Source organism: Pectinophora gossypiella, chromosome 15 (assembly GCF_024362695.1).
Source record: "Pectinophora gossypiella chromosome 15, ilPecGoss1.1, whole genome shotgun sequence".
NCBI classification, from domain to species: Eukaryota; Metazoa; Arthropoda; class Insecta; order Lepidoptera; family Gelechiidae; genus Pectinophora; species Pectinophora gossypiella.
The window spans coordinates 10,496,359-10,734,622 of NC_065418.1; the positions used below are offsets into that span (position 1 = coordinate 10,496,359).

At 38.3% G+C, this 238,264-nt stretch overlaps 11 protein-coding genes and 2 non-coding genes across 32 annotated transcripts; 6 read left to right on the forward strand and 7 right to left on the reverse strand.

The window, feature by feature from the left end:
• Positions 1-2,500: 2,500 nt before the first annotated feature.
• LOC126373356 (dnaJ-like protein 60) lies at positions 2,501-8,726 on the reverse strand. 3 transcript variants are annotated; one of them, XM_050019498.1, is made up of 7 exons: positions 8,543-8,726; positions 8,372-8,465; positions 6,961-7,124; positions 6,101-6,298; positions 5,610-5,732; positions 4,671-4,749; positions 2,501-2,870 (listed from the first exon to the last, which is right to left on the reverse strand). In XM_050019498.1, the coding sequence occupies exons 1-7, from the start codon at positions 8,605-8,607 to the stop codon at positions 2,772-2,774; spliced, it is 822 nt and encodes a 273-aa protein (XP_049875455.1). In that variant the 5' UTR covers positions 8,608-8,726; the 3' UTR covers positions 2,501-2,771. The 3 variants fall into 3 exon arrangements, with proteins under 3 accessions (XP_049875455.1, XP_049875458.1, XP_049875456.1); XM_050019501.1 differs by lacking the exon at positions 5,610-5,732 and having other exon boundaries at positions 8,543-8,725; XM_050019499.1 differs by lacking the exon at positions 5,610-5,732 and having other exon boundaries at positions 4,671-4,773; positions 8,543-8,724.
• Positions 8,727-12,524: 3,798 nt separating this feature from the next.
• Positions 12,525-67,245, forward strand: LOC126373334 (fasciculation and elongation protein zeta-2). Its single transcript, XM_050019464.1, has 7 exons — positions 12,525-12,984; positions 57,546-57,654; positions 58,748-58,879; positions 59,714-59,834; positions 62,900-63,156; positions 63,716-63,791; positions 64,366-67,245. Exons 1-7 carry the CDS (start codon positions 12,575-12,577, stop codon positions 64,446-64,448), a joined length of 1,188 nt encoding a protein of 395 aa, XP_049875421.1. The 5' UTR covers positions 12,525-12,574; the 3' UTR covers positions 64,449-67,245.
• Positions 67,246-75,079: 7,834 nt separating this feature from the next.
• LOC126373349 (collagenase-like) lies at positions 75,080-78,890 on the forward strand. Its single transcript, XM_050019491.1, has 5 exons — positions 75,080-75,335; positions 75,702-75,975; positions 76,825-76,923; positions 77,456-77,652; positions 78,586-78,890. The coding sequence occupies exons 1-5, from the start codon at positions 75,120-75,122 to the stop codon at positions 78,688-78,690; spliced, it is 891 nt and encodes a 296-aa protein (XP_049875448.1). The 5' UTR covers positions 75,080-75,119; the 3' UTR covers positions 78,691-78,890.
• Positions 78,891-80,231: 1,341 nt separating this feature from the next.
• LOC126373343 (brachyurin-like) lies at positions 80,232-82,947 on the forward strand. The gene is made up of 5 exons (XM_050019483.1): positions 80,232-80,504; positions 80,871-81,144; positions 81,306-81,404; positions 81,829-82,028; positions 82,769-82,947. The coding sequence occupies exons 1-5, from the start codon at positions 80,271-80,273 to the stop codon at positions 82,871-82,873; spliced, it is 912 nt and encodes a 303-aa protein (XP_049875440.1). The 5' UTR covers positions 80,232-80,270; the 3' UTR covers positions 82,874-82,947.
• A 1,837-nt stretch (positions 82,948-84,784) lies between these two features.
• On the forward strand, positions 84,785-88,043 carry LOC126373342 (brachyurin-like). The gene is made up of 5 exons (XM_050019482.1): positions 84,785-85,047; positions 85,391-85,664; positions 85,880-85,978; positions 86,371-86,570; positions 87,791-88,043. Exons 1-5 carry the CDS (start codon positions 84,814-84,816, stop codon positions 87,896-87,898), a joined length of 915 nt encoding a protein of 304 aa, XP_049875439.1. The 5' UTR covers positions 84,785-84,813; the 3' UTR covers positions 87,899-88,043.
• Positions 88,044-88,250: 207 nt separating this feature from the next.
• On the reverse strand, positions 88,251-94,587 carry LOC126373353 (brachyurin-like). 2 transcript variants are annotated; one of them, XM_050019495.1, is made up of 7 exons: positions 94,393-94,587; positions 93,552-93,683; positions 92,698-92,851; positions 92,117-92,215; positions 90,908-91,044; positions 89,509-89,565; positions 88,255-88,714 (listed from the first exon to the last, which is right to left on the reverse strand). In XM_050019495.1, exons 1-7 carry the CDS (start codon positions 94,525-94,527, stop codon positions 88,595-88,597), a joined length of 834 nt encoding a protein of 277 aa, XP_049875452.1. In that variant the 5' UTR covers positions 94,528-94,587; the 3' UTR covers positions 88,255-88,594. The 2 variants fall into 2 exon arrangements, with proteins under 2 accessions (XP_049875453.1, XP_049875452.1); XM_050019496.1 differs by lacking the exon at positions 93,552-93,683 and having other exon boundaries at positions 88,251-88,714.
• A 2,127-nt stretch (positions 94,588-96,714) lies between these two features.
• Positions 96,715-165,504, reverse strand: LOC126373268 (spectrin beta chain). 15 transcript variants are annotated; one of them, XM_050019322.1, is made up of 39 exons: positions 165,187-165,503; positions 139,656-139,826; positions 137,126-137,277; positions 134,654-134,827; positions 134,124-134,412; positions 133,409-133,580; positions 132,597-132,725; positions 131,999-132,211; positions 131,160-131,357; positions 130,366-130,495; positions 129,569-129,718; positions 129,034-129,173; positions 128,674-128,798; positions 128,157-128,287; positions 127,721-127,866; positions 127,206-127,329; positions 126,424-126,674; positions 125,992-126,151; positions 125,580-125,718; positions 124,951-125,132; positions 124,476-124,590; positions 124,009-124,133; positions 123,389-123,579; positions 122,022-123,184; positions 121,509-121,770; positions 120,865-121,069; positions 120,087-120,281; positions 114,496-114,675; positions 113,752-113,996; positions 113,072-113,295; positions 112,256-112,452; positions 109,194-109,347; positions 108,285-108,347; positions 106,357-106,467; positions 101,498-101,641; positions 100,385-100,478; positions 99,269-99,448; positions 98,093-98,263; positions 96,715-96,855 (listed from the first exon to the last, which is right to left on the reverse strand). In XM_050019322.1, exons 2-39 carry the CDS (start codon positions 139,789-139,791, stop codon positions 96,852-96,854), a joined length of 7,164 nt encoding a protein of 2,387 aa, XP_049875279.1. In that variant the 5' UTR covers positions 139,792-139,826; positions 165,187-165,503; the 3' UTR covers positions 96,715-96,851. The 15 variants fall into 15 exon arrangements, with proteins under 15 accessions (XP_049875279.1, XP_049875287.1, XP_049875288.1 ...); XM_050019330.1 differs by lacking the exon at positions 101,498-101,641; XM_050019321.1 differs by lacking the exon at positions 96,715-96,855 and having other exon boundaries at positions 98,041-98,263; positions 101,498-101,638.
• On the reverse strand, positions 135,668-135,740 carry Trnak-cuu (transfer RNA lysine (anticodon CUU)). Its single transcript has one exon. It is a non-coding gene; the product is annotated as a tRNA-Lys (tRNA).
• On the forward strand, positions 136,757-136,829 carry Trnak-cuu (transfer RNA lysine (anticodon CUU)). The gene has a single exon. It is a non-coding gene; the product is annotated as a tRNA-Lys (tRNA).
• Positions 165,505-167,202: 1,698 nt separating the features above from the next.
• On the reverse strand, positions 167,203-218,396 carry LOC126373319 (uncharacterized). Its single transcript, XM_050019436.1, has 7 exons — positions 215,351-218,396; positions 172,169-172,369; positions 171,668-171,842; positions 170,307-170,411; positions 169,257-169,429; positions 168,468-168,998; positions 167,203-168,187 (listed from the first exon to the last, which is right to left on the reverse strand). Exons 2-7 carry the CDS (start codon positions 172,356-172,358, stop codon positions 167,835-167,837), a joined length of 1,527 nt encoding a protein of 508 aa, XP_049875393.1. The 5' UTR covers positions 172,359-172,369; positions 215,351-218,396; the 3' UTR covers positions 167,203-167,834.
• Positions 218,397-219,481: 1,085 nt separating this feature from the next.
• On the reverse strand, positions 219,482-221,946 carry LOC126373392 (heme transporter hrg1-B-like). The gene is made up of 3 exons (XM_050019560.1): positions 221,343-221,946; positions 220,936-221,109; positions 219,482-219,735 (listed from the first exon to the last, which is right to left on the reverse strand). The coding sequence occupies exons 1-3, from the start codon at positions 221,467-221,469 to the stop codon at positions 219,578-219,580; spliced, it is 459 nt and encodes a 152-aa protein (XP_049875517.1). The 5' UTR covers positions 221,470-221,946; the 3' UTR covers positions 219,482-219,577.
• Positions 221,947-224,505: 2,559 nt separating this feature from the next.
• Positions 224,506-227,080, reverse strand: LOC126373328 (zinc finger protein 813-like). The gene is made up of 4 exons (XM_050019457.1): positions 226,797-227,080; positions 226,216-226,688; positions 225,557-226,035; positions 224,506-225,011 (listed from the first exon to the last, which is right to left on the reverse strand). The coding sequence occupies exons 1-4, from the start codon at positions 226,914-226,916 to the stop codon at positions 224,773-224,775; spliced, it is 1,311 nt and encodes a 436-aa protein (XP_049875414.1). The 5' UTR covers positions 226,917-227,080; the 3' UTR covers positions 224,506-224,772.
• A 352-nt stretch (positions 227,081-227,432) lies between these two features.
• On the forward strand, positions 227,433-233,295 carry LOC126373363 (V-type proton ATPase subunit D). 3 transcript variants are annotated; one of them, XM_050019513.1, is made up of 7 exons: positions 227,433-227,591; positions 227,686-227,803; positions 228,220-228,367; positions 229,797-230,012; positions 230,240-230,370; positions 231,815-231,941; positions 232,583-233,295. In XM_050019513.1, exons 1-6 carry the CDS (start codon positions 227,551-227,553, stop codon positions 231,908-231,910), a joined length of 750 nt encoding a protein of 249 aa, XP_049875470.1. In that variant the 5' UTR covers positions 227,433-227,550; the 3' UTR covers positions 231,911-231,941; positions 232,583-233,295. The 3 variants fall into 3 exon arrangements, with proteins under 3 accessions (XP_049875470.1, XP_049875468.1, XP_049875469.1); XM_050019511.1 differs by having other exon boundaries at positions 231,815-233,295; XM_050019512.1 differs by lacking the exon at positions 231,815-231,941.
• Positions 233,296-238,264: the final 4,969 nt, after the last annotated feature.

A 238,264-nucleotide genomic window follows, 5' to 3' on the forward strand; every position in this document is an offset into this window, starting at 1 on the left:
TAGGTTTTTTTAAAATGAAAAATTCATATCCGAAAGTGATCTTACAAAAGAGCGCTTACATGGTTTTTCCTATAAGACGATGAAATGCTGTAAGCTGTAATGTCTCTTTCGCACTAATCTGTAGTTTTTTTCTGTCCTGCTCTCATACGCACCATTCTTGAGGGCAAGAAGTATAGGGGAATGATGACGTGACCTAAAGCGCCGCTTACCTAGTAATTGACCACTCGATCTAGCGTTCTTCTTCTATCGTGTGGGCTATGACCTGGATTGATGGGTTGGACCAACCCTTTTTTGTTGATTATTATTGAGCCGCCAATGGACTCTGATGTGACTCCATGTTACATCGGTAAGTAATAACCGGGACTAACTGCTTAACGTGCCTTTACTTTCGGACAAACGAATGATCAGCCTGCAATGCCCTTACCAAACCAGGGCCCACAAAGTGATTTTCTGGTATGTCTCCACCGGGATTCGAAACCGGGACCACCGGATCGTGAGCCCAATCACTGGATGGGGGTCGTTCCAATCAATCTAGCGTTGACGTGAAGTAAAAACGAAATAAAAATAATACTAGTAACTTTCAGGGTTTATTATTCTGTAAGAAAAATAAATAACATAGTCTTCTATAGGTTCCGCATATAGTAGCAATACTAAAAGTTCGTTTTTTACTACGAAAGTCCAACGTGACTACGTGACGCTACTGGGTAAACCAGAATGACTCTCAAATGTCAAATAAATCATTATTTGTTTATATAATAAGGTTAATTTGACATTAGTAAATAGGTACCTCATAATAAAATGTGGGTAACATTAGAAATCTACAAATAAAATATAAATGACTAAACAAATTCAACAAATCGGATCATGGTGAGACATATGCGGACAATTGCGCAGTTTAAAACTGTATGACACTCATACATATTGGTTGTTCCTAAGCATTGGGTATTTATTAGTAATAATTTTTGCTTAGTAACTTAATAAGACAGTACTATTAGTCGATCGATTGAATAATTGACCATCACTATTTTGAGCTGGTATCATTTTTGGCAACGTTACTTTGGTGCGTATTTTCCGCATTAATGACTTACGTAAACTTTAAATAACTAACAATGGAAGACAAGTTATAACCTTATGGTAACTAAACGAACAATCCCTGACTTAGACCCGTATTCCAAAATGTTGACTTAAAACTTCCACACGACTCGGCCTCAGCTGACTATATTGGTATTTTAAGTTGACAGTTCCGTCCTCGACTTGAGGACTTTACTCACTAGAGTCGAACATATCATACTGCCAACATAATAATACGAAAATAATGACGTCATACCTCACTGGAGTAAATGCGAGATAAGGATGAGACGCCGCGCCGTTTAAGAATAGTGGCGGGCGAGGTGTGCCACCGCACAGGGCACCGACATCGTGGGGAGGAGCGCCAAAATCAACCAAGACTGGTTCACCCTGGCCGCAAACTAACTTCATAGGGTTAGATTGCGGCCACTTAAAACTCATACCGGATGGCCGTAAACAACATTTTTAAAAGATTAAATAGGGAAATTTCGGGGGCCGTACACTAATCGAAAAATTTTCAATTTTAAGGGGCTGAGGGGTGCCGATGTGGGGTGTCCTACCACCAAAATATTTTGCTAGGGCCGCCACTGTTTAAGAATACCGATTTAGAGGTGAGTTCGAGGTTCCCTCAACTTAGGACGGAGTCGGGGCAGGTTTGAGTTACTTAGAATACAGGTGTAAGTATAAAAAGGTCGACAAGGATCTTGTGGCATTTGGATGACATTGACAGGAGGGCGCTGGAGTGCACCGTCTCCATACATTCTCCATTTATAACAACTGTCAAAAATGACGTTTCCAAAGGATGCAGTGTTAGTTCCGATTATGGCCACGTGCCGGAAGACCCTTGTCGCTGTACATTAATCGCGGTAATAATAATAGAACATCCTTAGTTTCCTAATAACATCGTTTAACGTCACCTGTTGCGGGTGTTCAGGGCCCAGCCATGAGTTGGCGACGTCGGTCAAACCTAAATCTGGCAGGATTGATTCTTTTGGGCTCTCCCTGTGAATGAAAAAGAAAATACTTATTTAAAAGGGTACGGTCACGAGCATTAATATGTATACACTTTGGTACCATGTCACATTAACTTTTTTGACAAATTGAACTATAAGTCTCACTAAATGTCAAATATGTTAGTGCGACAGAGTGCTAAAGTGGGTACATTATATTGCTCATGACTGTACTTACTCATCAAAAAAGAATCGTAACACTTCTGAATTTTTGTAAAACAAAAGACAGAAGTTTTCAATTTTAAATTTAAATTTGGAACATTCTTATTTAGATTTAAAAACCTTATAATACCCACAGTCAAATGACATCTATTTTAAAATGATAAGTTATATCAAACTACATTTAAATAAAGTATAAAAAAGCACTTACCAGATAATAATTCTAAGAGTGAAAATGTCAGCGCCTAATAAAATTTCCTAAGTTCTGTTTACAATATTTTTATTATAATTATTCTCAATTTAAAACTGTACATAATTACAACACAACAAGCAATGAGGTAGTTATCAAAAATAAATATTATGTACTTTGACTACTACTCAACTAATTACAATCGTCAAAAGGACACAAAATATACTATATAATAACTTACTACTTCAAATTATTATCACAACAGTTTCAGAAATTCTACTAATTATATACAAATTACGTCTCATAATTAAGACTCTCATAATATTATGCGACTAAATTGAAAATCACTTTTTCTCTGTGGCCAAGGCTTGACCAAGCGACGCTGTGGCTATCGTCGGGTTGGCAGAACCAACGATTTTCTCGAGGATTATGCGTGTTTGCATCTGAAAAACAAAATGATCATCATTCGCACCTACAAGGACGTCGTCAATGTACAAAATCAACATGAGTATACAAGTACAACTATTGCGAGTTTTATACTGAGGGGGATGATTCAGACCGTGATTCTGAGTTGATATCAACTGGAATTTTCTGTCGGAAAATTCATGAACATTTTAGCGTTTTTTTTTTTTAATTGACTAATTTCAGTTCCATGATTTTGCGACGGAAATTTCCACTTGACATCAACTAAGAATCATGGTCTGAATCATCCCTCAAAGATTTTCGTTACGATGTCACTAACACCCTGTATATGTAATTTCTTTCGGGTATTGCTATAACTGCTGTTCAAAAGCTCAAGTAGATATCTTTTATTAGTTGATTTTACCTGTCACCATAATGGTTCGACATAACATACCATCACGCCTGTATCCCCGAAGGGGTAGGTAGAGTGTAGTACAGTCATGAGCAATATCATATACCCACTTTAGAACCCTGTCGCACTAACATATTTGACATTTAATATGACTTACGGGTCAATTTGTCAAAATAGGTAATGTGACATGGTATCAAAATGTATTTAAAAATACTCGCGTAACATACTCGTTCATACAAACTCACCCTTACACCCACACATACTTATATTCACATACATAAATAGGAAATACGTACACCCTCACACACATAAAATTATTCTAACTCTGACCCCCACACATACACTCTCACATACATAAATACATATGCACTTATTTTGATACAGACTTATTATTGTTATGATTACTTCTACTATTACACTCGCATACACTAAACTCGTATACTCACACATTCATATTGCTACTTAACACACACCCTTCGCTCTAATACTTAGATGTAAGTTTAATTTTAAGTTTCCTTTGGCAAACTATGCGCCAATATCACATGTACCCATTTTTTAAGGTTTCCCAAGATACAGGCTCCGCCTAGTTTGGGAACCTCTGTTCATTTGGATATATTTTTAATATAAGTACTCATCCTATTTTATGTGCCTCATTTGTATTGTTTTCTGGTAATAAAAACATTTTTCATTTCATTTTCATATATTAGTACTCGTGACCGTACCTATACACACCCATTCCTCGCCAGCTATGTCTAAGTCCCATGTCATGTGTCCATGGTGTCATATGCATCTTAAATTGTTTGTTGACGGCCTCCGTGGTCCAGTAGTTCAGCGTTGGGCTCACGATCCGGAGGTCCCAGAACCGAATCCCGGTGGGTACACATCACAAAAATCACTTTGTGATCCCTAGTTTGGTTAGGACATTATAGACTGATCACCTGATTTTCCAAAAAGTAAGATGATCCGTGCTTCGGAAGGCACGTTAAGCCGTTGGTCCCGGTTACTACTTACTGAAGTAAGTAGTCGTTACATGGGCCTTGGCAGGGGTCTTTGGCGGCTCAATAATAACCCTCACACCAGGGTTGATGAGGTTGGTAATTCACCTCACAACCCACACGATAGAAAAAGAAAAATTGTTGATTACTTGTGCTCTTCCCACCCTTTAAGTTTATATTATGTAAGTTCACGAGTGCAGTCACTGTGGTCCCGAGGTTGGCTTGCTTCTCAAACGGGGAACGCCGATTCGAACCCGAGTTATTAAATTACCTAAAGTGCAGTTTTCACTATCACAGTTGGCTCGACCATTAGACGGCGATACGGCTCACCAAAAATCCTTCTTAAATTGTCTTTTGATTACTGGTAGACTCTGCCTAGCCTGGCTCTGCCGAGCCTGTAAGTTTATATTATGTAAGTGTATGTATGTCTTTACCTCATTGGAATTGCCGTCGGCAGCCGCGCGCACCTTGTCCAGTTCCTCCGCCAGATACTTGCTCCTCTCGATGGCTTGCCTTTTATGCACAACGTACAGTTCCCTGGAACACGTCCAGAAACTGATCCTTCTAAATAACATGGCTAAGGCAAGCTCTTGCTGCCACGAATTAACACTTAACAATTTTGCGTAAGTATTCGAACTTATTTCACTTAAAGATCCATACTAATATTATAAATGGGAAAGTTTATGTGTGTGTCTGTCTGTTTGTTTGTCCGTGTTTCACGGCAAAACGGAACGATGAATTGACATGTTTTTTTAAGTGGAGATAGTTTAAGGGATGGAGAGTGACATAGGCTTCTTTTTGTCTCTTTCTAACCCTCCAGTTCCCTAAAATGGGTGGAAGTTTGTCCAGAACTTCGAACGATTGAGCCGAACTATACATATGAAATGCGTGAAATAAGTTTTTTTGCATTTGCTACTTGGCCGAATCCCACTCGCGTCAGAGTACTGCGGGGTTGAAGGCAAGAGGGAAACCACTGCTCTATTGTTCCCTAAAAAGTAGCATGGAGAATGCTACACCGACAAGAGCGTGGCTCTTAAATTAGTGATGTCTTGGCCGAATAAGTTGAGGGAACGTTGAGGAACCTCATCCGGTATAGGTACAGGTACGGATAATGAGCATAGGTCTTCACTTGGACTGTTTGGACATTTAGACTCTCGTCCCGTCCGTCTAGCTCTCGCCACATTGCCGGCGCCAAGCCCAGCGCGACAAGCGCCCGCAATGTGACGTGACGTATTTAAGTACAACCACTAGCGCCGCGCTAGCGATGGCGTCACGCTTACGCCCCGTCACGCCGACACTGTGACGAGAGATTATCCCATCACTCAACGCTCAACATCCGTGCCTATACCTATAATAAATTAAGGACAACATGCCTAATGGATCCCGCGTCGTCAGGGTCCGGTGCGTCGGGAGTGTCGGGTGGCTCGTAGCGGTCGTTAGGGATATACGGTGAATGTGACGACCCCGCCGACGGGATCAGTAGACGGAGTTTACGCCTAAAACGGCCTTGTTTTATTGGTATCTCGATTTCACAATCTATCCTGACTTCACCCTATATTTCGAAAAATCTATATGGTTAGATTGACTACATAAGATTGTGTAAAATCAGCTTTTATCCAATCATGGTGGGACACCTACATTTTTCTAGTGACTTTCCATAAGCCGAGCGGAGTTAGGCCTAAATCGATCAGACACCGCGAAGGGGAGAACAACAGAGAGTTTCTCTCGCTCCTTCGTATGCTGTGATTTGTCTACTCGGCAAGTTCTCTTTTCAAAAAAACCTATGCACCCTTGAGCTATTACTGGTACAAAGCTAAATCGCTCTATTAAACAGGCCCAGACAAAAACGTATCTATATAATTACCTGATAACAAAAGCTTGCAACATGGTTCCCACAAAAGCGATCCCGAAGCACAGTAACACAAGCACGTAGTTGGGTATCTTCTTCAAACCGCGCGCTGCGTACGCGCTCGATTTGGCCTCAGCTTTGTCTTGCCGCGGGCGCGCCTTGCTGTACGTCTCGTACGAGTAATTACTGTATGGCGGGCTGTTCCTTATGTTGCTGAAACGGGGACGAAGTGAAAGTTCATAATTAAATCCTTTGATAATTAAAACACATAATAACGGGTTCTTACCGCGTTTAAAGTAGGGATATGAGACTCCCGATACTTCGACACTGTTGCAAGTGCCATGATCACGGGATGACTTAAAACAATTGATATTCATTGTGTGAGTTATGAGAACAGGATTTAGTTAGATTAAGGTATTGTAAGGTTAATTAGGTACTTTAAAATTAATAAAAATAATAACTACAGGGCCTTTCCCGGGAATGTTCCCACTTTGGGAAAGTTCTCTGCAGTAAAAAGGCGCAAAACTCAAAAAAAAGAACTAAAAAAAAGAACCTTAAAAAGAGCTTTATTACCTATAGACAGATAAGACCTGAGTATAAGAAAGAACAATTTGATAAAGAAAAGCAGCCAGTGTCTTTACTATTAAAGAGGGTATGGTAATATTCCCACTTTGGGAACATTCCGGAAATTGCACATCACTTTATGAATTTTATTATCAAAAAATTCAGAAATATGATGAATATCTTTGATCAAAGTGGCTCACAACTACAATACATGAAAGAACTATAAAACTCATTTATAAAAATATTTACCTCCTTACTGGCATTGGAATGCAATCAACTATTTATTTATTAGTATTTATGAGACTACTTACTTGTACATACTATCATAACTCCTGTAATATCGAGGATTGGTGTACACTTCAATAGTGCTGTCGTAACGGGCCCGGCTACCTGGTTTACCTAGTACGCTATATGCCTCCACTATCTGCACAAATTGCTGTTGGGCATTTACATCCTTATTTTTGTCTGGATGATACTGAAATTACAGAAATAAGCAAATACATAACTCACACTCCCATACATCCATAGACACACACCCGTAATCACTACAGAGGTGGGTAAAGCTACAGTGAAAGACTTGCATACACTATTGATACAGTCCTTGGATAGAATATGCTGAACCATAATGGTGACAAGGAATCAGCCTGCACATACACTTTCAAATCTTACATTAAAATGACATAGCAGATATGATCGATTGAATAAAACAATGTGAATTAATTTATAATACACTACTCTGAACGCCATCCCGCTTGCGTCAGAGTACTGCCGGGTGGAAACCACTGTCCTATGGTTCCCTAAAAAAGTAACATGGAGAATGTTATTAGATTAAATTGGCGAAATAGTGTTGATTGGGGATGTCATAATGTGAATCTTAGGCTTTTTGCTGTTATTGTAGCCTTTTTTCTTTAGTTTTATTTTTGCACAGTATTATTATGTTTTAGTAAGTTTTACTCCGAATCGGGTTAGCGAATTGTTAATCTATTTGTAACATTTGTTTTTAATAAGTTTAGTGTCTAGCTTGTTTAACTTATTTATTTTTAGTATAGTATTGTACAATTATTGCTGTCAGACTGAATTATATTATGTTTATTTGTGGAAACCTATAATTGGCTCTTCTGTATCCTATATATTTTTATATGTACTATAATGTTTAAAGTAGCTGTTGGTTATCCGAAAAGTTAATAAATAAATAGATTATAGGGTCTCCTCTCATAGGCTCTTAAATTAATGACCTAGTAGGTAAAACAATTTACAGTACCAAGAGAAATACGCTTTAAAATCCACCTCTAAATTAAATATTTAAATGAAAAGAGCCCTCGAACAACAGTTTTTAAAGATATTTATTTTCCTGTTTATAATACAGCAATGTATCTAAGCTATATTATTAAACCAAGACTTTGATTGAGACTTTTATGAGCATCCATCTATTAATGTACCCTTTTCAAAAGCAAATAAAGAGTATTTCTATTTCTATTTCTATTTCAAAGTTTAAAAATTCTATCAATAACTACATTAAAGGATTACCAACCTACTTGTGAAAACAAGACAAATTAAATTAGTAAGTAGGTATATAATTGATAGCCTAGAAAGCACTGTGGTACAGGAGACCACCGTCTGTACGAACGAGGAAGTGTTTGTGACGTGTGAGAGATCATACGAAAATAGAGACGATTACCTACTTGTTATTGATATGATAGATAACATACACAGATGACTTACTTCCTTGCTCAACTTTATAAACGCTTCTTTAATTTCCTTGTCGGAACAGTTTTTTCGTAGCCTGAGAATTTCGTAATGAGATTTTCTGCACAAACTGAAACAAAATACGCAGCAAAATTTACAAATAAACTGATAGATACAAATATGACATGTCAAAAGATCTAGGCTTACCTGTAGCATCGTATCACTGTATTGATTGTCGTAATGTCGACATTTCGTCGCATAATATTATACATAACGATTTTGCTAGCCAAAACTATACTGCTGAAAGTTATTCATGACTATCAGGCGATTTCCATTTTTCAACCCACAACACGTCAAATTTTGGTGAATAGTGAAGTGATTAAAACGAATGATTTTTGTTTTGATGACGTGCATGACTCCTTGGTATAAGAACATGACTCAAGTCAGTACATTCAGTCAACAGTAATGTTTTTTTTAATAACAACTTTAGCATTGGACCCGCACTGATCTTGCATTGGAGCAGCGTGGTGGAGTATGCTCCATACCCATAGACATATATAAGAGTATGGACTGGAAATACCTACAAAAAAAACGTGCCACTTCGTCGCATAAAATGGCGGCCTTTACTAGGGCTGCAAGCTGTTTCAATACTAGGATTACCATACTCGTACCTACTAGGTATAGCATCTTCTTCTTTGCGAGTCTATGGCGATCGATACTAAATTTTTGCTGACCAATAATAGGTATAGCATTATAATAATAAGTATTCATAAGAGAACAGAAAGGGAAGGTAAAGGGTAATTAGGTGGTGTACTGTATTTTTCGCAAATTTTTCGTGTATGTTTTGTGTAAAACTTGTTCTTTTTGGTATGTTGTGTGCAATAATAGTATTTTATGCAACAGTTGTATAAGAAGGGTCAAAAAATGCGAGTGGCGTGAGTTGCGATGTGAGCCTTGGCGAACATCGCAATAAGAGACGCCACGAGCATTTTTTGACCTAGTTATACAACGTTGCATACAATACTTTTTCTACGACGACGTCATTTTTCCTTTTTATTTTATACTTTTTAGTGTTTTGAAACGAAACACAAATATTTTCCAATTTATTTTCCAACGCGCGGGAAAATGGCGGCAAATGTATACTTTTTTTTTATAGTATATCTATGGCACCAAACAAAGTAAAGGTGCCAGTTTCCAGGTCAAAAAAAAAAAAAACAACAACAATGCTTTTTTGGCGACATTATAGTACAGTTACACTTTGTAAACAATGCTTTTATAGGCCATAGAGCGTACACTTTTTCAAAGAGTTTAATTATGTATGTACTTATATTAGACTTTTTGGTTATTTAAATGCCAGATTAAAGTAGAGGAGTAGAAAAAGTATATTTGTATTTGTAAAGGGTTTAGTCAAGATTTATTTAAGTAGTTTCCTTAACAACTCTATAACATTGATTACATTCTTTATTGCGCACAATTCGAATCCACCTGGAGTGTATAATGAAACATAAATTATAACGTAAATCTGTTTATTAGTAAGTATTCATTTCACACATTATTTATTATGTAACTACATTATATTTACAATAAATACAAATCTAAACAGTGTCAATTTGTTTAGAAATTGTCTTTGTGATACCATTGCATATAATTATTATACGCTTTCGGAGAAAGAAAATGTAAAGTTAAAGCAAACTTTCTTATTTCTTGGGAATACTTCTTTGGCAAAGGTAAACCTTGAAATTTGTTTACCTGCCTTTTCAAAAAGTCTTGAGGTCCTGCCAATTCTTCCATCAATACACTTTGCCCTTTATTATTTGATTTTTATTCTGCAGATCTTCCATAATATTCTTCAAATTGGCTATCTTTTAATTTTTTCATCGCGTCTTCTTGAACAGACTGAAATAAAGTTTAATAATAATGTTAAAACAGTGTATGTACTAAAATATATCTGATTTAAGTGCATTGTGTACCTGGTTGAATTATACTATATCATGTTAAAAATATAAAATTATTTGATAAATACCTTTTCATGTACTGACTTATGAGAGAGACGTACGGGCAATGGCAGCACAGACGACGTTGCAGCTGTGGATTAGTTTTCCAATATCACCTGTTTCAGTAAATCCAGTCGACAATTTTGGATTGAAAGATGGCCTGAAATGAAAGATAACATTCATTTATTTATATAAAATTTGTACAACTCATAATTGTTTCGACATATAATAGTTACAGACTAAGTATATTAAGTACATAATAATATGTAGTTGAATGATAGATAGTATAAACATGTTGTGATAACATGATACAAATATGTTATCTATCTAGCCAGTAGTGAGATGATGCAAGCTAGGCTGAAATTTAAATATAAATTTAAACACCAACAGCCTCTCTCTAACCATCGTCTTCTCAAGCTTTTATTTCTTGGAAACCTGTTAACGTAAAAACAATAACTAGTATTCTTAGCCAGTATTATTGGCGCAACACTAATTTGACTATGACGAATAAAGATATTGGAAAACAAAGAAAAATACGGTTTGTAGTATGACAATTACTCAAAATATATAAAGGTTTAATACAAATTCATGGCTCAGTTGCGTTGTAACATCAAAATCTATAGGATTGTTTGTATTATTCAATGAATACGGGGTACTAACCTATGAAGTGGCAAATACGGTTGATTTCTGTCCTTTCTGGCACCACACTGTACAATACAATACACGGACATGTTGAATAACACTTTTTTCAACTTCAACTTCGATTTAGCAAATCAAATCCTCGTAATTTATCCGCAAAACACAAAATACGATCTCATAAACAGCTACTTGACAGCAGAAGTACCACAAAACACAGCGCATAAAATGGCGAAAAATGGCACGCACCTACAGCTGCTGTGACGTCATCACAAAATGTTGCCATAACTAGAAATAACAAATATATATTTATCTCTTTTACCAAATGAAATTTTGTACTAGTAAAAAAGAGACAAAACGATTATTGACGACCTGTTTCATAAACTACTCATATTTGTATAAGATGATGTTTATATAGTAGAACAGGGCGCCTCCATATAATTTCCTATCTCTATGTCCATACCCCTCCGGTTGATTCAGAGATGGCCTGTGCCCAGCTGTAGGACGTATATAGGCTATTTATGGTATGTTATGTAATAAATATAAGCAATGTACTTGTGTTGTTTGAAATCTTCAAGCTGTTTTACAAATAATAGTGCAACTGAGCCCAATGAGCGAAAGTGTATCACTTAAATCTAGTATCAATGAGTCAATTCTGAGTCAGTTCTGACATCCCTATAAAAGTTTGACACATTTGACATTCTATTACATGGATTGCTACAGTGAAAAAACACCTAACAGTATACTATTATAAAATAATAAACATCTCTGTTTATTTAGTAATAGTCAATGAGCATAAATAAATATATAATATAATGTTCCTTATTTTACCTTTCAAAACATACACAATATTTTTAGTATTTAATAGATTTATAATTTTACTTTGCTTGGTATTTCTGACGCCTTTCGATTGTTTCTTGATTTATTTTATCGATTAAATGGCAACAAAGTAAAAGTTGTTAATTTTTTTTAAATCCATCAATTCTATAATATTTGGGCGCGAGATTTAGCGAATCTTATTGTTTTCTTTTCATTATTGATTACAATTTAATTATCATTTACATAATTGTTGGTTTATCATAGTGGGTAAGTACTTAAAATTATTTATAATAATGTACTTTTTCAGTGGGAAGTACCTACCATGATGTTTGTTATTTTAAATTTGTACTTAAGGCTTTATAAGTAGGTATACTTACCTTCTTAGACGACGAGGATCCTCAAAGAAGGCTAATACCTGTAAATACTTTCTGCAAGGCAATTTACCATTGGGAACATCATGCGACTGTAGGTAGTATGTATAATTAATGCAAGGCTTCAGATAGCTTCAATTAACTAGTAAAATGCAGTAAGTAGGTGGTATAAGTACTACCATATATAATGTTATAAAAGCGTATACAGGTACTTAACTAGGCGCCAGGGTTTCGGCAGTTTCGGCACACGTTTATAACTTGCTTTGATAAATTAGCACGGTATAGTACCTAAAATATAGAATGTAGATTAGATTTGCCGACTAGCTATCGCTTCGAACTTGGTGCGATACGTCGCAAATCGCAGTCCGGCAGAGGGCGGCAGTACTCGCGCGGCAAACGTCGCGAACGGACGTACGGTCATGCGAGAGGCGACTGGCAGGATGGCCGAGCTCCAGTTCGAGGCGCCGCTCGCGCAAATCGAAGAAGCTGACGACTGCTTCTCCACCGCCGACTACCCGCAAAAGACCATTAACGGCAATGACATACATCTTAACAACATAAACAATCTCAAAAGTGAAATGATCAAAATGAAAACTGATTCCAATAAAATAAACGATAACGATGAGCCAAAACCGGTGAAGTGTAAACAGGACAATATGCAAAATGGTGAGGGCGATAACTTCACGGAGACTTTCTCCGGCTCGCTGGAGGATCTGGTGAACACCTTCGACGAGAAGATCACAAAGTGCTTCGGCAACTACGAGGAGAGCGTGGAGAAGTTAGCGCCGGTGCAGGTTCGCTCGCAGGAGGAAATCATGAACGAGTGCCAGTAAGTGTTAGCACACAATAAATGCTGTTTTTCGAATAATTAGAGCATAAGATAATGATATCATCATTGAGTCATCTTCAAATTTGTTAATATTCTTTGACACCTAGATAAGCGCAATACAAACAAATCTGGTAAAAAATATCCTTGCGAAAGATAAGAAAGGTTTTTAAAGCTGTAAAATAAAAAAAGACGAAATAAACAAAAAGGGCGGGCTTTGCGCATGGCGTTGGTGGACAGTGGATCGATCGCCAGTCGAGGGTGTGCAGGGGGAGCGTTCTGGAGGGTGGTTGCGATGACGCATCGCACCCCGGCCCTGCCCCCAGCCCTCTTTGTTTCCAGCCGTACCAAATTGATAGACAAATATAACATGCGATCGCGACTGTTTACGACGCATTCGTGTCAAGTACCTATCGTCTTAAAAAAAATACTGATATGTTCTCCTCATCGATGTTCTCTTTGCCTAAATAAATTCACCAAATTCAATGTTGCATCTTGAATAATGTTTGATTGGATCTATGAATAATACGTACCTATTAATTGTAATGAATTGCATAAAACCTATGCAAATATAATTAATTTGATTAATTATTTAATCATGCGTGTGTGTACACAATTCCTATTAAAACCTTACAAGGTTCTCTAAGTATATTACCTACGTCTGAGGAAAGCACTGCAGCGGTAGTCTTACCTTAAAAGCACCGTTGGAAAGCTCATAACACTGCAAGTGTAGTCACTTGCTTCTATGTTTCATTCCCAGAGGTTATCATAAAAATGGCAAAAGTATCTCATGTCTCATTGTGTTGCTGTTGTGAGTTGTGACGATAAAAAGCTTTTTATTTTCTCTACAATCTTCACTGTGTAGTGTTATGGGAGACCAATAATGTTAATTATATACATTGTTTTTACTTTTTGCTTTCAAGTACTTTCAACTGCTTTGTTTGCATGATGTTTTCTATGTCATTATCTTCCACATTATTGCTTTTAAAGAATATGTATTCAATGTATTTATGTGAGATGCTGCCGTTTTTCTGATGTACTTCTTTGATCTTGGTTTCAGAATTCGTTTAATAAACATTATGTATTCGTTCACGTGTCAAACATTCTTTTTGGAGTTGGTCCAGATGACCCAAATGCCAGGATGTCTCGGGGAAACACATTAATTTTAAAGGGGAACAATTTGCGAACAGCTGAAGGGGACATCCTATTTTGTAACTGATACCTACTTTTGTAAATGGGTTGGTAAACAAGCTACATTTATGTCACAATGATGTAATGTTATAATACACACAAGTTCAAAATATTCAAATCATACTCTCTCTGCTCATTACGGCTGCGACGTTGCAAGCGAACTGCTCATAAAACATAAAAAGGAAGATCTCTTTCATCTCGTATTTTATGCTTTTGATAATACGTACCTATTAATTGTAATGAATTGCATAATTTATCTAGACACGCGGTCGCGTGTCAAGCCAAGTTCAAGAAACAGAACTGGCGAGCCGCACCGTGTGTAATATTACACGAACCATTTGGAGCCACTTTTGACCCCCTCATAAATCAAAAACTATTTCACATAAACGCATCAAATTTGGCTCATATATTGAGACTTGCGAGATACATAATGTGTTCTAAATTTCATAAGCTTATCTCAAACGGTTATTTAGATATTAATGTCCAAAAATCCTAATTTTTATCATTGACTGACTGACTGACCTACGTATAGATCAAAATTCTAACCCAGTTCCAGATGACCTAGAGAGTTAAAATTTGGTATGCAGATAGGTAATTAGATGAATACATAGGAAAAAATAAAAAAAACTGGCAATTTTTAAATAGTTAGATTCTATTATGAACGCTTAACATAAATACCTAATTAGTGCCTGAACCTAACTATAGATGTAAATTCTTACAACTCAGAATCAGTAAGTAATCAAAACTCATGACAGCGGGTCTTTATGTGGTAGGTATGTGGATTAACTTAACATAACATAACATATAATCACGCCTATATGCCCTATCGGGGTAGGCAGAGCACTAAGTACTTTTAGTTTTGAATTTGTCTTTTTAAAAGGACCCACGGCGTTACGAGGATATGTACTTACCTACAAAAAGCAATGATATCCAATCAAAAACATAAATGTAAAATGACAGCCAAGTTCAATATTATGTTAAATGCCTTGGTTGTCGACATCAACGACAAAAGAAGTGAGATCTAAATGGGTGCCAAGTTCAATGGTCAGTCCTGAAATTTATTTATAAGTATCAGTATAACATATCATATCTTCTTATAGCATAAGATAAGGTATTGTAGCCTAAGGTCTGTCTTGGCTAGTTTTTATAAAATTTGGATTGTTGGTAGAAACTAGCGATCGAACATAATAATTCGTTGCTAGGTTTATAAAAACTAGCCAAGACAGACCTTAGGCTACAATACCTTATCTTATGTTATAAGAAGATATGATATGTTATACTGATACTTATAAATAAATTTCAGGACTGACCATTGAACTTGGCACCCATTTAGATCTCACTTCTTTTGTCGTTGATGTCGACAACCAAGGCATTTAACATAATATTGAACTTGGCTGTCATTTTAAATTTATGTTTTTGATTGGATTCAATTAACATAAACCATTTCTCGCGGTTCAATAAACTGAAAATAAAAACAGTTTGTTGTCTAAGAAAGTATTAACTGACAACTTTTAAAATCTTTTAAAATATGAATACGACAGGTGCTTGCATTGATTCCGTCGTGATTCGCCCGCTGCGCGAGCGCAGATGTCGTCCCACCTTGCTTTAAACTGGCAACGCACCTTGCCCAATATTGAACACTTCAATATCCACCATATGGCGTCTGTAACCAAATGAGGGTAATTTTAACCCCCTTATTTTGTTCCTCGAGGTAGTACGTGGTTAGTTTCACTTAACCACATTTACATGACATAAAATTGTGGTCAATAATGACTAATTGTTTGTCGATTGCAATCGTCTTCATTGTCATTCAGTCCAGCCGTGTTAGTTCCGCTGCAGAGCGACCATTGCCAAAATTGATCTGTCATTCAAATGATAAGTTTGTCTTTGTAAAGTGGAATATAGTTAACAGTATTGTCAATACTCAATTATTATATAATATTATTATTATTTTAATGTTCATTTTTTTATTGATACACAACAACGAGTTGTAGTCATGTCTGGGTCATTTCACTTTTCACCATAACTGAAACTGACTATCAATACAGCTTAGATGTTCATAAGAATAATCAATTTAAATTCTCCTTCACGCTTAATATTCACGGCGAATCTTACATTATCTGCGGCACACGACGCACGTCCGTCGGAGCAACTGTTTTGGAATATGAATTACTAGTTATCCAACATTTCTCAAGACACTTATTGTCTTTCTAATTTTTCGCTTCTAATCTTGCGAAAAAGAAAGTTACTCGAGGTCGATAAATTACAGCTATATTTCGGTAGCTCTAGATTTAGAAAATATCGTTAAAGAACCTGTAACAACCGCATTGCATGTGTAACTAACCTATGACCTTACTCGCATGTACTTGGCGTGCTCGAAACTGATTTCATAACCGCAACTCGGCAACATATCCATTTATCGGTGGTATCAGTTTAAATTGTTATGATACCTGAAACAAAATTGCGTGCTTTGATCAAGTTAGATTTGGCATAATCGATGTGGCCTTCCTGAAAGGCGGCTTTCTAAATCGTTAATTGGAAATAATTGGTTAACACTGTTGGTATTTGAATGAGATGTGTATCGCCCGAGGCGTTATTTCATTGCATGTCGCGTTAACATTAGGCGAAGATAAGATATTGATCGAGTATGAGTTAAATATAGACTTATTTGCATTCCTATTCGAGACTCTGCGGGAGTCTACATTCACTGTACATACAAGTCACATCTTTGGCAAATTGGCAATCGTTTAGTGCTTAATTTTGATCCACTAATTTAATTATTATTTTACTTTTTTTAATTTTATTTTTTCATTTCTTTTTCTTTCTTTCTTTCTATTTTTTTTCCGTTTGCTAGAACAATTATTATACTTACCTGGCGGCAAGGCACCCAGTGCACAATTTGTGTATCTAACTATCTACGTAATTTGTACGTTATAGGGTGTTTATTCGACTGCAATCATGTATGTATTTTGTAGAGGTAATAAAGATTTTACATACTATGAACAAAAATATAAACATTGTACTTAGAGTCAAGCAAAATTTATGCAAAACGCTTGTATCTAATTATCAAAAGTGTCACAATTTGCAAGTTTATCAGCTCTTCCGTCGGAAGTGCCCTACATTTACGGTGCATTTGCATACCGTCTGTGGACGGCTACAATTAGCATACGGTACCAGCTCTTTGGCACGGGTAACACTTTGCATCTACTTTCCTTCCGACGCAGGTCTAATTACCTTCCTCATTTTTACAATGACATGTTAGTCGTGTAATGGAACTCAACAAACCGCAATCCTGATTGACGGCTCTGTTACAACACGATTTCTCGGGACGGTTCAAGGCGGTGTAATAAGAAGCAGGGAGGAAAGGTCCCGATTTCGCTATATATTGTGATAGCGCCGCGACAAGTCGCGTAAGCCTAAGAAATAAAAACTATTGCTCACATCTCCACGATGGCACATTGGCGATGTGGTATAATAATGTGGAAGTCGATGTGGAAACAATGAAATCGTATTTTAAAATCTCCACGAGATGTAACTCACACGTTATATAGCGATAATGGCCCCGATTCCTGCAGACATCTCTTAATTTTACTTTAAGTTATACCTGTCATTTTCTTATCCGCCGAAAAGGAAAGGGACAGATGATTGACAGCTCTTAATTTTAGGAAGAATGAGTAAATAAATGAATAACCCGGGCGAATTTTTAGACGGTTGTTTTAGATTTGTGCTTAAAATTGACGTGTGTTCCATAAATTTTATGCTTGTCGATTACCCGTCCCTTTCCTTTTCGGCGGATAAGAAAATGACAGATATAACCTAAAATAAAATTAGATGGTATTTACAGGAATTAGCACCAATGTCAATCTTACATCAAACAATAATGCATAAATTAATTCATAAAGAAATGGAGGAAAGTATGATTCCTCAATTCGACTTCCTGTTCATTAACTTCCTTTTTATTCTGCAACGTTGATGTCATTTTTTTGCGCGACAACATCGCAAGAATATTGGACGTTTCTATAATCGGACATCTTGGCTGCAACACCCACGCGGGATGGGGGTGAATGACCGCGACCTGTGATTCGCAACTAGTAACTACCCACATAGCCCACATAGGCGCTGGCAATAATTACCCTTATGTTCTACCTGGGTGAACTTGTTAATAAGAAACGATTATTACAACTTATGCCTGTCAGCACATGAGGGTGATTACAAGTTGTTTAATGAAACAAGCATTTTCAATTCTTCGGAGCCATTGACCTCTTCGATCTGAACTAGTCCTGTTTATAAAGCAATCTTCCATTAGAAAGTCCGTGTTGATTTGTTATTAACACGTCAGCAGGTGGTCTAGCCCCGAGCATTCCCACGCAATGAAATTATTATAACAATAAAATTTATACTTTATTATAAGCATTGGCTTTTAGAGATTTGCCGAATGTTTACTTTGAATTATATTTACTGTGTCATTCATCCAACATTTGAGTTAATAAAATTAATTAAGTAGTAATGTAAGTTGAAGTAACGTTCTGGATAGATTTGTTTCTGTAAAGAAGTCTCTCTTGAAGGTAAGAATAATTGCTTGTCTATTTAAAGCAGTGTCATCATTTGCAGCCCAGAGTGGCATAAATCATCAATCACATAAACGAACCGTACTAACGTACTTCATTGAAAACACACGTAATTAGTTTCATTTCTTCGAAGTTACTCTAAGGTCTATATGCGTATAATACTAAGGCTCTGATGGATAGTCAATTAAATTTTGTGTTGATGCATTGATGTGTCTCATAATATTATCTTTTTTTATCTTATATGCGGCAATACAATCTTGCGATCAAATCTGAGTAACATACCCATAGTTTACTTTCTTTGAAGTATAAATCGATAAAAGCGTCGACAGTAGGTAACTAGTATTGCCCATTATAGTAAATGCGATAAAAATGAATGATCGTACGTGGGCGACAGCATATTGTGTTGTGTCTCAACTAATATCATCGGGTAACCTTAATAATAGGAAGTCGTATGTTGTCAGCAAGACTTCTCACAAACATTATCATTGTAACTGAGACGTGATGAATAGCTTCGTAGCATAGAAAAATATAGGACATTATAGAACGGTCAGCGAATAAACTTGTTTTCAATCAAACACAAGCAAGAGTTCTGTATTTACCTAATGCTCATTTGCAAAATTCACAAAAACATTCGGAAATAAAACACTTCCGAATTCAGTCCACGATTCATTAAATACAAAACGTTGTTTATCAATACCCGATTCTCATTGGAAATTGTAAGGCGTGGCTAAGTCCAATTTCACGATCGAGTAGGCAAGTGCAACGACCATAATTTAGCTGTTATACTGATTTTGTTCACAATCCCTTAGTCACTAGATAATGAATTGGTAATTTAACACAATGTGACCGCCGACCGTGTCATTACGGATGCAAATTGTTGTTAAGTAAAGCAAAATGTATGGCTCTATCTCCTTGTTAATTTTTCTTGTAAATTGAAGGACGTCACCTACTTATTTGAACTAAATACTAAATTGAATGAAACGCAGCGTCATTCAATTTAGTTTTATAATTGACACGATGAAAACGAGATACCTATTTGGAACAATGTTAAAACTACGACTCTATTCGGTGATAATTCAACACGTAATTGAGTTTCCATTACAGTGTTTGAGATAATTAACATGAATTATGTATATTCATCAAATCATCAACATGAACATATCAAAGTATGCACAAGTTATATCGCAGAACGTTGGCTTGGCACGAATATGACGCATCAGCCATATGTCGCGGTTTCCTTGAATTCGCCAACACGATACACCCAATGTGCCCTAACGCAGATTAGCTTTTCTACATTGATATTTGATAGCATAATGACGTTATATCCACAGTATATTTTTTGTCAGCCTTATGCCTTTGCCTTATGGAGTTTGTTCCAAATGACAGTAATATCCTCACTTCGTCGCTTAAAATAAAATAAGGGATTAACAATGCTACCTATTGCATGACTGCCTTTTTATACTGTTTTGTTACAATGTCAATCATCATCATCATCTCCTCCTACCATTATCCTCTTTTCAGAGGACCCGCTTACCTAACCTGACGATTTGACAGGTCCGGTTTTTTACAGAAGCGATTGCCTGTCTGACCTTCCAACCCGCGAAGAGTAAACCAGCCTAATACAGGTTAGGTCACATACCTCCGAAAATGCACAGTTGTAGTGTCAATATTTACCTCAAAATTCATTGTTTCAACCAATTTGCAATCTTTCCCAAATTACCAGATCGTTATAAATAATTTACTGAGTACACCGCAAAAAAATCCAGAGCAGTATTTTCGGCACCAATACTACGCATGTAGTATGTTAACTGCACTGGCCATACGTTTCTCCTCACCGATGACCTTCCATCAATTTAAAATAGATTACACTGTCTGCTCGTATGTAGGCGTTGCGGTGAATTCGCTTTGCATACTGAAGTCCGGAGATACGTATTGTTTCATATGAATATTGTAGAACCTGATAAATCTGCTGTTAACCATTGCCTATAATTTCTACTAATTATATCACATGCTTAAAGGTTACTCGGAATGAAACCATCACAATCTAACAGCTATAGACTTAGCATAAAACATTTTGCGACAGACACCGTTAAGAACATTTATTTAATTTAAAACCTTATGTCTTGAAATGGGATGCTATGAAGAAATGAGCCGAGACGTTATTGTAGGTGCTTATTCGGTTTCTTGTGGTACATAAAACATTGTAATTAGACTCTAAAGTAATTTCTTTTCATACTTTGTCTATTGAGTCGCAACGTTCACGCGACGTCATGTCTCCCAATGATTGATGACGGCAAAAGCCATATGCGTTTGTTTTGCGGACTTCGATTAACCATCTTAAAACCGTTATCTGCGACAAGCAACGGTAGTGAATGCTATAACGGCTTTGGTAGACCACATTGAGTAGCGAGCTCTAGATACTAGATTGTCTTGTCTATCCCATAATCCCATTACATCGCAGTGACCATTAGTAGAGTTTCTTAGAATATTGAATATAAACATATAAACATACTTATATTGAGTTTGTTAGAAATCAAAACGCAGTTTTATCTTCTTTTCACATCTAATTTACACTTACATATTCCAATTGTCACGCTTCTGGATTATTCTTAGCCCTGATTCTTTCTGCTCGTAAGTTTTATCTTGCATGCAAATGGCATTGATCTTCCAAACTGTTTATCGTTTAGATGCTTGTTAATTGTATTATCATTTAATTTGTATAAGCATATTTTTCTTCCATCAGCGTCGATTACTTCACCACTGTTGCTGTTTATAAATACAAACCTCGCTCGAGATTATTTTTGCAGGATTCACGTCATCCCGTCAGGGATTGTTTGTATGACTCCGTGTATGACTAAAACGTTCATTATTCGTCATACATAAGAGCAATGAGTAATTTTGTTAGAGGAATTGTAGCATTTGTATGTACGGAAGGTGATTACATTAGTTTCGATGCAATTACGTATATTTGTCACCAGGAAAAACTCTAAATTATCTATTATTTATTCTCGTAGGTAGTTCGTTAAGCTCAGTATAAGCACAAGAGTAAGTAGATAATTTAAAATGGATTCAATGTAATTTCTAACTAGTTTCTCAATTGAGGTTACTTAGTTCAAACAAGCTTCGCCCTGCGCCATCTAGAAACAAGACATAACACTTACCTACCCAACATATCAAGTCCCAAGAGAAACTTGCCATAAAAGCATTATTAGGTTGTGCCTTCGGCCCTCCGTCTGCGTCCTACTTTGTGAAATGGCATCTCTCTCAAACATAACGTAACCTTGCCAAAACAACCTCATTCAAGGACGGTCTGTGACGGCGTACCTTCCGGACCTTTTCATACCCCCTCCTCACACTCCTTTTGAAACTCTACGACGCATGCTCATAAAGTATTCCCACTGCGTAAAAGACAAAAAGCTCACAATCTTCATGATTTATGGTGCTGAGGCATCACATGCTTCTCGCTTTAGCTCGGCGACATTCCCGTTTATCCTCAACACGTATGAACGGTCACGGATTCTCCGTCCCTTTTCCGCGTATAACCCAAACGATTTCACGGTTCACGTACACATAATAGGCTACAAACTTTGAATGCCCTTTTTACTCAGGCCACATCGTAACACCTGAACAGCCATCTCGTTTCCCCTTATGGGACTGTAAATCTGTGTCTTGCAAGATGCCATAGGTATTATCCATATACGTATAAACAGTTACTGTAGTGTCCACTTTTAAACTAAGCTTGGCGGCTGGCTAAAGTGGCATTGCTAATCGTGTCTTCCCTGAAATAGACTGGAATATCCTAGCGGGCAAGTGCAATGTCAATTAAATCTGCGAAGGGTTTAAGACCTTTGAGATTTGTTGTAAAGCTGTACTTACATGTGTATAATGAGGGATATTCCAGGCTACGTTCCTCAAAAACAATATAGATGGCGCTATAAAGATTTTCCTTAGTTTAACCTTTTAATTTCATGAATATCAGACATATACATCTTTTGTCTTTGTTATTGGGTATAAATTCAATTCAATTCAAAATCTTTATTATTTAGTAACATAGTACTTAATCCTAATGTTAGTAGGCTAATATTTATTTATGAAAACAAATTATAAAAATTAGAGTAAAAAAAAGACAAAAAGATAAATGATGACCCTCTTTATTACATCCAGGCACAATTACATCTTCCACCCATTATTATTGTGATCAAAATAAAGAGAAGCAATACACATAATGTGATCTAAATATCAACCAAAAATTAGTTTTATGTACGCTCCTGCCATTACATTAGGTAAATTTTTGAATAATTATGTACCCGAGTAATGAGATAATAGGTTATTATCACGTTAAATCTCTACAGCGCCATCTATATTTGTCATATTTTTACGTTATGCAACACTGACAAGTAATGTCAATGTCAAATGACCTTCCTCTCTCTCTCTTGTCAACTGCACTCGGCATGGCACATTAATTTTCTATTGTTGTTATCAATCAAAATAAATCCATGTAATCATGTGAAGTAACGTTTCAATTCTAACGCTCCCTCCCTGCGGCTTCACCGCCCTACACAATTACAACAATATTATTTGCAAGGAACGTAGCCTCCCTAAAATCCCTCATTAAAGGGAAAGGTCTGTTATGTCATTTTGGATGCCATAAGCTGTTCGTACCTACAGACCCTATGTAGAATGATGCAACGGCTTAAAGACATAAAATTATGAAACAGTTCGTGATCATGAGATTATTAACGTAACAAATTGATGGAAGTTTAAAGTATCATCTTGCGATCATTAACAATAAACCAGGCCGGAGATATGTTCATAATTTATTTCAATTCGATAGAAAGTAATGGGCAAAGGGTTACGGAAAGCCAAAATAAGTACCCAAAACATGTTTTATATTCGTGTATTAATTACTGGGTACCAGTTTGTGATGAAATCTGTTTCCGATAACATAAATGGGAATGCAGGGAAATGAAACTGCCAATACATAATTAACTTTAATATATTTTTTTAAATTTAATATATTTTTTTTTTATTTTTTTGTGTGATAGTTTACCTTTTAATTTTGAAATTGTAATTTCTTATTTTTTATTGTTTTTCATGTTCATAGTCTTATTTTTCTTTTTGTTTCTTTTTTCATTCATTTTTTGTATTATATCATATCATATCATATTTTTTGTGTTATATTAGTTTTTATATTGTCATTTTTCTCGTCATACAGCGCATTGGATTACACTGTAATGTTGTATGTACCTTTTTATAAATAAATAATAATAATAATAAATAACTTGATAACGTAACGCAATTACGGCGTAATTAAAATGAGTTTCATTCACTGTACCACTATTTCTGAACACCTAGGTACCTACTCAACTAAATCAACTTTGAATCTCTATTCAAACAGACTCTACTGTTACTCAGTATCTTTCTTAAGGTACTCAGTAACTATCCCAATATACCTACAATTTAAATGTAATAAAACCATTTTGCCCCGAAGCTCCCTATGACTACTAAGAGCTTTTAAATCTTTAAGTTTATCTACGTGCTTACTTGAAACACCAAAGGTTCTAACAGGAGCCGAAGAAAGCCCGGCTCATAACTGGATCGAGCGTTTACAACCGGTTTGACTGCCGCGAATCCTGGCCTAACGCCATATACTGAACAAGCTGTTATTATATAGGTATCGAAATGTTCGCGTGAGAAAAGCCACAGTCACGAGCTGTAGAAAAAAAATGCAAATAAGTACTTACTTAAGTGAGGTTAATTGTCGTTGATGTCTACTTAATAATTAGAAAAATCTGATACAAATATCTGCTAACCTCACTTATTAGAATCATAATAATATAGGTGTTACTTTTAATACTTAAATAAGTACCATTTTTAGAAACAATTTATGACAAAGTTATAGTTGATTGTTAAGAATAAATCATATTTTAGATAAGTACTTAGTTACAATAACGATCTGTGCGCAGAAAATGTTAAAAACTAAACCAAAAACCTGTAGCGAATTAATTTTGTTTCTCATTGAAATTTTGTTACACATTTTATATTACAAGTTACTTTTAAAACTATTTCCAATAGTTTCAAAGCTCATGTTCTTATGCAAGTAAGCACGACGCATTAATTTACATGTAAATCTTGTATTTATTAGATAGTGTACAAGTTGTTCGGTAGTTAAAATGTACATTACGTAGACGTTTAAAGTTTTACGTTCATAACTTGGTCTTACAATTTCGTAGTAAACTTTCAAGATAGATATCAGAGCAGTTTCGAAACGGGGCGCAATGTGTATTCAAATAAAATTACCTTCCGTAAAGGTATGTTTATTCCGTAATAACATTAAAACGGTTTGATCTTTAGTTTAATAAATTAAAATTTTACGGTTGGACGGAATAGTTTCCAGAATAGATCGGAATAATATAATATGATAATCAACCTCTTATAGCCTAACAGATGTCTAGAAAATCCACACTCCAATTCTCACTACTATTACATATAAAAAGTAAGAAAAAACGTTTATAGGTTAGACTATATTTTCAAATGGCTTCCGAATGCGTCATATCGACGCATTCGTTGATACTTATACTGTGCATAAGCGGATACATTAGTGTTTATAATATACAGGCGGTGTAGAAATAACTATAGTCTACATATCTCTAAAGAAAGTAACCAACATCTTCACAATATTCAGCCCTTTCACGGACCCTCATGTCTCCAACCCAGCAGGGGTAAACCCAGTAATATGATTTTAATGGTAAACTACACACATCTTTCGTCTGATATTAAGTATTTCTCAAGCTGAGGAATGTTTATTGCGCCCCATTTCTCCAGTATTTCGTATATTCCGTGACCGTGTAACACCCTACTTCCGAGTTTGCTGAAAAATCATTGTTGAAAAAGCTCGTAAAAAATAAAAACGTCAACATCTGAAATTACTTTCGCACCGAACCTAACCAAAACAATACGTTGTTAAATACCTGAAATATTGCAGTAAAACGTTCAAAATGAGTTACAAAATCATAAATAACCATAAATAATATTATTGTCGAGCCGTGTCGTGTGTAAATGTTATTTTATTTTTATCGATCTATTACTAACACTAGATTAAATTGTTTATTGCTTGTTACTAACCACTATGGAACATGTCCGAAATAAACTCTTTTTATTTTTTTATTTTTTTTTATAAAATTAAATGCTGGTGTTAATTCATGCGAAATCCTGTCAACTTTCACTACTATAGCTTCAGTTTGTTGCTAATCGTCACCTTATACTCAAAACCACGTATAAGTAACCACGTGTAAGTATATTTTTCACCAACTTCAAAAAAAGGCGGAAGTTCTCAATTCGTCGGGATATATTTTTTTAAATCACGTTCACTAGTAGCTAATTTCAATCCAGGTAATAATATGTAAGTAGTCTTAATTTTTACCCGGAATGTAATTAATTGAAAAAAAAAACGAGGTTCATCAAAATGTGATGAACCTGTTTTCACAATAAGGTGACGGTATTTGGTTTTACAAAAGGATCAAACCACTTCAGCGCCGTATATTGCGTAAGTATCTAGTGCAATCTCCGACTATACAATAGTAATTATAGGTGGTGAAGTATAGGCAAGATAACATAGGCCTCCTGGAATAGTCTAGCTAGATATTGTAGAGTTAGGTACTGCTGTCGCAACGCTTCACGTGCCACTTCAAGCCTCATAAGTGCACGTGTTTGCACTCACACGCAGTGATTGCTCACATGCTGCTCTTTTAACAACACTTTTGTATGCTCCACAGTGACCTAATGGGATTTTGCTGTAAGTTACCAAGCTCGTTTCTACTGCATAGCTGTAGTTGGAGAAATTTGTTAATTATTGTTAAAACTTTTACTGCGTCGTTGTATGGCGCGCCTTGAACGCGTTGACTCGACCTTTCTTGCCTGAACTTTTAAGTGGTGTAACGGAATGGGCAAATATTTAAAAAAAAAGAATAATTTAACATTTTTTATTATACGTTGATTTTGAAAGTAAACATTGAAGATGACTACCACAGGGTTTACAATACAATACCTACAAAAACTCTTTAGGTATTGTATTGTAGACAAAAGAAACATATTACATAAACAGTTACAAACATAATAATTGGTACAAACAGTGGCTTTGTTGCTTCCAGGCAGTCTATTCAGGATTTAATTTTATTTTAAGTAAGTACCTCAAAATTAATTTTGGTTTAGATTCTTAGTTTCTGCGCTTTACCTACGCGGAGATAAATCACAGCAAATATGAAACATACCTAAGTAATAAACTACATTTTATAACTCTCTGCTCCTCTATACCTAATCCAGAAGCCTCAGCCAAGCTTTTCGTGATTAGTTGCTATCTACTTGGCTAAGGCCCGTTTGAAATGTGACGTTTTAAACGAGGAAAGAAAATATATCACGTAGGTAATTCTAGAGGTAATTATGACACAATATTATTGTGTTTAGGGAAAAATGTAAAACATAAATGTTCATAGTCTGGTATAACGTACACTTGTGTCTGTCTTGTATCATAGAATAAGAAATAATCGAATAGGCTAGTTACCAATTACTTAGTCAAATCAGGTACTTTTTACTAAACGTCAAAACAAGAAATGACTATGGAATTTGTGTATATATAATTTGGCTGCCTAATATTGGTTCCCAGACGGTTATTCCCATGCATTCATAATACCTTCTAAGTAAATACTTAGTCACTAACCTTATAAATAACCTTTCTTACAAAGTTTCTGTTTAACCTCTGGGAATCTTACTGAAACACGTACAAATATACTTATACCATGCCTCGTATAAGATAATCTTATGCAGTCGAAGTCCCATTTTTAAATTTGACAGAACTTGTTAAGGAAAACGACAAGTCATCTTCAACTTTCTAGCCCTTTCATATTGTATTCTTCACGGCCGCGATCTTCAAGATCAAAGAGATCTTAATTGGTATTCAAATACATGAACATGGTCCACTGGTGCATAACATGAGTAGCTTTCGACTATATTAATGCTTCGATAACATCTTTATATACATTTACAAAGTGGTTGAGATCGTAAGATAATGGGTTTATTAATTTTAGCGATGGTTTTTCTGATGCAGTTTAAAAAAGTCGTTAAAAATGTATGTAAGGTTTTTTTGGTAAGTACCTATTTGAATATCCGCGCTACTTTAACTACCTATTTTATTAATTACGTATATAGTTTATCTTCAGATTATAATAGGTACTTACATAAATCCCTATGTTTATCGATCGATAGGAAGGCCTATGCCCGGCAGTCCTACATTGTAGTAAATACATTGTTCACGTAAGTATACAGCTTTATTTATAGGAAATTAATTTGTAGTAAGTATAGTGATACCGCGTACACTTTATACAAAACACCTATACAAAACACACAGACACTATAAAGCGTTATCACACACGCACAACTGTGTGTGTGACGTCTGACGCCCATACGATTGAAAACTAAAGTAAAACTGAGGAGGATGGGGTAAACCTAGCTCAGCCGCTGGTGGGGAGCGGAGAGTTGCCGCTCTATACGTAGTGTTCCATATTCCTTATTCTATTGTATAGTGCTACGTGTGCCCTCACAAACAAAGCTTTCAGCAGTTTCAACTTAAATCTCTCGCAACGACTCGTGCAAGATTTAGGGAAAGTCTGTGCTATTAACAACCTAAAACCCATTACTTATTACCGGGGTTTATACCTAGACGCAAACATACTACATTGTCTGTTTATTCGTGGGTTTTTGCTCTTTCCTTACTTATTGCGTATCGTATTACAGCTAGTGCTTGCAAAGATGGTGAGTATTATGAACTGCTGATACTAACTAGTATTGGCAACGACGTCGTTACTTATGCTTATACTATATTATGCTTTTGAGGTGAAAGTAAGTACGTAAAAATACCAAAATAATATATTCTAAGCCAAGTCTCGGTCGATCACAAATAACTAGTAAGCTACCTACTAGAAATCTTAAATAAAAATATCTCTACCTGTATACGTAGATAGCTACCTAAGTAATGACCCTTTGCATACTGGTTTTATTTAGACTACCCTAAAGTAACAGCATTCTAGGCACTACCTAACGTAAACAAATCCATGAGGTCATATATAATTGCCTGTCAGAGCAATTAACAATGTAAACTGAGGAGAAAGTGTACACAACTTAATTGAAAGGCAGACGCATTTGAAATGTTACCTATGATTATCAGCAAACTAGATTTTAGGGTTCTGTCATATCAAGTCACGAATTAGTTCATTGTAAAAAAGAAAACGAGAGGGTTCTAATGGATGTAAGTAAGTATTTTTTTCTGGTTTGCCTTGTTAGTTTTATCCTTTAATTTTCTGAAGAAAATAAAGTAACAATGAAACTTTCCATAACGACGTCCTATAAGTACGTAAATAAATTATTGATTCTTAACTAGCAAAAAGTTATGTCTGTACATAACAGGCGAACAGCCCAAGGCAAGGACATTTCAATCATATTTAACCTAAATAAGTGTTAATTTAATTACATCAAAAACGTAACATGTTTAGGTCACTTGGGACAAGGACTACGCTCTAAAATATTTAAAACAAAAACTAAGTAAGTAAGTAGTTACTTCTACTGTGAAACCAAGTAATTAAGAAACATGCTATAATGTTTTTGAATGTGGAGGAAGCAAGAGAAGTGTGTCAGGATTGAAGCGAATGGAATTCTATAGTCTCTGCTTGGTGGGAAATAGGCGTGATAATTGTTTTGAGGAATTCGACTTTTCCTTAATACATATTGACAAATATTGTACTGAACCCATAACATATAGGCAGGTATACCCATAGTACACTCTTCGGTCGTCTCTCGGGCCTCAAAAACTCTGATGCAATAATCAGCATGATCAAGACGTGTTTATTTCGAAACATAAATGTTCATACTGCTTGCTCATTCCTATTATATACTGTTACTCTTTTAGCTACAGTTGAAACTAATACGCGTATTAGATACGTAATTATTTTCCGATAGGTACCTACGTAGACGTAACGTGTTATGCGATTCACAAAATTTAAACGGTCTTTAGTGTTGCTCTACATTTTTCCGTCGTAATCAAAATAATCGTTCTCAGTTTTCGTCCAATATTTTTTTAAAAGAAATTACAATTAATTACGTTTTTGCAAGTTCGAATCCTACAACTTCTCAAGAGCTTGAAATACTAGTCTCTTCGGTAGGAATATCAAAAACTTATTCAAACAAGGCTTACAACAGAAGGTTTGATAGTAAAAACGTAATTATACAGTAAGAGATAGTATACAATAATTTGAAAAAGGAATTATTCAATATTCTTTATTTGCATCCTATTATAGTGTACAAATTGGAAGTAAACGACTCAGCATAAACTTTGCTTTTAGCAAAGCTAACGCTTATTTTCAGTCTCACCTTCCGATTACATCTACACATAAATATGTATTAATATGTAAACAAAAACATTCTATTGTTAGGTCAACGTTCTCATATCACATATAGCGATAAAGCCTGCGTTTCTGGTCCCATTTCCTTTGTCATGCACCATTGCTAAGTTGATAAGAACGTCCTGCGCTTGCGACTGTATAGAGTAATTATGGTAATCAGATCGTTATGTCCTTATTACCATTTCAAATTACCAGTCTCTCTGATAAGTAGCCTTTACAGGTGATAATTTTGCCTAATTAAATTGTTCTGCGGTGAATGTAATTTCAATTAGACGAGCATTTATTGCTGGTCGTTTATCAGCTTAATTAATTGGCAACTGAGAGATTTGAAGTATTTATATAATTGGCGACAAAAAAACGTAGGCACTTATAAAAAAACTTAACGAAAAATTTCGTACAGATGCTGGCCCCGATTCCAGCAGACACCTAATTTTATTTTAATTTTTTAATATATTTTTTTGTGGCAGATAAGAAAATGATAGGTATAACCTAAAATTTGATGGTGTCTATAGGAATCAGCACCAATATATTTTTGATTATAATAATTCAATCAATCAAGTTGATGTCGTCTGCAGACAGTTTTAACGAAAATACCTAACTAAGTACTTACTAAACGTTAATACACACAAAATCAAAAGAAGTATGTTTCTAAGTCCTCCGTCAATTTAAGTTATAGATTCTTAACCAAATCTCATTCACACCAAGTTTACAGACACATCTACCAGACTTTAATGTTTGGAAATGAAATTCCAAGATGTTCTAATGAATAACTAAAAGAAGGCGTGCCAAGGGCGGACCTCCTACAATATTAATGTAAGTTCGATGCGCACACGCATGTCATAACGCTCGAGTCGATGGACTAGACGCAACGCTAACATCAATCATTCCAGTAAAACGCAATGGGATTGATTTTGTATTACAATAGCGGTTATACCTCCTTAGATTTGGATACAAAAGAGAATGTATAAATTAGATAGTTATAATATCCTGTCAACAATCGACCAGTCGGAGACTTCTCTTGCAGAGTGTGCGGTAGAGTATGCCGCTCTAGGATTGGCTTGCACAGCCATGAAAGAAAGTGCATTTCTTCGAGGCAATGACGTCATGAATCGTCTGAAACAGACGTATAAGGCCAATGATGATGATGATGATGATATCCTGTAAGAATCCGAAAAATACTTTAAAATACACGCCACCAAAGAAGTCCCGCGGCCACGGCGCTAGTGTCCCAATATCTGCAAAGAACTATTATGACTTGTAAAATTAGTTCCATTTCAATCCGCGGGACTTCTTTCGTACCTATGTAACGTACAAAATACAAAGGTTCAACTCTCGATTCGGTAGGTTCATTTCAGTCTCATTAGGCTATTCATCGCCAAACAATATTTTCTATAGGTACTTCATTATACCAACTAGTCTTCTTCTATCGTGCGAGTTGTGAGGTGCATTAGCAGCCCCGTCAAACCTGGTGTCAGGGTTATTGTTGAGCAGCCAAAGGTCCATAACATGGCTCTTGTACTACTACATACTACGCTAAAGAAAGAAAGAAAAAAACATTTATTACTTCCGGACACCACAGACACAGACAGACAGGTACATTACATTCAACACAGGACAAAAACCACTAGGAAATCAATAAGTACACAGAATAAAAAAAAAATCAAAACTAAAAGAAAAACAAACCAAAATCATAAAAACAATAATAATACTACTTCATGTGTTACTCACATCGGTAAATAGTAACCGGAACCAACCGCTTAACGTGCCGTCCTAAGCACGGCTCATCAGGACAATCAGGTGATCAGCCTGTAAAGTCCTAACCAAACTAGGGATCACAAAGTGATTTTTGTGATATGTCACTAAACCTATTAGTAGATAGGTATAATGTTAATCTAAAAACTAAGGCCAGAGATCAGCAAAGTTACGGTTCACAAGTCGTATTTCCCACAACTAATATTCATAGACAATATCCGTCAGTCATTCTTGGGTCTATTTCTTGCTCGCCACTAAAATTGATGGTTGTCAATGACCTACTGAATTTACTGCAGTTATACGGCTTTACACGCGATAAACCTCGACATGTATAGTTTAGTAATAAAATCTTAGTCTAATATACAATAACTTGTACCACGGCGACCTATGACAAGGTAATTTTAATACCGGAAAGAAAGGTATCTTTTCTTTTTAATAGTGCATTCATCAGGGTGGAACCATGGTAGCTCGGGGGGGTGAGGTGAGGGAGGTGTTAGAAGGCCACATACAAAAGCAATATTTCAATTTGATATTTGCGCATATAAAAGTGCGCAATGCAACCAAATGTCAAAATATAGCAATATATATAATTTTTAAACCCCTCAGTTGGTAGAACGGTTTGCCTCTCACTTTGAGTTTCGAACCAATGATAACCGAATTTGTATTTGAATTCATGTTTGGATCATAAATGATTATCACGTGCTCAGCGGTGAAGGAAAACATCATGAGGAAACCCACATTCCCGAGAAATGCAATTTCGGAGGTATGTGACCTAACCTATATTGGGCTGGTTTTCCCTTCGCGGGTTGGAACGGAGTCTCATATCCCTGATAATAACGCGGTAAGAACCCGGTATTATGTGTTTTAATTATAATAATGATTAAATTAAAAAGTTTACGTACATTTATTAAACAAACCCCCAAAATACTTTTCAAATAAATTGAAGATTGAACACAATACCAATTTCTATACTTACTTATTTCTTACATAAATAATGAGGACATGATAATTTATCAATCTAACCCTAATAAAAGCACATCACACCAACTATTATTACCAACTCATATTTCTAAATTATTCATGCATTAGTCTATTATTGTAAGCAACAACGTATGGCGCTTCTATAAACAGCCTTCAAGCGCATTGATCGGAATTATTTTCATGCTAAAATTACTCCAAAGCCGTGTTATCGATGTTAGTGTACAAATAGTTCGAAATTTGAAACATTGCAAATAAGAGAATTCTATGTACTTATTGTCTATTCTATCTTAATTTTTATGTAGGTACTTACACACGTATCTGCCCTCTCCTAGTTTTAGTTTGTCTCTTTCCAGGTTTGCTGGAAGAGATTTCAAAGAAGCTAAACCGTTTGTCGGTTTTGTGTACTTACTTATAATAAACTTATCTTTATATCTTTGTTTCTGTGTAAATAAATAGGTAGCGTTCTTCCATTATGTGGGTTGTGAGGTGGATAAGAAACCTCATCAACCCTGGTGTCACGGTTATTATTGAGCCGCCAAAGCTACATGACTCATGCAACGACTACGTGCTTACATCAGTAAGTAGTAACCGGGACCAACGGCTTAAAAAAACGTGATCATCCTACTTAAGGGCAATCGGGTGATCAGCCTGTAATAACCTAAAGTGATTTTTGGGATATGTCCTCACCGGGGTTCGAACCCGGGAGCTCCGCTCAACCACAGGACCACAGAGGCTGTTGTAAAAGAAAGAATAAATAATTACATAAATTGTGTATTCCATTTTCAACTCTCATGAAACTAAATTAAGCTTGAAGCGGACACCTATTTTAGTTTAAATTATGTACTTACTTATAACAAAATAAAATAAAGGAATGAAATGTTCAAAGCAAAATTCTTAAGTGAATATCAAAAGGCTAGTATAAACATTTTCCAACATAAATCTGCGAAGTAAATTAAGTCCTAATTTGTCATTTCGCGTAAGTATAGCCTACAGTCAGAACTAGGATGTAATTTCTTCTAATGCATATTGCATACTTACTACATTTGTGTCATGCATGCAGATACTTTGTATTTGAATAAATAAGGTGTTACTTCAGAGTTATTTCAAATCTCCATAAACATACAAACAATGTAGTAACAGAGCTAAGCATTGAGAATTTGTGACGGTCTCTATATAGATCTATGATAATATCATTTAAAACTTTAGGTTTGGTTAGGTTAGTATTATTAAAATAAAGAAAAATGTAATAATTAGTGTGACATTTTGTCACGTTTTTCTATGACGTCACAGTGTCCTTTTTCATACAAATTCCATAGTCGTTTCGTGTTTTTATGTTTAGTAAAAAGTAACTGATTTGATTTGACTAACGGCCTCTGTGGTCCAGTGGTTGAGCGTTGGACTCACGATCCGGAGGCCCCGGATTCGAACCCGATGGGAACATATCTCAAAAATCACTTCGTGGTCCTCAGTTTGCTTAGGATATTACTGGCTGATCACCTGATTGTCCGAAAGTAAGATGTTCCGTGCTTCGGAAGGCACGTTAAGCCGTTGATCCCGGTTACTATTTACTGATACATGAGCCATGTCAGGGGCCTTTGGCGGCTCAGTAATAACTGGCACCAGGGTTGATGAGGCTGGTATTCCACCTCACAACCCACACGATAAGAAGAAGACTGATTTGACCAGTTGGAAACTACCCAATTCTACTTATCTACGACTGCACCACTAGATACTCTTAAACTCTAGATACTTAATTCATAATGAGTAGATACAACCGACGCTACAAGTAGGTAAGTACACACTACACAGAGATGTCGACGACGACCTATTTTGTATTACACTAACGAATCAGGGCACTTGCGTACCTAAGTACAGACCATACGCGACTGCATATAAAAATGCAGTGGGTTGATAAAGATGTTTGGCAGAAGACTTATCTACGTATGTCATGTTTACTTGTTCAATAGCTGTGTTTATATGAAGATTACGGTTATTTGACTTACGGTTAAGGGGCTGTTATTTATTGTCAGCCGGGTTTACATGACAACTGCGCCGCGCGCGGCGCGAATTATATCGAGCGCTTGGACTAATAAACGACACGAATGCTATCTACGTAGATGGGCGTGAAACGGCTATGTTTAAAGTTCTCTACTTTAATCGTCCACCATCACCACTGCCCTATTTTTCCCTAAAAACTAGCATGGAGAGGAATGAAATGGCTCTTAAATTAGTGATGTTAAGAATAAGAATAAGAATAAAATAAATTTATTGCCAGTAACAATGTACATTTGCTATATAAACTAAGTACTTAATTATGAATATTGCGAATACGGGCAAAAGGAAATGTCTCAGCTTGTGCTGCCATGGAGCCATGTTATGGCGCCATCCAGCGCTGGTTTTCAGTCATTTCCTCTTCCTGAGATATTGTGCGGAAGTAATTGTCAACGAGGGCTAGAGGATATTAAATAGAATTATACAGTAGCTTTAGGTAGAAAAAAGAAACAATAAAAAGACAATCAATTAAAATTATAAGTAGGTACTCTTGATTGTGTGTGTGTATGTGTATGCGTATGCGTGCGTGTGTGTGTGTGTGTGTGTGTGTGTGTGTGTGTGCGCGCGTGTGTAAGCGTGTTTGTTGGGTTAGATTGTGTTTGAATGAATATATATGTCAGAAGTAAACTATTTTAACAGTAATATAATGAATGGGGTTAGTATATTATCAAAAATGATCTTTTAACTTGAGCATTTTCCAGTAGGAATGTTTCAATTTTTCTGCAGTTAATTGTTTTTTTAGTAAGGCTGATTTATATTTAGTTTTAAAACAATTTATGCTCATTTTATTCCTCATTGGAGGGGGGAGATCATTCCAGATTTTTGCTGCATTAAATTTGAAACATCCCGTGTAGCGTGCGGATTTGTGTTTTGCGGTTTTAATGAGATTTTGTGAGACAGAACGAAGGTTTCTACGATTAATGTCTTTCACCCAAGTAATTTTTTCAAATAAATATTCCGGTTTCTTATTCCAGATGACTCTTTGCACTGTACAAGCATAATGAAGTTCCATTCTAGAGCTCATGTTAAGAATACCTTTTTTATTTAAGAATGGAGTTATATATTCCCTTTTTGGTACACTTAGAGAGAAGCGAATGCAAGCATTTTGTACTCGCTGTATGGCTCTTTCTAAGCCAGAGTTAAGTCTAGGCCCAAATACAGTACTGCAATAATTGAAAGGAGAAAGTACAAGAAGGTCAGTTAAAAGCAGACGGAGCTCCTCTTTTATATATGGTCTAATTTTATATAAGGTTTTGAGTTTATAAAAGGCGTTCCGAATCTTCTTATTAACATGGTCAGTATATTTTTGTTCCCCATCCAAAAACAAACCTAAATTACGTGCAGTTGTCACTTGTTTAACTTCGATATCATTAATTTTTATTTTTTCGTCGCATTCCATAACTTTATCGATTTGACATTTAGTTCCCAGAACTATCATTTGCGATTTATCAGGGTTTAGGGCAAGTGAATTTTGTTGCGACCAAGTGTATATGTTGTCAAGATCTCTGTTTATCAAAGTTACAGCTTGACGTGTATTTTTCCCTTCAAATGAGTAATATATTTGTGTATCATCAGCATATAAATGATAATTACAGGTCTCTAAGTTAAAAGGTAGATCAGAAGTAAAAATCGTAAAAAGAACCGGACTTAATAAAGAGCCTTGTGGCACCCCACGTTGTATGGTCTTGGGTGTGGAATACTTCACTTCTCCATCTTTTCCCTCTGTGGCTACCATTTGCTCTCTGTCTGTAAGGAAAGATTCAAACCATTGACATGTATTTATTGAAAATCCGTAGTATTCCAGTTTGGCTAATAGCTTTTTAGGATCAAGACAGTCAAATGCACGTGAGTAATCAAGAAGTATCAAGATACTACTTAACCCCTCATCTGAAGCTTTAGTTATATCGTCTGTTATATGGAGAAGTGCAGTTTCCGTGCCGTGCCCACGGCGGAACCCAGATTGAAATTTAGGTATTATTTTACTATTATCCAGATATTTAAGAACCTGAGCTAGTACAACTTTCTCTAAAACTTTAGACAATACAGGCAGAATTGAAATTGGGCGTAGGTCTTTAAAGCCTTCCACCGTGTTTTTCTTCGGAATTGGTTTAACAAGTGCACGCTTCCAAGAGGACGGGAACACTTTAGTTTCAATAGACTTATTCACTATAGCTGTTATAGTAGGAAGTGTTACATCTAGCGTTAGTTTAATCATGTCAATGTTTATCGAATCATGTCCCACTGCTTTTGTTTTAATATTGTTTATGATATTCCTTACTTCTGATTCTGTTGTATATTTAAGTTCAAATGTACCTGAGTGTTCAAATTGCGTTTTTATCATAGTACTATTTCCTATATTTTGTTGTTTACATACCGGTAAGTCTAGAAAATATTCATGTATTTTATCAGGATTGTTTAAATTATCAGGAATCGAGATTTTACATGGGTCATCAAATAGAGTGGTATTCCTAATATTTTTCCATAGCAAACTTGTATTCTTTAAATTGTTATTTATAAAATTATTAAAATAAGCTTTCCTTTCCCGTTCTGTTGTTGCCGTTACGAGATTTCTAAGGCTGCGATAGTAATTCTTCGAGCTATCTGTTTTAGTTTTTTGAGCTTTTTTTAAGGCATCATCACGAAGACTCATCATAAATTTTAATAGGTCGGTAATCCACGGTTTGGGTCTATCTTTCATTTTTATATTTTTAATTGGCGCGTGTTTTTCAAACAACATTAAGGTATAGTAATCAAAAATGTTAACCATTTCATTAACATCTTCTAAAATGTGATGTGTGTGATGACTTTAATCGTAATAGTAGGTACTTATCATTTGAATTGACATTTCAGTACCTAATATAGATATATGTACCTACTTATAACGTAACATAAGCTCAAAATTAGTACAAAGTAGAACTCTTATTCCCAATGAGAATAAATAAATGAATAAATGATTATGAATTATTATGAGGGCCTTTCCAGGCTACTTAATACCCAATGGTATAAATTCTAAATTCTGAAAATTCCACATCATTTTGAATTCAAAGTATGTTCATAAAGTTATCAATAACCTTATGCAATAGGTATCAATAAAATCAACAAACAGATTCCAATGACATAACTGTTAAGTATTCATGGACAAGTAGGTAGCTAATATGTTTATTTTATTGAGACTATCAAATATTTGTATTGCAACTAGGTTCTTGTGGTTCAAATGGTCATCTGACCTACAGTTAAATCAAATACTTGCTTAAAAATACCTCTACTACAAACCCGATGCTTCAGAATGACCTTGCGTGGGCGCACATTGACTGGTATTTAAGTAGGTATTTGTCTATAAAATAAACAGAATTATTGTTTACGTAATGTTTTGAGTACGTAGAGTAAATATAAAAATCGAATCTTCTTATATTGTGTTAATTTGGTAACGGCCTCCGTGGTCCAGTGGTTGAGCGTTGGGCTCACGATCCGGAGGTCCCGGGTTTGAATCCCGGTGGGGTCATATCACAAAAATCACTTTGTGATCCCTAGTTTGGTAGGACATTACAGGCTAATCACCTGATTGCCCAAAAAGTAAGATGATCCGTGCTTCGGAAGGCACGTTAAGCCGTTGGTCCCGGTTCCTACTTACTAATGTAAGTAAGTAGTCGTTACATGAGCCTTATGAGGGACCTTTGGTGGCTCAATAATAACCCTGACACCAGGGTTGAGGTTGGTAATTCACCTCATAACCCACACGATATAAGAAGAAGAATTGGGTGGGTAACCTTTTTTGGTAGCATAATTACATTTTAAAACAACTGAGGTATTTTTACTTGGGATGTCAACATTATGGTTCGTGGGAACTTCTAACTATATGACCAAATTCTACCGTAAAATGTTTGTCTTTACTTTACTGAGTGACATTGCTCATGAGCAAACATGTAGGTAGGTATATTGACCGTTAAATTATTTCTAACTTAACACTTAAGACTGCTAACTGTATTTCCTTTTTTATGACGTTTGTCGGCACTTTAAAGTTTAAAGTGAAATTAAGTGAAACCGATAGGATGTCTTAACAAAAAAAAAAAATCTCTCTTTCTTCTTTCTTTGACTACTAATTTTGCTTACTTATCTGTATACTTACTCCGCTGCACAGTTACAGCTAATAAAGTAGCCGTTCACAAAATTAACAGCTATTTCAATCTAGGTTTGTCGTCAGTGCCAAATATAACGTCCATTATTCCATTCATGGTATAAGAAAACCAGGTATGCTCAATCCTATGACAAGCCGCCATTGCTAGACCTTTGATGACGTAAGTGTTACCATTAAATTGGTAATTTTAAGGACGTAAATTTTATTATTGAAAATTAAGTGAATTACTGCCTAAAGTATTTAATTGTAATTAATACTTTATATATATAAAACATTAAAACTGTAAGTAAATCTTTTACTAAAACTTCAAAATTTCCTTGCAAATTTAATAAAAAAACATTGATTGTGGGTAATTTATTTCTTACAAAATGGCAACACAGGGTGGGATGACGTCAGCTGGGCTAACCTTGAAATGTTAGCTGTCGCTTTTAAGCATACCTGGTTTTCTTATACCTTAATTCCATTAAACCTTTTATCAACGAAATGAGCTACTTGCATTATGAACTTTTACCACCAAATTAGCCGGTAGTACATAATGGATTCGGGCTCAGTAGGTCATCGCATGACGTGATGGTAGCCTGGGGCCGTCAAAGGCCGTATGCTAATGGCGTACTCTTGTCAAGTGGACTACCCACAGGCCTACGCATACAAGTCACCTCACACGCATGCGTACACTCTTACTTTTATTATAATTCCGATTACTTCGTTTTTTTTACTTCAATCTCATAAAGTAACGATGCGCTCAAATATGGAACGCGCTTTTTTAACAACAAAGATTTCATATTAATAGATTTATGAAAATTAGATAACTAACTCAATGTGTAGTTCATTCCAAAGAAGTTCTTGTACCTGTAGGTCCTGGTACCTCCTCCTTATAACCTTAGAAAAAAATCCGAGTTATTTTTCAATCCGAGTTTTTTTTTATAATTGGGTATTTGACTGGGTCAAAGATACATTTTAAACTGCTCATCTACAAATAGAACCCAGTCTAAGATGATCAAAATCCATCTCATTTTACTTTTCGACTTATTTTCGAATTTTATTTACTAATAATGAAAGTAACAATGAGTACGACATTTGACTGATTTTATTGATAACGTCACATGACAGTATTTCCATACAAACTTAAAAGAAAACTTTTGTTTTGACGTTTCGTTGACTAGGTTGTCAAGTAGCCTATTCTGATTACTTCGTTTGTTTTTTTACTTCTATCTCATAAAGTAATGATGTGCTCAAATATGGAACTCGCTTTTTTGACAACCCATTTAAACTTAAAAATATTTTCACAGGTTATAAATAAATAATAGTTTATATATTACTAGTCATAAGCGCCCACGCAAGGTCATTTTTGCTGTTTCTTGTCATTTCTTCTCCTCAGCTATAACGCCATGCGAAATGTTGTTGTGGATTCAAAAATGTAGAATTGACCGTTAACAAATTTATCCAGCATATAAATACTTCTCGATAGCTTGATTTCGATGCGATTTTTTTTTTCTAATTCTGACAACATCCATTCCAGACAGATTGTACTAATTCTCGGAAAAATATACTATTAATAATATACTTAGTATAAGCAAAGCAAGAAATGAATCAAGTGACGAATTGCTTAGTACGGATTAATAGGCTGTTTACAAAAAAAAAAATATAAAATTCCGTAATCCTCGAGATTGGAAAGAAAGAAAGTATACAACAAATAGTACATCACGAAACTGTTATACGCATGTTGCATATAAACAAAGAAATACTTAATACTTATATTCTGCCAAATATGTCTTCCCGTTTACTCAAAGTTTCATATTCAAGTTTGTTTTCGAGGCATGTTCAGCTTTGGGCCAGCCACAATCTTACTCAACTGTATACAAATTTACTTATCTAAGTACAGCTTTCTTCACATTTTACTTTTACTAAGTAATTACTTAATTATGTAAGTTATATTATAAGATAACTGTCATTAACACCTTACCTAACAGTTAGAGCCACATCTAACCGTTCATCTTCTCGCTAACCCATTGTTTAATAAATGAAGTAAACGAAAATGTGCGGACATTAACAATTAAACAAAGAACTATTGTTTAAAATACTGTTATTCATAATTTTTAATAAACATTTTTTGCATTGTTTCAGGTAAGTATCAAAGATGGAGACGGTCTACGCAGATTGTTACCTACCATAGATAAGTATGAACAGGATTTGATTCAGATTTTTTAAAACTTTTAGTGATACATGTTTCAGTACAATACTTTGGGAAATAACCTAAAAATACAAGTTTTTTATTATAAGTAGGTGCAAAATAGACATAAATTGATAGCCAAATGTGAAAACAGAATCGAAAGTCGTTGAAAATTAATTAGTTACAGCATCCGTCTGTAATCAGTGAGTTCAAATAGGAATGGCAATAGGAACTGGTGACGTCACATGGCAGATATACCTTATATAAATACTGATTTAAACTCTTAAAATATCTTCGACGATAGACAAGATGTTGAAAAACGGATTTCATATTAATAGATTTATGAAAATTAGGTAAGTAACTCGATATGTAGTTCATTCCACAGAAGTCCTTGTACCTGTAGGTACTGGGACCTCCAGAGTTAAGACCTTTAGTGAAAGAAATACCGAGTTATTTATCGCGCTAACTTTTACTAACAAGGGAATCGTACGTGACTACTTCTTTATTTGAATTGAATCCTAAACGCGGAAATTCGAAAAATACAACGTCATCCAATTAAAATTTAAAAAGTAAAGAGGAAGACTCAAATCTTTTTAAAACGAATAAATAAAGTTAGTGAGCCACAGGAATTCAAATCATTAATCAGTCGAGGCGTCTACTTTAACACCGGCCACTTTCTTATTAAATAAAGTAAACAAGACAAAATAACAATTTCATGTTGTAACGCTTCTGAGAAGGGCCGAAAATATTTTAAAAGCCATCCTATCTATATCAAACAAAAACTTAAGTTTTAAAAATAAAGTTATGTGGCTTGCCCCTGACTTAACACCTATGCATTAGGGTGCGTTCGTTTTAACTTTTTTATGAAGGAAGTGGGCAATAAGGTTAGTCCGGCCAGTACCTGTTAGGATCCCGGCACCTGCTTTCCACAAAAAATACACAAACACGTTCTATTTCGAGGATCAATACACGCCGGGGCAAGTGAACCGTGAATTATGGCTGCGACGTCATGCTTTCTAACTAAAATATTCTTTTTTATTAAAAACGTTAATGCTTCAAATAGCACTGTAATCTTATTTTAAATTAATTTTGACATTTAAACGAAACGGAAGTCATTTCATTTGCGTCTGTTAAGTTTTTTTTATTATAATAATTTATCGTAATGGATTATAGAGTAGTCTCTCGGGATTTGGTTAACCTGTTTAAAAAGCTTATTAGCGCTAGAAAATTTAAATGTGCTTAATAACACGTAAAATAAAAATACGATCTCCCGCGGGATTACGGAACGCATCTATTCGCGTCGTCCCCATTCACACAACGCGGTTAGTGACATCGGCGAAATTAAAAAATAAAACACGACTAGACCGTGTAGAGGGACTGATATAAAATTCTAAATTTGAATCTCCCCGGCTTTCATAAGCCGCGAAGCCGCCATTATATCACGCGACACGTTTTACGAAAATGCTAATAATTTCGGTCAGTGACATTATTTCGTTATTTTACAAAGAGATATTGTAACTGATTCTATCTTTTCAAATACAATCAACGATTTACAGTTATGTTGTTTTTGTCTCCAAATGGAATGGTCGTTAATAGATCTTTTATCTTGTAGAATTTAAAGTGATTATAAATCCAACATGCATGAGCATGGACGGCAATAATAGGTAGGTATGTACCTACCTACTACGGTAGTATATCTGTTTGTTTCCATATGTACCTACTTAAAGCTTTTATTTTTCTACGAAAAATACGATAGGTTTAGACGTAGAACGGAGACGTAGGTTAAGTATTTTAAATATGAATAGCTGCATAATAGTTAGGTACTATCCTAAATAGAAATACAAATAACCTATTTCGCCTGCCCGGTAAAATGCATTTCTTCTGAATATAACAGATCATTATAACAATAACGTTTTTTATCTTGTAACAATCTGCTACAAAATAAGCTTACAAGAAATGTAATCATATGTCTAACAAGTCTACATTATAACATCTCATATCATAACGGCTCATATCATAATCATAGCCTGGTAGATAATTATCTTGTCTCGATACTACTGATTAATAATTAGAGTATCTCCGATCTTCGGACCGTTACAGAAACCACAAAGAAAACCACTACAGAATAGCTATTGTTTGAACTTTTGAGAAAGCTTATAACGACCTCTAATTGGTTCAGTGGTTACAGGTTCAATTCATTTGGGAGAGGCTATTAATTGTACCTATTTAGAAAATTAAGGCTTAAAGGAAACAATAGCTAACGTGACTAGTTACTTATAAAAAAGATTTTATCTAAGTAAATAAATACCTATCTATTACCTTTGTTCGTAGAACAGAAGCTGTTTTTAGAGGTCATAGTATTGTTGTTTTTACAAATAAAGCTCTTGTTTTTTAATAGTCAATTTGGCAACGGAACTGCGTTAACAAAAAAAATTTCGTTCGAAATTCAAAAAGTTTAAAAAATGGCCTTTTTGTTTACATTTACATCTCTACCTACCGTACCGTAGCGACTCTACATTATGAACGGACAATCTTCCATAATACTTCCTTTAATTTACTTTCAGCCAATACCTTCTTCTATTGCTAGAGTTATTATTAAATATAGATAACATGTAAGAATTGAAAGACTCCATAAACAAAGCCTAACTATGACTCCATACAACCATACTTATAATTATATGACTAATGCACAATATGGTAATCAAAACAATAAAATTGTATCTATTTACGTAGAAACAAGGCTCGCAAGTTTCCTTTTATGGTATAATAATAACATATTCGCATTTTATTACGTATTTATTACGTTATAATGCATTATAACAACTGATTCATATTTGTAGGTATCTTGAATTGTAAATTTAAATTACGCATTAAAACCAACACTTGCTACCTTTCTATATAAGTTTAGTACTTATTTAGGTACGTATGTATTCATCATCTCTAATTTAAGAGCCACGCTCTTGTCGGTGTAGCATTCTCCATGCTACTTTTTTAGAGAAAAATAGGGCAGTGGTTTCCCTCTTGCCTTCCGCCCTACGTATTTCTTAGATACTCAATTTACTCTATGTTTATATAACCACATATACGAGGATATAAGAGAACCACGTCGACATAGGAAAATGAATAAAACCTATATAAAACTTTAGAAAAGACGCGCGGGTCCTTTATCTACTCAAAGCCATAAGACCTTGAAAGATACAGAGATGTAGTAATGCTTTCTTGTTATGTGAAGACGCGTATAAACTTGATTCATATTTATTAACGAAAAAATAATTAATTAAAAAAGTGGTTCTATTAATAAACCAGATAAGTATTAAAATATTTCTAAAGTTTTTCTAGTAAAGGCCACATTGCCCTTTCGATTAACGACATAAACACGTCCTAAAGCAATTACTGTCCTTTTTCCTCTACCGAAGTTACGGTTTGGTCTCAATTTGTCTAGATTCTTAGTTACAAGAGTCACAAAAAATCATTCAATTTCGGTGGCGTATAAGTTAACCCTTAACCGGGTTAGTATCACCCTTATACAATCTAACCCTTCCATGTAAAGAAAGTGCCAATGGTAAGTGGACACTGGCGCCTCCAGGGCGCGGGGTCAGTGGGGCAGACGCTCCACCGAACATTGCGGTCGATCAGTAATCGGTGCACTCAGCGACCGCAAACTAAGGGGGATGCAACCTCCTAGTGCACGTAAATAGAAAAAAAAACATTCTCTAATAATAATCCTTACTAATTTAATTATAAATGCGACAGTCTGTTTGTTTGCATATTGTTACGCTGCTCGCTTTCCCGCCTTAACTAAGTACTCGACCATTCATCACCAAATGCATAGAACATAAGCTACATTAAGGACGAAAAAGGACATATGACGCCATAAAAATAGTCGACGAAATTGTCAGTGAAAAGCTAGTACCTACATTAACACACGCCCGTACTTCCTAATTGAGTGGGTAGAGCCACAAGTAATCAAAGGGAACTTGCAGCTATGATGAACCTTATAGTGACAAGGAGTTAGCCCATCGCCCATAAGAATTGCCCATCATTTTAGAAAGAATACAATCTCTGTCGGATTTTACGATATGCCCGGGAATATGAGCAGCTAACCTTGTTCTATTATATTTTACACGCTCCCAGAATGAAGAAAGTTTTAATATAAACTTTATGAACGGACAACAAAGTGATTTTCACTTTCGAACCTAAAAATGAGAAATTTTAGCTTACTAACTTACTCAACCCGCATCCTTAACCTCTGGACACTAAAGCCATAGAACAAGGAATAATACTAAGTTACGTATCTAGAACGGCAACTCTCCGCTCCCACCAGCGTCTAAGAAAGGTTTGCCTCACCCCCCTTGAACATAGTTTAGACTTGAATCGTATGGCGTTAGACGTCACACACAGATGCACGTGTACGATAACGTCAATGTGTGGTGTCTGTGTAAAACGAGGTTGTTTGTATGAAGTGTCCGGGGTGTGCTAAAGCTTAAATTTTCCCTTTCTGACGTAGGGTGGTATTAATAAACTAATCTCAGCTTCGACACTGCCCTCAAGATCATGTCAAAGTGACAGTTCTTATATAAAAACAGGGACTTGAGCACGATCTTGAGGGCAGTCTCAGCTGAGATTAGTTTATTAATACCACCCGTAGACATAGAGAACAAGGACTATAGGGTACTACCTATAAGTAATTGTAATATTACCCAAGCGAAACCGCTTAGAGTCACTACTATCATCATCATCTCCCTAGCATTATCCCGTTTTTCACAGGGTCCGCTTACCTAACTTAAAGATTTGAGAGGTCCAGTTTTATGCAGATGCCCTCATTGATTTAAAAGATGTGTTGCTGTTGCAGTTTCGTGTCATTTCTTCTCCTCAGCTATAACACCTTACGAAATGACGTAAATTTAAAATTCAAAAATGTTACCTTTAATAAGTTTATCATAATAATTACGTTGAATAAATTATTTTGATTTCTGATTTCGTCTACGAATATTTTTATGTGAAAAATACGATTCAAAATAAACATAAGTAAACATAAGTACTTCCTGACGATCCCTGTAACACATTAATAACTTATTAAGTTTCAGAAGGAAACAAATAAATCAACACGCCACAAAAAAACACAATAACACACAACACAAACATACAACACAAACACAAAACACAAACACACAACACAATAACACACAACACAATAACACAACACAATAACACACAACACAATAACACACAACACAAACACACACAACACAAACACACACAAATCACTCATTATTACGAAGTCGGCAAACACGTTGATTACAGGACAAATAAAAGAAAAGATGAAGACCAAAATTAAGATTAACGCTTTCCATCTTGTAATTGGTCAATTACAGAGTTGGGGGCCTAATTTGACCTCTTAGTTAATTATAGTAATTGGTGTAAAGTTCTAAAGGTTTTATTTACGCCGAAGGGCGATTTATTGTTTGGAAATAATGGCCTTTGTCCCTACAATGGTAGTAAAGGTTACATTGGTATATTAGAGGTAAGTAAGTAGTATATTTAGTAAGTAAGTATTTTGCGAATCATTTTTAGGGTCACGCCCTGCAAGAGCTAATAATTAAGCTCTTTATTGTACACAATAATTAAATTAATGCCAAAAAAAAATAGGTACAAAAGGTGGACTTATCTCTAAAAGAGATCTCTTCCAGCCATGGTGTGAGAGGTCAATAAAAGTAATAATATAGGTTACAATATATACCTACACAGCCCTTATTGTTAAGCCACTCTTCGTAAAATGAATTCCTAAATAATAATTTGACATTTATAATTAATTAACAAATGCCAAATCATGGACATTTAGTCCACCTTTGGTCTTTGATATTATGAAACGATGTGGCTGCTTCAAAATGTCAACGTGTTAGTGAAGTAACGAATACTGAGGGGGATGATTCAGACCATGATTCTGAGTTAATATCAAGTGGATTTTTCTATCGATATATTTAGGTATAAATAGGTCTCCCTAAATATGGTACGTAACTTTCACATCACTACAATTTTAAATTCAGAATAATTAGCTACTTATATCTTTTCCTCATTTTGATCAGTTTACTAACTTCTTTTTTTTCAAACCTAATTTAATATAACTGTATCAAGATCTTCACCTTTCCTCTTATCAATCTCCTCGACCAGGAATGTCAGCAGAATTAATCATGAGCAAGTATATAAGCATTCACAATGTGTATGTTATAATAATATGGAGATAAGAGGGCGATATATTTTGCATACCTACGCTATGATTACTCACTGTTACTTACATTTTAAATTCTCCGCGGACCGATTCACATTTGAAATTGCAGTTATCCAAATAATAGTCATTATTGTGAACGATTATTTTAAAATAGCTGTAAGTATACATACATTTACATATAATAAGGAACAATACTACGTACAGAATGGCATTTCTCCGCTCCCCACCAGCGTCTGAACTAGTTTACCTCACCCCCCTCAAACATAGTTTAGATTTGAATCGTATGGTGTCAGACGTCACACACACATATGCGCGTGTACGATAATGTCAATGTGTATTGTCTGTGTAAAACGAGGTTGTTTGTATGTGTCCGGGGTGTAGTATTAATTACTCTAGTACTTACTTATAAAGACTCAAAATTTAAAGTAACTATCAGAAATATTCATCAACAGATCATTTTTTCCGAAAACCTGCTTGGCTTTCAGATTCCGGTTTTAATATTAACCAAGATTACACCTTATTCCTCAAGAAGTGTGTTATTAAATGCCATAACCCCCTCTACCTCCGAGTCTGCATATCCAGTTTGAGCCATTGGAATGTACCGAATCCAGGCAGCCAGGATTCTTGGAAACGCAGCCGAGAATTCCTTCATATGACTTTCAGTTCGCAAGCCATTTTACTTTTATATTTAATTATTTCAAGGGGTATAAATACAAGGGTGAGGGGGAAGATATTTGAATTAATTTCCCGGACAGGACATGTTCTCGTTTGATCAATACATTTTGAGGACTATCATACATTCGTTTTCATTCTGACCTTCAACTTTTTAAATTACGTATACTTAGGTAGGTACTTTATACATGTATGTATGTATGTTATAGGATAATAAACCATAGAAAACTCTCATTTAAGTACTTGTTTAGATTACCAACTCGTAAAATATAAACAAATCCAATCAATCTAAATACATACTTACCCAACCTTCCTTTTTATGTGAATCATTATGACGCTTTGTTCTGGATGAGACCCCTTAGAGCTTCCTATTTGTCCGGCCAAGTGAGTAGTACGAGGCGAATCTACAATAAGCCATAAATAAGAGTAACAACTACTAGAGCTGAAAATGAACGTGCTGTGTTTGAGTTTAGAAAATAGTAAGTACACGAAGTTAACCGCTAATCCCCATTGTAGTATAATTCACATCGTAAACCTAAAATGGTCGTCAAGAACTTTTTACGAGGTATAGAGTCTGGTTTCCTTGTTAGGACCTCGGAGGTCAATTATGCCCACGCGCTTGCTTCACTCAAGCAAACTGGACCCCAAAGGTTACCTTAGCACGTATGAAGAAAGGTGGACTTGTCAAAAGTAGTTCTTGTTCTGTGGGAGATGCAAATATTGCGCACGAGTCGATCCGTGCGAATACGAAATTGCTTAATTGCTTTCATTTTGTAAAAATTTTAGGTGTAGTTGTTGCTACAAGTTGGCAGTTGTAGGCAAGTAAAGTGTATACTTACATTGTTTTTTTGTGTATGATCATGGCACTTGCAATAATGTCGAATTATCGGGAGTCTCATATCCCTGCTTTAAACGCGGTAAGAACCCGTTATTATGTGTTTTAATTAGGTAAAGTATATTTTAAGTTTTATACGTTTTGTTTGCGCAGGACCGATCGTCGTGGAGATCCTTGGGGGAGGCCTATGCCCAGCAGTGGGCGTCGTACGGCTGATGATGATGATGACGTTTTGTTTCATTAACGACTTGTAATTTACTTACGTCTTTTTAGAACTTTTAGGATACAAATTAGTGTATTGATATCACGTAGTTTCCAGGATTTATGCCCGGTAAATGGCAATGGGGTGGAAGTGGGTGTAGCACCTCTGTCTACCCCTTCGGGGATACAAGCGCGATGCCATGGTAGTGTATGAATGTTAAATTTTAGGTCATCATCATCATCAGCCCATTAACGTCCCCACTGCTGGGGCACGGGCCTTTCCCTATGGATGGATAGGGAGATCGAGCCTTAAACCATCACGCGGGCCCAGTGCAGATTGATGGTTATTAACGACTGCTAATGCAGCCGGGACCGACGGCTTAACGTGCCTTCCAAAGCACGGAGGAGCTCGAGATGATTTTTGTTTTTGTGGTTCCCATCCTATGACCGGCCTTTGCGAAAGTTGTTAACTTCAACAATCGCAGACCGAGCGTGTTTACCGCTGCGCCACCGAGCTCCTCATCAAATTTTAGGTACATATCCTTATTTATAGTTGTGACCCAGTGTCCAAATCAGTGTATTGTCCACAGTGAGTTTCACCAACCATACATACCTATAAGGGGGTACCGTTACTGTTTGCTTACAATATTATCACATCCACACTTTGACATTGTTTATTAAAGCTAGCTTCACACAGAGGCGGCAGCGGGAGGGCTCCGACATAGAATAAACAATATTACTAAATACGTACGTAACCGCCTCCGTGGTCCAGTGGTTGAGCGTTCTGCTCACGATCGGGATGTCCCGGATTCGAATCCCGGTGGGGACAAATAACTTTGTGATCTTTAGTTTGGTTAGGACATTGCAAGCTGATCACCTGATTGTCCAGAAGTAAGATGATGCGTGCTTCGGAAAGCACGTTAAGCCGTTGGTCCCGGTTACTACTTGCTGATGTAAATACGTAGTCGTTACAGGAGACATGTCAGGAGCCTTTGGCGGCTCAATAATAACCCTGACACCAGGGTTGATGAAGTTGGTAATCCACCTCATAACCCACACGATAAGAAGAAGACCAACACTAGCTAGACTGTCCGGGTTGCACCATTGAGTTATTGATTTATCTTAAGTGCTGAATATTACTATGTTTATTATAGGGACTAGAGTCACTTAATAATTTATACAATTTGTCACTTAAAATTACGAATAATTAAAACATTTAAAATTATAACACAAACACTAGTCAGTCTAAAATACCGTCCCCTCTCGTACCCGGTTCAAAGGTGCCCATTATACTGGCCGCGTTACCGCGCACTATTGCCAAGGAAACCTGTTGAACCAGGAACGAGCTGGCGCGGGGGTCACTACCGCGGTCCCTCAAGCGCCTCCCCAAAACACGAATAAAATCCTTGGCCGCCGAGCACCACACACCCGAAGTCTCGACGGCAAAAGGGACAAAATCGTGGGTCCGCGTTAAGTGCAGTTTTCACTAACACAGTTGGCTCGACCATTACAGACGGCGATACGGCTCACCGCCTATCACGTTGGGCTAACTGAAAGCTCGGTGAGGCGTGGGTACTTAGTTCATCTTGCGATGGATGTACAGTCACGAATACTAATATATACACACTTTAAAACCATATCACATTAACTTTTTTGACAAATTAAACCGTAAGTCTCATTAAATGTCAAATATGATAGTGCGACAGGGTTCTAAAGTGGGTACATGATATTGCTCATGACTGTACCTCTCTCTACCCCTAATTTTGATATCGTCGTGAGTTTACTTTATTTCCGGGCTGTGATTTTATCCTGCCTGCACTCCTAACTCAGTCTTCTTCTTATCGTGTGCGTTGTGAGGTGGAATACCAGCCTCATCAACCCTGGTGTCAGGGTTATGATTGAGCCGCCAAAGGCCCCTCATGGCTCATGTAACGATTACTCACTTACATCAGTAAATAGTAACCGGGACCAACTGCTTAACGTGCCTTCCGAAGCACGGATCATCTTACTTTCGGACAATCAGGTGATCAGTCTGTAATGTCCTAACCAAACTAGGGATCACAAAGTGATTTTTGTGATATCTCCCCACCGGGATTCGAACTCGGGACCTCCGGATCGTGAGTCCAACGCTCAACCACTGGACCACAGAGGCCTAACTCAGTGTGACATACATACATACATAAACAGCCTATGTACGTCCCACTGCTGGGCACAGGCTTCTCCTCAATCAACCAGTGGGGTATGGAACATACTCCATCACGCTGCTCCAATGCGGGTTGGTGGAGGTGTTTTTACGGCTAATAGCCGGGACCAACGGCTTAGCGTGCCCTCCGAAGCACGGAATCATCTTAGTTTTTCGGACAATCAGGTGATTCAAGCCTGAAAAGTCCTTACCAAACAAAGGACAGTCTCACAGAGTGATTTTGACAATGTCCCCATCGGGAATCGAACCCGGACCTCCAGATCGTGAGCCCAACGCTCTAACCACTGGACCACGGAGGCTGTTAACTCAGTGTGAATTCTCATTCAATTTTAACATTCAGAGTCAAAGAACCGGTTCGCCCAAAGGTCCATCTGCGCACTGATATCAAGTTACGCGATTGCGTGCCAAAAACTGGTTCTACAACTTTCTTCGGCCGGCAACAAACACAATGCACTTTAAAACTTATGGATTTAAAAGAACATTACAACATAGCATCACGCCTATATCACCGAAGGGGTAGGCAGCGGTGTATAGTATACACATCCACTCCTCGCTTGCTACTTTTAAATCCCATATACCTAATATCGGGCAAGCCTACTGTTATTAACCGGGCACAAATCCTAGAAACGACGTGATATCAATTATCTATGATCCAAGCATAAATGAAAACTCTAAAAGTAAAAAAAGTGGTATAGTGTTTAAGCCCGACCCAGGATTCGAACTTGTGAAACTGCGATGTAAGTGACTCGTTCTCTGAGTTAAAATGGCCACATCGAAGCAATTCATCGCATATAAAAGTAAGTGCGCAATGCAAACAAATGTCAAATAGCAATATTGCTTTCTTAGATGAATTGCTTCGACGTGGTCATTTTAACCCCCCTGGACAATCACGATTTAAAAAGAAAAAAAACTCGTTTTTCAAATATTTGCTCTATTTACCTTTCTTTTACGTAGGTATTTATGTAAAATCTTTTGGTCAAACATAATTTTTATGTTAGAAATGCAATAAAAATAATTGCTTTAACGAATGCAGGAACTAATTGCGGATAGGTAAGTGAATGTTTCAAGTAAAAGTGAGAAAACAACAAGAGAAAACTGCACTATAGAGGTATAAATTATTACTATTAAGCATGTTACTGATCAGACTTTGATGATCACGTGCTCAGCGGTGAAGGAAAACATCGTGAAGAAACCCACATTCCCGAGAAATGCATTTTCAGGCGACCTGTATTAGGGCTCCAAACAGCACGGGCCTAAACCAATAATTGTCGAATTTGTTTTCGAATCCATGTTTGCATCATAATTGATTATCACGTCCTAAGCGGTGAAGGCGAACATCGCGATGAAACTCATATTCCCAAGCAATGCATTTTCGGAGGTATGTGACCTAACCGGTACTGGGGCTGGTTTTCCCTTCACAGGTTGGAAGGTCAGACAGGCAGTCGCTTCTGTAAAAAACCGGACCTGTCAAATCTTCAGGTTAGGTAAGCGGACCCTGTGAAAAACGGGATAATAGGGATATGATGTTGACTGATCAGTGTTTGATGATCTTATCTGGAGTTAAGTCTAAAAGCTTTTATAAAACTACTAGTTAAACGGCTCTTTAAAAGTGACTCAAATACTTTAAACAAACTCTTACTTAATTTGCATTTGCGAAGACCGATTTGTTCAAAGTAGTATAGTAGTATTTATAATACATACAAATAAAATGTTGATGATAATATTATGGCGGCATCTCGTCGAACGTTTGAATATTTTTAGTTTCAAATACACCCACTAAAATACGATACAACACAGATTATAATACTAAGTGATAATAAACGTATGCCTCTATTTTTTGCATGTATATCTCGAAGGTCTCACACGGGCCATATGGTCAACTTATGCAACACTGTTCTGATGACGTCACTACAGATTATTGCCATCTGCAAAACTGTTCATAACACAAAACATGTTCAGTGGTTAATGTTTTAAACAATAACTCGACAACACCTACGTCGTATGGAGTTTCACGAAACTGAACGAACCTTGAATCTTTGCAGCAGTTCCGATTTTAAAACCACACGGCGTTTTTTCGTTGTTTAAAGAACATTGTTCTCATAAACCTGAAAAAATTAACGTCAGTCATCGTTTTGTTCGCTAGCGGACGGACCATGGATATCAGAAACAAAGCACTATTCATATTTCTCAATTCTTCGGGGGTTTATCGACAGATTGCTCAGATGAGCAAGCCAGCCTATTGTGCAAGACGATCTAGAATCAATTCCCAGCTGAGTAACTTTGCTTAAACGTTATTCTTAGAGCTATTAAAATGATTCTATTGATCTTTCGGCTCACAATACAACAAGAATTGACAGGAAATCCTATTACTAGTTTACGGGTCCCTTTATCACATCACACAATTTATTTTCTATGTATAGTACGGTCACTTGCATTTATGTAAGTAAATATTTTATAAGTACCATGTCATATTAACTTTTTCTACAAATTGAAGTGTGAGTCTCACTAAATGTCAAATATGTTAATGCGACAGAGTTCTAACGTGGGTAAGCGCGCAAAATTCTGTCTATAATATGAACTAACAAAGCGACAAACTTTGACTTACTGTATTCAGGAGTTTGGAACATATCAAAGAGAATATTAATCGCAACGTTTTAATAGATATGATAGTTACTTACATTCAAATATCAGTGTAGTAAATCAATATTTTTTCAATCATTTAATAATGTTTTTGTCATGATTTACACTACAATACGACAACATTAAAACCTCTACTAACATCACGGTTTACCACCTAAATCATAAATACAGTCATAAAATATAACTCGCGAGGTATCAAATGAACAGCTGTGTTTGTATGTAGGTTACGTGACCAAATGTGGTGAACCCAGTGACAAGCGAGTGTGTGGCCAGAGATAAAAATAAGACCGAAGTCTTACTGCTAAATCACCGAATGTGATTTTTCAAAAATGCGCTTACGATAAAGCGACGATGTAGCCACTGTCGTTTTTCGTAATGGTATAGAATAAGGAATAATACTACGTATAGAACGGCAACTCTCCACTCCCCACCAGCGGCTGAGCTAGGCTAACCTCACCCCCCGTCCGCCTCACTTTAGTCTTCAATCGTATGGGCGTCAGGCGTCACACACACAGTTTCGCGTGTACGATGACGTCAATGTGTAGTGTCTTGTGTAAAACGAGGTGTTTTGTATGAAGTGTCCAACTTGGCTAAAGCCATTGGGTTTCTCTAAACCCATAAACAGAGTACAAATATATCGTGACTACCACACATCATATGAGTGACACATTCCTAAATTGAGCTGTGGACCGCGATCTCGAATTAGCGCCAATTTATGCCTGCCGCTGACTCACCGACATCCAGACTGTGCTACACCAGCGTGTGTTATGTTCAACATCATAATTATCAGCCTAATTCCTTAAATTCTACAGCTTACTTTAAGTCGAGCGGAATTTCCATAACTGTGCGCGCCGATCTCAAATATCTACAATAGTTTTCGAATAATATACCATTCGAATTTCGAATAAGCCCGCGAATTTAGCTCAGAACATTCACCGCTAGATGAGCTAAGTACCCACGGCTCAGCCAGCTTTCTGTCAGCCCAACGTGATAGGTGGTGAGCTGTATTTCCGTCTATAAAGGACGAGCCAACTGCGTTAGAGAAAACTGCACATAAGATAAATTAATAACTCATTGGTGCCAGTCCGGTACCGAGGTTCAAACCAGCGCTACCCGCATTTGAGGAGCAAGCCGGTGAACCCGATGAATCCGGCGAGCCATATAACCACAGTGTCTTATTTGAATAAAAGTCCATGTATGAGATACTTAGGTAATAAGGAAGAGTCCCCGTCTACTTAGCAGATAGATGTAGACAATATCATCATAGAAGTCTTTCGTGCGCCTTCTGATTAGTCGTGTTGCTACAGCTCTGCGTCTGCGCGACTGTCGCGCTACAAAACATAACAATAATAAACTGTCGCGCGACTAAGCGAGACGGTGCTACACTGCTACCTTCACAAAAATACCTACTTATGTGAGGAACAAATTCCGAGGCCTATACATCGGTCAGACTTAGTAGTAGCAACTAAATAAAGTATACAATTTTACAACAACAAAATAAACTTTTCATAGCAAAAATTTCCACGACATAAAACTACTCAACATAATGACGCGGCGGGCCAGTAAGTATGATAAACCCATCAGCAGGGGCGCCTGCGCGACCTTGTCTGTGAATTGAGCACTCTTGCGTCACTCTGCAAACCAGAGTAGTCCAGACTAATGCGCGGGAAGCGTGGAAGGAAATCATCTCTTATGCGCGCTCCTGTAGGTCCTCTATGATCTGACACGACCTTTGGAGTAATCATTTCAGATAAGATGCTTGGTATCTGCGCGCGTTCCGTTGTGATGAGTGTGCTGGACTAAGGTCGTGTATATAGGGTAGATACCTAAGTATGATATATTCATCTCCCTAGCATTATCCCGTTCGTCACAGGGTCCGCTTACCTAACCTGAAGATTTGACAGGTCCGGTTTTTTACAGAAGCGACTGCCTGTCTGACCTTCCAACCCGCGAAGGGAAAACCAGCCCAATACAGATTAGGTCCCATACCTCCGAAAATGCATTTCTCGGGAATGTGGGTTTCCTCACGATGCTTTCCTTCACCGCTGAGCACGTTATATTCATTTATGATCCAAACATGAATTCGAAAACAAATTCGACAATCATTGGTGTAGGCCTGTGCTGGAATCGAACCTGCGACCTCAAAGTAAGAGGCAAGCGTTCTACCAACTTGTCTAAAAAAAATACAACTAGGAATTTCGCATGAAATCTTCTTTTAAAACAAACAAAGTCGAACGGGCCCTCGCCAGTGGCAGTGGCATATTTTGATAAGATATTTTATTATTTAATTAACTTAATGTTGATAACTTTCGACCCCGGGAATCTAGACTACTAGGACGTTCCATTGCATACTCTTTTTGTCGAAAAATCGTGTTTTTATACTTTATAAAAAAATATCCCTATAATTACAAATACTAAAAAAAGTACCTACAAAAAAAGTAAAAAGTTTATTTACTTGTTTATAAAAGTATAAAAGTAACGAGGTAACCAATGGTGCTGATTCCAGTACTTACACACCATCTAATTTTATTTTAAGTTATACGGGTAATCGACAGGCATAAAATTTATGGAACACACGTCTATTTTAGGCAGAAAAAAAAGCCCTCTCAAAATTGTATACTGGCCAATAACCCGACAGGAGTAAGTTGGCAGCACACGTCAAACGGGTTGCATATGAGCTATATGCCTTTATTCGCCCGGATTATTCATTCATATTAAAATTAACAGTTGTCAATCATTCATCCCTTTCCTTTTCGCGTATAAGAAAAAGACAGGTACTTATTATAACTTAAAATAAAATTAGAATGTATCTACAGGGATCGGGGCCTCCACGTTTCTATAAGCCGCGTACGATACACAACCCCAAAAAATTACAAAAAAAACTCAATACAAATCCTTAAACCCGTTCTCCCTAAGTATAAAGAGATTACCGAGACAAAGTAGCATTAAGCATTAGTTGCTATCGCCTTAGAAGATAAATCCCATCAGCTCTACTCGTAGGCTCTACTATAATAAAGTATGAGAGATGAACTCTCGCGTCGATATAATCGACACACGGCACTTTATAATGACACTATCTCTTAAATTATAGAGCTTGTCGGGATAAGCTTTATAAAAATCACCATCGAAAGTTGAAGCCGTGATAGCCCAGTTGGTAGAACGCTTGCCTCTCACTTTGAGGTCGCAGGTTCGAATCCAGCACAGGCCTAAACCAATGACTGTCGAATTTGTTTTCGGATTCATTTATTTATTTATTGAGCCTCCAAAGACCCCTGACTCATGTAACAACTACTTACTTACATCAGTAAGCAATAACCGGGACCAACGGAATGACGTGGCTTGCAAAGCACGGATCATTTTACTCTCAATTTCAATTGGACCTGTTCCTACTTACTTATTATGAATTTTCCTCCCTTTTACATGAATAAAATTGCATGTTGATGCGAATGATATTTTTACGGGTTTATTATCTCGTTTATGCACAGGATGTGGTGGACGATCACTGGCAACTTCGGGAACATCCTGCCCATCGACTGGACCAAGTCCTTCTCCAGGAAGATGCACATCCCCACTCTCACCCTTACTGACAAAAAGGTAAACAATTGATTTATTTTATGTATAATATACAGGGTGTTAGTGACATCGTAAAGAATAATGAGGGGGTGATTCAGACCATGATTCTGAATTAATATCAGATGGCATTTTCCGTCGCAAAATTCATGATTATTTTGTGTTTTTTAGGATTATTTTCATTTTTATGCTTTTGCGATGAAAACTTCCATTTGATATTAACTAAGAATAATGAGCTTAATCATCCCCCTGATTAATCGTTACGATGTCACTTACACCCCATACAAGTACGTACAGACCATACAAGTACGTGTAGGTAGGTGTTAGTGACACCGTAGAGAATGACTAAAAATTCATGAACAATTGTGTAATAGTTACTTACGCTTCCAAACCCAGTATTGAAGTTCCCAGTGCGGCGGACTTGCGATTAGCCACAGTCGAACAAAGGCGGATATGCCTTTAGTCACGCGTCTTTTGTGCTGCTAGACATCTCTCTGATTATAAATTAATCCGAATAAGCGTTCCGATTAACGCCCCAAGCGCATTTATAGACACTTCTTCAAACCTTCTCTTTTTTATATGAAACTTGATACTATAATTCGAAGTCAAGCATTGTCCATGGGAAATGAATAGCCGTTATTAAATCCAATCGATCTTTGACACGATATTCGGTTACAGTGGAATATTTTTTATTATTGTCTCTTGGGATATTTAATAAGAGAATGTACACGGTACCCCGTAATGTTTGAAATCTAACAAAATATGTACCTACCTGTTTGAAGTGAAGCCATATTCCAGTAATTTTATAGGTATGTTATCCAAATTCAAATACTTATCAATGAAATAGCAGAAGACAAGTGTCAAAACATCACAATTCTTCCCAAACCACGTTTCCGAGATAGGCTCTACAGCAAAAAATTACCTCAGGAAATACCAATCTTGGCAAGTTACATAGAACTTCGAATTTGGAATAAACAAACTGTGTTGCCAGTGGTAGGTATATTTTATGAAATAAGTAAACTCTTTTTTAAAAGGCCTTAATTGTACTTGTTAGGAAGACGTACAACATAATAAAGTAATGTTACGTTTGTGTAAGCATGTTACGATGGTGTTCCAGGGTGCGATGACCCCGGACGACGAGGTCCACAGCTCGGAGGACGAGGCGGTGGCGTCGGACCTGGACATGCACGCGCTCATCCTGGGCGGCCTGCACCAGGACCACGAGTGCCCCGTCAAGACTGCGGACGAGGTCAGTCTCGACACATTTCCGGCGTGACGGGGCTTTTTTTCCGCTGGCCACAAGATGGTAGTGTGACGAGGGTGTGCTGCCGCCAAAGGGCGTTACAGCGATGCCAGCGCTGCGCTCTTTTATCGCGTGGGTGAGGTTAGTTATTCACCTCACATCAGTCAGTCAGTTGGTGTCAGTTGTTATTGAACCACCCCTGTCATGGCTCTTGTAACGACAAGTACTTACATCAGTAAGTTGTGACCGGGACCAATGGCTTAAGTACTTAACGTGCACGTATATCTTACTTTCGAACAAACGGATGAGCCGCGTGTAAAGACCAAACCAAACTAAGGATCACAAAGTGATTTTTGTGATATGTTCACTGGGATTCGAATCCGTGACCTCCGGATCGTGAGCCCAAAGCTCAGCGCTGCGCTAGTAGTTGTAGTAGTGAAATGTATGAGAGACGTCGCACTTCGGGCGTTTGCCGTGGCACTAAGTGTGACGTCGTCTGTCGCCGTTTAGAGTTCATCCTACGAAATTTCCTTAAACGTCTTGTCATCTATTTCCATTCAAACTTCCCGGACTTCTTTCGTTGCGAAAGAAAATATATGTTTTGTTTAGTAGTGGACAGGTTGATGGGTTTCCAATGTTCGGTAGTAGGAACACTAAGCTATAAAGATGCGTACACGGCGCGATGTATGGATTCTTTTAATATTAATCAAGTTTAGGAATTCAGAGTCAAACGACGATTAGAAAAGAAAATTTAAATAAGAGAACGATACGTCAATGAAGATATAGATTTTGATCGTGTTCACACTTGAGTAAATAATATTGTTAATATGTTGGTTGTAGGTGATCCAAGAAATAGACGACATGATGCAGGAGACACCGTCCTCAGAGGGAGACGTGCTGGAGTACAACGAGGCGCTCGAGAAGGGCAAGGAGGTGCTCAGCTCGCCGCTTTATGAAGACAGTACGTATACGAACCTTTTATCAAATCTTTTGTTGACCGACCTGGCGTCAGGGTTAGTATTGAGCCGCCAACAGCCTCATGTCTCATGAAACGACTATGTACTTACATCAGTAAGTAGTAACCGGGACCAACTGCGTTTTTTTATCATTTACACTAAGTAAATGTACCGTTCGCTGTTAAAACGCGCAGAAGTTATGGTAAAAATAGCGTCATGCATTAACCAGCCTTCAAACAGACAAATAAGATCAGAAAAGATGAAAAAAAAATTAAAATAAAAGCCAGTATCTTTACTTAAATGCAACGAAAAAATACAGGAGAAATCTCTTCCATAGCAAAAAAGGACGTAACGTGCAGATTTGCTTATTTTCGAATCTAGTTCAAAAATAAGTAGAAGAAAGAGAATAAATATGCGTAAGTACCTAGTTAGTTCAATAAATATATTACGCTTATGAGACGTAGAAAATCCTATAAACATACTTATATCATAAGAAATAAACATAAAATTAATTTGGAATGTCTATGAAATAAAGCAATTAGCATAAGTTGAGAAACTTTGGTCATCATTGAAACAGCTCTACAAAATTACGACTATGCAACTTGTTGAATAAGATGAATTATTATGATCTGAATCGTATTTGGTTCACGGCGGTCCTTTACATAATTAATTATATTAAACGCAAAAGAATTAAAATAAAATTTAGATTTAAAAACAAGTCTGATCCGTACTAATTGGTAAGTAGCCGGGCATTATTATAATTTGTAATGTTTTTTATATCTCGGGACTACGTATATAATAGTCCCGGACCCTTGAAAAGAGTGAGTGGGGCCGAAGACAACAGAGAGAAGCCCCTTAAAACATGTTAATCTAAAGGTGATGGTACATCAACCAGCGATTATCCCTGTGTGCACTACGACAATCCCAGGATAGTATAGAACTATTGCAGACCATATGAAAGAAAGTTACTTGGCTATTTATTTATTTAGTCTTAATACTCAATATGTAACAGTAACCCCCCAGTACCCTGTAAAACTGTTTAAATAGTTTGTGTGCAGAAATTAGTGTCTAATAATAATATGTTTTTGTAGACGTAATAACTATGACGTAATTTGAAGAGCCATTACGCCCTTCTTGTGACAATAATGACTATTTAAAGCCATTTACGATTGTCCAAATATGGCGAGTGACCGTGGGAAAGGCGTAAATGGCGTTGAAGAATTGTGTTTTTGTATAAATGCACACTTTGTATTAAATGAGAATTTCGGAAGTACAAATTCTGTGCTTATATAAGTATGACATTAGTCCCAATTCTAGTGGACACAAACTTAAAATTAGAGTTTGACAACTTTTGAACTAGTCCCGTCCTTCATTTACAATAAGTGCAAGAAAATGATAGAGCTATATTAAATTAAGTTCGCGGTTGTCGCCAATCGGCACCATTGTTTGCTTACTTCTTCATATTACCCCTTTTACTAGCCGGATTAGTTATTTGACTAGCCAGATTCTGTTTCATAATATAGACCGTATGGGATCTAAAGTAAGCCTTGAATTTTTTATTGTTGTTTTCTTATTGGTTTCATTAACATTCTCAACGTCTAATGACGTTCTGATTCCAAGGTGTCATACTATCTATTATGAACCATCAATGTCCCATGGTCTCTGCCCGTGAAAGGATTAAGATGTTTGATAATAGGTATACCTGTATCTAAGGCGTCATAGGGGGTATTCAAATATTGGGAGATAATGATGATGGTAAGCACCGGTAAGGTAATGCCGACTCTGTGGTCCAGTGGTTGAGCGTTGGTCTCACGATCCGGAGGCCCCGGGTTCAAATCCCGGTGGGGACATATCGCAAAAATCATTTTGTGATCCCTAGTTTGGTTAGGACATTACAAGCTGATCACCTGATTGTACGAAAGTAAGATGATCCGTGCTTTGGTGACACGTTAAGCTGTTGGTCCCGGTTAGGTACTACTTACTGATGTAAGTATGTAGTCTTTGAGCCATGTCAGGGGCCTTTGGCGGTTCAATAATAACTTTGACACCAGGGTTGATGAGGTTGGTAATCCACCTCATTGCCCACACGATAAGAACACCAGTAAGGTGTTATAAAAGTACATGCGTAAGTATTATCTCATTGTTAGATCCACTGGAATTCAACCTAAAGAGTCTATTGATTCGCACGTACAATCAACCAATGATTTCATTCAATCAGACTGTTGTCGTTCCAATTCCTCTTCGACTAATTCCCTCGATCGTTCACCTCACATTCAATTGCGCATGCGGCTGTTAATAATGTTTATTTATTTTGATATTTCGCTTTCGGAATCTTACGCTTGGCACCTTGAGATTTAAAATAAGAAACACTTCGTAACATTTTATTTATTTTTAAATTTAAAACGAATATCTTCGGTAGGCAGTAAAGTTTAAAACCAGTTTTGAATGTGATCGTTTTCTATAGAATTGATTGTGCCAAAAAGAATAGTAAATGATTCATAGTCATTTTCAAAATGTGTCTGTTTGATGCTCAGGCACTGTTATACTCGTTTAATTATAAAATTATTATCAAACATATGATTTCCTGTCCTCAGATTGTTACAAAAACAATACCAAACTAAGTTCTACCGGGTTCTCAGACACTAAACTTGATACAATACATATTGAACCAACCGATCTCTGTTTTGTCGAAACAACAATCTGTTGAATGGAAACTAGAAGAAAAATTGCCCTTATCGCGCCGTTCTGTGTAACCAACAGACACAGGGTCCGCTACCCTAACCTGAAGATTTGACAGATCCGGTTTTTCACAGAAGCAACTGCTTGTCTGAACTTTCAACCCGCGAAGGCAAATCCAGCCCAATATAAGTTAGGTCATTTACCTCCGAAACACATTTAACGGGAATGTGTGTTTCCTCATGATTATTTCCTTCATCGCTTAGGATGTGATAATTAATTATGATTCAAACATGGATTCGAAAACAAATTCGAAAGTCATTGGTTTAGGCCCGTGCTGTTTCCAGTTTACAAACACCGTCTTCAATAATTCTCATCTTCTTATCTCTTTCAGAACTTCGTCAGCTATCCTTGTCTCAACTGAACGAGATCTTCATGGAACTGGAAGTTCTAATTCGTGAGTTCTCTGAAACCCTGATAGCGGAACTGGCGCTGCGCGATGAGTTAGAGTATGAGAAAGAGTTAAAGAACACATTCATCTCTTTACTCCTTGCTGTGCAGAATAAGAGACGCCAGTATCACATAGAGAAGAAGAAAAGACCAGGACCACCGCGCTCACCCAATCTGAACAGTAGCCATTCTGAGTCCAAAGTGAGTATTTCTTTAACAACTAACAAAACTAACACAACTTAGCATCACGTATCCCCGAAGGGATAGATAGAGGTGTACAGTATTATATATCCACTCGCCAGCTATGTTTAAAACCCATGTCATAGGGAACAAACCTAATCATTAACCGGGCACAAATCCTGGAAAACACGTGATATCTATTATCTATGATACAAAAATTAACTCAAAGTCAAAAAGTCCAATTCTGTGGTTTAGAGCCGGGATTCTAATCGGGGACGCTACAATGTCAAAAGCTCAAAAGCATTGCATATAAAGGTAGAAATATATTTATTTATTTATTAGGCTCACTAAACAGGTTGGGGTTATAACACTAAAAATAGGTAGATAATAATTGTTTTGAACACAACAAGATCCCAGCCCAAGACATGTGTGCTCAGCGTAGCGAAATGGGACGAAACTTTAGAATTTTGTTTGTTTGTTGTGGCATCTACATGTACAAAACACATATAATCTATATACCTTAACTACGCATTCAATAGAATTGGACAAAGTATACACGAATCAATTGTTTCTGTTACAGTACCTGACCACAGTGATACCGTTCCATCTGGAAAATGGCCCACCGGACAACCAGACGCTGCAAGTTCTTATCAAAAGTAAGTTTAAATGCTGTCATAGACATACACAGTAGATAAATTCAAGAAAAGCCGATAAATATTACATAGAAATGTAATAATAGCATTAAAGTCGTAATACCGAATGCCCTTGGTATAACTATTGTCTGGAAATCTCGGCCTTACGATGTTAATAGATATAGGCAAAAATAAAATAAAACATGTTAACGCAACAGCAACCCAAGATTCCTTTTTTTCTTTAAAGCATTATCAAATATTTAAGCACAGAAGTTTATCTATTTAATTAATCTCTAGTCATAGAGGAGGCCAATCAGCTCGCGACAACAAACTCTTCAGAACCCTGATGCCGACCTCGCCGGCGTGGTCAACGATTTTCCTCATTCAGCGCTTATCACTATCGACCCACTAGGGTCGTCACCCTCAGGCCTGTTGTCGTAATTGTTGTACCGGCTGACAGCCCTCAGCGCTCCTTAATGCCATTTGCGGCAATTCGACAACAAGTCAATCAAAGAAAAAAAATACCGTAGAAAAAATATTGGAACAATACTGGCATCTAAAACAAAGACATCTAATTCGTTTTGCCTTTTTGTTACAGTTCTGAAGGCGATAAACGACGACAGTCCCACCGTGCCGACGCTCCTAACAGACTACATCCTCAAAGTGTTGTGTCCAACATAAACACACGCAAGCTTAGCCAATTACTCACTCGATATTGAATAGCACTCTGGCACTTTATATTATCACTCCATACAATCATAAAAAATATAACATTAGAATAAAACGTCAAAGATTAGCTGTCATTTTGAAAAAAAAAAAACATGGTGGTCAGTTGATTTGGCAAAGGAAGAAAGTTAAACATCCTTTAGCAATGAAAAATGGAAAGTGGTTTGTGTTAGGAAGAATAATGCTGATACCTCAGCCAACCTTTGCCAAATTATACTGAACACTTTATTAATAAGTTGGATGTAATAGTGTAATGTATATTAAATGTAAACCCGGTGGGATAGAATTCTCTGAATAGAAACACGACACAATAACAGAGCATTCCCGAATTTGACACTTTTTGAAAATTTGATAATGAATGATAAGTATTCTCGAAATCATGAAACTTTAAAAGTAATTTAAAACTCCATTCGAATTTCAAAATAATCATATCTACATCTTATATTAACTTAAGAAAATTGCCGAGGACTTGTTAGCGTCCTGTAAAAGTTATTTCTTCTCTCTCTAACATTCATCAACTACTTTGAATGATAGAGTAAGAATGATATTTAATAAAATATTCATACATATTTGTATAAAATAGACTTTACTTAGAGCCATAAAATGTTTAAAAAGAATATCTCTCTAAAGTAACCACACGCTTCTCAGTGTTCACATTACTATAAATTAATAAAAATAAAAGAAGTATATAACTTACTCATTAATTATTCATTTTTGTAACTAAACAATTGATATTTTTATGTTTGAGAAGTGGTGTTTTTGATTAAATTTGGATTGCAAGATAAAAATATTTACTGAAAAAAATAAAAAATATGTGCTTTATTGGCAAAGGCACTGCCAAAAATAAAAATAGGTAAATATTTTGCTGAAATCGTTGCTATTGAAGCTATCTTTATATTTTAAGTCGATTTTGCCATATATCCACGCATCTTCAAGTGATCAAAAGTAATATGGATAATATTTTAAGCAAACTAAGCATATTCGAGTTTCTTGATTATTTTATTTGCATAAATGAACTGTGATATCGTATGGTAGTTCGTTGTAACGCTTCCTTTAGATTTATACTGGTTTATATTGTTTTATGTTGTTTAGTAAACATTATAGTAGGTCCTATATTTATTTTTATGATGTATATTTTTCATTCTCATCAATTGTTTCGGTGTAATCAATCATTTGTAAATATAAAAGTATTGTGGAAACATTGAAAACGGAATTGTCCTTTCAAAGTGAAAATACTATTAATTAGTAAAAAATAGCTTTGGAGGCTTGTAAATAGTTTTAAATAATTGTCTTTTAATAGATTTCTAGTGACGTTGCACTATTATTTTTACAGCTGACTCAACCTTGCACTTTTATTTTTAAGAGGAACATCGAATTATTTTATTGATACTCCCATTTTAATTGTTATCTGTTAGTAAATGTTGGTTATGTACATTTTGTTTTCACGTAAATATGCCACTTTGACAACACCTTGCGTGGAACGGAACACTTTAAAAAAAATATAGCAAATCATTACATCAGAGTACGCGCCATGAAAGAAGTCCCGCGGATTTCAATGGAACTAAATGACAATTCATAGTAATTCTATGTAGATACAGCGACGCCAGCGCCGCGGTCGTGGGACATCTTTCGTGGCTACGACTCTACTATCAATTTCTCTTACTAATCAACTCAGTGTTCTCCCGCGACAAACTCAAGTTTTAATAAAAAAATAATTATACGAATAATTATAATTATATATAAGTTATTCTCTAGTCTCAACATTTTGTAGTCATAATTTGTTAACTTTAAATATGTCAGGATAATAATGTAATCGACAATTAAACTGCATGTTACTGTAAAAGTTGTTGTGGATTTTCAGTTCGCGTTTATATACTTAGTTAAGTATGTGGAAGCTTATGTCGCACATTTTGAATTTTACGTAGTAAACACTTATTTGTTGTGGATAAAATAATTAAAATATATAGCGACTGACCAGAAATGTTGTTGCGGGTGTTCGAATTTGAATCTTATTTCATCGACACCTTAGAAAGAGTAACCTGATTGAAAGTTATTCGAAAAACTAAGGTAATTCGTCGAAAATGTGCTTAAAACACCACCTTGTGTCAAAACTTACTTCCTATTCGAAAGTCCCACAGCACTGCAAAGAACGAACTGAGTCGTTGCAAAGCAATGGACTAAAATCATTTAGCCCTTGTCTATTGATCTGTAAATTATTATAACTTGTCCTAATTTCTAGCCCTTTAAGCGGCCGTTGTAAAATTGAATTTAAGTGGAGATTTCAATTTAAAAATAAATCGAATCCAAGCTTTGCATCGAGTTGTAGGCAGCGCAAAGAAAATCTATTAAAGGTTTTTTAGCTTTTTAATAGGTATTATAATTATTTGTGTATGACGAATAGCATGAAAACCTAGCGGCATCATCATCCACTATTTAAAGTGCTCAATGAACTTGCCAAAATATCGTTCATATTATGATGTTATAAAATTGCAGCTTCTATGAAGACGATCATCAGCAGTCCAATACAAAAACCCTAGGGTTGCCTAAACCTTAAAAGAAATACAGGCTGATGTTAAAATAAAATTGCGAGGATTTGGAATATATTTAGATTGAAATCAATGGATTTATGTATATTTTATGACTAGTTGTAATATGACGTGGCATCGCACTGTGTTAAGTTGCGCTGTAGAGTAGAGAAGGAGGGGAGTCTTCAGGCGTGGTACCTGGTCGAAATAAAAGAGCTTGGAACATATATTAAGACTTTTATTTTGAATACAAATATCCTTTATGCCCAAATGCCTCCACCAACCCGCAGTGGAGCAGCGTGGTGGAGTATGCCCCGTACCCCCTCCGGTTGAGGGGAGGCCTATGCCCAGTAGTGGGACGTGTATATTCTGTTTATGTATGTTAGGTATACTTTATTAGTTTCATTCTTTTTATTTTTTTTTCTTCACTTTATTGTACTTTTCTTAAATTTAATTTAAGTAAATAAGACATTTATTTTTTTATTTTCAATAAGTGGGAACGAAAAGGAAGTAAAAAGGCGCAAAACTTATATTAAACTTATTTTATATAAAAAGAGCTTTATAAGCTAGCTAGCCTTTATGCAGAAAAAACTAGCATAAGGTAAACGCTCCTATTACCGCCAGGTTAAGCTATGCTCTGATTACCTCTCAGAAATTAAGTACTTCTGTATTTGCTAGTGCAGCTTATTTATTCTATTTGTATTGTTATGACTGTCTTCTGCTAAATACATCAATAATTTTTAATTTTGAGTGAATATTTTGGATAAAAAATAATTTTATGTCCGAAAACTCACTTGCCTCTATTACCGCCACATGAATTGCGGTTTTTTCTATTACCGCCTTTGCTGCATCGAATACCGCCAACGAGATATCTAACCAACTATTCAGATACAATAAAATACTTTATTTTAAAAAAGGTTGTTTTAATACCGTATTTTTACCACTGTCAATGTAGTTAATAGATACATAAATTGGGAAGGCACTGTCTCTCAAAATACAGGTTCACCTAGCTTGAAAGACAGCGTTCCAACAAAAACTGTAAACGAACTGTTTGCAATAATCATCATCATCAACAGCCGTATGACGCCCACTGCTGGGCATAGGCCTCCCCCAAGGATCTCCACAACGATCGGTCCTGCGCTGCCCGCATCCAGCGGCTTCCCGCCACCTTCACCAGATCGTCGGTCTACCCTGTAGAGCAGGCCTACCCACTGAGCGTCGTCCGACACGTGGTCGCCACTCCAGAACCTTTCCGCCCCAGCGGCCATCGGTTCTCCTCGCTATGTGTCCTGCCCACTGCCACTTCAGTTTTGCAATTCTCCGAGCTATGTCGGTGACTTTAGTTCTCCTGCGGATCTCCTCATTTCTGATTCGATCAAGCAGGGAAATACCGAGCATAGCTCTCTCCATTACCCGCTGAGCGACGCCGAGCCTCCTCACGAGACCCATAGTAAGCGGCCACGTCTCACTGCCGTAGGTCATCACTGGCAACACGCGCTGGTCAAAGACTTTCGTCTTGAGACACTGGTATTTTGGACGAGAAGATATTCCGCAGCTTCCCGAACGCTGCCCATCCGAGTTGGATCCGACGAGAGATCTCTTTCTCGAAGTTGGACTTACCTAACTGGATTATTTGTCCTAGGTAAATGTACTGGTCTACAACTTCGAGTGTAACGTTCCTAACCCACTCCAGGTGGGTGCGACATGCTCGTTGGACATAATTTTTGTCTTTGCCATGTTCATGCTAAGACCCACTCGTTGGGATGCGTTACTGAGATGCTCGAGCATGGTGTTCAGGTCTTCCAGAGTCTCAGCCATTAGGACTATACCTAAATCCTTTCCAGTCCAGAAGCTTAAAAATATCCTCAAATGCAGCAGTGAACAGTTTCGGAGAGATGACATCTCCCTGTCTCACTCCTCGCTGCAGTCGGATCGGATTAGAGCTCTGGTTCTGTACTCGAACTGACATAGTGGCATTTTGGTAGAGGTCCCTTAGCTTTTCGATGTACCTATGGTCCACTTGGTACCTCTGAAGAGACTGCAACACCGCTCAAGTCTCCCTTTCTCATAGTCCACAAACGCCAAGCAAAGTGGCAGATTATACTCTTCGGTCTTCTGTATAACCTGCCGCAGCGTATGGATGTGGTCTATGGTGCTAAAGCCTTTTCGGAAACCGGCTTGTTCGGGAGGCTGGAAGTCGTCAAACCTGCAAGCGAGACGATTCGTAATGACCCTCGAAAACAACTTGTAGACATGGCTCAGAAGCGAGATAGGTCTGTAGTTCTTCAGTAGGGCTTTATCACCTTTCTTGAAGAACAGGATCACCTCGCTTCCGCTCTATGCCCTCGGCGTTTTGCCCTGAAATATGACGGAATTGAAGAGCCCCTGGAGGGCTTTGAGTATTGGCGTTCCGCCCGCTCTCAGAAGTTCTGCTGTGATTCCGTCATCTCCTGCCGCTTTGCTGTTTTTGAGCTGTTTGAGGGCCATCCTAATCTCGTACAGGCTGACGTCCGGGATATCTTCAGTGTAGTGTCGGGTAAGCTTGGCTCGAGGGTCTCGAGCCATGCTTTCGCCTGATGTTTTCGTGGAATATAGCTGTCTATAGAAACTCTCAATCTCCCTCAGGATTTCGGGAGTTGACGAAATGATTCTGTATGAGGAGTTTTCAATAAACTTTATTATTATTGTTATTTTTTTTATTAAATGAATTATGACATAAACTACAGAAAAATCTTTTGGTTTCATAAATTTATATACATAATTGACGTCTGTCTCTGTCCATCTGTCTGTCTCTGTCCGTCCGTCTGTCCATCCGTCTGTCTCTGTCTATCCGTCTGTCTCTGCCGGTCCGTCTGTCTCTGTCCGTCCGTCTGTCCATCCGTCTGTCTCTGTCCATCCGTCTGTCTCTGTCTGTCCTTCTGTCTCTGTCTATCCGTCTGTCTCTGTCCGTCCGTCTGTCTCTGCCTGTCCTTCTGTCTCTGTATGTTCTTCTGTCTCTGTCCGTCCGTCTGTCCCTGTCCGTCCGTCTGTCTCTATCTGTCCGTCCGTTTCGGTCTGTCCGTCCGTCTGTTTCTATCTGTCCGTCCGTTTCGGTCTGTCCGTCCGTCTCTGTCAGTCCGAAGAATAATGCATCACCCTGTCTATAAATCATAAGAGGGAATCTATGGTGGCGGTAATAGAAACATGTATGTAATTTCTGTGTTTCAATTTCCGCCACATACAAATTAGCCTTAAGAAAACAAATAAATATTCAAAATGAGAGCTACGTATGTAATAACCATTTTCAAAGCATATTTTAATAAATATATAAAGTATTTAAATTAGAAATTCATAATTACTTCAACTACTTGTTCATACAATTCTTAAAAAAATACGTTAACTTTTATGCAGCACAGGATACTTGAATTACACCAAATGTGTGGCGTTAATAGATTTTAATATAGTTCATGAACCATACTATAAAATAAGATGATAACATTATGAATGATTGGGCATGTTACCTTAAATAACTAAAAAATACAAATATCATACAAATATCGATCGCCGCCATAGGTGGCGGTAATAGTAACCAAACTGCAAATGTATGCTTCTATCACCGCCACATTTTAAAACTCAAATTAATCAGTTAAAACTAACACAAATGTCAAATATAGCATGCTTTCTCAGTTCTTAAACGTATTAACAAGTAGTTATAATTACTAAAGTGAAGAAAAATATGTTTCATCGGACACAAAACCTTAAGAAAAAAATGTTGTATGCTTATGCATTTCAGTAGTGGCTTGTATGGAGCGCGTTGCTTGCGCGGACACTGCACACTTACAGACCAATCACAAATTAGACTGTTGTTGCCCACGCTCAGGGGTATGTTCGTTTCATGGTCAATTAATACATGTATCTTTTGACATTTGAATCAATTTTCTATCTCAGACACAATTCAAAATATCCGCAATTTAAAAAAGGTGGCGGTAAACGATGTCGATTTTTGGGTGGCGTTAATAGGAGCGTTTACCTTACAAGAAAGAACTAAGTATTTGAAAAAGAAAACCAGCCAGTGTTCTTACTATTAAAGAGTTTTTAACGGGAACATTCCCACTTTGGGAACATTCTCGGTAACGGCACATCACTGATCACACTCATTTCTGAGGCGACTAACTAAAAATAAAAAAATATATAAAAAATAAAAATATTCTCTATTTCACAAATTTTAGTTAAATCGTTTTTTTTTTTATAACTCCATCACGAATGACAATAAATTCTAAATATGAAATGCTATCAACACGACAAAGAGGGAATAAAAACTATATATTTTACATAACAACCTAAAATAGCTTCACGCCTGTATCCCTGAAGGGGTAGGCAAAGAAAAAGCAATTAAAATAATAATAAAAAAAACAATTTGAATTATTCTATTCTATTCTAAAGTATACTCACTCTCTCCTCGCCAGCTATGTCATATGCATGATGTGTGTATGTATGTTCTTTTTACATTTGTCTAAATATAGAAACCTACTTGTTGCGTTTCTGCAAAGTTATATCAAAATGTAAAATAAAATCAAGACTGATTACTAGATAAGACTTAAAATAAATACTTTATCTAATCTCATTAGTAATTATAAGATTATCTAGATTGATAGTTCCTTATCGTACGTCTCTAGCGCGACTGATTGATTAAGGAAAGAAACATTTTTACTTTTTTCAGGGATTATATTTTATGTAAGCAAGTGTCCTGTTAGGGTTGATAGAAGAGAGATAATTTTATTTTAAGTTATACCGCGAAAAGGAAAGGGATGTGTAATCGACAGACATAACATTTATGGAACACACGTCAAAAAAGTTGGCCAATAACCCGACAGAATTAAGTTGAAAGCGCACGTCAAACGGTTCGCATATCAGCGAGATGGCAATTTTATTCGCCCGGGTTATTTACTCATGAACAGTTGACAATCATCCGTCCCTTTCCTTTTTCATGGATATAAGAAAATGGCGGGTACAACTTAAAATTAAATTAGGACGTGTCTGCAGGAATCGAGGCCTGTGTCTACAGGCCCTTATTCTTTTATAACATAACACAAACGATGTAAAGAATTTATTTACACCATAAACAAAACAATTACATAACAAAAATATTAGAAAAATATGAAACAAAACAAATAAAATTAAAATAAAACTAAAACAAATAAACAGAACTCAAAATAAAATAAATTATGTACAATTAACACTTAAACTAAACTATATTAATTAAGAAGCCCGCCTTGAATCGTACCGCTGCCTGGTGCAAATGTACCCATAATGCTGGGTGCGTTTCCGCGTTGAACAGCCAGCGATATGCGTTGCATGCACCAGATACGATTCCGAGTGGGCGCCCCAACTCGCGCACAAAGCCCCTGGCTTCAGCGCACCATAATAATTATTAGCCATTATGCAGGGTTAAATAAACTTTTTCTAGGACATCTCGTCTCCGAGATTTGAAGATATGGCTATACAAAAACCTACAAGTCACGCATGACAGATAATAACTAGGTAGGTATTAGAAAAGTAGCGATTTATGTAATTACCAATGAACTACTTCAAACCGACGTACGTAGATTAATGTAGGTAGAATAATGTCATATCGCTACAAACAATGGATTTGTATTTAATTTGTACGTTCCAGTTTTCATTGTGTGAGAATTATTATTATATTATTTTTATCATTTTGTACCTAAGTGATTTTTACCAAACCGGAAACAAATATCTACGACCAAATGTCCACTTTGGAATTGATGAACAAAGTTTGTGCATTTCAACCACAGAATAGAAGAAGGACGTTGGGACGCATCTTTTATGAAAACCGCTGTCGCCGGTTCAACCCCACTCTCTTTTACTACTACTCCTAAAACAGATAACCACAATAGCTCTACTACTTCTCAAATTCCATAGCCACTTAACCGGCAATGTATATTTTATGTGATAGGCTTCAATTTTATCATTACTTTTCGTAAAATACTGCATACAAAGGCAATATTTTGTCAATACCTAATCATACTAAGGTTTTTAGCTTTCTTCTGATAAGGAGGGATCTTCTTGCATGATAGTCGATATTTGATTTTTTTTGCCCTGCAGGTTATACCTAATGCACAAGACGACCTTTTAACATAATATGTAAGTTACTATCGCGGAGCTCCATGGCTCGTAAAATTTGCGGACGAGTGTAGTATAAAGTTAACGCCTCCGTGGTCTAGTGGTTAGAGCGCTAGGCTCACGATCTGGAGGTCCGGGTTCGATTCCCGATGGGGACATTGTCCAAATCACTTTGTGAGACTGTCCTTTGTTTGGTAAGGACTTTTCAGGCTTGAATCACCTGATTGTCCGAAAAAGTAAGATGATTCCGTGCTTCGGAGGGCACGTTAAGCCGTTGGTCCCGGCTATTAGCCGTAAAAACAAATATCAACCCGCATTGGAGCAGCGTGGTGGAGTATGCTCCGTACCCCCTCCGGTTGATTGAGGGGAAGCCTGTGCCCAGCAGTGGGACGTATATAGGCAGTTTATGTTATGTATGTAGTATAAAGTTAAAGTATGAACTATTTACTACATACATGTATGAGCCAAAGAACAATAAGTACCTAATTTATAGAACCTTGCCTAAGTAGTCACGAGCTAAACTTACAGTCTTAGATCATAAGAACTTCTAGATCCACGTGAAAACTTATCTAATGAGGGACTGTCCAGACTAAGTTCACCAAAAACAATAAATAGATGGCGTTGTACAGCTTCAACGTGATAACTACCTATTTTCTCATTACTCGGTTAAATAATGATTCCAAAATACAATGTAATGACAGAATCATTATATAAAAATAATTGTTATTTGAATCATAATTATTAAGTATGTATACAATTGAGGAGCTCGGTGGCGCAGCGGTAAACGCGTTCGGTCTGCGATTGTTGAAGTTAAGCAACTTTCGCAAAGGCCGGTCATAGGATGGGTGACCACAAAAAAAAAGTTTTCATCTCGAGCTCCTCCGTGCTTCGGAAGGCACGTTAAGCCGTTGGTCCCGGCTGCATTAGCAGTCGTTAATAACCATCAATCCGCACTGGGCCCGCGTGATGGTTTAAGGCCCGATCTCCCTATCCATCCATAGGGAAGGCCCGTGCCCCAGCAGTGGGGACGTTAATGGGCTGATGATGGTTATGTATACAATTACTAGCTACTTATCCTTATTGCTTATCTTTATTTGAATCAGAATACTTACTAATGGATGGAAAATGTAATTGTGCCTGAGTGTAATAAAAAGGGTCATCGTTTGTAAGTGCCCAGAAACAGAGATAAGCGATGCATAAATCTCTGTTATCCGTAATGATCCGTAAAATTAGAAGGAAAATCTATACAGCGCCATCTATATTGTTTTTGAGGAACGTAGCCTGAAAAGTCCCTCATTCCGTTCTTCTTCTATCGTGTGGGTTGTGAGGTGGAGTACCAACCTCATCAAACCTGGTGTCAGGGTTACTATTGACCCGCCAAAGGCCCCTGACATGGCACGTTAAGCCGTTGGTCCCGGTTACTACTTACTGATGTAAGTAAGTAGTCGTTACATGAGCCTCATTCCGTTGTTTTCTGATGTGACTTATTGTAGATTTTCGGATGTCATTAACCACGTGGCCGGATTTCCCGACGACCCGATTACTCTAGCCATAGAGGCAGCCAATCAGCTCGCGACACCAAACACTTCAGGACCCCGATACCGACCCCGCCGGCGTGGTCGACGATTTCCCTCATCGCTTATCGCTATCGACCCACTAGGGTCGATTAATTCTTTCAAATATTTTTCCTCTCAGACGACGCCCTGAGCCGAGGTTCGCGCCCAACTGGGCACCCTCAGGCCTGTTGTCTTAAACGTTGTACCGGGTGAGAGCCTTCAGCGCTCCCCATTTGTCCGGCCAAGTAGTTAATGCCATCTGCGGCAAATCTACAATAAGTCACGTCAAAAAAAAAAAAGTGGCCGGATTAAATACTCGGCCGGATTACCTTAGTGTTATCTACACAAATCACGATACCAACCCGAACCTTGATAAACAAATTATAAGTTTCATCGAAACTATAAATTTGTGGATCATTTATAAAATGCGTGCGGCTCTGCTTCTCGGTTTTGTTGGTTTAGCTACGGCTCTCAGGGTTGTCCTCCCTGAGGATGGAACCGCAGCTTCTCTGGGATACCACGAGGCTGTGGGTATCCCTCAGGCGAACAGGATAAAACTGTCGGAGGAGAACCTGATGGCTGACGATGCGAGCAGAATCGTTGGTGGCAGTTTCGCGCCAGCTAACGTACATCCGTACTTGGTGAGTTTGTACCCCTTATTTTATTTGTTTGTTAGTACTATGGTACTAAGTAGTAGGTATTTATGATCTGCGGTTCGGTGTAGTGAAAAATAATAGTAGATTTTGGTACTTACAGCAAGTTTATTATTACCTACTTCTTGAAGTTTTAAAATACTCTGTGACGAATATATAAATAGGTAAGAAAGTGCGAAAATACCTACACTTACATTATACAATTCAAGTTGTAGTTACCATAATCTCGTAAGATCCAGGTTTCCATAGAGATTGGATTTAAAAAGGACTTTGAGCCTTGCAGACTTTAATGACGTACTTACCTAAGTATCTAATGTGTTGCTTCCAATGTTTCAACTTTTTATTCATCATCAGGGTGGCCTAATCATCAGCTTAGAAGGAATCTCAGGCAACTCAGTGTGCGGGTCAACTCTGATCTCTGCCAACCGCCTGGTGACCGCAGCGCGATGCTGGTTCGACGGCAGACACCAGGCGACTCAGTTCCTGGTCGTCCTCGGCTCTCAGTACCTGTTCTTTGGTGGGACTCGCATACCCACCAGTACAGTGATCTCCCACCCTCAGTACAGTCCTGCTACCCTGGTCAATGATATTGCTGTCGTGTACCTCCCGAATAACGTGTTCTTCAATCGTAAGTAGACTTTTGGATTTAGAATCAATAATAAGAACAAACCACTTACTGTGTATTATAGTCTTCAAACATTTTCATAGTTAATATATACTTACAGAAGTTCATATTGAATTGTCGCTGTAGCCGGAATGATATTGATAGGTACTTACTTACACTCATAAACTTAACAACATTTTTTTTTATTTACAGGGTGTTAGTGACATCGTAACGAATACCGAAGTGGATGATTCAGACCAAGATTCTGAGTTGACATCAAGTAGAATTTTCCGTTTTTTTTTTGGGTTTTTTTTTTAAATTATTCTCAATTCTATAGTTTTGCGATGGAAAATTCCACTTGATATCAACTCAGAATCATGATCTGAATCATCAAATCAAATCAATTTATTTGCGAGAACTCATAAAATACAAAAAGGTTATAAAAAATTTACATAACAGTGTCGTGATGTATTCGGCCTGCATACAGGCGATTCTTCCAAGATTTCGTTACACTGTCACTAACACCTTGTATATTGTTTCTATTTTTACTGAAAGAAATAAAATTATCGTATCTTATCAAGAAATCAGAATGTATGATTGGCTGAATGTAGAGGAAGCAAGAGAAGTGTGTCAGGATCGAAGCATATGAAATTCTATAGTCTCTGGTTACCCCGGTGGGAAATAGGCGTGAGATTATGTTTGTATGAATCAAGAAATCTCAAACAAAATGACACATTTGCATTTCAAGAATTTCCTTAAATATACAAAGCCGACGCAACAACAATAATAATATTGAATCGTACTATAAAATGCACGAACCACTAACGAACGAAGGAACGATGCGGTTTTTATAATAATATTTAATATTCGCAGAGAGGATCCAGCCTCTAGCACTACCTTCTGCCACGGATCTTGCAGAAGAATTCGTTGGAACATGGGCAATTGCTGCCGGATATGGCAGAACTAGCGACCGTAAGTCAAATATTCAACAACTATAAATATTTTACTGAAAGCAAACTTCTAAGTTTAGCAGACAACCGAGTTTTGAACCCGTGAACCTAGCTCAGTCGCTAGTGGGGAGCGGAGATTTGCCATTCTTCATGTAGTTGTTTGCCTAATAATTATTATACTTAATGCCGAAACGTCTTCAGCTCAGCAAATGTCACGGCCTAGCTGTAGCTAGACTATGACGCTGAGTTTCAGCTGCAGCCAGCTGGGGAATCAAAAGACAGTGAAACAAAAAAACTGGGCTCTAAAGTCTAAGCACATAATCACATATCAAACTGTAATGTAAACTATTTGAGGAAAAGAAAATAATAACAAAAACGAATAATCATTTATTTATTACCAGAATACCTACAGAATACTTGCTAAAGAGACTAAACTTGACTATAAACTCGAGTAATAACATGTTAGTGTTTCCTCGGAAGGTAAATAACAGTAAATGTTATATAAATAGAAACATTCGCCAGTTGGCTACGGTCCTCAGCTCTACATTTTTCAGAACAAACCAGCATATCGACGGGCACCCAGATAAGCCATGTGACCCTGCAAGTACAGAGTGTGGCGCAGTGTCAGAGCCTGCTGGGGTTGTGGGTGCAGCCCAGCATGCTGTGTACCAGCGGCGCGGGCGGCGTTGGTATCTGCGCAGGAGACACCGGGGGCCCGCTCGTTCTCAACCGCAACGGACAGAATATTCTGGTTAGTGCTAGTGGGTTCAAAGGCAATTCATCTGAAAAGCAATATTGCTATTTGACAATTGCGCATAATATATTATGATGCTCGAAATAGCAGCAGTGTCATGTAAGTAGGTAGTACAAAAGATAATTATACTCCATACTGGTCGTACTGGTCTGGTTCAGATGAGGACGTAGCAATTATCGTCTGCCCAGTGACAAGTAGGAAGAATATTCCCAGTTGTCACCCCAGGGACTGCCAAATTGCTAAACAAAAGCTTAATTTAGTTAAATTTACATCACAGTACTTATTAATTTTGTTTTGTTTAAAGAAGCATGATGTCAGATTGTTGACACTTGCGTCTCACTTTGAGGTCGCAGGTTCGAATCCAGCACAGGCCAAAACCAGTGATTGTCGATTTTTTTCGAATTCATGTTTGAATCATAAATGAATATCACGTGCTCAGCGGTGAAGGAAAACATCGTGAGGAAACCCACATTCCCGAGAAATTTATTTTCGGAGGTATGTGACCTAACCTGTATTGGGCAGACTTTCCCTTCACGGGTTGGAAGGTCAGACAGGCAGTCGCTTCTGTAAAAAACCAAACCTGTCAAATCTTCAGGTTAGGTAAACGGACCCTGTGAAAAACGGGATAATGCTAGGTTGTTAGAAATTGAAATATTTGCATGTATCTTCGTGATGTGAACAAATCAGTTTAATAATCGAAATCTGCTTCATCTTATAAAATATGACAGCGTGAACAAGTGATCAAAGAAAAGATCGCTGCTTTTGATACGATGTTCAAAGATGGATGTGATGATCCTTATGGTGACAAGTGATCATGTTCGAGTAGATAAGCAGTTGACCGTGTTCATAATTTTCATTTATTCCAAGTACAGCATAGAAGCCAATAAGGCCAGTATGTTCTGGTTCTAATACTGCACTCTTTGGTTACAGGTGGGAATTGCGTCGTTCACATCTGACCTCGGTTGCCAGGTTGGCTTACCATCTGTCTTTACCAGAGTCACCAGCTATATCAGCTTCATCATCCAGAACATTTGAAGACAATGGAAGACATTAGCGAAGCAGAAGTTGGCAACCATGTTAACAGTTATTTTTCTTACGTTACTTTGATTTTAACATTGATGATCGCTAAAGCTTGTGATGTGTGGATACTTTGTTCATCTGGCAATGGATCTACCTCTGACTATGTTACGTTAATCGATAATGGTCGCCCTAATAAAATATTCTGAAAAATATAATTGTTTTTTTTTTTTGCCTAGTTATAAAACGTTACCACTTTTATTTTTATTGCATGCCACGAGTTATTGCATAAAGAGGTATCTGACTATGATGACTATGGCATGCCACATAAAACACAAGTGGCTGCGGATAGTTTTCTAGATGACTTGTGGCTCTGCCCACCCCAATAGGAATACAAAAGTGAGATTATGTATATAATAATATATGATCAGTGGTTAGATCCCAATTTCCATTTGTAGGCATATTATTTCTACTAACACTTAATAACCATATAAAATTATCAAGATAAAGTAGATGTTAGATATAAGGCTGCTCTCTTTGATGTAGGCACAATAAAGATTATTTTGATAAAAATTTTGGAAAACTTATTTGAGACTGAACCCAAGATAAAATCTAAATTAATATTCCACCACCTATCTAGACTTTTTAATCTACAATACTTTATATATTTTTATTTGTGTACTTTTTTGAATCAATAATATAAAACCAAGCAGCAAATGTCAATCTTTACTAGCTAATAGAAATCACGGTGCCAAAAATATTACCCTGCGGAAGACCAACGATTAAATGTTGACAAGTTATTTATTAACTCTTAAATAAAAAGTAAATAATACGCCAGCTAATTAATTAACCGGTCCAAGCGGAAAGAAATCTTAAAAAATATCGGCTTGTATTGTTTTATTTCAAATAAAGAATGACAAATGTATAAAACGCACGCGAAATATCTAATAAATAAGTACAAGAAATAAATGCATGTTTTCGGAAGAAAGAGGTCTCAGAAAGTCATACTGTCTACACCTACAACTCTACGCGAAAGGCCCATTCATATTTCAAACAAGTGATTAGATACGCTACTTAAAGGCAAGTGTAAAATTGTTCACAAGTACCTAAGTAATTGTAATTTTATTGTGTGGATAAAATTAGGAATATTTCACAAAACACGGAGCAAAGCAGAGGACTCTTGTTATTTGGATGTCGGATCTGAATCACCAAGCACCTGGGTTATGAATGGTTTCATTGTTATAATGAAAGCCTGTCCAGTGTCGCAGCTATTTATGTCGGCTCTCAAATGGTCCACAAGCATCGCATGAAGAACCAGAGGCCTTTATTCTTGGTCTTTGTCTAACGAAATGACATACAATTTGTGGCTGACGTCACACTCTATATTGTGTACTTAAGTAGTTTTACAGTTGCGTCACAAAACACGTCCTCACACAAATACAAATCAAGATAAAAATCGTAAATACAAGAAATCAATTATTCATAATTATCACACCGTTCTGAAACTGATTAGTAAAGTATTGTAGATAATCATGCGACGACTAAGTGTATAAATAAGCTAGATTGTATAATAATGATGTTATAAGTGTTTTCCAATAATGCGTGCAATTTTGCTGTTGGGTTTAGGGTTGGTGGCTTTAGTCGCAGGACGGGACGTTCCTGTGACGCCACAGCTGAATTACCACGAATCTGTGGGTATTCCCCTGGCCCAGAGTATTAAGGAAGCTGAAGATGCTATACATGATCCCGTGAAATCAGCCCAGGATGCTACTGACGACAACCACAGGATCGTTGGTGGTGTTATCGCCCCCGCCAACGCACATCCTCATTTGGTAAGTGTCTGCCATTGTTGTACTTATTACGTTGATGATTATAAACTAACAACAAACAAGTAGTTTTGTTTTACTTAAAAAAGCCGACAGTACCTATAAATATCACAATATTTAAATTGAATTGAAAGTATTGACTTATTTGCTGTCAGTGCTTTTCTGTTAACATTAGGTAGTTATGGTTGGTACTTATTTTGACTTGTCCTGTTTTTGTACACTATCGTTCTTCTTCTACTATCGTATGGGTTGTGAGATGGAGTACCACCCCCATCAACCCTGGTGTCAGGGTTACTATTGAGCCGCCAAAGGCCCTAATACAATATCGTTTATGTCAGCTGTAACATTACACGTAATTCATGGTGTTTTCAGGCCGGCTTAGTGATCAGTCTGGTCGGCATCGCCGGCAACTCGGTCTGTGGATCCTCGTTGCTCACCACCAACCGGCTGGTGACCGCAGCGCACTGCTGGACACATGGCACCATGCAGGCTTGGCAGTTCACGGTCGTGTTGGGCTCCCAGTTCCTCTTCTACGGAGGCACCCGCATCGCCACCTCACAAGTCATCGTGCATCCTCAATACGTTTCTCAGTTCCTGATGAACGATGTGGCGATGATCTACCTTCCAACCCATGTCACCTTCTCCGGTAAGTATATTTCATTCTTCCTTCAAAGATATTAAACTGTCAATAACGTTTATGGAATAACGTATATGGTTGCTTAACAAAACTTTATGGTCACTTGACCTTTTAAAATAAGTATTTATCATACGGCCATCGTGACTAACAAGAACTTTTTGTATCTTCAGTGAGCGTTCAACCGGTAGCGCTTCCCTCCGGCACGCAGCTTTGGGACACTTTCGCCGGCCAATGGGCCACCGCTGCAGGCTACGGCAAAACTAGCGACCGTAAGTATTTTATCCTTATCTATTACCTATACTACGTTTCAACAAGCAAAAATAGCTATTTATATAACTAGTTATTGGTAAAGGTTAAATAAAAACATGCGCAATTACAACCTTTGTACGTATTAAACTCGTGCGAAAATTAAAAAATAAATGATGTCACAATATTTTTACGGACCTGAGTTACGGAAAGTCTCTCTTTGCCTGACTTGATGTCTGTTCCTCCGAATAGCAAAGAGGATGTTTTACCGAATGTTTCCAAAAACAGATTCAAAAGTTAAATCAAATTAAGACAAATTTAAGTCGTCACAAAATTTATTCACAAAATTAAGTCAACATAAAATGCAGGCCACTCAAAATTAAGCTAACGTAAATATTTATCAACAACTTACCTTACTTAATATATACCTCAATCTCCGATCGACAGAGCAAGCCGGCGTATCAACATCGACGCAGATCAGCCAAGTGACGGTACAAGTGATCACCTTCGCGGACTGTCTGCGGGTGTTCGGCTCCAGCTTCGTGTACGACAGCACCTTGTGCACCAGCGGCACGGGCCTCGTCGGCGTCTGCGGCGGAGACTCCGGTGGACCACTCCACATCTTCCAGAACGGACAACGAGTTTTGGTACGTAGAAATAAAATAGTCTTCTTCTTCTTTTTCTAACGTGTTTTGGTTGTGAGGAGGATTACCACCCTCATCAACCCTGGTATCTGGGTTATTATTGAGCCGCCAAAGGCGCCTGACATGACTGATGTAACGACTACTTACTTACATCAGTAAGTAGTAACCGGGACCAACGGCTTAACGTACCTGCCGAAGCACGGATCATCTTACTTTTTGGACAATCAGGTGATCAGCCTGTAATGTCCTAACCAAACTAGGGATCACAAAGAGATTTTTGTGATTAGCCCTTTTTTTGGTATTCGAACTGCCGTGGACCAGTGGTTGAGCGTCGTCAACCACTAGACCACGGAAGCCGTAAAAATAAAACAGTCTGAATAAGCACTGTTTCCAACGCGACATTCGACTTTTCATTCATAATAGTATTTGATACTTAAAAACGAAACAACATATAACTTTACTCACGACTATATCCCAATCGGGGCAAGATGAACGAAATACCCACACCTCACCGAGCTTTCTGTTAAACCAACGTTATAGGTGATGAGCCGTATCGCCGTCTAAAATGGTCGAGCCAATTAACAAGACGAAGAAGCGCCTTCAGCTATTAATGCTAAGCTCGACGTAGTATTTGGCCGTTCTGCCTTGGCTTGTGTTAGTTTTATTAATTCAATTTGATACTTAAATGGACAGGAAATTTTTCGTGTTAGGAGACTACAATAATCTATATGTTCATCTTCCAGATCGGCATCAGTTCGTTCGTGGCCGGCACTGGTTGCCAGCTCGGTCACCCCTCAGGGTTCGCCAGGGTCACCAGCTTCTACGGCTTCATCACCCAGCATCTCTAGACTGACCAATATCTCACTTAGGATGGCAATTCACGACAAGTACCTACTGAAAAATAAAGTTTTTTTTTACAAAATGCATCTGTTTTTTTCCGACCTTAACTTGGTACTAGATGAGATACCCCAATCGTCATTATATCGCCTTATAGTGAAAACCACGTAAACGCTTTCTTGAAAAATTACATTCAGTGTGATTTTTATTAACAAAACCTTGCAATGGACAAACTAGGTAAGTACCTAAGTAAGTAAAAAGCTTCAACCCATGACAAAACTTGTCTTAATTTTTAGCTGAAATCGGAACGTGAATTCTAAAAAGGCGAGGTCTTCTCTATAAGGCGACGATATATTGATCAAACAAGCTGGTAGTATTCTTCTTCTATCGTGATTCGTGTGGGTTGTGAGGTGGATTACCAACCCCATCAACCCTGACGTCATGGTTATTTTGAGCGCCAAAGGCCCCTAACATGACTCCTGTAACGACTACGTACTTACATCAGTAAGTAATAACCGGAACAAACGGCTTAACGTGGCTTCCGAAGCACGGATTATCTTACTTTTGGACAATCAGGTAATAAGCCTGTAATGTCCTAACCAAACTAGGAATCACAAAGTGGTTTTTGTGATTTGTCCCCACCGGGATTTGAACCCGGGTCCTCCGGGACCACTGGACCACGGAGGCGGTTAGGCTGGTAGTGATGCTGCGCTGCTATATAAACCCCATGAGACCTTCATAGTGATAAAATTTCATAATTACTTAAATGTGGTTACTTAAAAAAGCTAGATAAAATCCACCGATCATAACCCTCAAATACCGACTCATGAAGAAAAATAATGAAGAAGGACAATGCTATAGGCAGATGTTACCTAAGATAATACAATTCAGTTGGAAGTGCAAAAAGATAAAAGTATCTACCTAGTTAAAGCTTGAATTCGAATAGTTGCACCTCAAGATGCAAAATGTGGAAACGGAAATATTTCGGGAACATCTACAAAAATCCACAAGAATAGTCTGTTTGTAAACACCGAAACATAAATAACCTACAGGGTATTAGTGACATCGTAACGACTACTGAGGAGGATGATTCAGACCATGATTCTGAGTTAATATCAAGTGGAATTTTTCATAGTAAAATTCATGTTCTTTTACAATACAATACAAGACAACTGTACAGGTATTCATACAAGATTGTATGGGTGTGAGTGGCACCGTAACGAAAACTGACTACTATGAATACTTTATATCAGAGGTGTGCTGACGTGCAGTGAATGTGGCCGTACGTTCACTGCTAAGATCGGTTACGTCAGCCATATAAGAGCGCACCTTAGGCGCTCCTAGTTTGAAGACGTGTCGCCATTGCCGAGTGCGACTGGCTATATAACGAATACTGCAGGGGATGGTACAGACCACGTTTCTGAGTTGATATCAAGTGGAATTTCCTCTCGGATTTTTTTTTTGATAATTTTAAATTCCATTCTTTTGCGACGGAAAATTCCACTTGATGTCAACTTAGAATAATGGTCTGAATCATCCCTCAAAGTTTTCGTTACGATGTCACTGACACCCTATATACGTCCCACTGCTAGGCACGTGCCTCTCCTCAATCAACCGGATGGGGAACACCAAAACTTCAAAAACGAAATCTTAAGATTTTTTTGCTTTACGACACGACGCGTCTGCTCTCTGTCACCGCTTGGCAGATATCTGCCTAATTACCTTCTTAAAATATAATGTTGAATTTGAGTCAGATATCAATATCGTATTCTTCACACACTGATTACTGACCATTACCTATCTATTGACAATTCAAACCTTTTACCAAAGACATGAGATAAAAATCGCGAAAAACCTAATGCAGATTAAAAAACCTGCACAGATAATTTTCGATAGTAGCATGTATAAATAAGGTGGCATGAAAAAACATAGCGTAATTAATTCTAATAAAATGCGTGCGCTCCTGTTATTTAGTTTGGGGTTGGTGGCTGTAGTCACGGGGCGCGAAGCTCCTGTGATGCCACTCCTGAACTACCATGAAACTGTTGGTATTCCTCTGGCCAAGAGCATCAAGGATGCTGAAGATGCTATCCATTCACCAGTTTCTGGCCGATCAGCTCAGAATGACAGCAATATGTTCATCGTCGGTGGTGTCATTGCAACTGCCGATGCTCATCCTTACCTGGTGAGTGTGAAGCTTCATCTTGTTGTAAGTTAAGAGAACAAAAAAAACAAGTAAGCCCAGCCTAATCGTGCCAAAGGTAACGATTACTGCAACCTACTCCACTTTTTCTAAATTCCTATATAACAACATTGTTAGAGTAATCAAGTACCTACAGGTCAAAAATCGACCAGGTCAATCAAAACAAACCCTCATCAAGCTCATCGCACGATCAGCTAGCCGATAACTGAATGTTTATAGACATTCTCTTAATAATTTCTCCTTGCTTTAAAAAGCAGTTGATTGAGCAGTTGGTTGAGCTGTTTAAGATCTCATTCTACTTAATTTATTTGATATTTTTTCCCAGGCTGGCTTGGTAATAAGCTTGGTTGGCATTGCTGGTAACTCTGCGTGTGGATCCTCGCTGCTCACCACCAACCGGCTGGTGACCGCAGCGCACTGCTGGTCACATGGCACCATGCAGGCTTGGCAGTTCACGGTCGTGTTGGGCTCCCAGTTCCTCTTCTACGGAGGCACCCGCATCGCCACCTCACAAGTCATCTTGCACCCTCAATACGTTTCTCAGTTCCTGATGAACGATGTGGCGATGATCTACCTTCCAACTCCAGTGACTTTCACACGTAAGTTTATTTTTATCAACAAACTTGTAACTTCAAACGTTTCCAAACACAATCAAAATTATGATTCATATCTTTAATGACGCCTTAACGGTATTAGAATCTAATCACAGTTGTGGTTTTATTTTTATTGAAATACAGTCTTATCGTATAAATCTATGAAAATGTTTGTATTTTTTATGGAGAGTCTTGACTAAATTAACTCTGCGGTTTCCCAGAAAGCATCCAGCCAGTCGCTCTTCCATCTGGCACGCAACTTTGGGACACCTTCGCCGGCACTTGGGCTATAGCTGCAGGTTACGGCAAGGTCAACGACCGTAAGTACACCATGCTTTTGTAGGACCCTGATTTTAAACTTATTCATTAAGATCTACAATGCGCATGTTTTGTGACGATCAGTGAGTTTAAATAAATGACAGTTTAGTAGAAACCTTCTTAAATAAAATCACTTTATTTTAGTCTACAGTAAAAAAACTTAGTCATCAAATAATTAGGTAAACGAAAAATAAGTTCACGGACTTACATAATGTCGTGCTGTTGTTATAGCAGCATATCGGACCGACAAAATATAGGTTCAAATAAATATCGGTAAAGGTATTTAATTGACTTGTCACGCATATGAAAGAAGATGAAGTTATAAAGCACGTAAGTCAACACAAACCATCACAAGATCCATTCTAACATAGCATGAATATTCCCTTTTTCCCAGAACAAACCGGCGTCTCCACGGCCACGCAGGTGAGCGAGGTGTTCCTCCAGGTGATCACGTACGCCCAGTGTGTCAGTATCTACGGGTCCAGTTTTATCACTCCCAGCACCCTGTGCACCAGCGGCACCGGATCCGTCGGCGTCTGCGGTGGAGACTCCGGCGGACCACTCGTCAGTTTCCAGAATGGACAGAGAACCTTGGTAAGTGAAGTATTGCCAAATTCTTCTTCTTTAGTCTGTGTTGTGATATCAATAACTGACATCATCAACCTTGGTGTCAGAGTTACTACTAAGCCGCGAAAGATCCCTGACACGACTACATACTTAAACAACTAATACAATTACCAGAACAAGACACGTACAAGCACAAACACAAGGTAATTTAAAAGGTAGGTATATAATATGTAGAAATGTAATATATTATACAATTTCAATAAAAGGGAGCGGAGTTAGATAAGTGCAGTGTGAACACACCGTAAGCGAGACGGCCGCGCAGTACCTATTGTATCGAGATTGTAAGGATCGGCGTGGCGCGTCGGCCGGTCCGTCGATGCGTTGTATGAACACACTACGCGTTACCGGTGCGCACATTCGTGTGGACAGCGAGACACAGTTGGCGTGTTGGTAGCACATTCGTTGGTGCAACTTTCGCGATAGCTACGCGTGTGCGTAGCGCACGCCTCCAGGTTCCAAATGCTCATATTTTTGTCACATGGGTCTAGCAGCTAAAGTGCTAAGTACATAAGTAAATAGTAGCCGGGACCGACTACTTAATTTGCCTTATGCACGGATTGTATTACTTTCGGAGATTCGGGCGAACAACCTGCAATGTCCTAACCAAACTGGATCACAAAGTGATTTTGTTATTATCTCTCCACCGGGATTCGAGTCCAACGTTCAACCACTGGATCACGGAGGTAATCGCATTGCCAAGTACCTAAACTTTTGTACTTAAATATAATCAGTGGGGTTAAAATGCAATATTGCTTTTTGACATTTGTTTGCATTGCTCACTTTTTGCTTTTATATGCTCAAATGTCAAATTGCAATATTACTTTCTTAGATGAATAGCTTCGATGTGGCCATTTTAACCCCGTCTATTTTTATGTTATACCTACATGACGTCTGAAGTATATTCAGAACGTTATCATACCGCTAATACGCCACTCCTAAATATGAATTGTATCACAACCCATTAAAGGTTTGCATACGACATCTACGTATATCTCTTTAGTGACGACTCGTAACATAGGTAATGTTAGCTACTTTTGTCGGCTGATCCGCCAATCCCTTAAAGTACCTTCAAACTTTTATTTCTGCGAAAACATCTCTCACACATTGACGAATCCTTCCACCACAGCAGGCCAATCCGGAGATGATGCAGAATTTCAACAAGATTCTGAAACTCATTTGTCTTACAGATCGGCATCAGCTCGTTCGCGGCCAATGTTGGTTGCCAGCTCGGTCACCCCTCAGGGTTCGCCAGGGTCACCAGCTTCATGAGCTTCATCACCCAGCATATGTTTTGAGCTAATATCTTCAGCACTTGTTTTACTTAGGACAAGCAACCCAGGGCAAATCACGAGAAAAATTTCTCTGGAGCCGAAACTTCGTTGCTGTACCTATTTTATTCAAAACATTTGCAAGAAACACGATACCTAAGTACCTATCTACTGAATTAAATTTTAGATTAGGTATGTTCGCTTTTTTCTTGTGACAAACCTTTTTTAAAGTAAGTATATAAGTAAGTACTTATATCAATTTTTCATTTCAAACTTCCGGAAAAGTAAAAACCAACTAGGTGTCTACAATAAAGGCTTGTTAAGAAAAGTGATGTCTTTAATTTAAGAAAGTGTTTTATTTCGAACTTTCGATATAAATATAGGAAGAAAGATCGGTACCTTATCCCCTTTACTTGTGTTTTTATAAAAAAAATATGTAAATAATTAATTATAAGTACCTGATATCAAAGCGTTTGCTTTGCATATAATATACTAGTGGATTCCCAAAAGATATAAACATTGTTCGTATTAAAAATATAGTAATATACTTAGTAGTTTTTGATGAGAGTGTCAGTCAGGATCGTAGTACGTGGAATTCCGTGGTCTCTGCCTACCCCAACGGGAAATAAGCTTGATCTTATTTATGTATATAAAAAATATAAAGTCAGTCGAGTCTTCTGCCGTGTGGGTCGACGACCGACGTCGCCTATATTTGTGTCAGGGTTAGTCGAGTATGATTCCCGTTACTTCACTGATCCAAGGCAGGTATCGTTGGACCCTGGTGAACACTGAGGGTCGCTCCTCATTGCAGCCACTCACGTCCACAAACGATGCCACCCCAATCTGAAGACAGCAGACGGCAGAAATACATGTACAATCAAAGAGCAAAAGTTCAGTCACTGAGCCCAGCGAATCATTTGTAAACAGTGGTGAAATTATGAACCATTAATTGTCATAATTATAAAACTTATGTTTTTGGAGGTGTTTTTGGTCTAATACAGAAACGACATGTAACTAGGAGGTCTTAAGTGCAACCAGTTAATTTACTACTTGGCAAGAAACTGATTAAACTTTGCAGCTTATCGTACCTAAGATGAATGGTAAAATGCTAATTTATAAATAAAAGCCAGTGTTAGATGACCAAAAATCAATCTCATTTTCCTTTTTGACTTTTATCAAATTTTAATTATCAATTATGTAATAATGAAAATATATTTCTCATATGTAGTCAAGTAATAACCATTAGGGGGTATTCAAAGGGCTACATAGAAGTAATTCACCTAAAAATCAATATTAATCAAATCAAAAGTAATTTGACATAATTTACGCATATAAAAGTAAGTGCGTAATTTCAAGACATATTAAATAGCAATATTGCTTTTGAGCATTTCACAATTTATCTTTGACCGAGTGAAATATCCTAATGTCGGATAATGAAGATTAACGTTAATTCTGTCAAATCAAACTTGCTGATGATGGAAAAAATAGAAAATGATGTGAGATAATATTTTAATTAGGTACGTATTTAGTTTCGTTTTTGTTTTCAATATTGTATAGGACGACTCCGTTGAGATAGGTTCAATCTAAATCTGCAGACATATTTTACAACGTAAGAACTTATTAAAAAAAAATCTTACCAATATTGTTTCTTCGGTCGCATTCCAAAATATAGTCAATGGTCCTCCGTTGTCACCCTGAAATATAAATCTTCAGATTAGAGATAGCTTGGCTAGCTGGCAAAGAATAAGTCTACTTTACACCTCTGCCTACCCCTTCTGGGATGCAAGCGTGATGCTATGCTATTAACTTACTTAGGTACTTGTCGAATTAGTATACAACTACAAGATGAGAGTTATTTTGTCATTCGAAATGAATTTTATTTCGGAAAATAAACTTACACATTCTGTAGTTTTTGGCTAAACATTTAATTCAATTAATATAAATTAAAATCATTCAAAGGACTATTTAAGCAAATTCTTTTTTTTACCGTACACATTTCTGTTTACAGACAGATCTGATAAGATTAGTTTTTTAATATAAACGATTACCTACTTCATTATAAAAACGTGATATAGATCTGTTAATTACACTGACGTTTACAGATAAAGATAAGTACTTACTTAAAATATCCTTGTAATTAGGAAGTTTACACTTTTCGGAAATGTTACGTTATTATACAATTCACGTTGTGGTGTGGGCAAAGCCACAAATACCTACTCAGAAGTCAGCTTTGATACGATACATCATTTCTTCTTTGTTCCGTTCTGTCCATAGCATTACTCTTTAAACTAATAAAAAAGTTTATTCAGGTAAAACCTATGACACACATATACATTTATAACATTAAAATATAGTTGGAAAACATAAACTTTTTCAAAGTGTTCTTTTTGTACTCTGGCACACACCGGAGACTTTACACAAAACACTTCGTTTTACACTACACAGATACTACTGACGTTATCGTACAAACGCATCTGTGTGTGTAAAGTCTGACGCCGTACGATTGAAGACTAAAATAAGATCGAGGAGGGGTGAGGTAAAGCTAGCTCAGCTGCTGGTGGGGAGCGGAGAGTTGCCTTTCTATACGTAGTTTTATTCATTGTTCTATGACTCTGGTCTTATCTGCCTAAATGTAATACAGTTCTTTTTACATAAGGGGGAACATTTTGGAGAACGGCATATCAATGTTCAGGATATAAAATACATTATACTCGCTCCTTGTTCGAGACGGCTCCAGCATCGTCACAATTTTCAAAGCTCTTATCCAAAGCTAAAAAAAGATTCGTTTCCCGCTTCCTGAACGCACCTGTCAACTAATGTCATTATGTTTAAACCATGTTTCATGGACAACTCCATCACCTGTATAGGGCGAGGTATAAAAATTGAAGGGAGGGAGTCCCGTCTCGAACAAGGAGCTTCGTATAATTGAGATAGAACTTCACTTGTATATGTGTGTCGTAGATTTCACCTAAATAAACTTTTTTTTATTTTTTTTTATTATGACTTACAGGTAAGTTCGTTTAATCTCTTAATTACCTTGCAAGTGCCTGCAGTGTTGTTGAACCCGCACACTATGTTGTCGGGCAGCTGGCCAGCATACTCCGCGTTACAGAACTGATCCGTCATCACAGTCATGAACTTCTGACGAAGCGTTGGGGACACGAATGTTACGCCTGTGAAATTCAACGTAATAGGTAAGTACCTAGATAATTCACAAACCCCTACTAGTCCTACTTGTCGGATCCGACGACGGCGACCTCGCCTCTTCTCTCGTGAGCTCGAATGTGGCTGGCAAAGTCGAACTTTGTATTGAACACCCGGTCACTTCGCAGGCGAATACCTGTCCACCCGAATTGAGTACGTACGTATAGTTGTACATGGGCTTAGAACGATATTGGTGCTAATTCCTGTAAATACCATCTAATTTTATTTTAAGTTATATCTGTCATTTTCTTATCCGCCGAAAAGGAAAAGGACGGGTAATCGACAAGCATAAAATTTATGGAACACACGTCAATTTTAAGGACAAATCTAAAACAACCGTCTAAAAATTTTACATCAGTCAATAACCCGACACAGGTAAGTAGACAGCACGTCAAACGGATTGCATACCAGCGACATACCTTTTTGATTCGCCCGGGTTATTCATTCATTTACTCATTCTTCCTAAAATTAAAGAGCTGTGAATCGTCCGTCCCTTTCCCTTTCGACGGATATGAAAATGACGGATATAACTTAAAATAAAATTAGGCGGTGTCTGCAGGAATCGGGGCCAATAACTTAAATGTCTTGATTTTCTGGTACTGATCAAGGTTCATAAATACATTATAGTAAAATGGGCTATGATGGAGTCGATATCTAATACAACATCATCTCCCTAGCGCTATCGCTTTTTTTGTCCGGGTAAGGTTCGAGTCAATAAAGTGGGGACGAATTGTGTGAAGAAGGAAGAAGGATATGTATATAAATAAATATGAAAGGTGGGAGTACTGAGATGACGAGAGACAGATGGACGGAAGAGGAATACCTATGCTGACCACACTTACAGTGGGATATGGGCAGGAGGATTAAGATACGAGCTTAAACTTACACTTGTTATTACTAAGGATGGATAAAACCACCAGTGGCGGCCCTAGGGCGGTGCAAAAAAAAGAAATAGGGGGGGGGGGGTCAAAATCAACCAAGACTGGTTCACCCTAGCATTATACTATAATGATATACTAAAAACATAAGAAAATTACATACTGGGTGACGCGATGCCCCATCCTGAAACAGTTCCTCGTAAACCCGCGTAATTGAAGTCCGCGATGCGAAGATACGGCAGACGAGCTGCATTCACCGTTTCTGAAAAGTGCAGTAAATATTTATACCTTATTTCTTTCGCTTTGCTATCGCATCGAGTTCCGAGTAAGGTGGTTATCACACGAGCGGTCGCGGTCGCGGTTTGGAGGTGAAGCGGTCGGCAAGGCAGTAAGTAGGTATGGACTTGTATGTAGGTTAGGTATACCTTGGTTTGACACATGAGCACCGCCTCGCCACGCGGACGACCGCTTCGTATGATAACTGCCTAAAAATAGGGGTTAGGAGAGAACCCTAGCGGGTCGATAGCGATAAGCGCTTAATGAGGGAAATCGTCGATCACACCGGCGGGTCAAGCCACAAGCTGATACAAGCTAACTCCTTTAAAAGATGATAGTAGCAGGTTACGAGTACGAGCCAAGCAAAGCAATCAATCGCCGTAAACAGGAACGTTGCCTGGAAAGTCCTTTATTATAGGGGTATTTTTTTGCCCCTTTTCCAATCCAGTAACTTATGGATATACTGACCAGTAAGCTGCACGATGTTAGCCAGCTTCAACAGCGCCAGGTCATTGGCGTACGTAGTGGCGTCCCAGCCAGGGTGGACCTCTATATCTTCCACGTTGACCACGCGGCGGCCATTCTCGTACCGGTCGTATAGGGAATGCGCGCCTAAGATCGCCTGGTATAACAACATAACGTCACCTTATTGTGAAAACCACGTAAGCGCCTTCGGTTCACAAAATCACATTCGGTTGCGATTTTTGTTAACAAAACTTCGCAACAGACAAGATCGTTTCAATCCAGGTAAAAATGTGTGGTCTCAAATTTTAACCGAATTGAAATGAATTGAATAAATCGATTTGATTTTTCAAAATGGCGCTTACATTACATGGTTTTCGCTATAAGACGACGATAATATAAGCTCACGACTATATCCCAATGGGGTAGTCAGAGGCACATCAATGGCAAAATGAACTAAGTAACCACACCTTACCGAGCTTTCTGTTAAACCAACGTGATAGGTGCTAAGCTATATCGCCGTCTATAATGATCGAACCAACTGTCTTAGTGAATGCACTTAAGATAAATTAATAACTCATTATAGCAAGCCTGGTACCGGGGTTCGATCTGTCGCTCCCCGTTTGAGAAGCAAGACGATGCATCACAAGACCATAATATATAGTGACTAGTAACCACCTATTGACCTACTTATGGCAATTCTTCATTTAAGTACTTCTGGATTTGTGTATGCAACATTTGGAAGGTAGCTGTCCTTAGTTCAGTTTTCAAACTTTTAGGGATAACAGCTGTGACGTCTTACTACTTGTACTTGTGAATGTGAACTAATACTTTTTCAGTAAAAATAAAGATTTTATTACCTGCACGTGGTCGACTTGTTGTCCGTCATGGAAGCAGCAGTGTGCCGCAGTGAGCACCCACTGCGGGTGTAGGAGCGAGCCCCCGCAGAATCCCAGCTCTCCTGTGGCGCCTACCCTCGAGTACAGGGCCACCTATATTATATTACAAGTAATTGGTAGTTTGTGAAAACCGTAGGAGGCTTCCGAGCTTCTAAAAGGAATTAGTTTGGCTTACAAAGTCGACAACAGCCCGCATAATGGACCACCTTAAAGTCTAAATTCGGAAAACGGAGCCCACTAACGTAGTAAGTATTCGAGAACGTACTTTACCGTTAGGTACCAAAGTGCGCCTATTTGAAGATGGCAATAATCATTCTGCGCCTGCTGCACAGAACCGGGAAAACAAGACAATAGGGATCGCCACGGGTTTTTTTTAATGAAAATTGCAAACAAAAATTGACCTTTTCTAATGTTCTGTAGCTAATAAACTACCAGTTATACTTACACATCGTAATGTCGTACATCCTGATGTGAATGTCTTCAACAAAACCTCGATTTCTTTTAATTAATTTTAATCTGAGTGAAAAGTTTCAATCGGATGAAACTTGATTTCACCCGAATGAAACTAGCTTGTCTATTCTTAACAAAAACCTATCAGAAAGTGAATTTGAAACAGCTTATGTGATTTTGACTATAAGGCGATGATATACACCATAGTGTCCACTATCTTCTCTATCATGTTAAAATTGATTAGGATGTTATCGACTTTCTTCCTAAGTGGTTTCTTACGAAATTCAAAAAGGAACAGATTCTGATTAATCAAGCACATAAGTGTTCACAGAGTAATCGAATTATGGTTTACCTGAAATGGCCTAGAATGTTCTTCAGTTATGTCTCCTCCCATGATCCGTGAGGACGGTATCTGTCTACAACCATTATCGCCACATCGCGCACTCAGTACAACGGGCAACAAAAAATATACCACATTTTTTAACATTTTGTAAACTGTTCAAATGTACGGATTCTTGAAAACTGTCGGTAACCGGGAAATAGTGTGAGAAAGTTATTTTATCTCAGTTTGTTTGAAGTTATCGAGTGTCAAGATAATTTATCTATTTTTCAAATATCTCGATAAGAATTATACTTATAAAGAACGTGGCCTAAGTCATTTCCGTACACTAAAAAAATTTAGGTACCTACTTCTTTTTATGTACGTAATAATATTAATTTATGAATCGCACAAAAAATATACATAATATGGAACATCACTTCATCTCCCTAGCATTATCCCGTTTTTCACAGGGTCCGCTTACTTAACCTGAAGATTTGACAGGTCCGGTTTTTTATAGAAGCGATTGTCTGTCTGACTTTCCAACCCGCGAAGGGAAAAAACCAGCCCATAGGAAACCACACATACCTCCGAAAATGCATTTCTCGGAAATGTGGGTTTCCTCACGATGTTTTCCTTCACCGCCGAGTGATAGGTAATCATTTATAATCCAAACATGAATTCGGAAACAAATCGACAATCATTGGTTTAAGCCTGTGGTGGATTGGACCTCAAAGTGAGAGGCACGCGTTGTACCAACTGGGCTACCACGGCTAATATAGAACATCACTTACGAACTAATAATTACGTGGTCATTGACCTCCTAGTAGGTATGTCAGTGTCTACAAACTATAAGTTGGATATTAATCCACAAACTTGGCAAGTGCTATCTTGAGAAAAAGTAACAATTTTGTATTAGTTGTGTAACAAAGGATTTATAAATAAAAGCACGTGCATATTTGAAAACATCATTTATTATATTTTCCTCAAAAAAGTAAAATTTTAAAATAAAATATTTAAACGTAAGGTTTACATGCAATAGTGTGAAACAACGTGGCAGTACCGGCGACAGGTTCGATGGGCGCACGTGCTCACCTCACACACCTATACATAATCATAAGACAAGACACCAACTAAACATGTGATCGTAACATTAAAAACGTGAATTTATACGTATTGCTTACAAAATTAACAGTTTGTGAAACGTTGGCAGTAAAATAATTAAAAATATAGTAGAGACGTTACTTTATCGAAGCACTTACGAGGCGATCAAGCATACTTACAACTCTGATTACTATGCGTGTGCGCGCGCGCCGCTGCGTGGCACACGCTATGTCCTCCTTGCCCACGTCACTCCGATAGAACCACAAGTGTAGATCTTCATTATCTCCCTAGCGTTATCCTGTGTTTCACAAGGTCCGCTTACCTAACCTGAAGATTTGACAGGTCCGATTTTTTACAGAAGCGACTGCCTGTCTGACCTTCTAACCCGCGAAGGGAAAACCATCCCGATACAGAACCACAAGTGTAGATACAATAATTAAATGCGGCACTCACCCCGCAGCGGCGCGCGCGCTCCGAAGAAGACACTTTATAATGGAAATTAATTCTAGTACAATTACGTAGCTTATATTTAAGTTGATTCTGCGTCGGTTCACGACGAGAAGACGTCGAGTAGTAAAAATGTCAATCACTGGGAGAGAACTATTGTAAATGCGGTTACATGCCGTCTTAGCTAAGTTTATTATACCAAATGCGATATTCAAATTCCGTCGATTGATATTTAATGATTGGTCAAGTACTATAATGTCTAATAAACTTTCTAAGTTTTGAATTAGTAGTGAATAGAACGACATACATTTCTAGTTCAAAGGAATTTACACTATCTCCATTTTTTTAAATTTCGTATAATATTTATATATAAATAATTAAAATATACATATATATATTCAATCTGAATTTAAACACTAAAATTATTTAATCATAAATAGCGTACGCATTTAGAATTTTATAATAATGTTTTAATATTTTGTTTTTATGTAACAACAATTACACAGGGGGTGGGATGACATCGTGGTATATATTCAGGACATACTCTATGCATTATATTAATCTGTCGGTATATTATCTACCGATAATAAATACGAGTGTACAGACGAAGGCAAATGATTCAAACACTCAATTATCGAACAGTCTTAAATAACGTTTTGTACGCAACAAAAATAATAACATTTACGACAGTCGATCGTCATTGTGCTTACGAGTCGGTGCTACCCACTTGTCAGGTATACTAGTTTGTATACTAACGTCATAATGAGCCGTGACGGCTAGAAAGAGATAGCCAATGTATGAGTGTGTTAGCACGGAGTCGTAGGCGCAGTGGCGGCGGTGCGAAGCCGTCAGCAAGCGAGGTCCGGCGCCGTACGTCGTGCGGACACTAGTGTACGGCGGGGACGCGGCGGCGGACTTGTACGGTGCGTACAACTCCGCATTTAGCTGGAAACCATAAATGCTCTAGTTAGTTTTATTGTCTACGCCCCATCTCTCTAAATACACGCAAAAAAGTTTGGAATACTTAGTCTATGGTATAGAATAAACGATAATATTACATAAAGATTTAAAACTTCTTTTGTAATATCTCCACCAACCCGCAGTGGTGCAGCGTTGTTTAGTGGCTGGCATACCCCCTCCAGTTTACTGAGGGGACGCCTGTGCCCGATATTAGGACTATACAGGCTGTTAATGTTATGTATGTCTAAAACATGTTGAAAATTACTTAGAAGTACTTAATTAATAATAAATATAGTTTGTTATTATCATTATTTCGTGTATTTATTTACTTTTTTTCTCTTTGATCATAGACAATCTTCAACTTGTTTGCATGTAATTAGGAGACAGGGGATATAATTTGTACAAACTTATTACGGTTAAAATATTAATTTCATACAAAGTGTTAGTAACACAAGACCAATGAAGGTTAATACAAATAGATAATAAGGATAATTGTCGATTTCCAAGGACGTGCAATATATATTTTTTTTTTTTTCAGTTCAACCACAATACATTTCAATAAAATACGGTTTAACAATTGTAATATAATTAATGTTATTTCATGCAAGAATAATTCACGGCCATGCAAAAATAATAACCATTTGTTACAAATTGATGCAATTAGCGCTGTGATTTGGCAATTTACTGAATGTAATGTTACTATTAGAATGGTCGAGAGAGCTATATGAAAACTATACCATAATGAACAACTTTTATAATGAACACTACTATTGTTTGACGTATACGTGTGCACGATGCGTACACGTACAAACACGCTAGAACTATCTCTGGGATTCCCAAACTTCCACACACGCAGGGCGCGAGTTGCTAGTTTGGACTATTGTTTGCTCGTGTCGAATTTGTATGAATTACAAATTTTTCAAATAAATTATAAACATTTTTAAAGTTAGAAACCCTACTTCATTAAACGTAACATGATAGGAATGACTGCTTGATTACAGCAAGACAAATTTCTCGGCGCTTTCTCTACTAGACCGTGTCGTAAAATTTCTGTGCTGCTATCATTCAAAACAACAAGGTAAAGAATGTAAATGGCCACCGTGAGAAATGGACAAGACAAACAGAATGTTAGCGGTATCAATATTCTAATACACACATGCGTTACGCGTCATGCGTCATGCAAGGCTATGGCGAGAATAGGAAGCTAAGTGTGCGGACTGACTTCTTCTTGAGCGTGAAGAAGGAGCGTCGCTTGGGCTCGGTGTTGGCGGGCGCGGGCAGCGTGTGGCTGCGCGGCGCCGGCGCCAGCGAGCGCGCCCGCAGCGCCTCCAGCCACCACGACATCTCCGCCTCGTCGTGCGCCTGCAGCAGGAACTCCGCGCCCATGGCCAGCCTGCACACCACATGACACGTTACTTACAACATTAAACGAGGAAAAACAAATACGGTTAATTAACCAAGCCGTGAGGTAACCCAGTTGGAAGAACGTGACTCTTTCTGTGAAGTCGCAGTATTTTCCGAATTCATGTTTGGATCGTAATTATTACGTGCTCAACGGTGAAGTAAAACATCGTGAGGGAACCCACATTTCCTTTTGGGTTGGAAGGTCAAAAAAAAAATTCGCTTCTGTAAAAAACTGGACCTGATAAATCTTCAGATTAGGTAAGCGGAACCTGTGAAAACAGGGAGATGATGGCATTTTACAGTTATTATTGTATGTAAATAATCTAAAGTCATCGGTAAAAGTAACCCAGTGCCAAGATCTGTGAACATCCTGCAGATATTTAAAACACTCATAAAATCTTTTGAAAAAAATGAGTCATCGACGAGTCACTACTTTACTGCACTAGCTGTAGGGGTTATACGGCCCCACCCCTCTGGCATCATTTGAACTCGTTCATTCACTTTTTAAAACACTCAAAGTCGAACGAGATAAATAACAATGGGCACATTTGTATGAAAGTTGGTCCAAGAACCTCCACTGATGAGACTTATATATAATGAAAGACTATGCTTTCCCTATGATTCTGGCAAAGTCCCATCAGATTCTGTCCCGGGGTTCTTTTTCTACGTCCATGTTTGTCTTGGCTAAAAATATGATAAAATAGTGGGGGACTAAAATCTATTCCAGATTTGTTGCTGAATAAGTAGGTCTACATAAATAATGATGTATCTAGTTATGGAATCTGGAAGAAAATCTGGAATCATAGGGAAACCATAAGCTTTCATTACATATTTGTCTCATCAGTGGAGGTTTTTGGACCAGTTACGCCCATTCTCCTTTCCTTGCTATAAATAATCACCTTCCGGAAAACCTGGCAACGATTCCCTAGACAGAGATGGTAGGAAAGAGAAGGCCTTGGGCCCAGCACTGGGTCATAAAAGGACAGTAACGTACCTGAGTCGGAACACGTGCTTCTTCTTGGTGTAGTTGGCGGCGACCTCGACGACGGCGCCGTTGAGGTCGAGCGGCGCCTCCCCGCGCCAGCACGCGTCCGGAGCAGCCTTGTACGCCTTCTGGTCCTTGTAGAACGACATGCGTCCGTCCTTCGCCACTACGTACACCTTGTCCCAAGATCTGGAGGTAGACGAGAGAACAAAATTCAATATTTTCAAGTACAGGCAACCCTTCCTCCGCGTAATAACATTTAACCAAAGGTCGTGTTGCTCTACCTACAGGATTTCTCCTAGGAACTAATGACAATAAAGAACAGAAGAAAGCAATAAATAGAAGCTGATGATTACGTTTTTATAATCATTGGCAACACTCCCGAGTTCTCAATATTAGGATCGGAAAGATTTAATATTAAAAATGACCTCACAGTATATTAGTTATGACGATGACAAAAAGGTTGAAAAGAAAATGGTCGACCGCATCTAACCATAAAATACCATCACGCCTGTATTCCCGAAGGGGTAGACAGATGTGTATGCTTATAGGACACTCACTCCTCGCCAGCTATGTTTAAGTCGTATGCAATAGAGACCGAGCCTATTGCTATTAATGTCACAAACCAGTAGGGATCTTTAATACTCGTCAGTTCTACTTACTTCTCTGAAAAGGTCTTGATCAACAACTTTTACCACCAAATGGAATCGACTAATCCCAGCGCGCGGTTAATACTTACCGATGTAAGTACGTAGTCGTAAGTACGTACATGAGTCACGTCAGGGGCCTTTAGTCGCTCTTTTCCTCGCGGTGATTGGTCCATTCCTAAACATCTCATCTCTTATCCAGCCCGCTTTAGTGGAATTCCATTCATTATAATCATCTATCGTGTGGGTTGTGATGTGGGTTATCAACCCCATCAACCCTGGTGTCAGGATTACTATTGAGCCGCCAAAGGCCCCTGACATGGCTCATGTAACGACTACTAACTTTATCAGTAAGTAGTAACCGGGACCAACGGCTTAACGTACCTTCCGAATCATGGATCATCTTTCTTTCGGACAATCAGGTGGTCCCAACGCTCAAACCAGGCCGTTATAATGAAAATAGTAAAAGTTAACAAACCTGTTGGAGGCCCGTTTGGCGGCGGACTCCCACTCGTGCTTCCTCACCAGGGTTCCCTCTACGCCCTCGTCGTCTCCTCCCGGGCTGGCGCCCTCTGCACAGCGCAACGCAATCGTCAGATACAGGCATTGATTAGTATAGCTCTTGTATTTCGTTGAGTGCCAATACGAGTATTATCTCAACGCCCGCTAAAGATACAAGAACTATGAAAATCCTGCTTTAAACCAGAAATTTGAACAAATAATTTACAATCCTAACATTTATACGAAAATGTTGTCCCTACCTTATAAAAAAATGATATAAATATAAAAAGTTTTGTTGTATTATAAACCAACTATGTATTCTCTGAAGATTACAATGAACAACAAAACTTCTTATAAGTAGAATGATTACGTATGATTCTCGAAATAATGGAAAATATCTACACTGACGTCTAAAAACCTATAATGATCTATAATATCTAATATGACACGTCATCACGTGACGGTTTGATACAGTTCTCAGTCTCCAGAATCTCTCATCCATTCAGAATAAAAGCCACGCGTTGGATAAGTATTTATTGCAGTGAAACAACACTTAAAAATAAAATCGTCATGCGCACACAACACATCAGCACACTCAAAGCATTCATCGCGTTTGCATTCGGCAGAGATTTGTAGTGGCTGGAAGTAGTCGCGAACCCATTTATGACACCTTAAAACCTATTTAAGAACATGTTCTTAGTTATTTTTATTATTTAGTTATCGACACCAAGGTCCAAGACCAAGGACTTGTATGACTATACTGTCGATAACTAAACATTAATTTGATACCGTTGAATAAAACCGAATCGGTTTCTAACTAGGTACTTTTCTTAAACGACGTTAGTAAGTACCTATCAGAACAACTTGTTTATGAATACTAATGATTCTGTTTTATGAATTAACACTTATCGCGGGACTATAGAAGTACTGTTCTTGAACGGGTTAAGAAGTAGTAATACCATACATCATCAGAAGAAAACTTGAAATCGCCTAAATTTTGTGGTCCTTAAAATATGAAGTCAGATAATATTATATATCTGACTCCATTGCCTATAAGTTCCATCCACTACAGACCCCCTTCCACGGATACCTTCGTCGTCGCTGTGGTGAGTCCCGGCGATGAGTTTCTTGGCAGCCTTCCAGCGGAAGCTCCGGAATGGGGACTTGCTTCGCGACCGCGACTTCACCTTACCGGAGCTGGATGGGGTGGCTGGAGTTGAACTCGAGCCCGCTGCTGTCGCGTTGATATGGGATATGGTTGGGGATATGGGTTGTGGGTAGCGTGCGAAGTTGCGGGCGATAAAGGTCATTATGCAGTAAGGTTGGTATAATTGGAATTGATGATTAACGAAGAAATAAAATGAAATATTGAGATGAAAATGGGAATTTATTGGTAGACGTAGTTATGGTGAATGGAAGATGATTGTTGAATGTTAAGGTGAATGTGATGTTGAATATGATAATATATCCACATTTTTTTTTTGTAATGGAAAAGCAATAAGGATCGTATTGAATAAATGAGTGTAATAACGTTTTAAACATAAGATGTAAAGTAATATCATTTTCATACGTGCCAGGATCAATGTTTTGGGTTGTAAGGGAATGGGAGGGGAAAAAAAAAACAAAACAAAAATAGAATTCAAAGCAACATAAATTGCGTCGCAGCAAAATACAAAAAGCATGTTCATGCTCAACTGGATATCGACGGTAAAAAGCAATCCTGCTGTAAACCACACCTTGGCCAAAATTTTTTTATTTTTGATTCGGAATCAGAAAAAAATTCTGCGTCGAATGGTCCTATTCCCATGGCTCTACGACCTCTAGAAATTTCTGTACAGCGTTGGGATTTTGCTTATTTTTCCAAAAAGACAACTGAATATTTGCTGTAAATAGCATTAAAAACAGCATTTTTCTGTGATATGTCTTTTACACCATTTTTGCTTTTGCAAATAATTTGATCTTTGTAGTTACAGCACTATTTAATAGTGAACAGTGCGGGTTACTTCATAATTGCATAACACATTTAAGTAACGTACTGTGTTTACTACATTTATTAGACAATAATCTGTTGATCGGCGTTGTTTACTACATTTTAAACAAGTATGATATTACAGACAATGACAACTTACGCCAATTTAAAAACATCGATATTTACTGGTCATGCGCATTTACCGCCATTATAATACGCGCTCGCGCGTATATGACCGCGGGTTACCGCGTCGCTCAGTTACTCCGCGACAGTCGGGAAGGAGTGACATATTTGCTGTAACTATGTTTCGCTACCAATATGGAGTCATTTTTTTAATTAAGTATTTATTATTACTTATACGAGTGGGTCACGGGATTGTCCATTTGGAGTTGGTCTAATCCTTATTTCTGCCACTAGCGAGGTCTAGCCCACCGGGTGGTTACCCGTTGGGGGAGGCCCGGTGAGCGCACGTCAGCTTGTGGCGATGGTCGAGTCCGGTGTTGGAGCCGTCCGGCTGCTCCGTCATATTGCTCGGTCTGAAGAAGGTTTGGGGCGACGACTGTTAACTACCACTTGGAAACTTCACTCACCCTCGAAGGTGACCACAATACTAACTATTCAGCGAAGAGTAGTAGATGTGGACAGCCTCGTTCCAGTCGTTGGCAGTTCAATGGAGATGGTCAATACCGCCACTGAACTGGATTAGTAGTGAGGTCAAGCCTCTCACTATAATGGGCACCGGGTCTATCTTGCTTCGGATGGCGTCCAGGATATCGTAGAGTAGCTGGATAGTCTGCTCCAGCATCTCCAGCTTATTTATTGTAGGAAGTAATGTCTCCGCTTGGCCTTCTTCTCCTATGGAGGGACGGCGACTGCTGTTGTTGTTGCGGTTGGTGTTGGTCGTGGTGGTTCGGAATCCACAGCGGCAGACAGGGCAGATTTTGCCTTCTTGCGTGAGTGCTTCGACCTGTGCGGTTTATGCCCATCTGGACGGTTGCCGCTGCCATGTGCGAATTCTGGGCTGTCAGTTCGCTGGGATGCTTCGCGACGGTAGCTGCTGCTGTGGGTTTCGAGGCTCTTGCACTCGTTGATGGCGTAGTGCCCTCCATTCATGTTGCCAGCTCGCGCACCTTCGCGGACGATGACAGTTGTGGCTGCTGTGCCGGAATTATTGGCAGTGGTGGCACTGTGGCGCTTGGGTCTTCTTTATGCTTTGCCTTTTATACCGGGCATGCATAGGAGTTCGGAGGTTTCGTAGATCTTTTGGAACCCCAGTGTTTGCCGGATCTCCACGAAGAAGATGCAACCAGGCTTGCCTGTGCGGGCCTGGATGGACCGGATATACTCCTGTTCGTAGCCTCGGTTCTTCAGCTCCTCCTCGAGTTTTGCGATGTCAGTATCCACCGGTAATTCGCGGGTCGCCAGTTTCAGCGAATGTTCCATCAGGGGAGTGTACGTGAACCAAAAGAGTCCAGTGTCTTTCTCCAGGTTGGTGACGTAACGCTGGTAAAGCCTGAACTCCTCATCGGTTTTCGCCAGGAAGCGTATTCTTTTGCCGTATGGACGCGCGTTGGGAACATGGCCTAACTTATCCCACACCTGTCGGAAGTGGTGCGTCCAATTGGGCAGATGATCCACCACTGTGGACGGAACCTTCTTGCGTGGGCGGATCAGTGGTTGCAAACTCACCGGAGCGAGAGCGGGCGCAGGCGTGAGCGTCATGCGCAGGGATGGACATGGAGGCGCATGTGGGGGTGAGCCAGGGGTAGTGTAAACCACCGCGTATGAGCGCGGTGGTGTTGTCTCCATGTCCAAAGAGGGCATGAACCGGAGATCGGTATAGGTTTTGGTGCGTTGACTACCGTTCTGGCGGTGTTGTTATCCTCTTATTCCCGACATGTTCTGCTCTAGAGAGTTGGGGTAGAGGCAGTGGAAAGGGGGATGGCCGAAGATCTCCGCCAGCGAAGTATGGCGTGGGCGTCGTATTTGGTGTGCGGCGAGTTGCGGCTCGAGACAGCGGCTAGCAACATAGGGATGCGCGAGCGAACAAATGTGCGCGTTCGTTCCTTTGTCACGCTTGCCATTGGGGGAGCCTGCTTCGACCTTAACGGCCTAGGCGTGGCAGGACTATACCGGTACGAAGCCTAGCGGGCCGTTCGACAGAGCCCTAGCTACCACTCCCTTCCCGGTGAGATTCGCTGGTTTAGGAGCGGTAACGGTGGTATCGTTTGTCACCGCGCAAGAGGGTACTTTAAAATACACCTCCTACTTCACGCCTCAGGTCGCAGAGTGGGTAGCCGCAGAAAAAGGTTGGCTTCCGAATACCTTCAAAGCTTTAAGTACAGCAGCTAATCTGCCTAACTGGGCACCCTCAGGCCTGTTGTCTTATATTTTGTACTGGGTACGAGCCCTCAATGTCCCCCATTTGTCTAGCCAAGTAAATAATGCCATTTGCGGCAAATCTACAGAAGTATTTTCTTTAATAGATACCTAAGTAGGAGTAGTGTATAATGTTTTTGATACAATTTACCTGTTAAATAGTATAGCACGCTACAGGTAGTATTTCCCGTGCTTTAAGCGGTCGGAGTACACTATAGTTCCTTATGTGTATGCAAGATGTTAATTTTTAATTTCATAATTTAGCTATTTATTAGTGGGTTTATGTTCTTTAACATTTTAAAATGACTTCATATAAATGTAATTCCATACTTACATCATTTTAATTTTATTATCATTTCACAACTTCTGTTAGTTAAGACAATTAAGTGCACCAGCTAACACAGACTTATGACATTTACATCAAAATTGCTATATAGGAATAGTTATTATAAGTGAATTACAGCAATTTTGCGTATAAATAAAGTACTTGATTTTGAGTGGCCCATACATTTACCTGCTTCATTTACAGCAACTTTGTGTAACAGAAAAAAAAGTGTGATTGCTGTAACCCACACAAACATAGGCTTAAATTAACTTCTAGTAAGTTTTAGGTATTTGAAATGATAGATAATCAAAAAATACATTTTGGTTCTAAAAATCACATTTATAGGCGTAATAGTTTAGGAGATATGATTTTTTTTCAAATTTTTCAAAAGTTTTTGGGCTCTGGTGAACATTTTGCATTTTGTGGGTTACAGCAGGATTGCTTTTTACCGTCGAATCTTAAAACACTTAAATTAACACACAAAAACACAGATGTTAGAAGAGGTATCATTCACTCAACAGACATGTGAGACAAACTACTCTATGTAAATCATTAAGTTACGAGCATAGTTCAAATATAATTATTTATGTTTCTGTAGAATAAAAATGGTGGTGATTCCAGTGCACACCATCCAATTTTATTTTAAGTTATCCCTGTCATTTTCTTATCCTACGAAAAGAAACGGGACAGGCATAAAATGTATGGAACACATTTCAATTTTAGGCCGAAATTTAAAAAGCCCTCCCAAAATTTATTTTAAAATTTGATTCGCCCGGGTTATTAATTTATTCAATCATTGATTTTAAAATTAATTTGAATTTGTTTTTTATTTGGCATAACATTACTTATTCGTGTTGATCGGTATTAATCAAGAAGTAAAACAGGGCTATAGGCTCCTCGCGCACTGGCGCAGCGTGGTGGAGTATGGTCCATACCATTCCGGTTGATTGAGAGCAATATGGTTGACCCATCACGACTAATTATGACTCGGAAAGCTCGGTGAGGTGCGGGTACTTAGTTCATCTTACAGTGGATGTACCTCTGACTACCCCATTGGGATATACTCGTGAGCTTATATCCACCATCATTTATTTAAGAGCCACGCTCTTGTTGGTGATGCATTCTTCAGTTTTGTCTATGAAAGGCCAGTTCTTTGACCTCCTTATAAGACACGACGTTCGCCTTCTCTTTGATAAGCTTATGTTATGTTGACATGAAAAAATATTTGAACTACACTCTTAACCAGGTATTAGTGAACTACAATCTATCTACTCACTGCTCAATCGTGCGGGTTTGGGGGGCGTCTGTTTGGAGGTGGAAGGCGCGGGGGTCGCGGCGGGCGCGGCGGGGGCGGGCGTGGTCGCTGCGGGCGCGGGCGTGCCCGTGTCTGCATGCCACACTACGTGCTATTACACTACGCTACGTGCTACATGCTATTATTACATGCTCAACTTTGTATGCGTATACAGCCGTAGGTCTTTTAAACGTAGTCATGAGTAATATCATATACCCACTTTAGAACCCTGTCGCACTATCATAGTTGACATTTAATGAGACTTACAGTTTAATTTGACAAAAAAGTTAATGTGACATGGTATCAAAGTGTATACATATTAGTACTCGTGACGGTGCCACAAGCTTTATGCTTTCTTGTGTAACGTAAACCAGTCAATAATGTTTCAGTATGAAAATCTATTTCAAAAAACTGAAAACTTTGAATTTACACTGGCGGCGATTCCGGCGGACAAAACTTAATTGCACTTTCATTTTACAATTCTAAAAATATTGCCCTTCTTCCCTCACTATAATACGTGCAAGAGAGAGATAAAAATAGTTTCGGAACTGTCAAATTTAAGTGAAATGTAGTTCATACCGGCCGCATTTATATGACTTCAAATAATATACGCATACATAGTTTAAAAAAAAAAAACAAAAGAAAAATACATGCTAAGGTTATGCATTGTGCATAAGTCACTACATCAATATTAGGAACTACAACACTTCACCCTACCTACAAAAATATTTACACTAAGTTTTAGAAGGGCATAGGAGCGCTATATATCAAGAATACCTTTAAGATTTTTAATGTTTTAATTTAACTTAGGTCCCCCTTGCTCATTGTTAGATAGTATTTTATAATGTGATTTGTAACATGATATTCAGGAGAAAGCATTATAAGATTTAATTAATATGTAAATATACCCAAGCGTTATATTAACCCCTTGTAGAAATATTATAATAAAATTGAATAAATGCCTGACTAGAAGATATTCTAAACTTCTATGTTCCTAGTCAAGCCTGTAGATTGTATAAAGCTATAACACAGCTGTGCGTTTAAGTATAAAAGCAAGCGAGAAAGCACAAATGTATACCTACCTTAGAAGACGCGTCCTTTATACAGTTTACATGACGAGCACAAGACACTGAACAGACATCTAGCTTATTAGAAAGAGACATACAATAGACAGAGAAGGACAGAGTATCAAACCATCACCGTGATTAGCTGTAAGACGTCACATTGTACATAGAATCTTATTTAACAGTTCGTACAATTCAATAATATAAAAATATAGACATAAATATTTATTATCTAAATAGCATAGGGGTTATAATATAAGTTTCGTTAAAAGGTCAGCTTTAAAACGAAACTCATATTACTTACAACCCGAAATGTAGAGAATGATGAATGATTGAAGTATATTAATAATGGCGAAGTGATGACAGTAGACCCTTCACCTGATGAACTAAGCTGTGAGTCGTATAGAAGTATGAAACAGTGCATCAATAAAGAAAATTGTGCTTAGCCCCAACTACAGGAAATAGTCCTACTAGAAATCCTAAACGAATAACGAAATCCCGTGAACACAATAAAAGCTTAACTACAAATTAATCACAAATAGTTCCCGAAATCACATAAATAGTGGCGTTACGATTGAGCGCAGTGTCCCGACAAAATTAAAAACTCTAATATTTATAACGGGCGCTAGCAACGGTTGAGAAAACAACAATTCTTCTCATTTAAAAAGATGTTTTATACCATAATTTCGTTATAATTTCAATTTAAAACTTATAAGAAGAATTGTTCCTTCGGTTGTTGGCGCGAACTAAACAAAACTGTGACCGTAGACACCCGTGTAACTACGATAGAAGCTCATGCGTACGGCCGGGTGTCATATACATGTTGTATGTGAAGCGCTCTGTTACCTGGCTGGGAATGTGGTCGTTCTTGGGCCTTCTCAGCCGCTTTAGTGGATGTTCTCCTTACGACTACGCGTGTGCATGTGTGGACAACACATCGGTAAGTAACTGCCCCTTTTCACGCACGACAAACTCGCTTGGCGAACGAAAGCGTGAGTTGCGATCGAGAACCGGTAGGTTCGATTGGCGAATGTGAAGTTTATGAAGTGTCAGTTTTCGTTCGCCGAACAAGTAAGCGATTTCAAAGGGGGACATTGTATGATATTCACACTCAAAGCGGCAAGCGTCGCCGTAAGCCTTTCTTGGCTGTATCGCAGTGCCAAATGTGCTTTTTCCTTTCATTTCAAAGTTGAATGATTTCTTAAAATAAATCCTAACTTTGTTTATCACTAAGTAAGTGTTATTGCAGTATGCAAGCATCATTCACCAGTTAAACGGTGAAAGTTAGTGGAAGTTCCGTTCGTCTGGTATTATCAAGTTTTCGTTCAATAGTGCTAGAAGACAATACACATGCGTGCTTACATTGCAATCCGTGATACGAAGTGATGTTAATTTTGAAAATAAAATTTTATTCTGTGTTTTTGATCGATCGAACTTTTCGTCAACTATTTTCTGATTCTCCTTAATGAAATTCCTTTATTATCAATCTTAATTAGAAGTCAGAATAAGGAATGCAATGTATTCATACCTTTTGCATTATGGATAGGTACAATTTATAATCCAAATTGCCTGTCCCTAGAGCTAAAAACTTAAGCTGATTCGAACGCCTCCAGCAAACGAGGCCTCGTGTTTATTTAAAACAAATTGATTGAGAACTCGTATCTATTACATTTTAACTTTACCCACAATCCAATAGTGGAATACAGAGCGTTCCTTCAGATCCCAATGACGTAAACACAACAAGCGGCGTGTTACCTTGCGGCTGCTCCTGCGGCGAGGCGGCGCGGTCGACGGTGTCCTGCGCGGCGGCGGCGGCGGCGGCCGCGGCCTCGGCGGCCTCCCGCTCGCGTCTTTCACGCTCGGCAGCCTCCGCGGCCTCTTGCCGTCGCTTCATCTCTTTCACTTCGAACTGGAGAGAAAGAGATGAATTTAGCATAGTAAATTGCTAGACTGGAGACTGTCTTTTGTTAATTTATCGGCCGATGCTTTTATGGTGTTAGGTACATTAGCGAGTCCAATACACTGAAATGTTTATTTTATACAATTATTATGAATAGTTTTAAATTCATACATATTAAAATATCAAGTAATAAATCGTGATCTTATTGAACTGTGTTTTAATCAACAAGAGTTGACGATATTAAACGGATTTATGACATACATAAATTTCATATTTGCTAACTTAAACTAATGAGTGGCGTAACTTAATTTATAAGTGAAGCACAATCACAAGCGACATGCAAACCAAACCAAGCGAAGCGTGCAAAACAACACCACACTTACACCTTTCAAGTAGTCATAGTACCATGCACCTTGGGGGTGGAGCAGGTTACGGGTTTGGGACAGAAGGAGCAACGACGAATTCAACGGAACACACTTTACCTCTCTACCTAAATCGTTAATAGTCTTACTACTGCTCGTTAAACCTGGCAAAGACAAGACCGCTACTTCGCCTTTGCTATCAGAATCTGAAGACTTTTTTCGCTTCGACAGTTTCCTAAACACTCGTTTTAAGCTACCAGTTTTAGAAGAACTGGTACTGTTGTGGCTTAGGACGGTAACGTTGGGATATACTTGCAAGTAGGACAGCCGTTCCCAGAGTATAAAGTCTATGCATGAGAGGAAAATGTTCGCTGGTTCCGGTTCTTCTGTGTACTCGAAGAAAACCGAGCTGTATATATCAGGTGTCATGGGAGTATGTAACGGCGAAGTGGGCGCGCTACTCAGTTCTGATATCGTCGACAACGTGTTGTTTGTAACTACGGACCAGAGGAAGGAATCGTTCTTATTCAGTTCCTCTATATCCTTCTGCCTGTACTTCTCCGGTATAACAAACTTCCCGCTACCTTTGACAATGTAATCTACTACTTTAGCTATAGGAGGGTCGTTGCGTGGGATGGTTATAGGTTCTATACGAGGTTTGGGGGATTTAAGAGGGGTGTAATCGAAGGAAATATCGTCACATTGCACCCACGGCTGTGCGGGTTTCATCCCCTCTCGTTCAAGCTAGTGGTGAATTAAAGAAACGTGTTAGAATAAACCAAACCAGACATTAGAACAAGCAATGAGTGCAACCATAATTTACAACTATAATAAGATATTTAAGTGCAAATTGCAATGAAAGTACTAAATCGATTTGAAGTGCTCAAAGGTATTACTTAGGCACCTTCCCCGTAAAAATACCACACCCCGGACACTTGATACAAAATAACTCCGTTTATACAGACATTGGTGCTAATTCCTGTAGACACCATCTCATTTCATTTTAAGTTATACCTGAGTCTTCTCCGCCGAAAAGGAAAGGGAACACGTCAGTTTTAGGCACAAATTTAAAACAACCCTCTAAAAAATTTACATTGGCCAATAACCCGACAGAATAAAGTTGACAGCACACGTCAAACGGTTTACATACCAGCGAGAAACCTATTTGATTCGCCTGGGTTATTAACTTTCAAATCTACTCATTCCTTTTCGGCAGATAAGAAAATGAAATCAGATGGTGTCTACAGGTTAGCTCCACTGTGTGTGACGTCTGACGCCCATACGATTGAAAACTAAAGTATGACCGAAGGGGGTGAGGTATACCTAGCTTAGCCGCTAGTGGGGAGCGGATAGTTGTCGTTGTTATTCCTTATTCCATGCCGATATTTCATCAGGTAATATAAATGTATGATACATCTAGTCGTATACACACAAATTATTAGAAGTGCGCAACATTAAAAGGCAAATCATGTAAAAAAGACCCAACACCAATAACTAATAATAACAATACAGTTAAACGTGTTGTCCATATAGACAGTTAAGATATAATACCGAAATGATAAACAGCTGAACATGCTAAATTTAACACTTTTAAGGATAGTATGCGTATGGCCGATATCCCAATTTTAAGTCTCATTTGAGGGATGATTCAGGCCATGATTCTGAGTTGATATCAAGTGGAATTTTCCGTCGCAAAAGCATAGAATTGAAAATAATTTAAAATAGTAAAAAAGATCATGAAATTTGCGACGGAAAATTCCACTTGATATCAACTCAAAATCATGGTCTGAATCAGCCCCCTGAGTATTCGTTACGATGTCACTAACACCCGGTATAATATCAATGAAAGATGAGCAAAGAAGGTACCCTTAAAAATATTAAATGTGTATTTATTTGCCAAATTATTTCTAAAACCATCATTCACATGCGTTTCTACATATCGTCGCTGATGTCGTTAACTGACGTATCTCATTTGCAAGTTTTGCTATTGTCAATGAGACACACATTTTTTTAACAAAATATTGCAGATACATCCGTTTGCAAAATCAGCCACGATATTAAACCGAATCACGTGAGTCATGTCAGGGGCCCACGGCGGATTAAGTAACCCAAAGTTGAAGTGGTCGGTCATTGACCTCATCGAGAGAAGGCCGCATCTTGGACGCAATTTCGTGCAAATTTGCATCGGAGGTAAACGTTCAAATACAACTCGCACCCAGTTTAGAAAGATTGTTGTTGGATGTTCGTACGCCTCCTCTCCTCGTTTCGTGCGATCGGCCTTATGTGATTGTAATATCATCATCAGCCGGAAATCGTCCACTGCTGGACATAGGCCTCGTCGAGGCTCGCCACAATGACCGATTCTCTGCTGGCCGCATCCCATGTTTTCCCACGAAGGGGAAAACTTCAGAAGGTCATCGGTCCGTCTTGTGGGGAGCCTACCCACGCTGCAGTTTCCGGTCCGCGATCGCCAATCGAGATCCTTACGACCCCATTGGTCGTCCGTGCTACGAGTGCCTGTACTTCAATTTAACACTTGTAATATAAATACATACGGTGGTAAGCCTCTGCAGCGCGGAGAATCTGTCCTCCTGCGCGGCGGCGGACTTCTCGAACGCTTCGTGCTTCTTGATAAGGCTCTCGACCTCGTCGATGGTGTGGCCGAGCTCCTGCGACATCAGGTACGGCTCCTGCGCTATCAGCCACGCCTCGGCCACCGCCGCGTCGCGCGCGAACTGGTACACCTCCAGGACTGCCGAGGGAAACATTTGTCAGTCATCTCATAGCATGGCTCCATCACAGCACAAGGTCAGGCATTTCTTTTCACCCGTATTCATAAAACTCCTCATTACTTAGCTCTTTATGAAAAATGTAAACTATTACTGGCAATTTTATTTTATTATTCTTGTATGTTTTCAAAGAGCCCGCTAACCTAACCTAAAAAGAAAGACGTGCAGATTCTCATTTCTTAATTTGTCTTTTCCTGCTGTAAAATTTAATAATTTTGTCAATAGAAAACGCAAATCTTGCGTCAGACTATGTAATATCAATTAGAATATTTAATCAGATCCTTTCTTAATCGGTCAAGTATATTAAAATTACATTCAAATAAAAATCAATATTTTTAAAGTAATTTGGAAAAAAATATGCGAAAATGTTTTTGAGACGCCATATCGCTCCGTGTTTTGCCCTGTCAAATCTTCAGGTTAAGTAAGCGGACTCTGGAAAACGGGATAATGCTAGGGAGATGATAATGATCGCTCCATGTTTTAGCTTTGGACATGGACGTTACATTGCGAACAGTAATGTCATATATTACGTAAGGACTTTGAAAAGTTTAAAAAACGAATGTATCCAATCTATCAACTTACTAAGTTGCAGGTTCTCCCAGCGCTCCTCCCAGCGACGCAAGAGAGCGTTCCTTTGATTAGTGAGTTGTTGCAGTTTATCCCTGATGTCTGACGAGGCGTAATGTTGCCGCGCTAACAGCTCACGCCCCAAGGAAATGCAAGCCGAGAAGTTGTCCTCGCGAGTGTCGATCTCGGCCTTCAGAGACTGGTGGTTGTTCATCAGGAGTTCTACGCCGCTTACGTCTCTGTTGAGTTGTAGGTAGGTTTAAATGCTTGCAAAATGCATACGAGTATATTATGCAGGCTGATATGAACAGGGTAATAACTATAAAGTAGATTGAAGAAGAATTGGGTAGTTTCCTAGGTCAAACATAAATTATGCAATTCTGATTACTAAATAAAGACAGATCTCAAATAAAGGTGACAAAAAACGTTTTATTTTTTCTATTTAACCTATTTGTGAATTTTAATAAAGAAAAATGCGTTTTTCTACGACGTCACAGGTTGCTTTTTCATACTAATTCCATAGTAATTTCGTGTTTTGATGTTTAGTAAAAAGTAACTGATTTGGCTAGTTGGAAACTACCCTATTTATAATCTTTACATAATTTATTATCGTACTGATTGTTACCTAATACACTGGTTTCTACTTATAGATTTTATCATTTTGTAATTTATCTTTGATAAAATATTATATTTACCTAGGCTTCTCTCCGGTATTCATCTGCCTGACGACGTCGTCCATCCACAGCGTGAGGTTGCGCACCTGGTTGAGGAACCGGTACAGGTCGTCGGCGTCCTCCAGCTTGGCCCTGCGGGCGCCGCAGGCCGCCTGCAGCGCCGCCCAGGCCTCCGCCACCTCGGCCTCGCGGCGGGTTATCTCGGCGGCTTTGTCGCCGGCGTACGACGCGCCCAGCCGCGCGCATTCCGCGCTTATTGCTTCCACCTAAAGATTACAGATCATTCATATATACAGAACAATAACAGTTATTAGATTTTTGTGTTAGATTTTTTTGTTTTGACCAGTTTTGACACTCAAAAAAATCTGATTCTAACCATATTCTGCCTTATAGCGTAAATGCGTGTGAAACAGACTCCTTAGTGGCTTACGGCCATTTCAGACTAAAGTAAGACCCAGAAGGGGTGAGGTCGGCGCCTGATTCGAATGGTGCGGGGCGGAGAGTTTTCTATACGTAGCATTATTCTATGTTGTCGCGAGCTAATTGACCGCCTCTACAGCTAGAGTAATCGAGTCGTCAAGATGATATGTTTCTTACCAAAGAATTGGATAAACTCAAATAATTTATTAATTACTGCTTAGCAATAAGGCCGCCAGATTGTACTATTTATTTCGTCTTTGTGTGTAAAACTTGTTTTATATGTTGTGTGTAATAAAGTATATTTGTATAATTTGAAGCCCCTGAGGAGCTGGTAGTGCGCGTCACCTGCTGCTGCAGCGTGCTGAGGTCCTGCATGAAGTTGTGGTGCTTGCGCTGCAGCGCACCGACGCTGATGGCGTCGCGGCCCAGCTCGTCGCTGACGCCGCGAGCTTTCTCGTTGACGCGCTGCAGCGTGTCCTTGCAGTCGTGGAAGTACTTGTGCAGCTCGCGGGACGCCGCCAGCATCTGTGGGGATCACCACAAATTACTAAATGACCATAGACTGTTATGAAAGCATTTCTATCTGTCAAAGGAAAATTTGTGATTGTTTTTAGAAGATAATTCCTGTTTAAATTTTATAAATATTTATTAATACGTACATATACATTCTGTTACTTTAATCGTAAGTATTATAACTTTACCTTAAGGTGATTCGTTTTCCATACAAAAGTTGATGCAGTGCTACAGGAAAACGGATAGAGGAATATTGTTATAAAACCGATAAATAGTAATATTTTGGTGAATTATTTTCGCAAACTAACAAAAATTTAGGGTCCGAATACGAGAAGTACCATTTTTCAGACCCTCAATTTTGATCAATTCTACATTTGTAGTGGTGCAGATTACAGTGTATTTGCTGAACGTGTAGAGGTGTCAATGTTAGTTAGTGTGCGTGATAGTTTTTTTTTTCTAAAGGCTTTGACTACTTGACAAGTGTAATAGAATGTCAGTGACAATTTATAAAGAGATTTTGTATGAAGAGAATAAATATAAATAAAAAACTAAAAATACTACAATCTGAGAAAAGGAATATTGGAAAAATATTTTTGTAATAACGTATATTATTTAAACATTTTTAAATAATGAGTAAGTACCGTGTTTTAAAAGAGGACATATATTATAATAAAAAATCAATACATAAAATGAAATGGCTGTATGGGCATAGTTCCCTTTGCCTTACCCTTCGGGGAAAACCAAATCAAAAAAGAAGTTGTTGCATTTGCCGGCCTAAATAGTAGTCATTTATAATTAATTGTTTTTCCATCCAACATACAGATTTATTTATATTCTCTTTGCCGCGGACTTTTTGGTGGGACCGGGAACGGGAAGGTTGCTTTCTTCATTGAATAATCTAAATAATCAATACGAAGTGGTGTTTTGTGGTTAATGATCACATTAGTCGGAAAACATTCCCGATAGTATTATTAAATCGGAATATTCAATAAACAAAGTGTACCTATCTATTTTCGCTTTGCGCCAACAAGCCGCTTACTTCGTTTGGGGTTCGGAGTAGGAGTCTGCTCCGAGGGTGGGGGCTTAGGTTTCATCATTTCATTAATCATCATCAAGAAAAAAAAACACAAGACATGGCTGTATGGGCATAGTTCCCTTTGCCTTGCCCTTTGGGAAAAAAAAATAAGATAAATTTTGAAATTCTTATGTATAATAAACAAACATCACAGACATCATGACAGATCTAAAACTAAATAAAATCCTTTTTCTTTTTTCTATTTGACTTATTTATGAATTTTAATCAAGAAAACGTGATAATAAGTTCGACAGCAACCAGTTCAGGTCCCCGAAACAGCCCATTTCAGGCCGCGTATATATGGAAATACTACTTCAATACGTCCCAGCCTCGTCTTTTTTTAACGTCCTCGTTATAAAAAGACGTCCTAACCTGAACTAACTAACCTAACAATAAACACCACGCGTAAATATATGTCCAGAAGTGCGCTGTGAGTCGTCTGGACTGGGCGCGAAAACAACATAGAATTCGATTAGCTGCTAAGTGTCCCGCATGCTATCACCAGCTGTCACTGACATACGTATGAAGTCCCGCGGATTTTATTGGAACTAAATGACAAGTCATAATAATTATATGCGGATACTGCGACATCAGCGCCGTGCTTGCGGGACGTCCTGAAGCGCTATTACATCTTTCAAACGCGATGCGACAAAGTTTGAACCTACGCAATTTAGGAAAAATCTACCTTATTATTACTGTACTGTGATCGTTATTTGTAAAATCATACAATACATATACACAATTCTTTATACACAATATAATTATTATGACATATTGTGGACTTTTCGGTATACCTACAAAAAAGGAACAATTCAACCATACGTTGTTTTGTTATATCTCAATGGACTCAGGCAGCGTTTTCGCCGAAAGCTCCAAGTCGGCTATATTTGTAACGATAATTATGTTTGACATTCATCATCATTTTTGAACCATTTTATACAAAAAAAAAATACTTGTATAAATTATAAACCCTAAAGCACGCCCATGAATCACTCTACTCATTGGTGAAAACCGTATGAAAATCCGTTCAGTAGTTTTTTAGTTAGCCGCATGTTCACTGATGCGATTAATGCCTGTTAGAATTTTACAAAATAAAAAATACGGAAATTACGGAAGGTACTTTAGTGCAAAGTAAATTATTGTATACTTAATTATAATATTATTGGTAAAAGTGATACTTTTTGAAAATTCCGTAACAAATAGACGGGTTCGCCAAATTCAATTGTAAAAAAAAATACAAAAAGTAAAAACAATTAAAACATGCAGTTGGGTTTGAACCGTGAACCTTAAGAATGGCGGCTACTGCTTTACCAAATGCGCCATTTAGAAGTTAGAAGTAAACTTCAAATTATGCATCTCTTTTAATAGCTAACCTAGTTCGCATGTGTGTGTGACAGCTTCGTGTTTGTACACAAATTGAAATGACACCAACTTTTGATGCAATGTTTTAATATATCTGCAGTAAATACTTCAAAATTGTAGCTTAACTTAAAGATAATGTATGTAATATTTCGCCACCTAACATTTCACTGGGTCAGAACTCAACACTAAACGAATAAATGGAAAAAAATACGAAAACTGCAGAAGTAACGCCATCTACTGACGCAGCGTTACCTAGCTGACTGAAAGGCATCACCTTAAGGTGATGCATTTCAGTCAGCTAGGTAACGCTGCGTCAGCAGATGGCGTTACTTCTGCAGTTTTCGTATTTTTTTCCATTTATTCGTTTAGTGTTGAGTTCTGACCCAGTGAAATGTTAGGTGGCGAAATCTTACATACATTATCTTTAAGTTAAGCTACAATTTTGAAGTATTTACTGCAGATATCATATTGAAACATTGCATCAAAAGTTGGTGTCATTTCAATTTGTGTACAAACACGAAGCTGTCACACACACATGCGAACTAGGTTAGCTATTAAAAGAGATGCATAATTTGAAGTCTACTTCTAACTTCTAAATGGCGCATTTGGTAAAGCAGTCGCCGCCATTCTCAAGTTTCACGGTTCAAACCCAAGTGCATGTTTTAATTGTTTTTACTTTTTGTATTTTTTTTTACAATTGAATTTGGCGAACCCGTCTATTTGTTACGGAATTTTCAAAAAGTATCACTTTTACCAATAATATTATAATTATACAATAATGTACTTTGCACTAAAGTACCTTCCGTAATTTCCGTATTTTTTATTTTGTAAAATTCTAACAGGCATTAATCGTATCAGTGAACATGCGGCTAACTAAAAAACTACTGAACGGATTTTCATACGGTTTTCACCAATGAATAGAGTGATTCATGGGCGTGCTTTAGGGTATATAATTTATACAAGTATTTTTTTTTTGTATAAAATGGTTCAAAAATGATGATGAATGTCAAACATAATTATCGTTACAAATATAGCCGACTTGGAGCTTTCGGCGAAAACACTGCTTGAGCCCATTCAGATATAACAAAACAACGTATGGTTGAATTGTTCCTTTTTTGTAGGTCTACCGAAAAGTCCACAATATGTCATAATAATTATATTGTGTATAAAGAATTGTGTATATGTATTGTATGATTTTACAAATAACGATAACAGTACAGTAATAATAAGGTAGATTTTTCCTAAATTGCGTCGGTTCAAACTTTGTCGCATCGCGTTTGAAAGATGTAATAGCGCTTCAGGACGTCCCGCAAGCACGGCGCTGATGTCGCAGTATCCGCATATAATTATTATGACTTGTCATTTAGTTCCAATAAAATCCGCGGGACTTCATACGTAGTATGTCAGTGACAGCTGGTGATAGCATGCGGGACACTTAGCAGCTAATCGAATTCTATGTTGTTTTCGCGCCCAGTCCAGACGACTTGCAGCGCATTTCTGGACTTATATTTACGCGTGTTGTTTATTGTCAGTTAGTTCAGGTTAGGACGTCTTTTTTAACGAGGACGTTAATGAAAGACGAGGGTGGGACGTATTGAAGTAGTATTTCCATATATACGCGGCCTGAAATGGGCTGTTTCGGGGACCTGAACTGGTTGATGTCGAACTTATTATCACGTTTTCTTGATTAAAATTCATAAATAAGTCAAATAGAAAAAAGATTTTCGTTAGCTTTAGATCTGTCATGATGTCTGTGATGTTTGTTTATTATACATAAGAATTTCAAAATTTATCTTATTTTTTTTCCCAAAGGGCAAGGCAAAGGGAACTATGCCCATACAGCCATGTCTTGTGTTTTTTTTTCTTGATGATGATTAATGAAATGATGAAACCTAAGCCCCCACCCTCGGAGCAGACTCCTACTCTCCCGGGTGAACCCCAAACGAAGTAAGCGGCTTGTTGGCGCAAAGCGAAAATAGATAGGTACACTTTGTTTATTGAATATTCCGATTTCAACTACCTATCTACTATCGGGAATGTTTTCCGACTAACTTAATGTGATCATTAACCAGAAAACACCACTTCGTATTGATTATTTAGATTATTCAATGAAGAAAGCAACCTTCCCGTTCCTGTTCCCACCAAAAAGTCCGCGGCAAAGAGAATATAAATAAATCTGTATGTTGGATGGAAAAACAATTAATTAAAAATGAATACTATTTAGGCCGGCAAATGCAACAACTTTTTTTTTGATTTGGTTTTCCCCGAAGGGTAAGGCAAAGGGAACTATGCCCATACAGCCATTTCATTTTATGTATTGATTTTTTATTACAATATATGTCCTCTTTTAAAACACGGTACTTACCCATTATTTAAAAATGTTTAAATAATATGCGTTAAAACAAAAATATTTTTCCAATATTCCTTTTCTCAGATTGTAGTATTTTTAGTTTTTTATTTATTCTCTTCATACAAAATCTCTTTATAAATTGTCACTGACATTCTATTACACTTGTCAAGTAGTCAAAGCCTTTAGAAAAAAAAAAACTATCACGCACACAAACTAACATTGACACCTCTACACGCTCAGCAAATACACTGTAATCTGCACCACTACAAATGTAGAATTGACCAAAATTGAGGGTCTGAAATATGGTACTTCTCGTATTCGGACCCTAAATTTTTGTTAGTTTGCGAAAATAATACACCAAAATATTACTATTTATCGGTTTTATAACAATATTCCTCTATCCGTTTTCCTGTAGCACTGCATCAACTTTTGTATGGAAAACGAATCACCTTAAGATTGTATTTCATAGCATTACAATATATTTATTTATTTAAATATGTACCAATAGTACACATTGTGTACTATTTAAATAAATAAATAAAACATAGACTAGTCAGTAAGGCGTAAGGAACAAAAAATACATCGGACTTCTCCTTTACTCTTGGTGTCTTTCCATGTGGCTATTTAGTGCAGTACCTGAGTCCTGGTCTCGATGAGCTCGAGCAGGTCCTGCCAGGTCTCCTTGAGGCCCTCCTTCCACTGCGCGATGGTCGCGTTGTCCGAGTGCCCCATGGCGATCATCTGGTCAGCGATGCGTTCGGCGGTCGCCACACGTTCCGAGCCCACAGCTTGCGTCTCGCGAGCGAACTCCTTGAAACGCTCCCAGAGCAGCTGGAAAAAGTAAACAGTAATTAAAAAACAGCCTTTATACGTCTCACTTCTGGGCTCAGGCCTCCCTTCAATCAACCGGAGGAGGTGAGGAGCATACTCCACAACGCGACACTGTTCTCCTGCGGATGATTATATCAACAAAAATGCTAAAAAAATGAAATCAGCATTAAAACAGTTCTTAGGACATAACGGCAGAGCCACAGTTAATCCAAAGTAAGATATGAAGAACAGTATGGACACAAGTTGCAACACCATTGTCCGTATAGATTATCTCTACTCTATCACGATGCAAAGGACATGATAGCTTAATACTCGAGATGATAAAAAAATTAACACATACAGAATTATACAGATTTTTTTTTATACAGAAGGTTAGTGTAACGTAACGATTACTACGGATTCAACTCAGAATCATGAGCTGAATCATCCGTCAAAGTTTTCGTTACGGTGTCACTAACGTCTACAATCTTTCTTTACACCCAATTCAGCATAAAAACAGTTGATTTTTTTTTATTTATTTCACCGAGATGAGAAAGGGCATAAACGTCAGTGGATCAGCTATGATAAACGTGTGTGAACTCACAGTAACATGATCGTAGTCCTGGCCGAGCTCCTGGCTGGAGGCGACCAGCTCCCGCTCGGTGATCCAGTGCTCGAGGTCGTCAACCTCGCGCGACAGCTGGAACAGCCTCAGCGCCTCGTCCAGCTTGGCGCGACGTTCTCCCGCCAGGTCCTTCAGACCCGCGTATAGTTTGTCGACTTGAGACTGCTTCACTGAGATTTGTTCGCTGGAATAGATGAGGGTATTTAGTATGGCTTTCATTTATTTATCTATTTTGGCGATGAGTGAGGAGATTCCACCTCACAACCCACATGATAAGAAAAAGAAAACCATTACAAATATACCAGATACATCATGTTTCACGTGAAAGGTCTTTTGATACTATGTGCTTTGCTAACCGTAGTTCATATTCCGCAATTTCTTGTAGAATATAATAAAAATCTAAATATGATATAAAATCGTAACATTGGCAAAGACCTATTTACAGTTCGACATTGGATACATATCAAGATCATCAGAAGTTATCTTAGTTCGAAGTTGTAAGGCATCACTGTTCCTCAAAACTAGTGTGGACAGGCATTTACTAGGTAGGCATGCACCAATATAGGCCATATATGTTCATTTATCAAATGTGAACCTATACTAAATAAAAAATAAGTACCAACCTGAGAGGATGTTCCTCAGCGGTCAACTGCCGCACGGTCTCACCGAGTTGCCTGATAGTCTGCGCGTAGTCATCAACTGCTTGTTCCAATATTTCATGCTTCTTCATCAAATTCTGCGCAGATATCTCGTCCTTACCGCGGTCTTCCACCATCATGTACAACTCTTGCTCGCTCATCCATGCCTCAGCTTCGTTCGCGTCGAAAAGGTACTGTTGAGCCTTCTCCCATTGGGCAAGGTTGGCCTTACGGTTCTCGATGGCATCTGTTGGTAAATAGTTACAAAGTTAGTATAAAAGTTCAACAGGAATACTTCATGAAGAAGGAACGGAAACTACTGCAAAATACGTTGACGCGAAATATATAGCTATACTAACGGTTCTGTTTGTTAAAAATTTGATAGTTTTGCATTATTATTGTTTACCCAAACACTGGTCGGAGACTCGAAGCTAAAGATACAAATCATTTTAAATTGTTTTTGTTTTACAAATTATTAATAATTTTTATCCGACCTACCTTTCAGTTCTCGCCACCTAGCGGTGAGTTCGTCAATAAGTTTCTTGAACTCGGGCGAATCCTCGTGACCTTCGTCGATGAGCTTCTGTCCGTTGGAGATGACGGTGAGGATGCGCGGCTCGTGGTTGTCAGTCTCCGTCTTCAAAGACTGGTTCTTCTTTTGCAGCATCTGCACGTTGAACAAGGTGTTGCCATAGTCCGTGCTGGTAGCCAGAGGCATCTTCTCATGTACCCACAACTCCTCGTCCTCAACGTCGCGACGGAACTGGAATGCTTCCTTCTTCTTTGCCAATTGATTCTGGCGTTCTAACAATGGAGCCTTCAGTTGCTCGAACCTCTGCTCCACAGACTTCTTCTTTTCTTTTATTTCTTCGATCTTGTCAGGCACCGTCTTCTGCAAGTATTCCGCTTGAGTCTCAAGCTCGGTCACTTGCTTCGCTTTCACCGCCATCTGTGTCTCGATCATCTGTTGCTTCTGCATGAGAATGTTGACCGAGGCGAGGTCGGTGCCGGTGTCAGAGTTCTCGATCTGTTTCTCGAGCTCGTTCATCCACGAGTCGATGTCATCGCAGGTCTGGTGTAGGAGCACCTCACGGTTGGCGTCGAACAGCCGCTCACCCTTGTCCTTAGTAGTGGTTTGCAGATTCTCGAATTGATCCTGCAATTCGCTCATCTTAGGTGAGATAACCTGGACGAATTCAGGCTTCTGCTTCATGAGTTCTTCAGCTGCATTCTGAACGGCGAATAAGCGTTCCTTGTTGGCTGCGATTTCAGCTTCGAAGGCCTGGTGGCGCGTCCACTTCGAGTGGATTGTCTTGGCCGAGCGGTATGTATCATCTTGAGCGGTAAGATTCTTCTCATTGACCCATTCGGCGAGTTCATCGCAGTCTTGCAAGAACTGGTGTAGTTGTAGTTGATCTTGGAGCTTCTCCATTTGCTGTATAGCCTTCTCCTTGTTGGCGTTGCGACGCTGCTCGATGGACTCGGCCTTGCGCTGAATCTTATCTGCGTCGAAGTGGCGCTCCTCAACCAGGCGGTTGGCAAACTGAACCACAGAGTTGATCTTGTCGTCGTTGGCCTCCATGGTGGTGAGGAAGGCCTCGTGCTCCTTGATCATGTTCTCGGCTTGCTCCAGGTTCGCTGGCGGCTCCATCTTGGCTAGCCTGTGGATTAAAAAATGCATGTAAATAAGGAGCATACTGCAACACAGTGCTCCACTTCAGATTGGAGGTGTTTCGACTAGAAGCTAACTAGTTTACAAGAGTTTTCAAGTTCCGCTAAGGTCTTCGACTTGGCTGAACGACTGGCAACAGCCGTGACAGACGCCATATATTGTAATAAACATAATTATGATAGTACTCGCATACCTGTGTTCCTGGTGCGAGAGTAGCACCTCGGCCTGCTTGGCGTCGCGCTGCAGCAGCTGCAGCTCTAAGCTCTGAGCCAGTAGTTGTTGCCTGTTCTCCCACATCTGCTGCAGTTCAGCCCAGCCTTCGCGGAGCGCCTTCAGCCGCTCGCGGAGGAACATGTACTGCGGGTCGTCTTGGGTTGACGGCTCCTATTACCACAAATATAGACGGTTAACATAAGCTCACGACTATATCCCAGGGGTAGTCAGCGGTACATCCATCGCAATATGAACTGAATACCCACACCTCACTGAGCTTTCTGTTAGACCAACGTGATAGATGGTGAGCCGTATCGCCTATAATGGTCGAACCAACTGTGTCTAGTGCAAACTGTACTACTACGGGAGACGATTAAGTACCTGGTTTTTTTATGTCCAATACGACGCTTTTTCTCGTAAGTTCAGGTCTATATCTGAGCCTATGTTAGAAGCTTCTTGGCCCGACAAATAGGGGGCGCTGAGGGCTTTCACTCGGAACAAAATTTAAGCCAACAGGCCTGAGGTTACAGTAGATGTTATAAGATGATGATGTGATGTGTTGTGATATTAATATGTTTGTAATATGTTTGGTATACGCACGGCAGTAATCTTCTCTCCGTACTCCATCATCTTGGCGTACTCGTCGCGGTAGTTGTCGATCTCCTCCTTGATGGTCTGGTGCTGCGAAAGCAGCTTCTCCGCCTCCGGCAGGCTTGATGGCGTATCTACAGTGAAATTGTAAGGTCATGTTGAGTTTTTATGGAGCACATGTACGGTAAGAGATTAGACAAAATAAAAAAAATATTTATTTAATTAGTTGTTTCGCATTTTGGTAAGAGTACCTGATAGCCTATGTGCCCAATAAGTTCCTAAGTGCCTTATAGCAGTATATTTCACTAATGTAGCAATACTATCTGTCAAAAATCTTCAGGATAGCCTTTTAGACGGTATCTGCAAGTTATCAGAAATGGGCTAATCTTTCTTTAGCAGTAATTATTTCACTTTTGTAAAATTATGGAAACATTAGACTTCGAATTTATAATATAATAATGACAATAATATTATACCCTCGGAAGCGACATCGGTCTGAGTCTTGGTGAGCCAGGCCTGGAAGTGGTCCACGGAGCGCAGGAAGCGGTGCAGGTCGCCGGCCTCCTCCAACTTCGCGTCGCGCTCTTTCAGCTGCAAATAAAAATAATACATTATTCAAAGTACTGCATCACACGTAATCGTTACATACTGATATCGTGAGCTTCCCACTTTAAACTTGCTTGATCTAATCTTATTTAGCCTATCAGATCTCATTGCTGGAAAAATCATCCCTCCGCAAATTAATGATTTTTGATCATTCATTTCACGATCCTGCGCGATAGGCGATAAGCATTGAGGTCACCATACCATTTTTTACAGGGTCTACTACATTGATGCCAGTCAGCAATCAATAAGTAACAAACCACGCGCAGCGATTTAGACGCATCCAAAAATCATATCGGTTGACGGACTTCTTCGCAAAAAGAAGCAAGTTCATTCCAATAACGTTACCATGTGCGTGAGTTGTTCCCAGTTGTCGTTGATGAGCTGCACGCGCTCGCGGATGAGGCGCGCGTCGTCGGGGTGGGTGTCCTCGATGGCGCTGGCCTCGCTCTCCAGGGACGTGATGCGCGCCTGGATGGCCGCTAGGTCGCGCTCCATGCCAGACAGGCGACGCTGCAGGGTCATTACACCTGTGGAATACATCGTTGCATTAAAAAATGGGATATGGTTTGAGCACTTCTAACCATTTCTAGGATCAACGTGCCAATCTCTCCAAGTTTCCTGTTAGGAGTGCAAAGATGCCCTTTTATATGCCAAACCAGAAAACGGGAACAGTTATTTGCTCAAGATATAGCGAATTAGCGTATGCGCAAGCACAGGAGCACTCTTTCAGCCTAATCTCTCTGTTCCCAGTAGAACAGAAGCCGATGAATCTTGACAACCTTGCCCAACAAATCGACGTATGATTTCTTGGGCAACGTTGTACACACGTTCGTTTGTAAGAACGAACGTGTGTAAGTGAAGCCACGTGACTATAACTATGTTGCAATGGGCATAACTCGAGACTAGCTATGACAAGGGTTCTTTTTCACGATTTTGGTATGGAATAGACTCCGTAAGTGAGGCTGTAGACTCACCGTTGAGGTCCATCTCGAGGTTGTCGGTCTGCTGCAAGATGCGCTTCTTGTCCTCTATCCAGGAGACGGTCTCGCGGCACTCGATGTGGAACGTCTGCACGCCCTGCGCTTGCTTCAGCTCGTCCTTCTTCTGTTCCGCCTGTATTATCATGGTAAAAACGTTTTAGACCTTTATAATAGAGGGGGGGAAACAGGCTAGAAAAAAATAAGAAAAACCGAATGACTGTTGAGACGTTCTTTAGATATAATATACTAGCCCAAACACCTCACCCACCTTTCCCAGCCCAAAGATGTTTAGAATAGAAATTTCCATCTATTAGACTTGTTTCCACAGAGAAAAGAATGAAAGGCAGGTCGCACCATGGAGAGTATTCCAAAATGCGACCGGTGGCGGTCTAAGAAAAATCCCTACCTTTTCCCTAAGTGCGCTCCATGCGTGGTTGAGCGCGGCCTGGCGCTCCTGTATACGCGCGGCCTGCGGATGCTCCACGTGGATCAGTTGACGAGCCAGCTGGTTCACCACGGCCACTCTAGACGCGTTCGCGTTCATCTCCTTGTCGAATCCGTCGTATCTAGGGAAAAAAGTAAAAATTAATGTTATTATATTTGTAAATAACCAGTGAAAAATACTTTCTTGAGGGTGGGTTTATTGTCTGCCATGATTTCACGAAACACGTCTATCTGTGTGTGACATCTGACGCCCATACGATTGAAAACTAAAGTAAGACCGAGGGGGCTGAGGTAAACCTAGCTCAGCCGCTGATGGGGAGCAGACTTGTATAAAACCACAGCTCCTTATTCTGTGGCCCATTAGTTCAACTAATTCCCGAGGATGTGACATTACCTGTGCTTCATGATCTCGACATCATCGATATCAGTGGGCGGCAGCATGGTATCCAACATGCGGTGTTTCTCGGCGATCCATTGGTCAGCCGCGTCGGCCTCTGCCAGTAGTTTGAACAGAGACAGGGCGTCCAGTAGACGTTGTTTGCGCAGACGAGCAAGTTCCACCAGCTCTCCGTAGCGCGCGTCGATGGCGGCTAAACGCTCACGGACTTCTGTGCTGCTCGCGTCTTCTGGGCTCAGCTCGCTTGCCTATGGAACACGAAATTTTGTTACATTAAAATCGTGGTTATAACAATTGAATAAGAACAACGCAATTGGTAAATGTGGGTAAAACTATATCACTTTCTATAGTACGAAGTCAGTTTAGACTGAAGAAAGAAATCCTGCAAGGCTACGATAACGTCTGCTGCAGGCAGCTGCCATATTCTTATGAGGGAATATGTCAGTAGACATCAAAAACAAAAAGGAATTCATTAATAAAAAAAATCAAGATATCCAATTCCCATTCACGGTCATCTTAAACGCCGACGCAGTGTGTTCCATTTAACGTTATCTAGAAGATACAACATATTCATGTTGTAAGGCAAAATATGTTCACTTACGGATGTGGAACACTAGTACATACATAGCACCACGCCTGTATCCCCGAAAGGCTACCCTTAGGCAGAGGTAGAGGAGACTATACACAGTAATATACGCACTCCTCGCCAGCTATATTTAAGTCCTATGTAACACTAGTATAACATATTAATTTAAAAATAAACCGTCTCGTTTTCTCACCTGTTGTTTAAGCTGCTGGATGACGTTGGCGTAGTTCTTGAGCTCGTCGGTGACGTCCTTGTGCTTCTTGAGCAGGCTCTGCACCTGCGCCTCATCCACCCCGGTGTCTTCTGACGACACCAAGCTACAAACAACATTGAAACGGTTAAATATAATGAAAGAAAGAAACATTTATTATATACTTATAATACTTGTATGCTGAACTGAGAAAGAGTAAAATGCATTCAGGTGCTTATATTTACAAACTTGTCGTAAAACTCTTCCATCTTACTAACTTAAACAGATTCTGGACGATTTGAAATGAAGTTTCTCGTTTTAGGGTAAGCCCAGGTTTACGCAGACGGTGTCGCAGATTTAAGTTAGTGCGAGCCCGACATAACGCGGTATGCGAGAGGCATTTCCCTCGTTAACCGTTAAAAGAAAAAATATACGGTCGAAGTGAGAACCTCCTCCTTTTTTAAAGTCGGTAAAAAACAGTGTTGCGGGGAACAGTTAGTAAATAGGTGAAGGTGTACCGGAGCGTGTCGAGCATCCAGGTATCGACGTCGTCGGCGTCGGCGAACAGCTGGTGATAGCGCACGGCCGCGTCCAGGCGGTTCTTGCGGAGGGACGCCACGTCCAGCAGGTGGTTCCATTGGGACAGGATGTCGCGGAGACGCTCCTGGAGAAAAAAGTGTTTTGAAAAAGAGAAAGAACACTCTTTTAAAGTCGTAAGACTGAATATCCTTTTAAAATCCAAATTCCATTGTTCAACTATTGTCTCTGGAAATCTCAGCCGCAAAAGGTTATACTATTTTGGTACGAAACCTCAAAAAGTGTAGCAGCGCTTAAAAAGTAATATACTAGTGAAATAAAATCTACTTTCGTTTACATTTTGGTGTATGCTCAACACCCTCGTATGGCTGGACTAGCCAAACTTGAACTCATAACAATAATGAGTGTATAGTATACCTGTATGCGGTCAGCGCCGAAGTGTCCCTGCGAGATGAGCTCGTCCCCGACGGCGGCCACGGCCATCAGCTGCGGCTCGTGCGCGCTCACGTCCGCGTCCAGCGCGCGGTGCTTCGAGATCAGCAGGTACACTGCACACAAACGTACATATTACTTGTAACAACTCACATAAACATTAATATTCCTATTAGATTAAGCCACTTGTCTACAGTGTCTATTAGGACAGACACAAATCGTCGGTAGATAAAAATGTCTAATTATTATTCCAATAGGGATTCCGAGAGTGAGGTGTATGTCCATGAAGCAGGCTGATCACCCGATTGGCCGAAAGTTCAGATCCGTGCTTCAGACAACACAAAGCTGTCGATCCCGGTAACCATTAACTTAAGCAAGTATGCAGTCGTTACATGAGTCGTGTCAGGTGCCTTGGGCAGCCCAATAGTAACCATGACACCAGGGTTGAGGTTGACCATTAATCTCACAGTACACGAGATAAGACAAATAGAAGAGTACCAACCGGTAGTAAGATCGTGTCCGATGTCGTCCACGGACACGATCTGCTCCTTCTCCTTGATCCAGTTCTCCTCATCTGCCATGTCCCAGTAGAACTGCCACAGCTTGCGGCTATCCTCCAGGCGCTTTCTGTTGGCGAAGGCAATAGTGACAATTATTATCAGAATGTAATAAACATTTTAGGTTATCCCACCAACACTATGACCTTCTAATATGGTCTAACAGTACAAATAAATTGTAATATTGACGTTTGGCGGTTCCCCCTGAAAAATCTTTATGTCAGAAGACTTTACTTTTAGAAGTCTGCGTCAATGGCGATTAACACTGAATCGTTAAACAAACTTCCATTGTCTCCGTGACGTACCTGCGCTCGACGGCCAAGTGCACCAGCTCGGCGTATGCGTTCTCCAGCTGCTGGATGCGCTCCACCGTGATGGCGGGGTCGCACGGCCGGTAGCCGCCCTCCTCCTGCTCCAGGAACCGCTGGGACTGGCCCACTACCACCTGGGAACGTTATACCACGTTGTAATACTACTAATATTCCATAAAAAGCCTATAAGGTGAGCAAAGCTCCGAGCTACCGTTAAGATCTTGCAGACAATTTCATAAAAAAATCCTAAGATGAGTTAAAATTGTGTAGCACGGACACACCAAACACTCCAAACAAATACCATGTGCTGCCTAACGTGTAAGTGCGGGCAAAACCACTTTCTTAGCGGGCTACGTCCATTTTAGACCAAAATAAGGCCCAGAGGCGGCGAAAACGGCGCCCGATACGAATTTCGGGGCGGAAAATTACCGTTCAGTATAGTGATATTCTATATTCTCCTGACAATCCTACATTCAACGATATTTAGGATCCTGTTTACATAGGCAACAGCTACCAATTAATAACTTACCTTGACCCTTTCACCCAACACGTTGATGTCAGCCTCGACGAGCGCGTGTTTCTGCAGCAAGTCCTCCACGCCCATCAGATGCTTGCCGTAGTCGTCTGTCAGCAGGCGCAGCTTGATCTCCTCCATGGAGTCCAGGATATACAGCATTTCCTGTGGGGGACCAGTGAGTTAGAAATGTTTAAGTTGCTGAAAAGGCTGGAAAAATGTCTTTACATTGCCTAGAGAACATCCTAGGTGTACTTAAATGTATCTTCTAGAATTAGGGATACATAGACATATATAACTCACGCCCGTAATTCTTAATGGAGTGGGCTGACCCACAAGTAATCAAAGACAACTTGCAGCCATTGATGATTCGAAATCCTAAGATGAATATGATTGATGTTATGGTGATAAGGGATCAGCCCATAACAATTTTTTTATTTATCATGTTAAAAAAAGACATATTATGCAGTCTCCGAAGCACAGTCTGGAGAAGCAGATCATCGTTGGGCAAGTGGATGGCAAACGTGCGCGAGGAAGGGCGCTTACGAGGTGGAGGGAACGACGAAGAAGAAGAAAAAGGACACAATTCCTCTGTCAGGTTTTACCACATGCACGGAAAGATAAGCAGCTGAAAGGGGTAGACAGAGGTGTAATAGTACGCCTACTCCTCGCCAGCTATGTTTAAGTCCTGTGTAATATGAGGCGTGCCTATCGCCATTAACCGGACACAAATCCTGGAAACTACGTGGTGTCAATTATTCATCTATCAGACTAGTTGTTAGTGGTTTATGGTTAGAATAAAGCGTGTGCACCTGGAAGTTTTGCTGCAGCTGCAGCGACAGCTCGAGGCGGGCACGGCGCGCGCGCAGCAGCTCCAGCAGGTAGGCCCACAGCCGCAGCACATTGTCGCGCCGCGCGCACACGCGCTCCATGTCATGGTACCTGGCAGACAAGCCACAAATACACAACTACTAACATCATCATCAACCACTTTGTATACCATGTGCTCTAGCATGATATGCATGACACCTGTATATACTCTTTTGCACTAGGCGTGTCCCGGACCCTCCATACAAAAATCTCATCCTTACCGTGTGTTAACGCGCAAGAGCGAGCTAGATAGACTAACCTCTCGCTCCTTCTTACTCCTTAGCGGCTTACGGCCATCTAACACTAAAGACCCAGAGGGGGTGGAGTCGGCGCCCGATACGAATTGGTGCGGGGCGGATTTACCATTCTATACGCAGTATTATTCTTTATTCTATGCTTTTGTCGTAGAAAACACCTTGGAACATTCTGACAGTACCACGCCCCCAAGTAACAAGACCTAAAAGACGAGAGAGTGGATTGTGTATGCGCAAATCTTCACCCACTTTAATATATTGCCACGCTGGTGACCCCTGCTACACTTATAAATCAAGTGGAATTCTGTACTGTATTTCTTGTAACAGGACTTTCGAAACAAAATTTGGTTTTGCTAGTCACGCTCGCGCCCACGCAAGGGCCCAAGTTAACACTAGCTGAGGGTGTCACCGTCGACGGATACGCCTGGGAGAACATCGTCATCTTTGTGTGTGCAACAAAGCGTTAATTTGTTCAAGCTTACCTCTCTGCTTGCAGCTCAGAGCACACAGCCACCACGGCCTGTACGCGCTCCTCGTACGCGAAGATGTCCGTCTCAATAGCTTCGTGCTTCTTAGCAGCCGCCTCCACCGCCGCCAGGTCGAAGCCGAAGTTGTCCTGGCTCACCAGACGCTGGTTCTCAGAGAGCCAAGTCTCGCGCATCTGAGCTTTGCGGTTGAATCTGATGGGTTTGATGAAGATGTATATAAATTATTTTGACTATACATACTAGAACAGGTTAGAAATAATATCTTAAATAACATAAGCTCACGACTATATCCCAATTGGGGTAATCATAGGTACATCCATTGCAAGATGAACTAAGTACCCACACCTCACCGAGCTTTCTGTTTGACCAATATGATAGGTAGAGAGCCCAATCGGCGTCAATATTATAAAACTTTCCACGTCATTCATTGCTTCTTTGGTATTGCGCAAATACAACTAGCGCTTGTGTTTCTACGCAATGATCGGCAGGTAAATCGATGTAGTGCTCGAAACGAAATATCTTCGTGCGACCACTTCACACGCCGACGTGAAATGTAGTGCTGAGGGCATATCTCGCTTTGTTTCTATGATCTGTGGGCCTCGCCAATCTCGACACTAAGGTTATTTAGTCCTAATATTAAATTAATACAATCCGGCTTAACGTGGGCCGCCATTTTGTAGAACGTGTTGCAATAATAATCCGGCTAATTGTTGAGTCGTCGCATTACAAAACGGCCCTGTTTTCTAAAACATGATCTGTGGCCACATCCCTTCAAATATCTGTTTACAAAAATATACCTTATATTTCGATTGTAATCTTAGAGTAGTGAATACCTGGCAGCTAGTTGTTCAAGCTTCTCCTGCCGTATGAGTTCCTCTCTCAAGGCCAGTTCGCGTTCGTGTTCGGCCTTCTCGAGGCGTTCCCAGGCGCGGTTGATGTCGTGGATCATCTTGCCTTCCTTGGGAGTGTAAGGCTTCTGGTTGGCTGCACGCATGCGCGATTGTAGCGTGAACAGGAGTACTTCCAGGTTGCCCTTCTCGACGAACCTGGACGAGTAATAAAAAGTAAATATTGTATTGGTCTTTAGCGGCTCGATAACCTTGAAATGAGACTTGGTAAAGTGAGTCATTGACCTCACCATCAACACAACTGAAGAATATTGTATAATGAAATGGTAAGAGTCGTTTTCGTTCGAAAAATAATCTTTTCAAAAATGCTTTTGTGTAAGATTATATATATAAAATTATGTTTATACCAAAAGTATGAGTTATCTAGGGGTGTCAAACTGAAAAATTTACTGTTTATTACAACGCTATGTTTACGGTTTAAGTAGTTACTTACCACCTCGATTACTCCAGTAAAATCTACCAAAAGATTTAGCTAAGACGCAAATGATCTTTACGTTTTTAGTTACATATTTATGATACTTACTTAGGTGGCTTCTCCACGGTTCGGTAGTTGGAGAACTGAATGAGTTGTTGACGTACTCCTTCCAAAGAATTGGCGAAGGTTCTATCGCCGAGCGCTTCGATCGTACGCTCAATCCATTGCAGGAGGTCGCTAGAGCATAACAATACACATTGGCAATAGTTAATTCTGATAAGTTGTCTGTCTTTTCAAAGGACCTACAAATGTAAGGAAGAATTATGGTAAAAATTTCATGTTTTATCAAAGTTGGCGACTTCAAGAATCAATTATATTGTCACGTGATAAACCCATCGTTATTATAATGGACTACTATGTTGGAAGAGACACAACGCAATTCCTCTTGTCAGTTTTTACAACACGTTCGAGTTTTTATGTACGATTCCCATACAAGGTAGTCTCGCTACCAAGTATCGGCTCGCATGCAGCGCTTCAAGCTGACGCTGGCAGTCTGTCGTTGTCAAAAGATATTGCACTTCATGGGAATGGCAATAGTTATTTTTTATTGCCTCGTCGCTGCACTTGGTCTGTACTGACCCTTAGGAGTTATACACAAATCCTCTTTTATTCCGCGGTTTTTACGACATGCTCGGGATGATAAGCAGCTGAACAGATTTTCTCACAGTCTAGCAAAAAAGTAATGGCAATTTACATCTCCAATCCATTCCAACTCCGAAAAATGTGAGTACTGAGAAGAAGACTGGCAGAAATGAATGGAAGATGAATACATATTGTGTCGACCCCACTTAAAGAGTGGGATAGGAGCAGAAAGATGATGAATCTATTCCAACTCTACAAGACTCCTTCAGTCTCCTTACCTGGTAAGCGATTCGTATTCCTGCATCATCTTGTCGTTCTCCATGGCGATGCCGACGACCTTGCCGATCCTCTTGCCTTGCACCGTCTCCTGCTTCATCTTGCTGAAGTAGTGGTAGTAGGTGACCACGTACGTGATGATTGACTTCTCGTCCGGGTGGTCGACGGCAATGTCTGGGGGGAAGGAGTAATCAATCAATCCAGGATCAAGATTTGTTTGTCGCAGAAGAAGAATGATTTAAATGATGACGGTTATTTGAGCGAAAGTGCTGTGGTTCTGTGCTACACCATCTTGCTTCTCAAACGAGGAGCGCCGGTTCGAACCTGGTACCAGACTTGCACCAATGAGTTATAAAATCTTAAGTGCTGTTTTCACTAACACAGTTGTCTCGAGTATTATAGACGGCGATACGTCTCACCGCCTATCACGTTGGTCTAACAGTAAGCTCGGTAAGGTGTAAGTACTTAGATCATCTTACAATAGATGTACCTCTGACTACCCCAGTTGGGATACAGTCATGAGCTTATGTTATGTAAAAGAACTATTCATTGTTGCTGTAAACGACACCGAAGATAATGCCGGTTGTAATAAAGTTCTGTTAAAAGACACTGTTTACTTCTTATCCTTATCACATATCCGGCATTAATTATAATAACAATTGTTTTTGACCATATGACAGTAAAAAATTGCTTATCTTCATTAAAAAGAAAACTCACCTTCAGCATCCAAGAGTTTGGTAAGTCCGAGCTTATCCTCGGCAACATTGAACGCATTGTTCAGGTTGTGTATCGGGTTGCTTCTATGCAGCTTCTCAAACTGGATCAGGTCAGGCCTGTGCTTGTGGATGATGGCGTTGAAGGCCAACCCGTCGCGCCAGGACGTCGTGAAGTTGCGAACATTCACGTTGTTGTAGCCCGCCGTCTTCATTTGACACCATAATAGCAAAGCGTCCTTGGCGGATTTGGTCTCTTTGTTGTCTGTTTCCTCGATTGTAATGTCTTGGATCTGGAAATTTGAGGGTTGATGAGGGAAATATGTTAGAAAAACGCATTTCTCGGGAATGTTTCTCACGAAGTTTTCCTTCGCATCTGAGCACGTCATAATCATTTATGGTCCAAACATGGATTCAAAACCAAATTAGAATATCATTGGATAAGGCCAGTGCTGAGATTCGAAATCCGACCGCACAGTGAGAGTCAAGCGTTCACCAAAAGAAAATATTTTTGAGTTTGAATTGTGCACCAACCTGGAAACGCAGGATGATAGTCCAGATGAGGCCGAGGTTGAGGCGAGGGTTGCCGTCCACGATGTCGTGCGAGCCCATGTTCTCCAGGTGGACGCGCTGCTCACGAAGGAACTGCAGAGCTTTGTCCACGTTCTCCAGGCAGTGGATGCGCATCTTGCCCTTCGTTGGTCGAGGCTAGTGAAAAATTACATCTCATTAATTAATTTATCATATATCATAACTAACTGTAACCCGCGACTTTGTTTCCGTGAAATCTTACTAATAAAACGAAAAATATAGAAGTTTCATATAAAATTTCTTTTTAAGCTAACTTTAGTTTATACTTTTTATTATCAGTGTTGTGTGCATCTATAATTGGCAGGCATACCGGAACTTATCCTATATGTATTTTATATTGTGTGTTTGTGTACGTACTGCTGTTGATGTACCATAATAAATAAATAAAATTAGACACCACTTTTTACTCCCTTAAGGGTTGAATTCCCGAGATTTCGTGATTAATCAATGGGTATTTCACTTATATTGAAATATAGAAGATTAACTCCAGCAGACACCTCTTAACTTTATTTTAATCTTTGTCATTTTACAGAGGTGGATCTGTGATTCATGTAAACTTTGTAAATTGTAATTGTATAGTTAAAAGAAAGAACAATAGAATCACAGTAATGGCAGTAGTAGTAAAATGTTAGTAGGACAATGGTGCCAACTGTAGCAAACAAAACTTTATTGTATTTTAGTTTGGCGATTTTAAAAATAGTGCCATCCTTACGATGAGTGCAATAAAGACAGCAAGATAGTTTACTGTCTAACTAACAATTTAAATGTATATCTCTGCCAAATTCTGCACTATGATCACATTTTATTTCTGATTCGTCGAATTTATTGAGGAAAAAAACTTAGCGGTAAGCCGTTAATTTCCTTTTTTTTACATCTTATTGTTTTGTAGTGAAAAAAAAATATTTCTTTTAAGATTTCTCTGTTTTTCAATCACAATGAAATTAAGATAAAAAGATTCGCCCAACGTGGGGCTCGAACCCACGACCCTGAGATTAAGAGTCTCATGCTCTACCGACTGAGCTAGCCGGGCTTGTGGTTACACCACGAAACTGCGCACCACAATTTTATCGCACAGACTAATTTATTATTTATATTCATATATTTATAATATTATAAAAAGTAACTAAAATACTCTTTCCACATGGTTCTGTCTGCTTGAAATTGATACAATATTATTAAGGTTTATTCTCAAAAGTTAGCGATTTTTACAGTATACTTTTAAAATTTGTTGAGCGTTGTGCTCACGATCCGAAGATCCCGGGTTCGAATCCCGGTGGGGACAAATTACTTTGTGATCCCTAGTTTGGTTAGGACATTACAGGCTAATCACCTGATTGTTCTAAAGGAAGATAATCCATGCTTCGGAAAGCACGTTAAGCTGTTGGTCCCGGTTATTACTTACTGATGTAAGTACGTAGTCGTTACACGAGTCATGTCAAGGGCCTATGGCGGCTCAGTAATAACCCTGACACCAGGGTTGATGGGGTTGATAATCCACCTCACAATGCACACAATAAAATAATATTACCAGTAGGCCAACGAGTGCTTGTAATTGACATTCCATCGGCTCTTGTTACAACAATATACATAATTAATATTTATTAGCTATTAGTATCAAATGACTAACAGTATAATACTTTAATACTATGATGTCATAAACTTTAAACTACTCCACATATCACATGAGTTTGATTTAGGTACTGTTTGCTTAAGTGACAATTGTACAAGCGTTTTTTAACCGCAGATTTGTTACATGCTTATACATTATTATATATTAAAAAAAAAAAAAATTAGCTATGATTTGGTTATGAATTAAATTACTTTGCAATGTACTTTACTTACACTTTCTAATTTTCTATAGTCTATATTTAGAAGCGAGTAAGAAATATAATGCGACCAAGAGCTTCAAAACGACAGCAGGTCATTGCAGTTCGTATTCCAGTCATGACACGTGCTAGTAACCTATTTGTTGCCAAGAAATTAAACCAGATAATAAAATACTCCGTGCGATAAATTGTGGTGCGCAGTTTCGTAGTTTCGCCACAAGCCCGGCTAGCTCAGTCGGTAGAGCATGAGACTCTTAATCTCAGGGTCGTGGGTTCGAGCCCCACGTTGGGCGAATTTTTTTAGTGCTGATCTTTTTGTTTCCAATAATGCTTTTCCTTATCAAGGTTATTTTTATTAAACGAGATATTTCAAATGTTCTTTTGATTGCTAATTTTTTGTGACGTTTATTTTTTTTATCCCTTCCTCGTTTTACCTGTCGTCATTTAAGCTTTATTATTTTGTTACTGTCATTTTTAATTATTATTTCCCATACGGGATAAAAGATGACGCGTGAAAGTCCTATTTCTCTCTTCGGCTGTAGTATAGTAGGATAAAACATAGATATGTTTTTTTTTTCTGTATGCTTACCAGTCTCTCTCCAGAGAGCACCTCGAGCAGCTTGATGAGCATCTTGCCATCCCGCATGTCCACGTATAAGTCGCTGATGCGGTGTCCCACTCGCACCAAGTGGGAGTTCACCCATTTTTGGAAAGTCTTCTTCTGTACACTCTCTCGTTCGTCTGGAAACAAATGATGCGCTTCGTCAATATTTGCGTGTCAATTTAAATAACCAATCCCAAGTCTGATTTGGATTTGAAATATTTTTTGGAACAGAGAACAAACAGATTTTGAAAAGGTGGTCCAAAAATCGAACCTTGTGGAACTCGCAATGCTTAAAAATTCTTATTTGGCATAATTAACATCAACAAACTACGGACCTGTGAGGCCGTTGAAAATATGTATAAAGTAGACATTCATATTAGAATCAGTATTAACTAGATTGAAGAAAAGTAGAATGTTAACACAATAACCGCCAGTGGGGTCGCCCGCGGGCTGGTGACCAGAGGGGTGTGTGCCGGCCCGCCCTGCAGCCGTCCGGCGGCGACCGAGCCATCGCCTCAACTTCCACACACTATGGCCCCAGGTGTAGGGTTATGAAAATAATACCAGTAACACGAAACCAGGATCAGATAGCCAGTCGCACGCTTTAGACCGTAAAGCTAGGTGCTGGACAGATTATGCAGACGTTTGGTAAGGATTTCTTAAGATGCATTTGATCGTTATCGCATTTGCGGTAAAGTGGGCAGGTAAGCGTGTGATGCAAGTGCACGATTTGAGCACGATATACCTTTCCTGTATTTAGACAAAGTCTTCCCATAATAATCTATTCTTTAGAATCTCATAAAAGCTGTGTATATCGCTTTTTAATGTGTATGTAAATACCGCATCAATTCCTACTAGACGATACGACAAATCATTTTACGTTAATCTCTACTTTATTTGGTATTAAAGTGTCTATGTTTAACTACATGTTTATAAATAAGACGAGGATAAAATACAGTGTAATAATATTTCCTCATGTAAAAAAGACAAAGAAATACTACAATATACAGGAATGTATTAAGTAAAATATTTAAAGCCACGAAATCATAATTTACTTAGATAACATTTTAACAATAACATATTGACCTAATTTAGCCATATTAACAAACTAAAAGAAAGACAACCAAAATTTCAAACCACGTAACACTGACCTCTCAACTCCGAGACGACTTTATCATAATACACATCTAACCCAGGTACTTCTATATCGATGCCCCGCTTGATGAGATCGTAGCACTCTGACGACGTCATCACTCACTTTTACCAAGAGTTCTACCACCAGTCTGTCATGTCAACACTGTCACCGAGCACCGACTGAGCCCTGCACTCCCAACATCGACACAGGGAAGAATCAGAGCGTCAAACTCTGAACCAAACAAGGATATTCGATACCACCGCTCCAGATGTCGTCAACTTTTCGACCGGTGTCTAATGACCTAACGCATTAGGTTTATCTATCACGCAATACCTGTGACTATATTATTACTTTATAAAACTATAGAATTAGAAAAATACGTCGACATAGTTGGGAAACATGCGAACCTTATGAGAATTCATCATGTACCTTAAGATAACATCACTGATAATGATAAACCTGGTGCTGTTGTGCAAGAGATTTCGTGTTGATCGAGGCAAACAGAAATTGGATTCTCGATAAATTTAGTTTTGACCAAATGTTTGTATTTTCTGAATGTTATGGGGAAGAGGAAACAGTGGTTATGTGGCTAAATGATAAGCATAGTGTTAATAATACGCATGCTATAATTATGTCAAGTGTGAGGCGGACATGTGCGGGCAAGGTCGCATCATCTGATCTTTCTTATTATAAAATTAAAACTCGAATTTCGTGCATAATTGTAATATGAATGTGGACGTCAGAAATCCTAAAATAAGAGGTTTATCACAATTTCAATAATTTTATCTTGCGTCTTCGAAATATCAACGTAATCAACCGGTACAGATAAAATGGTAACCAGCGGTTTATCGCCGGGCACACAGCCACACATACATATCGTACTTCATAATAACAAAATAGCTAACCTACTGGTTGCTAATATACGTAGTGGGCAAACATTATGATCTGTCACGTAGGAGTCGCTTTTTAATTTTAATAGAAAGAGTACGACCACATAAACTAAACATGTAAACCTTGCCTTAATACCCGCTGATACACTGAATCTGAAGTCTAATCGCGTATCTGCCGTAAGTTCTGGATAGGTCATCAAGAGACGAAAACATTAAATAGGTATCGTGTTGTGTAATATGCTTTTGAATCGAACGAAACCTATCACATAAAGTCCATACGAACAATGAACAGCCTGCCGCAAGTAATTTGAGTTTCCGAAACATAATCACGGCGTTTCAAGGGTAGACAGTGAAAAGGTAATTGTCCTACGTCATCACTTAATTTTGAATTAACATACATAAACTCACGAATATATACCAATTGGGGTAATCAGAGGTGAACTAAGCACCCACGCAGGTCAAATAACAAAATAAATAAAAAAATACTGACCAGCTAGCGCTTTGATGCGCGATCGTTCGAAGAGCCTCGACGACGAGTTGCCGCCATCGTACTCGAAGTCATCTATGATCTCCTGGCCGTGGCCGATGGACGGGTCCCACCGGGACACCGATATGTCGGTCGTCATCGCGACCTCTGCCTCACCACGCCACGCTCAAAGATCTGGAACAATATAGAACAAGTTTAGAAAAGGATCTTCAGACACAATTTTGTTACTACCACCAGTTCAAACGGGAGTCACCTTGGTCATATCATAGATTATACTATTTGTGGTCTAGCATACTGCACATGACAACAGGACGCAGAATAATTCGAAAGAGGTTGGGTAGGAAAGAGGAGAGAGGAGAAGAGAAGGCGAACGTCGCCGTCGTGTCTTATAAAGAAGTTAAAGAATTGGCCTTTGATAGACAAGAATGGATAATGCTACACCGACAAGAGAGTCGCTCTTAAATTGATGATGATGAACATACCAAGAAAATGTATTCTGACTGATATCATCTGCACCGCGCTAGAGTACAAATAATACAGGTCTATTATAAACTCTTCGAACTTTGTGAGACTGGGAACTTTGAAACAAGATTATTCACAGGTTATAGATTTTGTGAGTGAATCAACATTTGAGCATCAAAATCAACACAAATTACTTTACCGCGGCTCTGAACAAAATTAAGCAAACACAGCACGCAGTTACAACATAATCCATCCTAATCCCCGAAGCCTTCAAGCTTTCCTTTGCGAAACCCTATGCCAAATTAACGGCTAAATAACTAAACTTTACCTTGAATTTCACGCACATTAAGAGAAAACAACGTTTAATTAATATTTCCTAATATAACTAGCCTAAGGAAACATCGTGAAAGGTATAAAAACTGCATTACAGTGAAGGTGTTATTGTTAGTATAAATGACATCATTTCAACGATAAGCGATAAGAAGTAAAATTTTCAAGTGTCATCGCCACACCTTATGCAGACATTGTATCACATGAAGTATTTACTGCAAATAATGTGAAACGTCCGGTATAACTCGTATGATAGAATAATATTATAAGTTGAGAAAATGATGTGAGCTCGCAACGAGTCAAGGCCAGGCAATATTATGCAAACATGGGGTGAAAATATAGTAAAACTACAGTTAATATCAGACTGACAGACGGCTGAGTCACTAATGTAACTAAAATGTAGGGAAATCAAGGGCAAACGTCTCAAGGACACCTACATTGTTATCTCTTGACGGAGAAGGATGGTTTATGCTTATCGAGTGTATAAACTCACAAAATTACCACGAATTTTCACTTCAGAAGTTAGATTAGTTTAGATCATGACTGTTCCGTAACATCGTACACTCACACATAAATAGTTACTACATACATACATACATAAACTCACGCCTATTTCCCACCGGGGTAAGCAAAGACTATAGAATTCCATTTGCTTCACTCCTGACACACTTCTCTTGCTTCCTCCACATTCATCAATCGCTTCATACACGCACGCCGGTTCCGATCGAAGGACATCTCCAATTTGGTCATCGTAAGTCCTTCTCGGTCGGTTTGGTCATAAATAGTTACTGCTATCAGGTATTGAGAGAAACTCTTGCTGGCCCGCTATTGCCTGTATATCACTATGTCCTGTATTTTGCTTTTTTTAATTACATCAAAACTTAATCTATGATCTAGCATGTAATTTTAACGAGACTGAAGTAACCAATGTGCCAAACTTAGGATCCAAAAAGTAGGAAAACAAATCCTAAGCATAGAATAAAGATTAATTAATACTACATTATAGAAACAGTGACTTTGCATCGCACCAATTCGTATCGGGCGCCGACCTTACACCCTCTAGGTCTTAATTTAATCTTTAATAGTCGTAGGCCAAAATAAGAGAGAGCTCGCGGCCTATCTGTCTCCCTCGCACTCACGCGTTACTCGGCATACTGTAAGAATGAGATTTTTGTATTGAATGTCCGGTGTATGACCTAAGTTAGCAAATCCGTTTAGAACGTTTATGATCTGTTGCATTATTTTCACTGCGAGTATGCTAACTGTCCTCTTTAGCATTTACACCAATTAACATACGCCACCGCGTTAATTATTTTAAGACTTGAGACACTTTGGAACATTAGGGGACGATGAGTCAAATGCCAACACCTTGATACATATTTCCACTCAAAATACAGGATGTTAGTGATATGGTGACGTTTTTTTTGAAAATACATGATGTTTTTTTAGATTTTTTAAATTATTTTCAATTCCATACTGTTGCGATGTAAAATTCAACTTGATATTAACTCAGAATAATGAGCTGAATCATCCCGCTCAGTATTCGTTACGATGTCACTAACACCCTGTATGTATGAAACCAAAGATTGTCAACTGAATAAAAAACCATAATAAAGATAAAGAAATCAATGGCGACAATTCAACCACTTCGAATGTTCTAGAAATCAAATAACTCGTTCAACAGAACACAATGACAATACGTTAATAATACATCTTGTAATGATTTGAACATTCGCAAGCACTATCTGATGCTGTATGTAGAACCATAAATAATTGTTTGTTCGTCTCTGACCTTCCAATATAATGGACAAACTCCGACGAAGGTCTTTCGGCAGACTATAATAGGCCTATGTTTAGCCGATGGATAAGTAATGTACGCTTAACATCTGTTTTAGAATTTGATTGAACGTACCTTTAGTCACTGATTCACTGTGAACATGAGTGATGATATAATTCCTGTTTTTTTTTCTTTTGGTCATAAGAAAGTCTCATTATTATCCAAGTGGTATCTATACATACACACACACATAAACTTATGCATATTTCCCATCGGGGTAACCAGAAACTATAGAATCTACAAGGCATGTAAATTCAATAAAATCTGAAAAGATGAATAAAAATATAAAAAATAATCAGATATGAAAAGAGACCCATAATTAAATGATACATATAGGAAACCGTATCCGTGAGAACACCTAACTTAGCATTAACGAAAAAACATAATAATGGAAGTATAAAGAGTACAATGTGCGCGAAGATTTGCTAAAATAATAAGATATGTATTTTTTGTGGTACAGTTATAAACTAGAAAAAATGCGTGTGAATAATAAAAACAGCTGTTCTTAAGAAAATACAGACGTCAGCGCAACATTGGATAAAAATAAAGATCACAGATAGAATGCACAATACGATAACAGTAAAAACGTTAGCAATAAAGTTAGACACAATTACAAAATAAAAGATTACATCGATCGACCTCAAGTAGGGTTGGGAGAGATAAACAAGGGCATAAAAGGAAACAACAATGAAAGAAAAACACTTATGAGGAAAGTGTCAAAAAAGCTCATAGCAAGACTGACACGAAAACATTCCATGGTATAACTCGCGATAAAAGGGATGAACATCGAAACTATGTCGAACCTAACACCTACACATAGTAATATGAAACTTGACCTAGAAACAATACTGAATACTACTGAATAATAACATTATCTACCCTGACGTTACAATGGAATTTTATTCAGAATTCTGCTTCTCACTTTCAATGTAGCGATTGAAGCGGATCAGTTGCCATATAAGTTTCTATTTATAGCACTGTACATCCCGATGAAATACTAGTGTGAAGTATGGGAAGAAAACACGCATCTGTTCATTACACGAATGTAAAATATAATAAAAATATAAAGTAATAAGAAATTAACACCTATCAAGTATTTGATCACATTTTTATGGAATGCAAGTAAAAGTAAATTATATAAAACATAAATCAGGACACGAGTGTAGAATTTTATCGTAAATGTGCGAGAAGCGATAAAATCAACTCCATCACTAACGGGAAAGTCTCGCTTTACAAAGTAAATGTTTGAGCACACTTTCTTGTTAAATTTTCTTCTCGAATTTCAATTGGGAAACCAGCAACTGACGTCCAACTCAACAGTGCCGATAGTGTACAACATTAGTTTCTTATATCAAGAGAAGTATACCAAAACTGAGATACAGTTTTTGTAACTCAAGAAGGATGTCATTTAATCAATGTCATGTCTCTATAAAATGCTTGTATAAAATGTCAAGTAGATGATATTTTTAAAGTAGACATAAACACTTAAAACGAATAAAATAGAAACCAAACTCAGAGTAATTCTATTGGATGTTTTATAACATTACCAACCGTAGCTAATCCAAGGAACACTGCTACAAAAGTTGAACACAAGCAACAACTAGCTATCGAACAGGCAGCGGGGGCGTTGACCCCTGTCACTAGACATGGCGTCGGCGATACCATGGGCTGCCATTACACCGCCATAGAGTGGCGACGAAGCGCCTCAGTAATTGGAGGTAAAAACTACCTCTATAAAGTCACTCCGAGTTGTACTCGGCGATATTCTAGTCGAAGTCAAGGATTATAACACAAGACTTTACTCTGTCTCAATAAAGTTGCAATGAGATGATTAATGTCATGTAGAACACAAAAGTTCACATGAAGACGTAGAAAACAATAGACACATAGGTAGAATCACACTTCAACACGTGTGTGTTATTAACAGGGATTGTTAATCCGAAGACAATATAATATGCAGCAATGCAGCTCAGTATGATAGTTTTCTGCAAAAAGACTTTCATGAACAAGGTGCCTCAGTCCCCCTTGAACCCGCCATGCGTAAAATGACGGCATTCAAAACCATCGGCTTTGAACTATGCTTTAGGCACGAAAGGTCGAGACGGCAATATCGCTTGACAAAACTGAGCACAAGAAACCATTAGGGTTCTGAACCAACTTTACGAAGAAATAATTGAATAAAATAAGCTAAATAAATATAATCTGCCTTTTAAATAGATATGATTTGGTAGCCACGAAAATCTAGCTATAATTCTTGAATAAGGAGGGAAAAAATAAAAAAATATCTGACGGCAATGAAGGTAAACGAATCGGTATTTCCACTCCCCCACCCCCTATTGGCGCGTCTAGCAAACGACTAGACGTCACGCCATCATTACGATGGGACATATCTACCGTCATACATAATAAGTGCTTCGCCATACCATTTTAGATTACGGATATCCTGATTCCTGCACTACCAACAACGCCTCACTTAAACAATTGTGTCTCAAAACTGGCAGAGTAACATTCGTCTAAAGGCTATCAAGCAAAACTTGTTTGACAAAAGCGCACAAAAAAATTATACTCGTGCTTTAAGCCTGCGTGATTGCTATTGTAACAGAAAGCCGCCAACTTTTTACAAGCGGCTAGGAAAACGGATCGAAAGTATTATGGTTGTGGTATTACGTGCTGTTGTTTCATGTTTTAAAATTATTTATTTATTTAATCGTTTATTGCAAACTTTACAGCTTATAATAAATAATCTTAATTAAATTTGCGATGTTAAAAATCTTTTACTAGCCAATTACAAAGTTTGACAAATAAAACAGAAGCTTAAGTTTTGTTACATGACGTGACAGACGAACGTGTATTATATTATATTACTAATATTTAAATGGTTGTTGAATATATAGAGTATACACTAGTAGTACAAATTGCAATGTGAAACAACATATTACCTGCGAAAGAATTAATGTTTGCAAACAAAACAATAGTGTTGGCATTGTATCAGCTACTGACACAAAAGAAGAATAGAACTCGAGACACGTAATTATAATCGAACTAAACTTCGGACACTAAATACAGAAAACATTAAATACAGTGAACCTTTGTTTCGGAGTGTAAACGCTGAACATTCAAACGAAAAGGTAACAGCTGACAAAGGTAGTAATTAATTCTCTCCCATTCAGAGGACAGGAAGCATCGACGATTATTTAAACAGTGCGATTTCTATCACTGCAACCCCATTTGCTGTGCTACGGGACAAAGACCGTATTTGAAGCGGGCAAAGTTTGTTTTCGAATTGAAATAGAGTAACAGTAAGTTTAACGACGGATGCAGTAGTTCGACACAGTCGGCCGCGTTCCTACTGACTACTACTGAGGTGCCAAGTGAAGTAGGTTAGTTTCGTCTAGTGCCGCATTTCCAGTATTTGGCTTTGTTTGTTTTTGTAATCAACCTTCGCTTCTTGCTCAAGGAATCTCAGGTTCTATTTGAGTTACCACATCAAGGTCGAGGGCTGTCTTAAAATCTTTGTGCGTGTTCAGTCTAGTACCACATTTTTACGATCGTAATCAATGACAATGCATTAAAACCAAGATATTGGATATTGAGTAGACGCGGTTTCGAGACAAAATTTAAATAAAGAATTTCTTTTCTTAGATATCATCAATGACATTCAAATTGTACATACAAACAGAAACTCCACGATCAATATGACATAGCGTAAATATAAATATTACAATTTAGCTATGCGCACGATGTCCAGCTTCCGAGTGACATCACGATGGGCTCTAAATTTAGCGTTATTAGCTCAGCAGAAGTGGCAAGATGGATTCTCATACTGTAACCAAGCCGTAACTATTGATACTTTAAAAATATGACGCCTCTGCGTTTTATGACAACACTGCATCATCACCTTACAGTGAAAACTAATAAAGCGCCTTTTTGAAAAATCACACTCGGATATCGAGAAAGTGGTTTGTCCGGATTGTAGTCAGTGGAATTCTATGGTCTATGTCTAGCCTAACGGGAAATAGGCCTGACCTTATGTATGTAAGTGCACATTCGGATATAATTTTTGTTAAGAAAACCTCGCTAAGAAAGCTAGTTTCAATCCAGGTAAACCTACGCGGTCTAATTTTTTACCCGGATTAAATTATTTGAAATAATGTGAATTTTCAAATAGGCGATTACGTAGTTTTCTCTATAAGGGGACAATATTTAAAGTTTATTGGCCATACAGTTTTGAGTTACAGTCAATATTCCGACCAAGATTGGCCTAAGACGCGATAACAAACAGGTATCAATTTATAGTATTCAGAAATCCTCTTATAAATACTTGAATCGACTTCATTGTTTGTCGACCAATCAACACATCCACTACAGAAACTGAAACAAAGATAAGCTCACACCTTAAAATCACATTTCCATTCCGGTGTAGCCAGTATCCCAAGTAATCAGAAGACAAACTTGTAGTTCGTGTACTGTTGTTGCATTTGGTATTAAAATAAGCATGATGAAACGTAGAGTGACAGGTACTTACACTAATTCACTATCAATATCTCGGAAGACATTAGAAAAACAAGAACGGCAAAATTGAGAGGACATAAAGACATTTGATAAACCAGTTCCGATTTTCCAATGCAAATCCTTCATCCTGTCGTGCCGTCATTGGTGTTGCCAGCGGACGAACTAACAGGCACTTCCCATGCTGGTGGCGGTGCGCGGACGAATCCATTAACCCAAATATAGAACCGCGCCCGACTGGCGTGAGTTTAACTGTCAAACCTACGACTTTTTCAAGCCAATTACGTAATTAGACGCTGATTTTCCCAAAACGCCACGCCTTGGAAACTGAAAACTATAGACAAGTTAGATCTAACGCTTACTTCCCAAGGTTCGAACTTAGAAGCGGGAAGGCGTCACATCTTAGTTTAAATCCTTGCACCGCCACTAATAATCACTTTTCTTCTAAGATGCTTGGCTTGGAATTGACTCAATAAGTCGTTTAATATTTATTGGTTACCAAATGAAATGCTCTGGGTAGAGTAGGCCGAAATTCCTACGAAATGTATTTCTGAATGACGCGAATATTATTAAAGTTGGCTCTCGCCCGGTTTTCGAAACCCCAACGAATTTCACACCGCTATTTTACCGTAAAAAAATACACCTGTAACTTTGGAGGGCGTTATACACCTAATTAGGTGTCCAAACCCCTCACACGAGTTCTCCCCTGACGTGAACCACAACAGTTATAAATAATATAAACACAGCGTGCGCTGACACGAAACATGATGCTTTGCGGCAAAAACAAAGCCGAGGGATATCCGGTCCACATACCTCCCTCATTGAAGAGAAAGTACATCATTCCGACATGACCATTGACAGACAAATCAACCGAAATAACGGCCGAGCAGAAACCGCACGACAAAATTCTAACAAGCAATGCCCAGTGCCGTCCTGTCGCCTAGTCTACTCTTCTTTTATTTTACATTAATACGTCTTCGTGAATGTGACCGACCACATAAACCCCAACTCGTTCAATCAATAGTTGTAACTTGGTAACTGTAAATTTATAATATCTTTTTTTAGAATATACGGATTCTGGGATAAAGTGTCTGATGAATTTTATCTATAGAGGCGTATGAAGGGGATACGTGTAACATATCAGTGAAAAATAGAGCAAATATGACACATAAAGGGATTAGTGCGTGAACGTTACCACCCCGTAGCAAGGTTTGCCGATACCACCCGCGCTGAGGGTGGCAACCCCGCCCTGACGACACTGACCGGAGATTGGATGTAGGTAGCTTACTTCTATATTTGCCTACTCATTTATTCTATTTATTGTTACGGGAAAATGTACGTAAAAACAGTAAATGATTGATTGATGAATCCTGAATGATTATCTGAATTCTCCAACTTCATTACTCATTAATGTTTAGTACTCGGTTGTACGCAAACTGTGTTCATATAGTACGCGTCCTTGGAACACACATTTCCACACCATGTTTTCCAAGATTTATGAGTACTTCACGTCCATTCCTCTCAGTGAGTAGAGTACGGTAAACTGTAAACGCACACAATCCTTATTTTTAGTTTCCCACGTACATTGTGCTTGGAGTTTTGAGATTGCTCGAATCGAGGCCAATCATTTCAACGGTTTACGATCCAGACAAATTTTATGACTAGAGTTACGGACGATACAAGACGCTTTATTACCATCTAGACTTTGCGAACTGTAATTAACTGGAAGTAGGATACTGGTTACAATTCTAACTCCTTTTATAGATAGTTCAACATTGAACTACAGAGACTGTAAGTTTTTAAAGAAACCGTGATCACAATGCATTACACAAGACTGTATATTTATATCGATGTGTGCATTTTATTTATGATTATAAGAATGATGTGATTGTACTTTCCTGTGTTCAATCACCGACTGTCCAATCTTCCAATTCCTCATAGGCATCATCCGCTTAAATAGAATCCCGCCATACTGCAGCATATAGTAGAGTCAATGAGTCTAGCGTGTGGGTGGTGGAGCTCGACACTGAACTCTGTGGGAGGATGCGCCTCATTCGTTGCCAACCACGCACCTTTCATAATTGATACAGACAAGCGCCTCCAACAGTTTTGATACTTTAGATTCAAGCCAAACAAATGCCAAGTTTAAAGATGTAACGTAAGTAATACGGCTTCGTCAAAAACCATTAAAGCATCACGCGACCCTTGTGTTTCGTACTGGAGACAATAACTTTTAAGCGTTTCTCTCTTTTGCTTTCATTCCAATAGCATGCTCCGTTATAATTGCCTTCATTTTGAAATATAGTAAACGGCACTAGTGGTACATTATGTAGAGTTATAGGCGCTGCCACCGCTACAGTTCCCCTTGCCTACACTGATTGTATTATAAACAGAGTTAATAATGAAGTGAGCGCGAGTGACGCAAATGCTATTTGTATGGCCATCGTGTCGTCGCTTGACCGATATTGCTTATTGTTCTAAATAAACTCTGGCGTCAACCACAGAGTCATGCAGAACGAATCTTTCGGCGAATTCGTGACGGTCGACCGAAGCGTAAACTCATAAACGGGTACGTATCGACTTGGCAGCTACCGCTATCTTGGCGAATTTTTTATCGATCGCCGGTTTCTAAGGTGTGAGTTGTGCACGTTTATTCGGCATTGTGGCTGCAACAGCGCGGCATGACATAAGCGGGTGACGTCACCGGGCGGCGGCAACCGCGAAGGCCGGCAGTGTTTGTGTGTGGACCGGTCTGAGCAGCGCCGGGGAGCCGCCGCCGCCGCCCCGCCACCACGCCCGCTACGTGCAGCGCGCCGCACACTCGCCCGATGTAGCACGCGATACATCTCCATTCTCCACACAACGACTAGCTCGAGGAAAACAACCTTGCGCGCATGTGCATTCAATGCATCCATCGCAACTACCTACCACCAGTTACTCCATTCCAATGAGTGACAAACTCAATCCATACCTTAAATTGAAAAGGGAGCCAGTGTCCCAAAGGGGAAATATATTGTATTTGTAATTCGATTTAAGAACCCTCGTTTATAAGAAAATGTCGAATAATATACTTTTTGTAGAGGGGCGCCATGCATCGACCACGCCTACGAGATGCAAGTTGTGTGATCAGATCGAGCGATGACGCTATCTCTTTATTTAGGTCAATATAACTCGCTCCGGCTATAAAAATTATAAAACATCAGCTTGATCATTCTTGAGTACATCGTGTTATGGGAAAGCATGAACAATGGGCGGCATATAGTTGGAAATTATAAACATGAGAAATAGTGTAGTGGTGCAAAAATAAGTAGACCGGTCATTGATTTCGTTCCAGGAAGATTTTTGACGATTTGCCAGCCGGAGAATCGTAAAAATGTCTGCGATATTGCTTTAAAATTAAAGGCGGATGTACTTATAAGCAAATTGACGGCTGAAGAAAACGAAAGGCGCCTATTAGATATGTTGCCAGTTCTGAAGACAACTAATGACATAAGTCGTTGACCGACGCCAAATACACTGTCATTTCAGTTACAGGCATCATGTATTCTCGTCCAATGCTTTCAATATGAACTGGCTATCAAAAAGAAAAGAATGTCTCTCTCGTTGTAAGAAATCCGATCCGTCGGGTGGAACCAATCAATATTCATTTAACAAATGGACGCAGGGGGAAATCGTCTAGAATTACCACTACCTGACTGACACAGAACAACGACTCAGTTGGAGTACATCACCTCCCTAGCGTTATCCCTTTTCTACAGGGTCTGCTTTCCTAAATTAAAGATTTGACAGGTCCGTTTTTTTACAAAAGCGTCTGCCACTCTGACCTTCTAATCCGCGAAGGGAAAACCTGTCTAATACAGTTTAGGAGACGGGAATATGAATGTGATGTGGACTACAGAAACTTCAAAAGGGGTCAAAACTCAAAAGCTATTGGCAGGTGCAATCTTAACGGACCGTTACAAAACTGTAGCGATTAGCTGATGATTGCTTTCATAATCGCCATAACAGAAAATGTCAGTAGTAGGTACATCTACAACAGTAATTACACGGAACATTTATGAGATAACACGAAACGTTCTTTCCTTTTATCGATCTGACCTCAAATGTAATCAGAAGTAAAATACCAGGCAATAATCGTAAGGAGAAACAAAGTATTTCTTTCGTTATAAAAAGAATGTTTTTGTCCTATCACAAAAAATACGTTCGTAGGAGGCACATTTAAATATGTGAGCAACACGTTTAAGAAATACTTGAAACTAAAAGAAATATTCACAGTATCTCAGAAACAGAATGTACTAGCTCAGTAGCTTGTTATTTCTAACAGTATTGTAAGTCATTCATTGTTATAGAAAATAGGTTACGTCGCTTCGGCTCGTGCTAATAACGCAACATGAATTATTTACCAGCTTACTCAGTGAAATGCTCATCGCGAACATCACTTTCCATAATATTTCAATAGGCACGTAGAAAGCTAGGATTTATACTTGGAAACTATGATGCTAAGAAGCTAATTGAGTTTTTGCTCTAGACAACATGATTGCGAATTTCACGCCTCTTGCAAGTTTGTCCGAAATTCGAAAATAGATTTCGGGGAATATACTGGATGACTCAATATTATACCCATGACGTTTGAAAACGGAATTAAAACTATATTTGGGTGAAGAAAATATGCAAAAGTAATATTCACGAAGTAATTAAATACAGAGCACATGTATTAGAATTATTTGGCATCAGCAAATAACTTTTCCGACCAAGAAACGTTTACTTCCTTTGAAAAAAACCAAATAAATCAAGATTACTGGAAACACGATTATATCATTTCCAGCAAGAGGAAATCTCCAAAAGCAATTAGTGGATGTAGGTCACGAATACTCACAGTTCTTAGAAGATGAGAGAATGCTGAGCATTGTGTCGTCGGTTGAAAAGAGCCCTGTGTTCTACAGCTAAGCTCAAATGCTCGAATGCTTAATCCAGCATAAAGGACGTCCACACAACGTAATTGTAAAAATATAAAAGGTTTTAAAAGACTCCATTTCAGACTGAAAATTCATGTTACGAATACTTTTTGTTACTAGGGTAGACAGAGTCACAATTATTATGCAATCAGCGAGAGCCCTCAGCGGTCCCCATTTGTCCGACCAAGTAGTTACTGCCATCTGAGGCAAACCTACAATAAATCACGTTAATAAATACATTAACTAAACCCTGCAGCTGATTCTGACTTACTTAATTTGTTGCATATATCGATAACTCAGTCATTTCATTTCAATTAAACTTTATTTGTATATTTTGAATACAAATATCCAAGTTATAGCCCGTACATAAAGCAGCAGGTTTATTATAATTAGATTTAATATAATACAAGGTGCGAGTAAGTTGTCTCAAGCTGATCTAGCGGTGATAAGTTAGCAAATAATGAGAAATAACACAATGTGGCATTAAACATCATTGAAGGTTGCATGATGTAAAACATTTACTTATGACTAAAACAAAAAAAAATATAAGTATTATTTAAGTGATTTCCAATTTAAAGAAAATGCAGTGGCATATGAGTAATAAAACGTTTATCAATGCGATTTCGATAAGTCTTCAAAAATACACCGAATTATCGTTGAAAATGTAGAATACTTTGATATCGGCAAACCTTGAACAAACTAAAAACATTGTTTGACAACTAAGAGTACCCAGAATAGACAGTTTAACAGAAAGCTTGGGGGGCTACTGGGAACAATTGCCTCTAACTACTTATCTTATGTTATGAGTACCAAGAGCAGATACAACTTCGTCTAAAGTCGATTATATCGAGGCATTACGTAAATGCATCCAGTACGAATTGAGTGAAAAACCTGTGAAAAAAGTTCAGATACTTTCGCGCGGGCCGATAACTAATGATTATTTCCTGTTGAATAATCCACTGTCTATTACGAAACGTTGTTGTAAGAAAACAAAAGCATGTACTCCTAGTACCAAAGTCAATCAAAGTCCATTCAATACGCACGTATTAGGCAGGGTTGTGGACCGACGATTTTATTGCCGCAAATTGACAAGCAACTACCAGCAAATTGTTCTAGCGAGTCAACTGCTCTATTCCGTTGTTACGTGTGTTACATCAGCTGTGATTACCCTTTATATTGTGGCACTGGGCACAACGGATTTTAAAGATTAAAATGCCATTTATATTAAAAGCGTATTCCGGTTGAAACGGGACCGAAATGACCCTATTATGTTGACTGTTTATTTTTTAATCCAAACAGCTATAGTTCGGTGATATCGTTCGGTTCATCTTCCGTGTTCTTATGTCACTGGTTCTGTATAACTACGAAGCGATAAGCTTTACATTAAAAAAACAACTTTAAAAAGTCATACAAATATCTTAAGGTTAGGAGAGATAGTATGAAAGTAACATTGTTAACTAATTTTTAATCGTGTACAAATCCAAAATTACTATTATAGGCAATCGTGTCATCAAGTACCTAGCTTCTCAAACACAAACCAGTTTTTCCGAATTGGCTGCGCTTTGCCCGTGTGTTATGTAGGTGAACCTACAATACATGCACATAGAAAGCGGTATTACGTACAAGTTGCGAGTGTTCGTTGCAAGACGGACTGGATCGGAGGTCGTCGACCGCGGGACTCAGGACTCTACGGAATATTAAGCTACGCCATTTTGGTACGCCTTTCCGATGCGATGCTTTCACCGATATGTACTGCCTTACTTTTGTTATTCAAGACCAGACAAAAGAAGAATAAAACGCTAATATAATGTTCAAAACAATGACAAGATTGCTTTGATCTATAAACATTTAAATATCGAAGACTATTCTTGGTTATTGTGTCATGTCTAACTTAAAATATTCGTAAATTCTTACGTACTGTGATCATTTGTTATGTTCTATTCGCAAGTAAGCTTTATTGGTAGTAAATACCTCAGAATTGATTTCAAAGCTGTCAATATTTTCAACGATTATGTTCAATCTGATACTTCAGTTCGTAATCCATAACAATTAATTTCGGATGAGCGGATCTCTCGCTGGGATTATGTTTTGCAGCCACAAACATTTTGCTTCGAACGTGAATCTCATTTGATTGGTGACAAGCGTTTACGTAACCCCTGTTAGTAGGGTGATCTGATATACGAGCCTGGTGGGACCTATTCGGTCAGACATACACCTGATTCAGTACAGATAGGTCGTGTCACATATTATCATGAATTGTTTAACAGCAGAATCATAATTATATATGTTAAAATATTACGCGGTTTGTGTTGTTTCAAAATTCTGTTGAAAGTAATGCATATTTAAACCAGAATATTATTATAACATAGGACGTGTACAGTACACACATAAACTCAATACATTTTCCCTGCACGCACAATTTCCTAATATCAACTTGTAAAGTGACATTAAACAGTATAAATACCATAATATAACTAGCTTTATCGATTTCAAAGCTCGACAGTTGAACTAGCCATGATTTCCTTCACGGATACGAATCTTATAATCATTTATAATTCGTCCAATAGCAAATTTTAACACGCAACTTTCTTATCCACTTCCATTCAATAGCAAGTAGAGTATCCGATCAAAATGGAAAGATTCCAAACAAAACTCGAGCGAGAAATGCAGTAACAATGGCGTTCGTTGATAATCGAATGAGAAAGGCTTTCGACAGAGCCCCTTTGTTGGCACTTAGTATAATTAACACGTTGATTGCCCAACCGCGGCCCTCATATATTTAGATGGGTTAAACTTTTATGATCGTTCTCTTCTACCGTCTCGTAAGTCTGCTGCTTAAGGTTCGTTTATATCCCAGTAGTTATCTTTTGTTTTTATTTGGAATTCCCTACAGTTCAATTCTGGCATTCGAATAAAGCATTTTTTAAAGAAGCGAGTAGTTCGCGGAATCGATAAGAAGTACTTTGCACATTCTTGTGTCTACCTGCAATATATCTGCAACATTTTCTGCTGTATCCTCAATTATGACTAACATAACAAAAGCCCACGACTGTATCCCAATGGGGTAGTCAAATGTACATCCATCGTAAGATGAACTAAGCACCCTTTCTCATCCTTTCTGTTAGACCTACGTGATAGGTGGTGCCTCGTTATATCGTATCGTATGACTTTAAAATTGTAGAAATATTAAAAATTCGTCACACGAGTTATTTGTTACATGCTTCGATTACATGCAATGATTAGCTATTCAAGGTCAAACGAAACACGAGAATCATTTCGAATCAGTAATACCTATTTACTTTTGTTCATGTTATTATGACCTGTTAGCGCTGTTTTCTTTTAATCTATATTTTGCTCACCGTAGAAGGAGCGAGGTTTCTACTACAAGTACCTTGGTTAACATAACATAAACTGCCTATACACGTCCCACTGCTGGGCACAGGCCTCCCCTCAATCAACCGGAGGGGGTGTACCTTGGTTACTTAAAAGAAACCCCAACACTGGAAATTGTAAACTTACTTCTAAAAAGAAAGGTTTTTTTTCTATCATTATAAAACTGCACAGTACCAAAGTAATGTAGAGTACCTAATGTAAGGGAAATTATTGTAAAACCTTCTTTTGTAGCAAGTTTCTTCCATTACATTTCCCTTTTAGCCGGCTAAATGGAAATACCTTTGACCAATAGTTCACGGTTCCGTAGGTAGTTATCGCGCCATGCACTAAATTTAGATTTCTATAAAAAGTCCAGTCGGATTCCTCGCTTTGTGAAGGTACGCGCAAGGAAACATCTATTAGGGTTTAGGGCCGAATACGTTTCATCATTTCCATCCATTTATCTTTTAGATTTTGTCTGTCATCTCTAAATTGAACTTTACAGCTGTTGCATTTGGTCAATTTGTCATCATTTTGAACTAAACTCGAAGAATTAATTTCAATGTTCCACTTAAACATATGTATAGTAAATCTTGTTTTGTTGAATCTGCCTTTTGTAAGTATAATTTTCCGTCTCTATAATCACATTAATCAATTATAATAATCTACGGACTGTAGTGAGCAGGTAAAATGTCGGGTTTTGATTATAATGGTCATCTTCTTCTATCGTGTGGGTTGTATTTCTTGTCATCAGGGTTACTATTGAGCCGCCAAAGGCCCCTGACATGGCTCATGTAACGACTACTAATTTACATCAGTAAGTAGTAACCGGGACTAACGGCTTAACGTGCCTTCCGAAGCACGGATCATCTTTCTTTCGGACAATCAGGTGATCAGCCTGTAATGTCCTATAACCAAACTAGGGATCACGAAGTGATTTTCATGATGTGTCCCCATCGGGATTTGAACCCGGGACTTCCAGATAGTGAGCCCAACGCTCAAACCACTGGACCACGGAGACCGTATAATGGTCATTATTTACTACTTACTAGAACTAATAGGTAAACAAAAGGTTATTATTATGCATGATGATCATTCATTGGCAGATGCTACTTAATGACTCACTGATGGTTGTCACGTGGAAGGTATTGAAGGTCTTATCGCCGTGAGAATGGAATGCTTACCTGCAAATAACGAAATGTTATGAAGCACATTTAAATGACGAAATTAACAGATATGTCGGGAATGCGATCTAAAATTGTTCGTTTTAGGTAGATAACGACATTTACTCAACAAACAGGTAAGTAAACAAGAAAACTCTATTTATTGTAATCACGAGTACTAATAATATACAGTTTGAAACCATGTCACATTAACTATTTTAACAAACCCCGGTCCCGGTCGGGACATATCACAAAAAACACTTTATGATGCCCAGTTTGGTTAGGACATTACAGGCTGATCACCTGATTGTCCAAAAGTAAGATCCGTGATCCGTGCTTCGGAAGGCACGTTAAGCCGTTGTTCCCAGTTACTACTTATTGATATAAGCGAGTAATCGTTACATCACAAATAAACCATAAGTCTCATTAAATGACAGGGTTCTAAAGTGGGTACATGATATTGCTCACGACTGTACAGTATACTAGTCAAATCAAAGTCCTATAAAGGAATGTTGAGCATATTGTTACAGGAGAATCAAAATCGGTATCAGTACCGGTCTCTGGTAGTCTATTTTGATACGTACTCAATACCATTTGAAATAGCTGTAGTTAAATTAAATACGTTTGCGTACACCCAACCTCACGTTATCTAAAAACAATTGGTCGTCGTCAAAAAGCAATCACTCATACTATCAAGTATGAATCAAACATAGTACTAGTGCGGTTCACTGCTCCATTCCTAATCAATTGGGGTCTCAATTTCAAGTAATACGGCGACTACACGATTGCATTATGTCACACAGACGACATGCCTCGAGGTCAATTGAGGGGTCACGAGGCAAGGGGAGATAACTCTATAACCAAACCTCTTAATTGCCCGAGATGGTTCATCACGGAAAACCGGTTTTATATATTTAAAGCCATTGATTAAGCAAATACAAATAATAATAATAGACGTACTCGATTATTAAGGTCAAATGCAAGCGTTCAATAAGACTTATTGTTATACAGTATATTGCTCTACAAATCTAATTGAAGATAACGTTACGATAGCGTATCACGTGAGGCCGATTGGAGTTACGAAACAAATTCACTTTTTATACGGTCGACGTGTGAAATGTTAATGTTGATTAACGTGACCGTTTCCCGTTCAGATTTAGCTGCAGACGCCCACAGACTAATGAAAACACTAACACGTACCGGCGCATTCGAGCAAATGCTAAATTGGAGGTAAAGTGACCGAGTGATGGTCTAAATGGTCGCTCAGTGTGAACAGGTCGAGGATGACATCATCCGTTTTTGTGCTATTAGCACATAGAACAGCTACCAGCTCTGTGATACTGGGCGTGAGTGACTCACGCCGAGGGGTACCTTTAGAAAAAGATGAATTTTTACGCTCTTATGATTTCATTCGATGTAGAACAGACTGGGCGTGGTATCAATCATGTTAATGTTGATACAAACAGGTATCGAGTTACATAATCCATATTAATAGATATCAAACTAACGATTTTTATTATAGCGTTGTTTTTACAGATATGTAGTCGATCCTTTGTAGGCTGTGGCCGCACGTAATTTTATCATTATTACCAACAGTTCTTAATTAAATAAAACCAGCGATGCCATAACCGACCTTCCTTTAGCAAATATCAAATTATTTGACCCAAACTACTAAGCAATACAAATTAGTGAATGACATCATTATTAAACACAATAAAAATGGTTGGCCAGTTGCATGATATCATCCAAGACGAAACAACATTATCAGTGCGCTTAATTTGTAAGGCCTTGGCAACTACAGTTCGGTAGTAGTCTGAGTACGGAACACTGCAGACATTGCAGTAAAAGGAAATCGAGATACAAAATGCACGGCATATTTATTCCACTCCTAAATAATATAAAAACTAATATTCCACGTTCTTTCTCAAGGTTTAATCTGTCTCTGTACCAAATTTCATCAAAATCGGTTTAGTAGTTTTGGCGTGAAAGCGTAACAGACAGATGATAGTTACTTTTGCATTTATATCAGTAGGAATAACGGGCAAACAAATTTATAGGCTACTAACTACAGCTGTTTTAAGTTCCGCGAAACGCTCTTTGAATGCAAGTCTTCAATTTTCTATTCCGTTCCGTCACAAAGTACCTTCCAATAAGCCAATTATTACTGATATTAAAACTATGTCACGAACAAGTACTTGTTGGAGGAATAAGCGTGACTAATCGGCTACTATTACATTACAATCAATAGCCAAAATGGCAGACTGAAACTGACTAATCAAGGACCGTGTCAATAGTGAGTAGACTCAGACATAAACATCGCAGACTACAAAAATAACTTTTAATCAGAATTGTGAACGTGAGGTACCTCTATCGTGAGGTAATCACCTTCATCGTACAATACACATTTAGTCTTGTCTTTAAAGAAAACGGGAATACAAACATCGACCAAATGTAGTTTAGATTGGCTTCTCTTAAGAAAGATGATCCGTGCTTCGGAGTCCCGAGCTCCTCTATGTTCGGAGGGCACGTTAATCGTCGGTCCCGGCTACATGAGTAATGTAGTCGTTACATGAGCCTTGTCAAGAGCCTTTGGGTGCACAATATTAACCCTGGGCTGATGAAATCTGTCATTAATCTCACAACCCGAGAAGAATTGATTATATCAACAACTTGTTTACTTACTTGAACTATACATTATTTTTACTGTTTATGTAACGAGAAATTTATAAAGACAACACAAAAGGTCTACTATCTATGGAGACCTTATTCCGTCCGTCAAATAAATCAGTCATATCATGAAAAATTGCCGATGTATCCTCTAAGCTCTAAGTAGTACAAAGTCTTAATGTGTGTGACAGCTGACCAGCCAAGTGTGCGCAGGTGACCTCGCGGGGGGCGGGGCCTCTGCAAATAGCGACCGAAGATGCCGGCAACCCGGCTTTTAGTACCAGTCTGTACCTACTAAACCCATCCTTTACCATAGTACCTATATGAGTACAAAACGGGCGGGGTTAGTGCCACTGACCGCCATTGAAGTTACCACGATCTAGGCTAGCCAGGGACTGCCTTCTAGGACAGCCAACGCCGGGGGCTAGGCACATTGATTGAAGTAACGTTGGCTATCTAGATGCCACTGAGATACTAGGTCCAATAATATACAATGGCTATGCCACTGGCTGAATAATCGTCTTTAGCATTAGAACAGTCAACGAACAATGAAACAAATTGAGGTCAAAGAGGTCCCAGCAAAGAATTAAGATAACGTTATCTTCGTCTAGCGAGACTATTAGGTACCTACATTTACCTGAACACCTTAACAGCTTGTATGTCTGAAATTGATGGAGACAAAGTCTGATATTCATCTGCACTGGACGCAAGCGATAATAATATACTGGGGTAATTCGAGGCCAAGACTCAAAGGCTAAAAGTTTAGGGAATACATTACGTCAGATTAATTAGCCTGACAATTAGCCTAGACGATTAGATAGTCTAGGCGATGTGTGTCAAGGAGCAGACAGATAGGAATTAGACTACCGAGTCTTCATATTTGGTTCGACCTACCAAAGCATCAATCACACTGTCTTTGTAAACAATCTCGATGTTCTTTAGTCAATCACGTGTTCTATGAATCAATATTCAAGCAAATTCACAGGACCTAAATTGATCCGTCTGGAAGCCTGGTTAAGCCATTACGAAAGGTCAAGAGACCGCTAACATGGTGGTCTGTATACCTAATCCCCACGCAAGTCTGGACATGTAGTTGTCTTAGGTTCTGTATTTGAGCGAAGCTTATGGAAGTTTTAAACAGAACGAAAGTCTTAGTTCGTAAGAACAGGCCACATTATGACGACAAACGGATTTGTGCCTAAACGTCAAACTACAAGATTGAAGAAGAAACACCGGAAGTAGAAATACCGGAACGAAAAGGAACCACAATAGTAAATCTTTTCGCACGTTTGCTACAGTCCATACGTTCAAAAAGCCTCGCCATTCCAACATAGGAAGTATCCTATTTAAATCCTCAACTATGACATCACCCATCAAACCTGCTATTGATCCCACAGGCACAAACACCGGAAACTTAACACAGTGTATACTGTATCACTAGGACACATTATGGCACGTACCGAGGGCTGTCGAGGACTATCTCATCGCACATCCAAGGTTCACTTCACTGATCACACGAGAGTTCGGGAGCCGAATACGGTATTTGGTGACACAAGCGCGCCGCGGCACGGGCCGTGCGGAATGAGCAGAGGGCCGCAATATCGATCGCACTCCCGGCGCCGGCGAGCCGCATATCCCTAGTGCACGCACCCCACCCCTCGCCTCGCCACCTCGACACCCCTCTTTATACACCCCTTGTAACAGCGAATTAAATAACGTGACGAGGTTTCAAAATCATTAGACCAATGAAAATTATGTGGACTTAATAAAACACTGTACTATATCAACCATTCAATTTAAAGGAAAACTCCAATTAATCACGTCTATAATGGAAGTAGGTTAGACATCCTCCTCCCCCTGTTCCCATTCATAAAAAAAATATAAAAAAGGAAACTGGAAACTCTAACAATTCCAGGCGGAATTTAGAAATTGTGCACCCCTTTTCTTTGACGACCTTGTACGAAGCTGGGGATTCTCATTACCCCCTGCCGGTTCGACTAGTACTCCGCATTAGGAGGCGATAGCAAAATATTCTACTATCTACGAAGATTTAAGGTGATTATTTTCTTTTACTCTGATAGATTTTGTAGATCAAAGTGCTTTGAAGTGACTTGTTTATTTACAAAATATTTAACATCAAAAGAATTGGAGAAAAAAGATGAAAACAAACTAGGGTTATCTGGGTGAATATCAAAATGTCAAGTTTGGTGGCGAACTTTCATATTATTTTTTCGTGAAAAATTGGGTTCCGGCATCCTTTCGGATCCTTTTTCATGTCGGAACCCAATTTTTCACGAAAAACTAATATGAAAGTTCGCCACCAAACTTGCCACATTTTGATATTCACCCATCTCTGATAATATTCACCAAAAATTGGACCACACCGGTAACACGACGGTAATTCACTAAGTTCATAAATACCTACAAAATCAGGCTGAAGGCACATTAAAAATGTTTGTTTAATATGCCTTCAGCCTGTCAGAGAATGACCCGCTTCTCAGCCGCTGATTTATTTTAGTAACACGTTCATAATATCAACCAACACTCACTTCAGGGGCGATATAAACAACTTCACAATCTAAACAATAAGTACCTCTGGGACGTGCTCACGGTGTAAGCTGTAGTCACGTTTCCTATTTAAAGCATCAGAAGAAAAAGATATCGAAATACCTACAATGTTGCGAATTGTATGATTGGTTAGCAACCCAAGACTGTTACTAACAGTGGGGAGACATTCACCTTAACAGATCGTAATTCATAACAGATACATAAAATGGTTAGAGATTGGTTTTCTAGTGATTTGGCGCTCTTCGTACAGTTATATATTATCATCACGCCCTCAAGGGGGTAGGCAGAGGTGTGTAGTATTTACACTCTTCCCCAGCAATGTTAAAGTTCCATATACCTAATAGATGGCGAGCATATTGCTATGTTAAGGCAGATAAAGTATGCAGTTTATATGACAGCTACATATCCAAGCTGTGTAACCGGGCATTGCACAACATCAGTTGATTGACATGGTCCACAAAAAGTGGTCCCTATGTTGGTCGAATATGGGTTTCTATTTCTTGTGTACAACAGCTTTCATGTTTTAACACGGAATTATTTATAGTTGTACTAGCAATCTGGCAAATAGTAGGCATACTACACCTACTAGAATATAAAAGTCTATAGAAATTCATTTCCTGCCATAAGTAGTAATAAAGAAAGCAGAATATAATTTGAAAAAATATCAGGTTGTCTCTGATAATATTCACCAAAAATTGGATCCAGCAATAGAAACCCGCCATGGTAATTCACAAAACTACTACCTACATACTAACTAACAAAAAAATGAGTGTTCTTAATCAACAGTTTGAAATTACAAAAGTACAGTGGTACACAGAGGTTGAACGTCCATTTTTACTACAACAATAGCGAAATATGACGAAATGAGAAACTAGTAGGCTGATTATACAAGAGTCCTTTGGCATACCGGCGCCTGAGGCACATTGCGTGTTCTGTGTGAGCTTGTTGAACCACCGTCCTTTGGAAACAAGCTATGAATTGGAAAGTCTCATTGGGAATGCTCTAAGGGTTCTCATGAATGGTTTTTATGTGTGGGTTCTAAGTGATTATTATAATTGTTTGCCTTTTACAGTTCTCAAGAGCTTTGTTGTTTAATGTGTTGTAGTAATGATGGAAATGATGCTATTTTAATGTGACTTGCTACTACAATTCCGAAAAATTATTGGTACCTACCTGGTAGGTTATATTATGTGGATTATAGTGTCAATTATTTTTATTACAAGTTACAATATAACTTAAAATGCACTAAAAGTGATATAAAATGCACTATTAAAATAAATAATTTACAACTTAATAAATTAGGTAATAAATAATTGACTGGTTAACTAACTTTTGTGATAAGAGAAACAAAGTTTTGATAAATGTTTTCATAACATTCATACTATTTGTAATATATTGATAAGCATATTATCATCTTTATAAAGGTATACTTGTAGGTAGAGACCCGTGGTTGGCTGGGTAGGGAGATGTGGTGGCCCAGTTGGTAGAACGCTTGCCTCTCACTTTGAGGATGCAGGTTTGAATCCAGCACAGGCCTAAACCAATGATTGTTTTCGAAGTAATGTTTGGGTCATAAATGATTATCACATGCTCAGCAGTGAAGGAAAACGTCGTGAGGAAACCGACATTTACGAGACATGCATTTTCGGAAGTAGGTATGGGACCTACCCAGTATTGGGCTGGTTTTCCCTTCGTGGGTAGAAAGGTCAGACAGACAGTCGCTTCTGTAGAACACCGGACCTGTCAAATCTTCCAGTTAGATAAGCGGATGGCAAATATAGGTATTTTTTTTTAAGAATTATGAAATATTATTTATTTCTAAGTATTTTACAATTTTTTTCTTCTAAGCCATCTAAAATGTCAGCAGTATGTTGTAGCAGTGCATTCATGTACCATGACTTAAATGATATATGAAGAAAGATGGAAGACATTCTACATATTGATAGTGGCTGGTAGAATCACTTTTGATTGCATACATGGCCAGTTGAAACAGGGAGTCACAAGAACTCTTAGCAAGTGGTATAAAAGGTGATAGTGGTAATACTGTTTGTTACTAAGCTCAGGTTTTGTTTTCCCCTCTCTAACTTGCGAGCGGTATTTCAACCATAAGCAGATTTTTGCTAGGCAGTATTGGCGTGTAAGGCATGCTCGCCCATTGTTGGGATGCCTGCATGTAGATTATTGTAGATTGCTACCGATTATCCCGACTTTTTTGTAGTGGCTCACTTAAGACTAGGCAAATTGATTTTGATGATGTGATGAAGATAAAGTTCAGGTTTAATATTCAAGGATTAATGAACTAGGACACTAATCTCACAACCCACATGAGAGATGTAGTTAAGTGGGAATTTCCAGTTTTCTATTTACATACCTAGTTTTATTTTTAAATATGACTAACATACACAATGCACAGCAATAACATTGTGGCTACAAGGGTACTTGATTTCATTGTATTAATTTGTAATTTATTTATATCAGAGCAAGGGAATAATTTCTGTCAACATGGTGGCCTGAAATTGAGGTCCTGTAGTTTATTGCCTATGACAAATAATCTATAGTTAAGTAGGTATGATAGTTATGTAGGTATGTATGCAACCCGCATTGGAGCAGCATGGTGTTGTATGCTCCATACCCCCTGGTTGATTAAGGGGATGCCTGTGCCCAGCAGTGGGACATATACAGCCTGTTTATGTTTATGTAAGTATGTATAATAGGTACATATGCAAGTTTTTTAACACTCTGCCTAGCAATAATAGTAATAGTTATACATTTTCAAAATCATTATTATTCCCTTACTTATACAGAAAATGTTGATTACACGCTGTTCATGTTTTTCTGAAAACGACCTATACTAACCTAGCATGGTTAAGATTATAAAATAAATAGCTTAAAAGAATGTTATACTGGCTATAAGTTTTACTAGTTTAATAAAACATCAGGTTAACATAACATAGCAACATGTTGTCACGCCTGCTGCATTAGTCCGCTGATAACAGAATGGCAACTGATAAATGTAATTATCACACCACACAACACTACACACCTGTATTTGCTTTCTATGTGCTACACTGAAATTTTGTTCAAGTTATTATGCAACAGTTTAGAACAATATGTTTAGACAGGTCTTGATTATAGATGTGACATTTAGTAGGAAAATAAAGGGAATAAGTATAAGACTGATGTTATTTTAACGTCAGTATGTTATGTTTGTAACAGCTAATAATTACCTACTGTGAATAAAAATATTTGTAGGTATTATTTTTAAGTATCCATTTACACTCCAGTTTGTAAAAATACTATTGAATCTGAATAGATTTGTGCATTGAGTACACTTAAATTTATAGACTAAATAAAATATAGAATAAAAAAAATGTCTGGTGAAAATTCTCCATATACCTGAGGAAAGCTATCCACCGGAAAAGCAAACCACTTACTAATTGTTAAGGCAATTGAAAGTAATCAAGGAAAGGAATGTAAGATCTAGGACACAATCATGATTATAAAATTGTACATGGAGTTCATTGCACAATAATGAAAAGAAACGCTCTTTCATATAAACTACCAATAAATGGAACCAATACCTGGTGACGGTACCTACATAGGGCCTCAACAAAAAATCAAATTGGAATGTGCAAATTTTAGGCGTAGATCCATAATAATATAACACATACCTTCTCCTGTATGTTCAGGAATGCTATTCCAGCACAGTTTTACACATAAACTCGTCGGCACACACAAAATATCACACTTTGGAACGACCTTTCAGCCAAAGTACTAATTCAATCTCACGGCACAAACACTCCGAAAACAGTTCTTGAACCGGCTTTCAAGTTAAAAATCATAACACCCAAACACTTCGTTTATTATAGGATCGAGATATAATCACTTTTCATATAGAAATCATTGAAATAACATCAGTGAATACGAGTACGAGCGCGGAGAGTCGAAGCCGAGGCAAACGGACGAACGAAAAATTCGTCGCGCGAAAGAATCACCCCTCCGCCCATACGTCAAAGATTATGAATTGAATGTCAATGATTCGACACTGAGGTTTATACCCATCACTATAAATAGATAAATAAATTATACTTTTTCACCCTTATCAATCAGTGAAAAAGTGGTAAATTCAATTACGTAAACATTAAAATTTTCTATACTAGAATATAAAAAGATTACCTAAGTATGTAATATGATAAATAAAGTTGTCCGATTGTGTGTGTTCAATTTAAATAATTTATTCGTGTGTATATTTTATTTGCTACCTAGCTACTTTTGTTTAAGTTTGCTTCAAAATAGTTTAACAATGAAATATCAGATTTGCATAGAATTATTTTTATACGCGTGCCAGGTCATCTTACCTAGCTCTAGAATGGATGTCCGCGGTTTTCTTGTTTGATAAGTGTTATTGGCGAGAAGGTTTACAAACTTTATAGACGCAAATAATGGTTGAGACACAGATTGGTCATAAGTATTCCACCTAGTTTGGTCTCGTTTGGTATCTAGGGTCTGGTGATGAAACACAATAAAGTTTTTGTTTTTAAAAGGAGTCGGAATATTTTTAATTTTATTTTTCACCATTTTAGTATTTTATAGATGCTTTTACTAATATTAGATTTTTTTTAATAATATTAGATCTTTATTTTACTCATTACTTTTCTAAATATTATCTTGAAGAAACTGGACTGTCTACATTACTTTTAATCTTTGATAAAAATGATGTCATGCCAGTACCTGTAGTGATGTACACTTTTTGTTGTTTATGGTATTTAAATCTATCGACTAAAGATTTGATAATATTTGTTATAACTTATCTGCGGTTTAGAAATGTGTGTATATGATTATATTTTACAAGCTATATATTACAAGCAGGTCAAATTTTTAAAATACAATATTATTTACAACTTTTTTGACAGTTTGTTTAATATACGTTTTATAAACAATATAACATTAAGTCTTGGTCCTTGAAGGGGCAGTCAGACGTGTATAATATATATTCCAACTATACGACTATATATAAGTTATATATACACTCGCCAGCTACGTGACGAGCTTTTTGTAATGTATTATCATTACTATAATTACCATTATATTTTTATACACTAGATTCTTAGATTGTCAAGCACTAGCTTACCACAGACAATATAAAGTTTTACTCAGTGTACAATTCGCATAACAAGTTTACATACTGTTTAAAGATGTAGAAACTGTTCTATGAACATTGACTATTTTGTATTGAGAATAGTCTATGAACCGGGGTTAAACCAAGCAATTGATTGCATTTTTCTTAGTGTGACTTATGGATGTTCGAAGTCATGACTGAGAATACTTGGTCCTTGAAATAATAGGTATTAATAAATTGAAAAAAAAAAACAGAATTCCCGCCAAATAATTCGGGTCGAAATAAAATAAATGAAACATCGAAAGTAGCTAATACATACATACACAGAGACAACTCACGTTCATGGGGGTGGACAGTGCAACAAGACATTATCCGTAGCTTATACAACTTCCAGCTACGACACTTTGTATTGGACTAATAAGATGACTAACCTATCGGCAGCCCATCGCCTATACTTACAGATAGAGTATAAAATCCTACTTCTACGACGTGCTGCAAATGAACAGCTGTTGAAGGACTAAAAATGAAAAAAATACCTGATAAATTCATAGGTTTTATTGTTTTTAAAATAGTACAGGTGTATAAAAGTACAAAATATTTATATTGTAGATGTTCTTAAACATTATGTATTATCACAACATTATTATTCGTTTAGCATTACAGAATGCCGCTATAATAATTAAGTTTAATTAATCTATCTATAGAATAATTCTAATTTCGAGGAAGCACTAATGAATTCGAAATTATTTCTAATATACCCCTATAACCCATATCCTAACTCGCCTTATAATGCCTTGTTACCATAGCGACGTTCAAAAGCACCTCCTCAAATGATATTATAGTCTAAAATAAATAGGATAACTTAAGTACAGTTAGATCATATTCGGTTTTTTTGTTGTTAATTTTGTATTTCTTCTCCAAAACTACCGATGAATATATTCACCTAGTTTCATTTTCTTTATTATCTTAGCAGTCTTAAATACTTTACTGAGGTGCTCTTTTTTATTTTGACCTTATCCAGTGATTAATAACTCTATGACTGATTAGAGGGCTGAAATTGCAATAACTTGACACTTAGCACCAACAATATCTTTTCATATTTTTGCTTGGATAACATTCGTTGTTAAGTGGTCAAAAAGTAAGTTGTACATTTCAACATTTTATATCCAAAATGGAATACTGTCAAATATATCATAATATTTAGAAAGCTCTAGAATAAGGCCAATTATTACTGGATGAAGAATGGTGATCTAAATAAGGACTATCAGTAAGGAGTAGTTTAGACCCACTGAGACCAGAACTTGAGCTTTCACTAGAAGAGAACAGACTCTTGCTTCCCGTGTAGAAAGAAAGAGATGTATGCAGCGGCTCTCTTCCTAAACGTCTTCTAGCGCGAATCAAAGAGACAAAAGCAACAGCAATCGCGCAGAGGAAAATTACCCCTAAAATGCAGAACGCCAGAGCCATTTTCCCAGGTGACAAGCAGATAGTTTTGTCGCCTGGAGAGAAGCTTCGAACGATCTCGTCTTCGTCGCTTTCAATTCTTCTTGATCCTGTGAACATAAGTCGTTTTGTTAGCGCCTGTATCAACTGTACGAGCAATGTCATTCTAGCATGTTCGTGATTTTCCGATACTACGATTTAAATCGCTAGAGTGAAGTTTAGCTAGTCGAAACCCAAACACGAAACATATACCAAACTGCTGGGAAATGTGCAAATTGATCATTTCAAGAATCCATGAATATTGGTAGGTATTTTAATTTTTACTCGAAAGGCAAGAAAAAACAATAAAAATGTAGACAAATAAAGACGGAAAGATTTTGTAAAGTTCACCTTTGATCGAAGCTTCGTCCTCCAACTCTATGTTAGGGGCCAACACCTCAATACTGTTGTAGACTTCCAATCTGTCTATGACGACTCCTTTGGCCTCTTTATCCAGGCGAGCCTTTCGCACCAATCCGTCTCTCGTTTGCTGCGGCCGCTGCAGGGCTTTGCAGTCTACTACAGGGCAATGACCTTTACACAGTTCTATACCACAGGACAAGTGCAGCTTAGCTCTGTCAGGGAACTTGAAAGCCGCGAACGTGGTGACAGCATGTTGGTAAGTCATTATATTCTTGAGCATATACTCCGGGTCGCTTCGTGCTAGTTTCAGATTGGTGCTTTCGTCGATGTTTCGCTGAGGATCGACTGGTTCTAGGTCTGAGAAGTCTATCTCGGCGCTGCGGTGCTTGTGGCGGTGGACGGTGGGGCGGTTGAAGATGGACTCGTCGATAGGGCAGCCCGCTTCGTCGAGGAGGGTCTGAGAGGCCTCGCCCAGACCGTCGTGGGCCACGCAGTTGGTGACGCGCAGCCCGACTCCCACTGGAAAGAACATTTAATTACGTTAGAATATTAGGCAGGATTTTAATGTGCAAATGGATAGTAGGTTTTATCCCGATAACCGAAGTTCACGCGTATGAAGTTACTGTTCTGTTTGGCGGAAAGCGAATAGGTAGGTTCCATAAAACAGGCAAGCGACTACGAACTTTGTGTCGCTGGCGCTTATGCGTTAGGTTAAGTTAGAATGGGACTTTTGTATGGAGGTCCTTGGTGTGCCAAAAGCCCAGACGTTGGACTCACCGGGCAGAGTGCACTGTATGAGCAGCCTCGTGGGCTGCCCCACCTCGACAGTGGCGGGTTCACTCGCCGGCGCGGCGGGGGCCAGCTCCATCCACGCACGAGCTGACTCCATCAGCAGCTCCCGGTGTTCTGCATCCGCTGGGTTCACGAATCCTTGTCGATTGCGACCGGTTCTAGGGAAAGGCATTCATAAATAAATATAATAAAATAATGGTCTAACAGCAGCCGTTTAGCAGTATTGCTAATCACATTAAAAACTTAGCAGAGAAATAGTGATCGTTGGTCTAAAGAAAGCTCAGTTGGTGTGGGTACTTAGTTCATTTTACAATGGATGTACCTCTGACTACCCCAATTGGGATATAGTCGTGTGCTTATGTTCGTGTAATATAATAATAATAATCACAAGCTGATACCTAAGACAAACATTGGTAATGTTGTGGTAATTTTTTTAAGAAATTTGGAAATAGCTTTTGCGCATTCTCTGTAAAGTTGCCCTCTTCAATAATTGATTTTTTCGTAAAATCCAATAGATAAATGCACTCTTATTATTTATTAAATCAGTCTAATTATTAAATCAAAGTGTTACCAATAGGGGAACAGGTAGTATAAGTGAGATATGTTAGTAATTATGGTCGCGGCTGGATATCAGCCCGAATCTTAAACGAGGGCTTAATGGAGCCGTTTCATACGACTTTTTCAACACTTGACATGAAAAATAAATAAAATAGAATACAATTTATAATCCTTCAGTAAATAACAAATAAAATCCGCTTATTAAACGCCGAGTTTACACTATATATTAGGCAGTATGGCTATGTTCCATTGCCATCTCCCATGGGAAAACCTGAAATCCGAGTATACAATTAAAAAACTATAAGTGTCTCACAAGAGAACACAGACTAGTAAGAGATACTACGTCAAGAGAATAAAACGCGCTGTTTTAAATCTTACTGTTTGTAACTTGTATATTGTGTGCAATAAAATAAAGTATATTTGTATTGTATTGTTTTTACGCAAGGAAAGCACCTTATCAATAACATTTAGTATTACCTAATTTTCTTGACTTCTTGCCCAGTCATTTCCCGTATCTTGGTCGTGATGACGTTTTCCAACGCTGAGCTGTTAATGCGCATCACACGTGGTTGCAGTTTACACCTGGAAATACCAAACATAAGGTCCCAATGTGAGTACTTAGTTCATCTTGCGATGGATAGACCTCTGAGTGCCTATTGGGATATAATTGTTAGCTTATGTTATGTTATGTGTTATATCCTGAATACCGATTGCAGGCAGACCTAGGAAACGTTGGAGAGATGACCAGCCGGGTCTGCATGACAACCGCGCCGTGCGCGGCGCCAATTATGTATGAAAATATTGTACTGTGACGTCATTAATAAATGCGGTCAAACTTATTATTCATGGTTACTTAATTCATTAATAAAATTCGAAAATATGTGGAAATCTAAAATGAGATTGATTTTTGATCATCTTAGACTGGCATCTATTTCTAGATTAGCAGTTTATAAATTTATCTTTGACCCAGTCAAATACCCTATTTAGTCAAGTTATACGCACGAGTTAGGACGTTTTCGTGCTACATCCAATTTGAGTTCGTGGTTGACGGATTTTCAAAATTACTTAAGTATATTAGAGATATCGGGTTTAATCCGGTCCGCGGAGGTCCGTATTGCTCTATGGGTGTAATGCGCACAGAACACTGTTATGCGTAAGCCGTAAAAATAGTTCTACGACCACTTCGGAACCCACACTTTACCTTAGCGAGTGAAGAAATAGGAACCTTTGCATTTGGCTAGACCCTAGGCCCTAGGCCCGCAGGGTCCGCTTACCTAACCAACCCAACCTGAATATTTGACAGGCCCGGTTTTTTACAGAAGCGACTGCTTGTCTGACCTTCCAACCCCCGAATCCAGCCCAATACAGTTTAGCTCACATAGCTCCGAAAATGTATTTCTCGGGAAAGTGGGTTTCCTTCCGATATTTTCCTTCGTGATAACCATTTATGATCCAAAAATATGAATTCGAAAACAAATTCGACAATCATGTGTTCTACAAACTGGCTATCTATCCCACCGAACCAATACATACATCATCATCATCATCATCAGCCCATTAACGTCCCCACTGCTGGGGCACGGGCCTTCCCTATGGATGGATAGGGAGATCGGGCCTTAAACCATCACGCGGGCCCAGTGCGGAGTGATGGTTATTAACGACTGCTAATGCGGCCGGGACCAACGGCTTAACGTGCCTTCCGAAGCACGGAGGAGCTCGAACTTTTTTTTTGTGGTCACCCATCCTATGACCGGCCTTTGCGAAAGTTGTTTAACTTCAACAATCGCAGACCGAGCGCGTTTACCGCTGCGCCACCGAGCTCCTCAATACATACATACCTAACCAAAAGTTCCTGGTCTGTAGATTGTTGCAGATGTCTGTCCATCTGCACGACGAGCTCGACGGTATAGTAGAGGTCCTCTTCGTCGTCAGGCTCGGTTGAATTGAGTGTGGAGGTCCGCACGCCGCACGCGTTGGAAGGGAGGTGCAGGGATATGTTCTTCTGCAGGTTGCCTGGAATTGGACGAAGTTGGGTATCATGTAGTGATAAGTAATAACATTATATTATAACATAGACTCACGCCTGTATCCCTAAGGGTGTAGGCAGAGGTGCGGAAGGAACACTTATAGGTAGGTAAGTACACCCACTCTTCGCCAGCTATGTTTAAGGCCGATGTAATAGGGGAATCCTGGAAACCACGTGATATCAATTATCAATGATCTAAACATGCATATAGTAGAATACAAACGCTGCAAGTACCTGTTAGAATTATAGGTACCTATGTGTCGATGTTTTCAGTTCTGTATATCTGAGTAATAAAAAGAATAAGATCCGGTACCTTGCACTCGACATTCCCTCGAGAAGTCCTTAGTAAACACAAGTCCCTTGAAGGGCAGGTCCATGGTCAGGCGCACGGTAAGCGCGCCGCGGTCGCACGTTGACGTCACGCTGCGCACGCGGTTCGCGCGCGGCTGCTGCGCGTGCGCGGAGCTCGCTGACAGGCATGCCAGCAGTATTGCTAACCACATACTGCTGCGCCCTGGAAAAACCAAATCAGAATTTTAGCTTTTTTTGACTTGACGTGACTTGTAGTAACTTTGCCGCATAATATGGCATGTACTCTCTCACCCGGTACAAATTTAAGACAACAGGCCTGAGTAAAGCATAATCGAAAAAACGTTTAGAAGCTAATTTGAGCAATTGGGCAGAGAAATGAGTTATATCGAGGTCTTCGACCATTAGCCGTCCGACTTCATATCTGCGCCAGCGTAGATAGCGTATTCCCTGCCCTCGATATAGACCGCGTCACGTGCGGCGCGGTTGCTGTGCACAAGGTGCTAACATTTATAATTGGCGATCTTAGATCATGAAAGTTATCATCATTTCCCTATCGTTATCCCCTTTTCTCAAGGTCCGCTTACCTAACTTGAAGATTTGCCAAAAAGTGTGAAAGTATTAGTACAATTATAATGTAGACATAATACCATCCCGTAGCCTTACGGATAAAATCGTTGATTAAAAACATAAAATAGTAAATAGAAAATGTTCTTACTTCGTCTCAATTTTTTGTTTAATATGTTCCCTGATTACCGGTTAGGCTATGGCATTATGCTGAGGAACCGTTTCGGCATAGATTCATAATTGTATTATTTTTTAATATGTAAGTAGTTATATCATAGACAGGTATCCTGCTAAGTATAAATAATGTCGCATACTACCCTATTCTTAGAATCCTTGCTTAACTGGTTCCTTTGCTTCCAACGCGACTGAGGAAAAATCTTTAGTTGTTTAATTATACGTAGATATACCATTAAGTAGAAGCAGTCAATGATCTGTAATCTTATGCCTATCCGAAGAGGTAAATATACCTAAGTACTTACAAAGGTAGCCTAGGTAGGTGACGGTAGAGGTAGGTGGCCTTTTAAAGGTAGAACGGCTATACAGGTTGTGAGAAGCTGCAGTAGTTTTAGGCGGATGAGACGTTCGTTATGTAAAAATTGACGATTCACAGTGTAACTATGTTACATACATACATACATAAACTCACGCCTTTAATCCCTAATGGGGTGGGCAGAGCCACAAGTAATCAAAGACAACTTGCAGCCACTATTGATACGATGTCGTAAGCTGGATATGAGAAACCTTATGGTGATAAGGGATCAGCCTATCGCCCATAACATCAGTCCATCATGTTAGAGGACATAATCCCTCTGTCGGTTTTGTAGTTACAAACAGTAGGTAACTTAGTTATGTTACCTACTGATTAAAGATATTTTTGAATTTGAAATTGAACTTTGAGACCCTCTGACAGACAAACGGTCAGACGCAAAGACAGAGGCGTTTTAGGGGTACTAATTGGAAGCCGTCTTGTACAGAACCAAAGTACTATAAATCCTTATTTCGTTTCGTTAAAAAAAAATACATTTTAAGATGTTTTGATTTCAAATGTGTAGTAAACTCATGCAAACACAAGTTTTTCTCTGAAATTATTTATTTCTCGCACACACAATTACACTATTCGGTAAACTATTACGGTATTATATTACGGAAATATTTCACAAAATTATTCTTCTTCTACCGTGTGGGTTGTGAGATGGAGTACCAACCTCATCAACTTTGGCGTCAGGGTTACTATTGAGCCGCTAAAGGCCCCCTACATGGCTCATGTAACGACTACTCACTTACATTAGTACCTAAGTAGTAACCGGGACCAACGACTTAACGTGCCCTCCGAAGCACGGAACATCTTACTTTCGGACAATCTGGTAATCAGCCAGTAATGTCCTTAACAAACTAGGGATCACAAAAAAAAATGTGATATACCCGGGACCTCCGGATCGTGAACCCAATCCAAAAATTATTATAAACCTTACAAATTGTATAAAAAGAATAATATATGGCGTAAGAAGTAACTAAGCAGCATTTAGGTAACACGTAGGTTTACGCATCGGTTTTATGTCATTTAAGTCTATTCTGAGTCATAAGCCGCTCTTGAACTAGTATTTCTTGTCTAGTGCAGTAATCTTCAAATTGCTTTCATTTCCGTCGCAGTCTCACCGCATAACCGCGGTGGCTTGATTTACAATACAACTGTCTACCTTTACTAAGATTTCATTGACAGATAGAGAATATAGTATGCTTACAACTCGTAAGACATTCTAAATAGGCTAGTGTCCAACTACTTGTATTATCGTAAATTGACGTTATTAAGTATATCATTTTATGTATTATTTAGTGCCGACGTAAGGACAAAATATTTTCAACGTAATGTGTTCGCCGCTTCAAAGATATCCCGAATATCGAATCACCAGCTGTCAGATAAGCATTCTCTCGACGGCAGGACTTTAGTCAAATCAGTTACTTTTTACTAAACGTCAAAACACGAAATTAGTACTATGGAATTTATATAAAAAAGCAAACTGTGACGTCATAAAAACATGATAAAAAAAAAGTCGGACTTATTATTACGTTTTTCTTGATTAAAATTCATAAATAAGTTAAATAGAAATAAGAAAACGTTTTCCGTTAGTTTTAGATCTGATTTTATTTAGTAATCTGAATATCATAATTTATGTATCTTAAACCTTTCGTATGGAGTATAACCCTCTATGGATGTGAAACGTGGACGCTGACTCAGAAAGACAGAGAGAGATTCGAGGCCTTTAAAATGTGGTGTTGGAGGAGGATGGAAATAATAAGTTGGACTGAAAAAGTTACTAATTAGGAAGTGCTAGGAAGAGTAAGGAAAAAGCGGCAAATATTGAGAGTTATTGAGGACATAAGAGGCAAGATGATTGGACACTTAATAAGTACGACGAATTTATTAAAAACATCATAGAAGGGAAGCTACAAGGAAAGAGAGGAAAGGGAAGACCAAGAAGAGCTTACATGGAACAGATTAAAGAGAAGGCGAACGTCGTGTCTTATAAGGAGATGAAGGAATTGATCTTTGACAGACAAGAATGGAGAATGCTACACCGACAAGAGCGTGGCTCTTAAATTAGTGATGATGATCTTGAACCTAGTACACGATCCAATTGCTTTAATGTGGCCTTTCATCCCCCTGTTCATCGAAGGGTCTTCGTATTTCGCTACAGACGTCCAAAAGACATCGAACACAATCCGACAATAAAAAAAAACCTCGCTATTAACTGAATGACTGACATTACCATACTTACGTGTGCCGTGCAAAAGAAAGGAAGCGGCAACGCGGAACAAAATGTATTCGCCCATTTGATTATGTTACGTTTCACGTTACCATTGTGATTATTGTGGAAAGGTCCGGCGATATAACTCACTACTCACAAGCTACAAAGACACCGAAAATGATTTAGAATCACCGTGAAGTCACGTATCATAGTAATGTTGTTTGTATTAGTTTATTTTTTCATTCTACCTCGGAGTTTCTAACTAAGAAATGTACACTAGTAGGAGTATTGTCCGAAATACCGCTATTTCCGTTCCTAGCCAGTAATCTTTGATACCCCACTTCGATTAGCGTTTAAAAGACAATTAAATACCTCGAACTGTGTTTAATTTGCCTTAACTGTGTCGAAGATTCGGAACGTGATATCGAAACCTGGTTCCATTGCAATTTTCGGAGATGAGTAAATTGCGTGCTTCAGGTGAGGTGGCGCACAGAACACCAACACACATGCTGCTGGGGTATGCAGAGATAATGGAATCCCATTTGCTTCGATCCTAACGTACGTCATCAATCATTTCATAAGTACCTACACATGCGCGCCGGTACGCCGGTACTTTAAATTACTATTAAATTTCGTTCTTCCAGGTCTTTCTCTACCAGCCCTACCAACCTATACTTTTCATTTGGAAAACAAAATAACAAATTGCAAACCTAACAATAGTGGTATAGGTCTACCAGACGTTTTCATCCAATTACCCGAGTGTTGCTTACTGTAGAAATTTTATTTCCCCATTTGCCATCACATTCTGGTACACCTATACTAGGTATTAAGATTAGGAACATTTGTAGTTGTAGTATCGTGACCGTTGAAGTATCTACGTACAGATAGTTAATCGAAAGCTTCTGTGTGATTTCTAGCCATTGATGATAATAAGTAGACCTTAATTATTGATGGAATGTGTTCCATATCTTAATCAATAATCGTGTTATGGATATGAGCTGTATGAATACTGCCTATATATTAATTTGCAGTACCTACAGTTGCTTACAGTTAAAACAACAATATCCCTCGCAATGCGACAAATGTTACCATGAATTCTCACTTAGTCCGACGGATACTCGTAATAATTATAACGTACCCGACAATTATACAACAGTTATGCGACATTGCGTAATTAGTAATTAGACAATTAAAACTGTATCTGCACTGGAGGCAGTCGTGTGAACCGCCATGTTTTGAATCTTCTAATTCTTAATAATGTGAGATTACGCGCGAGTATCCGAATTTAAGAACAATAACGGTTTTGGGCCCGAGAAAAATGTGTTAGTTGTGAAAACAACTTAAATAAAACGCTTTTAGATTAAGTAATATCTGCATATCTACTTAGAATGCATCGGCCTCCGAAATTGTATTCTAAATGTAGGCATAACGCGCGTAAATAAAGTTAATTTTGTCATGGGTCATAGGCAACGCATATTTTGGATAAAATCTCAATATTCCCATTTACTTACATCCATTTATTTACTCCCTACCCGTATAAAGGGTGTTAGTGATATCGTAACGAAAACTTTGAGGGATGATCCAGACAGTTGATATCAAGTTGAATCTTCCGACAGGAAATTATCTACTTGGTATTTCAGAAAAATTATCAATTCAAACAAAAATCGAGTAGATTGCCGATTTATATACAGGTTGTTAGTGACATCGTAACGAATACTGAGGGGGATGATTCAGACCATGATTCTGAGTTAATATCAAGTGTAATTTACCGTCGGAAAATTCATGAATATATATATTTTTTTAAATTATTCTCAGTTCCATACTTTTGCGGCGGAAAATTCCACTTGATATCAACTCGGAATTATGGTCTGAATCATCCCTCAAAGTTTTCGTTACGATGTCACTAACACCCTGTATTATAGTACGTGAATAGCCCATTCTGTGTGCCGGCGTGCCCTGCTTCGGATGCCAATAGATGGATTCCATTAGATTATTTTCAATTCCAGATAAGATTATTGGCATGATCGTGACCAATGCGTGGTCTAGTTACGTTGCCCTGGATACGTCTTTTGCTTCTTTTATAGAGGACGTGAAATAGTTTCATGAAGGTAATACGGTAGAACAGAGATTGTCATTCTCGCATTATACATATTACTTGCAAGATAGGCACTTTGTGAGCCCTGGTTTGGTTACAACGGTACATGCTGATCACCTGAGTCCGAAAGTCAACTGATCCGTGTTTCGGAAGGCCGTTAAGCCGGGTTTCCACTAGGGTAGGTCCCTATGAGTGTGCGGTTAATACACTTAACTAAATTACTTCAATAATAAATCAGTAACCCCCATCATGTTTATTAGAAGCAAAAGTATAATTATAAACTTTTGAATCTGTCTTATTGGGCCTGAGTACTCTTAGGGACCGCCCATAGTTTGGGCATATTACCCTAACAAAACTGTCAATATAAAATTTTTAATACAAACTAAGCAAAGACAAAGATGAAAGATTTTTCAAGATAAAAATGGTAATCCTACCAAAGGTTGCCTGGAAGATATTGCTACTTTGCAATAAGGCTGCCTATTGTACTCTACTATTTCTCTTTTGTTTGTAATTTTGTATTTCCTGCGTGTGCAATAAAGTATTTGTCATGTGATGATATTCACGGTCTCACAACCGACATAGAATAAGGAATAATACTACGCTACCAATGAACGTAAACAGGTAAGTAGCTAATATGTTTGTAGGTAGGTACCTATTGAATTGATTATTTTTTAATGTAACCCTGCCGGGTCTGCATGACAACCGCGATTTATATCGAGCGCTTCGACCAATAAACGGTACGAATGCATCGCATCGCTATGCATCTACGTAGATGGACGTCAAACGGCTATTGGTCGAAGGCTTCGATATAATGCGAGCCTACAGGACATAAAAGTAATAATAAAAATAAAATATCATAGCAACGAAACGAAAACAGACGAACGGATTAATTTGTCCATGGTTCTCTACGGCTGTAAAGCGGTAAAGTTCGTTGCCATCTCATTCAAACGCCTCGCGCCGAAGAGGCCCGTTTTGCTCTATGCCTCTCGCCTCCACCGGAACAAGTAATGACCAATTCTCTACGCTTGGAGATCAATTTGCTTATAATCTACCTCCTCGTTCGATTATAGAGTAAACAGATTGCCGCGGTGTAAACATTATGATCAGTAGACGATTTCGACAGGTGTGAAATGGTTAGCACTGATGAGTCGATTCGGAGTTCGAAGCGGCTAAGGCTTTTTTTAGTTCGTGTTGTAATGGAGGTAATTGTAGGGGAAAGTATTACAATTACATCTATTTCGATCGTATGGTAAGATGTGTTTTGGGTAGGCATTGAAAAGCTTTTCTTAAAGGGCAAATATACTTTCATGAACAAGTTTGCATTTAAAACAGTTCCACAATATCATATGAAAGTCAAAAAGTGGGATATCCTTACTTAGAAACCGAGTAAGAGCCACCGCTGCACATTTGTCCGACCAAGTTCTTAATGCTATCTGAAGCAAACATACAATGATCACCACTAATTTAAGAGCCACCCACGCTCTTGTCAGTGTAGCATTCTCCATGCTACTTTTTAGGGAAAAATAGGGCAGTGGTTTCCCTCTTGCCTTCCGCCCCGCAGTACTCTATCTTACGCCAGTGGAATGGCGCCCAGAGTCATCTATTTCAAAATCCTACTAGGATCACTACAAAAAAGAACCTAAGGACTTTAGGAAGAAAATATATTTTGTTTACTTAGGTATCATGATATGGATATGAATTGTCCGAAATAAAGTATAGTTTTTAAATGCATAAATCGTAAAGTTTGGTAAGAACCAAAGGAATACAGTAAAAAAACTACTTACGACAAAAATGACGACACAGTGAGTAAATACCGACAATGTAGCAGCATTGTCATTGTCCAAAACGTCCGTAATGTGGTACTTACACCGTTATTGTACTTTCCTTACCTAGCAAATGCTCGGTATTATTGTAAAAATAGTATCAATTGTGTTTTGAGATCGTGACAAAGGCAAAGATTAACAAAAACTTCCTATAAAACCTACGTACAGTAGCTGACAGACCTCTGTTTATGGATTGGAGAGTGTACGAAGTACAGGGGGGCTAAAATGGCCACAACGAAGCAATTCATCTAAGAAAGCAATATTGCTGTTTGGCATTTGTTTGCATTGCGCACTTACTTTTATATGCGCTAATGACAAATTGCAATATTGCTTTTTAGATGAATTGCTTCGATGTGGCTTTTTTAACCCCTCAGTAAATTTTTATCGGGCTCTCTTCCGTTACAAAAAATTAAGACAACAGGCCCAGTTTGGTGCAAACCTCGACTCAGCGTCGTGCGTGAAACTACTTACTTACTCCACTAGGTACTTTGTTTGAATGCGGGTTGATGATCACACTCAGATCGAAGTAAAGAAGAATTAATACAAGTAGAAAATTCAGGAGTATCTATTATATTCAGGGGGTTATAAAAGCTACATTGCAGCAAATCACCTAATGCAATATTACTATTTGACATTTTGTTGACATTGCGCACTTACCTTTATGTGCGCAAATATCAAATTACAATATTATAATTAAAGCACATAATAACGGGTTCTTACCGCGTTTAAATGGGTGGTTTTAATTATGATAATGGTCCCGATTCCTGAAGACACCTCCTAATTTTATTTTAAGTTATATCCGTCATTTTCATATCCGTCGAAAAGGAAAGGGACGGATGATTCACAGCTCTTAATTTTAGGATGAATGAATAACCCGGGCGAATCAAAAGGTACATCGCTGGTATGCAATCCGTTTGACGTGCTGTCTGCTTAACTGTGTCGGGTTATTGACGGATGTAAAATTTTTAGACGGTTGGTTTAGATTTGTGCTTAAAATTGACGTGTGTTCCATAAATTTTATGCTTGTCGATTACCCGTCCTTTTCCTTTTCGGCGGATAAGAAAATGACAGATATAACTTAAAATAAAATTAGATGGTATTTACAGGAATTAGCACCATTAACCGCGTAAACTTAAAACAATGTATAAATTACAATATTGCCTTAGATGAATTACCTTTTTAGTCCCTTAATTAATACTTCAACAAGCGTTGTGCCTCTAACTTTAGATTTTTTGCCTATTATTGTATTCAGGACTTACTAAGAAGTCACTGTGGTATACCGGCTTGCTTTTCAAACGGGGAGCGCCGGTTTGAATCCCGGTTCCGGACTTGCACCAATGAGTTATTAATTTGTTGGCTCGACCTTTACAGATGGAGGTACGGCTCCCCTATCACACTGGTCTAACGAAAGCGCGGTGAGCTGGGTACTTAGTTCATCTTGCGATGGATGTACCTGTGACTACCGCTATCGGGAGCCTCGTTCGGCCCGTTCTATGTGAAGATGGCTTTACCAGTCCCATTGTAGAGGTACTACTTATGGTCTAGTTCAGTTTAGCTTGAATGCCGTGTAGATTCTCACACAGCTATTGTTTGCAGATTTTCCATACAAACTGCTATTAATCAATGAGTTTCTCCTTTTTGTACCGCGTATGCTTCTGATAATGTACTACTTATTATAGGTATGTAGATAGATAATATGTATACACTTTGAAACCATGTCACATTAACTTTTTTGACAAATTAAACCGTAAGTCTCATTAAATGTCAAATATGATAGTGCGACAGGGTTCTAAAGTGGGTACATGATATTGGTCATGACTGTACCTCTACACACCATGGTAGTACACACCATCTAAGTTTATTTTAATTTATAGGTACCTGTCATTTTCTTATCCGCCGAAAAGGAAATGAAACGGGTAATTCACAGGCATAAAATTTATGGAACACACACACACGTCAATTTTAGGCAGAAATTTTAAAAGTTTTCTCAAAACTTTATATTGGCCAATAACCCGACAGAATTTAGTTGACAGCACACGTCAAAACGAATTGCATATGAGCGAGATGCATATCTTATTTGCCCGGGTTATTCATTCATTTTAAAATGAAAATGTTTTCAATCATCCGTCCCTTTCCTATTCGGCGAATAAGAAAATGACGGGTAAAACTTAAAATAAAATTAGGAGGTGTCTGCAGGAATCGGGGCCAATAGCTCATAATCTTTACGATGTCCTCTGAAATGGCCTATTGTGTTGGGAGAAGGATCCCTAGTACCTGGGTAACGGTCTACGGAGCACCAAAAGTCGGTGTGAACTAAATAGCAAAGCGAAGAAAAGCGTTTAAAGCAAGAGCAAACCTTGGACTGGCTTACTCTACCTATGCACATTTTAACAATGTACATAAGTAACAATGACTACGTACGACTGTACTCACATTTTATTCATTTTATTGTCTACGGATTTTCCTACTAATTTCTGGCGCGGATTAAGCTTCCAACTGTCACGCAAAGAACGTTCTAGAACAGTTACGTTCCGTTACTCGCAACCGACGTATCTACTCGTTGAGTCGCTGCTATAAAACAGTTGGGAATGCGAGCGTGGAACGGGACAGTGGTGGTGGGATTGTTGACATCTGAGCTGATGTCTACTTGGTACGAAAAATGTGACTTCTGACTTTAAAGACAAGCTGTAGTTTGTGTTAAGCTGGATTGGATAAGTAGTCAAACAATTCCTCAAGGATTCGTTAGCCGCAGCTTTTACTGAATCACTTTTGATGCTTGCGACTCGCTTAGGTTCCCCTATATATTTTGATAATGACCCACCCATCACTAAAACCTATCCACACATACAGTATTCACAGTAACCTAAAATAAACCATCTGTACGGTCTTTTCACTTTGATACCATGTCACATTAACTTTTTTGACAAATTAAATCGTAAGTCTCATTAAATGTCAAATATCATAGTGCGACAGGGTTCTAAAGTGGGTAAGTACATGATATTACTCATGACTCATGATTGTACATCGTTCACACGGAAAGCCGCGAGCAGCGGTATTGCGACCGACTGCGAGTTGCGTGGATCCCGTTGTTGCATACATACATACATACATAAACTCACGCCCGTAATCCCTAATGGGGTGGGCAGAGCCACAAGTAATCAAAGACAACTTGCAGCCACTGTTGATACGAATTCCAAAGATGGATATGATGAACCTTATCCCGTTGTTGGCAAAAACGTAATGGGTAAGCAGCCCTTGCCAGAGACTATAGGTACTTTATATTGTTTATGTTTTGACTCTAGTTTCATATGTTGCTATCGTTGCAGTAGAAACCGATTGGGAAGCATCATTATCATAATAAGTTCATCACCTAAATTCGATGGTAACCTTCAGATATTTAAGCTTGGACTCCTATTCAAGAAGACTAGTCGTCCAATTGGGACGGTCTCATAAAAAAATACGGTTGTATAAAAAATAGTTAGAGGACCGACGGTACTTATTACATAACATGATTGTTGAGGACTTGAAGACACCTTTCCGAAGTTATTTTGTGCCAATTGTGCCAATCGATCACCGTTTGTTGTTCGCTTTGTTCGGCTTTAGTTAAAGATGTTTGTGTGGGCGTGATCATCTTGTAAATGTTGATTGTAAGTGATTTTCTGAATGTGCCATTTTTGATACGACTGATTTTCCTCGGATGTTCAACTTGGTCTGACCAAAAACAATCATAAGCTCACGACTATAACCCAATTTGGGTTCATCCATCGCAAGATGAACTAAACGCGTCTCAAAAGGTTTTTGTTTGCATGTTATTTGAAAATACTAAGTAGGGCTGAAGCAAACCAAACTAAACGTCTATTGATCATTTTTCTAAGTGTGACCAGCCAGATCTGCAAAATACCGTGTCATTTACAATGATGTGGAAAATTGAGAACTGATTTTATAACAGCATCACGCGTGAATCCCACTCCTGAGCTATGTTTAAGTCCCATGTAATAGGGGCTTTTTGCCATTACCCAGGAATAAATCCTGGAAACCACGTAATAAAAATTATCTATGATCCAAACATGAATTCAAACTCATAAAGTCGAATTCAGTAATACAATTAAGATTGATAGTTTTTATCCTCAGTTTTCAGCAGTGAAGGAAAACATCGTGAGGAAACCCACATTGCCGAAAAATGCATTTTCGGAGGTAAATGACCTAACCTAAAGGTCAGACAGGCAGTCGCTTCTGTAAAAAAGAAAGAAATAATAAATGTTTCTTTCTTTCTTTCTTTCTAAAAAACCAGACCTGTCAAATCTTCAGGTTAGGTAAGCGGACCTAGTGAATAACGGGATAATGCTAGGGAGATGATAATGAGTTTTTACCCTACGATCATGCAGAAATCCGGGCCGCAAGTTAATCTCTTCTCTCCCACAATCTTGATCCTTTTCTTCATAGGTATCTATTGTCTTCCATCTCTCAGACAACGCCTTGAGCCAAGGTTCGCGAGCGTTCTTCTGGAGACACCCTCTGGCCTGTAGTCCCTCAGCGCTTCCGATTTGTCTGGCCAAGTAGTTAATGCCGTTTGCGGTAAGTCAAAATTATGCTGTCTTCCAATGTAGCCGAGTAGACCTTTAGGAACGGTAACAGCGACCTCAACTTGACGTAACCGAGCAAGACATACCACATCACATCGTGTGTGTGTTGTGGACGGACTTTCACTCTTGCGCCTCCTCTGATTGTTATCTAACCGTCGGTTGTTACGTTCAATGCTATCACGATCCTTGGTTTACTTTACTTTAATTATAAACATAATAATAAAAAATTGTATTTACCATGCTCTACATCTTTTGAGCTTAAGTAGTCAAGATAAAGAAGTTATTAGAAGCAATTATTAGACACCACAAAAGTATATTGTTAATTATCTGTTTGTGCTACAGTGAAGTATTTAGCTCTTGAGGATTTCAGAGAATTGAGTAGTTTCAAAGATAATTTATGAAATTCTCATTAAGTACTAAATAAAGACAGATATGAATTTTATGAATTTTAATCAAGAAAAAGGTAATAATAAGTGCGACATTATGTCACGTTTTTCTATGACGGCACAGTCATTTCATGTTTTGACGTTTAGTAAAAAGTAACTAATTTGACTAGTTTTAAACTAGGGTAATTTACAACTAGTCAAATTAGTTACTTTTTTTAAATGATTGTAAGTGAGCCTAATCGCGAAAGACTCCACTTAAAGTTACTTTTAGTATTGTGTTTTCAGTTGAATACCTACGATTGTTTGTTCTGTTAATCAATATTTTCTGGCGCGGATTAAACTATTGCCCGCTGTACATCCTATTGGTTCCACATCCTATTTCCCATGATATATTGAGCATATTATATCGTAACATGTATTGGTGGGGGCGGCGCACACGCCTCGCGGTGAGGATGTCACGGCTTGTGGTGGAAACGCGAAACGTGTGAAGATGTTTCTGTACATACCTAACCTATTAATCGTACTTTACATCTACGTGTATTAGTGAAGTACCTCCACAGTTACATTCTACTGCTGGGCAAAGGATGTCCCTTATTTTCTGATCCGGCAAAGAATAGTTGATATTCGGCCAAGTACCGGACGGATCATTGAACTTCTAACTAATAAAAGTTACTACAGCACTAGTGAATGCCTTCATAATACTGATGATACAATTTGAAAAGCTTCCTTCTCTCTTTAAAACACTATTTTGTTGTGCTTGAATGGATTTGTGGTTTGAAACTCATATGTAACTTACGAACTAGTACACTAACGAATTATATTGAAGAGTAATGCCATTTGCGGCAAATATACAATAAGTCACGTCAAAAAAAAACTTATAATTATTCTGGGCCGATGGTCAGTCAAGTTATTATCCGCGAAAGAACTCTTACTCTACCTATGGTTATTTCAGTTCGAATGTTTTCGTTAAAATCAAATCAGTTATAGCTCCTAAGTATAATGCAGATTTTTGAAGGCAATATTGTGTTAAGAGTTCGGAGGAATAGGAAATTAAACGGTGAACCATCCAAATACTATCTCCGTAACGTTCTCCCTTTTTCAGGATCCGCTTACCTAACGTGAAGATATGACTGGCCCGGTTTTGTTCAGAAGCGACTGCCTGTCTGATCTTACAACCCGCGAAGGAAGTCCCGTCCAATACAGGCTAGGTCCAAAGCGCTCGGGAATGTAGTTACTTTGTAACACTATGGTACCTCCTCCTACCTTGATATTCCACATCTTATTCCGATGCTTGTGAGAGGAAGTCACGCATAATACGCCACCATTACGAGCCATTGCGGTAATCGCGGTGGGGCGTGAGCAGAAGATGTTATGCTAAATACAATGCGTGAAAATGTCTCGTCTTTTGTACTACAAAATGCGATGTAAGTAACTATTTTAGAAAATAGGCATAATGCTGTTCGTATTTAAACTTTAAACTCTGAGAAAGATGATTAGGTACTTGCTAGGGTGTTAACAAAGTGAGAGCCTTCAACACTCCCCATTTGTCCGGCCAAGTTTAATCCCATATGCGGCAAAAATAAGATACGTACTTCTTCTTCTTATCGTGTGGGTTGTGAGATGGGTTATCAACCCCGTCAACCCTGGTGTCAGGGTTATTACTGAGCCGCCATAGGCCCCTGACATTGCTCATGTAACGACTACTTACTTAAGAACATCAGTAAGTAATAACCTGGACCGACGGCTTAACGTCCTTTCCGAAGCACGGATCATCTTACTTTTTGGACAAACAGGTGATCAGCCTGTAATGTTTTAATCAAACTAGAGATCATAAAGTGATTTTTGTGATTTGTCCCCACCGGGATTCGAATCCGGGACCGGCACAACGCTCAACCACTGGACCACAGAGGCCGTTAATCTACAATAATTCATGTCAAAAACTTTTGGACTTTTTTTTAATTATCTGTGTCATAGATATAGATCACTATATAAGATAGGTACAATACAGTTACAAGTAGATATAAGCTTACAACTACCGCGGTACGTAGTTTCATCGATAAAAACGAGTTCTTTATCAAAACAATCAACACAGAATGTTAAAAATATTTAGGTGACCTTCATACCGATAGCTTAAATCATACATAAATCAATTTGTTCGCCAAATAATTTATCAATATACGGTAGCTTCTTTAACGAGATATAAAAGAACTAGCTTTTGCCCGCGACTTCGTCCGCGTGGCGTGTTATAAAAGAGAGGTATTTGTGTGTGTGGGAGTGCATATCAAATTTCAAGCATCTAACTTATGCAGTTTAGATTTTTTCATACATTTTTTTTCCCGCTAACTCCCATTTTTCAAAATACAGCCATAACTAAACTTTATATTTACTAAGGTATGCATGCATGCTAGATTGAAAACATCTATCTTACGCGGTTTCGATTTTTTCATACAAATGTTTTTTCCCGCTAACTCCCGTTTCCGTGGGAATTTTGCAATATCCTGTTGCAACTAAGCTTTAAGTTAACTAAGGTACCTGCATGCCAAATTTCAAGCGTCTATCTTAAGTGATTTAGATTTTTCATACAAAAGATTTTCCCGCTAATTCCCGTTCCCGTGAGAATTCCGGAAATTCCTTTCTTAGTGCACCTCTACGTTACCTAAGCTACGTCTCTTACAAATTTCAAGTGCCTACGTTTAGCCGTTTAGGCTGTGCGTTGATATGTCAGTCAGTCAGTTTCTCCTTTTATATATTTAGATAGAAGATGTAGGACAGACGCCATAAATCCGCGTAAAAACTGCTTTGAATTTATTTATAATGATTTCCACGATACTATCAGAGTAGAAAGACATTAATTAGTTATCTGTAAGTTTATTATGTGGGGGTAATGAGTGTGTGTTGATGAATAGTGGCCTGTGGGTCCCGCTACTTCACACACTTCTCATGGAGTCGGATCACGTGCTAACACGTGATATAGGCTGCCGGGTTTCTGTCACACTGTTTCCTGTGTATTTGGCTGGTTATTACTAAAGCTCAATGCACATAGACTCGGTACCAGGAACTGTCCGGAGCTTTTTTTTGACGTGACTTATTGTAGATTTGCCGCAGATGCCATTAACTACTTGGCCGGACAAATGGGGAGCGCTGAGGGCTCTCACCCGGTACAAAATTTAAGACAACAGGCCTGTGGATACCCAGTTGGGCGCGAACCTCGGCTCAGGGCGTCGTCGTCTGAGAGGAAGAATATTTGAAAGAATTAATCGTCCCTAGTGGATCGATAACGATAAGCGCTGAATGAGGGAAATCGTCGACCACGCCGGGGGGTCGGTATCGGGGTTCTGAAGTGGTGTCGCGAGCTGATTGACCGCCTATGATGGCTAGAGTAATCGGGTCGTCGGGATCGTATATTACGTCCTTCGGCTGTCCGCAGCGGGAATAGCTTTAGTACGAAGAAACCGCGCCGCGCCGCTCCGTATTTTTGTGCGAACCTTTCTGCAGATTTTTAGAAAGCGTCTCGCTTTTTGGTTCTTGTGACTACGTTTTTTGTAGACCATTGTTTTAGAGTTCAAAATAATCATATCTAGGTACTTGTTTTGTATCATGAATCTGGGAATATGGCTCCAAAAGTAAAGCTTTGTTAATCTAATAGGAAAGTGGGTTTATTTCTTATATACTTAAGTAAAAAAATGGATATCCATGTTTTAAGTAAGTAATTTCAATAATCTTTTCAAATAAGTAGGATAATTTAAGATGTATTTATTACCCAGTCTACAAATGTTATTTTCAACAGTTTTTCGATCCCAGTTTGATATGGGTACCACGTCGCGACCTGTGCCTGTAACCTAGAGAACCTTGAATTGTGAAAGTAGGACTTATAAGAGTGTCCCGTTTAGTTACATGCGTGATCTGGGACGAAAATAAAATATGGGACAGTCATACATACGTACATACATACAGAGATCCATATTGCGTATCATCCAAACTCTCGTTCCGTTTTTTTTTTTCTATTACATCATAGTATCACGCCTATATCCCCGAATGAGAAGGCTATATTTAAGTTCCATGTAATAGAGAGCGAACTTATTGTCATCAAACTGGCACAAAACCTGGAAGCCACGTTAATTTTATATTCCTAATACTTAATTATTATATTTTCAAGCTTCCCTAACAAGGCAAAATATAGTTTAATATTTTGTTGTTGTCTGCAGATTTAGCTATTTTATAACATAATAGGTCTTGTAGGCACGAGTTTACTAAACAATGTAATAATTTATCTAAATCCGTAGCATTTTGGATAATATTATCTACCTAGCTGCGCGTGATCCACTGTATTTTAATGCCGAATCAAGGCTCGTGATTGGTCATAACACAGATCAGAAGGGCTAGGTGTGTTCAGTACAATTGGTCACGTTTTATATACCCATTGTAGTTGCGGATTTTGTAATTGTAAATATATGTCTTGCCTACAACGACCTACTGACCGTTAGCGCTTATCAACCTAGAGCCTAGCCCACTGTGCTTTCACAAAGGACTCGAAAGGTCGCTTGAATCTCGTTTAGAATGCCAAATAGGTTAAGTGGTTTTGTACAAATGAAAATTAAGTTTCTTTTTATTACTTCCATAAATAGCTACCTAGGTAAGCGTGTACCACCTATCATCAAGAGCTATTGTGGTCAAAATAAGGAGTTTAATAATAAAAAAGCAATATATGTACGCACGAAACTCATACGCAAATATTTGTGGAATTCATCCCAGTATATTACTACAACTAGTCCCAGAATTGACAATTCAGGCGCAGTGTGGGTACCAGACAAATCCAGGAATCGTTGAAGGTACCTACTTGACCAAGATATCTACTTTTGAATTTTTGATATGGAGTGGAGTCAGACCCCGAAAAATCATTTGCCGAGCAGAGGGGCAGGTCTATGCTAGGAAAAGATAATCGTTTGTAACTTTAAACCTGATTTCACAAATCTTCAGGTTAGGTAAGTGGAGCCCGCATAAAAACGGGACATGGCTTACTGCATAGATGCAGGAGGAGTTTGTTTCAGCGGGTGGCAAAAATCCTGGGCTGTAAATTCTCAATGCCATCGAAACGATAAGGAGGAGGAATGCATAGAAGATAAATAAAGCAGAGATCGTATCATATTTTCACGGTACCGTTTTCAAACTGCAAATGTAAGGTCCTCGACAACAATTTAAAAAGTAAGTACGAGTAATACGTGTCTGCGGGCAAATCGTGAGATTTTTCAACCTCTCACCAACTGTCTCGTAGAATGCTCATTATAACATTATTCGTCTCATGTCGGTACAGTATCACTGTAGCGGAACCTTTGTTTACCGTTCCGAATGTATATTCACTATTCTCCATAATGAAGGGGAGAAGTATTAATAATGTATTTCGTATGTGCAAAAACAAGAAAATTAAGAGTAAGAATGATTATTCGGAATCCGTTTTGTAGGAAGGGTACAGGGGAATAATGTACCGTTCCCGAGAATATTCCTATTATAAAAACTCTTTAATTGTAAGGACACTGACGGGTTTTCTTATTATACGCCAACATAGATGATTTCTATAAAATCATGCGCAAAATCACTGCTTCGGTGTTGTTGCTAATGCGGGGGAGCGATAACGGAGTCCTGAGTAGCCTGAGGATGATTGCCGAGATTGCCGATTCTACGTCCCTTACCGACTTACACGTTCATAAGCGCGTAAATCGGTAAAGAGGCCTAAACTTGTTTATTGCCTATTTACTAACTAACACAGATACTAAGTGTGTGTAACTACTAACATCTTAAGGACAATCTTACTCTGAAATAAATTACTTATTTATTTTATTCAAATTGTTATCTCTTGTACTCCTAAAGGGTAGGTAATAAAGCTCAGTAATAGTAATAAAGTAAGAACATTGGTACACCGGGAACGGCGGTATAGGTGCCCAATACTAGATACCAACTTAAGTCCTGGAAATGACAATTAATATAGTAGGTAGTTATTTGACAATAACATAGCTTCGCGCCTCTATCCCCAAAGGAGTAGGCAGTTCTAAATATTAGAATTAAACTGGATTAGACTAAACTGGAATCCGCTTTCGTGCCTTGTATTAACTTGAATTATATTTGTTGTGACAATAGCATAGAATAAGAAATAATACTACGACGATAGTTAACGATTATTTTTTACTTTTTTTTCATCTATAAGTATTCTACCTTTCAAACTGACTAATCTCCTCGTCTTTTAAAACTTAATAGACTATTGTTCGAGACATAACCGATAAAAAGTCCTGGCAAATTGCTCTAAATAGTACTAGGAACACAGAACATTACGGAGGCGAAGTCGAGCGATAGTATCTCACAGTCGACGGCATTCCGAAGTGATTTACACCTCGGCCCTTCTCTAGGGCATTAACTGCCGTTACTCGGCCGTGACCAGTGATCGCCGACGATGACTCGCCGTTCTGGTGACGACACTGACAGCTCCGTGGACGCGGGGGTCAAGTTTAAATTAAGAACCGATTGAGTCTTCAATAGGGTATTTGACTGGGTCGAAGATAAATTATAAAATGCTAATTTAAAAATAGAATCCAACATGATTAAAAAAACAGTAAAATTTTTCTTTATGACTTATTTTCGTAATTTAAATTTGAATTAAGTAACAATAAGTACGACTTTTGACTGTTTCTACTGATGACGTCACAGGACAGTATTTCCATACGAATTCCATAGAAAATATTCGTTTTGACGTTTCTTAAAAAGTATCACATTTGACTACTTAACCTAATTTTAGTTTGACAGATCTTTAATTAGTGCTGTCCTACACTTACAATAGGTGCAAGAAGGAGATGTAGCTAAGTCCTGTCAAAAGTTGACGGCTGCCCGAATCGGCACCAATGTTAATGTAAGTATTATAATAATTATGTTACTATGGTTAATCTCATTATGATAATGAATGTTAGAGAATTTCTACAATATTAAAAGATCTAATGACATATCTACATTATGTGACCGGTTGAGTAGCTATTACTATTACTATTCGAGGTAAATCTACAAGAAGCCAAAATAAACATGTTGCTAAAAACATTGTTTTGGTCCAACTCTATAAAATATGTCAACCAAAATCAACCAAAAATATCTATTGTTTGACATTGGTACGTACGACAAATATCAGACTAACCTCAAACATAAAATCTCTAAAACCATACCTGTCCGATGGCATAACTTGGTGACAGACAGACAAATGGATATTGACCTCTACGACGAGAGAAAAGCGTCTAGTTTAGCATACGGTGACATTGTTTGACATCACTCACACGCAATGTGATGTAACGACACGTTGACAGCCCTATTGTAGGCGTCCCGTTACAAAGATGAGCTTGCAAGTACGGTACGGTAACGCAATTTAGGTAATGTTCAAGAAAAGGTTGGGAATTAGATAAAAACTTTTTGTCGAGTCCATTTTAAAACTGGCTGTTTTGCTTGAAAAAATTTAAAAAGACAGCCATTTTGTCAATTAAAATGAAAACATTTTATTTTTAAACTGTTTCTCCGCTCAACAGCCAGTATTATTATGAGAAAAGGAGTTTGTCATGAAATTCACGACTAATCCAAAATAGGTAAATCTTTTTAGTTGTGATCTCTTTCAAAAAGGAGCAACGACTTTGAATTTTTTCTTTTTACATTTCCTTTTCCCCAGTGTGTATTTTCTTTCCTTATCTTAAGATAACTGTTTGGACATAGAGTTCCTGATTTAACTAGTTACTACAGTAAACTTTTATAAATTTACGATGTGCTTCCGCACTAACAAGTCTAACCGTTTTATGTTAAAGAGGCTGCGGCGCCGTTAGAAGGGCAGCCTTAGGGCACCGTTAGGTTTGAACCAAATAATTGTGGCGACTAACGGGGAAAGGATATAGTGGGTAAGGCGGGAAATGGAACTACATAGCTGCATGCCTCGGTGATTGAGACAGGAATGGTGCTGACCGATATGATGCCAGCTCGATAGGATTTAGAAAGTGTCCTATTTCATAATTGGAACAGACATAATGATCAAAGACACTTTTTCGGTCTTCTAATTAAGTAAAAGTAAAAATTATTTATTTACCAAATAAGTAAAATTTGGTAAATAAATAATTTTTATTTTTTTATGTCCATGTTTTCCAGTAGGACAGTATTTGAACAACTTATGCCTGTTAATTCTGTTATATAATTTGTTTTTTTTTTATGTGTTTTAAATATTATATGAATTTCTGTTATGTTGCAAACGTAATAAATTAATAAACAAATAAGTTAAATAAGTTTTTTGCTAAGGACGGTTATTAAAAAAATCGCAGCAGAAATTACTGTTTAGAAATAAGGTTTATTTTATCCGTTTGTAGTCAACAAACAGTTAGGATAGTTGTTATAGGTACTAGATATACATATTACGTGCAAAAAATACTGATTGATGGACTTATCTTAAGTGCAGTTTTCACTAACACAGTTGGCTCGACCATTATAGACGGCGATACAGCTGACCATCTATCACGTTGGTCTAACAGAAAGCTCGGTGGGGTGTGGGCCCTTAGTTCATTTTGCGATCGATGTACCTCTGACTACCCCAATCGGGATTAGTCGTGGGCTTTTTTGACAGAATGCGGTCAGCTTATTTTCCCGGTCCCGTAAAATCTGACACGAGTCTATGAAGCGATTGATGACCGTGGAGAAAGCAAGAGAAGTGCAACAGGATCGTAGCAAATGGAATTCCATAGTCTCTGCTCACCCGGTGGGAATAGGCGTGAGTTTATGTATGTATGACATTGTATGTGTGTATATGATAGCATCAAAATACATAACATAACCTCATGATCATAACAATGGGAGAGTCAGAGGTACATCTATCGTAGTTTTCTGATTCTGTCTTGTGCAAGTCTAACCTGAATAGACAACAAAACTATAACTACTTATATTTGCGCTTGTTTATAGCTAAATATAGATTACTATCTTTTGCACGCGGCTTCACTCGCGTAAAATTTGGAGTAACACGGGAGATTCAGAGGTACAACTATCGTAAGACAAACTGTTGAAAACATCATCATTATCAGCCGTACGACGCCCACTGCTGGGCATAGGCCTCCCCCAAGGATCTCCACGACGATCGGTCCTACGCTACCCACTGAACGTCGATCACGTGTCGAACGACGCGACGCTCAGTGTTGAAAACATATAAAAATATATTTAAGATTTTTAAATATGGAAAAATTTATAATTACATTCGTTCGCGGAGCTTCCGTTCTTTCTTATCTCAATACAACACAAGAACAAGACGCTGCTGTTTTATTACCGACTTCAATTTGTAAAAATCAAATTTTTCACAAACAGTACCCGCACCTCACCGAGCCGTCTGTTAGACCAACGTGATAGGTGGTGAGCCGCATCGCCGATAGCATCAACAACCTAACCTATAATAGAAATCTGCAGGCAGCTCATTGCGAGCTAAGGGGCGAAGTACCGTTATAAGTAGGAAGATCTTACCGGCTATAATAATTTAATGCCGGTACCGGAGGTAGTACACCGGTACCAACAGGTGTAATACCGGGACAGACCAACTGTAAACACTATCATGAGAAAAAGTCTATGATCATAACAACAGCTCCAATAATCCATTGCCTGGTTTCATTATGTAACGACCACAGTGGTCTAGTGTTAGAGCGTTGGTCTCTCGATCCGGAGGTCCCGAGTTCGAATCCTTGTAAAGACATATTACTAGACTGTCCTTCCGGAGATACAAGCGTGGTGCTATGTTTATGTCAAAGTAGTTGGGCTTTGGGTTCACGATCTGGATGTCCTGTGTTTGAATCCCGGTGAGGACGTATCATAAAAATCACTTTCTGATCCCTAGATTGATTAGAACATTACAGCTGTAATATTTTTTAAATTAGACTAGTCTAATCACTCAATTGTCTGGTAGTAAGATGATGTGTGCTTCGTCCCGGTTATACTACTTACTAAAGAAAATATTTAGATGATCGACATACAGACTGGAACAGCGTGGTGAAGGGTTTAGCGCCTGAGAAGAAGCCTGTGCCCAGCATTGGGACGTATATTATAATATAGGCTCCAGAAGCAAGGACCTATAATGTCTATCTATTCAGACAGTTTTCACCCACTGTGTATAGGCCTCCTCTCTTTCAAGCCAGTTTTCTGATTATGTGCAATTCTAACCTAAATAGACAAAAAACTATAACTACTTATATGTGTGCTTTTTCATAGATAAATATGTATAGATTACTAGCTTTTGCTCGTGGCTTCGCTCGCGTTAAATTCGGGGTAACACAGTCAAAAAAAGGCAGGTATTTTTCGTAGGTAACAAAGAGTCTGTGTCCCAATTTTTAGCTTCCTTCCACGAAAACTGCAAGAAGTCCATATAAAATTTCTATATGCGGGCAGATTTCATAAAAAAATGATGCACGTATTTTTTGTTAATCAGAAATAGTCTGCGTACCAATTTTTAGCTTTCTACCATGAAAATTGCAGAATGCTCCATACAAACTTCCACCCCCACCCCCAAGGAAGTGGGGGGTTATAAAGAGACAAAAAGTAGCCAATCCAACCCTTAAACTATCTCCATTTAAAAAAACACGTCAATTCGTCGCTCCGTGTTGCCGTGAAAGACGGACAAACAAACAGATATACACACTTTCGCATTTATAATATTAGTATGGATATTTACGTACAGTGCAAGACAAAACATGTGTGTACACCGGGTGTTTGCTCGTAATATTTGAATATATCTCTGCTCACCGTTACCGTTAATTCTGATTGGATATTCCACCAGTGTTTAGTTAAGAAACGTTATACGAAATTGATGCGTAGGTTCAATCACTGATCAATTACAAAGATTTGATTGAAGTTTATTGACAATTCAACATCATCGTTTCAATTAAAATATTAATTTTAGTTTCATTTCCAATGATAAAAAGAAAGTGAAATAACTCAGGCGTTCATTTGTGGTTAATTTGAGACTGGTTGCAATATATTAATCTATTTTTGCATTTCACGTCATGTTACTACAGCATACGAGCTATTTACTGTCATAAGTATTATAGTTGTATAGTTACTTGGTTAATTATTTATATATCTACTTTGTTTTCAGTAAATAAATGATGACTAATATATGTATATATAAACTCAGAAACTACAGGGGGGTAAAATGGCCACATCGAAGCAATTCATGTAAGAAAGCAATATTGCAATTTGACATTTGCGCATATAAAAGTAAGTCCGCAATGCATACAAATGTCAAATAGCGATATTGCTTTCTTATATGTGGCCATTTTAACCCCTCATGTGCTAGGAGTTTAAAATTTTACATGGGTATTCCTTTTAGGATGTAGGTGCTTACTAAGACGGGATTTTGAGAAATTTTACCCCCAAAGGAAGGAAATGTTAAGTTGGTTTGGACACAGAGCGGATGAAGGATAATAGGATTACGAAAGCAGTATATAAAGCTAAGGTTGGTGGTAGGGCTGGCAGATGAAGACTTAGAAGGACACACATTGACCAAATTTGCGATGTCCTTAGAAAAGGTTCAGTAAGATTTGCTCTGAACCGGCGTGCGTGTATGAAACGATTGATGAATATTGTGGAGGAAGTAAATAGTATTCCATAGCCTCTGCTTACCCCAGTGGGAAATAGGCGTGAGTTTATGTATATATGTGTCAACCCCCAAGGAGTAAAAAAGGGTGTTGAAATTTGGTATAAACCTTTATAATGTTTGAAGTTAGAATCATGAAATTTCGCGTACGAAGTCGCGGGCGGACGACTAGTATAAAATAAATTCACCGTTGCGTTGTGTCTGTGCAAATGTAAGAGAAAAGTCATTACAATAATCATTTGTGAATTAGTTATTAACTAACCTGTGAATAGCAGGCATGGCCTTCCATATGCATGAGCTTCCATGCTGCTTAAATTAACCGGTTTCATATGCGTTATGCAAGTTGATTAAACGCATCGGATGTGTTCCATTATTCTTTTATTATATCATCAAATTGATTTATTCGTACGTGTGTGTACGCTACGTTTACGTACACGAGAGAAAGACCGCATGATGTGAATTTTGGAATGGTTCCGTACATATCTGTTCTTTAATTATAAACAATTTATATTCTATTCTATTCCCCCCTCCACGCAGTGAAGCAGCGTGGTAGAGCATGCTCCATACCCCTCCCGGTGGATTGATGGGAGGCCCAGCCAGTGGGACGTTTATAGGCTGATTATGTTTATGTTATGTATGTATATTCTATTTTATATCTATCCGACGTCGTTCATAAGATCAATCTTTGACTTCTGATTCTAAAAGAACATAAAAATAAAATAAACAGCTAGATCTCGAACAGTTTGTATCCTCGATCACGATCCAGCTCGAAGGACCAAAATGTAAGGGTTACTTTAATACAGAATAAATTACGTGATCGGGAAGTTAATTTTACTTATAAGTAAAAATACGTGTCCGATTCAGTCGAGCGTGTTTATTTGACAGTAATATAACTAGAGTAACATAGTCATAAATAATTTGCTGAAATGTTATTGTAATCTAATCTAATCTAGCCTACAAGATCCCACTGCTAGGCAAAGGCCTCCCCTTCCTCTTTCCAGTTTTCGCAGTCCTGTGCGTAATCCGGCCAGTCCCTCCGCCAAGCGTCCAAGTCGTCGCGCCATCTCTTTCAAGGTCTACCACGACGCCTGTACCCGTCATGAGGCACCCAAAAAAATGTTATTGCTAAGTAATAATAATGTCAGCAGGCCCATTCAGCGGATTTATAACTTTGGGAAGATTTAACTTTTTGACAAAGCCTAGATAGTAGGAACGACGTCAGGCTATTTCAGTATGTATAGTTGTAGTGCAGTCGTAGTACTAAGTATATGCCTGGAACTAGGTTTATAAATTATGTGGTGGAGTACTAAATCAGTCGAGGCTTTTTAGATATATACTTAGGTAAATATGTTACGTATGTAGAGCCCACACCGACTTAAACATTTTGTAATAAAGTATAGGTACTTATTTTATTTTTTCGCATACATTTAGCCCTACAAATGGCGCTAAACGCATAGTCGTTTGCAACAAGTTGTTTATTTTTCTATTCCCTCTAATGATAGCCCTGCGAGCTATTCAGCCGGGGGTATTAAACTCTTTTCTTGCTTCGCTCCGCGGAAGTGCAAGGTGTATTCATGGTCGGCGCAGGCGCAATCAACCTGAACCCATTGTTCTACTTGACTTACTGCAGGCCTATCTAGATCCACTCCTCCCCGCCTAGAACATGGGAAATAATGTGGAGAAATTCCTTTATTAAGTTGGGTATATTCTCTTTGGGTATGCTTAGAAACACTTAGGTACACGTTATCATCAACACGTCTTTCCGGCCAGTGTGAGATGGTGCATTAAAACTTTTTACTTACAACTTTTTTCTCTTTGCAATTAAAATATTGGTTACATAAAAATTGTAAGAGTTAATAGGTTAATCTATCGTGGTCATAAATTGTTAAGGTCACGAAGGAGATAGTAGGGGTTTGAAAATACGTTTCGTTCATCGTAACAGGTTATTGAATTGATCGTGCGATAGGAGTATTTATTACTTTATAGATAACATGAGAGCTAATGAACTGTGTTTATGGCTTGGGGTTATGGCGTCGGGTTATGAAGACGGAATATAGTTGAAGTATAACCCTTTAATTACTTATCAGACAGCATTGTTGCATTTGCGGAACGATCTTTTATCTGGCTAAATACTTAGATAATACGTCATGTCAAAAAAAGCAGAACAATAAATGAAAAATAATCTTTTATACACAAATTAGACTTAAAAATATAACAGAGGGAACAGCTTGTCGTTAACTAGCTTGTTTCCAAAACAATAGGTATGGTCTTGGAGTCTTCAAGAGAAGAAGTTCTTATTCAATTTAACCTTATGCCTTTTTGCCAGAAAAGTAAGTATGTCCTACCGCCCCTATGCTACATGGTATTTACCAACATATGAGATTGTACTTAGTGAAACGAGTACTTATAAATAAATTAAATTATACCGAGCAGTAGTATTATTCTCAGTAAGTACATTATAGGTAGGTATATTGCATACAATATAGATACCTCCTTAACATACTTAAGGTATCGTAATACCTACCTAACGCATTATATTTCCACCGCAAATCATTTTCAGTTTACAACATTAACTTCGTATAAACAATGTTTATAGTATGTAAATGGTTAACAAGCACATTTTACTCTACTTGTAAATTAAGTAAGTAAATACTAAATACAACCTTAATGCTTTGCATTTTAAATAACTTGGAAAATAATTAGAAGGATTTCAGATGCTCTAAGTAAACACGCGAGAGTCGTGAGTGAACCACATACCATCCTGCTGTTCGCATACCAACAAGCACAACACTAAACCATAGAGACGATCTAAATTAACTACTGGCAGATTTATAGCGGGAAAGTCGGGCGGGAAATGCGACATGGAAGACATTTTAAAAATATTATAATAAAACAATGGAAAATGGAAATATATGTTTTTTAAAATGTAATTCGATTAAAACTTTTTTAAATGTTACTGGCCAATTAGCCGCGAGCTCTACATGTATACTTTTCGAAAGGAGTTTTTCACTAAACAGATTTTATTTGAAAAATAATTAAACATAAATATAAAATGTCCTAATACCCGCAGTGGAGCAGCGTGGTGAAGTATGCTCCATACCCCCTCCGGTTGATTGAGGGGAGGCCTGTGCCCAGCAGTGGGACGTATATAGGCAGTTTATGTTATGTTATGTTATGTCCTAATAAAGAGATTCCATACTATCTACGTAAGAACTTGAGGACTAATGCGTCGCATACCACATGAGATAATGCAGCTACCCGCTACGGACCGTTAGAACGGGGCGTGCTTCTCAGAAACTTCTGCAGAATGTTGTATTATGTGCATTTTTGCCTCTAGATGCGGTAAACGGGAACACCGGTAAGAAATAGGGAAATGAACTTAAGTATAATTACCATAAAAGACGAGGGCTTCATGCACTAACTAATTTCAGCTATCATTAAATCATAGATACATACATGAACAGTATTACGTCCCACTGCTAGGCACATGCTTTTCCACAATCAACCGGAGGGGGTATGGAGCACACTCCAAACAGATTGAGAATTGCATTGAAGTAGGTTTACTTATTAGGTATATTTTTTAATAAAACGAAGATTAATAATGGATTCCGGCAAATGAAATTCTTAAATAAATTATCTTCATTTAAATTAAACGCAATTGTTATCACTCAAGTCACTGTAAGTATCCAAACATTGTACCTCACAAATCAACACGAAACATTACAAAGGTTGAAAAATTCAAATCCTTTGCTTTCGTGTATAGAAAAGAAACAGCCTTCACAGTATTAATTGCTGGCACGAAAGAGGAATTAACTGCGGCTATTAGACGGGACAAAACAAATGCTAGGAACCTCTTTTGTTGCGACCTTGTCAGATTTACTGCACGCAATGGTGGATCTTAAACCTGTTCGTGAATAACATGTACCTAGGCTTCATAGAGGGTTACTTGTATTCAAAGTAAGGTTGCAGCTACGGAATGTGCTGAGCATCTCCGTGTATTAGCTATATACGCGCCTTGTATACGATCTCTAAGTTTTGCTGACTTCACAAATGCAGCATATTTTTTATTTTTTTTACTTTTCTTCATGTTTGGGAAGTGTAAGTAGATGGGATATTAAACATTTTCTACATAAACAAACTCACACCCGTAATCCCCTATAGAATGGTAGAGATGAATATTATGGATTTTTAGTTATTCTGGTGTCAAAAGATCAGCCTATCTCCCAAACCTAACATTAAACATTTTCTAAGAACTCTAAAAGGATTTGTTGAAAGATCCGGTAGATAATCGTATTAAATGGCTTTATTCTCTCTAACTTACACTAAGTTTACCAACAGATTCCGAAAACAAAAACAAATACCAAGCAAGTACTTAACAAGCCATGTACAGATGTAATCACAAGCTAGCCAATAGAAAAACCGTCAAGAAGAAAGCACATAAAAATCCAAATTTCCAAGCCATAGCAAGTCGCTGACAGCCGGATAATGCATTACATTCACATGTATAAACTTACTCGTGGATTGCGCAAGCGAATGATCACGCGAAAGCACGCATCGGAGCGGATCTTGTTGCCTGTTCCCTGCGCGGACGCATCGCGTTACCTACTAATCTTAATCTCAAGAGTTATCGCGACCTGAGGTCATTGGAACTGCGTAAACTGGTAGTTATTTCTGGTTCCTGTTAATCACTTATAACTTACTTACCTTTATAATTTAGTGATGAGTCAGAAATTCTGGATTGTAGGAACTCTAAGCTCAAATAATCAATAATCAAGTGTTACAAATAAAAAACCTTATTCATTTCGTTTTCCATCCAAATAAACCATAGAGCAACACAGACCTCATGGTAAACGTCGTTTCTGTTCTACCATTAATATTATTACTAAATGGAAACTCTTACAAAATTAGCACAATATGTACCGACTCCATAAGAACGCAATAAATTTAAGGATGAGGTAACAATTTACGTGAACAATTTAGCAAAATCTTTACACAGATTTTGGTCATTCTAGCTTTCTAGACTCAGTCTGAATTTTAATATCTTACGTGACTTAGGCTCAGTCTGAATTTTTGTCACTTTTTCTTCTTTTCACAAAGAAATTATGTAAGTAAGTACTAAAGTAGTTTAATTTGATACACAACGTCAGCCAAAGTAGATTTATGTTCATGTTCAATTTAGTGAACTTTCTTGAATGTCTGAGTATTTCAACAGCAACAAGTATTAGATTAATTGAAGAGTATTGCCTCAAACCCAAAAAAATATATCTTTAATCAATTGGTAACATGGTGACTTCTACGTTAAATCTATGTCGAAGCCTAAGGTCCGCGAAGGTCAATGTTGCTCTATGTATCTAAAGCACGTTACTAATGCGTTGTAGAGCTATCAATAATAACTATTCTCGTAGGTCCTACTAATAGGACATTCTAATAGGATCCCCGAGAAAGGGGGTCGAATTCCTGTCCTAATTTGACACGCACGAGCAGGACTCTACACTTGTATAGTTTTAGTTGATCTGCCTATTTCCTTTCAACCCACAGTGGCGCAACGTCCACCACGTTGAGTATGCTCCATACCCCCTCCGGTTGATTGAGGGGCGCCTGTACCCAGCAATGGGACATATATAGGCTGTCAAGCTGTAGTAGTTTTCATCTTTGTTTTATCTTTATAAATTCCTGTTTGCCATAACATGATCTCTGTCATTGGCGTAGCCGTTAGTCATTGGCCACCGTGACCTCATACTTGATCTCCTGACCTTCCGTACTTTCTCTGATGGGATCGGAATTGCATTATAAGGCCGTGCAGAATACCAAGCTCATAATTTTATAAGAGATCATTCAGCTTTAGATCTCCCAATGTCAATGATCTGTCATATTAGTTCCTACTTATGTGCTTCAAAGTACTGATCATCTTGACATCAATAGTTTCGACGCGTGTGTTTCGCTTCAATAGCCAATAAGGTTTTCTGGTGAAAAGATTTAGAGAAGAGAAGCATGCTGTAGTTCTTGTAACGATGTAAAGGGAGGAAAATATGTTTTTTTTTTTATTCAAGGACGGTCTTTTTATGAACTGAGTTTTTTCAATAATCCAGAATATTCCTTTACGTATAATCTTCTTTTTAAATATGAGAGCTGTTATGCGATTGTTTAAAATATGCTAGTGGTTACAGCGTTGGGCTCAAGATCCCTGGGTCACGAGGTCCGGGTTCGATTGCCTATAGGGACATTGTCAAAATCACTTTTCGTGACTGTCCATTGTTTGGCTAGGACATTGCAGGCTGAATCGCCTGATTGTCCGAAAAAGTAAGGTGATCCCGTGCTTTTCAAAGCACATTAAACCGCGAGCTATTTCATGAATTTTGCGACGGAAAATTCCACTTGATATTAACTCAGAATCATGTTCTGAATCATCCCCTCATTATTCGTTACAATGTCACTAACATCCTGTATAGGCTATTTATATTATATGTGCCGTTACGCGGTTGTTTAGGTATATTAAACCATCGGCATCGCTACGTACAACTTACCAACGCTCAATTCGTCCAGCGAACGGTCACGAGTACTAATATGTATACACTTTGAAACCATGTCACATTATTTTTTTTGACAAATTAAATCGTAAGTCTCATTAAATGTCAAATATGGTAGTGCGATAGGGTTCTAAAGTGGGTACATGATATTGCTCATAACTGTACAAAGAAGAGACCGCGTTTCATCCCGAATTAACATAACAACTAAATTGTGCAAATGTAGAAGGTATTGTTTTTAGTTTCAGCTAATAGTTGGAGGTGTTAGGATATGGCTATGTATGTAATGTTTGGTTTACTTAGCCCCTTGCATTGTTTAGCGTTGAACACGACCTCATCTATCATGGACGTAACTTTGGTAACAATGTAAGATGGACCACACAATGAGCAATTTGAATCGGTACAGTCAGTTGAAAAAGGTATTTAAATAAAGTAAGTATGTAAAAAGTTTTCATCACCAATTTAAAAACCACGTTCTTGTCGGTGTATCATTCTCTATGCTACTTTTTTAGGGAAAAATAGGGCAGTGGTTAGGCCAGCTCTTGCCTTCTGCCGCCTTTTGTAAAAAGTTTTATGCCACACATATTAACTTACTACTAACATTACCTCATCAAACTAAAAGAGTTTTAAGAAATAGGATTGGCACTAAATACCGATTTTTTTTCAAGCCAGGTCAAGAGTTCTCTACGAATGAAGCCTTTGATGAGAGTAGAAGAAGCGAAAGTGGTGTCAAGATCGTAGTAAGTGGAATTCCGTGGTCTCTGCCTACTCCCAACGGAAGATAGGCTTGGTCTTATGTATGTGTCGTGGCCAGATCTTAAAATTGATCATTTCATGATGTATTCGACCATTTCATAAAATAGCCAACTTATACATATGTATGTAAAGGAAGAAAGGGTTTCCTACTTACTAGTCTGACTGATTTCAACCGATTTTTATTTCAACGAACACCATTCCTCACTATAAAAAAATACAGTATAGAATATAAAAGTCATCTTGTCGGATGAGAAATGCGAGTCAGTTATGTGCCGTTCCCAAAAATGTTCTCAAAGTGGGAATGTACCCGCTATAATATTTTTTTGCTTTCCTTTTTCAAATTGTTCTTTCTTGTACTCTGGTCTTATGCCTATACTATAGGCTAGGTTAGGCTCAGTCTGAATTTTTGTGACTTTTCTTCTTTTCACAAGGAAATACATAAGCATATACTAGAAATTGAGGAGCTCGGTGGCGCAGCGGTCAGCGCGCTCGGTCTGCGATTGTTGAAGTTAAGCAACTTTCACAAAGGCCGGTCATAGGATGGGTGACCACAAAAAAAAAGTTTTTATCTCGAACTCCTCCGTGCTTCGGAAGGCACGTTAAGCCGTTGGTCCCGGCTGCACTAGCAGTCGTTAATAACCACCAATCCGCACTGGGCCCGCGTGGTGGTTTAAGGCCCGATCTCCCTATCCATCCATAGGGAAGGCCCGTGCCCCAGCAGTGGGAACGTTAATGGGCTGGTGATGATGATGATGATACTAGAAATTATGTAAGTACTAAAGTAGTTCAATTTGATACTCCACGTCAGCCAATGTAATGTCATGTCCAATTTAGTGAACTTTCATGAATGTCCGAGTATTTCAACAACAACAAATATTACATAAGTTTTGCGCCTTTATACTGATGGGAATGGCACATCAGTGATGCGAATAGCAAATATTTATGTCCTAGCAAGAGACGATGAATTTATACTAACTACTTTAAATAAAGCTCGCCTGGGTGTTCGATCAGGGTAACACGAGATACTCGTGTGATTGCTTGTTATTTATTGCCTATGTACCATCCTAGAACTAACGAGTCTTAGCCACTGATATGCCGTACCCGGAATGTTCCCAGAGTAGGAATTTTGCTTATTTTGATTTTGGTTTTGCTTTTTTTGTTAGATTTTAGCTTTACTTTTAGTATACGAGAAATCTCTACTTTCAAATTATAATATTTTTCTGTGTAAGAACTTATTTATAATTTCATATTTAGAATGTGGAAATTATCATTTGTTTTTATTTGGAAATGCGAATAGAAGGTCTGTACTATTAATACGCCCTTTCCATTTACATAGCTGGATAGCCTTTAATTGTTTAGGTTAAATTACGTTAAATTGTGAATAAATAAATTTTGTTAAAGTATTAAAAAGAGATATTTTAATTCCAAATAGGCTTACACTACTAGGTAGGTATCTACCTAGTAGTGTAAGCCGAGGGAAATCAAAAGTCATAAACAGTAATTATTATGAAGTAATAGGTAGGTATTATCAAGTTACGCAACAACAAAAGGGAAATTATTATCATTGAACTTCTGTGGTAAGTGCTGATGAGATATGTAGCGAATTTTACGACCAATTATATTTACTACTGCACGCTAATCGCTGATTAACTTAAAACGAACATTAAGAAGTTTTTAGAAGCTGTTTGCCGTAACACATACTTAGGTACCGCATATCCGCGTTGTACTGTTTTGCATTGCGTCGGCGTCCGTGTAGCATATATTATAAAAAATATCCGCATGAAATGCAAAGCAACAACATGCGTGACAATAAACTTTTCATCATCATCATTAATGACATGACTTAATCATGTCATGTTGTGGTCATGTCAGGGGCCTTTGACGGCTCAATAACCCTGACACCAGTGTTGCTAAGGTTGGTAATCCATCTCACACCAGTGTTCGGAAAACCCATTTAAAAAGTTAACCGATATAAAAGGTTAACAGATTCAATCGGTATCCTTTTATTACGGTACCACGTTAATCTGTTAACCTATTGAAACCTGTTAACACATATCAAGGGTTAACCTCGGTTTTATAGGTTATTACTAACGAAGAGTAAAATATTAAAACAAACTCAGCTGGAAAGAGAAAGATGGGTATAAACGGTAAACAAGCGTTTTTGAAGAATCGGCTATATTCGACAAAATTGAATGGAATCGTTAAAAATCGACTAAAATCGTCTGGATTTGAGTAAAATTTACAAAATTGATTGGAATCGATAAGGATGGCTAGATTTCACTTCACTCGACTGGATTCCAGGTTATTCACCTACCTTAATGACACATCGGAGTTGGCAAAGTGGAGTTGGTAATGCGGAGTATAGTATCCCTCAACGCAACTTTTTCTTCTGGGGGACTTCAACGCCTACCATCAAGAGTGTTTGTACCCGTTCCAGAAGACCGACCATGCTGACAAAGGCTGACAAAGAGGTGCAGGCTTTTGCCTTGTCACTAAGTTTCTCACAGCTGGTAAATTGCGCTGCAAGGGTACCTGACGTTGCCAACCATACCGCCAACTGCTTGGACCTTCTGCCGACAACTGATCCGGACCGATATCAAGTATCAGTGACTTTCCTTTAGGAACTTCCGGCCATTGTTTGGTGAGATCTCTATCTGTCTATCCCCCATCTGATCTTAACCGCAGATAATCCAGGCGAATATGACGATACAAGTTAGCAGACTGGGATGAGATGCGGCACTTCTTCGCGTCCTATCCTTGGAGTGAGGTATACTTTTCTTCAGAAGACCCGACGAGCTGCGCAGACCCGCATACCGGGTGTGGGCTGAAGAATATACCTGCAAAGCTCCTAACTCTGAAGAAAACTCCGAATAACGCGGCCAAGTCTTGCAAGAGGACAATACGCGGAGCTCGTTTCGACCATATAAGTAGGCCAAATCGGTGCGAAACTGGCTAAGTACCCAACTGGTATTTATCTAGCTAATTTCTGCCGTCTGTTGTTGCCGCCATTGCTGAAACCTGATGGATCGCTGACCTATACCGCGCACGAGAAGGCAAATTTATTTATCTCCTCACCTGCGACTCTCGTCTAGATGCTGAGAACAATATTCCACCTAGTGTACCTCCTTGTGATCTGGCAATGGCAATACTGGGCTGAAAAAAATTTGAAAGCCATCAAAACTACAAGAAGAAGAAGAATGGCAGAGATCTGTATCCGGCAACATGAGGTCCTAAAAATGTTTCACATTCTAGACGTGAATGAGTTCCGTGGTCCAGATGGTATTCCAGCAATCGTACAGCAGGACTGTGCACTTGAGTCGTCTCCAGTACTGACAAAGCTCTACCGGCTCTCTTTGGGTTCAGGACTAGTCCCGAACCCATGTAAGCTTGCCTATGTGCAGCCTGTGTCCAAAAAAGGTAGTCGTGCCGTGCCGACCCTGCTAACTACCGCCCCATCTCAGCGAACTTGAACAATTCCCTTCTAGCGTACCTTCACCAACGATCTATTTAGTGACCGCCAATTTGGTTTCCGCCGTAATAGGTCAACTGGCGATCTTCTTGTGTACGCTACACACTTGCGAGGCTCTTGCCGTGTCCTTTGATATCACAAAGGTTTTTGATAGGGTTTGGGAGTCTTATTGGAAATATAGCCATAGGCTTATTGGAAAGCTTCCGGCATATGGGATCCCTTCTAGCCTGTGTAATTGGATATCCGACTTCCGGAGGAATAGATGGATTCGGGAAGTCGTCGATGGGTGCTCGTCTGATTTACATGGTATTAGTGTCGGAGTCCCTCAGGGATCTGTTCTCTCTCCCACTATCTTCCTGCTCCAGATCAATTATCTGCTGATTTATGGCCTATGGGTATGCAGACGATAGCACAGTGACGGAGAACAAGCACCAGGGATGTCAGCGTTATCAGAACTTGTTATCAGAATCTTATGAATCGTGTGAATTTGACCCTTAAGTCCGTCTCAGAACGGGGTGACAACAATTTGGTTGAATTCAACGCTTCCAAAACCCAGGCATGTCTGTTCACCGCGAAACGAATCTGGCTCCAATGTTCCGGAGTGTACCCATTAGTGATGTAACGAATATTAGCATTCGCGAATATTTTTTGCAGATATTCTTATACGCATTCGCGAATGTCTAAAAATTTACATTCGTTACACCATCACTAATATCCACGTCAATTACCAACTATCTCGAGCTCTATGGTATGGACCTAATTGCCAACCTAAACTTCGGCTGCTACACCGAGTCGATAACAAAATTGCAGCCAAAAATCAGACATCCTTTCTAAAGTCAGATGATACTTCCCCTCAGAGCAGTTGCTCGATCTGTACACAGCACAGGTTCGTTGTTGTATGGAGTACTGCTGTCACCTTTGGCGAGGCTTTGCCAGCTCTCGGTTGGCCGCTCTCGACTTGGTGGAGCGTTGAGCATTAAAGCCCGTAGACAATGAGTCGTTAGTGAAGACTCGACTCCAAAGTCTAAAACACAGACGAAGGGTAGCGGTTTTTTATAGGATACACTTCGGTGTGCGGTTCAGTGTGTGCAGGAACTTCATGAGTTAATTCCACCCACACTATTCCATCTTCAAACAACTAGTCGTCGGCAGACATTTCATGTTGTGGATATACCACCAATCGGCACTAAACGTTTTGCCTCTTCCTTTTTGATGCGACTAGCAAAGGACTGGAACTGTCGTCTGCATTTCCAACTCGTTAAAATTTGGCATTCTTCAAGGCTAGGGTGAATAGGCATTTACTAGGTAAGCGTGATTCACCCTAGACCACATCGTCCCATACCACCAGGTGAGACTGACGCGGTTTTCAAACGCGGTCAAACGTGAGCCTATATTATTAATAAAAAACTGTCGATTTTAGTCATTTCCAGGCGATTTTGTGGAATCCAGTCTAGTGGAGTGGATTCAAGTCATTTGTGTCAGTTTAAGTCCATTCAAGCTGATTGTGACGATTCTAGGTGCTTGTCAAATCCAGTCCATTTTAATCGATTCTAGTCGAATCCAGTCGATTCCTCGACAAAAAAATAGACTCGATTCAAGTCTTTAAATTAATATACGCATCATACAAAACCGTAACGTACCATACGCCTAAACCATGCGATACGGACTTCATCCTATGGCTACATATTAAGATGCATCCCAATTCCATCTCAGATCAGAGTAATATTCAAGATCACTCAAACAAGTGAGTTAGAGAGCGTTATTATATTGTCTAGATTCCATGACGACTACCTTCCGACTTCATACTAGTAACCACATCTTGCGTCATTTTAAAATGGAGTTCCTATAACCACCTGGTTACCATCAGATCTTGAATACTAACCAGAGCTAGAATGCTCGTCAAGGCAAATTATTTTAACATCGAGTTTCTAAGTTGACAATACAAATGACCACCTGGTCATCATCACACCCTGAGTATCAACCAGCAACAACCACCTAGAGTCAGAGTTCTCATCAAGACAAATCAAACAAACCCAAACTTGGAGGTCTTGCGTCATTTAAATTTCGAGTTCCTACTTTTCGGTTATCATCCAATCCTAAATACCAACCACCAATAAAGTTCTCATCAAGACATTCAAACAAGCCCAAACTCGAAGGTTACGCGTTATTTTAATATCGATTTCCTAACTTATGACCACCTGGTCATCATCAGACGCTGAATACCAACCACCAAAGCCAAGTATAGCTAGAAGGCTCATCAAGACAAATCAAACAAGCCCAAACTCGGAGGTCTAGCGTTATTTTAATATCGAGCTCCTATCCTTATAACCACCTGGTTATCATCACACCCTGAGTATCAACCGCCAACAACCACCTAGGGTCACAGTGTTCATCAAGACAAGTCAAACAAACTCAAACTCGGCGATCTTGCGTAATTTTTTTGTCGAGTATATATAATAATATAATATAACCTGGTCATCATCAGACCCTGGATCCTTCCGTCATGTCTACAAATCTTCTCGTAATTATCCCCTATCAAACAAAAAAAAACGTAACCAAATCGGATCATGCGTTCTGCAACTACGTTACGACCTTTCCGCGTAGCGTCGCTGGTTAAAAAGTAAACGTCGAAATAGTAAAAAACAAAGCGCGTGGAACTATTAAACGACGCCGACAAGTGCCTGCAGGTTGTTTGGCGCAGCGTTGCCAGCATTCGTTTCGCACGACGGAATGGCAACATGCAAAATAACCGTTTGTAAAGCGGTTAACCTATCATTTCTGTTAACCTTTAATTTCTGTTAACAGTGTTCGCATTAACCCTCTTGATAAAGAATACCGAAATGTTTCGGTATACGCCTGTACTGTTAACACATATTTATTTCGGTTAATAACCGAATTATTTCTGTTATTAACCCTAACCGGAGGAACACTGACTCACACGTGAGAAGAGAAGATAAATTTACACGCTCTTGTCGGTACACCAGGATTCTCCATTATTGTTTATCAAAGGCCAATTTAACTTTTATAAGTTTGAAAATTTATATTTTTCTGTGCAATCGACACCAACGAATCAATCAAGAATCGTAACAGGTCGTCCGAGGGAAATAAATACACTTTATAAGTTGGCTCAATGACTGCGTACAGGGGATGATCTAGGTAAATTCGCAACACATCATCATCATCATTAATTTAAAAGCCACGCTCTTGTAGATGTAGCATTGTCCATGTGTCCCAATCTTTGTCATCTTTATATGACGTTTGCCTTCTCTTTAATTTGTTCCACGTAAGTTTTTGGTCTTGGATTTTTCCTTCTATAGGTTCCCCTCCATGACGTTTTTTAATAAATTCATCGTGTCTTACGAGTATTAAGTGTCCACCTTTGCGTCTTCTGACCTCGATAACTTAACACCACACACACACCTTCCTATTTTGTTTTTTTAATTTTATTTCAACCAAACAAAAGCTCTATTAAGTAGTTACCATAGACTGTACATCTTCGACCCAATACAATGGCAAAAGGCGTCCGAATGGCCGGATCTTTTGCAAGCGGTCCGCTACTATCGGCAGTAGGTACATACCTACTAGGTACACACATACATAGGTACCTACATAGACATCAGATTACCCCACATTAGCCTATTATCACGGCTGTTAGTTCAGCTGTTCACGCTCGGCTATTAGTTTTCAGGCTTTCTTTTCAAGACAGGTTTATGCAAGGTTAGTTCGGCAATAGACGCAAGGCCGTTGACTACCCATCGTTTGTAAACACACACTTGTTTCTTAATCGCTGATTGCTGGACTACAGAATTATTGTCCAGATTTGGTCCCTAGATTGTACGGTCACGAGGACACTAGATTGTATACACTTTGGTACCATGTCACATTAACTTTTTTGACAAATTGAACTGTAAATCTCACTAAATGTCAAATACGTTAGTGCGCCAAAACAGTCTAGTCCAAACTGTTCGTTTCTGTCAAAATTAAAGTTAACCGAGATTGACGAATCCAAATAAAAAAAGACTTACTGATAAAAGATAATAGATGTATGAGCTTTAGATTTGTATAAGTAGTTCACTGTTGCAATTCTCTGCATATCGTGTGGAATATTTACCTGGATTATATTGTACATTATCGTGACCATCTTATTGCAGTAATTTTGCGTGTTATAGCCTTCATCGCCTCTCATACAGTCATACATTATCATTAGCACATCACAATCATATCCAAATTACATTTCTTGCATCGTGAAATACCTGAGGTACTTATTCTTAAGTTTTATTTTCCTGTCATTTTGAACACCAACTGGCGTCGATCACCTTCACTAACCGGTATTGGAATAGCGTGAGGAATATGCTCCATACCCCTAGGTCTAAACTAATATTGCTATTTAACATTTGTGTGCATTGCGCACTTACTTTTGTACGCGCAAATGTCAAATTGCAATATTGCTTCTTTAGATGAATTGCTTTAATGTGGCCTTTTTAAGCCCCTGTGCTCAACAGTGGGACTTTTATAAACGATTTAAACTCAATCACTATCATCATAAGCGTTATCCCGTTTATCACCGGATCCGCTGACACTTAAACTATTGAACTGTTTTTAACTAGGTATGCCAACCTATTTGCTATACAGTTTTGTTTTCTCAGGTGTCTATTACCATAATCATATTAGCATATTCCGCTTCTCCATTAAAGGATCTTACATAATTGCATTCTATTCCTAAGTCACATCCAAAGTCAAGGTGCAGTGAGTTGTGCAAACTTGCATCAAACGCGACGACTTGTTAGACCGGTTACATGTAAGTATTCCTTCTAATTCTACATAATATATTCATACCATCAAGCCTTTCAATAGAAAAAAAATATGTTTATAATTCTTTATATAAAGAGCTTAGCTACTACCACCTATGTCGCTCTGTAACAACAGAAAAACCGAGTAAAAAAAACATACAAGAAAATTTGTAGTTTGAGCCTAGAACTCCGATGTATCATCGCAGTTTAAACCCTAATAATAACCCTAATAACGTAATTAATTTTAGGTCAATATTTACCGAATATGTAGCTGAGAACTCACTTGTTTTCCATAAAAGGTACTTATAAAAAAAGAAGTACCAATGTTAACTCGGTATTCTTTGAAGTTCGAATGCGAAGTAGATAATAGGTAATCCTCATTCTGGAAAACACCAAACAACTTCATTTTAACTTGATTTGTCTCTATCTCTAAATAAATAAATAAATCTCTTTCATGCACTTATTGTGAGTAAAGGACGACATTAATTAAAGAAGCTAAATTCAAACTAAAATTAGGTTAATTTTGTGTCCGCGTGAATGGGCACCAATGTAGATCTAAGAGCAGAAACGATAAAGAAGTTTGTCGAGACACTGTCGTTAGCGTCTGGTCATTTCATTGGCTAATCGCTGCCTACACTGCAAGAACTGCAGCGTGAAGATAAAGAAGTGCTATAAAGAACAGCCATTAGAGTGATTATTCGGTTTCCTGTTCCGCTGTGGGTTGAATACCTAATAAACGACCAACCATAACCTTCTCTGTCGGAACGGAACGCCGTTCACGACGCACTTTATTATACAGGGTGTTAGTGACATCGTAACGAAAACTTTGAGGGATGATTCAGACCATGATTCTGAGTTGATATCAAGTGGAATGGTATATTTAAAAAAAACTGATACTTATGCAATGAAAATAAAAACTCATACAACACCTAGGTACTTCCACTAGAAGTGCATACCTAATAAGTAATTAATTTAGGTAGGTAATCGATTTAATTGGCGATCAAATATGTTGCGTACAGTTTGTGTAACCTACTTGGTAATGTTTGATTGAATTTCGTTTAGTAGAAACTCCACTGCGTGTTGATTTTGTTTTATTTTATTCATACACTAACTATTGACGTAGAGGAAGGAAATTAATGTCGGCTGGTAATTATTATATCAATGTTGTACGTAACCGTAGGCATAGAATAAGGAATAATACTACCGTAGGTATAGATCGAAAATTTGGCATGGACAGGATGGGAACCTGTAGGCTCTGCATGGCAACCGCGCTGAACGCGGCGCGAATTATATCGATGCCTTCGACCAATAACTAGGTAGATACTCGTAGCATTCGTATCGTTTATTGGTCGAAGTGCTCAATATAATTAGCGCCGCGCGCGGCGCGGTTGTCATGCAGACCCGGCTGGTGTTGTAATGGTTAACAACCTCGTCTCGGCTTGACAAGAACTTCAGGTCCCATGTTCCCTTCAGATTTGTGAAATAAAGGGGGTGTGAATCTAGCCATAAATATATAATAAAGAAGAAAAGAAAAAATATTTATTCGGCAAAACATAAATTACTTAGGAGTAATTAATTTACATAATAATCTATAATTCGGCTTTAGCTCAGCAAATGTCAAATAGCCTAGCTGTAGCAATTGGTGCGGGGGCGGAGTGTCCGTTCTCTACATTTCATACACACACGCCGGTTTAGAGTACCTAGATCGTACTAAACCTTCTCTAAGGACATCTCCAATTTGGTCAATGTACGTAACTCTAGGCTTTCTTTGTCTATAGCTTAAAAATACCTTCTCATCTCACAAGTAGACCAGTAAGATCCTTATCTTTGTGTTCTACGGTCTACTTTATAAAGGAAGTGTGACTTGAGGCAAAACAGGAATGGTATTATATGTATTAACATTCGCCGCATATCCAATGTGTATATCGCTGTGCTGTCCCTTAGGGCGGCGAACGAAGGGATTTCTCAAGATTTGTTGCATTGTTGGACTTGTGTATACACATTTGATATTATCTCCTTGCATAAAATATTATAGGCGGAGTTTAGCGACTGTGAACTACAGTCACACATAATGTTAGTTGAGTCAGTAAGTAGGTAGCCCTATATCTATTGCATTGTATAAGTAGTAAATTTTTTGACGTGGCTTAGTGTAGGTATTTCCCATTAGCCGGACAAATGGGAAGCCCTGAGGGGTACAAAAATTTACGGGGGGGAGGGGGGGTAAAACAGCAACACAAATAAAATTACCTGCAACCATTGATGTATAATAATGTAAAAAAAAACCGTGTAAGTATCGATTTGTAAGTGACTACTTAAGTAGATACCTACGTGGAGTTCAAAAACCTTCAATTTCCATAGAATTGTATTCTAATTCTAAAACGTTCAGGATCCGGTAGCAAAAAAGTGGCAAGATCTTGCTGTGGCCACTTGCCCAGGCTAATTAGCCATGGCTATTGCTCGAGCTAATCGGAGGAATAGCTACACGCGACGCTATTTCTACCTCCCATTGCTACAGCTCCTGCGACATTGGATACGGGTGGGATTATTTGCGTTTTTTTATGGAATTTTGAAAACTAAGTAGGTAACTACCAATCTTGATCCTTTTGAAATTAGTAACGAGATTTTGGATGTATTTTTGTGAGTTGGGTTTTTCATTTGAAATACACTTCCGTAAATAACCTTACTTAAGTAAAATTTTGCCATTTTACCATTTACTTACTTGAACTAAATAATAAATAAGTATGTTTAGGGACGAAGTGGACGCACGCGGCTACTGGGCCCAGTTGAGTAAGTCTATATTGTTGTTTTATAATATTAATATTAACAAATCAGTGGTTATATGATTTAACTTTCCTGTTCCGTAGCAAAAACCCATTTGGCAAAATTTCTCCCACTGGCTATCTTTCAAAAAAAAAATGTAACGTTTTTATTCTCCACAACGCTGTGAAGCGTAACTGAGAAATGGAAAGATTCGTTATTGTTGGAAACCATTGTTAATGTGCAAAAATACTCACCGATTGATTACTACATAACTTTCGCTTGCTACAAAAACATATTTTTGCATGGTTTTGTTTTTATTGTTGCAATTTTTTGCCCCGCAGCACTTCCATTCAGCCTATTCAATTCGATACATTCGAAAATAAACAACTATCAATTTGAAAGACTGCTTCTGAGATATTTCATTTTTTATTAAAGCATCAGTACAGTATTTAGATACCTACGTGTTTAATTATCGCCTTAGTAATTATTATGAAAGTTACTAGAGTTATTCTCATGTTACTTTTCTTTACAAAAGGTTTCTTTACTTCCGTATAAGTAGGTACATGGATAGAGATACATACATGTAGGTAAATTAAATAATTACCAAATAATAGAAAATCAACTATATTTATTAATTTTCTTTACAGGCAAGTAGTTGCGTGAAAAAATGGCGGTAAGAAAAGAACGACGCGGAAATTACGAGTGGCCAAAATACAATGGCGTTTCCGCCGTTAATGACAGAAATATTTTTTAATGTGCCTACTTATTTATGTAATTAACAAGCAGTTAAGAATCTGTCTTCCCTTATACTTTATTTTAATATACTTATATTGTATAAATAAAATCTGTTGAAGTAAAATCGAAAAATATTGCTGTTTTAAAATTAAAACTTGCGGATTGTCAGAGTTCATATTGAAGCTCGCCAGAGATTACCTTTAATTAGGGAAAAATTAGCATCCGCATGAATAATTGTAAGCATTCTTCGAAGAACTAAAATAGTAAACATGTTATGTTGCAGAGCAATAAGTTAGCGTTCTAACAATCCTGTTTTACTTACCACTTAAGTTATTATTGAGGAATCCTTTGCGTCTACATCCACGGCACTTTTATTTAGTGGCTGTATAAAGCGTCATCAGTGCACGATTTTTATTTTTTAAGTCATGAATGTTGTTTTTTCGCGCGTAATTCGTAGTTGGAACGCGGCGGATGCGCGCGTCGGGCGTCGCGCGCGCTCATCTATGTACTGCGGAGGCCTAGCGCCGCGGACCACCTGCCCGCGGTATGTTAACGGGACGCGAGATGAGCTCCAGATACTATGCTGCAGGGATTTAACGAGCTACTTTTTGAGCTAAACCACAATTTTGATAAGTACAGGATAAAGTTCCATGTAGGACATGAAACACGGAGTTGTTGTAGACATCGAGCGATTACTTAAGCTCACCGAGTCTGTGGTAATGGAAGACGATTGGTAATCTACACATACAAAAAGTTTCTGAAGTCTGTCAGTTTTCTAATTATACCTATGAGGTTTGAGTTTTGTAAGGGTATTAGATATTTAAATGACAATATAAGTTTTTTTACAAAACATAAGGTATTTATTTTATCGTAAGGTACATAAGGTATATAATTATAAATATTAATTGAATACTTACTTAACATAAATATTTGACTAATCTGAATGTACTAGTCTTAATATTAATGATTATTATTTCACAACAAATTTTCACTATCACTACACTGCGCTGTATAGTTAGTGTAACAATAAATTCATTATTTATTTGGATATTTCGAAAATGTAATAAAGTATAAACACAGAATAAACTAATTAAACTTAACTTTAGAAATATAACGTCCCTGTAATTAAATGATCCATTACGTACTATAATTTTCATCATAAATATGATAATTTATAATACGTAGACCATAAAATATTCTGAACAGTTCATTAAAGAGAGAAGACAGCCATTATATCAATTAAAACCTCATAAAATGTTTATTGATGATAAAAACTAATGGAAATTGTCTTGATGCCTAATATTATTCAGTCACAAAGTTTTTAGATTATATTACTGGTATCACATGAATAAGAATCGTACAGAGCCTACAGAAAATCTTACCATAAAGGACCTTATTCATGGTACAATACACTGTAGAGTTTCTTGCCCAATATTCTAAACTAAAAATTCTACCACAGAAATTTACTACCATTTAACAGTTTCCAAGTTTACAAATATTTAAATTGATATATTTACGTTACCTACTTATTAACCCCTTAAACGCCGGAACGCGGATCTCGACCAGACACAATGTAAAATCTATTGTGTCTGGTATCTCGGCATATGAGAGGTTAAGTTATAAATCTTATAATTCATAAACGTTATTTGTTTTTCAAATTCTCCGTCTTCTTTTTAAATGGTTGTTGCATCTTATTGTAGAGTCCCCTTTTATGTTTTACGACTCTTATTAAGCTTGAGAAAACTTTTTATAAGCTTAAGTCGCAAGCCAAGGACTTTAATTAAATAAAAATAAAACATAAACGTAATATTAGGAAACGTAAGCGATTTCATCACTGTTGGCATTAGGCTAGTTACCAACTAGTCAAATCACTTTTTACTAAACGTCAAAACACGGAATTTGGATGAAAAAGCGCACTCTGACGTCATAGAAAAACGTGACAAAATGTCGGTGATGTCCTTATTAATTTCTGAATTTTGTGTCCATTCTCAATAAAGTATTTTATCTATCTATAAAATGTCTGACTAATTGCGATTTTGTTGATTAAAATTTCATAAACAAGTTAAATAGAAAAAAGAAAATTTATCATCAGTTTTAGTTAGATCTGTCTTTATTTAGTAACCTTGCCTCTAACTCTGGGGTCGCAGGTTCGAATCCAGCACAGGCTTAAACCAATGATTGTCGAATTTGTTTTCGAATACATGTTTGGATCATAAATGATTATCATGTGCTCAGCAGCGAAGGAAAACATCGTGAGGAAACGCACATTCCCGAAAAATGCATTTTTCGGAGGTATGTGACCTAACCGGCATTGGGCTGGTTTTCCATTCGCGGGTTGGAAGATCAGAGAGGCAGTCGCTTCATTATATAGCCGGACCTGTCATATTTTCAGGTTAGGTAAGCGGACCCAGTGAAAAACGGGATAATGCTAGGCAGAAGATGATGATGTCTGAATTTAGTAATCTTTCATTATTTATCTTTGACCTAGGATACTACCTATTTTTGCATGTCATCATCAGCCTATCGCCCATAACAATTGTCCACCATGTTTGAAAGGACATCCCTCAGTTGGATTTTAAAATGTGCCCGGGAAGACAAGGAAGAAGGTACTAAACGTGTTCTATGTAATTGAATCAAACAAGATCGTAATTTATCTCAAAGATTAACCATCTGATCCCATAAAACCGCTGATCACGGATATAAAAGCACTTGGCCAACTTAAGTACCTGGATCGTATGCTTTTAGGTAGGCTTTACAAGAATTTGCCATTTCGAATAAACGAATATTTCATTGATAAAAAAGTAATATTCTTTGAACGCTACTTAGCTGAATAGTAAATGCTATCGAATCTTTTATGGCCATTATAATATTTAACGATGTAACGTGCAGTTGGTGAATGCTGTTGGTAATATGGTATGGTATCCAAGTCTAGGAAATGTTTGTTTCCTGGTAATTGGCCGCCCAAGTTGTACTGTATCCATGTGTTATGTCTGATTGTTAAAATTAAGTTCTTTTCAATAAATCGTATTTGATTTGGTATAGGCTACAAGAGAGCAGGCTTCGTTGGTTTGGTCACGTAAAAAGAAGACCTCCAGATTATGTGGGTAATGTTACAGCCAATCTAAACATACGAGGGCCTAGACCAAGAGGACGACCAAAAACAAGATGGGCGGGTGTGTTCAAAAAGGACCTGTGCATGTGCAATGTCTCCGAGAACGACACGTCTGATAGAGCGAAGTGGAAGAGAAGTACGAAGAAGGCAGACCCCACCATCAGATGGGAATAATAAATGCCAAATAGAGAGACAGAGAGAGAGAGAGAGAGAGAGAGAGAATTGATTTGATATAGGGCACGCAATACTGCAACCAGTGGCGGCCCTAGGTATTTACGCCACTGGTTGCAGGATACTGGTTGCAGGATACTGGTTGCAGGATACCCTGCAACCAGTGGCGTAAATACCTAGGGCCGCCACTGGTTGCAGGATACTGGTTGCAGGATACTGGTTGCAGGATACTGGTTGCAGGATACTGGTTGCAGGTTACTGGTTGCAGTTGCTGGCATTTAGGTGGTCCGAGACCTCAAAGTGGAAAAAGCCCGGGCGCCCGAACAGGGAAAAAGGGTTAGGGAAAGGTTACCTGGAATCACAAAAAACTACTTTTTTGAAGGACCATCTGTCCACTCTGTCTGTCTATCCACCTATCTATTTCCACTTGTTGCAGTTTCCTAAACCTGCGTAAGAAAATGCCTAGAAAAAATGTACCATAGCAAAAAAAGGTAGTAAGAACGCTTGTGTTTTATGCGGATGAGAAAAAAGAATTTGGCAGGTACCTATGTTTAAAAAAAAATATGATTAAGAGTGGAGATAGTTTCCGAGTTTGACTGGATGCCTTGGGTATTAACGATGAAGAGATAGCACTTACATAAAAACACAGCATCAGCACTCAGCAAAACACAGCAGATAGGGTTAGGGTCTTTTTAAATAACTCAGCCAAAATACAACAATGAACAAAACCGCTTATCTTACCTCTACACTGGATGCCAGCGGCGGCGGCGAGCGGGGAGTATTAAACATAACATAAATAGCCTATATACGTGCCAATGTTCCTCTCAATCAATCAAGGGGGAGGGGGGGGGGGGATATTAAAATATCCTTCAAAGCAGCAATGGTGATGATTCCAATACAATGATTCCAGTAAACGCCTATCAATCATCCATCCCTTTCCTTTATGGAAGTTAAGTAAATGCCGGCATGACCATAGTATAAGGAACACTACGTACGAACCCCACCCGCGGCTGAATTAGGTATCCCCCCCCCTCGGTGTCACTTCAGTCTTCAATCGTATGGACGTCCAAAGACAGATACACAGATGCGCGTGTACAATAACGTAATTTTTGTATCTGTGTAAAACGAGGTTTTTTTTTTTTAAATGAAATATCTGGAGTGTGGTATAACTCTGCAGGAATCAGGCCCACTTGCGCACGCCGCTCGCACTGTCGCTGTCATCCAATTTGCACAATTATAATTAAAGAATAAATATAATCAAATAAATTACGTCTCCTCAATGTTGGGGTTTTCAGAGAAGAGCTGATGGTCATTGTATGTGCGGAGGTAAGTCCTGGTTGTGGAGTACAGGAGGAAGCCCCATTTCATCATCATGAATGACCACACCAGCCTGATGATGATGCTCGTTTGGATCGGCAGCACCGCTGGAAATAAAATTATGTGTTTAGTTATTTGATAAATATAACTTACGTATAAAATAAATATAAGTTTATGAATATATTATTGTAGAGTGTTGAGTTGTGTTCTTAAACATAGCTGGTGATAAGTAGGTATATTATTACACTGCCTACCACCTGCTGCCTACACAGAGTTTTTTATTATTCATGGACAAGCACCATCTAGTGCATATTTTAAGAACCGACTGTGTCTCTTAGGAATAACAATCCCTGAACAGCGTGGTGAAGTGCTGTAATGGTGGCTCAAGCCTCGAAAAAAATAGATTAAAAAAAGAAAAAAAAAGAACCAGAGGTCTATATTTGAAAATATAACTTAGTAACCAAAAAATCTAACAGATGTCGTTAATAGCTGACTCCAATAAAATGATTACAAATCTGGAGTGAATGACGAAACATGACTTATATTTTCAGCTCCCGAATCTTCTTCTGTTTATTGTGTGGGATGTGAGGTGGAATACCACCTCATCAACTTTGGCGTCAGGGTTATTATTGAGCCGCCAAGGGTTCCGATTAATTTTATAACAAACCAACAACATAAACAGCCTATACACGTCCCACTGCTGAGCACAGGCCTCCCCTCCATCAACCGAAGGGGGTTGATAACAAACCAATTTATACAAAATGTACCAATTTCTCATCTCTATTTCTTCAAAGCTACTGAGTATTTTACAGCTTATGTTTGTAATATGTAATAAAAAAGTAGCTAATTGTTATTATTGAAGTAGCTAATGAAAGTTATGTAAACAATATTATACATATGGCTTATCAGAAAGCATGACTTTATTTTGTTTCAAAGTTATGTGGCATTGTGCCCAATTAAAGTAAAGTCAGTGATAACTACATTGAAATAATATTTATAGTTAATATGGGTACCCACAGTGTTTAGAAAACTGGAAAAAAAATAGTAAGTGAATACTGCTTGATACTCAGGCCCAAACAGCCACTCCATTTAGAGACACATATTCAGAAAAAAACTGGCAACCAACTTTTAAGAAGTATTATGATGAACTATATAACTTTAGTTTTAAAGACATAATCAATTAACATTAGCCCTAAACATAAAAAAGGTGTAACAGTTGAAGTTGATTGTTTGTTATTTTAGTACCTACATATAAAAAGTATATTGATATAAAGACTCAATTCAATACATAAGCACTAAACACTTACAAGCCTTGTAGTAGATCTCGAGGAACAAATAAAAGAGTGTCAAAGCCAGACCGGAGACAAAGCCAACAATTCCAAAGTCGCCGATGTACTGTAGAGCCTTCCGCGAGAAGTTTACATGCAGAGACTCCTTCAGGTAGTGGCAATGCAGCATCAAAGCCAATGAAGCATGAATTCCTGCCAAAAAAAACTGGGTTTCACAGAGTATCACTAAAGGTCAAGAATTTCACAAGTATTTTTGAACAAATAGTTCTGTTACTTTGATATCAAGTAGATAAAAATCTTTCTTAATTATTATTGTTTTATTCCCTTTATTGTTTTTTTTTTCCATTTGCATTTTTATTTTTTGTGGCTTTCTATCAAGAAATTCTAGGTCATTGCTGAAGAATTTAACCTTGAGAAGGACTTACCGGACATCAACGCCCACATTCCTGCTTCAACATTCGCATAAACAATGCAAAAACATATAAACGCCGAAAGTCCTAACAGTGCACCAATTGCACTTATCGCTATATGTACTTTAGTACGTAATGACATGTTGCCAGTGAAATGCACTCAGTTTCTAGCAAGAATTTAAACTCAATTAAACAATACTGCTGTAGTTTGTCTTGTTTGTTATTTCGTGAATAGCGATGGGCGTTATTAACCATAACTGGTTATATATGCAGTTACGAGCTCGAACAGTGATCACTCGTTTTCCACTACAACAAAAACTAGTGATATTCATAACGCCATTTAAACGATCGAAATAGGCATCAGTCTTCAATAACTCTTTTAATCACAACGCCATAAAGTTAAATCGAATTCACTCTTATGTTTTAGGCATAGCGTCGATGTTTGGCTACTTTCACTACTCACGCAAAATCACTGGTTTTACAATACGTGTGCGTGAAGAAGAATTAAGTTATACTGCTACCTAACCAAACGATTTTACGTTACAATTATCACGTTTGCTTCAGAACGTTGTGAAAATAACTAGTTATAAAAATCACTAGTTAAGAAACTAGTTATTGGAAATCACATAACGCTTACGTTACGTTATCTCAAAAACCGATAACGACCCATCGCTATTCGTGAAGTGATTCGCTTTAGCGATGGGCGTTATTAACCATAACTGGTTATATATGCAGTTACGAGCTCGAACAGTGATCACTCGTTTTCCACTACAACAAAAACTAGTGATATTCATAACGCCATTTAAACGATCGAAATAGGCATCAGTCTTCAATAACTCTTTTAATCACAACGCCATAAAGTTAAATCGAATTCACTCTTATGTTTAAGGCATAGCGTCGATGTTTGGCTACTTTCACTACTCACGCAAAATCACTGGTTTTACAATATTCGTAATGACAAGTATACTGCTACCTAACCAAACGATTTTACGTTACAATTATCACGTTTGCTTCAGAACGTTGTGAAAATAACTAGTTATAAAAATCACTAGTTAAGAAACTAGTTATTGGAAATCACATAACGCTTACGTTACGTTATCTCAAAAACCGATAACGACCCATCGCTAATTCGCTTTGCTTTTCGTTTGCGTTGTTGCGAGTCGACACAAATATTTTGTAACTTGACTTTACTTGACAGTAGTTGACAGTGACAGCGTCTGTCAAGATTTTCTTATAATTGTTATTTTTTTAATTTATTGCGGCTCCGGTTACTAGATTATTGGCCGAATTGTTGTGTATAGTGTAATGCTTTATGTTTGCTTTATGCAATACGTGATTTAGTTATTGTCTTGGATAGAGAGATACTTTCTTTTTCTCTCTTCTTAAATCCAACTTAAATCGGCACTATTTTATTTTCCCCTTTTCAACTTTTCGACGTGATACGTAAACTATTGCAAGAAATATTTTATTTTGTTGCTGAAGCAAAGACCTTGCTGAAGACATGGCCTAAAGGTCTTTGTAACCAGGCCAAGAATAGCAAAAAAATAATAATTTTGTTGTAGTTTCCATTTCCGTTTCCTGTTTCCAGGCCACGCTCATTCAAAAGGAGGCTTTTCGGCGGGAAACGGGAACGGGACAGTTGCTTTCTTCATTGAGTAATCTAAATAATTAATACGAAGTGATGTTTTGTGGTTAATGATCGCATTAAGTTAGTCGGAAGACATTCGCGAGTGTTATTATATTGGAGTATTCAATAAACAAAGTGTATCTGCCTATTTTCGCTTCGTGCCGGGAAGCCGCTTCATAACTCAAAAGTTTATGCGGACTTTTGGGTTAATTCGTTTGGGGTTCGGAGTAGGAGTCTACTCCGAGGGTGGGGGCTTAGGTTTCATCATCATCACCTTTCATCATTTCATTAATCATCAAGAAAAAAAATACGTCAGACATGGCTGTATGGGCATAGTTCCCTTTGCCTTACCCTTCGGGGAAAACCAAAACAAAAAAAAAAATCATTCAAAAGGAATTATGGAAGTGATATTGAAGTGATATGCCTCGCCACCATTATCACTACATTTACATGAGGTTTCCACCCATGCATCACTAAGACGGAGAAGAAGCATAAAATAAAATTAATTATGAAAAGTATTAATCAAGACTTTAATTTAAAAGGATCCAATTAAATATAACAATTACGAAGTTTATGACTTTTTCAAACATACAAGACGATATTCATATAAAAATAATCACTTAAGACAAAAACCTCACTAAAACCAAAGTCATGGGACGGCTACATGACGACATTCACTGTTAACTTGCCAAAGACGTTTGCCTAAATCACCAAATATCCACAATATGGTTCCTCGCCAAATATTTATTGCCGCGTTTTTCTAGTAAGCCGAACTCGACGGCGCATCGCAGCATAGTGCCTATGGACTTCCCCGTTTTCTTAGGATCATCGGCTAATTTATAATGTTTCTTTAAAAAGTTAATCACACGCCGTGATGTGACACCAGTCTTACAATTTATTTTATGGAAAGCCCACAACAGAATAGCAGCTGGAATGAACTTCTGTGGTCCCTTTTTGATGCTCCTGTGAGTTTTAGAAGCCTTCGAGGTAATAGCTGGGTAAGCACCACCATAGATACTGAAGCAAGTAGAACAAAGGGTATTTTTAATATAATGAACTTTCCTCCAACGTTCCGGTTTCATATTGAGCACAGTGATTGCTAACACTGCTTGAATGTGGCACCGTAATTTTGTAATCACATTAAAATCCACTGAAGAATTTGGCGTTGTCTGACAGACGTTTTTCAATGCATCACTATGATATCTCACAGTTACCTACTCTGTGGCATCACTCAAACTCAAAGAGAATACCATAAATTAGGCTAAAGGGCCAAGGGCCAAGTAAACACGAGATTTAAATAAACTGAAATAAACCTACTTTTTGACTACTTATCTATTTCAGCAATAATGTTTCTTCCTTCTTGTATAGCTTGGATGTATAAATAAACAACGTGCTCCGGTGCGCCGCCGGAGGCCCGTGTTGCTCTATAGTAATAGATACTGGTTCTCTGCCCCAATGGACAGTAGGTAGCTAATGAATGAATGATAGTACATATGCGCCACTATTCAAAAAGGCAAATGAAAGAATCCATGCTTTAGTAAAACAAATAAATCATCAAGAGTAATAAACAATTTTATTGAGCACAACTAAAGAATTATATTCTAACGACGACACGCCTATTTTGTATTAACTAACGTAAATCAACTTCAGTGGATAAGCAAGATCTATTAAAAATAAATATTTCTTTACAAAATAGGCGTGGTAAAACAAAAACGAAACAAATTTAAACTATGACACATTTAAACTTATCATTATTAAATATCCTGGACTCTTTCTTATTCTGTAGTAAAACAACAAAGTCATATTTAAAATTTTAGCCTAAGGTTTCATTAGTTTCAATATGCCGGGTTTGATCGTCTTGAGCAAAGCTTCATCAAGCTGGGATATTCTATGGTTATATTTGACGTGGCTCCGCATGTTGCACCGCTGGGCATACCCCCTGCCACACACGGGACATTTATACGGCGTCTCCCCGGTGTGAAGGCGCATGTGCTCATTTAGGTAGTCAGTGTGGGTAAATGTAGCACCGCAAACAGAACATACTTCAGGTCGCTCGCCTGTAAAGAAAATAAGATAGTAGTAACAAAACTTTAAAAACTGAGACTTTATTTCATACAAGTGATTTAGTCTTGAGTAAAGTAGAATTGTAATTGTAAGAAATACATTACTTATTGTATTTCAAAACTTGCAAGCAGTAACCTGAAAATAAATATTTATTGGAACTATCAACCATAATGCATTAGAAACATTTGTATTTAAAAGTATTGATGAAGATGTTCTAAAGGTATTGATGATGTTTTTTGTGAAACTAATAAAGAACTACATCAATCCAGAAACTTAAATCAATGTCACAGTTAATAGAGACTGTTTAAAAGGGCATCTTGAAAGATTGAAGATTGGTCCATATAAGGTTGAATTGTATATATCTAAATGAACTTAAATAAACATCCGGATTGCCTCCTAAGCTAGGCAGAAGTAATTTTTAAAATAATCTGCAGTAGTAATTTATAATAATTATTTACTGAATGACATGTTAGGTTACAAGTTTATATACTCACTGTATTTAATATGGCTGATAAACAAATAGTTATAGCAGTAATACCTGTATGGACAGCTCTCTCATGCACCAGTAAAGATTTAGCAGCAGCAAATTTCCTGTCACATAGCTTGCAGGGAATCCTTCGTCGCTGCTTAAGATGGGCTGTTTTGTAGTGATGATTTAGCTCATGGTTATATACATATCCTTTTCCACAATCAGCACATATTAACTTTGGTTTCTCAAAATGACACCTTTTAATGTGCCTTTGAAGACCATATTTGTCACTAAGTGATTTAGGACACTGGGGACATTTCATTTTTGTTTTTTCTGAGTGATGGACATCCTTATGTCTTTTTAGCTTTTCAGCTGTAGTAAAAGTGCTGCCACAAAGTTCACACAGTCTTGGTTCTGGACCTGTAATATCTTTTTGAGTCTTCTTTATACCCTCACTTTTATCTTCACATCTTGCCACTACTTTAGGCTCCTTAACATTTTTTTCTGTTGAGTTTTGGTTGGCTTTTGTTTTATTTGCTGTTCTGATGCTGTGAAAATTTATAATATTACAGAAAACGGACACTGTTGATAATTAGGTACCTAAAGAAATAAATTTATTTTAGTAATATTCATGTAGGTATTTAAAATCCTTTATTAGCTTAAGATACCTACATAAAAATTTTAATGATTAGATATGTTTATTGAATTATTAGATAAATAATTATTACCACCACTTTTCTCCTGTAAAAACAAATTCACCTTCAAGTATAGATGAGGATATTCTGCTATTTAGTAGTTTTCTCTTGACCGTTTTATTCATATGACTATAATTCTTATTCCTGAGTTTCTTACTGATTTTATTATTGTTTTTCTTGGTTGAAGGTTCAACAACAGGTTGTTTTCTTGTTCTTGGTTCTTTTTTAATTAGAGGTTTCACAAGTTCTTCAAATTGTTTTGCATCACTAAAAGAAATTTGATATTCGGATTTTATAAGTCCAAGGTCCCCATCACCATCATCGCCCGGTGAATCCATGTATTCTAAATATTCATGTTCTTGTTTGATAGCTTTTGAACTTCCTAAACATGTTTGCTTCAAAAGTTCACAGGTTTGTTTGAACTTATTTTGAAAGGCTATTATGTCATTTACACTCATATAGCAGGTCTCACAAATATTTCGTGGATACCCAGGGATATCCTCAATCTGTAGCAAATATAAATAATACAATTTATTTAAATAAGTACAAGACAACCTAGATATTGATAAATTACTTAATCACGTTGCAAGCAAAGGTAATAAATAATTTAATACCTTTTCATAAAAACACAGGCTAAGACTTCGGCTAACATCTTTAAATTCGTCTCGAATTGTATCAAAAATTGGAATAGAAGCTCCATTGCAGAGACAAATTCTGCATAGATTATCATTCATTATTATTAATTTATACTACTTCAAATATCAACAACATAAAATATTTATATAGATGAATTATTTAAAAAACGATTTTTGTAAAATATAAACGCATTTTATAGTAAATATCTGAAAAACGACAACAAACAACAGCTGCAAATCTAGTTTTCTTTGAGTTTACTAGACAGTCTACTTTACTTTTATTGAAGAATAATATTAAAATTTAGAATGAGATAGTGTTATTACAGGTAGCCTCAGCAGGTAGAAATCATCTACTTCTATATTAAACTTCAGTAGTGCAGTAAACGTGCAATAAAAACATTATTTGACAGCAAAGATTTTTTTTTAGTTAGAAAACAAAGGTTTACTTACATATAAGTCTAATAGAGAAGTTTTATTACAAAAATAAATAATATACATTTTAATACATTGAAAATTAAAGACGCATTTATAAATTTATTTACTGTATTGTAAAATAAATAAACGAAGCATTTTTAAATTTATAAACTTTGTAAATTAGGTCGCACTTGCGCGCTGCACTGATCACAAGACCAATCATAGACAATACTTATCATCCACTTGTCTTCTGTCATCAGGTGATTTGGGAGTGAAAAGTCCTGAAAAGGGATAAAACGCAAATATTACCTGAATCAATATGTCTGGAAAGGAAAAGCTAGCGATTTTCCCTTCTCGGGGGTAAGTTTGTCTTAGCAATATACTTCAATTTCGTCGAAAATTGTTATGGATTTAAGATATTTGTGTATTAATGGTGGTGAATTTTGGGTTCCAGTGCCCAGATGTTGATAAAGGGCCGTCTGGCTGGAGCTCAGAAAGGCCATGGCCTCCTCAAGAAAAAGGCAGATGCCCTACAAGTCAGGTTCCGTATGATCCTGGGTAAAATTATCGAGGTAAGGTTCTTCTACTCCTACAGTTTTAAACAGTATTATTTCGTATGCTTCATGTAAATTGTAATGAAATTGAAAATTTTTCATAATTTGGTACCTACTATACTCTCCATGAAACTTATCTGTATGTATCCAATTCTTGGAGACAATATTGATTATAATAAAATCTTAGAATATATTGAATTAGATATCCGCAATATTCATAATTACCTAGTTCATATAGCAAATGTAAATTATTACTGGCAATAAATTTATTTTATTCTTATTCTTATATCCAATTGTAGCTGTTATAATATATACTATTTCATAGCAACTCCATGTAATAAATATTCTGAAAAAAATGATTTTTTATGTCCTTGGTTACAGAGACAAATATGTAGTTTAAGTTAAGAATTGGATAAGTAAATGATTATTTTCAGACAAAAACCCTGATGGGAGAAGTGATGAAAGAGGCGGCATTCTCACTGGCTGAAGCTAAGTTCACAACTGGAGACTTCAACCAAGTTGTTCTACAGAACGTTACCAAGGCTCAGATCAAGATCCGCTCTAAAAAAGACAATGTTGCAGGTATGATACGTATTTATTTGGTATATTAATATTATTAGCTTTCAATAAAATTATTATTTTATTAGTATATTTGTAATTAGAGAAACCTGGGTGTCTTAGTACTTTAGTTATCCTGGGAAAAAATAACAGTTCACTTATTTTCATGTTTAAGTTTGAGTTTTATTTTATAATTATTTATAAGTAGTTCATATTCATTTTTTTGTATAAATTTTTCAACAAGACACATGGTTTTCGCTATAAAAAAAACAATAGTGATTTTCCTGAACAATATACAAAATTATATAACATTAGTAATTATTTTACTTGTATTCCAATAAGAATTATATGTGGTGCAATAAGGAGGAGGCCTGTGTACTAGAACAACCTAACATGTAAATATAGAATAAATTAAGAAAACAAAACTACAAGATGGTAGTGTAACTTTAATTTTATTAAAAATAAATTATACCTAATGCATTTTTTTCATAAATACAGCAATGTTTATTTATAAATTTGCATTTACAAACAAATTATTACTTCATTTATTCTAGATAATCTGATTTGAATGAATTAGAAGCTTCACATAATAATTGGATTGAACTTGTGTATGTTTTCTGTATAACTAAATAAGCTTTTATATTGTTGCCTTTGGTTTGTTTCTTTAAATTATAGAAGTTCTGTTATGTTGAAGTATAAATAATATTATATGTTAAAGAAATTTTACTTGTAATGTTAAAATTTTACTGGAAATGTTATAGCTTATGTTATACCTACATTTACCTATGATTAACATTGTAACTATGGTAAGGATGACTTAGCTTCGTTCCTTCTACAAAGATAGTCACATAAAGCTACCAACTGCCACAACCTTATATACATAGTTTACTCGCGCCCGCGACTTCGTCTGCGTGTATATCTTTATAAATAGGGTAGTTTCCAACTAGTCAAATCAGTTACTTTTTACAATACGTCAAAACACGATATTACTATGGAATTTGTATGAAAAAGCAACCTGTGATGTCATAGAATAACGTGACAAAATGACTCACTTATTACATTTTTCTAAAGGAAATAAAGGAAATCATTTTTGGCACCTTTAGATCTGTCCTTATTTAGTAATCAGAATTTCATAATTTACCTTTGATCTAGGAAACTACACAATTATAGTCTATGCACGCAATTATAGGCTCTATGCACGCAACCACGGAATAAAATATCAAAGGTTTCAACCAATAGATGTCGTACGGCTATTGGTCGAAGCCCTCGATATAATTTGCGCGTTGCCATGCGGCGAGGGCTGATGTGTAAGCTATATTATTACTGCAAAGTTGGATCAAAATCTGTGCGCAGTAGATTTATGTGAAAGAGTCTCACAAACTTTCGCATTAGTGACAGCAAGATTTTTGGTATAACAAAATATTATTGATTATTGTATTGTCCTATCTTCCAGGTGTGACCCTGCCAATCTTCGAGTCATACCAAGACGGTTCGGACACATACGAATTGGCCGGGTTAGCGCGAGGTGGCCAACAGTTGGCCAAGCTCAAGAAGAACTTCCAGAGCGCAGTCAAGCTGCTGGTGGAGTTGGCATCCCTCCAGACCTCCTTCGTGACCCTTGACGAGGTCATCAAGATCACCAACAGGCGTGTCAACGCTATTGAGCACGGTAATATTCAACTCAATTATTGCTTTTATGTTCTTCACAATTGTGCGAATAAAATAATAAAGATAATACACAAGAAGAGATATTTTTTCATTGATATGAAAATATGTTATCATGTGATGTTTATTTCCATTCACCAATCTAAGAATTCTTAATTCATATTTACCCAATTTACATTGTAACTAGATTTCCCATATCTACGAATTGTCATAACAACTTGTACTGTGCAGTAATCATCCCGAGATTGGAGCGTACGCTGGCATACATCATCTCCGAGCTGGACGAGCTTGAGCGTGAGGAGTTCTACCGGCTGAAGAAGATCCAGGACAAGAAGAAGATTATCAAAGACAAGGCGGAAGCGGTGAGTGTTCAGATAATGACATTTACAGTCTATATTAACTCATACCTCTTTAAAATATCTTGATTAGAGCGAGACAGCTGTCAGATAATTTCCTGCAAGTTCTGCAAAGCAATCGCGCCGTGCGCGTCGCGTATTATTTCGAGAATTTCGACCTACTAAAATATGCCCCAACCTTTGCTATCTTGATAAATAGACCCTAAAGTGGGCAATATAGTTCAAACGCTATAGAGGTGACGGCTTTTAACAAAGTTTTAAAATATCTACGTTTTTTTTAATCAGTAATACTTGGTTGGTGGGATATTACATATAAACTTAGTAACTAAACTGCCCACTTAGCTATAAGATCCTATTGACAATATTTGGGATGAATTTAGTTTGGTTTTGTGCTGAAAGTGTCGATAATTGTGTGTTTGGGGAAATTTTGCTTTGATATGTGCTTGCTTTTGTTTTTACACTAAAATTTTACACCCCATAGAAAATCCAGCAATTTGTCACAAGCTTGTAGAAATAGTGTAAGCTCCAGGTTTTCACCAGAATAATATTTTGTTTCTATGGTTACCACATACCTATTATATCGTAATTATTGAGTGGATATGAATAAATAAATAACCGACGTTTTTTTATATAGCTTTATATACCTTCCATTTATGAGGCACGAAGCCCACCTTATATTGTTTTACTGATTTTAAATAAAAACAGTTTCCTAATTACTTTAAGGAAGTGTTAAAGAAATATTAACTTTATTAGTGTAGTGGTCGGGAAGAATTTAAATCTGGTGACAACATGGCCCTTGCTTGTAGATTAGCGATCAGCAACAAAAATATGTATACAGTAAAGAAACCGTAGAAAAAGACGAAACTAACAATAAAATGCAGCCCATGAATAAGAATTTATTTGCCGCCATTTATTACTCTTTATTTTTGTAGCATGAGCATGAATATTAATAATAAAATTTAAAAAAATAGTTATGTTGAAGTTTTTCACATTGTAATAGTAGTATCTATTATATAATCAAAATATTAAGTATTTTATTTAAAAAAAATAATGCATTTATTTATTTTACTTTCTTGCTCTGCTCTTGTAGCATATTAAAGTTTAGAATCTAGTACCACGATTTTTTTGCATGTTTATAAAATATGATTATGTTACGAAAGATTAGTATCTAATATATTTTCGGTTACAAGTGACTTTGCACACTAGAATTTAGATTTGCATGTGATTAGTAAAGGTCAAGAATTTAGTATCTACCATGATCAGTTTTGCATGTATTAAAAAAAAAAACACGCTATGACTATGAAAGTTGATTAGTAGCTAGTATTATTTTTCTCCGTGAAAAAGAGATAACGCTAAGGAGACGATGATGTTTCGAAGTCGGTTTTTAGACTGAGTGAAGTATACATATTTTGGTTGGCGGGTTTGACGTGTGCTGCGCTTATCGTTGCAGAGGAAGGCCGCGCTGAAGGCGGCGGGCGAGGCGCAGGACCAGCGCGACGGCGGCGGCAACCTGCTCGACCAGGAGGACAACGACATCATATTCTAAACATAAACCCGCCATCTGTAGTGTTGCCGCTGTTAGTATACAGTCATGAGCAATATCATGTAGCCACTTTAGAACCCTGTCGCACTATCATATTTGACATTTAAAGAGACTTACGGTATAATTTGTCAAAAAAGTTAATGTGACATGGTTTCAAAGTGTATACATATTAGTACTCGTGACCGTACATAGCAAACGATAGCAGAAAAGAATGTTAAAAAGAAAGAAAACATCTATTTCAGTATTGGACGCCACACTAACAAACTAAATGCTATCGGTTGTTCGGCAACACTACCTCATCCCGCACCATAGAAAAGCATTTATTGTGTTGTGTTCGTCTGGGTAACCGCACCGAGGTCGGTGGGATGCAAGCCTGCTGTTGTTGGAGACGGCTTGAAGCTTCCAAAGTATTATACTACACAACAATACAGCGAGTTGCATTGCACGCGTACCTTGACTAACATCGTAGGAACACTGTCTGCCAAAGTGGAGATGTGCTGATAACGACCAGTAGGATTTCGTTATTTACCGATCTTATACTCCGCTATCCGGAAAATAACGAATATTAGTTGTTTATTAACGGTCTTCGCTTTGGTGTAAAGTGGGCCTGTATCAGCCAGATTCCAGATGCGTCGAGAGGAGCGGAAGAAAAAAGTAAATGCTTTTCTATTGCAGGCCAAAGCGGCAAAGATCGCCGCGGGCTCCATGGATATTCGCGACGTGATCGCGAACATCCTCCTCAATGAGGGCGACGACGACCTCCTGTTCTAGACCGACACGAGCCTAGACCTCGGGTAACTCGGGTCCTCCCGTAGATATCATATTAGCCAGTTGTTAGTAGGTGCAGTCAAGGTGGTGCTAACTCCATACGACTGCTTAATTAGAGTTACGCTTTGTAAGATGGTCTCGAAAGTCGCATCAATAATTATTAATAAGGCCTATCCACCTGAAGTACTATGTACACACATTTAACTTAAATAACGGCGTCTATTTATGCATTTCCCTTAATCCTATATAAATATCCCCCATACTTGACTGCACAAAGTTTATTGATATTACAGTGTTCATTACTTTGTAAATACTATATTGTTGTCACACTGTTAAATGTTTGTCACTTGAATCAACTTGCATCAGAGGTGTTAAGTTCGAAGGATCGACGATTAGCTTCCCTCTGCTTGGTCGTCGTAAATCTTAAGTAAGCATTCCACCAATATAGGCGACATGAGCGTAGCTTTTTAATGCCACAAAGCATAAAATCAGTATAAGTACATCAGTTAAAGTATTTATGTTTTTTGAATTGTTGTTTGGTAATATAACAATGTATTTTAAGTAAGCAATCATGTAAATACAAGTTTGTGAAGCGAAATATTAAATATTATTATTGAGAACGTCGTTTTATTGCTCATCTCTTCATCCTTCCGAGTGTTAGGAATACCATTGGATATCTGACACTAGTCCAAACTCCAATACCAGATATAGTACATAATTATATATACGTACTTAGAGCTTGTCCAGAAAGGGCGAATTTGCCGCGATTCTCTCGCGCGTTTCACGCGCGACCGTTGCGTCCACAAGGTACGTGCCAACGCGCGAGCATTTGGGAAAATTTTGGCGCTCCATTGCCCTCGATACGTGCACTCGCTCTAAAGTTCGCGCGTTAACTGGACGCGCGAGTCGAGAGTCTGGCGTAGTGCACACGATTTACGCGCGTATTTTGAATTCGCGCGATGCTTGTGTACGCGATGTATTGCTGTCTAGTATCTCACTAACGCGCGAATTATTTCGCGCGAATCGTTTCGCGGCGAATTCGCCCTTTGTGGACAAGCTCTTAGGGTGGTCTCTCTCAGCTAACTAATCTCAACTTCGAGACTGCTCTCAAGATCATGTCAATGTGACAGTTCTCATATAAAAACAGAGACTTGAGCATGATCTTGAGGGCAGTCTCAGCTGAGATTCATTTATTAATCCCGAAACTGTAGCATGATTAAATGACAGCAGGAAAGAGATATGATACATTGTCTCTTTCGCACTAACGCAGAGGTGCGCAGAGCCGCACAAGTAAACAACTCGCACACACTGCTGATACAAACTTAGGACTTCGTATCAGCAGTGTGTGCAAGTTGTTCCATCCATTTTCTTTCATGAACCTTATGGTGAGAAGGGAACAGCTATAAAGGCCACAGTCCCTTTGTCGGATTTTACGACAGGCCCGGGAAGACAAGCAGCTGAACTTGTTTTACCATTGGAAAACTATAGTGGTCCAATTTCCGTATGTACCTTAAAGTAGGTACAGTCATGAGCAATGTCATGTACCCACTTTAGAACCCTGTCGCACTACCATATTTGACATTTAATGAGACTTACGATTTAATTTGTCAAAAAAGTTAATGTGACATGGTTTCAAAGTGTATACATATTAGTACTCGTGACCTTACCTTCTTTTACAGTAAGAAAAATACGAAAAATGGTAATCATTCACTATTATTTAGTTACTTAAACTTATTGTCATAATTTTTGAAAAACTGTAGACGATTTGAACTTGGACCCGCTAAATAACAGCGTGAACATTAGACCATTGCACTAATAATGAAACATGGTTCAAAAACAGCTGATTAACGACCTCTAGTAGCCAAAAAGTATCTGTTTCCCCGCTTCTGAATGAGGCCGAATTCGACAGCACATCGCAGTATGGAGCTGATAGACTTGCCGGTCTTCCGAGGGTCGTCCACCACCCTGTAGTGCCTTTTTAAGAAGTTGATCACCCGCCGGGAAGTGAGTCCGGCCGTTGTGGGCATTTTGTGGAACGCCCATAGGACTATGGCCGCCGGGATCGATTTGCGTAGTCCAGTTTTGATTCGTCGGTAAGTTTTGTAGTAGCTTTTTTTGGCGCGCGACTCTTTGTTGTCGGACACTGTTGAGGCGCTGGAGCATCGTGAGGGACTGGAGGCGGTTGTGCACGTGGAGCATGCGGATGTGCTGGCGCTCTCTACGTACTCCCTGAGCCTCTTTCTCTGACTCCTCTGACTGGCTCGCGTCTGTCTCGTGCGTGGCCTCCCTGCCCTCTTACTTTTCCCAACGTTTTTCACCTTCCTCGTTCGCCCACCCCGACCGGGCTTCATGGTGCACAACGCGTATCTTCTACGCTGTTCTGATGTCTCACCGACCCTCGTTATTTACATGTTCCTGCTGATTTTTTGGATATTCTTTACAGATTTTGATGTGATGGTACGGAATTGATGTGTGATGCGATGATGTCAATCTCATTTGGTAAAATGACTTATTATAAGCAAATGTAAAAAGAGTAGAAAATGATGAGGTAATATTAGAACATAGATTTTTGTTTTTTTAGATTATTAATGGCAAAATCATGTCAGGAATTCGGAATATTTACAAATACGTACCTACCAAGGCACCTATATAGTCTGTGAGGTGGGCAGGTTTGTCTAACGGACAGGATTTGATCGGAACCTTGATCGCTACCCTGGTGTAAGAGTTATCATTGAGCTACCACATGACTCAAAAACTGATAAGTAAGTCAAATTATAAAACGACCTAAATATCTGGGAACCAAACTGGGAACCCATACGAAAAAAAATAAAAAGTAGTGATTTGGCGCGTAGTAGTTTCGGTCTCTTTGGTTGGCGGAGACAGCCGCGGCGCCAAAGAGAATTTACAGTTAATTAGCGGCGCTGGACATCAAACCACGAACAAGAGAGTAAATTCGTAATCCTAGCGTAAGAAAATGAATGCCCGGCGTAAGGCAGAAAGAATGAGGTAAGTTACTGAGAAGCTATTTATTCGTTGTTATGAAAATACTTAAGTCCCGCGTAGTCCAACGCACGTTTTAAATTGACTTGTTTAAAATCGTATTATTGACATTCTTTTGACAGTGATGGCAGACATCTATAAACGGTGAACGGTTAGGGCGTTTTCGCACTACATCTGATCCGAGTCCGTGAATGACGGTATGCTTAATACCATCTCAGGTCGATTGACGACAGGTTCGAGAGGCCTGTGTCCACTTCGAGACGGGTTCAGTGGCCTACGACGTAGACCCGACTATGAGTAGTAACATTTATTATTTATAACATCAATGCGGAGGTCTGTTAGGCACCTAAACAGTTTATATGTATTAATTAGGGTTAAGATACTATTTTTCTCTACGATTTTAGCGACTCCCTAGACCGAAGACGGCGCGTTTCTTACAACCAGCTGCATAAACTATGTGATTTTCTTGATAAGCATCGAGAACTAATATTTGTTCTTAATAAAACACCACAAACCAGAGAGCGTAACAAGCGCTTGTGGGAGAAGGCGGCTCAGGTTTTAAACTGTATTGAGGGTGCTACCAAGTCTGGACAGGAATGGAATAAAGTAAGCTTCTACACAGAGCCGGGAAAGCGGATCAAGCGGGCCGGGGCCGCAGGATAAACGTTACGATATGCATGATGCTAAATATAAGCTTGCTCTTAAACTGTCTAAATACTATAAAATCATCATCCCCTAGCATTATCCCGTTTCTCACAGGGTCTGCTTACCTAACCTGAAGATTTGACAGGTCTGGTTTTGTACAAACTGCCTGTCTTGCCTTCTTACCCACGAAGAGAAAAACAGCCCAATACCTACAGGTCAGGTGACATACCTCCGAAAATGTATTTCTCGGAAATGTGGGTTTCCTCGCGATGTTTTCCTTCACCGCTGAGCACATGATAATCATTTATGATCCAAAGATCATTTCGCAAACTAATTATAGGCTATCATTGGTTTAGACCTGTGCTAGATTCGAACCAGCGACCTCAAAGTGAGAGGCAAGCATTCTACCAACCGAGCTACCACGGCTCACTTATACTTATTATAAAATAATGGTATCAAATTGCAGGCATGACATTTGATTTATTAGACACTTACTACTGTCATGTTCATAAATTACCCAGGTGGCGGGAATTTGAAAGAAACTGCAGACCCAAAATCCTGCGCTCCGCTTTTCTGACTCTGTGTTCAACGTGTTCACCAAGCTTAAGTGTAGTTTGTTTTTGGATGTGACTTATTGTAGATTTGCCGCAAATGGCATTAACTACTTGGCCGGACAAATTGGGAGCGCTCACCCGGTACAAAAAAGACAACAGGCCTGAGGGTGCCCTGTTGGGCGTGAACCTCTGCTCAGAGCGGCGTGTGAGAGGATTATTGAATTGGTCGACCTTAGTTGGTCGATAGCAATAAGCAGTCAATGAGGGAAAATGTCGACCACGGCGCGGCGTGGCGGGGTCGGTATCGGGGTTCTGAAGTGTTTGTTGTCGCGAGCTCATTGACCCATCTATGACTAGAGTAATTGGGTCGTAAGAGCGTCGATTCTTTCCAGTACAGTCCCTAATGGAATGTTCTTATGTAGGTACATACCTAGGTTATGTTAATTATAGTTCGTTTTGTAGTATTGGGTAGATTACAAGTCGAAAATAAGGAAGAAAAATCGTATGTTAATGGAAATGGAACATAAAAAACGCTGGAGTGGGTGGCGCGGCGAATCAACGGTCGCAGATCAATTGGAAGAAATAGAGCTGAAGTTACTCGTACTGTTTGGTGAATATCCAGCTCGTATACCAGTGAGGGTTGACCACTTTCCGATACCAGTAAGTTTATTTTAAATCTTAACATACATACATATAAACTCACGCCTATTTCCCACCGGGGTAAGCAGACTATGGAATGCCATTTGCTTCGATCCTGACATACTTCTCTTGCTTCCTCCACATTCATCAAACGTTTCATACACGCACAGAGTAGATCTAATTGAACCTTTCCTAAGGACATCTCCAATTTGGTCAATGTACGTCCTCCTAGGTCTTCTTCTGCCAGCCCTATCGACAACTTTCGCTTTATACTTTCGTAATCAGCTTCATCCGCTCTATGTATCCAAACTAACTTAACATTCACTTCTCAATCTTAGTCACTATCTAACACAAAAAACTAAAATTTATAATAATAAACAATAGATATTGGGGTAGTCAAACGTAGTTCAATCATTGATAACTAAATACCAATGTGATAGGTAGGTAAGTAGATAAGTAGCCTTACATAAGTAGTATTACTTTTTCATTATTCTATCATCTATGCTTAGCCGTATCATCGCGTACGAGTCGCCGCCACCGCCACCCGTCGCAGTGAGCTGAAATTTAGCATCCTACTATAGAATAAGGAATAATACTACGTAACCCTACATAGACTTAGGGATTTCAAAATTTAAGTGACGGTTTATTCCCGGATATTCCCCGAAGAAAAAAAAAATGATGGTGCTGTACAACGTTGCCTTCGTTTAACCTTCTAATTTCATGGATAACAGATATAGGTAAATGGTGTCGA

Excerpts from the sequence above, each read along its gene's own strand:
- LOC126373356 (XM_050019498.1), bottom strand. The coding sequence starts at position 8,607 with ATGTATAATATTATGCGACGAAATGTCGACATTACGACAATCAATACA. Across the intron at positions 8,466-8,542 it reads ACAGTGATACGATGCTACAG|TTTGTGCAGAAAATCTCATT; the intron begins GTAAGCCTAGAT and ends ATTTTGTTTCAG. Across the intron at positions 7,125-8,371 it reads TTATAAAGTTGAGCAAGGAA|TATCATCCAGACAAAAATAA; the intron begins GTAAGTCATCTG and ends CTGTAATTTCAG.
- LOC126373334 (XM_050019464.1), top strand. The coding sequence starts at position 12,575 with ATGCGAGAGGCGACTGGCAGGATGGCCGAGCTCCAGTTCGAGGCGCCG. Across the intron at positions 59,835-62,899 it reads CTCGCCGCTTTATGAAGACA|AACTTCGTCAGCTATCCTTG; the intron begins GTACGTATACGA and ends TATCTCTTTCAG. Across the intron at positions 63,792-64,365 it reads GCTGCAAGTTCTTATCAAAA|TTCTGAAGGCGATAAACGAC; the intron begins GTAAGTTTAAAT and ends TTTTTGTTACAG.
- LOC126373349 (XM_050019491.1), top strand. The coding sequence starts at position 75,120 with ATGCGTGCGGCTCTGCTTCTCGGTTTTGTTGGTTTAGCTACGGCTCTC. Across the intron at positions 75,336-75,701 it reads CTAACGTACATCCGTACTTG|GGTGGCCTAATCATCAGCTT; the intron begins GTGAGTTTGTAC and ends ATTCATCATCAG. Across the intron at positions 76,924-77,455 it reads ATATGGCAGAACTAGCGACC|AACAAACCAGCATATCGACG; the intron begins GTAAGTCAAATA and ends TACATTTTTCAG.
- LOC126373343 (XM_050019483.1), top strand. The coding sequence starts at position 80,271 with ATGCGTGCAATTTTGCTGTTGGGTTTAGGGTTGGTGGCTTTAGTCGCA. Across the intron at positions 80,505-80,870 it reads CCAACGCACATCCTCATTTG|GCCGGCTTAGTGATCAGTCT; the intron begins GTAAGTGTCTGC and ends TGGTGTTTTCAG. Across the intron at positions 81,145-81,305 it reads AACCCATGTCACCTTCTCCG|TGAGCGTTCAACCGGTAGCG; the intron begins GTAAGTATATTT and ends TTGTATCTTCAG.
- LOC126373342 (XM_050019482.1), top strand. The coding sequence starts at position 84,814 with ATGCGTGCGCTCCTGTTATTTAGTTTGGGGTTGGTGGCTGTAGTCACG. Across the intron at positions 85,665-85,879 it reads AACTCCAGTGACTTTCACAC|AAAGCATCCAGCCAGTCGCT; the intron begins GTAAGTTTATTT and ends GCGGTTTCCCAG. Across the intron at positions 85,979-86,370 it reads TTACGGCAAGGTCAACGACC|AACAAACCGGCGTCTCCACG; the intron begins GTAAGTACACCA and ends CCTTTTTCCCAG.
- LOC126373353 (XM_050019495.1), bottom strand. The coding sequence starts at position 94,527 with ATGTTAAAAAATGTGGTATATTTTTTGTTGCCCGTTGTACTGAGTGCG. Across the intron at positions 93,684-94,392 it reads AACATTCTAGGCCATTTCAG|GTGGCCCTGTACTCGAGGGT; the intron begins GTAAACCATAAT and ends AATATAATATAG. Across the intron at positions 92,216-92,697 it reads TAACATCGTGCAGCTTACTG|AAACGGTGAATGCAGCTCGT; the intron begins GTCAGTATATCC and ends TGCACTTTTCAG.
- LOC126373268 (XM_050019319.1), bottom strand. The coding sequence starts at position 139,791 with ATGACGACCGACATATCGGTGTCCCGGTGGGACCCGTCCATCGGCCAC. Across the intron at positions 134,828-137,125 it reads TGCTCTCTGGAGAGAGACTG|CCTCGACCAACGAAGGGCAA; the intron begins GTAAGCATACAG and ends ATTTTTCACTAG. Across the intron at positions 132,212-132,596 it reads ACCGTGGAGAAGCCACCTAA|GTTCGTCGAGAAGGGCAACC; the intron begins GTAAGTATCATA and ends TTACTCGTCCAG.
- LOC126373319 (XM_050019436.1), bottom strand. The coding sequence starts at position 172,358 with ATGTGGTTAGCAATACTGCTGGCATGCCTGTCAGCGAGCTCCGCGCAC. Across the intron at positions 171,843-172,168 it reads GAGGGAATGTCGAGTGCAAG|GCAACCTGCAGAAGAACATA; the intron begins GTACCGGATCTT and ends GTCCAATTCCAG. Across the intron at positions 168,188-168,467 it reads GGACGAAGCTTCGATCAAAG|GATCAAGAAGAATTGAAAGC; the intron begins GTGAACTTTACA and ends TTATGTTCACAG.
- LOC126373392 (XM_050019560.1), bottom strand. The coding sequence starts at position 221,469 with ATGTCATTACGTACTAAAGTACATATAGCGATAAGTGCAATTGGTGCA. Across the intron at positions 221,110-221,342 it reads AATGTGGGCGTTGATGTCCG|GAATTCATGCTTCATTGGCT; the intron begins GTAAGTCCTTCT and ends TTTTTTTGGCAG. Across the intron at positions 219,736-220,935 it reads CGAGATCTACTACAAGGCTT|CGGTGCTGCCGATCCAAACG; the intron begins GTAAGTGTTTAG and ends TTTTATTTCCAG.
- LOC126373328 (XM_050019457.1), bottom strand. The coding sequence starts at position 226,916 with ATGAATGATAATCTATGCAGAATTTGTCTCTGCAATGGAGCTTCTATT. Across the intron at positions 226,689-226,796 it reads GCCTGTGTTTTTATGAAAAG|ATTGAGGATATCCCTGGGTA; the intron begins GTATTAAATTAT and ends TATTTGCTACAG. Across the intron at positions 225,012-225,556 it reads TGAGAGAGCTGTCCATACAG|GCGAGCGACCTGAAGTATGT; the intron begins GTATTACTGCTA and ends TTTTCTTTACAG.
- LOC126373363 (XM_050019511.1), top strand. The coding sequence starts at position 227,551 with ATGTCTGGAAAGGAAAAGCTAGCGATTTTCCCTTCTCGGGG. Across the intron at positions 227,592-227,685 it reads GCGATTTTCCCTTCTCGGGG|TGCCCAGATGTTGATAAAGG; the intron begins GTAAGTTTGTCT and ends TTTGGGTTCCAG. Across the intron at positions 227,804-228,219 it reads TCCTGGGTAAAATTATCGAG|ACAAAAACCCTGATGGGAGA; the intron begins GTAAGGTTCTTC and ends GATTATTTTCAG.